The sequence below is a fragment of the Drosophila subpulchrella genome, chromosome 3L (genome assembly GCF_014743375.2).
Source record: "Drosophila subpulchrella strain 33 F10 #4 breed RU33 chromosome 3L, RU_Dsub_v1.1 Primary Assembly, whole genome shotgun sequence".
In the NCBI taxonomy this organism is placed as follows: domain Eukaryota; kingdom Metazoa; phylum Arthropoda; class Insecta; order Diptera; family Drosophilidae; genus Drosophila; species Drosophila subpulchrella.
In genome coordinates this window covers 10,085,847-10,371,414 of record NC_050612.1, presented here as the reverse complement: position 1 = coordinate 10,371,414, position 285,568 = coordinate 10,085,847, and the positions used below count along the sequence as shown (strand labels likewise).

The 285,568-nt window shown below is 38.6% G+C and overlaps 10 protein-coding genes and 1 non-coding gene across 22 annotated transcripts; 4 read left to right on the top strand and 7 right to left on the bottom strand.

Moving 5' to 3' along the window:
* Positions 1–66,627: 66,627 nt before the first annotated feature.
* On the bottom strand, positions 66,628–67,255 carry LOC119554828. The gene has a single exon (XM_037865901.1). The coding sequence runs from the start codon at positions 67,185–67,187 to the stop codon at positions 66,738–66,740; it is 450 nt and encodes a 149-aa protein (XP_037721829.1). The 5' UTR covers positions 67,188–67,255; the 3' UTR covers positions 66,628–66,737.
* A 6,227-nt stretch (positions 67,256–73,482) lies between these two features.
* On the top strand, positions 73,483–74,643 carry LOC119554744 (ubiquitin-conjugating enzyme E2 19). The gene is made up of 2 exons (XM_037865768.1): positions 73,483–73,572; positions 73,628–74,643. Exon 2 carries the CDS (start codon positions 73,631–73,633, stop codon positions 74,588–74,590), a length of 960 nt encoding a protein of 319 aa, XP_037721696.1. The 5' UTR covers positions 73,483–73,572; positions 73,628–73,630; the 3' UTR covers positions 74,591–74,643.
* LOC119554743 (dendritic arbor reduction protein 1) lies at positions 74,634–107,208 on the bottom strand. Its single transcript, XM_037865767.1, has 6 exons — positions 106,423–107,208; positions 84,781–85,381; positions 83,218–83,936; positions 81,994–82,693; positions 79,503–79,562; positions 74,634–75,349 (listed from the first exon to the last, which is right to left on the bottom strand). Exons 1-6 carry the CDS (start codon positions 106,483–106,485, stop codon positions 75,162–75,164), a joined length of 2,331 nt encoding a protein of 776 aa, XP_037721695.1. The 5' UTR covers positions 106,486–107,208; the 3' UTR covers positions 74,634–75,161.
* Positions 107,209–112,681: 5,473 nt separating this feature from the next.
* On the top strand, positions 112,682–113,305 carry LOC119554316. Of its 2 annotated transcripts, none has more exons than XM_037865177.1 (3): positions 112,682–112,847; positions 112,912–112,982; positions 113,032–113,305. In XM_037865177.1, the coding sequence occupies exons 1-3, from the start codon at positions 112,751–112,753 to the stop codon at positions 113,245–113,247; spliced, it is 384 nt and encodes a 127-aa protein (XP_037721105.1). In that variant the 5' UTR covers positions 112,682–112,750; the 3' UTR covers positions 113,248–113,305. The 2 variants fall into 2 exon arrangements, with proteins under 2 accessions (XP_037721105.1, XP_037721106.1); XM_037865178.1 differs by having other exon boundaries at positions 112,686–112,847; positions 112,915–112,982; positions 113,032–113,299.
* A 4,469-nt stretch (positions 113,306–117,774) lies between these two features.
* Positions 117,775–119,224, bottom strand: LOC119553355 (lipase member H). Of its 3 annotated transcripts, none has more exons than XR_005219763.1 (4): positions 118,976–119,224; positions 118,374–118,834; positions 118,122–118,314; positions 117,775–118,015 (listed from the first exon to the last, which is right to left on the bottom strand). XR_005219763.1 is itself a non-coding variant. In XM_037863697.1 (4 exons), exons 1-4 carry the CDS (start codon positions 119,202–119,204, stop codon positions 117,943–117,945), a joined length of 960 nt encoding a protein of 319 aa, XP_037719625.1. In that variant the 5' UTR covers positions 119,205–119,224; the 3' UTR covers positions 117,775–117,942. The 3 variants fall into 3 exon arrangements, 2 of the variants coding, with proteins under 2 accessions (XP_037719625.1, XP_037719626.1); XM_037863697.1 differs by having other exon boundaries at positions 118,370–118,834; XM_037863698.1 differs by having other exon boundaries at positions 118,391–118,834.
* A 121-nt stretch (positions 119,225–119,345) lies between these two features.
* LOC119555057 (fibrinogen C domain-containing protein 1) lies at positions 119,346–123,131 on the bottom strand. 2 transcript variants are annotated; one of them, XM_037866256.1, is made up of 5 exons: positions 122,817–123,131; positions 121,726–121,856; positions 120,940–121,151; positions 120,640–120,823; positions 119,346–120,280 (listed from the first exon to the last, which is right to left on the bottom strand). In XM_037866256.1, exons 1-5 carry the CDS (start codon positions 122,985–122,987, stop codon positions 119,512–119,514), a joined length of 1,467 nt encoding a protein of 488 aa, XP_037722184.1. In that variant the 5' UTR covers positions 122,988–123,131; the 3' UTR covers positions 119,346–119,511. The 2 variants fall into 2 exon arrangements, with proteins under 2 accessions (XP_037722184.1, XP_037722185.1); XM_037866257.1 differs by having other exon boundaries at positions 121,018–121,151; positions 122,817–123,129.
* A 3,825-nt stretch (positions 123,132–126,956) lies between these two features.
* LOC119552843 (cyclin-dependent kinase 14) lies at positions 126,957–231,228 on the bottom strand. Of its 5 annotated transcripts, none has more exons than XM_037862706.1 (12): positions 231,064–231,225; positions 230,110–230,415; positions 186,285–186,362; positions 156,140–156,331; positions 144,636–144,674; positions 138,109–138,326; positions 136,869–136,960; positions 133,003–133,177; positions 132,237–132,498; positions 130,170–130,382; positions 129,913–130,092; positions 126,957–128,073 (listed from the first exon to the last, which is right to left on the bottom strand). In XM_037862706.1, exons 2-12 carry the CDS (start codon positions 230,324–230,326, stop codon positions 128,009–128,011), a joined length of 1,731 nt encoding a protein of 576 aa, XP_037718634.1. In that variant the 5' UTR covers positions 230,327–230,415; positions 231,064–231,225; the 3' UTR covers positions 126,957–128,008. The 5 variants fall into 5 exon arrangements, with proteins under 5 accessions (XP_037718634.1, XP_037718636.1, XP_037718638.1 ...); XM_037862708.1 differs by lacking the exons at positions 230,110–230,415; positions 231,064–231,225 and adding exons at positions 193,839–194,177; positions 196,583–196,700; XM_037862710.1 differs by lacking the exons at positions 144,636–144,674; positions 230,110–230,415; positions 231,064–231,225 and adding exons at positions 193,839–194,177; positions 196,583–196,700.
* On the bottom strand, positions 137,766–137,830 carry LOC119555748. The gene has a single exon (XR_005219938.1). It is a non-coding gene; the product is annotated as a U7 small nuclear RNA (small nuclear RNA).
* Positions 231,229–235,343: 4,115 nt separating the features above from the next.
* LOC119553835 (20-hydroxyecdysone protein) lies at positions 235,344–236,969 on the top strand. The gene has a single exon (XM_037864469.1). The coding sequence runs from the start codon at positions 235,404–235,406 to the stop codon at positions 236,781–236,783; it is 1,380 nt and encodes a 459-aa protein (XP_037720397.1). The 5' UTR covers positions 235,344–235,403; the 3' UTR covers positions 236,784–236,969.
* A 2,588-nt stretch (positions 236,970–239,557) lies between these two features.
* On the bottom strand, positions 239,558–284,114 carry LOC119552813 (bromodomain-containing protein DDB_G0270170). 3 transcript variants are annotated; one of them, XM_037862657.1, is made up of 6 exons: positions 283,888–284,114; positions 268,711–269,160; positions 245,183–245,266; positions 244,890–245,094; positions 241,603–242,759; positions 239,558–241,300 (listed from the first exon to the last, which is right to left on the bottom strand). In XM_037862657.1, exons 1-6 carry the CDS (start codon positions 283,906–283,908, stop codon positions 240,029–240,031), a joined length of 3,189 nt encoding a protein of 1,062 aa, XP_037718585.1. In that variant the 5' UTR covers positions 283,909–284,114; the 3' UTR covers positions 239,558–240,028. The 3 variants fall into 3 exon arrangements, with proteins under 3 accessions (XP_037718585.1, XP_037718583.1, XP_037718584.1); XM_037862655.1 differs by lacking the exon at positions 283,888–284,114 and adding an exon at positions 269,254–269,391; XM_037862656.1 differs by lacking the exon at positions 283,888–284,114 and adding an exon at positions 269,254–269,391 and having other exon boundaries at positions 244,896–245,094.
* On the top strand, positions 270,450–271,293 carry LOC119552814. 2 transcript variants are annotated; one of them, XM_037862659.1, is made up of 3 exons: positions 270,450–270,559; positions 270,620–270,649; positions 270,745–271,293. In XM_037862659.1, exons 1-3 carry the CDS (start codon positions 270,488–270,490, stop codon positions 271,255–271,257), a joined length of 615 nt encoding a protein of 204 aa, XP_037718587.1. In that variant the 5' UTR covers positions 270,450–270,487; the 3' UTR covers positions 271,258–271,293. The 2 variants fall into 2 exon arrangements, with proteins under 2 accessions (XP_037718587.1, XP_037718586.1); XM_037862658.1 differs by having other exon boundaries at positions 270,462–270,559; positions 270,617–270,649.
* Positions 284,115–285,568: the final 1,454 nt, after the last annotated feature.

Genomic DNA, 285,568 nt, shown 5'->3' with positions numbered 1-285,568 from the left:
TTTTGTATCTTTGCATCTCGCGGCATCTGCGTACGTGCCAGACCAGAAAAAACCCATGAAATAGCCAGGTGAGAGACAGTGCGAGGAGGTGAAGGGCCCCAGGTGAGGCGACACCAATCACAATCATCATAAGACCATCATACCATCGCCATCCCAGTTGATTATGATGAGCTCTGGAGATCTTTCGAGTCGAGTCGAGTCGAGTGCCTGTGCCTTTTTCGACTGGGCCTCTTTACTCGCGAAAGTTTTATCGCCGCGGCGAGATTCTAACATTTTTGTGTGCATTCCACTTTGGTGCGTTTGTGGTTCCTCCGATTTCTCAAGAGTTTTTCGCTCATAAAACGTACTCGAACTCATTAAAACGCGCACTCTGATAACTGAGATGGCCAAAAAAGCAAATTGGACACCGTCAACTGGTCCCGGACGACTGCTGCGATGGAATATGGCTACACTAAGGGAAACAATCTTGGTTTAGAATGGTTTATATTTATTTTTACTTGGTATTTGGCAAGAAAGTGAATTTGTGCTATAGTAAAAATATAGTTGGTCTGTTTGGCCAAAAGATTGTTCCTAGCCCTATTTAATAATTTATATAAATTGGGAATTTTAATAACATGTATTATAATATTGTATTTCTATTGTAATTTTAATTGTGTTGTTGAAACAGAAATGAAAGTCATAATATTTATTTTTTTTGATTACCCATTAAAGTTTTACTGGGTTCTGTACTCAAATACTATAACTTCTTAAAAATAAAATATTGATTATTTATGAAATGGGTACTTTAAAAAATATATGCTTAAATTCTTATGTTTTTATTTTAAAGAAAAAGCTGCTAAAGCTCACACATTATTAAGATGTGCACTGTGACTTGAGAAATATTTGCTTTTCTTTGAGCAACAAAATTTTCGTTCAGTGTATGAGCCGACGTGTTTGCATGTGCGTCTCGCTGCTGATTTATTTGATGGGCAGTTAGAGATGATGTTCTTGCTGTTGGGGGAGCACGTTGCAAGTTCTCGAAATGGGGCAGACGGCTAAAAGATTCAGCCAGCTTTCCAACAGCCAATTAGCCAGGTTCACGTGTGTGTGGGAAAACCAGGAAAAGGCCAAAAGCGAGCAGAAATAATGCCACAGACACCCAGGGATCGAAGGGTAATGAAGAGATCCATTTCTTTCGCAAAATATCAGCTGGCCTATCAGTTGTCCTGGAGCCATTTTTGCGAGCACTATCAATCCTCGCGTATCTGGACAATCGGTTAACACTTCAGCATCGATGTGCCTCACAGTGCCGTCCATTGTTTTGGGTCAGCCTGCCTGCTTTTTGGGCCTTTTTGTTATTTGTTATTTTCGTTGGGAGGCGAGGGAAATTTGCATTTGGCCTGTTGGCCAGGTTCGCGACTCCGTGGAAGTCGCCCGTTTGTCCCTGGGCTTTCTTTATGACCCGACTTGCAGTTTGCAGTTTACCGCTTGCAGTTTTTTTTCTATCTTATTTATATGTATACATTTTTCACTGTGGCCTTTTGTTCGGTCGGCCGGGCAGAGAAAAGTTTATTTGATTCTATTTTCATTTTATTTGAATTGTGTTGTGGCTTTTATGGCTCGACTTTGCGCCGAGATTTGTTTGTGAAAGTTGGCCAATATCGATGAGGAGGCTCCTCTTGTCTTGTCTCCTTTGTTGGTGGTTGTTGGTTGGCTGTTGGTGGCTGTTGGCTTGGTGGTGATTGTAAAACAATAAAAGCAACACCTGACTGCCGTTTGCCAACAATGGCGACGACTTTGTTGGTGGCCAGGCGGGAAACAAATGCCGGCTAGATTTTATCGGGCTCCATGCTCTATGCTCCTGGCCCCAAACTCCAAGTTGTGGCCATTTTTGGCCAGAAACAAAACATGCTTATTGTTTGTAGATTTTCCGCAGCGTTAACCCAAACATTTCAATTGCGTTTGGATGCGTTTTCCCTCGAAATCTGAATTTGAGGTAATTTTGTGGGAAAAACAAATGATGATATCAACACAAATCACAGACCATTCCTTGGAATCTGTAGATGTATATGTATTCTTATAACCAAACTCATTAAATTGTTTTTACACTTTTTTGGATACCCTTTTTTTTAAAGAAATATTGCCCTTTCCTTACACCCTATCGAAGCCAGAAAATGTTATTATTCAATATATGTATTTCCGCTTAATGATCAATTTTAATGACATTTTTCCTGGCGAACAAATTACAGTAGAAAAAGAGATGGCAACGGGCTGAGCCGAAATTAAATCTAAATCTAAATAAATAAAAATCGTGCACTGTTAAGTGAAAGGCATCGACGACGATCTGTGTGCAGTTGCAAATTTAATCAATTGATGAGGCAGTTGCAACTAGCGAGTTGCAACTAGAAACTTGCAGGTTGCAGGTTGCTGGCCCGTTGCTTTTGTTTGTTGTTTGTCGATGGCTGCCAAGCAATTTGGATTTTGTGGCACCAACTGTAGCGGCCGCAAAATAACAACGATCCTGACCAGAAAGACATTTACATTCTACTGTTTTGGCTGATTGTTGTTGCTGCCACTGCTGCAAGTGTCGCTGGCAACATCAGTGCAACAACAACAGCAGCAACATCAGCAATCGCAGCACACTTTACACGCTGAAAACCGTGACTTTAATTTTCTTTTTACTCCCTCTCAACGTTTCAGTTTTTGATTTGTTTTCCCCCTCGTTTTCTAATTTTTTGCCATTTTATATAATTTCAAAATTCATTTCCCAATGGCCGCGCTTTTTATTAAATCGCCTTGCAATGTCGCCAATAGTGTTTTTTGTGCCGCTGCAACATAGTTTTTTGTTAAAGCCATTTTGGCCATTTGGCTGCCAATGCTTTTAATTTGTAATTACATTGCACACTTTACTTTCGTTTGTCCGGCTTTGATTTATGGCCCAAAGAAATAAACGTCCAAATTGCTAAATGGCAGGAATTGGCCAAATGGAATCGTGAGTGAAGTCACAAAGCGCTTGTCAATTTAACTCAGGCACCGGTGATCGTAAATGGAAGATTCAGAATGGGTTAGCAGATGGGTCACCTGGTCTTTCTCTTATTTTATATATATTTTTTACATTTCCTTTCTAAGTTTTCCTTTGATTAAAATATCATAAATATCGAGCAATTTCAAGATGGGAGAGAAAATAGTAATAGATTTGAAGTTTTCTTTTAATGGGTATTTAGTTTAAAAAGACTTATCTATGTCTATTTTCAATAATATGATATGGTTTTAATTTTTTGTAATCCAAATCTAAAGGATCTATATTAAAACCCTATTTATCTCTTACTTCCTTTAATAAAGATGTCATAAATAGTTTTACCTGCTGTGCTGTCTGTGCCATCAATAAATAAGCTCATTAACTGCCTGTTAAATGTTGCTGTTGCCGCTTCACTTGACACTTTGTGTTGCCGTGGTGCAGCAGCAGCAGCAGCAGCAACACGCAATTGCAGCAACTCAACAGCAACACCCACTCGTTTTTGGGGCTACAGGCAAGTGACACACATGGGAAAAGTGCAACAGTTTCAAATCGCTTATATTGACAACTGCAACAAGCATTGCAGTTGCTGTTACGGCGGCAACATGTTGCTGCAACATCGCGTAGACCCATTGATTAGGTGACCCTTGTAGTTTTCCTTCTTTTTTCCTTGTCTCGTGTCTTGGCCCCAATTGTCAATGACTTTAGCTGGCTGCCGGTGGCATGTTGCATGCTGCTGTTGTTGCAGCTGCTGCTGTTGTCTTGCCATTGATTGAATTACATACAAGCTCTCCCTTGGAGACCTTAGGCCACCAACGCAAAAGGCAAAGAGTCAGGCCGGTTAGCCAGTTAATTAGCAGCTAGTTCAGCAGGCTGTCCTTGTGCCAAATGTGAGTGGGCTGCGCATATGGTGTGGGATCAAGAGAATAACCAAGAAACCCCCAAGAAAATCCAATCAAAGCCGGCTCAAGGATGTTTATATCTTTGCCACTCAAGATTGTATCTTTATCTCTGGCTTTATATATATTTCAGTGAGTTTGCAGCACATAATCCTGTCTTTTAGATAAGTTTCAGCAACCGTTTGCCGTCCGCAATCCTTTAAGCGGCTTCCAATGCGAATTGGACAGCAGATACTATATCACCATTAGCATTGCCTGCTCCCCAATCACTCACTGTCCAATCGCATAAGGCATCAACCTCAGGTAGCCCAGCTATTTTCCCGCTTTTCCCCTGTTTTTCCCCCCATTCCCCATGAAAACCCCATTCGACGACGAACTTGTCCTTAAAATGTCAGCCAAAGTGTTCATTAATTTGCGCCCCTCTCGCTCGCACATTGTCCCTCTCCCTCTTGCTCCATTTTGTTTATGATTGTGGCGCGTGTGTGCGTGCTTGTATCTGTGTCTAGTCATTGATCATGAATTCCACGAGCTTGGCACTCGCTGCATGCGTCATTCAAAGCGGCTACCCCGCCTGCCTGCCACACTGCTAGAAAATACTGTGAAATTCTAAGTAAATTATGGCTAGGTTTTAATAAATTTCAAGCACTGCCTTCGGATTTGTCCTTTAAAAAATTCTAAGCTGTTTATAAAGTATAAAAATATTTAGCAAGTACAATTTTTTATTTTGAGAAGCTAAGTTAACTAGGTTGAATTAATTATTTCCCATATTACTTTAATTTAAATGTAAATATAATTATTTTTCCCAGTGAATATTTTTCCTTCAAGCCTAGCTATTTTATCAAAAGGTCTGCAAAATTAAATTTTCATGGAAGATTTCGTTTAGGTTTCTTTTCGCCGCCATATCCTAAAGAAATTTTCGCTTCCTAGAATTTCTTATTGAACTGAGGTGTAAAACGTATAAGTAAACATTATTTTATAATATTTAAAAAATATGAGGGATCCCATTTTCTTCATTGATGTATTGAAACAAAAATTAATACAAATTTTAAACTTTTTTAAGTGGATACATTTTAAGGAAACATGTAAACTAAATATTCATATATATTATTTTTTATGAAATTAAAATGTTTGGTATGAAAAAGTTATTGGTATTTTATTATTTAATAATTGGTATTTTTATTCCTGTTTTAGTTTCAACACTTTTCCCTCAGTGCATCCACATGCATGTGCCACCACCGATTGGCGACACAATTTTTGCTGCCTTTGGCATGTGCCACCCCCTCTCTCCCCCCGGTGTTGCCCCAAAAATCAAACCGCGGTTCAACCTACGCAAGAAAAATAATCTTTTGCCTATTGCCAGTAGTTTGTAATTTTCATGTAAAAGTCGCGCCAAATGCAAAATGGCCCTGCGAAAAGCGGCAACAATAACAACAGCCATTGACTGACTGACGGGCTGCCACGCCCCCTTGGTGCCCGCCGCCCCCTGCCTATATGTGTGCAAATATACAACCCAACCAGGCAACCATCAATCTCAATTGCTTCGCGTTCTCATATGCGACTCTTCGATCATTTTGCAGGCTGACAGGCAACAGGAACCCAACAAAAGGCAACAACGGTAATAAAAATTGCAGATTTGTCACAGCAATTCTGGTTGTTTCTGCAGTCCCAATATTCTGGTTTATTTCGTTTTTACTTCTTTTTTTGCCTACGTCGTGTGCCTGTAATTACTTTTTATTGTGGGTTTTTTTTTTGGATTTATTTCTTGAAGTTTTCGTACTGTTTGTCTTTTATTTTCTGTTCTGGATTTATCTCGCCCAAATGTCTACGCGTGATTAAACGCTTAAATTGCCAGATATGATATATCCCAGATCCGATCCCAGAGAGCCTGTCGCCGTCTGTTCTCCTCCAACGTGACATATATGTAGATATAGGACCAGATTGCCGGGGATTGGATTGTCTTCTGGTTTTCGAAAGTCCGCGACAGTGGCTGCCTGTCGATGTTTGTTGTCTGTTTCTTGTCCCCGTTTCGGTTCTCCTATAAATTTTATTCAATCAGAGGCAAAAAGTGTGACAAATTCTTGGAAAATCAAGGAATATTCTATAACATTTAAAGCATAGTTAGTTTTATTAAAAATATTTCATCAAATGAAATGTTTGATTTTAGCTTGTTGTATAAATACCTATTAAATTAATAAACACATGTACAAGTATGTAAATGCGAAGGATTCTTAAATATTTTGTAAGCCTTAAGCATTGTGAATATTATTTTTAAATTTTTTAAAACTGCTGTTGTGTATTTTGCTCAATTCTTTTAAGTATTATAAAACACTCTTGAGAGTTTGTCAATCATAGGCTCTGAACTAGTTTAAAATCACGTCTTTCGATCATGTTAAAACCACTTTAGGGTATTATTCAAATGAAAACATTTTCACACGCTGACTTCTCGCACTCCAGCTGACTTTGGACCAGGCCCTATTTTACCACAGCTTAAGACTTCATTTAGCGCCCACATGAGACACCCTGTAAAATCGTCACTTCACGCTTAATTAGTCGCATTGTACAAATAACTTTATCGAGAGGCTTAAATAGTCTTAAACTAAAGACATGAAACGAGCTTAGGTGGTAGAGATGTGGCGGCGAGTCAACCAGAAATGGTCAAAACATGAAATCCTATTAGACAAATTGAAATTACAAATGAGACAACAACGAAATTAATTTATTAATTAGTCACACTCCATTATGGTCAGACAAAGGTGGTGATTGGGGGAGAAGGGGGAAATCAGTAGCCAGCGACATCAAATGCTGCCCACATGCGTTGGTGTTTGGGAAAATGCTTGACAGATGGAGTTAAAGGTGCACTGAGAAAAATATCGAAAACGGGAATTTAAATTTGATTAACTCTTTGAGTGCTTTTAGATCCTTTAGTGTAATCTTGAATGCTTAAAATTGGAAATATTAGGTATATGTGTTCAAAAATATATTTATCAATTGGATTTAAAAGGGTAACCAATTAGGTTACTATGGATATCAATAGTTTAAAAATTTGCAAAATATAAGATCTGTTTTAAAAAATATTTAAAATCGTACTTAAAAGTAAGATCAATAAATTTATAGAAACACTTGTTTTTTTTAAATGCATTTCAGGTGAGTTCTTTTGAATATGTAAGCGATTCTCGGGGGCTTCAAATACTTAAGGTATATATTTTCATCTTGTATGTCATTTTTCACCGTGCAAAGCTGGAAACGAAGCCCAAGTTAAAGTTGTCCAGGCCATTCCTGGTGTGAAAATGCCAGAGATCCAATTCGAGGCACGCAATTCAACGGCCTGAGACTGCGGAAAACTTTCTGTGTGGGTTGTTCTCCCCAGCAGACTGACATAATCGGCGATAAGCGATCGCTAATTAAAATTATTAAAACCAGAAATGAGCGGCGGACAATGAAAATGAAATTTGTGCCATTCTGGAGTCGCCTATCCGGATATCTCTGGGCGATCTGCGGGTTCCATTTTGGCCCGTTCTCGGACAGGTTGTTGGCAAGACAATTGCCGGGTCCCATGGCCAAAGGAGTTATCATGGGAAACCCAGGCAGCATTTGGTTCATTTCTATTTCAGCCTTCATCATTATCAAGTCGGCTCACAGAGAGATAGCCAAACTTGGGCGAAGTGAATGCCCGCCGCTCCAAGGAGGCAATTTGGCCAAATCGAGTGGGCCAAAACGCTAATTAAGACTTTTTCTGGGTGTCAGGCTCTATACCTGCCGAGCATAATTCATATCTGGAAATCTGGGCCTTCTCATATTTCGATTCAGTTTCGGTTCGGTTCGGTTTGGTTCAGCGTTATACAACCAGCGTATTTTGTTTGGGGAGAAAGTTTTTGTGGGGTCTCGCAGCGTTTTGTATTTTTAGCGCCATAAATAAGCGTTTTTATTAATGGCAGCCCATTAACCCCGACTAATTAATTAACAAATCCCAAAATACATATCCACTGGCAAAACAAATAAGCCTGCTGCTGCTGCGGTCCAAAAAATAACATTCAAACTGAAGACTGACTGAAGACTGTCCGATCGCGAGATGTTGTTCCCATCCAAAGTCTGCCTGCCGATGGTGATGAGTTTTAAAATGATGCGTATCAATTTTATTTGAATTTTTTTCATATCAAATATTTATGAGCGCTCGTTAGATCATTCATGCTTGAAAACTACACGAAGTTTGACTTTGAAATGGGAATGGAAGGCTTTATGAGCCGAAAACTACCATCTTTAGTTGAGCTATCAATGATTGGAGTCTGAAGATCTCATCCGAACCGCTGTACCACTTTTCAGTCTGTCTGTATCTCTTCAACATAAATCTGTAGAACGCCCACGTTTGTCTGACTTCGATTTCCAAAGTTGCTTTTTGTTTTGTCTCAGCTCAACTAATTTGCGGTGCGTGGAATTTTCGGTTTTCTTTCATTGTCAAAGTGTCTTCTCGATTTGTGAAAAGCGTTTAATAAATGCCGTAATAAATATTTTTCTGAGTCCGGCTGACGAAGACAATGGGCCACATTTCACTTGGATGGGCCCGATGAAAAAGGCCTGTGGATTATTCAGAGTGCGGTGGCTTATAAAAAATTCATTGAGGCAATTGTCTGCGTTGCAGGTTATCTGCAATAAGTTCCCTCCCACAGGTCAAGCGTGCACATCAATTACTTTGGCACAGGCCCAAAAGATTTTAGGCCCGGGAATCTAGACAGGAAACGCACACAGATATTGCCTACATAGATGCCGGCTCACAGATACACACCATACAGCACTTTGTTGACCTCTCAATTTAACGCTTATAATGCCAGGAAATGCCAACTTTAAGCAAGACACCAAACAGAAGAGGATGAGCAAGAGGCTGCAAAAACTGCAAGTACACTGAGAAAATTGAGATATTCCCAAAATATTAATGTATTTGTTATAAGCTCACAACAATGATATAACAAGGAAGCTACTCCTACATATAACCCCTTCGAAAGAAAATATAATAAGGTGGATACTAACTTAAAATTCAAAGAAAATATCAATGTATTTAAGGGAAATGGTTCTTCTGTATAATACTAATCCCAAGATATCAATATAATATAAATCTAAGGGAGTAAAATATTTTATTTAGCAGTAAACACAGACGGATCCATAAAAGAAGAAACTTTAGATTGCATAATATTATATGTTAGCATGAGTAAACATCTTATAATCTTTTATTTTTATTAGGGATTTATTTCCAACACTTTGCTTACGTTAAAGTTTATTTTCCCAAGTGTTCACCATCCAGCAAGCTTGTCTGTTGTCTATGGAGAGTCACTTGATCTCGGCGTTGATTGTGCGTTGATTGTTTTATTATGAAGATGTTGAAGGGGGCCCCAAAGTTATGGCTGTATTATTAAGCTAATCAAATGCACTCCACTCGCGAATCTTCAATGAGTTGTCAACGGCTGGGCGAAAGCTTGTGACCTGTCAACTTTTGACTGAAATCGCTGGGACTGGGATGCACACATTCCAGGCGGCCATTTCCATTACCATCCTCCCCCAGCCTGCTTACCATATCTAATTAGCCAATCCATTAACGTGGCCCAGGCCATGTTGACACCAAAGCGCCAACAAACGGCCATTAGGCGACTGTCAATGCTTTTATAATATAACTTTTTATAATTCTCGTTGCATTTTTGCAGCGCTGCAACATTTCATTAATCGAGTCACGACATTAGACATTCAACAGGCCCAAAAGCAGGCAGCTGGAGCTCCATGGCGTATGGCACTATATAGTTGAAAATTTTACCCAGCCAGCCAAAAATTGCTTTGACAACTTTATCGCTGCACAGCATCGACAACGGGCGACGTCAAAAAAGCATTTGCTGACACGAGGAGGGGGAGGGGAAAAAGGCGGGGGGAAAATGGCGGAAAACCCAGGAGGGGAATATTTCCCAGCCCAGCAGCGACTGATAAACTGTCAACTGTGGGGTCCCTCGGCCCAAAAGGGAATCTAAATTAAATCAAATAATCGACCCCAGCGATTTTTTCGATTCGCCAAACAAAAGACTCAGGCAACAAACTTGCCAGTCAGCTGGCCAAAAAAAAATAATATAGAAAAATGCCACACACATGCTTTTTGCTTTGGTAATAGCCCGGCTAATGGATATATATCTGCTATATCCGCATATATATATTCATAGATGTAGACTGCATATTAATTGCAATATCAATGCCTGACTACCGTGGCCAATTGTTGCTGTTTGCCTATGACTTGGTTACTTGTTGCTGCTGCCTCGTTAGCGCTCGACTTTTAGTTCAAATAGGTTGAAAACGCTGTGTCTTTGGGTCTGAAGGAGCAATAAAAGCTCAAATACTCTACTAAAAATAACGATGGGACGAGGAAATGGTTGCCGAAACAAGGCACCTGCAGCTATCATTTCGGGAAAATGGCAGATAAAAACTTTTAGGGCATGTTTCGCTTAAATTTTAAGCAGCACTGCACTTAAAGACAACATTAACACTCCATTTGGATAACATAAATCAAATTAACGGCTTACATTCACTAATTAAAGCTTGGCTTATTTGCAAAAATATATGTTTATTGGCTAAGGTTGGTTTAACTTGGTGATTTTAATATCTTTCTAAGAGTCTTGCTTCGAAATGATTGAGAACAATTTTAAAAGGTAAAAGTGTTGGGTAATAAGTTCTTCAATTGTTATAATAAACCATATATCTTAACAAAAGATTAAGACTAATACTCAAAATAATTTGTTACTTTTTTTGACAACTGATGCACCCAAAAGACATTTGTCCTGAATTTTAGAAATTCGCCTTTAAAACAAAGTTCATTGGACAGTATTTTTTAAATTAAAAAAAAGGGTATTCAGTTTTAAAAGTTTTAAATATTATTATTATTTATAGTTACTGAAATTACCCACAAATTAAAAGTTTGTTGGACTATTTTTTACATTTTTAGGAAAAGAGTATTTAGTTTAGGCAAATATAAATATTATTATTATGTATGTTTACTGAATTTATGTTTTAAATTTAAAATTAAATTGACATTGCATTCATTGGGAATGCTTTATAGATTTTTCTAGTTACTTGTAATGCATTTTAATAATAATACTTTGTTTATAGTTACTACCATCTCTAAGCTCCATTTTATTTTCCTCCTTTTTTGGCAGTTTCTCCAGCCCAGTGAATGCACCCCCTACTTTGTAGGGCACAACAATAGAATTGAAATGCGGCGACTCCGATGTGGGGGCGTTGCAAATGAACTTTCCCACACACTCGGTCGCACATTGATTCAATTACGTGTCGGTCTCCACACATATATACCCCCATATATATATACCTGTAATATCTGTGAGTTTCGGTGTGAGCCAGCCATTGCATGTTAGTTAGCATTTAGTTGGTACAACGCTCGGCTTCCTGTTCGCCGCATAATGAGAGCTGCTCGGAGTCGCGAATGCGCTGCCCCCATATCATTATTATTATTGCAATTTTCGCACTTTAATTTATGCACCTGCAGCTGATTCGTGGAAATGTGGCTGTTGCTGTTGCATTTTCAAGCTTCGAGTTTCTTTGGCTGCCATGGCCACACCCACAAAGCAACTAATCGATTTTGTCTAGCTATTTATGGCCAATAAATTTCACTTTCAGTTGGTCCCGACTTCATATTTAAATACACGCGATTATTTATCTAATTTTTGTGGCTTTATTTAAGTCGGCTTTATGGGGCTTATGAGGAGCTACCTGAACTAGTTTGGTTGGCGAACTGGTTGAAAGATAAATTTTGATATTAAATATTAGTGGTCCTATTTAGAAATACTTAAGATTAGGGATATTTATAGTCTGCAAAAATAAGATAAATTAACTGCAATGAAGCAAACAAAAAATATTTTTCTCCACGAGTTCTTGAAGGATTAAAGATCTTAAAGACCCATTCCTTCTGATTCTTTTGCACGGAATAAGGTTGTGAGTTCACAATTAGCCGTAATTGATCTGATTACAATATTTGGGACTAAAGTTCCTCGATCTCTGGGGTTTCTCCATGTGAGATCCCATCGATTCACACACCTGGTCAGCGATTCTAATGCCTTGACCCAACCCATTGTGAACTTTAGCAAACGGCAAATATCCGAAAACAGAGGAAAACAATTGCAATTGGCAAAATGCAAGCCCGCAGTTTGGATTATTGGTTTTGTTTATTTTTTTGGTGGGCTGCGTTTTCATAACATGACAGCCGGCTGAAAATGTTCTGCTGTTCATTTTTGGCTTTTCCCCCTGCTTTTTTGGCTATCAGTATCAGTGTGGCAGTAAAGCAAAGCGGCAAATCTGCAAAAGGTCATAAAATGTGTTGTTGCCCCGGTCGTGTAAATTTTTACACGCCGAATCGCAAAAAAAAACAAAACTAAAAACTGCGCCGCCAATTGTTTGAAAAACGGCTGACATGCAACTTCAGAGTTTTTGGCTTAGGTTTAACTTAAAGTTTGAGCTTGAGTTTCGGGGCTGCCTGCGACGAGCATTCAACTGTCAACAGTTACTACCGAAACGACAAGAGCCGCTAAATGCCGCCAAATAACTCAGAGCTGCGCTCCGCCATTTCGGCAACTACAAATCACTTTTACTGCCTGCTAACTTGGCCCAAAGTTGCTGCCAAGCAAGCGCCAGTCGGCCAAGTCAGTAACAGCCGAGTCCACTCGAAATGGCCGAGAGGCCTGCGGAGAGCCGAAAAAAATTATTTAAAGTATAAATAAAATTCTCTAAATATTTGCGCGTCGATTTTCCATTTAGCCGCCGCAGACAGGCATCGCCGAGCGGGCAATTAAGGTGCAATAATTTCGGATCATTAGGTTAAATTTGTCACGACCCGCTGCACGACTTCGTAGCCCCTACCACCCCCTTAACCCTCTCGTGGCTCCTGTCCCGAAAAAGAGACCCCAAGGCAGCGGCGGCCACAACAACTGTCCGACAGAATGTAAAAGCCTAAGTCTGGACAAGTCGGAGAGCTGTCCATTTGGCTAGTCGATGTCCGCGGATTGGGATTGGGATTCGGATTCGGACTCGGATTGGCCCCTGGCAGCCATAATTTCGGCTTCGGCATGGCCAGCAATGGGTTTTCCAAGCGCCACTCGGAAAAAATTGAGATCAAAAGTGCAGGTTTTAATATTTTAACATTATCTTTAAATGGAAGATAAAGAAAGCACAATTCAATTCAGAGTGCCTTAGAAATGGCATAGAAAAGCACATACAATTTTTTAATTATAAAAACCCCGAAAAAAGCTTTTGGAACACCTAGGAATATATATGTTATTTGATTAATAAATAGTTGGTTATCAAAAATTTATAGCTGGCTTTCCATAACACTTAGAAAACAAATTTTTCCCAGTGCCTCTTACCATTTCGCAGCACTAGGTGGCGCTTTTAACAAATTATGACACAATTTGCGGGCCAAATTTGGTAGGCAGTTGACATTTGGCCATGTTTCTTGTCGATTGTCATCGTCTATCGGACAATCGGCCATCGGCGGATCGGCTGGCAACTCAGCGCTATCAACATGGCACGTTGACAACACACGCCGGCAACATGCAACATTCAACATGCAACATGCAGCATTTCGCCCGTTTCGCGAAAGTGACGCGTGGGCGATCCAACAGACTGCCATTTCATGTAATCCCAGCTATTAGCAATGCTCTCGACTTCGGGAGGGATCCGACTTCGAGAGGGGGTCTGCCCCAACCACATCCACATCCAAGTGCATCCAAGTTGCATTCCACAAATCGATTTCGCTGCGCACACGCACTGACCGCAATTTTGCGGCTTTGCTCAGTGATTCATCGCCGGCGGGGCAGCTAAAGGTGGCATATTATTAGATGGCTCTTAAATCGATAGTTGGAAAATGGGTTGATTTTTGGAATTTGATGCAGATCGCTAGCATAGGTTCTTTGCTGCTCAAAACAGTCGGTTTTTTATATAAAAAACAATATTTTTGTCTATAATCCGAATCCCTTTTTTTCTGCCTTAACTTTGACTGGCATAATGCCAATAAAGGTCAGAATGAGGAATGTCATACCTCGTTGAGCTCGTAGTTTTATTTCCAATCCATTGGCATTCAAACCTTAAAGTGTTTAATTTTTGCCAATTTTCGAAAAAAAAACTAATGTAAGCCCTTAAAAAAATTCGAAAATTTGTCAAAAAATAAATTCTTCTTAAAGTGATAGGGATCGTTAGCAAAGGTAGCAAGCTGCTCAGAACAGTCGGTCTTTTAACCATACGCCTTGATTTGGCTAAATTACAATTGAAAAACCGGCAAAAATAAGTGCATTTTTGATCAAAAACCTGAATACCCTTTTTCCGCCCTAAAAAGTCAGGTTTTTTACTAGCAAAGTTCAAATAAAAGTCATAATGTAGAATGTCATACCTTGTTGAACTCGTAGAAAAATTTCCAATCGATTGGCAATCAAAGCTGAAAATTTTTTATTTTTGCCATTTTTAGCAAAAATTGTGATGTTACCCCTTATAAAAAATTCGAAAATTGGTCAAAAAATAAATTGTTCTGAAAATAATAGGGATCGTTTGTAGAGGTAAGAAGCTGCTCAACGCAGTCGGTCCTTTAGCTGTACGCCTTGATTTGCCTAAACTATGATTAAAAAACCTCTAAAAAAAGGTCATTATTGGACAATATTAAAATTTTTTATTTCCGCCCTAAAGATCAGTATACAAATCTGGAAAAATGTCACGATGGGGAATGTGAGCTTTCAAATTTGTTCTTTATGATATAAATATATATGTATATAATATAAATATATATTATGATAAAGAAATTGAACAAGGAGATAGTTTAAAAGAAACCGTGTATAGTTTATAGCTATTGGTGACGTCAATTTCGGGATTTGTATACTTGCAGCACATATTGGTCTTGAAAGTTAAAAAAATTTTCAAAATTTAAAGACATTATTAAAAATAATAAAAGGAATATTTATAGTTAACATCCCATGTTTTTTTCAGTAAGGTTAGCAGGAGACCCCAAGAGAAAAGTCCCTGAAATCTAACCACCTTGGCACCCATCTCTAGCAATTATCCGCGGCTCTTAAAAAATATAGCCCCACCTATTCCCCCCACCGGACGACTGGACAACCCCCGGGGCCAATGTGTGTGGCATTTCTGTCACTTGACGCTGAATTATTTTCACGCCTTTTTACAAATGTTTGGCTTAAAAACCGCATGAAAAGCCATGGCGGGGGCGACAAACTGCAGTGTGTTCCACTTATGGCCAACTTGTGGCCTCAGCTGAAAGACCCAATCCCAAAACCAAGCCAACTCGGACTCACAGTCAGACTGAGACTGAGACTCAAACTCGGACTCGGTCAGCATGGAGATTTGCTCATAAATCTGACAAACTCAGCGCTAATATTTGCGGACTTCGTTAGACACACTCGAATGCATTTGATATGCCTTAAACGGGCCTGACTCTCCATCGGAATCGGAGTTGGAGTCGGACTTGGACCTGTAGGTGGCTCTACCAGCTCTTTGGTTTTCCCTCTGCCTCTGCCAAATGACAAGTGCAAAAGCTGACAAGGCGGCGGTTACTAAAATGAAATGCAGACAACATTTTTATCTGATTAAAGAGCCGGACGACTGACCAACTGCCAGAGTAACCCAGCTGGGAAAGGAAAAGTGATTTCGCTTTGGGTGTACCAGGCAGGAAATTGTGTGTTTTAAATCCACCGAAAAATATGTGGTGTATCTGGTTATCGTAGAACTAACATACTTTTAACTAGAACTTCCAGTCAGGTATTCAGTTTAAAAAACAAGGGACTGTACAAGAAAAGAATGTAGAACATTGTTTTTTATTAATTATTTAAATGCAAAAGGTACCTTTAAATCGGTTGGCATTTGTTCTAACTTTCTTTAAAATTATAAATGGAAATTTTGTGTGTTTAATAACTTATGAAATATAAGGAGCAAATTAGAGCTTAAAACCCATAAAGAATAACATTGTGATTATCCTGTTCACTACAATAATGTATAACATTTAAGTTAGTGGCTATTTTATTTTTGCTAATACTTACAACCTATTTATATTAATCTTTACCTAATTACACATTTCTTGAGAAATCTTTTATCAACTGTAAATATAAAAAGGTCAACTTATTAATGGTAAGGACTTTTTTATAAGCAAGGAAATTTGGTAAAGTGAAAACTACCATTTATTAAGTTTTTTTTACATATCCTAGTCACTCTGACTTAATTTTAAAGCGCATTCCAATTTGTGTGAGCATTTGTTTCATAGCAAATAACAGCTTGAAGTTTGACTAATGGTCAAAACCACACACTCCTTTCATTAGCTAAAATTATGACATCCACTGGTGGCATCATTAATCTCCAGCTCGGCCGACTGTTGAACAGCACCACTCACTTGTGGCTCTACCATGGTTGCTTCTGACCTTTTTGCACCACTCCACTCGGCACCACTCACTGCACTGAACTGAACTGAACTGAACTGAACCCACCAGTTACTCACTCACCCACTGGGAGCGCGGAAAGTACAAGCGACTAATTTAATTTTCATTTATCAAAGCGACTAATTAATTTCCCGCTGCGCTTTGACCGCAGCCAAATGGATTTCAATCGAGCACTATATAGGTGGGTACTCTAGCACTATAACTCCATGGAGAACTGGACGTTTTAATTATTTAAATGCAGGCCGAAGGCTAGAATTCTTATTCTTCGGGCTGGCAAAAGGCAAAAGGCGCAGGCAGCACTCAAATCGGCAATCATAGCTCATAAATCCATCAAAGTGGCAATCGCAGTGGTTCTGGCCAGAACAAGGAGGCCAGAACCACTCGGCCACAAGTGCCATGCAAATGTTGTTCGACATTAAAAGCTACAAGAAAAGAACAATTGTTTTAGTAGCAATTGTTTGTGCTCGATTCGGGCTGCCGTCCCAGCAGCTCCGACTTGCAAATCTCGGCCAGTTTCTTGGGCTGCCGTTCACGATTCGCATTGAAATGTTACTTTTCAGTTTCTGAGCTTTTCAGCTTGCAGTTTCTCCTTCGGGGGCCCCGAACGAGTCCCCTTTGTAAATGCCGTGACCGTGAATTGTTTAGAATAATTTGCAATTGCCATAATATTTATTATGATTTATTAAACGCATTCCCAACTCGATCGGCCGCTGGTTGATTGTCCGTTTTTTTGCCGCTAAGGGCCCTCCACTCTGTCTGCGCAATTAAATTGTTTACTTTGGCTGGCAATTTATTAAAAATGCATTAAATAAATAAATCGCTTGCCATTCAAGATTTCATAAATTTTAGCCGCCAATCGAAAGACTTGGGCAGCGAACTCGATGGAAATGTCATCGGAGCAATTTGTCGGGGGAATTATCGTTCCGCCCATTGGCGTGCATTTATATATGGTATAAAGTATTTAGCACACATTATATATTTATTAACTTAAAATAGGTACTTTTATAAAGTAAGAAAGTTAATTGCAAAATGTATGAGTTTGCTTACTTTTAGTATTTTTAATTACAATCGTTGATGAAATATGTTACGATAGTGTTTTATGCATTTCCCAAATATTATGTTTTTAAAAATACAAAGAAATATTTTGTTACATACTAAAAATATATATGCCATTTGCTTTACGATAATATCGTTTTTCCTTCTTTTCTTTTATTTAAGTGCTTGGGAATGGCTTCATAAAACAAGATACCTTTTAGTTAACCAGCACTGGTGGGTGTACAAAATATTTGTAAGCACTACCATGTATAAAAAAATAAATAAAATGAAAATGGTGAGCTTAAATAAATTCCCATGCTCTTTGCCACTAATCCTGTGCAGACTTAAAAGCACTTTTTAAGCTCTCCTAAGAGCTGTTAAAACCAGCGAGGAACTACTAAATCCGCCTCCAGGTGCATGCATCATCATTCGCAGTGGCAGAACCTCCGTGAAAATGACTAATTGCCCCGCCGACGGCCCCTGGAAAAAGGAGGAAAAGCGCTCACGCGATGTTCGCCACTAGCAACCTGTCTCCAAAAGGCCATAGAAACGACAGTTTGTTTGGCAGCCAAGATGTAGAGTCCCTGGAGCAGGGGACTAATTAAAAAAGTGTCATCGAAGTGCGGCCACCTCGAAGGAAAACAAAACCGTTGCGTGTCCACAGATTTTACGGGGCAGCTTTTGGCCTGTAAAAGTATCTATGCCCACTGGGTGGGCAAAACGGCTAACAGCGAAACAGCAGCCGCAATATAAACAAACACATGTTAGGGGACTCTCTGGGCTATCCATGCGATCCATTCGATCCATACTTCGTATATCCAGGTATAGCTATGCAAAACCATATTCCCATGAACATGGTAACCACTTGCTACAAATTGTCGAACAAGAGCAGCGCGCTCTGGTAAAAAATGGCAGCGTTTTAAACGGATGCAGATAACGATCGTCGAACACAAATGGTGCAGAAATAAACACGAGTGTAGATGCAAATGATATGATAACGAGGAGGGTTAAGGCGCGGGGAGGGGTGCAGCTCCTGTGCTTAACCCATGGCTGCCCCATGTCCATCACGAGTGCAGCATAAATTGGCACTATGCAAATTAAATTATCAACTTGGTCGGTCGAATGAAAACAGCAAACAGCTGAAACAAGTTTTCCACTTGGGCAAATTACTGTCAGCGACAAGTCGCCTCAACTAAAATGCAATGAATGCGTCCCCTAATCGAATGGTGCTCCTTAACCCCCTCGCAGCCCCCCGGGGTCCAAATGCGCCGCAGTCCCCACTGTCAATTATGTGTAAGACGTGCAGCCTAACCAGCTGGTTAAGCACATAAACGATCCCCGGCATGCCGCATCATTATAATCACGTGTTGATTGCTTTTTAAACTCTGCCAGCCGGTTTACTTCTTTTAACCCCTGCCAGCCATCCTGCTTTCTGGCTTTCTGGCATTCTGGCCTTTAATTTCCATCTCAAGGAGGCGCCATCTCCATCTCTTCCAGAAAAAAACAGGGGCAAAAACAAGAGCATTCTGCATTATCGCCGCAGACGAGCAGCTTGTTAAGCAAATGCTGATAATTAGATCGGGGATTGGGGGCTGGGGAATACTGGTTCACACATGGGATAATGGGTCAGTCGACAGAGGAGGCTAAAAACGGGGAGAGGGGCACAGTAAACCCGGTTGACATACAAAGTTAAGGGGATAATCGGTGGCTATCACGGCATTTATAACTAAGAATACATTTAATCACTCCAGATTGCTTCATTGAAAGCTTACAAGCTTGATAACGACCTTGCTATTGTTATTAATATTAAATTGACTTTGATATTAAATACAATTCATTAAAAAAAGGAAATAGAAACATATTTTAAAATGGATTCTTTAATATACCGTTACACATTAAATATATTGGTATTATTTTTAATGCTTCACAGAAGCATATAACCAAAAATCATTCCCTAAGAAAGTCTTTTAATTATATTTTCAATCTTTTATTAAACAGCACCCATCTTGACTGTTCTCAGCTTTCCCCCTTGAGGATCTTAACCACTTTTTTCCCAGTGATTATATGGCAACCCATCCCTGACCCGAGCCAACTGTGGCCAATTGCCGAAATAAAATGTCTTAATCCCGGCTGGCGAAGACAAATGCCGAGCTAGCCGGGCAATCTAAAACAGAAACCGCCCCGAGTGGCGGTCCCTTCGCATTTGGGCTTAACCAATTTTCCACTCCGGCGGCCCACGCTCTTTGGCCAGCGAAATTGTTTCACAAAAATGAGAAAAAAAAACATCGGGGAAACCTCGTACACATATCAACATATAGAAATTATAATGAAGACATCAACAACGGGCACAAAAAACACTGAGTAAACCGCCAGCCAGCCCACTTTGATTTTTATGGCCAACAAACACACACATGGGAGTAGAGATCGCAAAGGGGGTGGGATGATTTGCAGGGCGGCCAAGGGGGAGTTGCGACCTCTCACCGGCGGAATGGAGAATCCAGGCATTCAAGGGGTTTTGGAGCAGGAACCGAGTAGTAGGTGGTGCCCGAAACAAATTGCAGGCAATCGCAGAGCCGTAAGTATGCTAAATTATCAGGCGTCGTCTGCGCTGATGCGGGAATACCCTGTAATTCAAGGGGTAAGCTCGGAAAATCAGGGAATATGGCAGGAAAGAAATCTAAATTTTAAAGAAAAAAAACCACATAACATTCAGGGCATGAAACTGGAATAAAATGATTGGTTCTATATACCTACCCAATTTAATATTGATCAATTTGTAGAATTATTCCAAATGTATCATTGACACCTTATTTCTTAATATTTATAAATAGGAATATAACTTAAAATAATATTTAAATATTATGTTGAGTGCATGATATTAATTATATTATTATTTACTGATATTAAGTTGAGTTCTCAATAATTTTAGAGATGTGCAAACCAAATAATATGAAATCAATAATAAACATGTCTAATAATTTCTATACAATGAATTGGAATATTATCATATTTTTAATAGACATTCAATATATTTATTTTCAGCAATTAACTAAATGTATAGGTAATTAATCTCTGGTCAAGAAGTAAAGCGAATTATCTGGCAAAGAGTATCCCCCACTTCTCTACCCATCCCATTGTTTGTTTTAACATCAATATTTTTCGGAGTTTTTCCGGGACTTTTCAATAATGGACTTTGAATGCTGGCGGCCGAATAAACAAACAAACCGCACAAAAAAGCACTGTGCGCGGATTTTTTCGTTCGATCGGTGTATTATTATGAGAAGTATTAACATTATTATTGGACGCTGGACAATTTCGGGCAATAAAAGACGCAAATTGCTGCTAATAATGATGCTGAATTGATGTCCCGCATTGGCTTAACCCCCCACCGGCCTCCTTGGCCCAGTCCTGGCCGCACTGTTAACCCACTCTTGCCCCAGAGTCTTTGCCGTCTGCAAGTTCGTTGCCTAAGTCTTTTGTTTTGTCCTCTTTGTGTGTGTGTGTGTGTGTGGCTTTGTTATTATTTTACATATTTTATTTAATGCTACGATAGTTTCATGCTTGTCATGTTCTGCGGCTAAGAAATTGAACTTTTTTGCCGTTTGCGGCTGCACTTTTTTGGTCGCTGTGAAACATTTGTCATTTTTACCATTTTTAGCCAAGCGTGACAAGCGTTTCTTGGCCATGTTGTTGCTGGTTTGTTGCCGTGTTTGTTGGCTGCTAGTTTCACCCACTGGCATGCAAATGCAACGAGACACCAACAATGGAGCAGTGTGTGTGTGTGGATTGCTTTTCGATATGCGATAAAGATCTCAAATATTGTTAAAACAAACAAGAAATTTATTGAATATGCAATGTTTTCGTTTTTTTCAGCGGCTCTCCGCTGCTTTGCATTTGTCTCTGGCCAGGTGAACACCACATACACCAACAATAACCGGCGGTTTATTGTTTTATTTATTGTAGGTGAGAAGTCAAATATTTGTGGGTGGCACAGTCACAGTCGCAGTCGCAGTCACAGAAGCGATTCACAAATGGCACATCTCGCCATCTTGGCAGGTTATTTTGGTTTTATTTCCTTTTATTTTCGCCTGCAGCCTCAGTTTCTTTTTTATTTGTCAGGCGGATATATGCTTGTTGGCCATATAAGTCATAGGCGTATTAACGGGTTGCACAGGCCGTGGAAATATGACTTGGACCCGAGGTTAATTCCAGCATTAAAAGGCAAGACAAGCCTCGCATTTATATTGGGCGGAATGATGCAATCTGCGATCTGAGATGAGAATGTTCAGATGGAGTCAGTGGGGTTACGCCGGTGATATATCGTGGGGGAAGTGTTTTCGTTATAGTCACAGATCATCTCGGAATAAGAGTTGTGGTTTTCTGAGTTATAACGGATTGCAAGGCATTTTTGGAAGTATCTCGAATTTTCTGTAGATTAATGGTAAAACATTTCAAAATGGAATATCTTATTTGGGATTTGTATTTCTGTTTCGTTTAAGACAACTTCAAAACCTTGCCTCAAAGGTAAGTAATAACCTCCTTCCTCTTTCAGCATTGTTGACTTGATAGTCGCAGATTAACCAGCGATTTAAAACCCTCTAAGAATCCCCACACACATTGATCTTCCGCCCACGCGGGGATATCATCCTCTTCTCGATTTCCGGCCATCTCAAGACCCCATAGCCCCCGTAGACCCCCGTCCAATCTTCTGGCACTTGTCTCCATATAATTTGCTGCACTTATTTAGCACCCACGCACTCGAAGGCAAGAAACAAAAAAAAAATACCAACTGACAACGGAAAACGCAGACAAATTAGCCAGGCCAGACTTTGGGCCAGAGCCTTTCACACATATTTTTTGGCCAGCAGCAACTTGCAACTGGCAGTGTGCAACCTGCAACTAGCAACTAGCAACATGCAACATGCGGCAGGCTGGCAAAGAGGCAAAAAGGAGACCCCAGAGGCGAGGTCAAGCAATGGAGCATGGGAGCGGGACAGATGAGATTGCACAACCGAAACCCGATTTGCATATGGCGATTTAGATTTAGTTTTGGCTCTTTTCCTCGCTTTTTGCCCAGCTTAGTTTTTTTTTGTTCAACCGTTTTCCCTGACTTTTTCCCAGCCGATGTCGCCAATCCACCTGTTGACTCGCAGAAAAAGTGGCATACTTTGCATATCAGAAGACCAGGTTTAATCAATGGGGTTTTTGAGAGAACTTAAAGCGTCAGAGCTTCAAAGGAACTCGGCTGTATCGGTATGTATTTTTTGGTTTTTTTTTTGGCCATGTCTGGTGGGCGTAGACCTCAGATATAAAACAACAACCACAACTACATCGGCGGCCTAAGGAAGAGCTAAACAAAAAGCCAAGCGACGACGTGAGGCTCACCATTGTCTGGTGGAGATAATCTGTGATTCGGAAACTCCCACAGGTCAGGCGAGCACATCAATTACTTTGGCACAAGTCCAAGACAAGTCGGCACTGGGGGAAAAGCAGGCATGGAGGTTCTAAGATATCAACAACTTCAAAGGGATAAGTTATGAAGAAATTTGTAACAGTTTTATAAGCTTAACAATAGATACAAAGGCCCTGTAGTTATTTAAAAATTATGTATGTGCTTATTTTTTATGAAGAATTTTAAAATAGTTCTGATTAAAAAATATACAATGCAAGTGCCTTAAAAAAATTGTATTATACATTTTTCAATAAGAGGTTCTATTCTTTTATGAACTTCTAACTATAGCATATGAATACTATCTATTGCTTATTTTACTTTGATTAAAATCACAGTTTCCTTAGATTCTTGTAGGTTTGTTCTCTTTAAATAATCCTAGGACTTTCGTTTGAAAGTGCTCCATTTTTTTTAACAGTGTGGCAGATTCCCCGCTTGGGATTCTTTGGCGGCCAGGAGGAAGTCGCAGCCAAAAGTCTCGCATCGTGGCATCGTATCGAAGCGCCAGCGAATGGCAGAGAATGACCTCTCAATTTATTGTGCAGCCTTTATCCTTTTGGCATATGCGATTTGTATCGACTTAAGCACACACACACCCCCCTTTAACCCTCTCTGCAGGCCCGCTTAACCCACCAGAACCCTTTCTGCCAGCAGTATTCCCTCGCTACGAGTGCCTTACGTTGATTGTTTTATTATGATGATGTTAAATTATTGTAATCCAGGCGCGCAATCGCAATCGTTGTCGACATCATCATCTCGCCGGGAATCTGCGAAGGGGCTGGAAGGGGGGGGGGGGGGGGCCATCCTTCCCCAGAAGAACTCCCTTAACCCTCTGAAGCCCCCATATCTTTGGTGGGCGTTGCTCGGCATATCCTTTGCGTATGGGCAAAAAACAAATAAATGCTGCGGCTCCATCTCACTCTTTCGCGCTCCGAAACACTTACAGATTACGATCGAGAGTCTTGGCCAAGTTAAGACTATGGCTATAAGCAAAGCTGCGGCTAAAGACGGGCCCGATGCCAGGTCCGTGATAATTTCGGGTTGCACGCTTATTTAATATGCGAATTTTTACAGATAAATGGTGAGAAATAATTTGCGCTGCTCTGTCTCTTGATCTTGGCCTGCTCTTTGGTCTCGCTTTTCAGCTCTGCTCTGGGCCCAAGTCGGATCTCTATAGCTATATCTTTTTGTTCAGGGGGCGTGGGCGTGCTGTTTGTTCAGGGGGAAGGGGCGTGGCCGGGGCAGCCCATGTGTGCGAGTGTCTGCCACATGTGATCATTTCATTTCCGTTTGCAGCTCAGGGAACGTTTGCTGACCGCAGAGTTATTAATTAAATATTAAAAAACCTATTATAGAACTTTAAGTAAATATCTATAATATTTCTATCAGAATTAATATAACACAAATAGATAATATTGTATTATAAAATATTTAAAATATTTTTCTGGTATCTTTAAATTTTTTAAAAAATAGGGTGGTTACCTTATACCCAACCTTTAAATAAAGCAAATGCATTTGTTACTCTAAAAAAAGAGCTAGTAATTTATGAAAATAAATGACCTATAAAAAACGAAACCCAGATAGAGAATCATCGATCTTAATCGCACCTAACCCAAATCGCAGCTCAGTGGACATGTTCATGTAGCCTGTCCACTCTGAACTTGTCCTTAGACTGTCGCCCCTCGGAAATGAGCACCTCTTTCACCCGCCGCACCACCTTGTGGACCACCTTATGCACCACCTACTCCAATTTAACCGCCACTTCGATCCCAGTGACTTGTCCACCTGGATTGGCCTTTGGCTCGAGTCGCTACATTTCCAGTCGACTTGGTCGCAGTGGGCTACTGGTTTTCACTTGGCATTTGCCAATCTGACATTTACACGGGGCGACAATCGGCGACAAAACTCCGAGCTGCTGGGCTACGCAACACCCACGCTGGAAAACCATTGATCTGGGGAATCGGGGGAGACGGAGGAGTCTATAGCCCCACAAGGGGTTATATGTTCTCAGATATTTGGCATTGACATTCCTGAGAGGCGAAGAGGCGCCGCCTGAGGAATTCTCTCGGCTCGGTGACAAGAAGGCATTTTAATTGTGAGAACTCTGCGCCAAAACGATGGGCTTGCATGCCGCTTAGGCAAATGTTGCATTGCAAATACTTCGAGATGGCCGATATGAAACAGTTACACTCGAAGAAATGCCAACCCGACAATCTGGCAATCTGGCTGCGTTTGGCGCCAAAGAATCTCGCCACCCCACGGGCCCAAATCGATGCCAACTTCGACTTGGACTTGCGACTCGGACTGCGAATGCTAATCAAGATGCCGCTGTCGGCTGGCCAGCGTTTGAGCACTGAGAAAAAATGTATGGCAATTAAAAAAGGTTTATAAAATGTATACAAATAATTGTATGTTTAATATCCAACGTTTTAGAAAGATTTAAAATTGTACTTTAGTTAAAGGACCTACGATTAAAGTAAATGGTTTTATATTTTCAACTGCAAACATTTTAAAAAGATTTTAAACTTATTTTTTTAAATATACAATTTGTTTTTTTTTTAACAGTCATTAAAATAATTAACTTAAATTATGTTCAGTTGCAATTCAGATGATTCATTTGGATCCTGTTCCACACTTTAATTTATAAATCGAAAATATAAAAAAAGGAATTATTTGTTTTTATTTTTCAGAAGTTAAGCAACGTACTTTTAGCTTGTACAAATATTTTCTAACCCACTGTTTTTATATACTTTTATTTTATTTCACTAACTATTTCTGACTTGATAAAACAATTTACACATACCAAATTGTTTAGCATTCCATGTCTATTAGTAAGACAATACCTTTTTGTTTGCTTATTTTTCTGGGTGGACCGTATTTCATCTTAAAACCTTTAATCTAATCCCTTTTATTTTTCCCCTGACCATCATATACTAGACCATTTCTCGCAGTCTCTCCCTCGATTATGCAAAAGTCGGCTCGATCGACCCTCGGTCTTCGGTCAGCTTCATGTGTGTCTTGGGATCTGCGGCTTTATTCGCTGCGGGGGCTGGCGTTTGCTTTTGTTGTGCTGTGTGATGCCCAAATAATAGCACATAAAACTATAATAGTAATTTCCAAACGGAGGAGAAAGAGCGATGCAATCGCTGGGTTGGTTTTGGCCCCAGTCAGTTGGCCATTTGGTCGCCAGTTAGCCCGCTTTGCCAGCTGTGCGGGCTTAGTCATAGAAAGGCTAAAAAGCTGAAACAGACAGAAAAACTGACCACACAGCGAGCTCGGGGAATCGATGAGCTGGACACCGAGTGCTGGACTTTATTTATGGCCAGTCAATGCCACAAGCTCCAGGCCCAAGCTGTGATCCCCCAAAAAGAAACCAAAGCAAACACTTTCATTTTTCAAACTACGCAGAAATAAAAGCGAAAAATGTTTTAATTTTTTGTGAGGCGACCTCACCCCCTGATGCTAATTTATTTGCCAGATCCAGCAAAAGGTTCAAGTTCGGTTCGGGGTTTTCGTTTTTCGAGTCTCGATCCTCGGTTTTTGGTTTGCGGCTTTCAGTTTTCGGTTTCAGGTGTAAATTAAATACACTTCGCCTGGAAACACGCGACAGATCCGACTTCATTAGAAGCAGAGAGCCTTGGAATGCCGCGATCCTCGCGATCATTTAAATAGCTATAAATTAATAAGCATCCATTAATTTGGCGCGAGGGCGTTGCGCATAAATTTCGTGATTTTCGGGCTATATCCGATGACCGATCCAATGCGATCCGCTGGAAGAAGTATCCTTGGCTCGGCTGGGGGGTCAAAGTCAGACAAATTATGTGGTTTGCGACACACGCGCCATAAATTTGTCACTTATGAAAAAAGTGTGGGGGTTGGGGAAAGATCGGCTGAGGAAGGATCTGTTGAGGTAAGACGATCAGGAACACTTTAAGCGGCTGTTCTCATGTTCAGATATATGTTTTTAATGACCCCAAGTAAGCAGGTAAATGTCGTAAGCATTTTATGCTCATTAGAGGCGATGCCAAAGAAATATGTAATATATTGGCTTTATGTAAGGAAGCAATAAACTTTTTTATAATAATTTATATATTTTTTAGTACTTGAGGTTTGAAAAGATCTTATTTTCCTAGAACTTACACCTAACTCAAGCCCCCCTTTATAATTCCATCTGGCAGGGAACCCCAAGCTGACAAATTGAATGTTTCAAACTTAATTGCAACCTTCTAGAGATGATGACACTCTGTGGACCCAAAGACAACTGGGATTGACATTTAAGGAGTTGACAACAGCGGGTAGTCGCAGACAAAAGGCCAAAACCAGGAGTGAATTATAGCCACATTACACGACTTAGTCGAATAGCAAAAAAGCCAACTTGGCGCCACAAAATCCGAGATACTAAGCCCGCAGTTTTTTTCCTAAGCAGGTGTCAAGCTGTGCGTGTGCCGCCAAAAAATGGAAAATGAGGAAAATAAAATAAAATAAAATACCAGAATCTGGCATACGCATTTATGTTGTTCCCACGAGCAATTAAAACGCAGACTGAAATGCATGTAATTAGAACAATTAAGTCGAACGCCATGGCAAATGCAATCTCATTGGCAGATAAGACTGGTAAAGTTGAAACTGAGACTCCGAGTTCGAGACAGTTTTTTAGAAACCCGCCCAGAGATGCCAACGCCGTTTCGTCACTGCGATCCGAACCGAACCGATCCGAGCTGAACTTAATTTGCATAATTGCTGCGTAAATATTGATGTTTGAATTTTGATATTGACCGGACCGCGCAGATATCGCTTATAGTATATGGCTGCTAATGCCCCCGACCAGAATGTCAGTCTCTGTTTGCATTGCCCAATCGACTGTCAATAATTTCACATATTAAATATTGAATAAAACGAGGCGTTTAATCAAATGGCCCAGCTGCGTGTGTGCGACACTCGATAGCGCGTCAATTCCCACGCTCCGAAGTCCGAGGTGCGTGAAAAGCGGCTCACGGCACCCGAATCGGATCTCCGATATGAAGACATCACGGGATATATGGTATAGTCGACAGATCTGAGTCAGAGGTGCCTGGCCATAGTTCAACAACATTGGCTGGGAGTCGGGGTAGTAATGGGATCATAATAAGTTGGGGAGATATTAAGTTGAAAGGTCAAATTAGGACTCATGATAAATAATGAATATTGAAACATAGATTTATAAATATTATAAGGTACTTTTATTTACTACACAGTACAAATAAATACTGTTTATCTTAAATTTCATTACTAGATTTTATTGTATAATTGTCTATCAATTTGGACATATTTTTTGTAGTCCAGCTATATCTTAGAGTTACTTTATATTGTCACAAAAATGTTTAATAGATACATTTTTATTTATACAAAGGTGAAGATGAAAAATTCCACTTAGTATTATATTTACTTTAAAATATTTAGTTAATTATTTAAAACTTCTTCAGAACCTGTACTATTTGATAATGAAACTTTGACAGAGTTTCCTATATGGTATCTATAAGATACTATCTATTAACACCAGTTTTTAGAGCTTCCTCTTGTTGTCACATTTTATTTATATTTTTTGAATGCTAAAAGCTTGAAAAATACATTCCCAATATTTACCATTAGGATTTAGTTATTTCCTCACAAGTTGCCCCTATTTGATGTTGAAATTTTGGCAGAATGTATTTATGCAAGTCGATTGTTATCTACATACCCCAGTTCTGGCTAAGAGTTTTCTTTTATTTACATAAAAATATTCGCTCGAGTTTCCTGTTATTTTCCATAAGTACCATTTTCCTTTGAACACGTACTCCACCAGAATTCGTTTAGTAAGAAGCTCTTAATGTTGTCCCGCTGAACAAAAAAAAGTTGTTTAGCCTGAGAGCGTTGTTGCGGCAACAGCAACAAAGTATTTCAAGTGGTTGCTGCTCCTGCCGCAGTTGCAGTTTCTGCAGCAACAGTTGTTGCAGTTGCAGTTGCTGCTGCTTGTGGCAGGCACATGTCCGTGTGCCTTGTTGGGGGCAACCGAAAACACAACGTGTAAATTATGCTCTAACACAATTAGCCACTTTAGAAGTGGCCTGAACATAGCTGGCCTCCTTCTTCTGGCCAGTCTCTCTTTTTTCTCATTTTTTGGCATTTTTTTCTGTCAAGGGGGTGGTGGGCCATTTGCCACTTACATTTTGCAACATGAAACTTGGCTAAAAATTTGCCGCAGTTGCCTAATTAAAAACCAAAAACCGAACAAAAAAGATCTCAACGCGAGGCTGACAAACAGGATGCTATGTGTAGGTTGTCTCGTGTGCTGCCGACTAAAATTAAATCAAGCAAATTACTTTTATCTCTGGCACGCATCTCAAAACGCAAAAGCCTAAGCCGCAAAAATCTGGCGAGGAGGGGCAGGTCGAGGGGACTCCCCGCCAAAACGCTGGGGCCCCCAAGCTCACTGCATAAATTAAAGCCAACTAAGTGGCGGGCTTTTATTATTAAGCCCGCTGAGCTGCCTCAACTGCCAACTGTGCAGCTGATCGATAGCTGTCTATCTCGCGACTCCACTGGAGTACGACAGTTCGTATGGTTTGGCATCGTAGTGCGGAAAATATCGGGGCAACTGGGGCTTATGGCAGGAGTCCCAGTCGCAAAAGCAGTTCGAGTTGTCTTTGTCACACAGCCCCAGGAATTCATCATGCGCACAGTGGGCTGGGTGGCGAAATTCGAGGACATAACTAGCTTAGAAAAAAAATCAAGAAATTTCTATCAACTTAAAATGTTTTATATTTAATAACAAAGGTATTTCTGATTAGTTTCTCAAGCTAATTTAAAGATTTTAAATTTTCCTAAAAAGTTACCTTTGTAAAATCTTAACAAAATAAAGCCTGAATATCATTTTATTAAATTACTACATGTTTCTTATCCTTTTTTTGAAGGAATAAAAAACGAATTGAATTTCAATTTCAGATTAATAGATAACTTAAAAAACAGACACATACCAATTTTAGTGCACATTAATATAACATAAAGCCACGAGCTTATAAATATTTTAAGGATCAGTTATGTTGTAATGTGCAATGCTTAGTTTATTTGTAATTTCAGAAAATCTCTATTAAAACACCTAGTTCTTCAATAATATTGTGTTTTCCCAAAATAGATACACATTATTTAATAGTCCTTAAGTTACACCCACTGTGGCCTGCTCTTTTCCGTTTTTTCCCGGTCTCCTCGCCAGTATCTCTGGGGCTATATCAACATATGTGTATAAGGCTATCCACGACACTTTGTCAGGGGCTCATGGGTACGGGTGCTGGATCTGGATCTGGATGGAAACCGAAACTATACTTTTGCTGGAGGAGTGATGGCGATTGCTCGCCGGCTGTCAAATTAGTGGCATGGCTATTGAAAAGTGAAAAGCGAGCAGCGGTGGTAATTGCAGCTCTGCGCGGCCCCGCCCTCCCACATGCCGCCCCCTTTTCCAGGGGGCCTTGCTCGAGACTCCGGGACTGGAATACTTCAAACTTCAAGATCCGAGATTCGTCACAGCTGTGGCTGTGTCGACGATTTTGATTTTGAAATTCATGCGATCGCAGACGACGACGTCGATCGTCGATTGTCGACGATTGTTGGTCGTCGACGATTGGCGACGTAATCGCATGCAGCAAACGAGTTTCAAGAATTTATTTTTATAATTTTTTACCCTGCCGCCGCGTGCAAAAGTGTTGCAGGAGCCTCTCATTGGAAGCCTTTGTTTTTGCAGAGTTGTTGGTGGCTATATTTATGGCATATTGATTAAGTTATTAACATTTTATTAAGGCATTTCAGAGAGCCGACGGCTGTGGAGCAGCCAAAACCGATTTTTAATTGTAACTCAGTGGCTCCGCGGAAAAGTCGTCGTCGTATTGAAATTGTTGAAATGATTGCGGCTACATTGTTGCCCCGCTCAAATGCCAAGAATCCACTTAATTTAACTCAATTTGTTCGCCGGCTAATTGCCGTCGCTGCACAAATATATATATATATATTATTTATATATTTCTTTATTTTATTCGCAATCATGTCGCGCGTCAATCCATTTCTTACACTCCGACTTGGCCAATTTTTAATTTATGTTGTGTGTAAAATGTCAGGCACACCAAAAAGTGACAACGAAAATGTCAAATTGCTGTTGACAGTCCAGCTCTGGACAATGGATTGTATTCGGTACATATGGTATATTGTTTATACATACCTCGGGTTATGTTCTGGCACATGGCTTATAGGGGGTCTATCGGGTGTCTGGCATCACCAGACGACATGCCGCATTATATAAATCATTTCGAATGCCAGCTCTTAATAGGGCCGCGGACACCTCGACACTTTGGACATGGCCAACACGTCTCGCACTCAAACTCGGACTCCACTTGGCCCAAACGATCGACCATATACCAGCTGCCGCGATTACGCTCTCCCTCTCTCTCTCTGTCTCCATAGTTCTTGAAGAAAACATATATAAAGCTGATCCGGTACTTATCGCCTCGACGTCAATCACAGTCGGAGCTAGCGTTTAGCTCGTGATCAGATCTGTCGGAATTCCATTCCTAGACCATTCTTATACCACTTTCACTGCACCTATATATCACATAAGCTTTTATACACAAGCGAACTACCAAACAAAAATATATATTTCTTTTAATAATACTATATTAAAGCCAAATTGGAAGCTACAATTACAGTTAAACTTAGGGGAAAACGCGGGCGAAACTTTCGGGTATTACGCGACGTGCGTGTTTAGTTATGCACTTGCAAATAGGAACTAATTAAGCTTTTCTTATCATAAGATCTTCAAGGCGGAGCGGTGACTTTGAGAGGGGAGACTTGGAGAGGAGGAGCGATGGGATAGTGCGGGAGAGCGCAATGAAACCATCTTGGGAAACTACCGTTATACTCTGCTCTTAAAAGCGCCACTGAATAATAGTCATATACTAAGTATATATAAAACTTTGATTAAAACTAAAAAGTTTGTAGCATATACAAATATAAATCGATACCACAAAGAATTAAGGAAATCGTGAATCTATTGTTTTCTTAATTTTAGATTTTTGTATGATTTTTGATTGAAGTATGCAATATGTCTTCAATGCTCCATGAACCTTTTAGAAAACAATTTGTTTCCAAGTGGTAGTTAACCATTTTGAAACTATTTATATTTTCAAGAGAAGTTATTTTCTATATATTATCATTTTATTAATTTATATGAAAGTTATTTATAGACACCAACTTTTCATAATTAGCTCATATTGTCTATCTGGATTGGGAATAACAATCATCGCAGTCGACCACTTTAAGCATTTAGAAACCAAAAAATTAATCGACAGCAAAAGAATGTAAAGAAAACAAGAAAAACATTACCTGCAAAAGCGGGAATCGACCACTCGACCAAGAGATTACATGGCTGACACTCTAACCACTGGACGACGGTTCAAGTTTCCGGTGAGCTATAGATTATGAATTTCTACTTTTCTAAAACAAGAAAATACATGAAAACATACAGTTTACATGGTAATACATACATGGTAATTTTCGTAAATAGTAATGTACCAAATGCGTCTTTCCCTCCCCCTCATTGAATATTAAAAGTAACACATCTGAAGACATTATGTTTCTCCTTCTTTCAACCCTTAGTCCTGCCAATAAATCCTTCCGATTCCAACACAGAATGACAGAAACCCATTTAATAGTTTGCCATGATTTTTATTTTACATGACGCAAATGACAAATGAGGGACTTCCAATTTGGCCTCGACCTCCTCGACTGGATTCTCCTGCGGGATCTGCGCCAGCTGGACGACTTAGCCGAACACCTGGAAGTTGGCCTCGTCGGCCAGGTCCTCGTAGCGCACCTTGTCGCAGTCGTTGAGCCGCTCGTAGTTCTCCAGGGCCATGAAGACCACCTCGCTGACGGAGAACTCCAGGGAGTGCTCCACCACGTAGTGCAGGAACTCCTCCAGGTACATCATCACCGGCGAGAAGCCGCTGTGCGGGTTGGCCTGGTATTTCTGCAGGGCGGACTTGAGGATTTGCTCGTTGGAACAGAAACCGCTGTGGGCCATCCTTACTTAATGTATAACTTCTGGGGGGATTGGGGGGATTTTTTTGCAAGTTTTTCTTTGCGGCGTACAGGGGGTGAACTGAACGGAACCAAATGACAACTCGGGCAGAAATCTTCGGGTCAGGGCCTGCTAGGTCTGACATTTGTGAACCTAATTGGTTCCGAACTTTGGAATCAGCATCGGAGTCGGAGTCGCTATCGGAATCCAAAGTGCCGAACCTAATGAAAAGCCTCGCAACACTATGTAAATCGATTTGTCATACGAGCTGAGCCAAGCTCTGGCTTCTTCAAATGAAAATAAAATCCAAATCAAAATAAAAATAAAAACGAGAATGAAGCCCGGTCTGAAAATGAAAATAAGTGTGAGGAGCAGTTGGAACACGCTTGTAGGTCGTCAAAGGTCCTGCCGTGAATTGTCATTGTCGTGAGTTGCATAATGCCGCACAAAATCGACACAACAATGCAGTCGGCAACTAGCAACTAGCAACCAGCAACTAGCAACCTCTACTTGCAGCCACTTAATAGTAAAGAAAAATAGTAAAAATACAACCAAAATCTGGTGGCCTGGGCCCAATTCTTGAGCTTGCCTCATTCCTTTCTGGCCAATTTCAAAGCAATTTCCAAGCCCAGAGCCCCAAAGAGGCATCAGTCGTAAATCAAACAGCATTTCAACACCTTCGCTGGGACCTTGACTTCAGCACTATAGAAACCGAAACCGAAACCCCAAACCCAAACTACAGAAATCCAAATCCCAATCCGAGTTCAAATCCGAAATCAGTAGCAAATGCAGGGAAAACAGTGAGTCTGCTAATTTGGCTCATTTTGTCTTTAAGTAATTTGTGCGCTGGCCTAAAGTGCAAATTTTAAGATTCCGCCGACTGGCCGTGTCTGTGCAATATAATTAAGTTTCTGGCTTAGACCTTGGCTTGTGCGATTCTGATAAAATTGGCCCGAAAAAAAGCACAGAAATAACAGCTGGAAAAAAGTGGTAAAACAAAGCCGAAAGAGGGAACTGCAAAACATGCCATTGACTGGTAGCTGATTTTGTCTGTCAGGGCAATGCCAACCAGAGCCAAATTAAAATTCAAAACTCGTGACTTATTTAATTATAATGAGTTTAGATTAGAACGGTCTCAAACGGGAGTCGGCAAAATGGCACAAAGTAAATCGGAGTTGGGGGGTTTTTGGCTTTTTCGCGAGGGTTATTGCCGCAGAGTATGTGACCTGCTCTGATAGCCATCGACAATATGGTAATTTGTTCGAAAATTCGGTGAGAAAAGGCAACTAAACAGAGAACAAATCTTTGCTTAATTAATATTAAAAAGAAAAAATAGAATATATATATATTTTCAATATTTTCAGATATACGACACTCAATTAATTATCCAATTATACATTCATTAGGGAATTTCATGTTATTATATTTTATAATTTTATAATGCCCAACACAAAATGTTAGGATTTGACTAAACAAAAACCTTTTCAAATATGTGAACTTAAAAGTAGAGGTGACAACCCTACTTTGGCTTTGGTTTTTGTCCCTTTACAAGTGCTTTATATAAAATTTAAAAAACTATTATTATTGATTAAAACACTTTAAAAACATAAGCCTTGAATGAAAGGTGACAACTCCAAAATGTGAGCCTTAAAAGTAGAGGTGACAACCCTAACTTCGCTTTTACTTTGGTCCCTCTGCAAATGCTCAACATTTTTGAGTGACCGACTTGCTAACAGGCTAAAAATCTCAAGCTGCATTTACATTCACCATAAATGCTCCACTTTTCGCCTGGGCCCAAACAATTGTGCAACTGCCACTGCAAACTGCGATTGTCCATGTTCGTTTCGAGGTCGCCAATTGCAACATCTTCAATCAAACAAGCAGCCACATACAACACCTACGTGCGACCGGCGACAAAAGCCATAAATCCAAATCCCATTTGTCAGCATTAGAAAATTATGCAGCCAACAAAGTACAAGCCACAAAATCACAGAATCACAGGCGCACACCGAAAAATCACCAGCGGCCCAGGCTCAAATTCATAAATTAAATTACACGACAAGCACAATAATAATAAAAACGATTTCAGGCCCACACGCAACTGCAGAAAACTACGAAAACTACTGCGACCTGCGCAGAGATTCATTAAAGATTTGCCAGCAAAAAATGGCAAATAAATAATAACGAAAAAAATGGCAGAACAAGCAGCAGCCGTTTTATTTATTTGATTGTTGTAATCTGCACAGCGACATGCACAAACCGCTGGCAAATCCTACGAAAAAAATACACAATTAAAATAAAATAAATGATGATGAGGCAGTCGGAGTCTGAGTTTCTTGCCAAGAACTGCACGCATGCGCGGGCGCCATCATCAGCTGCCATCAGGCCATTTTATCTGTGGCCAAATTTGGTCAGGTTTGGCCAAAAGCGAACTCCAAGCGGAAGCCGGCCTGCAGAAGTGTCATTCATTCATTCATTTGCAGAAGCCTAGGCAGGAAAAAAAACAGAAAACAGAAAAGCCATGGGAATCTCTGGCCAGCGAGTGGGTGCCAAGAGCTGGCTATAAGGTGTGTGTTCTCTTGGCCAAATGACAAATGCTGGCCCAGGCTCAAATACACAAACTGCAGTCGAACACTCAACAAAAATGGTAATAAAACTATAAAATACATTAGCTAGTCAATAAAATTGTCTCAAAAGAAATGCAAATATTTTAAGACTTGAAAAATGTGAACGCTTTAAAAAACACTTATTAACATGGCCCAAAATATTTCAGGAATGAAAATATTAAACAATAACCCCAACAAATTTTTGTTTTATGGGTATTGAATAATTTAAACATCTGAAGAATATTTTCTGCTTACTTATATTATTTTTTTCAGAGGTAAAATAAAATCTTTAACAGCTTTGTAAATTTATAAACTGATTTTATTAAGTTATAATGCAATTATTAAGTATATAATTATCCTTTCGTTCATTTATTAGTATAATACAAGTCTGATTAGCTTACAAAATGAGTTTGTTACATTTTTCATAATCAAAATACTAATAAAAATATTTTAGTTTTACCATTACCATTTTTGTAATGCAAATAAAATATGGTGTACTATTTCACATCTAGTATTTTCTCTCAGTGTAGCTGCTGGCGCTGAGAACCAACTGCAGTGTGGCATTAAATCAAACAATCGGCTGACGTCAGAGCCGCGATTCGATCTGCAAATGAATCACCTTTGAGAGACTCGAGATCCTTGCCTTGAACCAGTTCCGCGATTGTTTCTGCTCTCGAATCGATCGAACGAGTCGATTGCAATTACCAATCAATCAGGTCAGCAATTGTACTTCCTCGCCGCATTACTTCCTAAAAAAAGTACAAAAGCTCACTCGAAGACAAAAATCAATTATATGCAGAAGAAACAGAAATAATAAAAGCCAGACTGACGCGCGTCACTTGGCCAAAATCGATCAATGTCAGGAAATGATGGCAAGGTTATGACAATTATCAACGGATTGGCAAAAAGTCATGCTAATTATGGACATCATCGCTTCAAAGGCAATGGCCAAAGCAATTGCAATTGCAGTGGCTCTAATGGCGAATGGAAGTTGCCCAAGTGTATTAATTATACGCCACGTTGACCCATAAAGTGCAGCACAAAAAGACTGCGACAATTGTTGGGTGCCCACCAGATTCTGTTCACCTTTTTTTATTATTCTGGTATGCATTTTTCTGTGGCTCACTGTGACTCACTGACCCCCATTCCACCCCACCCCTGGAAACCATTGTGCGTTGCCAACTTGCAACTAAGGTGCGTTTTGTTTAGAACCCGGTTTTCAAGCCAAGCCAAGCCATTTATTGCCTTCATGGCACTCAATTTGTTTGGCCGGCGGCTGGCGGAGTCGCCGCCTCAGCTGGCTCAGTAATAAAATGTTTTTTATTATACAATTTAGTTGCTTTAACTTGCGTGTAAATCGCCTTTTGCATATTGACACATAATCATTGTCTTTGCCAGCCTGTTGGCCAAAAAACAGTGAGAAGAAACAATGGGGCGGGTGAGTTTAGGTGATTGGAAGACACTCTTTAGAGAAAGCTACCTAAAAAATAAATGCAAAAATATATCTGTTTTAAGTTAAAAAATATTACTTAAAAAATTTTTAAATTTTATTTTTAAACTTAAAATCTTTGTTATTTATCTAGGGGATATTAAATACCTAATTTATTTCTAGACCACTTTATGTACACTATTTTTTGTCGATGTTATACCTTCGTCATTTTTATGAACTCCTTTTTATTTACCAACTACTTACCAAATTCCGAATACCCCCTATCCCACTGAGGGCATTAAATTGAGACAAAACTTATTACATGTTGCGCTGAAAACCGTTGCAAATCTAATGAACATTTTCATTTTCGAGCCTGCATTGTGTGGGTGGACTGCAGCTCTAACTTTTGGATTGGCTTGGAATGGATAGCAAAATTGGTAGAAACAGGAAAAATAAAAGAGTGTAGCTGCAGACTGCCATAATTTAATGATTCTAATAAGCCGAATGAAACGAATCTGCGATTACGCTCTCGTATTTCGCATTTCGTATCTGCTGGATGCATTCTTGGCTAATGAGGTTAAAAATGCAGCTGGGAAAAGCGAGGACATTTACATGAGAGAGATGCCAACGAGTTTGCTACTCCGAAAAGGAGGTCAGGCAATCAGCAAATAATTAGAATTTCCTGCACTTAGGAAATCTAGTAAATTAAAGTTGGATGAGCAGTTAATCCGGCAGGCATTTAGCCATTTAAAATTCCCAGAGGAGCTGGGATTAGCTGGTTTATTCTCCATTTTTCTCTCCTTTTCCCGATCGAAAGTGTCTGCTGGTTAAGAGTGGCTTGTTGCAAGTTGCTGGTTGCTGGTTGCATGTTGACCTCGCTGAGGGGTGAGCAACGTGCGTCTGCTAAGATTGTGCAAGCAACTTACATGCTGCAAATGCCGCATGTTGCAGGCTCATAGCTGCATGATTGAATTACATTTTGCAGCAGCAACATCGGAGGAGCAACATCTACAGCAGCAGCAACAGCAATGCTGCCAAACGGTAGCAACTCTCCTGCCCCTTGCACGTGTTGCATGTTGCTGCTTGGTTGTTGCTTGTTGCTGGTTGCTCAGCTCGGTGCAACTAATTAGACGTCATTGTCTGGCCAGCGGATCGAGCTCGTTTGCCATTTTCCGGGCTGTCCAACAGTCCCGGCTCCATTGTTATCGCGGCCAGCGCTAAAAGGGGTCATTATGTCAAGGATTTCGTTGTGATCCGGGCTCTCAGCAGCGGACACTCCGCAAAATAATGCAGGTAACTTCAAATCAAGTAAATAAGGAATCAGTACGGTCCCAAAAAATGCTTCTTTGTCTTGGTCTCTATGAATTCCTCAATAAAATGAGAACGCGAATTCTTTAGAGCATGGGAAAGAAATATAAATAATTGTTACGCCTTTGTTAGTCATTACCATTTTAAACTAGGAACGCTAATTCTTTAGAAAAAGGGAAACCAATATAGTTCATAAAACATTTTCCTTAGTATTTACCATTTAAAATTATACAAAAATCTTAAACAAAAATACAAAAATGAGGAAACATTCATAAAACATGAAAACGCGAGTTCTTTAGAACAAGATGAACATACATTTACTATAATAAGGATTGGAAATAAATTTGTAATTTTATAGTTAAGCATACCTCATTCATTTTTTTAGTAGTTTGTCCAACATTTTCTACAGTTTATTTCGCTCAGTGCTGGCTTTTCTGCCGGATCTCGGACAGCAGTCGGGTAGCTGTTGCCGCTGATAGGTTCGCCGGCTTCCTGATAGCCACATGGCCACCATCTACCGAGTGCAACGGCAACGGTGGCTCAAAACTGTGACTCATGCCACAGATTCAGTGTCATTGTTTGGCTTTGGCTGGCAGTTTCCCATTGCCGATTGCCAGTTTTATTCGAATTGCCAGCTGCAATTAAGCGGCTGACAAAATGACTGACAATTCAACTGTCTGCGTCGCCTCCTGCGCCTGCCATTTTGGGTAATTGCTAATCCCGCTAACGAGGCATTGAGCCACTGAACCGCCGCACCACCGCACCACCGCACCACTGAGCCACCATGGAGTCTCGAGTGTCCAGTGGGCGTCGCATTAGTTTTCAATATCTCAAAAAAATAGGAAAAACAAAAAGCAGCCAAGAGTGGCGAGTTAATGTGGCCTATGATTGCGTCTAATGATTGATTGCCTCAGATATGCACAGATTTTTCACCTTTTTCTTTATTTTTCCACCGAAACGATAGCGAAATTGCAAACGAAACCGAAATTGGTCCGAGACGAACCCGCAGCAACTGCAAGTTGCAACTTGCAACTGGTTCCTGTGGATTTCTGGAGTCGCAAACGTGACGCTGCTGACCCACTGAACCCACCGAAACAGCCGGTGGGTGATGGGTGGCACACTCACACCAAAGGAAATGCCAGAAAACGGCCAAAACGACCAACAACCACCGAAAAGAGCGGTGCAAATTGCACTCGGCGGTATCGAAATATTGAAATATCGAAATGGAAAACGCTCAAACGCTCGTGCATAAAAGTTTATTGATTTTGCGCGATATTAACCCCAAAGTTGCATAATTATTTTCAGCATAATATCAATTTATATATATCCATTGCAGAATGGGGATCAGAGAGCGGTAATTCAGCTGATCATGAGATTTGTCAATACCACGAACAGGTGTACATACTTAGTATGGCATAAGGGAGTTTTCTGTAGTATACTTTTAATATAGCATTTTTGGCATTTAGGATTAAGAAACATGCTAATAAAAGTACAAATCTGAACTCAAGCATAACAATAAATGTCATTGTGGTTAATCTTGGACTATTTTTTCTGAAGAATTCGCGTTTGCATTACATAACGTTTACATTATAATATTATTTTAATTAATTGTATAAAATTGGGAGAAGTAAAACAAATAAATTACAGTAAAATGCATAGAACTAAGCAATATAAATACATTTAAATTAACTAAAAACACATTGAAATACATTGAAAAGTATAAATATAAAGTGAATCCCCTTCATTTCCCTTCTTTTTTCCACTTAACCCATAAATAGCGCCGAGAACTCGATTGGCCGCCCGGCGACAACTTCATAAAGAGTGCAACTGGCAACGCCAACAGCTAACAACATATTGCAATTTGGCCAAATTGCTGCGGCTAATTGGCACGTGTTCAAAGAGCGACGGCAGCGAATAAGAAACGGCCCAAATACAAATGAAGAGAATTCACTTAAAATGCAAATTCGGTTTCAGTATCGCACAGCTCCTCCGATGTTGCTGTTGCACGTGCAACATGCGACAAACAACCGCCCATAGAAGGTGTTGTTTCTCGTAATTTGTTGCCAACATGTTTACGCAATGGGGGAGGATGTGGTGCAGTGGTTCGGTGGTGCGGTGGTTCAGTGGGTGGCTGGCTGGTGGCTCCTCCACCTGGATGAAGACATAAAATCCAGGTAATTGCCTGCAGTGCGTGTTCTCCTTTTGCGGCATGTTAATGGCTTCATTTGCCATTCCAGTGGGCAGATATTGAAAAATAGCAGAGAAAGCCTTTAAATCGCTCTTAACTCTTTTTTCAAACTCCCCCTGGAAGTTGAGCCGAATGCAATTTATGCACAATACGTGTAAATAAACCAAATTGGTCACGTTTTGGCCATTGGAATTAAATTATTCACACACAGCGAAAAAACATAAATAGCCACAATTTATTTGGCAGCAAACATAAAAAACATTTTCAACTACTTCTTCAGTTTGTTTCTACTTTTTTTAAAGGTGGCTGCAGCATGTGTTGTGGATGTTGCTGCGGGGTCCCCAGAGGTTAGCGGCTTTAATAATTTACCGAAATTTAATATAAAACATTGTGACCGCCTGCCCCTTGCCACATTCATATGGAATTATCGGGGTTGTAGGCAGCATTTAGTTGTGAAAAGTTTAGTATTGAATGTATTATATTTCTCTAAAGCTTTGACCAATTATTTTCGAACAAAGCGATCTTTAGATATATTTATTACAAATGTGATAACAATATTTATTTTATTTTTTAACAATGTTGTCGAGTTATAACACTTTTACCATTTAAAGCTGGCAGCATTTTGTTTGTGTTTTTTGTGCTGCCTGGATTTTTAGCCGTCACCCCGCACGACTGACAGCAACAACAATTGCTGATTAGTCGCCGACATATGCAAACCGAAAATAACATTTACCATGCTTACACAATTAGCCATTTTGTAGCCGGCAAAATTTTTGTCACTCGGCCCGCGAGACGCGTTGCATGTGTAGCAACAATGTTTGTCAACACAATTGTTGCACTTTTGCGACTGCAATTCGAGTTCGGAATCGGAATTTATGCAAATGATCGTCGGGCAATATGCGTTGACAATATGTCACATGTCACTTAGCCGACACACACACAGAGCCACGGCAATTCGAGTCGATCGATGACCAGATAGATCGCTCGATTTTTTATGTGGCCAAAGCACCCGCACGTTCTGAACCCGAACTCGAACAAAAGCCATTGGGCCATTGAACAATTGAACAACTGAACAGTTGAACAACTCAGCCGCTGAACAGCGGAGCCAACACAAAAATAGCAAAGGTAAAAATCTTGGCAGGCATTTGACCTCAAAAAAGACAACTTTGGACGGATCGAATGGCTACCCTTTGAACGGCTAAGTAATTTGGGTTTCAATATGGCTGTAAGACACTTTATGGCATAATTAAATTTATTAAGCTGTAAACTTAAATATTATTTAGAATAAAAAATTACTAAACTGATTTAACAAAATGTGGGATCATATAGAATATACATTAATACTTCTAAGTTGTTTAAATAGGTTTAAATTATTAAATCAAAGGCATCTTTAAGTGCATTTTAAGGCAAGTGTATACAATATTTTATTGGTTTATTATTTTTTAATACTAAATCGCTGGAAATAATTTGTGAATAACAAATTTCTTAAGCTATTTTCATCACTCAAACCTTTTCATAAGGTATTTTCCAGGCCAGTACCTATATTTTCCTTCTTTTCCCCCAAAACCAATGGCTGACTAATGCCCGATTGTGGCTGCTGCTGTGGCAATTGATTAATTGTCAAATTGCTGAAATGAGTGCAAAGACTTGTTCGCCTGTCGCCCCGCGTAAATCATTTTAGCCCGCGAATTTCCCGCCAGCTTTTCCGCGAAGCCCGATCCTAATGAAGTTGTACGTACTCCGCTCGTCCCACTTTGCACCCACTTGGTGAACCCACTGGTTATTATCCTTAGACGCGCGTGCGTGCTGTCTTTTTGGATGATTGCAATCGACAATCGGCTATATATGTATACCATGATCATACCACAAATGCTATATAGTGGAGAGCAAATGCGACCCGGCTCGGGAATGATTTATGGGCAGGCGCAATCAGGCGAACGCGATATCCAGCGCCAGTGTTAGATTTTGATATATTGTATGTTTTGGGGGCACGCGCAGGATGTTGTTTTTGCTGTCCCCAATGGTTGTTGATGTTGCTAGTTGCTGGTTGGTTTCTCTTAGTGTTGCTGTTGCCCCATGCCAACAATTAACGCATGCGTGCCACAAACAGCCGATAAGCATCGACCGCATTCGAGTCAAATGGGGTTAGCAGAATGACTGAATAGGAGACGCAAGTCCCAGTGTTCAGATGAGGAAAGTATCGCGGATTTTGCAATTCCAATGCTTCATATTGTACCTTAAATTCAATTGTTTTATTACAAATTTCAGGGAAAACCCCTTAAAACTAAAGATATAAGACTAAAAGAAATTAAGCAACTCCTAACTCGCACTTAGATATATATTTTAAAAATATTTATTTACATTATATATGTAAGATATTAAGAAGGCGTATTTTAAGAATGTTAAAAATTAAATTTACCTTTGGCTAAAAGAACACCCACACTTCGGATGATTAATTTTTATTTCCCATACGTTCTGTTGAACGTAATTTCAATTTCCTTTATTACAACTATTTTTATATTTTTTGTATGTATAAATCCAACCAAAATTACTTTTAAACGGAAAAAAATATAATCAGATCTTATAACATACAAAAATATTTGATAATTCTCTTTCATGGTATATATATTTTTGGCACATACCCTTTTCCGTCAGCGACCGATGGAATTCCCTTGCATTTATGCAGTTTTTACCCCTGAACCCTCGGTGCAAACGGGTTCACCCATATCATTAGCCCCTTCGCTTGGGAGCTGCTAAACCTTGCGCCATTATAACACAAATATTTGCTAACAATACGGCCCGCGGAACACCATTAGCTTCGCTTCAAGAGTCGAGGTCTCCTCGGAGGCTCAGAAACTCAGAAAGCCAGCTCAGAAAATCGAAAAACGAGCCGGTCCAGGCCGAAAAACTGAACTCTAACCCTCATTTGCGATCAATTCGTGGCGATTTTGCCGGCGTCTGAATATTTGCGCGCGCTTTCGTGCTGCGAACGTGCAGAAATCCCAGGCCGGCGAAAATTTAGTTGCTCACTTTTATGTAATTTCCCTTTTCTTTGTGTTGCCTATAGAAATAGTGGAAAAAAAGCGAAAAGCCAGGGGCCGCCCGCTGGTCTAAACGGGCCCGAAAGTGATTGCCAATAATTGCATAATCAGCCGCAGCATTCGGGACTTAGAGAATCGGCCCAACAGGTTGCAGGTTGAAAAGTGAAACTTTGACATTGGCTGCAAAAAACGAAAAAAAATAAATTAAAGTAAAAACGAATCCCCGGTGAATGGACGGGTCAACGTCCAGGGAAAAGTAAAACCAAAGTGGCAACAAAGAACTTATTGAATACTTTCGGCCCAGGGCAGACATTCTCACACGAAAGACAAATAAAAGCGAATTTGTCACGCACCATGACTAATTCCCCCTGCGAATTTACGACACCATATTATCGGTTATACACTCCAGCACACTCATGCTCTCCTCGATCGTAAAGGCCAAAAACAAAACAAAGTCCGGCCCGAGTCCCAGTTGCATTTCCATTTGCACTTACATTTGTTGCAATATTTATTCACCCTTTTTTCCACCGTATTTAAATTCAATAAATATTTTCCATATTTTATGAGCACCGCAATTTCTGCTAAATTATTGCACAAGCTTGTTTGAGCGATGACTGATGCAATCGAAGCATGCAATCGATAAACTGAATTACGCGGAATTGGAAAATCGTTATCAAAAATATGAGGGATTTGGGAATAAAGATATAAAATGTTTACCATGACAGCGAGTTGGAATGGAATTTCTAAAGTATTTTTAAGAGAGGTTCCGTATTTTAAGTTATTTTTATAGTTATACCTATTTTATATATTATATACTTCAAGGCAATTGCCAAATGCATATTTTCAGGCCACAAACTAATTATGTACGAGCGGAAAAACTGAATGGGAAAACCACTTTTGGCGCGGCTAACAAATATTGCCAATTGCAATGAAACACAGCCGAAGGTTCGGGGACCTGAAAAAAGAGCAGAAAATATCTGTTCAAAAATTGAACATGATAAATTCATAATTGTCCATTCAGCGAACACGAACTATAATTCATGTTAGAATAATCGAATTGGACGCCATTCAGAGAGGCAATTGAGGACGGCGACGATGGAAACGAATCGAGACGGCGGCCAAAGCCCAACAGCAACACAAGAAACTGCGGCAGCAACTGCAACTGCAGCAGCAACACCACCAACTAGCAACTAGCAACACCAGCAATATGAACAACATAGGTCAGGCGTAACGAGTCATTCATGTTGCAGATATTGTTGGTATAATTCCGGCCGTTTTTTGTGTACTTCTCTTGGCACCCGCATAAGTCACACTCTGTTTTAAAAATGGCAAAACCGAAAACTGAGATTAAGAAATCGCCAAAATCCATTTGGCATTTTTTTTCATCGCTTTCAGGCAGCATCTTTAAATCAATTGGGGAATGAAATGCTTTCGGAGGTAACTCTATCCATGCTAAGCTGTTTTCTTCGGGGTTCGGGTCGGCAGGTGGCGCCACTCGATGGCCGTCACGTTCGAAGCGATTGCAGCAGCAACACTGCACAGCAGCAACATACCCAACAGCAACACTACAACTACACAGCTCGCTGCTGGCGATTAATACGCAAAACGCTTTGGCATCTTAAATATTGTGGCGTGAGATATTTGTTGATAGAGAATCTGGGGAGGGAGTGCTGCGGATGGGGGGATTCGGGAGATTAATGTGAATATTGGCAATCAGCATTTGTATTTGCGAGCTTGGCATTTGCAGCGAGAGGAGTGGAGACCGAATTCCTCATGGGGATTTCAGATCCCAAGATACACGAGCTCCCTATCCTTTTCGGCTTTTTGTGTCCTTTTGTTAACAATGCAATTAATTTGGAAAAATGTTGTGTTAGGATGGTCAATCTCATCTTAAGCTCGATTTTCAATTACACAAACTAGTTAGAATTAATTGCCATTTATATAGTTTATTTTCCCGCCTCACTCACTGTAAACACATTTAATCAATGTCTGCGTTGCAATAAAATACGATCGACACTTACAGTTAAAGAAATATAATCTAATATTGGTATTTGATTTTGAGCATAAAACATTTTTTTAAATTAGTTAAGTGATAAAAAAATAAATATCCATTAAATCGAAATGGTGCCATAAAATTTTACTTTTTACAAGCGATAAGCTGGATAATCTTTATTGCACCGTTTCGATTAAGCCATATCAATGGAAAATCAACATTAATATTTTAAAGATTTAAATTAAACAATTGGGTAATTATATAATAAGTACTATTATAATTATAATTGGTTAATAATTATACAGTTAAATTTTCATTAGTAAAGGTAATTTACTGAAATGAAGGTATTCGTGAGTAAAAATAAATATCGAACTTTAATCGTCCGATCTTTTTTCTTCGCATGTAATCGATTAACTTTGATATTCTGCACACGCTAATAAATTATAATTCCCGAGCTGGTAATTCAATTATTTTCCCACCAAGCTGTCTAATTAGACCCCAGTCTTTGGCTCGAAGTCTTTGGAGTGCAGCTGGAGATTGCCCGGTGTCTCGTGCATATTTATGAACTCAGCGGAATAACAAATTGAAATTGTTTAGCAGATTTATTTGCCGCAATTAGCGCCCATAATTAGCGACTTTTGCCGTCGATTTGTGGGCCATAATTTGATGGTTCTCCGGCCTTTTCAGCGGCAGTCAACTTCTGTGATTAGAGGCGTGTGGGTGCTGTGCCGCAAATATCTCGACTGTCTGCCAAAATGTGCAGTAAATTCGGGGCCAAATATGGCCATCGATTAAATGATTTTCATGTGCCATAAACGACGCGCGCCTTTAATAAGCCCGATTTTAACGAGCTGCAGTTTGGAGTCTGAGATCTGAAGTCAGCTAACTAAAACCGAAATTGAAGCCCGCTCTTTTGCCCCTCTTTTCATGCCACTAAACTGTCGCAGACGTCGAGTCTCCAGTCTTCAGTCTTCGGTCTTTGGTCTTCGGTCTTCGGTCTTTAGTCTTCAGTCTTCAGTCTGCAGTCTTCCGTCTGTGCTTTTTTTTAAGTCCTCGAACGCGACATGTTTAGATATGCGTTTGAGTCGCTTAATTGCAACTTTTATGGACAGCTCGAGTTGCAGGAGGAGGGATAATAACTTTAATGCATATTTGATGGATATTGACTGTGTGCCGGGTGTAAACAGCGTCGTAAATTCAGCAGAGTCCCGCCTAATGAATGAAATGAAACCCAAATTGATAGCGAATTTGTCGCATAATGAAGCTGATCTCTGCGAAATCCATAGGTCAAATCCGGAATAATCGCTTTGATATCGACAGGCTGTCATTAAATAATGCCACGCAATAAAGGCCCCCAGAGAAACCCATTCACAGCTGTGTTCAAAATTGTAATAGTCTGTTAACACAAATGCAAATGAAACATAATAGTCCTGCATAATGGTAATAATTTGTTAAGCGTATTCATAAATAAAGATCTTAAGACAGTTTTAAAAACGTGTTGTAATTATTGCAAAACTAACACAACATCGAAATAAGTTTTGTTTATTCAAGTGAAAAGCTCCTTGGCGAGCTATTAAAAACATTGATTTATAGCCTGTAAAGTATGTTTTCTTGGACATTTTACAAGTTCCACAACTATTAATTTGAACACCATTGTACATATGAAAATGCAAAATGCTTTCAAAGCGATATTTCCACAATTTATTAAAAATTGATTGTATTGCCACGCCACATAAATGGCAATTGCAACGGGCAAACACTTTGAGCCTGGCCAACTGCACTTGTTGAGCGGGCGAACATGGAAAAAAAAACAGAAAATATATATGTATATGGCAGAAATATGGGAAAAATAAAAGAAAAACCGACACTCGCTATGTGAAAATGGCATTTTAATAAATTCAGATCGGGCTCTTTATCGGTGCCGCTCGTTCGTTGTTCGTGGCGTGCGATATGAGTTCCATAAATGATTTTAATGCGTGAGTGGGCCAATAAATTTGCGGCCAGCTCTCAAGATAAAGCCCCTATCCGATCCGATCCAATCCGATCCTCCGGCTTTAATTAAAACCCCTGCACTTGACCCGCTTGCGAATTTATCGGGCGAGATTTATCTCTCGATTTACCGTCGTCTAGTGCCGCTTGTCAAAATACAGAAATAATTTCTCACGTTGCAGCTCCGAAAATTATGACAAAATATTAATAAACATTTCTGTCGCTTGGCTGGGTTCGCGTTTATTTACCTGGGCTCTATCGATTTGACCCGCTCTAGAAATGAGCGCAAATACGAGTCCAAATACAAATCCGAATAAAAAACCAACCTACAGTTGGCCGTTTGCATGTACGAATTTAATTAAAATCCGCGCTTGCGTGCATATTTCATAAATAATTATTATCGCCCGATTCGCTGGCTGATTTCGTTGTTTATATTATTTATGAGTCGGCGGCGGCGGACTGAGTCTAAATCATGTTCGGATGCTGGCCGAAAAATAATATTAATGAGAAACCGAGAGATTAAGGTTGTTAACACAGTCGCCGATAAACTTGATTCGGGCTTTTCGGTTGATCTATTCGAGCTGAAATCTCTGACTTGAGTTTATTAGATCTGATCTGATGCACGGTGAAAAATGCAGTTCGATAGAATCACATATTGATATATCTTTTGAATTTAGCATAATCCTATCCCATTAACCAAATTGCAAACATACATGATTTATATAGAGAAGAACCATTTTCTGATAGGACTTACTTCAAACGTATGATCTAAAAACGTTTGTATTCTGTTTTTTTGATATAATATCCTCTTGTATCTTTTTTCTTTGTGTACTTAACTTCTAAGAACCATTTTTCATGTTTTATTTCAGAGCTGCTTCATCGATACCTGGCAGTCATGCGATTCCAATGCATTTAATTAGCCATAAAAAATGTCTTCTGGTATTCGGTAATCTTTCCATTCGACTCGACTCGACTGCGAGTTGGACTTGGAGTCTGCTCCATTGGTAAACTGGCAAATAAAAATGCCTCACTTGTTCAATGCGGACGCCCGATTAATTATGAACAGCTGAAAGCGCGCCATTAACATGAAAAGTCAAATCTATCTAAATATTTGCCATGGGCAACGAGTTGGCCCGGACTGTCCGACATTTTTTCTGCGGAGTTTGGAGGCTCCCCCGAATCCGAATCGAAATCCGCCAAGAGCTCTTGGCCAAATGTGCAAGTTGGCAAGTCATTTTTATCGCCCCGCAGTAATCTGAGCTGCACGAATGTGCCGACGTTGGGGAAAAATAAAGGAGGACGGACGGAAAATATATAACATGGCATCATTTGCTGCCAGGCGCGCGTTTGCTTGTTGTACAATAGTTGGCTAACCTCCGGCCCCCAGTCCCCCATTTCGTATATATATATAGATATATATACCCCGCCATCCAACCTCTTTTATCGCGACTCCTCCACAATGATGATGCAACTTTTTTGGACCAACAAGTGCTGCGAAGACCAGTTCCCCTTCGGATCTCAGCCTTTGGCCGCCTGCTAGAACATGTTTGCCAAAACAAGTTGGCTCGGACCTTTAACTGGGTCACTAAGCCAGCCATGATCCGGGGTTACGAAGAGGGAGGGGAACAGGAGAATCAAATGGGGAAGGCGAGGCTAAAGAAGCAGGAGCTGCCTAATTAGCACAAAAGACTTGGACAACGAACTTGGCTGGGAATAGCCAAGGGTTTTGAAAGGGGATACTTGGGAAATATACTTGTGAAAAGGGTTCAACGAACTTGGTATACTCAAACAATATTTTGAAAATTATTACATTTTTAAACTTTGAAAATACTATGTTAAATTGATCTTGCTTTATATATTTATGAGAAAATGGGGTTCAATTTTAAAATTTATTTATTTAAATAGTATCTTATTATCCTAAGACAATCTAGTGTTTGTGTAATGCAAAATTAAAATCCCATTTCTTCTAAACCAATTACTTTGATCTGTATATTTGAAGAAATTAATATAATTTTCAGTAACTCATGGGCAATTTGAGTCAACATTATGAATTTCCTGCTTATGAAGAGTGAGGGTATTCAGTGGGTTCTCAGCCTTCACTTAGCCATGTTTTATGGCGGTCCGCGGGCATGATTGTCAATTGGCCAGCGGCACATCCTGTCCAGATCCATGAGATTCCATGTGCCAGATCCCAGATCCGAGAGCCAAGATCCCAGATCCCAGATCCAAGATCCCAGTTCCAAGATCCCAGACCTCGGCACGAAGTCGAACGAATGGCCGACGGCCTGCAGCTTGTTGTCTTTATTAGCGTTTTGGCAATAAATCAAAGCGCCAGCTCTCCGCGACGACGACTCACCTCCAGCTCACATGTGGCCCTGGTACTCGTAGTCGCACTGGAAATGGCCAGTTTGAGGCAAGTAAATCTGTCCCCCAGAGATACCTTTCTGCCCCTCCGCTCCGTTTCGTTTACTTTACATGCGCATAAACGACGTTTGACTGCCCGGCAATATTTCAAAATTAATCCAACTGCCAGCGATGACGAAGTGTGGCTCACTTTCCAAGCGTCGCGTATTTGTCTAGTTCCCCCGATATTGCCCGATAGAAGAGAAAATAAATCAATTGTGAATTGCGGTTTGCCAGTTAGTTGGGTTATTACTCAATCTCTGTGGCCCCATGGATCTCCAGGGAGAGGGAGGTGGTTGAGGATCGTTTACCGCCACAGTTCCCTTTTATGGCACTCGGAAAAATTAATTGCCCGACTAATGAAGCACAGCATTGAGCAGCGATCGCACAATGAGATCTCCGATATCTGATATGGCCACAAACTGTCGAGATGGCTGGGAGTGCAGAGATAAACGACAGTCGGGCCAATTGAAAGGCAGAATGTCTGTTTTATCTGGTCAAATGGGGATGGAAAGGATTGCAAGGACTTCCTATCACTAGATATGTTTTTAAAATCAGGATATTATTAGAAATATAAAAATAAAAGACGACAAATCAGGACTACTTTAAAACTTATCAAGTAGTTCATAGAAACCCATCTAAAGCCTTCCAATAACTGATGGTGATTCACCTATTGGATTCTAATTTTCGGAACCGGATATACTTCTCTAAATAACTTACATATGTACTAGACAAAATTTATATCTTCGGATTAATGTTTAATAAAATAAATAATTAATTAATAAATTATTTCTTTTGTTTTACACTTAAGTTTAACTTGGTTAGATCGAAAGAATCGAATTTTATCAAAAATTTATCAATGAACCATTGACCTTGCCAAATCCAAAAATATATTTGCTTTTCCATTTGAGTTATTCAATTAGTATAGTGCATTTAAACTAAGGCATTGTATAATCAGCATTTTCTTTGCAGTGTCTGCGGGAGATACAACATAGTGGGTCATTTCTGGGCTATCCATCATGGCCCTGCATATATCGCCGACAGTGCCTGCCTTCATCTATCAGCATACTTGAAATGCCCCAGCATCAAAATCAAACTAATTGCAAGCTTAACTTCAACGTCATGCCTTAGTTAACTCAACATCGAACCTTTCCACATACGATGGGGGTTTCTTTTCGAGGGGGTTTTCTGGAGGCACCCAACTGCGTTGGCCCATGTCAATGGGTCCGTTTGTCGTGCCTCGAGACATGAAAAACGAATTCAAGTCAAACTCAAGCTCAAACTCAGGCTCAAACTCCGGGCTCAAATCCGAAAAGCAAACGCACGTGCCGCACAAGCGAAACAACTTCATTTTCTGATCATTTGTGGGGCTGCAGTGGAAAACCCCCCATCCAATACCTTTCGGAACGGAGGTTGTAGAGCACTATTTTTGACATTTCTGTGGCGCCAGCTGAACAACAACGGCCAAGATCCAGCTGACATGCGTCAAACAACAATCAAAATACATTCGTTGTTTGGATTTTTTATTTCTATTTCTTGGGGGACCTCAAAACGTGAGCTTGCTGGGCCGGCCATTCATTAGGAACTCGTTTTTACTTCTTTTCCGAGGCCCGAGAATCCAAACAACACTCCACACATGTGACCGAAAATCTTTGGGATGTTGTCGGCTGCCAATTAACCGAATGACCAAAAATGCGTACAACATCGTAGACAGCTCCATATGGCGCGGTTGTATGTTGTGTTTTTTATTTTATCACCCGCCTTGAGATCTCACTTATGAAATCCCCGAAATCATTAGTCTCCTTACTTTACGTGACAATTTTTGGCCAAACGATAAAATCCGTAAGGTAAAAAACATATGTTGTTCACTGAATAGCTTAACTTTAAAAGTGTGTATTAATAATATTTATTACGATTCCTAAAGTAAATAATTTTTACGTGACATATTTTTTTTGCAAAAGATTAAAATCAAATCCGAATCGGTGGAGCAAAAATGCAGTTTGTGAATTATTAAGTTGTTTTCTCTGGAACTACAAACCACCGACTTAAGTTAATTAAAACATTTTTGATTTAAGTACGAGTTTCTCCCCTCTTTTTTTGCCATTTCAGGCTTTTAGGCCTCTTGGCGCAACACTTTAGCCAAACAATTTTGGCGGAGTAATTTTCCTGAGCCGAAATCAACTGGCAAAAGGCCGCAACTCAAATGCAAAACAGGCAATTTTTCTATAATATCGTTGGGAGGATTTGGCAGTACCCTTACAAGAAGTTAATCAAGTAACGGATGGTTTTAGCGTTCCAATCTTGGGAATCCCAGAGATAGAGTATCTCTGGCCAAGAGACTTGATCCACTGATTTTGTTAATAGTTTCGATTTTCCCTCTTTTTTTGCAGCAAGCAAAGTTATTTGACTTTCAAATGAGCTGAATGCGCGGCCTGCGGCAGTTTTTCAGTATCTGTTTTTTTATGAGTTTTTCCGCAACATTTCCAACTGCCGCGATTTCTGTGGCAATTTGCAATGCAAAACTGCCGAAAACAAAGAAATGTTTTTCGGTCTGCCAAAACGGACGACAATAAAAAGCGACAGTTGACTCGTGTTGCAAGATATATTGTTGTTCCCATTGTTCGACAATGTGATGGGCAAAGAGCCACCGAAGTTAACTTGGGCATAGAGCTGGCAACCAATAGGTAATGGCTTCGATTATATCGGCTATGTGTTTTTAAGGCCACGATCAAGGCGATTTCGGGCATAACTATATTTAATGGATTTTGATGAAGGTTAACGCAGTTCCTTATCAATAGATTCAAAGGAACCCTATGTGAAGGTAATAAAAAATACTTTATATCAATTAAATATATTTGTTCTTATTTGCAAAACCACGATCAAGGCGATTTTGGGCATTATAACAATATTTAACCGACTTTAATGAAGGTTTATTTTATTCCTTATCATAACATCCATAGAACTCTATATAAAATCAATTAAAATTACTTCATAATAATTCAAATATAATTGTACAGCACTAGTTTATATACATAATGTTTACATTTTTTTTTTTTGAAACAATGAAGAATGTGCATCATTTAAACACACCGTGGTCATTTTTAAATGGTTTAAGTTATTTTTTTCGATCTAAGGACCATCTCTAGCCAAAGACCTAGCCAGGAAACCAACTTAGTGGGTCAAAACGCATTCTTTCAACAAAGGCGACCACAAAAATGAATAATTACGGGCGAGCATTGCCGGATAATGGCACATATTTATGGCCCCAACGATGGAGTTGTCTCCTCGCCAAGAAATAAGGTAGTAAAGTAGCAACTGGTAGCAGAAATATGTCCCGGTAATTTACCAAACATATTATCACAACAATGTTGGCGGCATTAACGGTGCCTTCCATACGTGTAAGGCCGCTGAAAAAGCCGCCTGAGAAGATATTGGCTGCCAAAAGCCGAAAACCTCGCCGAATGAAATATTTGTAACACATTAGCGCAAAGCGATTTCTAATGGCCGCCGCATTTGTTAGCCCGAAGTCGGGGATTTAGTCGGTGAACCGTGTAGTTTCGTCGAATGTCTGGCCATAACTCATCTGTTCTACAGTTTGGATCCAGTCAATAATTGATAGTTGGGTATCGCCGCTGTAATGGAGATACTTTTCCCCAGAAATGTGTAACTTAAATGATTGCCATTTTTGGATCACAACTGCGATCGTTGGGCAAGCTGGATAAATTGCTAAAAATCGAATTGATTTTAGGGAGTGCTTACAATCATACAAAATTATGTAAGGATAGTTTTGGATCTTGGACGATCGTTTAAAAATATAGAAAAATATTTGCCAACAGCATCTTTCGGAGTGTGAATAATCAAGGCATTTTCTGAATTCACCTTTGATTGCCGAGTGAAAGCCCGCCGTTTTCCCATCGAGTTGAACTGCGTTTGAAGTGTCTCCAATTCGGTTGAATGCCCACTGCACATTCCACATTCCGTTGACCAACTTCTGTCAAACACTCTGAATGCCTTGCACTAACATGAGCATAATTAAACAAATATTTACACACTTTAGTTGCCCAGTCACTTACCGTTTTGCTTCTGCAGATGTTGCTGCTGTGCTGTGTAGATGTTGCTGCTGTGCTGCGTGGATGTTGCTGCTGTGACATTTGTTTTCGTTTGGCCGCCGACCGAGTTTGCTAACGAAGTCTCGAAGATCGAAACCCTTTGGGGAACATTTTCCCTTTTACTTGGACGAAATATCAATATGCCACCGTGGAAAAGACAAACAAGCTGCTTGTCTGCGACTATGATTTTCCACTGATTTTTATGGCTTTATGAAGGGTTTTTTATTATTTTTTATTGGCTCAATTAAAACGAGAAAGGAAAACACACATAGCTGGCCAGTGAGTGATATTCATAACCGAAATTCCAGCACGCTTTATGACGTCGCCCGATTTCTGTCCAGATTATTCACGGTTCCCCGCGACACTTTTTATACGGATTTTGTATTTTTTTATATTTTTTATATACTTTTTCTTATTGCTCTTTTCTCTGGAAATCGGCTTTCAGTTGATTTTTCATTGTGCGCGGCTCAGAGAAATATTAAAATGAATCTCGTTGACGAAATCTTTATCGCGGGTAACCCTATATGGCACATATATGGTGTGGTACGGTACGGTATGGTATGGGGCTACCGTTCGAACTTCAGAGTGCTTGACATCGTTTTGGGGACCGAGTGAAATCCATCCATCCATTGTGCCCATTAATTTGTCAATGATAATTCGCCGTCTCTTTATAATTGCTGAATGATATAACTCGCCGTCACAATCGATCAATTTGGCATACATAAATTCGCTTTGTCCGCACAGATCGGAGCGAGTGAGTTATATATCCCCGTGTTTATATATCTCTTACCCGGGCACGATCTGCGATCGCAGTCATGTTGCAGTTGCTGCTGCTGCCGTTGATGTTGCTGCGGTGCAGCAACTTGAGTGCTGCACAAATTGCCTGTTGCCTGTTGGCTGCTGCCCGTCTTAAAGTAGCTTTAATTAAAGTGTGCGTTTTAAATGTCGACGTTTGGAATTTATTAGCTTTTTATGCTCGGATCTGGCCGGGCACTCTCTAATTTTATTTGCTTTTACGTGGCCACACAATTTGCATTGTCCGTGTTTAGTGGCTCACAGCAACTTTTCCCTGATCCTCTGAACCTCTGATCCATTTCCAATTCCCAGTCCTATCCAATCGTTCTGTTTTTTATGATATACTTAATTGAATGGCCGCTGCTGCCGATGTTAAATTCGCGTTTAATTGTTCAATTGCAATCGTTAGCCAATTCACGTTTCCAATTAGCCGAAATGGATGCACGCAGCTGGTGGCCCATTAACCCCTGTTTGCCCAACAGCGGATCACCGCTTCTCAGGGGCTAGGATTACCATCCCCCCAGGTCATCCAATACTCACATCCATCTCGAATACCCAGCTCTGAGTGTCAAATGCCCATATTGCGCGCAGTGATTTATTGTGTGTGTAAAGTGTCACGCCGGCGACAACAGCCACCGCTGTGAATGTGACTGCGATTGTGACAGTGACTGCCAATGAATACTGCAAAAAATCATTTTTATAGATCAGCATTTCAAAAGCTTTCAGAAAAAAAATATAGGTATCGAGACAAAATCTTAAAATATCTTGTAATGTATGGAATCACTTTAATATCTCATTGAAAAACATAACACAAATATATAGAAATTCAAATTCTTAAAAAAATGTATATAAATTTTAATGTAATTGGATAAATCTTAATACTCAGGTCAAGCAACGTATTAAAAATGCTCATAAATAATTTTTGAAGATATTAATTTCCCTCAATGTTTTGTAAAAATTGCATAAATATATATAAAGAACCTCTCGTTATTTTTTCGAGTGTCCCTTTGACATGTCACACGACGAGAAATGGCAGTCAGAAACAGCCAGTCAGACTGACAACTGGAAATGTCATATTGCAATGCATATTAAACGCTGGCTAATAGGAATCTAACGCTCCGGCAATTATGGCAATGGCAAAAGGTTGGCCCAGACAACCGATTAAAATCGCCAGAGTTTCCATCTTCGGTGTTGGCGTATTTCTTCGCCGATTGTGCGGGTGTGTGTCAGAGATTGCCAGCCGCATGATTTGTGGATGATTTCCCACGATTTGCAAATGCTCCTCCGAAATATGAGTCATTTTTCAAAACAATAACTTGTAAGACCAACTGCAAGTAAGCAGCCAAAAATCTAGACTCTGCCGCTTTTTGTTTTGTAAACACTGGAGAGCCCGAACATAACAACAATAACCGAAACTAAACCACAGAAATCAATAAGAGAAGCGGCCAAAAGGGAGCAACAGCAACGAATATTGCGCAGGCGTAGCCTTCGTGGGGTTAAGGGGGCTGCGGGGCTGTCATCAGGGGGTTAAAGGGGCTAAAGAGTGTGACTAGCTCCACAATTGAGCAATTGAATTCGCACGCTTGCGCGCCTTTTTTTGTCAGTTTTTTTAGGTTTTTTAGCCTGAGCTGCCTCAACGGATGTCGCAGATGCATCTCGGAAGTTTGTTGTTGCAGTAAAAAGCCAAACAAAAATGAGTGCCAGCCAAGATATTACAAAAATCAATTACCAACACCTCAAAAAGTTGTTGCCATTGTAGCTGTTGCTGTTGCTGCCAGCACAGACACAGCAGCAACATTAACAACGACGACAACACCAGAGCGGGGCTGCACAGAGAGAAAAATGGGGACCTTACTTATAGGTAAATATAAAACCAAAAAGGTTACTAACTCAGTTTATAAAAACAAATCATCATTTAGATTATTAGATGATTTTATATTGTATAGTTACTTTATGACGCCTTCATTAAGAATCAATTATAACAATAAAAAGTATGAAGGTGTTTATAATATTGCAAATATATTTAAGATCCTCAAATCATGTTCGGTTTTTAACATTCCAATAAATCAGTCATTAACAAAATGTATAATAGATTTACCAGTTTTACAAATAGAGTGGGTCTGTATTTTTATTCAAGTTATATAAATGAAATGACTCAAATATAAATTATATTTTTCTGTGTAAAACACAAAGGAACGCCAAGTTGGCAAAGGGAACCCTAAATACCCTTATAAATCTAGTTCCCTATGAAAGGAGCCCATTTCCTTCAGGATTTTAATCCAACCCATAACCCAACCTCCAACCGATCAAACTCGTTTAAAAAACATCCATGCCCCATGTCATGGGAGTTAATTCGAAATACGGCAAAACGTGCGTGGTTGTTGGTAATAGACACAATCATAAAAATGAAATATATCTGAGAATCTGCCATGGGAGACGAGGCGAGGCGCGACTTGCGCAACTTTGTCTCCGCCGCTAAAAAAAGACTTTAAAAAATAAAATAAAAAAAACTGTGGCTGCCTCATCAGCAGCTGGGAAAGAAGAAGAAGAAGCTGGCAGGAGTGGTTAAGACTTGCAACTCGAGAGCAAAAATCGAAGCTGGAGGCTGCCCGCCAGCGCTCGTCGATGTCGATAGCCAAAAATGGTAAATGGGATAAGCCAGATCCAAGAGAGAGCCACGCGTGGGCTGTCAGAGCTGGATCCCCTTGGTCCCCCCTCAGAGGAATCCCCTCTGACCCCCCTTAACCCCCTCCAAAACCCATTGCATAAGCCACTCTCGGGGGTGCTCACTGTAGCCTCACTGCAACTGCAACCTCCCGCTGCTGCCCGCAAATATTTAAATTATTTTATCGCATAACCAAAATGGCCAAAAGGCATGGCCCAATGGTGGGCGATCGGGGGCTCGGGGATCCAGGGGACCGTAGATATATATCCTGATCTAAGCTTCCTTGCCTCGTAGACCCATAACTCATGCAAACGCCAAAAGCCTTGTGCTCCACTCGCTTCCAACTCGTTTAACAATTATTATTGGTGATTAACACGGCATGTACAAAGGCTACAGGTGTTTTCGAGGGGGGTTCCGGGGGGAGGCTTGAGGGGGTGGTGGTGCACAGGTGGTGCAGAGACAACCTTCGACACCTGCAGCCATGCCACCAAAAGCGGCGGCATGTGGAGCACTCGGTGGCTCCCAGTCGCGACTCACGTTTGCCTTTTAATTAAAATATTAAACGAAAATGCAACTGCAAAAATGAAATAGAAATATATGCTGCAAGTGGTGCAGAAGTGGTGTCAAGGGGTTAAGGCGAGGGGGTGGTGTTTGTTGTTCTCCGTATTGCAAACAAATAGAGAACCACTTCGATGAGATACAGATAATGGGGGAGCTGTGAGAAAACAGTCATGAATAAATCGGTATAGCTCACTTACTGGGAAGATTAAAGACTGCTAGAAAAGTGTATGTTCCGTTTTGATAGGAAAACCTTTTAAGTTGTAATAATGCGTTGGGATAAAAATTTAGATAAATATTATGTTTGAATTTCAATTTAATATTCAAAACAGTAATACTCTCTCCTTTATCTTTCGTTTGGTAAAAAAATGTTGATTAGGAATGATTTATTTTGTTAAATCATTTAAAGTTCCCATTTTTAAATCATAACAAAATAAATATAAGTTGTACTATTCAACAGCTTTGATTCACTATGCCCACGCATTATAGAAGTGCTTAATTTATGATTTATGTTTGGGACCATCTTTCACCTTGTACCTCCGCCGCTTAACACCTAGTCTTTCACTAAAATTTCCCCAGTGATCTCATGGCCGAGTGTGTTAATTGATTAAGCGACGATCAGGTTCATCGATCGATCGCCCATAAGTTCTCACTCTGGGCCAAACATACTTAAGCCGACACTCTCTCTGTGGCCCCCGATCATCTTTGGCATATCGATCTTCGATTAACATGCGCCGACAACTCGACAACAAATTTCAGATGTCTGTGGCATGAATAATGCAGTGATCCGGCCAGATCGTGCCAGATATGCGAGGCATTAACCCAGGCGCACAGCCCTATCTTAATTTCGATCATAATTTCGCCGACAACACTTGACTATTCCTTTTTCTATTCCTCCTAAGGGGCGATTAGGGCCCACGCAAGACCTTTTGTTCGGACTCCGATTTTAACTTCGATTCGGGTTCGGATCTGTGCCAGCATTATGCAAATCGAGGTTGAAAGAACTCGGCTCGGCGACCTCTGCGCCGATCGGCCATTCTCCGCTGTTTATCTCTTTTTGTTCTCTTCGAGGGATTCAATCAATAAAAATTATGCTAATTAAATGCCATTTCATTGAGGGAACATAAAAATCCACACGCCACGCCATGGTCTCAGTGAAACTCGAGTTTCGGTTTGAGTTCATTCACAAAAATATTCGAGGGGGAAGGCACTGGCAGAAATCTAATTTAAGTGATATTAAATAATATCAGCGGAGATATTATTAAAAATAGTTCCTATCAAGTTATAAGCTTTTTTCTTTTTTTTACTTATCAAGATCGAACAGAATATATATATTTTTAAATTTTCTGACAAAAATATATTTGGTTCATTCATCATTTCATTTTGTTCATTTCTTTCTTTATATGAAATCTTTTTCGCTGAGTGTCCCAATATAATTGGTTTCTATTTGGGATCCCAGCTTCTAAACACGACCGTTAACAAATTCTTGGGCAGCACACAAAACACTTTTAAACATGCCGGGTCGCTTCGTTTGGCTTTTGGATCGGTTCGGCTCGGTTTGGTTCGATCTCCAGCTGTTATTGAACTTGGCCAACTTTGCGGAGTGACTCATCGCAGACCCAGGGGCCCGGGGTCTCCACTTTTGAGTCCGATATCCAGATGGAACAGGCACGGGGGAAAAGCAAAAGTGTGCCAAGTGGTCAGCAAGTCAATGGGCAACGGAAGTTTGCTTGCCCGCATTTTTGTCGGCCGTCGAAGGCCAAGTTTTTGCACTCTGGGCCAACTCAATCAATCAGCTGGTAATGAAGAGAGATATTTCTGTGGATGGGGGGAAGTCTTTCTCAATTCAGGTGCCAGGGGTTAGCCAGGGATCATCGAAAGAATCGGCGGAGAAACCCATCACAGCTCTCGGTTTCTATCAGTTGCAGTTCCCTGTCTCATAATGATATTGAAATATTTTGATTTATGCTCTATGATCTCTGCCGTCTGCTGCAATAAATCATCCGCCGCAAAAACTGGTAGCCAATTGGGTGAATCGCAATTGCCGGTTTTTCGACCAGCAAAAACGCACACCTTTTGGGAAAATATTTAAAGCCAATTTCAGCTAAATTCCCTTTCTTAACTGCAAATTTTTACTCTTAGATACTGACAAGTTTCTTAATTAATAAGGAATTATAACCTAGGTATTTTTATTATAATCAACTAAAAATCATAAAGAAATGCTCAGGAATTTTTCATCAGTCCCAAGAGGTCTTAAAGTTCAGGCGTTCTGTTTAACACCTTTAAAGTCTCAGAATTGCTGATAAGCCTTTATAATTCTATGGTAAGTACCCTTGAAATTGCTTTAAAAACGATTTAATTTTTCAATCTATGTTTAGAATTTATCTTGATAACTTTCATTAATAAAAAAACAAAACTAAAATGCAAGAAACAACTAACATCTCTTTCTCCACTTATCCCAGAGATGGTAATCTCCCCCAGCAATCGCCTTTCCCCCACCAGTTGGCCAATAAAAGCGCGTCAAGGCTTCCACTTTTTTGTCCCACTCCCAGTCCAATTCGAAATCGAGGTCCACCTTGGCCTGTCTCCAGTATTTTTGTATTTTCGCCTCGTTAATGTGTCACCTTTGAATTGTGTCTCCGCGGTGGAAAATCGGACGTGCACTAGTTTTCGCCTCGGTTTATTTTTATCTCCCTGTGTGTCAGCGACAACACAAAACGCCGACTCCTGGCGGCTCCCAGTAGTGGCCACTGTACATTGTACACTGTACAGTGTCCACTCGCCCCATGCACTGCACTGCCCCCGTTGATCAAACGTAAATGTCAACCCAACTGACAGTTTGACAAATATTGACGACGCTTCGCGCAAGGCGAACCTCACGACTGCGACTCCACTGCTCCACTTTATAGAGGTGGTTGGGATGGTGATGGTGATGGCGATGGTGGTGGTTCCCCACAGGGTAATTAGTAGCCCCGACTGGAAAGCTCTGTACCCACTTTGCCGCCACTGCCACTTGCCACTTGCCACCGAACCAGGGGCTTTGATCTCCACTGGATGGCCGACCAGTTGGTCTGCTTAAAGTGTGTTTATGGGGGAAAGGCCAAGGATTGCGGATTAAGTGTGTTTTATTAGGTAATGCAAATGGCTTGCCATTTCGAGCGGGGAAACGCTCTCCACAGAGGAAAAACTTTGATTTACAGTGGATCACCCACAAACAAATTATATTTTTAATGATTAATATTTTTAAGTAATTTCTGAAAATGGTAAAAAGTATAGGTAGATACAAAATTATCGGCTTTTTCAAAATCTATTCGAAATTTATTGAAACGGCAAATTTTTGATTCAATACCTTTAGTTATTTCAAACCGATTTTGAAGTGGGATACCTCTATGAATTTGTGGTTAAATTCTCTAGGATTCTACATTTAAATTTGCCTTCGGAAAGAGGGTCACAATTTTAGCCCATTTTCATTTTCGATTTTTCCACATTTTCAATAGATTTCAGAATGGGACCCGAAAACTGAACTTCTAAATTCCATAACTTGAGTTATTTCAAACCGATTTTGAAGTGAGATACCTCTACGAGTTTGTGGTTGAATTCTCTAATATTCTGCATTCAAATTGCTGTTTTATGAGAGGGTCAAAATTTTAGCCTATTTTCATGTTAGATTTTTTCGTGTTTCCAATAGTTTCCAAAATGGGTCCCAAAACTGCCGTTCTAAATTTCCTAACTTGGGTAATTGGATCCCGATTTAGACGTGGGATACCTCTATGAATTTGTGGCTGAATTCTCTATTACTCTACTTTAAAATTTTTCTTTTAAAAGATGGTTAAAATTTCAACCCATTTTCATGTTCGATTTTTCCATATTTCCAATGACTTTCAAAGTGGGAAACAAAAACTGCACTTTTAGATTCCATAACTTGAGTTACTGGCTAGGCTACGTTCAAAAATATTCCAAAATTTACTGACCCAAATTCTATAAACTAATCCAAAGTTTGTTTTACGATCATGCAAACATTGGTTTATGAGTAATTACTTCATATGGTAAAAAACGCACTGAAAACGAGTAATTAGTGTAACTGGTTCAATCTTCTCGAATTTTACTGTACTTGCTTGCCTGTTTGGCCCACTTTGCGAGCTGCGGCATTTTGCTTTCGGATTGGCGATCTGCGATTTGTATCTGCGAGATACAAACATGCTTTTAGCAGCATTATAAACATTTTGTTGCCCAACATTTTTGCTACTATTTGTCATCGCTAACGCATTCCGCGAATCAAAATCAAATCCGATCCGAGAAGGGGCATTTTCGGGGATCTTTAATTGCTTTTGATAAATCGCCGCTTAATCCGCTTAAGTATTTCGACTGGGTTTTATTTTCGACTAATTTTTCAGTGCACTAATTAAACAAAGGACACACATTTTAAGCTCGCCGTACGAATGGGTTTTTTATGCGCGGACCTCGAATAAATTGGAGTTTGTCTGATTGGACTCGGATTGGTAGTGGGGAGTCGTAGTTGGGGACTGATTGGACTATGGCTAATTAGCGTGGGGGGGCAATCCATCATCGGGCAAAAGACCGCATCATCACTTCCCCATAAAGAGACCTCACTTCACAACAAACTCCTCCATTAATTCGGCATTAAAATTCATTTTCAATTGTGGCCGCGGCTGAAATCCAAGTCCAAATCGAATCGGATGAATCGATTATTGGGCAATTTCGAATATGGAAAAAATTACAACGTCCATTAGATTATTAACTTGGCTCGAAAACTCCGAAAAATAATAAAAAACCTGCTGAGCGGCATGTGTGTTCGGCTTTTCGGACCTGGAGTTAGCTCATTAAAGCGCTCCAATCTGAATCGAAGTCGGCCGTCGCGCCTCCTTAGTTCAATTATAAAGCAATTGAATTAGCCTACGAGTATCCAAATGGCTCTCTGATCTCCGGCCAATCCATCAATCAGGTATTCCAGCGATTACGCAACTCCAGACTGCCAATTTTGGCGCGTGAGTTTCTTGGGCTAATTGAAGGCGAAGTACGCGGCGGCGTGATGTGCAAATTTGGGCATTCGATTTCGGTGTTTTTGTGTGGAAACTGGGTTACCGGCTTAGTGGGTTAAAAGTGCCGCACGGGTTAAGGGGTCCACACAACGGGGAGGGTCCGAAATAAAGTTGCGCAAGTCTGCCATTTGGGTGCCATCCTATTACAACGTAATCAAATCACACATGTTATATTTTAATTAAAAAAGATAATGCTAATTTAATTAGAATATTCATAGGTCATCTTTACGATTCTATAAACTTCAGATACATATAGAGGTATTTTGACCTCTTCAAATCACACATGTTCTCCGTCACCATTTAATTCCCTTTTAATTATTCAGCTCTTCACAGCTTTGTAAACGGAAAGGAATATGTATATTTTGTATCCCTTAGTTGGAATATTGCGTGCCTCGTTGGAGTAAAAACTTTGCCCACCTTTCAAGTCCACCGGCACGCGCCTCGTAAAAAAACATAAACTTCAGTGTCGACAAAATGCGGCGTAATCATTTGGCAGTGAAATCGGAGGTGGATGGGGTGCCCAAGTTCCCTGTTCCCAGTTCCATGGGTCCATGTGCCATCGGAAAGTCAGACGGTCATAAAAACATCCCCAGAGGTCAAACAATTTTGTGGCACAATTTTAACACCTTTTAGACCGGCACACGAGCCAACTGTCCGAAACTGTAGCGAAGGATCCTCGAGATATTTATGGGAAATGGGAAGGGTATCTAAAGGAAAAGCAGGGAGGACACTGAAGAAAAAATACTTCGAAAAATTGTCAACTAATAATGATACAGTCCTGGAATAAAACAAATATATATTTGATATTTCACATATACATTCTAATATATACTCCGAAATTTTTCTAAAATGTTATACGAACTGTGAAATGCTTTTTTTTAACCAATACTAAAATGTTTAATCATAATAATGCAATTTTTCCCCAGTGCATGTATGCATTTTTATGTATTTTGAGTCATCCGAAGTTGGTCAGAAATCGTGGCAGGACACGCGACCCCGAGCGCATAATTTAATTTTCAAGGATCCCCGCGATGGAAAGGGGGTTGGAAAATGCGAGGGACGTGCGTGTGACATATGGTTAATGAAAACGTTAACTGATGATAAACTGGCAGGCCGGCGGGCGGGGGAGTTCTGGGTCCCTCTGCATATTAGTTCCTGACATTATCATTAATTAGCGGCGGAAAGGGGCCAGGAAAAAACGCGATAGGCGTAGTGTGATAAATGTTGGTCGCTCTTGAATTTAGCAATGTTTAGCATGCAACAGTCGATGCCGACTTCCAAGTTGGGTTCTATGCCACGGGTATACTATTCAACTGTAACTGCGCCTGGAAATCCGACGTCCAACGCATCTTCCACGGTGAGTCAGTTCGTGGGCTTTAATGTGGCCCCGGTTTTCTTTTTTTTTTATTTTCTCGGCTAATGTTTTTCGCCAGCCCGCCCATGTGCCATGTGTTTTGGAGTTCTTTGCGACACTTTTTTGGTTGGGGTACTGCCTTTTTGTCAAATACTTTGTCTTACCATCTAAACACTTGCCATATTATTCGGATTGCTTATTTTAAAAATTGTTTTTATATTATCATTAATTTTTGAACAGTCTTGCTAATAAAAATTAAAATATTCTAGACCAAGGATTGTTCAATTTGTAAGTTCTGAGAATTTAAATTTGTTATATATAAAGGATTTTTAAAAATTATTGTTATAGGTATATTTTAACTTCATAATTTTACTAGTTTCTTGGTAATCTATAAAAGTAAAAAGATTCTATATTTTAATTTAGCAACACTTTTTTTTCTAATAATGGTTTTAAAACACTACTTTTCAGAGGGTGTTTCCCCATTCGACTTTCCTTGACAAATCTTCCCCGGTTGTCTTTAAGTTTGTTTCTTCCATGTAATTGGTCTTTGTTTGCCATTTGATGTCATGTTCTCTGGGCTTTGGGTTCTCGATTCTCTGGGCTGTTGTGTAGGCTGCAGGTTGTCTGTCGTCTTTTATTTTATTTTTTGTATTTTTCTTTTTTAACTCACAACGATTGTGCAACACGCAATTGCGATTGCTTTCATGGGCGCTGATTCGCCGCTCGCTGGCTGCCATTTGCATGGAAATGGAAATGTTTGGCCAAATTACGCGTGCTCTTGGCTCAGTTTATGGCCAATATACCCCCTTCTTCCCCGCCCCTGTTCGCGTTTATTCGCGCTATATTGTTGTAAATTATTGCGGCTCCTTTGCAGCTCTCAAGCGGATGTGCGCAATTTAAAGAGCTAGTTGCGAGTGTTAGATTGTCACTCGAATGTGGCTGAGGTGTTGGCCGTACTTTGGGCCAGAGTTATGGTACGACATAATAGAAATGAAATGTTTTTTAGGTCATTAGAAACCCAACTATTTCCACAATAATCTAAACTCTTTGAAAATGTAGGTCTAGAAACACAAATCATTTAAAAAAAATGGTATGTAAGATTAATTATAAATGTAATTTTTTTTTTTGGTTCTTAAATGCAATTAGTTCTAAAAATATTTTGTGTCATCGATAATGAAATATATAAATGATTTATAAATATGTATTTATCTGCCACAGACCTTTTTATACTTAACTACTGCTGCAGACCATAAAATCATTAACCTTCATAAATACCTTGCAATCATTACATGGCTTCAAGGAATAAATAAGCCAAATAAGGCGACTCCTCCGCGCAGTAGCTATCAGTTTAATTGAGATTGATTGTGGCCAACTTCCGTTCCATTGCGTTCTGCCCATCGCGAGTACATTCCCCAGAAGACCCGATACTTGGCCCCCGATAAGGGACTCTGTGTGGGCACCAGTCGCAGTCGCAGTCGCCCCGTGACATCTCCGACTTCTGGGGTCGACCAAGATTTATGGCTCCTGTCAGTCGCCTCCCTTTTCGCTCCTTTGCCACACTTGCTCATCTCACACATTGCAGTTGCATTGATTTTTGTCACTTGGGGCAGCCGATTGGCATCGCATCGTCGCGTGCCCCACAATTAATCACGAGTATCCGCGGGTATCGTACCTCCGCCTCCAGGACAAGTATCGAGCATCTGTATCGAGCTCATAAACGACAATCCGCCTGACATATGAAGAGTGATGTCCAAGTCGCCGGCTGCAGGAAGCGATTGTTCATTGTGCCACCGCACTCGCAGATGCAAATCGTTTAGGTATCTCTCAAAAAAATGTTAAATAGCTACACATACAGATGTTTTCATGGTAAAGCATTAGGAATGAATATATTATAAAACAAAAAAACAAAAATTTCCTTGAGTTTTTATTAATCAATTACATTAAATTCTTTTTACAAATGGCAATGAATTTAGCAAATTTAAACTCTCCTGAATGCATTAGTGTTCAAAATTTAACACTACTTTAATATATACATCTGTATATATATAAAAGTGAGATTCAAGTGGAACGTTTTAACATCTCTGTTTACAATAACAATTTTTCTGATCTCTACAGATGTATAAATTCGTTAAGATGTGAAAAGTTTCTTAAGTTTACTAACTACTTTTCAGACTTTTTAAAAAAATCGTTGATGCTTATGAGGCTTAACATCTCTGCGTACAATTACAATTATTCCAATCTCCGCGGAAAGTGAAATATACGTATATCAGGTCATTAGTTAGTTTTAACATCTCTCAATGGTCAACAATTTACAATTTTTTAGGTGGCGAAGTAGTGCGCAACGCGTAGGATTAATGACAGTCCTCGAAGAGGATTCCTTTGCATCAAAAGATGCAGCTTAGGATCCACAATCATGGCCATTACAAGGCGGCCGTTTGCGATAGTCGGTCGACGGGCTGTCCTGGTACTTCCAGGGGGGTTCAGGTCCACGTACCGCACATACCGCGGAACAATTCGAGCAATACCAAATGAAGGCCGTGGCACCAGGACTAACCGAAACAAAGAGTTCCGGTTAGACAGCGGTATCATCCGGGGCGGGGCTAGGGTCAGGGCAGAGGAGACTATATGAAGTTGCAGCCCCGAAACACTGGGGCCTCCTCTTCTGCGAAGTGATTCCCGAGGCCTTGTATACAGGAAAAACAAAGTCCTGAGGCCACCCGGTGCTTGGATGCGACGAAAGCGCTCACTGCGTCGAGGTTGTTGGGGCATGGTTTTAAATTTGTTTTAGACTTTGTTCCAATATTTATTTTCACCGCGAGAAAACTTCTCGCAAAACCTCGTGCCACAATCGATTGCTAAACAATACTGAAATCGAGGGCTACAATCGAGTGAGCCAGTGTTGTAAGCCTTGAATCATAAGGGAACTATAAATGTTGTAAACAATATAGGTTTCGCTTTCTGAAATAGTTTTTTATTTAGCAGGTTTAACCTCTGCAGCAGATACTTTTACAATACAATTCATTAAAGCTTTTTCGAAATTTGTATATCCATTGGTTTAGTTTAGTAGAGGAAGTAGTAGGCAATGTACAGGATCAGGGACATGGCTCTGGTGGGATTTTGGCGCATTAGGGTCTCCACCGAAGAGTCCACGATTATGCCCATCAGTAGTACTCCTCTGACGTCTTCCAATGGACGGTCCCATCGAGATACAGAGGTGTATCGAATCCGTTGTGGGAAAACAGACGGAGCTCTTGCCATCGGCAACAGGACGGACTGAACCACATTGAACGGTCGCGACAGGTCCATGGGCATGAAACTAGAGCGATTCGGTACCGATGGACCAGAAAGTACATGGAGGTGTGGGTGCGGCCCACTCAAATTTATCCTACGAGCAGCAGAAGGTCTTGAATCCAGGAAGAAGATCACTCGGTAGTTTTGAACTGGAAGAATCGCAAGGAGTCTGCGCAACTGAATGCGACGAAGGCGAGCACTGCGTCTGCGTCTGGGTCTACGAGCCGTGTCCATCAAATTGATTTTGAACTTAATTATATTAAATCGAACCAATTCTTCTGGCGTCCAGTACTTTTCCTGGTAAGCTAAGTGGCAAGCGCTCACTTTGCAACACTGGAAACGAGATGGCAACCAATCAGAGCTGGCCAATCAGCTATTTTTGGTATAAAAGCTTAAAGGTGGTCGATAGATTTGGCGAATTTATTTATTTTTTAGGCTTGTGGAATATTGGATTTATATTCATATACCAACATTCCGTATCCATTAAATTGTTTTTAATTTAATTAAATTAAATCCAACCAATTCTTCTGCCGTCCAATACTTTTCCTAGTACAAGCTACGTGACAAGTGCACACTTTGCAACACTGGAAACGAGATGGCAATCAATCAGAGCTGGCAAATCAGCTATATTTGGTATAAAATCTTAGAGGCATTCGGTAGGTTAGGCGACGGTGTTTCCATTGTGGTATATACCATAGATCAATATTATTTGGTTTTTAAAATATGTAAAATAAAATATCCAGAATTCTTAATATGTTTTAAGGTTTATCAAAATTTTGGTAATGGTATCCTGCTGCTAAACAGTTGCGCGAGCCTCAGAGTACTCAAGGCCATAGTTTGTTGGCGTTGTTAAAAAAATGGCTTTGTTAAGATAAAATTAAACGTTAAAATATATAATTCCATCAAAGAACGTACAGTTATTTGAGACAATTATTTTAAAAATAGATTTTAAAAAGAAACTTTTATAAATTCAACTGACCAAGTAACTATATGTGGTATATGTCTTATGTTAGATCAATCTTTATCACATTTGACCAAATCAAAAAAAAACTCAAATCGTGTAAATGACTAGGGTTGCCAGCCCAAGTGTCAGATCCTCTCACTCTGCAACACTGAAGCTGCCAAGGTTGACACAGATGTTGCCGCGAAGGATAGGATTGCCAGCTTTTGGCGCTAAATATGGTAAGTATGGTCATTAGTTTTGGCCAAGCACGACTTAGTTTATTCGCCCGTTGGCCACTTTTCGGCCCATTGAGCCTGTTTGCGCCTGATTATTATTATGCTTATGCTTATTATTGCGAAAAAGCGATTTTGCCACAGCTGCAGCTCATTTATTGTTGTTGTAGGTGTTCAATTAAATATGCAAACAGTTTCGCAAATGTGTCTCGACTTGACCGAGTTCAAAGTCTAGACTTTTGTCTTTTTTTCGTTGCGAAAAGTTCATTGCCAATGCAGCAACCGTTTTCATTTTTCTGTTTTCTGTGTTCAGTTACCAAAGCCTCGGATCGGATCGATCGGTCGATCAACTGCAGCTGCATTGAGTCACAAGCCGGGTTGAAAAGCCCAGAAACGGACAAGAGAGACCGGCGGACAGCGGCCAAGTTCCCAACCTCCAACTTCCCAACTGCTAACTGCTAACAACGCTTTTTTGTGGGCGGACACTGGCCAAATGGCTTTGGGTACCCTTTTCTAGGGGTGCCTTGAAAAGGCTATGAACTAACATCTGAGAATAAGGGTGGATTCAAAAAGAAAAGTAAGATTTATTAAGTCCCTAATTAATAATTTCGAAAATAATCAAAGGTTCTGTCAGTCCTATTCGATTGTAAGCACTATTTGATATTTTTACCAAACATAAAGTTTACTAGTATGTAAAAATAAGATTATATGGACTTTCAAATAATTTTGCTTCTGAAAAGTATTATTACTATTTACAGAAGTTTTAGTTATCATCATATGGTTTATGAAACGGGAAGAAATTTTTACTATACTGATAAGTTCAAATTATTTCACTTGGTTTTAAATATTATTTAATTTTGGATTAGCAGATACTTTTTTGTATATCATATTTAAAGTAATGATATAATGAATATATTTTTCTTGTTCCATCCATATAGATAACTCTTACAAGGGCAATCCCCTGTCGGTCATCCCCCACCTTGATCCCCTTCTGTGTATTTTAGATTTCAGTGTGTTCTGGGCTGTATTTTCGTTATAAATTCTGGGCATAAGACCATATCGTTTTCATTTTGATTTTGATTTAATTTACGGTTCTCGGGCCACGGGCTCTCGCTCGGACACTTTGAATAATGTTTGTCTATTTATAAATATGAATTATTTTCCAGCAGATTAGAGAGACCCGGGCATTGTTGTTTGTTGGGTCTGTAGCATTTAACCACGGATCGCTGTGCGCTGCATTTTTAATTGCTAATTAATTTCCCCGACACACGAAAAACAATGAGAGTGAGCGATAAGTGCGCTTTAAGTTTTCAATTACCCAGATATCTGGGGCCACACCCCCCGTGCGCCCCGAAAAACACCTGGTTAGGCTTATTTATCGCGTTGAGATTCGCATTATAAATTTAATTTAATTATACGTGAAGTGGTGCGTGGGCGTCTGTCTCTTTTTTTGTCTTTACCGGGGGGATACGACGGCGAAAAGTTGCCCAGACTCGCACTAAACAGCAATTAAGCTTAATTATAGTTGTCGCCGTTTTTAGCCAGCTTGTCTTGTGTTCGGCTGTCTTGTCTTGTCGCATATTGTTGTATGCAAAGCAGGCGCACGTCTGGCCAAAAGTTTTGCCATTATACCATTTTGCCGTGGATCGTAGACCAGGCCAACATCGCAGACTAGTTAGCCGCGGTTCCTGTTTCGCGGTTTTCCGTTTTTTCGGTTTTCGATTTCGGCGGCTGAAGGAGGTGCACACAGAAAAAATACGGTCACTTTGGATCCGGCCTTGAAGGACCAATTTTTATAATAGTCATTGTTGTTTTGATAAACTTGAGATAATAGATTCTAACTGGGATATATTATAACCGGATCTGAAGTATACTTATTTAAATGATAAAGTATTTTGACCTTCTAGATAGATAGATAGAAAGCTTTATTAACCATATATTAAACTTATAAAGACATCGATACTTTTTAATATCCAGAGGACTGGTTTCAGTACATTGTAATCATATCACTGTAGGACTCCATTTTTATATTATATTTTTAAAGGAATACCTTAAAGTTTATCTTGAAAGTAGTCAAATGTTCTCGCAGTGTACTAGTAGATGTCCATATCCCCTTGTCCCGCGCTTTGGCCAAATGTCTGTCACGATTACCAGACGGGCACGAGTGATGGCGTCTGCTGTCCCCCTTTTGCGCCCCTACGCCCCTGTAAATACACCCCGGGGGGGTCCTCCCCCATTTGGCTAATGGGCGCTTTTATGTTATGGCCTGGCTTAAAATGGATGAGCCTGCTCAGGAGTTGCAATATACATACATATATCTGAATGTGGGTTTTGAGTCACTGTGGGTGTTGCGGCAGCTGGACTCGTGGCCCAAACGAAAGTAAAAGGTGTTGCCAAATTGATGTTAGTGGTAGAGGAAGTAGGAAGTGCTAACCATAAAATAGGGGACATCTTGTAGATTTTTAATGGATTGTGTGTGGCAGTCACATGATAATACAGCTATGATGATGTGGCACTGTTTAAATAGAGAGTTTTTAGAACGAAACATTGCATTTTTCAACAGATATGATGGTATGTTTGACTGTCAGATTCATTAGATAATTGTGCTATAACAAAGATTCAGTCAATCAAGAATAATTAGATAAGAAAACGAGAGTGTTCACAGCTAGCACACATGTATATATAAACAATTTAAGGCAAGGCATTGCCATTTCGTATGAAAACTAATAAATCCACCCACAAGGAAGTGGAGTTCTTAATTATTGAATCACCTTTCGAATCGCTGAACATCTCATTCATTTCCATTCATTTGTTATTCGCTATTCACAGTTCCCTGTCGATTCGCCCGGAATCAATCAAAGTGCAGACGCAGGCTTAATTAGCTGCAAATTAAAACATATTCTGTGTATATCATTATAAACTCCACTGACACATTAACCAAGCTGGCATAATGAGTGCACTTCCCCTCGCCTTTCGGGCACAAATTAATTGAAATCATAAGATTTATCACATCTGCGATCTGACTGAAATCGAATCAATTTCATGAGGCTTTGTTGCCCTCGAACAATATCCCATGTGGCCAAGTGGGTGCTGTAGACAAAACCTTTGTGCGACGTACTATATGCATAATACATCCAGTTGTGGGGTCCCATTCCTACACGTACTTTAGGTTTATCCGGCGATCTTAAGCCAATTTAATAAGCGGTTGCCCCGTTGTGGCCGCAAAGTTGAGCTGTCAGTCGCCAAATGATTAATCAGCCCGAAACGCACCACAATTGAAGAGTGGTGCTGGAATGGCACTGGATGGATGTGGATGTGGATGCGAATGGATGTGGCTGGGGATGGTGGATGTGCCAATGGATGCTGAGATGCTGCGATGAATGAATGGGGGCATGCCAATGTCTCAACGCCCACGAGAAGGGAATAATCGAGTACTTACTTATAAGCATTGGTATTACACGTTAAAAAATTATATATTGCAGATTATTATTTAAATAATAATTATGTTCACATGACATAATTTTTTTCCTTCAAACCTTTTATTTCTTCTAACTCATTCTTTTTTAAATTCTGTGTGGAATTTGCTGGAATCTAAATTCCATAACTTGGTTCTTAACTATGAGGAAACAGAAGCAAGCATAAGGAAATATATATTTCACCTCATAGATGAAGAAACTCCCATATTCATCTCAGCCAGCCCACAGGTCATATGCATAATCCCCTAATTAATTGCTTTAAACGTTTCTTAAATTTATGGTAAGACAAACTGGTTCTCTCATTTAGTTTCTGAACTCTACCCTATAAATGAATACCCTCTAGAAAGGGGCAAAAGCGAAATTACTTTTATCATCGCCCCAATCAAAACAACATGACGCGTTCGAATCGAAATGCAGGCAGACAATTGAAATTATTATTGTTATTTTTAACAATTTTTTTTCGGGTCGCTTTCGTGGTTTGGGGAGGGGGCAAAGACATTTGCTTGACATGTTTGTTTCGTGTACAAAATATTTTGATAATGATCGCGAGCCCAGTACAACAAAACCCAATTGAGTTCCAAGACATTTCGTTCGGCATGGGGTCACACTTATCGGGTTTACATTCTCATCTAAATGAAATTATTGTCTTTTTAGTCGATAGAAAAACTTATGACGGCCCTTGTGACGTGTGGAGAGTTTCGAATAGATCTCGGACGGGGAAAACTTTCAATGATTTGTGTTTGCCTTGCCAGGCACGTATTGGGGAAATGTTAATAATTGTTTAAAGTCCAGGTGATTGCAATAAATAAGTGACACACAAATCAAGCCGTGAATTGCTAATAGAATAAGCTTTTTAGTACAGTCACGCAAAAGTCTGCTGTTAAAAACTATATGGTAAAATAAATAAACTGGGGTAAGAAAAGAAATATTAGCCTTAATATATATTTACTAATATGATTTTAGAGTAAATAATCGAAACTGATAATAGTAAAATGTAACACAGTTGCTCTGGTTTTTTTTAATGAAATAAGGTGACAACTCTGGTACACAACATTTTAACAGTCTCGAGGAATACCCCAAATATATTCAAGAGCTTTCTATCGATAGTTGTGATTTATATGTAGGTGACAACTCAGTTATCAAATTTTCGAGGTTAATAAGCATGCGTGGTTTTTTGCTGTCAATAGATTCCATCACCTCCTTCCACAACAGTGAGTAGTAAGACATATTATTATTAAATTTGTTATTCTCTTTTGTGTTCCCAAGAAAATGCCGGCCAGACGAAGTGAGAGGATTCGAGGTCAGAGAGAAACCGGAGCATCCAGCTCCCGATCCAATTCCCTTCCTGAAGTCAGTCTTCACCGGACTCGCAATGCGAATGCCCAGGCCACGGCAATTCGAGGTGCCCGTGGATCCACCAGGAGCCGGATTCTAACCGCTCGACTCGCCAATCCAGGTCGTGCATCAACTATACCAATCCGTAGACCAAGAGGTGGCCGTGGGACCGCGAGGGGAAGAAACATTGCCAGAGTTCGACCAAATACAGCTAGAAATCCCGCTCCGGTGGTGGCTACTGAAGGTGGTCAGGAAGGCACTGGTACAAACCCACCCAACAATCCATCTGCTACTGAGGAACCTCCGCGACGTGTCGGTGTCGTAGAAATGGTAATGAATTTTTTCCAAGGCGATCCTCCCAATACAAGCAATCCTACGGGTGAAAATATTCCCCTACTACTGAGACTTCAACGCATGGGCACCGAAATCCCCACCCAAGGTAGTCCCCTCTCCACAGCCAGATTGCAAAAGGAGATCGCCGAGTTCTCGAGGGGAACCATAGAAGGCTGCAACGTTGAGGTGGTCAATAACAACCTGTTCCACTGGACAGCCACCATACCAGGACCCCCGGAAACCCCCTATGAAGGCGGGCACTTCAAGTTGGAGCTGGTCTTTCCCAAGAACTATCCATTCCAAGCACCGTATATTGCTTTTATCACTCGGATTTACCATTGCAACATCGCCATGTCCGGCCACATCTGCCTGGACATTCTCAACACTCAGTGGTCGCCAGCTTTGTCGGTCTCCAAGCTCCTCATCTCCATCATGTCCTTGATGGCCGATCCGAACCCAAACGATCCACTGGAACCGGCAATTGCCGCACTCTATAAACGCAATCGCTCTTTACACGATGAGAATGCCCGCGAATGCACCCAGAAATTTGCCAAACAGTAAGAAATTGCCTATAAGTGGTTTTTCAAATATATTTATTGGATGTTTTTGTGCCAGCACTTTTTGGTGGATTTTAAACGGTTTACGACACTAAGATACATACGATAGTGATATACAAGTAGAATACATGGGACTACGGCTACTTAACCCACCTAGGTTCCGAATTCTGATTAAACATCTATGTAGATCTAGTGTACTATATGCAAAGAAATAAGTTTATACATGGTAACGTAACGCTACTTTAGCCTAGTTCAATTTGTGATTGTGGTGCCGAAGGTGTTTTTGCCTTGTGGTGCGGGTTAGTTGGTACATAGGATGTTCGTCAAGCAGGTGGTAATTTCATTTACTTAGCCTACTTTGCGTTTGAGTTAATCGCGTGGGTGATATCTGGTATTATCTGTTGATATCCCAGGCATCCCCACCCCCAATTGGTTAGCTGTTCCTAGAGTAGAGTGTGTGTACCATGTAGTAGTTAACCTTTCAACTAAACGAATTCATTTTATCTACGCTAAAGTCCTTTGGATTGTGGTATAGTTGATTTTGTATCTGGGTTCGCTGGGACCCCGCGCCTTCCTCATTTGTTCTTGGGCAGATGGCGCTTCATGTGGAGCGCCAGGTGATCGCTTCTCGCGAAGCTCCGCTCGCAGACGATGCACTTGAAGGGTTTGGCCCCCGTGTGTTTCCGGTAGTGCCGGGTCAGCTCGTCGGACCTGGCGAACCTCCACTCGCACTCCGGCCACTGGCAGGTGTAGGGCTTCTCACCTGGAAAAATGGAAATGGAGGATAAGTAAGATACTCAAATAGTATCGTTTTGAATTAATCTATAATATTTAAGAGATTTTCTGAGAGCTCCATGGTCTATTAGGAAATGCCTATCTAATAAATAATAATAATATTTATATAAAACGTGAAAAAATAAGCAAAATAAAAAATTTATTTTGATAATATGTGAAAATTTTAAAGATTGATTAGCACATATTCTTATAAGAATTTTTTTTAATTTAAACAGAAATATTTGTATGTGGAAATCAAAGTTTAAATCAACTTAACTTTTAAAATTGCATAGTTTCATATTTAAAATTAATAGTAAAATCGATTTACTGGTATTGGTGATTTTATTTCAAAAAGTAATAAGAAATAGAAGCCACTGAAAAGCCTAGAAACATAGATCCCCCGACTATAAAGCCATTTCACAACCCAAATTGATCTGGAAACATTGTGTAAATAATTGAGAAATAATTGAAACTTCATTGTTTTGACCATAGCAAAATGACAACAGCAGAACGGCAGCTGCAGCAGTTTGCTTACACAAGTTTGCATGTTGTGTATTTTGCATTTTGTACTTTGTGATTTCCATTACCATTCCTGTTGCCGAGCCAAAGACATTCGAATAAATTCCACCGGCCGGTGAGCGAAACTCTTTGTTATTGGCACCGCTCTATGACTAATTCAGACCCTCCAAAATCCCCCCAAAAGCATTCGTACGCGACACAAACATAAACATTTGTGTTCGAATTTAAATTGAAGTTGAATGAAATAATTATGGCGGCTGGAGATTTGTGAGTGAACTTGACATTTTTGGTTGCCTGACTGGGTTTTGTGGAGCGAATCGAATGGTTTATCCATGGACATAATCCAATTGGATTGGTTGGGGTGTGCAGAATTGAGATTTAGATTTAGGTGCTGAAAGACAGCGGTTCGAAGGGGTCTAAAAAAGGGATAGGGAAATATTTCAATCTTTTATTTATGAATTTAAATATATTTATTTTTATAATGGCAATAATATATCAAGAAGGTAGTAAAAATGTTTTAAGCAGAATTCCAACCCTAAACATCTTTCTCCCTGAACTTTCCCCTATGTATACAGTTTCCAAAGCCTCTTGAATTCATCTCTCATCTCCATCTCGAGATCTCAGCCAACATCAAAGCGAGCAGACTTGTGATTGTTGTTTATTATTATTTTGTACATCGAACAAACGCACAAATTTTGTTTGGTTTCCACGGACATTTTGGGGGCCCTCGAACCCAAGAGATCTCGAGTGGCACTCAGCTGACACTTTGCCGGGGCTTTTCGGATAGAAACCCAATGCCCCTCGACTCGTGGCGTGACTTATTGGTTTATTTAGATCTCTTTTAATGAACTTAAGTGCCTCGAGATGCGAACATAATCGCGGAGCTGGGGATCGCGGGCTTAGATGGACACGTGGGGCATTTGGATTCCAAAATGGCCATTCCGGTCCGATTGAGTGAGTCATATGGCCCAGAATGGGACATTAAAGACCTCCCCGGCCGTGGGAATTTAATTTGGCAATGATCACGGCAGCCACACAGCCGCAAACAAGGCAACAAACAAACGACCGGCGAACAAACAAAAGTTATGTAAATGTTGTTTTGTAATGTGCGATGAACGCAATGCGATAAGAGCAGCGGAATTACTTCATAATTTTACTTACAGCCGCGATAAGGCCACGGCGGCAATATAAATAAATTCAGGCTCCATCGGCGACTGGAGCTGCGATCCGCGGACTAGAGCCCCCAGGCTGGGCCACACTGGACCACACTGGTCCATAAAAGACCTCCTCCAGTCGCTGGGCATAAAATCAAACTAATTTATGGCAGCGCGAACGTATTAGCAAACAAATCAGTACAAAATAAGCCAGTTCCAGCCCGAATCCAAATCCGAATCCTAGGGCCAGGCCATGGACACTGGGAAACTGGACTGCAAACTAGAGACTGGTTGGGAGATATGGCAAATTTATGCGTTCGCCGCCTGCATAAAGATTAGTTACCAAGTGATTTTCTAATCGCAGCCAGATAAAAACAAAAAGCCCAAATAAAAATGACAAATTTACGAGCCTCGAGGTTTTGTGATGAGATGAAGATGGCAAGAGGTGGGGAAATGAAAATGGGGAAACGGTTGGAAGGTGAAATAAACAAAGAAAAGGTTGATTTCAAAAGTACATAGTGACCAAATATTTTAATTTAACATTTTCTTTGATTTTAAATTAAATTAAAAAGTGTTCGAATCTTTTAAATACCATTTTTCCCATATAAAAGTGACATTTCTGCAGATCTCTAGGAGAATCGAGTGTTGACCAATAGATTTTCCTTTGCTAATGGACCTCTTCACTTTGCGCAAACGAAAGACTTAGGAAACGAACTGCCGCGGACAGCTCGATGACTTTGGTAAATGTTTGCGGTGGAAATCTCTCAATCTCGCCACCTTTTCCCCCGTTTTCCCCCCGAAAACTCTCGAATTCTCAGCCCGGCGTTGCTAATCAGCAGAGACAACAGCCTGGTGGCGCCTCAAAAATGGCATGAAAAATGTGTGTGCGCCTTGGAGCCGAGGGGAATATCAATGAAATCTATGAATGGAATGGGCTGGGCTCTGCCGGAACGCTAACTAACTCGAAAGCCAAACAAACCGACAGCCATCAGACGGTAGCAAAGCGTTTCTGCATCTCGGCCTGCCACTCTGCCACTTTGCCACTCGAGGAATTGCGAAAGTCGGCTCAAACCTAAATCGCATAAACCCGGCCCGGAATTCGTGTTGGCCCGAAGCTGGCTGGGTGCTACGACTTGCTCCAAATCGGATAGAGAACTTTTAGCGATCTCAAGGGAACTGGAATAAGGTCCGGGGTTAACCCAAAGCTGCCGACCTCTCGTTGATGGGGCGTTAACTTTATCAGCTGAGTGAAAATCAGCGCTGCGCACAAAAATCATAATAATAAAAATGTTTTTAAGGCAGCGCTTTAAGTTGCGCATAAATCAGCTGGTCATGTGCGATTAATAAAACGGCAGAGAGATGGGATTCTGCCATTTTTTTTAGCCTCTTCCTCATTTTAGTATTATTTTTCCCTCTTCCTTTGTGGAGGCATTAAACGTGCGGCCCATAAAACGAAGACAGGTGATCTCGGTGATCGGTGGGCAATGGGCAATGGGCAGTGGCAAAAGCAACAACCACGGCCACGGATCGTCAAGTGTAATCCGAGCAAGGAGGAAATGCAGGCCAAACGTGCGCCCAGCTGATGGCGTTGGCGATTGGCGATTGCTGATGTTGCAACTGCCAACTTGCAACTGCAACTGACCACAAAAACGGGGAAAAACGGAAAAAACGAAGCCAGAGCCGCAAAAACAAACCGTACAAATCACGATTTTCGCTGCGGTTGCCTCCGTGGCGCAGAAATTGAAAATGAACAGCACACAGAAAATAATTTTCAAGATCAATGAGATGAGATTTCAATATAAAAATAAATGGGGATTTTCAAATTCCCTCTTAAATAAATTTAAACAACTAAATAGATCAATTGGTAAACGTTGCAAAAATGGAATTTTCAAAACCAAAAACGTCTGTAAGCCCTTGTAAAATTTTAAAATATCGTAGAGTCGTACATTTAGTAAATTTCTTTCTTGTTGTAGAGGCTTAGGATATTTTTATAATATCCCGACATGAAAAAGAAAATTCTAAAAGTGAACCTGTTGGCTTTAAAGGCTTGAATTTGGATCCGTGTACTGTGATATTTCGACCTATCAATTTACTTAAAGTTTATCTTTAAGGCCTATTTTCTTCATATTAGGCAGAAATTATTCCCAGTGCATGGCACTCAAAAAAAAGGCGCTCGAAGCTCTCTGGGCCTTGGCAAATTATGTGCTGGCAACTACAAATATGAGCGCGCGAATTAATCAAAAGGCGACGGTTGCCCAACGTCCCAAAAACCGAGTGGCGCAGCTGTTCGCCGGTGGCTCATCGGCGGTTCAGTGGTGCAGTTGGGTCAGCTTTTTGCTCAGTGGTGCGCAGCCCACATGCGAGCTGAAGGATCGCAGTGGGCCAATCTGCGACAGGGGGTCAAATGCGGGGTCATCAAGTGGGTGGTTGGGTTTTCAGTGGGTCGTTTTTATTTCAGGGAAAACTCACCAGTGTGTATCCTTTGATGGGCCTTCAAATGCGAGCTCTTCGTGTACACCTTGGAGCAACCTGAAATTAAATTAAAGGGAACAATTAAAAATAGTTTTATGAGTTTAATAAAAGGTCAGGAATTCTAGACGTATTTACTGTTAGAAAGTCTTTCTCTTTTACCTCAATTTATTTATGACCTTGCAATGACTATTAAATCGATGGGTAAACAAACATATTCAGTTGTAAAATTCGATATAAAGCCATAACAAATTTTTTGGGGCCTAGAAACCTGAGCTGTAAGTGTGTCTATCCTTTAATTATAATAATTAATATCTTCGTTAGTAGGATTTCTTTGAAGACACCAACTAAACAAAATTTATTGCCAATAATTGTTTACGGCTTCGAGCCATCTGAAAGTCATAACATTTTTCGAGTGCACTTGGTTGCTTTTCGCGTTCACCAAAAAAATATCAGATTTACAGCGAAGCACATCAGAGGAGCCTCGAATCTGGAGTCCCGATAGAAGAGCCATTTTTTGAAAGTGGGTCAGTGGGCGTGGGCCTTTAATTAGCGGGTGAAAGTTGCACGAGATTCACTTGCAACCTGCAACTACCTACTTGCAACTTGCAACACCGCAGAGCGAGTGACATTTATGAGGCATTTTACGGCGGCGGCATTAGTGCGCCTTTGCCCAAAAAAGGATTTCCCGGGGATCCCCGCACGTACGGCTCTAATTGAAAGCTGCCTGAGCAACGTGCCACGAAACACAATGCCTCGCTGCCAGTGAAGAATGTTGCTGACAACGGGCAACTTGCAACTTGCAGACTGGCAACCAGCAACAAGCAACCAGCAACATGCAACCTGCGACTGGCAACGATCGTCGACAGTTAGACAGTTGGAGATACCAAAAAGCGCTGCCGAATCGGAGGAACTCCGCCATTCCACCAGTCCAGACATATCTCACTGTCTGATGCGTGCGCTTATGGCATAATAACTTCATTTGGACAGCGTTTCGGCCGGAGTTGCCTCAAAATGGCCATGGCCAACGTGTCAGACAATTGTCAATTATTTATTAGTGGCAACGCACGTAGTCGGTTTCGAACAAGCGACATTGGGACACGGACGGAATGCGTCTGGCCTGGAGTTTGGATTTGTGGATTCGTAGATTTTTCGATTTTCAGATTGGGCCAGACAGCTTCGCCTTAAGTGCTTTTGGGTCCGCAAAAGTGATCCATCGATAGCTAATGGATGGTATATGAAGCGGTTGTTCTGGTGAGACTGCGGGTGATGTGATCTCATCTTAGGTTTACCCCGATCTCGAAGATCTTTGGCTACCTGCGAGTAATGGAAAAAATCTAATGCTCGGGAAGCTTGTTTATTTTATAGGCAGATGTTAAAGCAATTCTAAGCTGGGCTATATTTAGATTCCTAATGGCAAAGTGTTAAATTAAAGTTAATACCTATTGCCAGCGATAATTTGTACTGCATATTCTGAATAATATTGTAATAAATTCTCCTATAATGCAATTCTTTCATCAGTGCAGATCATATTTCCCCCATCGATCACCGCTGACTCAACGATCTAACGCCCACCTCTGACATTGAAAACGCACTTGGCCAGGCTAAGCACAAAATGTAAAAAACATGCAACTGTAACAAAAGCCCAGGGAAGGTGCCTCGAAGCTCTTACATAAATATGGCAATTGGCTAATTAGAATTACAAAGAAGGCAATTGAAAAAGCGCCACAACAGCGACTGCGACACCAGAAACTTGGCAGCGGGAACTGTCAGTCGCACAGCAAGAAAACAGCACAGAAACTCGAAAGATAATAAATAAATGTATAGATAAATAGAGAATAAATAAATGCCGATTGAAAAAACGCGGCACGCATGCGCAATGAGGATCGCACGTGGAGTGGAGTTTGGTGGCTCGAAAGTGGGCGCAAAAGGGGCGGAAGGTGACTTTGTTACGAAAAGTGTCGCAAAGCGCGCCAAATGATAAACGATACAGAGGCATGCGGCGACTAACAACGAGAGATGAGGAAGCGCATCTCCAGAGATCTCTGAAATATGGGATCTTAACGAAAAGAGGTATACAGATCTTTCTTATTAAGTTACAAGTTGAAATATGGAAAAGGCTAAGGATCCCTCAGAAAAAAATATTTTTCAGCTCTAGTACCATCTTAGTTTCCCTATAAAATATATACCTATGTTTTATTTTGTTGTATTATAATTTTTAATTATTAAAAGGAGATATGTTAAAAACATGGTGTTTAAAAATTCAGAATTTATATGAAGAGTATCTTAATCGATTCTGAAGGTTTTAGAACCATATTGAGATGTTTTAAATTTTTTATTAATGTTTGTTATAGGATATCTGACTAAATAGAAAATTATAAAATGGTATTTCAAGATTACTTAAAGAACAGAAAGCTTTAAGAATATATATGATTTTCTATTTTAAAAGTTAATTTCTTAAATTAATATTCTGAAATGTATCTTAACTCACCCACGAAATCACAGTGGTGGATGCGTCGCTTTTCCAGCTCGGGATTATTCCGGCGGTTGTACCGCACCGTCCGCACGCTCATCAGACTGGCGATGTGGGCCGCCGTTCCCGGCTGGTGGTGCGAGTGCCGGCCACGCCTCCCGCCCCCCGAGGAGCGGGGGGTGGGCGGTGGCTGCTGCTGCTGCACTTGTTGCACCTGTTGCTGCTGCGGCTGTTGCTGCTGCTGGATGGCACTGGCGGGCGTTAGGGTGGTCAGAGTGGTGGTGGCGGTGGTGCAGCTGCTCCCCGCGACTGCACCACCCAAAAGCTGCAGCGTGGGCGGTGGGTTGAGTAAGCCCATCACGTGACCTTGCTGATAGGGCGGTGGTGGGGTGGTGCGACGTTGAGCGGCTGCCGCGGCTGCAGCTGCCACCATGGAGCTGCCGGGACTCCCGGGATCCGAGCTGGGAGGAGTCAGGGGTGGCACGAACATGTGGCGACTGGCGGAGGAGGCGGAGGAGGAGGAGATGGACGAGGAGGAGGCCGAGGGGGTGCTGGGCGCCGCGGGGGGACAGAGCTGCTGCAGTTGCTGTTGCTGCTGCTGCTGCTGTTGTTGCTGTTGCTGTTGAGCACCGAGTTGAGCTGTGGGCGTGGCAGTGGCGGAGGCGGTGGCTGACGCAGCGACTGATGGCGGGTGTATTTGGTATTTGGTGTGGAAGGTCTGGGTGTTAAAGAGGGAAAATATAAGAAATTAAAAAAAAATGTTGATAATGGAAAATCTTTCATTATTCTTTGTAATTATATTTGTTTTTAATTTTATACAGCATTTTTTAGTTCTTTTTTTATGAAATTAAATGGGAGAAATTTTAAAAATGAGTTTTAAGTGAAAGTTTGTGTTTAAAAGTGTGTTTTAAGTAAAAGCTATAAATATTTTAAGTTTAATATTGAATTTACTGTGAATGTCAATTAAATCCATATTTTAAGATATCTTGTTGTTTTAAAAAATTATAATTAATTGAACAGGCAAGCAGGTAAATGAAAATCAATTTTAGCCTTTTAATAGACTTATAAGCTATTTTATTTTTCTTTGTTTATAATAAACATGCTGCTGTAGGACTTTCGCTTTGTAAATATGATGAAATTTAAAAATTGTTGTAAGAATTCTGGGACTCTTAAGTAAAAACTTGCTGTTTTTATTTAGGCTAAGTTTCTTTTCAAGTGTACTTTTCAAGTCCCGTCACTCACCTGACTGCTGTGCCAGCTGTAGCCGTAGGAGTTGCTGCTGCTACCGTTGAGATAGCCGCCCGATCCGGCGACCAATTGAGATGCGTACTGTTGCTGATAGGAGGAGGTGTTGCTGCTGCTGTCGCCGGGGGTCGCCAGCTTGGGGCTGTTGCTGCTGCTGCTGTGCTGCAGATGTTGCTGCTGTTGCTGCTGCTGCTGCTGCTGCTGTTGCTGGTGCAGTTGCAACTCCACCACCTCGACAGCGGGTGGCAAGCCAGGCAGCGCCAGACTGGGATGATGCTGGTACAAGTGCTGCTGCTGATAATGTTGCTGATAGTGCTGCTGCTGGTATTGCTGCTGCTGCTGATGTTGCTGCTGGTGTTGCTGCTGCTGCTGATGTTGCTGCTGCTGTTGTCGCTGCTGTTGCTGTTGCTGCTGCTGCTGCTTCTCGGTCTTTATCTCCAGGGGACTGAGCAATGGGGTCGCGAAAGTCTCGAGCAGGCTCTCATCGATCGCCTCCATCTTGACCTGCGGCAGCTGCGATGTTGCAGGTTCGTTGGTGTTGCTGCTGCTGTTTCCGCTGTTACTGCTGCCGCTGCCATTGTTGTTGCTGCTGCTCAGCATGAGCGCGTTCTCCGGATCGATATTTTGGATTGAGGTAGTAATATCGTCCCAGAGCACGGGTCGCTGGTAGGGATCGTCCAGCGGATCGGCGTATAGAGCCTCTTTGTTTTTGGTTTCTGTACAATAAAAAAAACGGGGAGAAAAGCGCCTTATAATCGCCTGCCAACACATTATGCAAATTGCGGCGTGGGGAATTATTAATGTCCACAATGAAATCTCGCATATGCATGAAATTTCCAAACAGCTGCTCATTTGTTTGACTATTTTTAGAGCTGCCATTTAGCGGGGGGCCCACAATCAGAATTGAAACTTTTCGTCTAGGTTCAGGTGTTTATTGATAGGCTTCGGTTCACTGATTGATGAAGGGGCACCTACTACAGTGAAGCTCGAATAAAAAAAAATGAAAAAATTGTGTTTTGTATGCTGTCAATATAAACTTATAACCATTTTAAAAAAATCATTTTGAATCAACGTAAAATAATTATTGCAAAAGCAATGGCTTCGATTTGGTTCAATGAAGAACTGAATTATTTTTTTAGAATTATGTATGGTGATGGAAATTGACAGGCTTCGTATGAAATTTCTTTAATAAACTCAAGTATTTTTGAAGACTAAAAATATGATGTATTGATGGGATCATGAATAAAATATATTTTTGTTAAATATTTTTCAAATATTCCTTTATAATTTTTATACTTTATACAGCTCATCGCCAGATCGGGTCGACCTCAATCAGTTTTCTGATCAGGGTCTCCCGGTTGTCTGCGTTTTTTTTTCTTTTGGGCGGTTTCAGATTTCACATTTCGGCACCAAGCCGCAAACACGATGCCATCGCTTGTTTTTCTCTACTTTGCTATTGACTTGCGAGATTTCACCATGCGTGTAATTTTGTGTGCCCATCAGAGATCCCATTCCTAATTCCAGTCCCCTACCCCATCTCCCCCATATAGATATACCCACCATATAGATACTCCTTGTCGCTGGAAGTCGCACCACCCGCTGACGCAACCACCGCACCACCGTAGCCGAGTGCCACCTCGTAGGGCGCTCCATCGTAGAGTGGTGCACAGCCGTAGGCTCCGTTTGAGTTCGAATTTGGGGATCCGGCGGGCTGCAGTTGCTGCTGCGCCTGCTGATGTTGCTGCTGCTGCTGTTGCTGCGTATGTACAACATCGCTGGCGTACGAGGGGGCGGTGAGGTGGGGCCACGCCTCCGATGCACCACTTTCGCCACTCTGCAGGCTGTGCGAGTGGTGCTGGTGCAAATGGTGGTGCTGGTGGTGGTGCTGATGGGAGTGGTGGTGGTGCAGGTGGTGGTGGAACTGATGTTGCTGATGGCCTCCGGCAGTCAAGCTGTTGTTGTTGTTGCTGTTGCCGGTGGGTGTTTGGCTGCCGTTGCTGTTGTTGCTGCTGCTGTTGCCGCTGTGGTTGTTGTTGCTGCTGCTATTGTTGTTGTTGTTGGCGGCTGCAGCGGCGGCTGCCAGAGCCTCAAGCTCAACATCGGCGGGCTCGATTTTGTGCAGACGACCCATCAGCTCGTGCCGATAGTCCAGTTCCGGGGACTGTCAAAGAAGAAAGAACACAGAGAGAAAATTAATACGGGAAATGGAAAAATACACTGGAAAAATATAAAAACTATATTTTAATATCCAAAATACTATACATCAAAGAGCAAATAACTAATATGTATATTATGTAGGGGCTTAAATTAGTTTATATAGTAAAAGAAAGGGTATAATACTTTTGTAATTAACTGTTTCACAACATTTATACCTATATTTGTAGGAATTCAGAAATCTTATATACTTCTTATTTATTCCAATTTTCAATGTAGTGATATTCATAATAACCATATACGCTTTATTTTACATAAGATGGTAATATCTAAAATTGATTCAAGGGTAAGAAAAATCTCTTTATTCAGTACCAGCTTCTGAGAGACTTTTTCCCTTGATGCAGTTACCGCAGATAGTCTTAGTAACTCGTGTGTTATATGGCCCATTGGCAATCAGAGCTCCAAGGCCCTTCCCCCCTTCTTCTGAGGCATCCACCTCTATCTGGGATGCCGCTTCCCTGCCATAAATTTTGATTAAACTTTTATCGCCCTGCAACACTTTCTGCTGCCACTTGAGCAATCTCGTGGGTATCCACTGCCCCCCGTTCGAATCATTCGGCTCTTATCTTTACGTTCATTTCTTTTCCCTGGCTTTATTTAATGGCATTCTTTGCTTCAATTTCGTTTTGCTCGGCACCGAAATTTGTTGTTTGTAGATTTGTCGTCTGATTTTTATTTTTATTTCGATTTTGATTTTTATTTTTATTGCCCCGGCCGGGATCTTAATGCTCATGCGCTTTTAGGGGAATGCAAGTTCGTTGTCTAAGTCATTCGTTTTGAGTGGGGTATTTGTCGAATTTGAATATCTCTCGCCGAGCTGAGCAAACGAGAACAAATAGAAACGCGCTAAATTTGTGGCTTTTGTCATGCTAAGATTGTATGTTTTTGTTTATTTTTGTTTGCGGAGCCGGAGGCCTACAAATTGCTAATTCTGTAGATGATTTACCCATCGATTTTAGTTCCTTAACACAAACGTTTAATGAAGTGTTTTTTGGATTTAGTTAAATAAAGTTTGTTACTTGAAACGTATTCTTTGTTTCAACGACTTGATTGCCTTTTGTTTTATTTAATTTTCAGAGAACAGAGAACGTCTAATTTATGGCAACACTTAAGGTGGTTTAGGCAAACATAATAATCGTTTGGCAAATTAGTGAAATTTTTTATTCGCCAACGAGCCGGGCTTTTCACATGCAAATGATGAGGCCAAGGGCCCATATATCAAACCGACTGTCGATCGGCGAAGGCTGGCCATAAAAAATAGCAGAAACCAACGAAAATCTGACTCAAATTCGAGAAATGCCCGACACTGACTCACTCCCCCGAACAACTTGGAAACTTCGAAACTGGCAAACTTCGAAACTCCGACAACAAATGTTGCCTCGTTTCTGTTTTATGAGCTGAAAATTTACGAGCGTGGCAAATTATTTTAGCTGCAATATTTTTGCGCCAGCATTTTTCATTTTATTGGCTGCGGTCGCTTTATTTTCTTTCTTTTTTTTGGGGCTATGGATTTTTGCCAGACCCACACAGTACTATTTCTGTTTTTTTTTTTTTGGGCTTTTGAGTAATGTTTGCTCGCCGCTGAGGTCAACATGGCGTGTGATAATTTTAATAGATTTTTGTGTTTCATTGCGGGTCGTATGAGTAATGTCTGGAGCTGCCATTTTCCACTGCGGTTTTCCACGAACCGAGTTTTCCACTTGGCAAACGTTCTGAGTGGGGCTTTTCGTGGAGTGGGTTAGTTAGTTGGGCAGCTAGGGCGCATTTAGTGGGCTCCCCACGCAAATGACCTCATAAGAATGCGTGGAGCGTCGTCTTCGGAAGCCTGGCGGAATCTTTAAGTGGGTTCGATTGGACTTTGGGGCACCACCACCAGCCAAACGGTAATTGTGTGACAGCCACCAGAACCACAAACATGAATTTCAATTATGAACTTTTGGTTCTTTTGGACACTTCTTCTGGCCGCGGTGAAATTATGCTCAGGTACTTATAATTTCAACTTTTTTACACTGACTGACTGGCACGCCAAAGTATTTTTATTTATTGATGATGTTTTTTTTGTTTAACATTAAAATGCCGTTGTCAATAATCGCTTCTGACGGCAGGGTCAATAAATGGGTATTATGTACGTATAAAAATTTGCATAAATTGTACTGGAGAAGGGAGTTCAAATGGGCAGTATGTATTATGTGTATATATGTCCCGCTTTCGTCTGGGAGTTATTTGCCCATTTGTGCTGAAGTCTTTGAACATTTTGTGTTATTGTTTATTGATTTGACCCATTTGGAGTGTTGATGAATTGGGTTTAGTGTCTAGTTTGGGGTTTGTTGCAGCTGCAGCAGTTATGTGATTCATATTCAATGCGAGCATAATTTATTCACTTCGAGAAATTGTGTTTATTGAAAGGGTCAATTGCTTTTATAATTACTTTTTGAGAGGTGTCATTTTCTTGAATAGGAAATTGTGATTTAATGGCTAAAAGAGAGAAAAGTTTCAACCATTTTTATTGTAGAGGTGTCACTTGCTTGATTATGGAAATGTTTTTAGTCTTGGAGGCGACCATAATTATGATTTGTGAAAATATTTAAGGTGTGATATTGTCAATAGTAAAAAATATAATTATTTATGAGTTGAAGAGCTTCCCTGAATGAATATTAAGTTAAGCAGTAAAAGAAACATTTAAAAGGCTTATAAATTCTTTTAAAAACTTGGCTAATTAAACCCAATTTTCTGTGAAATTATTTACGATAATTTATCATAAAAGCTACACCCCTCGTTCCACTTTCCCTGCAATTCCACCTGTCGGCAGTCGCAAAAGGCAAACAAAGGCTTCGTTTTCCCCAGATAATTTGAGTGGATTTTCTCATATTCCGCGTCTCGAATTCGGCATGCCCCGTTTCGAGTGCATTTTGCGGCTGTTTAGCGATTCGTTTTGGTGATTTTTCACAGCCATCTCTGACTTTTATGTGGACTGACAGGCGATGGCGATGACTGGTGGCGGCTTCTGCCGCAGATGCAGCACCCAGCACCCATCACCCAGCAACCTGCAACATTGCTGGTGCAAGTGCAACTGCAACTGCAACTTCAACTGCAAGCGAGGTTGCTGCTTTGGCATTTCTCAGGTGAATGGCAGCCGAAACGTGAGGAGTTGCTTGGCTCTTAATGGCCAAGAGCGTTAAGTGCACAAATAAAGTTGTTAACTATTGTTTAACGCCACCGCCGCGGAAAACAAGACATTGCTGTACCAACACATGTTAGGGGGGCCCCAAAACAAGACACAAAAAGGTAATATTTATATGAAAAACAAGCAGAAAGCATAAAAAATAATGACAAACATAAATATCGGCTTTACGAGTGCAACGTGACTTCATTTAAAATCGAACAAAATATGCAAAATAATCCGCTGGCAGTCGGATACGCACAAATACACGCAAACCGGTCGCACGTGCGTGTTCGTGGTCAAGAACCTCGAACTCAGACCAAATTTGGCACTTGTTGTGAGAAATGGAAACAAACGGGGAAGCAGACAAATATCCCTCCAAAAAAATAAAGCCCATAAAAATTAATAAATTTTATGTTCCATTATATTCGTTGTTACTTTATTATTTCTGTTTCTGTTGCTGCTTTTTTTTTGTGTCTTTTACCAACTTCGGCAGCCGCTTTGCATTTTAAAGAGCCGTCGTTGTCCACCGCGAACCCCGTTCACCATTCAACCGCCTGACATTTCTTTTCAATTTAACTCTATCTATTAACGACCATCAATATGCCAAAATAACTATATAAAAAAGATGTCAAATTGCCAACTGTTTATTTGGATATTTTTACATCTCTTAATGCGAGGCATTTTCTTAGCCCCCCCTCGATATTGAGCCATAAAATTGGCCATTTTGCGTTCGATCTTGGTGGCTGCGACAGCTGCGCATAAAGTCGCTCCATAAAACTCGTAAGAAATGGGTCCAAATCATATCAATAACAAAGGCATTTGAACTGCGGGAAGCGATAAATAAAATGCCTAAATGGTTCGGCCAGAATGGGGTTATAAAAAGTCAAGAGATGATGCCCACACAAAGGGTCCCGCAGATAGCGATCTAATTGGTGCTGTAATTCCCGAAAAACATCCAAAATATCATAGTCTTTACAAGTTGGGGGCTTTCTAAAGCGATTGCCCGACTTCATTAACGGCACGTGCCGAATATCAGTTCATCAGCTGTGCGAGTAATTCCCCCCACACACACCCAGTGCAAAATTGAAACAATGAAAGCCCGGCTTTTGTGATAAGGCCAACAAAAGGCTGCTCAGAGCCAAGTCAGATTCATCGGGGGGATAAGCAGAAGCGGCCTTCAAAGCCGGCCAAAAGTAATTGCTAGGCCAAGACAAAAAGCCAGAAAGCCAGAAGGAAAGGCAAGAAAGCAATGGTAGAAATGCTATAGCACCACATAATCGTTAAATAATCGATGGCGTATTGTTCGCGAATCCAATTGCCAATCGCGCCCCAGGGCCAAACTTCAATTGAGTGCAAAAAAAAAAGAGAGATATGTTTGGATATAAAATTATATTTCCTGAAATTTGTTTAATGAAACGACGGCTAATGTTTATTATCGCGCGCCAGTGAAAGTTTCCATTAAGGCAGGAAGCAATAGACTTGACACATTCAAACGGCCGAGCGAACGCTGTGGGCCAGAACAAGTTCGCTGCCTGAGTCTTTCGTTTGGCGGGCGGGCGCGAGCAGGTTCGTTGCCAGAGTCTTTCGTTGCCGCGTTGAAACCAATGTCAAATCCCTGGGCTGACCCTCTTCAAAGCCCACGGATCGCCGATAAGTCCCGCCATCGCCAGCGAATTAACCCCAAACCCCGGGCGCCATAAAAACTAAACGCTGGACTATAAAGCCCCCAAGTCGGGCCCAGAAGATCGTAAAAATAGTTTAGTCCAGCATATATGCATATGACGGTTTGTTTTGGCCATGACTCAGCCAAGGAGCGAAAAGCGATTTGTATAAAAAATCGCTGGCAATTATTTTATTGGACCAACCGCACATAAATCTTGGCCAACGAGAAGCAGACAGAGAGAGAGAGAGTGATGGAGGGGGAAAACTATGCCAACTATGTTTTTCCGCATTTTCCGCCGGCCAAATCAGCATGGCAAATCAAATTTGGAACAGTAGTTGGATCGCTCCTTTCCTCGGAGGCCTGCGACAAGTGCAGCCCATGCTCGACATGCGTTTTGCATCGTTTCGTTTCGTTTTCTCGGTTGCGAAATGGCCAACTCCCTGGTTTTCCCTCTTTTCTTTTTTGGCCAACTTAAATGTCACCAGGGGACTTGAGGCCTGTGTGTCTCCTCCGCGCGATTTGCAGTCAATTTCTGGGAATTCAATTTTGTGTCCACTTTGCATTTGCTCAGAGGAGGCTTTCCGCTGGCCGCTCGTTTGATTTGCATCGAATGTCGAATGGAAAATGCCCTGTGGGATGTGGACCCACAAATTTAAGTTAATTTTCTAGCGAGCTGCACATGCGAAAAAGATGGGTTACAAAGTTGGGCTTTTCACAAAATGTCAGTACTTCTTTCATTATAAAAAAGAACATTTTTTTTACAAAAAAAAAAGATTTAAGCAATGTATATTATTGAAATATTATTATTTATACTTCATTAATATAGATTTTCCCTTGTTATTGTGAAATGGGCAATGTAAAACAATATTTTTATTTAATGTATTTGAAAATAATGAAAAATAAACCAATTAATATAATTTAATATGTCTAAGCACTTTTATTTTTATAAGCACTTTTTATAATTATTTCTTGCATTTCTTAAACTTCAAATAAATGTAAAGTGGATAGTTAAAAGTAAAAAGTGAATAAATAACTTAATCTTATTGGAACACAATTCGTTAAAATTAAATAAGTATTTTAATAAGAGGATTAGCTACTTGTTTTGTAAGTAAACAAGCATTTTTATGAAAAGTCCTAGTGCCTTGAGTTAATTTCAAAAATTGGCTGAGTGTACCCCCCTTCCTGCAGTCTAGGCTCCCCGCCCGTGGCATGCCACATGGGCTCTCGGTCCGCAGGCAGGCGTGTAGGTATTGACAAGCCAAGCGCTACCTGCTACTACATGTTACCAAGAGTTACCTGTGCCTTGCCACACCGCCTCTTTGGAAACTCGGAACTCTTTACATGGACATTCCCCGGCGAGAATCATTTACACGCGAGCAAATCGCGGAAGGGGGGACTCTGCGGGTTTTGATTCTGTTTATTTGCTTGTCGCCAGCCACAATTTGTCGGCACAGCTGGACGCGTCTCCTTCGCTTTGCTTTGGCACCTGCGAAAGCAAACAGCCAACTGCAAGACAGTCCACAGTCTTCCGACCTCATATATAGGGAAATATCTGTTCAGTCCACCGAAGGCCGAACCGACTTTAACACCTTTATCTGAGGCGAACTCATCAATTAGGTAAAAGAGCGCAAGACGGGCTCATAAATATTTAAAGTGTATTAGGCTGGGGGAAGCGAAAGAGCGGAAGAGGAGAAGACGAAGCGGAATTTTGGAAACTCTATGGGTACACAGCAAAAATCAATTATATTCTTGTTCGTTTAAATAACTATTAAATAAAATCATAATAGGTTTTATACGGTAATTATTAATATTAATATTAACATTTTGAACGTATATATGACATAAGTGAGAACAATTTTAATACAAATAAGAGTAGATTTTTCCCTGTGTAAAAGATACCTGGAGAAACTGCTGGGGGACACACAAGGTGTCAATTTGACATAAATGGGTCTCGTATCTTCTACTCAAACCACGCTCGTGTCGTTTACATAATTAAATGAGGTCCACCCCTCGCCGCCCCACACCACCTTATTTTCTCCGATTTTTTTCTAATCGTAAAAGAGGCGCTAAGTGGCAGGGCAAACAACACAGTACAGCACAAATCTCTCGAAAAGGTGTTAAAAGAAAAGCATGAAGCGTTTATCTTGCCCCCACTCCATTTTCCATTTCTCAAAAGTCCATTAAAAAAATCAAATGTTGCTGGCCATCTTTAATAGGGGCAGCTGCAAATAAGAAATAACTCAGGCTCATTCATCAGCTGCGATCAAATTTGAGATCATCATCATAAATTTAGCTCAGCTCGCCCCCATATATCGTTTTAAGGATCCGAGACCTTAACCCTCTGGAGAGTTCGTTTCCAGCACTAACACCCTCAGCTCAGCTCTGCTCTTCAACTTTGACGTCATTCGCCGTCAGTGTCTCTTTCATTAGCGTTCGGGTTATTAACCACCTTAACCCCTGGCACCCCTTGTCCTTTGGCTGGCATTCTGCCCTTTAGAGCCGGCATTTTAACACCTTTTGCGAAGGTGTTCCGTTGGCATTGGCGTGTGCGGCCGACGACGCGTGCGCGTCTTTAAAAAATTAACTCGCAATGTCCGACATTGTGTGTTTTTTCCGCCGTTTAAGTGCTCAGTGCGAAACGAAGGTAAAAGAGGGAAAAATTACAAGTAATCGATATGGAAAAATACTATTAGGTTTATTTAGGACGTTTTTCTGACAATTTATTAAATATTTTACTATGAAAAAATATAATAAAGTCCAAGAACAAACTCCCAAGCTAAGAGTAAGAACATACATATTCTACCTAAATATATAATATCAAAGTTAATTTGCAATAACAAAAAAATATAAACAAATCAATTAGAGTTTTAAAATCATAAAACACGTATAATCAAAAATAAAATCAATTATAAAAAAGCTTTATACATAAATGCTCAATAAAGTGCCGATGAAGCTTATGGCTTTTAGCTTTATTAGGAGTAATAAAGAGAATCACTTAGTAATTAAAGGCACAGGTAAATTAAACTTTTGATTGGATAATTTTTATTGGAACTTAATATGCATTTTACAACGATCTTGGTTATTAAAATGCAGAAGTTAACAAATTTAAGCTCGCGCTTTTATTGCTTTGGTAATTTTCCTGTCATCTGCATATAAAACCAGAAGTCAAGACAAAAAGTCTGATTTTTACATCAAAGAATATTCCTAAAAAATACGTTCATACTAAAAATAATTCTAGATCCTGTTTGAAAAAGTATACTTTCTGCAGAGCGATTAAATTTCCCATTTCTCAATCTCCCACCAAATATGCCAACTTCTGCTGACCCAGATCTTATTGGCGTGATTCATTTGAAAAGCTGCCACATGTTGCAATCCCCCAGCCATATACACTCTGTATATTCTCAATTGGCCATTCAATGGACCTTTTCAAATGCCATTCATTATGCCACTAAACTTATTAGCTACAAATGTGTCTCCGCAATGTGTCAGTTGCAGTTCCCCAACGGCGGCATAAATCACTTGCCAAAACGGCAGCTCCACCAGAAAAACAGAAAACAGCACACAGAAGCAACAACAATGGGAACCACGGCATAAAAAAAAACAATGCCGGACAGCCAAAGAAATGCGTTAATCAATGCAAGACCCAAAAAATAAAAAAGAGTTTGCCCAAAAATGGTCAAAAGACCAGCCCACAAAAGTCAGTCGCACGTGAGTCCCAGATGATTTGCGAGGGGAATTCAGGGGGTATTTCACTTGCTAAAAACATTTCAACTTCCTCATTTGGCGAGACCACAAAAATAAACTTAATACACATTTACACATTTGCCGACCTCCTGCACCCGCCTGCGAATCTGAATCGCACTTCATTAAGACCCGCCGAATATTTGTAAAAATAACAAAACCCAAAAAAAGGAAACAAAACGAAATGTAAGCTTAAAATATTTGCGCTTTTGCTAACGAGTTGCAAAAAGGCAGTCACAATGCGGCAGCAACGGGCATTTTGCGTTAATGATGCACATTGTTCAGGGAAAATGAGAGGCCGAGTCTGAAAACCCGAGGCTGACACCTGCGTAATGAAGGATTTCAGATATGAAGCTTGATTTGGGCTTGTGTAAACAAATATTTAGTTAACGAAAATGAGTAAAAAATGCAAAAATAAGAAGAATATAAAATGCATTACATAAAATGCAAGCCTGACCTGAAATTTAGAAATTTAGATAAGGTGTTAATAGATTTTTTGACTTTTTAGAGTACTTTGTTAAAAAATAAATTGTAATCTAAAAGGAAAGGAACAAAGTTTTTATGGATCAAATTGTACCTTTTAAAATTGTTTATAATTTACAGGGAATATTTTTTTGAACTTAGCGTTGCATCTTAATGTTATAAAGTTAGTACTTTCCCTTAAACCTTTTTTAAGCATATCCTCTCTTAACAACATTGTAATTCAATTCATTTTATATTATTTCAAAATGCAGCTTGTAAAAAGAAACCTAAAAATACATTTTATTTGTTATGTTACTGCCTTGGACACTTAATTCTCACTCTGATTTATGCACATCTCAGCCCACCTTGACGTCAGATTTAGCCCCTCTGCTCGCTTTTTTGCAGGTGGGCGTCAATTGGAGCAGCTGCATCCAAAAAATAAAGCCCAAAAGCCGAACGACAAACAGCAAAACAAGCCACAATGATTGCCCGCTTCCTGCTCAAAATGAAAAAAAAAAACACAAAAAATGAAATAAAAGTACTGGAAAAAGGGGGCGGGCAGCGAATTATGCACTAAGCGATTGTCATTACAATAAATTTCGCATATTGTGCGCATAAATTTCGCGAATGCCTCAAAGGAGCCCAGGCAGCTGGGACATCCAAAACTGGAGTTGCCGTGAGTCATGGGTTCTTATTGTACGCGAAACTGGGTCAAATTGCGGCATATGCGAGTGCTTAGAAGACAATGAGTCAACGCCGCGTATACGCAATGTGGGCCAGGCAGTAACTTCTTCGAAGTGACATTTCCAGTGGGGCTTTTTCGGCTCTTTTCGGTCTTTTCGGCTATTTGACCGTATTTCTAGGCAGCTGTCGGGCTGTCAAAACGTTTGCCTTATCGACATTTCAATTAGGCTGTGCAGCAGGGAGAAGTTTGCCACATTAACGATATGAGTTGATAGTTGGCCTGTCAAAATCTTTTGGCACATATCTATTTCGTACGACTGCCGTTCAAATATCAGCCGCATTGGCAGTCGCATATGCAGATTGTGTGGCAAGTTAAAATGCCAGCAGACATCAACTGTTTAACATTTCTCGACTTCTGTTTGGATCGGTTCGGCTGCCCCCCATCCAAAAACATATATATCGGCCATATCGGTTGCTCATTCAGCAGTCTATCTGTCCAATTAAGCATTTATTTTGCGACATTTAATTAGGCAAGATAGAGCGTTTAGTAACTGAGTGCGGTTGAGTGGAAATATGACAAGGTTTGAGGAGTGGGAAAATGTATTCGACCAGTAGTTAGTCTATAGAAATAAAATATAAATTTAAATATATTTAAAAAAATTAAAAACACCCTATTTTTATGCTGATTAGCCTCCAATCTCCCCTTCTCATCTCCCGGAATTCACTTTCATTTTCGCCAGCGACTTATAATTTGCACTCCATACTAACTGCGCTTTGTTTATGGCTCATTTAGCTAATTTCACTTATTACCCCTTACAGCATCCCGCCCTCAGTTTGATTTATTTTAACGATCCACCCAAATGAGTTTAATTAAGCAGCGGAGGAATATAAACAAAACAAGAAATTCGCTTCCCAATTATTCGAGTCGAGTCTGCTGTTTATTTGCTTAATTCCCGTGTTAAATGCATTTAATTTAACTGTGACATATAAATTATCGGCAACCTTGGGCAATCCGCGTTCTATGTAATTAAATAAATTGCCGGGGGCGGGAGTGGGAATCGGCTGTGGTGTTTTAAAAACAAATAAACCTAAGTAAGGATAGCCGGGGGGCGCAAATATTTTGACGATCGGCTTGCACAATTAATAAACGAAATTCGTACGGAATACAGAGTACAGAATACAGGGGCATAAATTATAAGGCTAACATATGTCTGGCCTGGACATTGTGGCCCCGTTCCCCCGGCAACTGCCAAATGCAATCACGACTCGCAGAATCGGTTGGTAAGAAATCATAGCTCTCTCGCCTGAGACAAATGCGGCATGATGGCCCAAGGGGACGGGCCAGGCAATTACCCACAACTGGGAAATTAAAATGCATGTGCAGTGATTTTGGTAGGGGTTTGCCAAAGGTGGAGAGAGGGGGGCTACCCAGGGGGAACCTGGATGCGTGTGGGGCTCGCTGACCCCTTGAACCGCCGCGGTCCCCCGCCCCTGACTGAGTCGCATAAAATATGTGACAGCTTTGACACCAACAAACAAATAACCGCAGCAGCCCATGGAGAACCCCTCATCCCCAAAACCATCCAACATCCAATCTTTCGTATTCGTATTCGTATTCACTCCACCCGAGGGGAACATCATGTCCGACAAGATTTTCGTTTAAAACGCGAACAGGTTTCGCTTATATTTTCCCTCTGCGTGTGCCGCCTTTCAGAGAACACTGTACTACAGGGAAGTATCGTTCAGATACTTTTACTTTTTAGTTGTACAGAAATATCATCTAAATGTTTAAGGAATTCCTTGTGATTTTCTTTCTTGGTCTTCGTTTCATCAAAAATGTTCAGTTTTGTACATTTTTTTGTATAATATGTGATTTACAAAATTATTATAACATGGAATTATAAGGTAAATTCTAAAATATTTAATTTTGGGCTTGTAAATCATAGTTGTTAACATCAAATGTGTTTAATTGGACTTGTAAAATTTGAAAACCCATATATTTGAAAATGATTAAGACAGAAAACTCTTCTTTTGTAGACCAGTGTAAGCCCAGCGAGAAAGGCTGGCGCAGATTATGCTAATTTTCGGCATTTCATTGAGGAAAAAGTCTTCGTATCTATGAGTCTGTTTATCGGGCTGTGAGTGTGTGGAGGCATTTCATTGAGGCCAAGCGATATTTACGCAACCAGTTAACAGAAAACTTGAATCCCAAATGGACATGGCCGGCAGAAGTTTTTGGGCAGAGGAGCGTTGGAGGGGTAGACAGGTGGGTGAGTCTTGGACAAAAAGTTGAAACAAAACTCCCAAAATAGATAAAAGTCCAAGAGGCAAAATGAAATAAATCAACGGGCTGAGCCAGACGACGAGGGAATAAACAATAATTTGGTTAAATTAGAAAATCGGTAACAAAAATCAATGATGCTGAAAATTTTCATAATAATAGCGTTAATAGCCATCATAACAACGGTCGAAGACCAAACAATAGACCAATATTTTCGTCTGGGAGGGAAAGGTGGGAAAAGATACTGCGCTGGAGTTGTGGACTGAAGTTGTTTTCGAGCTATGTTTTCTTGGATTCGGGAAGAGAGACTTATAGTAGACAAATTGCTGAATGAATTGAATATGGGAATGGTTATGGTACTGGGGTCTATAAAAGAGCTGTGTGACTTGGAAATATGCATGAAATACTGAATGATAGAAGATTCAGCAATCAAAATATCGCTGAATACCCCAAGCTTTACCAATCAGAGAAGAAGATCTATCGCAAGCATTTAAAAGATACATTTAATCATTTAAATTTGTTAAAGAAAATAAAGCGTATTTGATTAAAATTCAATGGCTTAAAAATCACCTACAAAATTAAAAGAGTGTGGCTTCTATTGTCTTTTAAAATGTAGATTTGTATGCCTTTACACAAATGCTAGTTGTGCTATAAATCGATTTCAAAAGAATCTGGAATTTTATTGATTTTTTAAACCCTATTTAATCTATTTTCATTCATTTAAGACTCTGAATTTTATCGCTTCGCCAAAATGGCGACCCTATAAATCGACATTTTCCGTTCTCGTTCTAACGGTTTCAGTGCATTTGTCTTCCTAGGTACACACAGATACAAACTCAGATAGCCATTGCTTATATAGCCACTATGTACACCCATTGTATATACTTCCCGTTGAGCGGTACATGCGCAGTGTCACGCATTCGCTCAGTTGTTCAGCCTTTCAGTCCGCTCCGCTCGACGGCTGTTAAGCACCATTAAGCAGCAAAAGTCAACGTCGCCATGTTGAGACAGCCCCCCCCTTGCTACTCAGCCCCTGGCTGCCACCCACCCCTCCCACTCACCCCCAACCCCCTTTCACACCCGCTGGAAGCGTCCAACCAAAAGTCGGAGCAATAGCTTGAGCTTCGCAAGCGCAGCAAATCAAAACACATTTCATAGCTTGGAACAAAACAACAAAATCAAATGGCGAGAAAAACAGCAGCAAAAGCTTAGAGAGTAAGGTCAGAGGTGGTGGAAAGGGGGTAAATATGTTTTAAAATATTACTATACTATGTTTTTAAAGATACCATATCTCAAAAAAAAATTATAAATATTTTAAAATGATAACACAAGCAATTCTATAATTTTAAAGGTTATGGTTACATTTATTAATATTACATTTAAATGCTGAATATTTTTAACGAAGAATTGAGATATTGAGATCTTTATAACTCACTATAATCTTTAATCATACTAAATGAGTCTTAATTTCTTAAACAAAAATATTTAACTTAGATTTTTATGTTTCAAAAAGATGTTGTATTAGACAAGGTATAATTCTTAGAGGTTCCTTACAATTTAAAATTAATTTTATTTAACATTCTTAAAATCTTTTTATATATTTTGTGTTATTCTTTATCAACTCACCCCCCGAGAAGAACTTCCCTCTACACCACTGCCCACTAAACATTGAAACATGCTCATATTTATGAGTGTGGAGTGAATAAATAAAAACGAAATGTATTTTTATTTTTTTCCCTGAGACCGAGTTAATAGGAGAAACAAAACGTTTAAACGTTGCTGCTGAAGTCCGTCTCTGTCGCACTCCCACCGACCGTACAGCCCGTACCGCCTTGGCCCCACCCCCCTGGGTGGTTAGGCCCCCTAACCCCCCTCAAAGTCCGCCCACCCCCTCCACTGGAACGACGCCATTTGCCAGCGTTTTGCCATACAGTTGCTGCCGTGTCGTTGGTGTTGCTGCCGTGCCGGCGATGTTGCTGCCGTGTTGTTGCTGCTGCTGCCGCCGTCGTTCTGCTCATGTGCGCATGACGAATGACCGCAATTTGCGACAGTTTTTTTTCCCCGGCTCTTGACTATTTTATTTTGTAGCTTATTTTACTTTACATATCTGCCTGGCTGGCTGACTGATGTTGTTGACTATTAGCCATCGATTGTGCTGTCCGCCGGTGTGTATATCTATTTTCATTATTGGCTGCCTTTAAATGCGGCTCTTATTTGCCTTTGCCTATATATAAGTTTATTTATTCTAATGACAAGTCACTCGAAACTGACTGATATTGATATGGTTATTGTTGTCGCTATTTACTGTTCCCGTCTAGCGCGCCATTTTGCTATTAAGAGCGATTTGGTTTAGTGGGTTCTGGCGATCGCTGTTCGCAAGCGGATTTAATTGAGTCTATAGGCGACCTAGCTTTGAATTTGTTGATGTGAAAAACCCTCCTAGAGTATTTATGTTTGTTTTTATACCCTTGCAGAGGGTATATTGATTTCAGTCAGAAGTTTGCAACGCAGTGAAGGAGACGTTTCCGACCCCATAAAGTATATATATTCTTGATCAGCATGACTAGACGAGTCGATCTAGCCATGTCCGTCTGTCCGTCTGTCCGTCTGTCCGTCTGTCCGTCTGTCCGTCTGTCCGTCCGTTTCTACGCAAACTAGTCTCTCAGTTTTAAAGCTATCGGGCTGAAACTTTCCCAAAAGTCTTATATCTTTTGCAGGTAGTATATAAGTCGGAACCAGCCGGATCGGACAACTATATCTTATAGCTCCCATAGGAATAATCGGACAAAAAAATGAAAAAAAATTATATCTTTGGTGTTTTTTAGCATATAAACTCCTAAGCTTGGAAATAACAATTTTTAAATAATTTTGAATTTTGAATTAAATTTTATCGAAATCGGACGACTATATCATATAGCTGCCATAGGAACGATCGGAAAATTTGTGGAAAAATAATATGAAAAAAATTATAGCTTCGGTGTTTTTCAACATATAACCTCCAACGCTTGGAAATAACATTTTTTAATTAGTTCTGAATTTCGAATTAAATTTTATCAAAATCGGACGACTATGTCATATAGCTGCCATAGGAACGATCGCAAAATTGGTAGGAAAATAATATGAAACAAATTATAGCTTCGGTGTTTTTTAACATATAACCTCCGACGCTTGGAAATAACATTTTTTAATTAGTTCTGAGTTTCGAATTTAATTTTATCAAAATCGGACGACTATATCATATAGCTGCCATAGGAACGATCGGAAAATTGGTAGGAAAATAATATGAAACAAATTATAGCTTCGGTGTTTTTTGACATATTATCTTATACTATTGGGAATATAATTTTTTGTGTTTTTAAATTTAATAATTATAGCTGCAAGGGTATATAAGCTTCGGCTTGCCGAAGCTAACTTCCTTTCTTGTTCAATTTCATTACTTACTGCAATAAAATGTAAATAATTATTTTTAAGTTTCTAAAGGAAAATTTTGGTATAACCAACCGAAGATTTTAATTTACTAACTTTGCCCTAACCTAAAATACCTAATTTTTTAGATTAAATAAGGAGATTTTCTCTTCATAGAAGCTGCTAACATCTTTTTTATACCCCTTTTTTTAAGTCATTCCAAAAGGTGTTTTTCCACAAATATTATACCCATAAGGACACCGAAAAACAACAATTTTCCACCACATTTTAGCACTTCCCTGGAGTCTCCTAATAAAGTTTCCCCATAAGGCACATATTAATTTTCCACCCCCGCTCACTCATTTGCATAAAACCATTCGCACAGCTATTGCATATCACCAAGATATTGAATATCCTTGGCTATCCCTTGCGAAGGACAAACAGGAATGCATAATAAAGCATTAATTGATGTCGATGACGCGTCGTTTGGGATATATTCTCACAATTTCACGCTGGGCAATCATAATATTCGGCTATATTGGGGTGGCCAGTGAAGCTATGAATAAAATACTACAAATAAACGCACAGGAAGTGCCCTGAAACCCAGGGCCTACAAAACCAATTTCCGATCAGAGCTGGAAAAGCGCTCAGCCATATCGAGGGGCTCTTAACCCATAGAGAACTGGCATGCGCAACATGTAGATTGTGTGGAATCAATAAAAATTTGAAATGAAAACTGTTGAATAAATGCTGATCGGTCGCATACAGGATTTGCGGGCAATTAATTTGTGTTCTTTTTTTCAGGAAATTCAAAGGGGGCTAGAACTAAAAGTTCAATGGCCAAAAGGCGTTTATTGACAGGCCCTATTAGTGGGTCAATTGCCCAGAAGAGATCTCAATGCTGGCCACTCGTACCTGGCGCCTCTTCTCGACTTATACCGATTTCGTGTACCTTCTGTACCCTGGCAATTAGCGATCATAGAAATCTCGACCGGGTGATAAAAGTTAAGTAAGCAAATAATGTGAATTGAAGTGACTTTAGGCGCATGTTCGGCTGCGGATATCTCCCATCGGTCCACGGATTATATATAAGAGTACCTTACGGAATGTGCTGCCATTTCCATTTCCATTTCGATTTCGGTTTCAATTTAAATTTGCAATTTGGTTTCAAGTCGGGCTGGTTTGTTTGAACCTTTGTTGGGGCTTTACGACCGATCGAGCTGATCGAGCGATGGAGACGACCATCCGATGATGGCTTTATCATCGCACCCCGATCAAATGTGTTTTTTTTCTCACCTCGTTGTTGAAATGAGTTCGAGACCGAAATTGAAATTTACAGCTTCGCCATTTGACATCGGCTTGGGTCAACTATTTGAAGATTTCACGCAGATTTTGTTTCATAATCAAATAATTGATCTTAATGCGGCTTCGGGGCCTTAAATAAAATTTATTTCATTCCATTCGCTGTCATCCGCTAAGTTTTTGATCCCATCAAACTCGAGACGAATTGCGCTTCAATGTTGCGGGGGTTTTAGCACCTCTGCGAGCATAAAAAGCCTTTTTTTATATTTTTCGGACAACTAGTTTCCGCAATAATTCGCTGAGGCCAAACATGTTTTTTGTTTTGGGCCTAAGGCAATCTATCAAAAAATTAAGGTGATACTTTTTGATGACTTGAAAAAATGCCAAAAGGGTTTGCTCACTCACGTGCCATAAAATTGGGGTATATAAGAAAAGAGGGAATAAAGGTTCGAATTGGGTTAAATCACTGGTGAGGATTCTATTGAAAAGCTTTTAAGAAATATCAAACCAAGATTGATGGATAGTCCCATTTATGGTTTCGGACATGGCTTCGTATAGCTTAATTAAGGAAAGTTAAAGAATGGCCTTAAAAGAGGCGATATGTAGCTTACAAATTTGTAATCCTATTTATAGGTTAAAGATTATTTAAAATTAAATAAATTTAATTAAAGTACTTATGCATCTATATATTTTATTTTATTTATTGATTGCAAATCAGGATAGGGGTTTTCCCAATCATTGCCTATCTTCAAGACCGCAAAGTTCTGTACAAACTCAGTGGCCTGTGAGTGATTGATTCTGGGGGCCCGATTGACCTCCAACTTGGCCAGGCGGCGAATCAATCAAAACTGGCTGCAAATAAATGATATTTGTTGTGCCATTTTTGGCGCATTTGTGTGCCGGGTTTCGTTTTCATTTGCATGAATTGGCAAAAAGCAAAATAAGGCAAAGACTAGAAACTAAAATCAAAAAACTTGGCATTATGATGAAGGAAACCGAAATTACTGGCGGGATTTGCATAGGAATCGATCGATCGTTCGATTGATGGGCGATCTCCCACTGGGCCTTAATGAGATTTTGGCCAACTGTTTTCATGGCTTACTCCAGTTATTATTTAACTGCCATTGTCTAAGGCGGCGTGTAATTGGCAATCGGTGTTTTGTTCGGGGGTTCGATCCAATCTTGAACTCATTTCGAAATGGAAAGTCAGTCCACTAGGGACATCATTATCTTATCGGGCCATTATTTGGCCGTTTTCTATCTAATTTGCCACGATTTTTTATGGCTCAGATGAGCAGACAGCGGAGTAATTGTACGGGGCCGTAATTCTTGTTAAATTTCACCACCGATTCCGATTCTTTGAAGGCGGCCGCCTTTGTCAGACGCCGATTCGCAAATGCAAATATTTTCTATTGATTCAGATTGGCCATAAACTCATATACGATTATTTTCGTACATTAGAAAATATATTTTATTGACAAATCACTGGGGCGATTGCAGGTTTCGTTTAGTCCACTAAAATAATTTGCATAAATCTTGGCCCCGTGCTGACAGTAGTCCCAAACCCCCCTCTCCACGAACCGCCCAACTTGTGAGTTATCTGATTTTTATCTATATTTAATTATTTACGATTGAAGCACAATGGTTCAGGGCCATTAATCAGAGCTGCAAAGGCTATAACCGCGTGCCTACGTGCTTGATTAGTCCCATTATTCACTGAATGTATCGGATACTTGGATACTTGGATACCCCGATACTTGAATACTCATTGCCCGCTAATTCTCTGTAAGCGATCGTAAACCAATTTCGTTCTGAGCCATAAAATACGAAAGTTTTTCGTCATAATCGCCGTGAGTCGTGGGAAATACCTTACCATATCTTGCCATATCTGCCAAATCAGTGGAAAAAACGGAAGAAGTCCGCCCCCTCATCCCAAACTTCATACTATCTGGAGGAAATAGAGGGGCTTTCGAGGGGCTTTCAAGGGGCAACAGCGCTTTGTACTTTTGCGACTGTCTGTAAATATTTGACAACACATGCCTAATTAGTGCAGCCATTGATGGTGACAGGCGGAACAAGCAACAACACTTGTCGAACACCCAGCTCTTTTACGACTCTCATTTTTTCCCCGGAATCGCCAATGTCTCGGGTTTCTTCATATGCCTTTAGTTTTCTGAGCAGTTCCTTATCTTTTTCTAGGGGAAGGAAGTGCTCTGAAGAGTGCCAGCAAGAGGCACTTAACCCAAAGCTTTGTTGAGTAAGGCTAGACTTTACCAAGGGTGAATAGAACTTATCAATGGGCGTAAGACAGGTAGACTTCGGGGTGTAAATTGTTAAGTTAAGGTGATAAAGTAGGGAATGATGTTAAAGTGTAGAAAAAATATAGTTACTAAACAAGGATATAGGATAAGATACTGAGAGTCCTTCAGGATCATGAACCATGATATTTTACTCGTGCATTAAAAATATATAGAAGCTAACATAAAGAAAGGTTCTTATTTATAACCCTAATTTTATTAATGTAGTTTGAGTTTCTATAACTATTTAATGACAATAAAAATTATTTCAGTTTAAGATAAGTCATTTAAAAAAGTATAATTATTAATATTGCATCATAATACATCGTTGAAATGGGATAATTACCTGTACATAATATCTTATTTATGATTTTTCACTGGCTATATAAAAACTCCCCTATCAAGGTTAAGTCTACCAAGAACACTCCTTTCCCTTCGATCGGTTCCACTACACTAAAACATTTATTGACACCCAGCGGGGTATTAATAAACAGGATAAACACTTCCCCAGAAAATAGTATTACTCATACGCACCCTGGCCATTTGTACTTATGTTCTCATAGTAACCAATGCCGACCATCAATGCCGCCCAGTCGATGATCGGGCTATAGCCATATATATTCCTCTATAGGAACCATGACGAAAGACGTTCGTCAGTCAGCTGGTTTGGGTCCGTGGAGAGGGGACACTTGGCACATTGGCAAAGTGTTGTGGCCAAATATTTACCCAGAGCTTCGCAAGTAAGCGCGAGTCAAACAATTGAGGCAAACAAACTGGGAAAACAGAAACACAGGCTGCAAACATGGATGCATCGAACGGAGGAGTGAGGATCGCTTGGGATCGGATCGCAACAGTTTCCCCGAGGAAAGGAGCGCGTGAAAAGTGTGGACGAGTTCAAAAGAGTTAACCGACCGTGTGTTTGGAAACGGCTTAAAGAGCCGAGAGTTCCTGCAGGTGATAACGAGATTTACAAATCGATTGTCGCTTTTGACAAACAAAAAAAAAGGAGAAAAAGAAGGAACCCAAGGAACACCTGAGAAGATCCGAGGTGCTAATCTCTGTGAGCACACACTCGAAAAACACACAAATTCCGCAGCTCAAGTCCTCATCTCAATCGATAATCGAGCTAATTTGTTTTCGCTTTTATTGTAATTTTCGATTGCCGCGTGCGTTTTATTTATACTCGTACTCGCACTCAGAAATCGACAAAAATCTGGTCTGTTCAAGATTTACATTTTGATAAGCGGAAGTTGTTGGGCTTTAGGTGTTTTTCATGTGATTTGTGGACTCGTATTTGTTTTGTGCCTTTTGCCTTATTGTTGTCAAATTTGGCTAAAATTAATTTGCAATAAAAGCGGCTTAATTAGCGCATTTTGTTATAATTATGGGTCGTAATGGCTTACGATGATTTCGTTTGACTTTGATTTGACAAGGAACAAGGGATCTTAAATTAATTGGCCAACATTTGGGTATTAGAAAGCTTTAGGATGCATTCATTCCTCTGAACTAATTAATATTGCAGGTTAAATACTTTTTATATTTTATTTACCTTTTGCTATTTAATTTAATCAATTTTTTTCGAAATGATTTTGGCATGAGTTTGATCAAATCAATATTCCGAAAATTTCAGATCTCTCAAGAATTAGGTGATCATTTACTTATTTCTTCAATTAATATTTAATTGTTCAACGAATATTTATATGGGTTATACTTTGTCACTTGCTTATATAGGTTAAAAGGGATTCTAGTTTACAATACAAAATGTTATTACTTTCAAGACATTATTGAATATGCTTAAACATTTAAATATAATATTTAAATTTATTAAAACAATTCATTCTTTTCCCATTTAAGCTTTGAAAGGGATAAAAAATATTATGGAAATCCTAATAGCAAAAAATTACCAATTTGAAAAACTATCTCTGGTTTTCCATTTCCATCTTAAATCTATTTTTAAAACTCCCCACTTTTTCCATCGCTCGAAACTCACCTGCATCACCCAGTAGTTATTGTTGGCGGCAAATTGATCACCAATTATGATATCCGTATGCATTTAAGCGGCGTTTTTCGCATGAAGCTTCACTCGAGTGGTGGGGCCAGGGGTAATGCCTGGCGGGGGAGGGGATTCCACCGATTCTACCGATATTCTACCAATATTTAACCCGACAATTTGCAACTGGGCTCCGTACTTTTATTTGCGGACAATTAAATGGCGCTGCTCTGACTCACGAGTCACGACGATCAGTTCAAGGCACAGTGATTAATCAATTTTCGGACTTGGACTTGGGATTTGGGATCGGATTCTGGTTTTGGGTTTCGGGGATTATTATTGAATACTTCTGCTTGACATGGCACTGCGAACAACAGACATTGCGGCACGTTTTCTTATTATTCAATTGCTTTTTTGTTATTAAATTAATTCAATTTGCAAGGATATGCAAATGAAGGCACTCGATCACTTTCTCTCACTCTTTTGTTTCCTTTGTTTGCGCACTTGTGTATTTTTTATCCTTTGCGTTAATTGCAAAAATTATTAAAAAAGCCGCCGGCTATCGCTCACTTCCGCATTCGATGAGCTTCGGCTTGTAGCTTTTCTGTATCTGTATCTTTTGTTCCTGTCGATAGGGTGTATATATATTGATGGGCAGTAAATTCGTTGCAATATTCTATAGATTATGTTAAGGCACTTGTGGGTTTTGATATCTGATTTTATTTTGTTTTGCTTAAGAGGAGAATGAAGGTGTTTCGCGCGCTCGTCGGCGAAGTTGTTACTGCGCTGGCGGGAACCGAGTTCGTACTGATTGGACGAGCGCGGGTTTTGCGCAGACGAGCCTCGAAAGTCAGAAAGCCAGTCAGCTAGCTGCCGCTTAACCCCCGCCGCTTAACCCTCCACTGCCCGCTCTGCGCCGCTCTCACTCACCTTTCGTATCTTTCGGATACGGCACTCCACTGCTCACCAGGTGTTCCGCTCACCTGGATCTCTCTCGCTCTCCCCGACTCTCGAACAACAATAACCCAGGTGATCTCCAGCTCTCTTATACCACGCTCTCAGGTGGGTTCCACCGCAGCCAGCTGATCTTATTGGAGGTATAAGAGCTGCGATCGATTTTAATTGAATGAGCCGTCTGGGATTCGCCATTTTAGATTTGACCCGCACTAGAGGTGGTTAGGGGTATTAAAAATAAAAACAAATTTGGGAAGGATTGAAACATTTAAGAATTGTATATTGAACAGGAAAGATCTTTAAAACTACTTCAAATTAAATTGGTTAAGCTCATACCAATCTTGGAACACATTGAGTTGAACAAAACTGAGGATAACATTATTAGGCTAATTAATTTAAAAAACGAAATCCTAAACAAATATATTCTTTTAAAATTGTAATTGAAATGAAAAATACATTTTAATAAGTCAACATAATACATTATTATCGAAACTACGTTTGCGTCTTAAAATTAAGTCTACATTTAATCTTTATTTGTATGATCTGTATATTTAAGGGATTGGTTTTAATGAAATCCTAATTCTTAAACCACAATTAGGCCACGTAGTCATTATAAAATACATTTTAAGGACCAAATGCCAGTTTAGAACTCGGTTTAAGTGCTCACTAGCTTAAAATTTCATAGACAGATAAACATTTAACAGCCCAAGGTATAAAATTGGTAGCCTTCAGAAGGGTAATAAATCACAGGACATGCCAAGCATAATCCTCGAAAAATCCTCCCCCGAACCGTGAAAAACGCTTTACTACACCGTTCATTAGCTTTGACACATTTAAGATAGTTCCTAACCAAAATAAAAACCGGCCGAATAACACGCGAATCTTTCAGAGACCCCATGCAGTTTTAGATGGCAAAAAAGCATAATTAAATAGAATTAAAGCATAAATTAAGTCAGCTTATGTGCTTTCTTTGGGGGAAATCAATAAAGCGACAATTAAAAGGTATCTGTATCTACATATTCCAGGTGGCAGGCAGAAGAAGAAAAAGGAGGAGGACTGTCAGTTCGCCGTGTAATTCCCTGAATCATAAAATTACCCCGACGCACGCCACACATAAAAGCCATTTTCATTTTGACTCATCCCCCTGGTTTTTATTTTCCTTTGGCCATTAGGGAGCCACAAGTTTATGTTTTCCGCGGGGCGGAGGGTGGAAAATGGGGGGCCAAAAGTATCTGGAATAACACGCAAACGTGGTTTTCGGAGGGGGTTTTAGAGGTGTGGCCTCTCCGGAAAGCGGCGCAGACTCAAAAGCCAGCCAATCGGCGGTCGACAAAAAGAGCGAGAGATTCAAGATACAAGATACAACGAGTGAGCGGGACGGGGAATTCGGTTAGACAGAGAGAGCGAGACACTTTTGCGTACACGGTGGCAGTAAGTAGAAAACAAAAACAACACCACACGCAGGTGGAAAAACAAAAACATCAATAGACCTCTATATATGAGATACAAAAGTATCTAGCCAGTGTATCTGTGCGAATACACTTGCAGATACATTCATCCATACTCGACGCTATTGATAATTGACTGTTTCCCCCTGTTTTCGCTATTGACTTCGTGCAAATTTGCCATTAATGCCACCGCAGACGTCTCGAGATACAAGCCGAGATACTCGGATACTCAGATACCCAGATACCTGCAGATACATTCGAATTTGTTTGTCTTCGCGCTTTTGTTTGCTCTCGAGCTGCTTGTCTTACGTTTGGCATCCGTGAGATATGCCAAAGACACATTGCCAAGTCCGTACTTGACTCCGTTCGCCGGTTGACAAATGTCAGCCAATTTATAACGCTTTTGGCCTAGAACGAAGCGGTTGAGTGCGAAGATATGCACGCTCTGGGGGATATAAATATCGATATTGTGGTAAAGGAGCTTTGCAATATTTATGGCGTGCTAAATTTATAGATTCTAAAATTATGCAAATGGGGTTGAAATTGCTTGTCCTAATGAAAACTAACTGTTATTTAAATGTATGCCTTATAAAATAATAAAGTACTTCAGGTTAAAAGAAAAGGTCACAAATAAAGCCTATCTTAATTAGAAACATTTTGATAAAATGATAGAGAGGGAATTGATAAATATGTTTTTAAATGAAATACTAAAAGAAAAATGTAATTAAGTTTAGAGCTAATTATTGTTTTAATTTATTTTTTAATTTTTTTATTTTTATAAAATCTTTATACGCAATTTGTAATCACCTATTTATTTATATGACATTTTTTAAGGACTTATATTATTTGATTTTTCAATTTAATTATTCCCATTTTTAATTTTCCTAAGACGCAGTTAACATACGTATGTACCTCTCTTAAAGATATAATATCCATCACAGAACGTTATATATACTTGCATTATTTTTAACCCCTCTTACTCACTCCTTGAAAACCTGTAACGTATGAATTTTGGCGCTTTTATGTCGAGATCTGAACAGTTCACCATAAATATTCAAATTGGAAGCGCACATCCTGGCAGGGTAATTGATTTTCCTCCAGCGATATCTCCTGGATTTATTGATGCCACAGCTCCATCTCTTACCTCACAAAAAGATCGTGGACGAAGGGTAGAACTCGGTGAACTACCTGTTATAACTCCGGATCGGGGATCGGAGGACTCTCCCCCCAAAAATTCACCGCACTCGACCGAGCAGAACTTATCGACCAGCTCGACATGATTAATTACCCACCAAAGACCCTCGAGATCAGTTCGTTTGAATTGTGGCCAAAATATTGTCACGCTTCGGAATCGGAATAAAATGAGAAACACGACCGAGTCGAACCGAGAGTCTCCAAGGAAATGGCTCTGCGCTTGATTGATTCCACTTGGCGGCACTTGCCGATAAAGAAGGACAAGTTCCCAAATGATTTCGATTTATTTGGGCCTTGTATTGTCAACCTCAAGTTGCTTTTCTTCCAGACCCAGAGATTACGCGGCAATTTGTTTTGTGTGCGCATTTTCTGGGAAATATTTTCATAATTTCTTCGGCTTAGCCTTATCTCTCGAATTTATTTGTTTGCATAACGCGAGGGTAATTGAAATCCCAGCCGGGGGAGTAGAAATATGTATCGGAATTGGGGCAGAGGCAGGGCCACCTTGAATTCCATCTAACTCGATGGTTAGATCGGAGATATGTCTTAGATAATCCGAATAATCGGGTCCCCGAAATGGGCATTCTATGCAAATTCAGCCGAGTTGCAAGATGCATCTGCGAAATTTATGCGAATGCTAATCAAGTTAACACCACAGTCGTTGTCGTCTGACAATTTTTAAGTGCGTATCTGTGTCGTGGCAGCGGCGGCAACAATTATTAATGATTTCGCTAAATGTTACAGAAAATAATGACAGCCCAGTGCTGTGCAGCTCCACAAATTACAAATGCACACAAAATGCCTTTTGGATTTGGGATTTTGTATTTCGGTTTTCGCTTTTTGCCTTTCAACACCTCGCAGCCCACATTTCATTCCGCGTTGAATGAATGATTCGACATGTTCCAAGTGGGCGGCCCGCCTGAGGGCGTGTCATTTTCAGTTCGTGGGCGGGGGGCGTGGCATGGGGGGCGGGGGGTTTGACTATGAACAGCAGGCGGCTGATTCTTCCCCAGCTTCATGGGCACTTTTTTGACATTTAGCGCGTGCGCAAACGCAGAAAGAAAGAAAGAAAGAGTCATGATCTAAGTAACTAACGATCTTTGGTACAGGCAGAAAAATATAACTAAACTATAAATATAATTTAAAAATTTGCTTTTTAATTTTCAAGAAGTTTTTTAATAGACAACAATTCTTAGCCATCATTTGGTATTTCCTATAAATTTATTATATATCATTAAACCCATCAAACCAATTTTACAATTATTATTGGGTCCATTATCTGCCACGATCGATAGTCTATTATTATTGTCACTATCGATAATAGAATGTGCTATATCAACGACGATTTTATATCTTTTATAAACCTTTTTAGCAAACAATGCAATATCATTTAACAACAATATCATTTTTAGAACATGTTTATTTTGGTTTGGATAATATAGCCCATTGAATCACAAAGATCTCTTAGATCTGGTAACCATTTGTAGTACTTTTTTCTCCCAGTGACAGGCCTCTATAATATTCCCGTTTTCCTGTCCCACTTCAGGTGTTGGAAAGATGAGCCCCCAGTGCGGTACTCCTCCAACATCATTTCTATGATCGCGTTAATCACCTTTCAAGCCCACTCGAGACGAAATAAAAACGATATGGCACTCGAGATCTGGGAATCTCCGTGGTATGGGGATGGGGGCACCTTACGAACGATATCATTGCTTACTCAGCAGGTTTCGCTTTGGGTCGCATCTATTTTCGGGGGGCTCGAAGCTGCTAATGATGCGACTGCACAATTGAAATGAAATTAATTTTACGCGGCAATTAATTAAATCTTGGCTGTGGGCAGCAGACGCAGAGAAAGCCAAGGCCTCCCACACCAAACTCATCATCTGGCTCTAACTACGGCCAATCATAATTATCAATTGGCCTAACAAGTCTCTCCGCTTTTGGGGTTGTGAAATCTCTTAAAAACCCGCGCTTTGCCTTGGCCAAAAGCCATAAACCACTGATACACCATAAATGCGACGACGCACATAACAATTGCACCGAAATAATATAAATTCGTGTGAAATTAAATCATAAACATAACAATAATCTGGCCAAACCCTGAAACCCACCAGTACAACAGTACGTCAGACATCGCAGACATCGGCCAGACTTCAGACATTATTCGATTCGATATTCGACACTGACACCGAAAGCGAAAACAAACACAAACGCCGAGCAGCCGAAAATTTCCATAGGATTTTCTATCGATTTTTATGGCGAATCGGAAAAGTTTTCCAATGCCGAGAACTTTTCTTCGAATGCGACATGCAAATTATGAAATTTGTTTGGTGAACCCAAATTCCCACTAAATTTCCATATAAGGCTGCGTTTCTCATATATTTGTTTATCTTTTTTGTTGCTTAGCGGTTATAAAAAGCCTTATCTATTCGTTTTCGTTTATAATGCTCTTCATCAAACGATTTTCTGTTGATTTTTATGGGCAATCGGAAAAGTTTAGTTAGCGCCAATTCGCCCTAAACTTGCTTTATGGCTTGATTTTGATGGGGGCTCCAAAAAATGATAAGAGTGGTTTTCTGAAGAAAGGCAGCCACATCTTCCGTCTCAGCCAAGAACACGATTTCACGAATTGTATATTATTTTAATAAAACAGGCCTGGATTTTAGTGCTACCTTATATTCATTTCATACACAACACATTTCTCTTCAGTCTCCTAGTTACAAAATTCCAAAATGAGTCCAAATTCACGGCGTTGCCTTATATTGCTTTTCATCGCGGTATCTTTCCTAGCGCTCCGGCTAGCAGATAACTTTATAAAACATAAGGAGCGTAAGTTTTTTAAGTTATTAATATTAAATATAAAGTATATTCCATTGGTATTCCCTTTTCCAAGCAGCCATTCTGGCATCGTACAGCCAAGAGATCCAGGAGATCCAAGACGACTTGGTTCATCTGGCAGATAGTGTAAGTGGGTTTCTGAGAGGTTTTATGGCTTCACTAATCCCCCCAAAAGTGCACCATAGAGAAACTGATGGTCGACGAATCCGAGGAGTATCTGCAGATCAGTTGCCATGTGGATGATCTGCCAGAGGGCTATGTGCGGAGGCTGAAGCCCGTCGATCATGGCCGGAGTTTCTTCCTGAACCAGCGCATTCCGAAGCCCTTGAAGCGCCAGTGGAATTTCCGAGTGCCCACAGAGGCCGTGAATGGACTCAGTGCGCTGACTTGATTGATTCGACGACTCCACTAGACTGATAAAGAAAATGTCAAAAGCGAGCTTATCACTTTGATTTCTTCTAAGGGGCTGACCACCGGGGATTTCAATTAATCCAGGGGTCAGCACAGAGGGAGCCGCTACCGAATGATCGGCAATGATCCCCGGGCCTTTGTCTTTAATGAGCTTATCCATCATCGCGGTCACAGCTCCCAGCGACTTCAACTCATCTGTCACAGGGCTAATAGGTTTCATTAGTCATCTCCAATCGTCCGGTTTATCAGCTGCTCTTTTCTGGTCATTTCTCAGAGTCTCCCAAATGCCGACCGATGAAAAAAAAGGTATTTTCTGTTTTGGTTTCTGCCTCAGTTTGGCTCTTTACCTTTGCCACCATTTCGTTTGGGGGTTTGCGTGTCGACAGCAATTTTCACCTTAATTATTTTTGGTGGCAGGAGTCGTCGGGTGGACGAGGATGTGTCCAGCACGCGCTAATGTTTAATATCCGCCAGGATAATGGAAAGGGAGGTTCTATGGAGGGTAAGGGAAAAGAGAGCCCCGAAGAAGACACCCAGTCCAAAACCAGACCAGACAGTTATGCAAATTTCCAACTTTATTTGTATACTAAAAGGAGAATAAAACCTCCCCGCCATAATGATGAACCAGGGGAATACCTTGTGACGTCTGACAATAGTTTGTGGAAAATTTTCTATAATTTTTACTTACGCAAATGTAATAAGTCAAGGTGTCAAGCTAATAAATATGAACCATAAATATCTAAAAAATATTCAAATTTTTATTGCAGTTCAATAAATTGGCGCCATTAAAGCACATCGAATTTGTTATATGGCGAAAAAAATAAACAATAAATCGGTATTTGAATATTCATAAAAGCAAGTGCGTAAACTCTATAAATTATTTATATGGAGAAAATGAAACTGTACTTTAAAAACCTTGAAAACTTATTAAAGATACAAAATATGGGTAGGTTTTTTAAAATTTTTTATTTGTGACAATTTTGTAAAGAACCTTGGATATGTTTAATTTAGATTCAAAAAGAACGAAATGAAACGGATAATGTATTCGAGATCATCGCAGTTTATTATCTCTCTGCAGTTCACAACCACAAGCTTATTGAGATCTTTTTCAATTACAATATTTTGAATATTTATTACTTAAATTAAACATTTGTACCAACTGGAGAATACCCTTAGTGGTACCAAAACCTACAACTATCCAAATACTCCCCGAAAGTCAAAGAGCATCTGCAAAACGGAAGCGAAGCGTGTGCTCGTAAATTATTGTGGCCTCACACAGATACAGAAAACACACACAGACACATTCAGGACACCCACAGGATGTCAGCTAGATGTTCCTCTGTGTGTGAGTGTGCCTGTGTTTGTTTGCCCATTTGGGCCATCGTCCTTTCGTGTCCTGGCTGTCTAACATTGTCCGTTCATTGTCTTGCCATGGCCTGTTTTTTGAGAGGTGGAAAGGTGGAGAAATGGAGAAATGGGAAAGTGGGGGCTGCAGGGCTGGGGTTTTCCTTTCTGTTTGCCATTCAATATTGGCGCCATTGTGGCCCCCTCTCCGCGACTCCTTGCAAGTCCTTGCCACGCTTTCCCTCCCCTGTCTGCCATAAAATGTTCAATTAGTTAATGAAAAATTTTCCAATTGGAAAACAACATTCGCGTTCAACTAACGACGTGCAGGGGGCTGTAGGGGGTGTCAGGTTAGAGGAGAGGGGTCCTTCGCCTTTGTAGAATATGCCTTCAGGTCGGAAATTTATGCATGTGATTTATGCACAACAACGATTGCCAATTACAATATCATTTCTCTTCTTGTCTCCTCGGCTTTGTGTTTGCATTTGTTCATTTTGTCTGCCTTTGGGTTCCATTTTTCCTTTTTTACCTGTATCTTTTGCGGCGAGTGTGCGTGTGTGGGGTGCCATTAAGAAATGTGTCAAAACATGTGAGGAATTATATAAGTTAAAATACGACAGCGGGGGTTAGCCAGTAAGAGCAGAAAATAAAAAGGACGAAGAACTGGCCTCAGAATTTGATTGATTTTTACTTTTATTTTATTTAAAAAGTTAGTTATTTAGTTGGTCAAAACAATAAATGATCAAATGTAAAAAAACATTTAAGCAGCGTTGAGTACGTAAGAAAATTACCAAACCATTAGAGTTAAAACAACAAAACTTAGTAATATTTTTGAAAGTAGTAAGTTATTTTAATAGCTACATTATATTGATATTATATTCTTACTGCACTGATTTTTAGAAATTATGCTCTTTTTGCATTTTCAGGATTTGGCTGTTGGTTTGTCCTTTCGGAATCCATCAAATACCTCTTGAATTTTGTCCATTAATGAAATATTATTTCTGACTGTTAATAATCTATACGCCATCGGTATTTCCCATATCAATGGAGCTTATCTTTGGTAAAGAAACTCAAGCTCGCCTCAAATTTGAATTAGAGCAGAACATTGGTCATTGGCACGAACCCTCTCAAGACCCCTCGCAGCCCCTTTGACCCCTCTTTAGCCCCCTTTAACCCTGGGCAACCCCCACCCCTCGAACCATCCAACCATTCAGACATCGCCAGAATCAAAAGTCAACAACTCTCGCTTTGTTTTACTTTCCCAGCAAACAGAAATTAAAGCCAGAGGAAAAGCAAAACGAGTGGCGGACAGGAAAAGCCAACGCATGACACAAATTTCAGGGAAGGAAGGTGGTGGCAGAACAAAAAGCGGACTGCCGTGGAAATGGGGAAAACGCGTCAAGGGAAATGATGGAAATATTGAGAACGCATATGAGAAGAGCAAAAACCCAAATAAAAAAATACAAAAAATAGTCGAGACTTTGGCGCGCGGCACTCGGTAAACAAAGGAAAAACATTCAGCAAACAGAAACGGAAAACAGAAACTCGCTGGTTGACCGAGCATCAATAGAGCGGCTAACTTGCTGGATTTTCACTATGGAAAAGCTGGGGAAAAACAAAGGAAAAGCTCGGCACAAAATGGGGCAGTTTCCTGTGCAGGGCGGCTAATGAAGCCTGAAATCGATTTATGGAGTGGATACAAAGCTAGATTCCCCGGTGATCTTTGATCGATCGATTGAAGGGTGATCGCCACCGAACCACTGAACCACTTGATCCACCCGAACCACCTGCTACACCTGTGCCACCCACCTTTTTCCCGGGGACTCGGTGGATATCCGATCGACAGGCAGCTGTTGCCATCTTGAAATCCCCAAATTTACAGCATTCCTCCTCCTTTTAGTGGCTTTTGCCTTTTCACCGGGAATTTACGATCGCTGCCTTTGTTTACTTCTCTTCATTGGTGCTCTTTTTATTGGCCTCTCCTTCTATATACTTGTCTTAAAACTTACCTCACGCATTCCGAACACTGAGAGAAAATTCTACAGCTCTAAAAAAAATATAATATTTATTCTTGCAATGGACTTTTTGTTTACTATTGTACAGTAAAATATTTGTTATAGTTACAAACCTATCCGCCATGGTAAGTTTTGGCAATAAAAGTTTTTTGTTGAGTATCTTTCAGTAGCAGTAGTTAAACTCACAGCTAGAAAATAAATGTTTTATAGTAGTTTTAAATAGGAAAATAGGAAACAAGCAACAAGAAAATACATACTAATGCCTTTGTAGAAGTAAACTATTTTTTATAATTACATAACTATCCGCATTGGTACATTTAACCAATCACAATTTTTTTCATGTGCTGTCTTATACATATTAAATAAAATGCCTGAAACTTAAAATATCACTTTTGGGTATGTAAAAAATTTAAATAATTCTCATTTTTCATTTTTAAGGGGCTTGAATCAACAAAAAGCGAAAATTAAATCTTGGGACCTATTTGAAATCTTAATATTTTATAATATACTTTTTTGCCTGCCAGTTTTCTTCTCAGTGTACTTGCCCGATGCCGACGCAAAGGAAACAAAAGCGGGGCACAAGCACCACCAATCCACCGAACCACCGCACCACCGAGGCCGAGGTGTCAAGTGTTTTGCGTTATCTTCTGCGGTTGCTGCCTCTTGTTTGTAGGCCAACTCTTCTTCTTGTGGCCAGTTGGGATCCAAGGGGCCAAGACCGCCGACGTGTCTGCTTCTCGAATTGCGTCAAAAATTATCGCCATTAAATGTAGATGAGCGTTTAGTTGTAAAGTTATTGGCCCATAAATAACCCCCGGCTCTGTAGTTATCCGCATCCAGGGATCTTGAAGAATCTCGAAGAGGGGGGTCTGTTTGTTCTCTTCATTCATAAAATGAATGTGATTTATGAACCGATGCGCTTGCGGATCTTTTGATTGCAGGTTCTAATAAGACGATGGTCGCGGCAAATTGAAATTCATTTGCTGATTGAGCAGGAATTTAGTGAAATAAAAAATGGGTGTTTGTGGAAGGGGCGGCGAAAATTGACTACATTTTACTAGGCAAAAATTGATGTGACGGCGAGGCCGAGTGTAATTTTTTAATGAATCGTAAATGTATCTGCTTTTGAATAAAACAGTTACAAGCACTTAGACGTCTACTTTTTTATTGAATGATATCTTGAAGTTCTAAATTATTTGAAATTCGTTTGGAAGGGGGTTTCCCCAACAATATTGCCAGACTGTGTAAAAAATAACGATACCTTCACACCTAGAGGGCCAGCTGGCGCCATCTATTTTTGAAAGGCAGAAGTAATACTAAAGCCGTGAGTTCCTGCCCTGGCCGTAAGGTGGCGCTCCATTAGTTGCCAAGTAATAATACAAGGTGGCGCTAAAAAAGATAAAAAAGTATTCAGCGTTGCCAGAAAAAAAATGAAGAATGAATGGCGCCTTGATTTGAAAATATAAATGTAAATATTGGACATTTGTTCACTAACCTGCGACTAACATTTTCGCCCATAAAAACATTATCTGGTTTTTCTGTATTATTAGCTTCAGATTTTTCCCTCAAGCAATCCTCAACGTGTCGACTTTTAATGGCCCTTAAGCTGCAAGGTATTGCTGGAAAACTGTTGGGCATTCCAATTGATTCAGCGTAAAACATAACGGCTCTGTTGTGACTGCAACTATCTAATAATTATAAATAAAAAAATCATAAAAACACCAAATAAATAGAAAATCATACAAGCCTCGTGAAGTAGCTTACTGGCTGCAACAACATCCACATTTTCGCATCCTGGTTGAGGAGCCAGCCCGAAATTCGGATAAAAGTCCGCAGTTCCTCGAGGTCGTATATCCCCAAACAGAGGATAATCCGTGTGAATAACATCCACAAATTGGGCGGCATTCGAGTGCAAACTGTCATCCGATCGACTCGAGAAAAGCGGAAGAGCCGGATCCAGACCTGTAACTCTGCCCAAAGTTCCATTGAAATGACGTCCAATTCGTCCTGCGATGTGAGCCCCCAAGCTGTGACCTATGACATGGACTCCATCTAGGGATATGCCATGTCGCTGTAGGAATTCCTCCAACAATTTCGCCAGAACTCGAGCCACTTTCTTCACAGCCAAACGCGAGGTTGGATAATCCAAATTGGCCACTGGACCCCAGTCAGCCACTAGAACATTCTCATATCCTTGGGCAGTGTAAGCTAAGGGATTTTGGGGGTTATTATGAATGTGAGAAAATCAACCGTTCAATAGTGAACTTAAACTGAACACTATCACTTTCAGAATTTTAGATTTCATCACCACTTTCGATTGTTTTCAGTAATTCCTCTCCAAAGTCTCACCATTTCTGAGAGGCATAATAGAGTTGTGGGTGCGAGATCCCAGATAACCGTGTACAATCAGCTTGACCGACTCCACCGATTCCAGCTGATCCACATTCTCCAATGGGACATCACTAGACGCTTTTAGATAGTAAATATTGCTCTGATTCAACAAAGAGTCCAGCAGGGCGGCATGTAATCCCAGAAATTGGCAGATGATCGGCACCAGACAAAAGCTGGTCTTGGCCATGTCTAAAGAAAGCAACTTGTACCTATGGAATAACTGGAGTTCCCATCCAAACCCCACCTATTTATACCCCAAAAATGGCATGCGTTCTACTAATCGATCGATTAGTGGAAATCTCCCAGAGATGACGTACTTCCAGGTGGGTACTCGTAACATTACTGTATTAACTAGATATTAAGTAATTTTCCATAAATATTAAACACACACGCACGTAGAGATTTAAAGCTAAAGCTAGGGTTAAAATGCAAGCAAGCGATTGTGGGTAATCCCTGATTTCGGAGATGGCAGTTGGATATAGATGGACGACATCCTATCGCCTGGTGTCATCTGAGAAGTCGGCAACGGGACGTATCATCCAGCGGACCTTCTTCAGGGAATTCTGTCCCGCGAAGGTGTCCCACCACATGCCAGTTTCCAATGCTTGACCTTGGCTTCGGGTGATATACTGACCGAACAAATTGCTGGTTGCGCAATTATTAAACCATCCAGCTCCCTTGTGCTTCAGGGCGCAGTTGCAGTCGAGGCAGTTGTCATTATCTTGATCCACAGTGCTGAACCTGGCCCCAGCATGATAGGACAGGGAATCCCCCGCCGAGGGTTCCACGCTATCCTGGAACTGGCCCAACACACTCAGGGGATACAACTCCCTTTCGCTGCCGATGGCAAAGACGGAGTATTCCGCATACGCCTCGTTGCCCATAAAGTCCACCAACACGATCCGCAGTTCATGCAAAGACGATGCGGTCAGGGCATGCAGTTTGTTTAGGCCAATAAAGAAATCCCCGGCCAGGTTGCCAAAGCCATCTCTATAGTCCAGCCAGCCGCGTTCGAAGCTCACATCATCGGAGGTGCGACTCAAAATAACCGTCCAGTCATCATCACAGGCCACATAGAAGGACTCCGAATCGGGGGAGAGTTGGAGCTTCACGATTCCCTGGTTGCTCAGGAGGTGGTACTTGCAGCTGTGGGGCAAATCCTGGTCAGGTTTAGGACCATCTATTCCGGCTGGTCCGTAGAAGATTGGCGACGGTGATCCATTCGATTTTATATTTTTTCCCTGAAGCAAACGAGTTTGGCGCCTAAAAGATAAACATTATATTATTTTTAATTAACTAATTAATATTATAATATGCAGTAGGATTCCATTTAAGGTTAGATTACATTTTATTATTGGGTTAAATTATTCTTATTCTTGATAAAACAATCCATTTAGACTTTCTAAGTAAATAAAGAACAAAAGGGGAGAAAAGTTGCCTACATTTTTTTTTCGCTCTTCACTTAACAGAGTTCTTTGGAAATTATTTTGTTATATTTACTTATTTCTTTATCTTGAATGTTATGCTATTCTTAGATTAAAAGCGTTCTTGATAACAAACGAAAAAGAAACAATAACCCATAAATTTTGCGTTCATTACTTTAAAAAAATATTGTTACTTACTTGATAACCCTTCCAAGACTGTTTACTTCAATCTGTGTCGATCTGACCTGGAGTGCAGTGGAGGTCAAAAGAGTGGCCAAGGCATCCAGACGATCCGACAGACTCAAATCAGATTCATTAAATACACGACTTCCCGATTCGGGATGCTGATCCTGCGGAACATCGCGAGCAGTCCGAGATAAATCTGTTGAAATATTTTATACTATTAAAAACTATGATTATAACATATAATTTATAAGATATTTAAACAACCAGAGAGACAAAAACACAACATCAACATCTAAATTGATACTAGTTTACCGTTCATCTTTAAGCGATTGATTAGCTTGTGTTTTAGCTCTCTAACAGGCCGGGAACCGAAAACTTTATCGGTTTCACCTTTAAGCTCATCCAAAGTATTCCTCGAAAGCCGCTGAATGTGCTCAAAACTGTCTAATCGCTGCTTGAAGTCCAGTTGCTGGGCCTTCATAGATTCCATTTTCGCTGAGCTGCTTGCCACCAGTTGATCCAATCTGCCAAAATAATATATATTTATATATATACTCAATAAATAAGAAATAATCAGCGAGCTTTGTTTTCTACAAGAATGCCCCAATTAAACGATTCTCTTGGGTCCAGTAGCTGATAAAGCTCTACGAGATTTCTTTTTATATTTTTTTGCTCTGTGCCTTATACAAAGTGAATTTGCCATTTGCAGATTTTTTATTCGCAGACGATCTAACAAAAATTAGCGATTGGAAGCAACAAAGAAAGTGATATATTAACTAAACAATCAGAACGATGAGAAGCAATGTATAAACACTCTGCGGATGCGTGTGAAAATCAGCAGGGAATTTCTGCGAACCCATAACAATATATTTGACCCAAAAAAGATTAGCAGATGGTGCTCAACGATTGCATCATTCCAAGAAACATATTTAAAAGACGGGCTGTTTGAGCATAATTGCACACTGAATTCTTTTGCCAAAAAATAGCAGTGTCACAGAAAAAATTTCCTAAAAGAATTTGCCAGACGCTGTTTTGTTTTACCGGTTTCTGCCGAAAATATTTCTTATGATCTGTCTATGCTAAACCGGTTCCACTCACTTCTGATCGATCACTTCCAGGCGATGGCGCTGGTCCTCGTCCAAGGTCACCAAGATCCCAACGCGATCGTGCAGATTGGTCATCATATCCCGGTAGTCGCATTTCGGAGGACTCGTGGGGCTCGTATAACTCTGGAGATTGGCGAAACAAAACGGGGAGACGAAACATTAAAGGCAAACACGAGGCCAGCGCATTGAACTTGTTCTGGCCAAGCCAAAACGAAACCTGATGGCCCAAAGTCGGGCGACGAGTCACCAAGCTTGAAATTCACATTACAGTAGACGATCGAAAGAGCATCCATCTCATTATGCTAAATGGGTTTTTGCATTTCGAACAAAGGTATCATTTATTTTAAATTTTTCTACCCATTTTTGATGTTTTGTAGGCCACTTCAACAAACACTTGTGCGAAGCTTTCGGACTTGTGTATTTCAAATGCAGTCTATTTTGTCGTTTCTAACATTGGTTATTTATAGCTTTTTTTCTTTCATCATTTTCAGCATTTAATTTTGCTAGTTCTTTAGACTTTTATTTATTACTTGGTTAATAATAAACAAACAAACAAATAATTCTGAATTATGTATAAAATATTATCTTATTGCTGTTTTTCAAATGCATTATATTTTGTCGTTTTAAACATTGGTTATTTATCGCCTTTTTTCTTTCATCTTTTTCCGCATTAATCTTTGGTATTTTGTTTAAATAAATAACAAACATTTCTGAATTAAATTTGAAATTATTTTTGTATTCGTGTTGTGTATTTCAAATGCATTCTACCTTATGGTTTTCATCTTTTGGTTGTTTGTTTTTCTGTTTATAGCTAATTTTTGTATTTTCCAGCTTTAAATATTGATCTATCTCTTGACATTTATTAATCACTTGGTAAATAATAAACAAACATCTCAAAATGAAATTGGTAATTATTTTTTTATTCGTTTTGCATTCGAAATGATCTTGAAATTTCAATCATTAATTTTGATGACCTTTGTTATTTTTTATGTTTTTTCGTATTTGTTTTTTCTTTCGCTTTGAAAACTCTAATGGTAATTAGTCCTTCGATCGTCTGCCATATTTTGTATCACTGTAACGCACTCGGAAGTTGTTGGGCATGCGCGACCGTGTTTGGTTGAGTCGACGGTTATGAGGTGGGGGCGGTGGGCCCTCAGTTAATGCGGGAGCTTCTACCACAGAACCTGAGCCAAAGCCGCAGATCACCGCCATCACCATGACGATGGCCATCGCCACTAATTGGGGCCTCATCATGTCACTTTGTTTACGCTTCGCTCCAAACAAACAAACCACTGAAAATCATACGACAATTTGACACCTATCCTAATTTTCATGCAAGATCTGTGTAAAACTTGAGACCTATACGTCCGATCCGGTTGAAATTCGCGAAGAAACTGAGTGTATTTCAAGATCCATTCGATAATCGCAGCTCTTCGAGTGGAGAAGCTTTTCTGGCTGAAGAGCTTTTTCATGAGATGCTCGAAGAGTGCTCGTTTTTTATAGAGGAATCGCCTTTGTTTATACATCTGTCTCGAAGACTAGGTAAAATCCCCCCGGTGTTTTGGCCTTTTTGGGTTGTCAATCATTCGGGCAACTGCTTAACACGCCGATCATGCCAAAACGATTCGCAACTCGGCTTGTAGAGAACTATAAACACGAGCTGAGAATTATTAATTGACTATGCAAAAACAAATGGGGATGAATTCACCACTAAGAACTACTAGTCTTGAGCTCAACCTTACTCTTTAGTTCTGGTATCATTTTAATGCTAATCAGTTAAGACAAGATTAACTCTTGCATCAGGTATGGTAATATTTCATTATTAAGAATTATAATTACCTCGTTTAGCATCACTTCTATTAAAATTTAATGCTATTAAAGACCAGCACTAAGTACACAACAAACTACTAACTTGAATATGAGCCCTACCTACTATTAGCAACTACATAATTATATTAGTTATTGGCGTTAGGAATTAATTATCAGATTTTACTATATTATATAATATAAATATTGTATGCAAATTAAGTTTGTACAAAAGGTGTTGAAAAGATTTGACAAGAGAAAAAGTTTCTGTTTATTATCGGAGGGTTTTCAAGAACTTCTAGTCGCCATATCTAAAACTTTATGCAATTCTGTAGATTACTTCAAAATGCGTAAAATTTTTTACTGGTAGTAAACCTTCTATTCAGGAGCTTCTCGTCTTAAGTCGTCGATGTTAATTGCTAAATAACTGAATGCAACTGAAGCTGAAGCTACGGATATTCATACCTCACCTTCAAAGTTGCCTACGTAGTTTGCATGCCAATAATATGCAAAACGTATTCATTGAGTATGCCTACCTCAACCGGCCGTCATTTCCATATATTAAACTACATATAATAGGAAAGGGCATATCGTAGTAATCGATGAGTAACCGGCTGTTGGGGAGTAGACTTAAACACTCAAGACACCGGCCTCTGTGATTTTCCCAATACGCTGACATTATATTTATAGAATTATATGCGTTTTTGATTTATACGGATTTTGGCCTTAGCCGTCATCGGGTGGAAATAATGAAAGACTCACGACGAGCAGAATAAATATGGATGCAATTGCATTTTTCAATCGACTTTACAACTTGTTCACGAGCTTACCTTTGATTTTCCGTTGTTCCGCTTATGTCACATGTAATTGTTTAGCTCAATTACAATGGTGATGGGTTTTGTGGATTTCTGAAGGTTTACAGCTGCATTGGACCTCGGAAACCTTTTCAGATGGCCAGCTGCAAATACTTCGTGCCGCGATGAGATGCTCGCCTGCAGATACCAAAAGTCAGGCCCAAGCCGAAGCTCATCCAACTCTACTTGTGGCCAAGATGAAATGCCGTCTTGATGACGCAATCCGCTGGGTGGCAAAAAAGACGATTGAGAGAAAAAGTTTCTTAACATCATGTATATTGTGTTTGCCATTTGCCATTGCCCGAAAAAAAGAGTTGTGTCATTTACATAATTAATGCTTTTGGGTCCCATGGATGCCACCCATTTTCCTCCTCCGTCATCATTTCCTCCGACATGTCATCCTCTTGAATTATTTCAATTGCCTGAATTGGGGATGAGTTCATTTCAAAGCATGCCAACATTTCGAGCAATCAAACATGATATCGCTATATTGTTATTTATGAAAAGAGGACTGCCCATTAATCAATCGAAAAATTCTTGGAATGAAACACACTATTCATTACTTTTCATTGGCCTTGGCCGCTTTTTATTTAATATTAAATTATTGTACAGGTTGAACTTATTCAAATTGTATTTAGTTGCCATCCATTTGTTAAATTATAAACATTCAATATTTTTTCCATTTCAAATACACCCATCTTCTGTCTGTTACTCATTCCGAATATTGTTTTGTTCGTCTTTCGCTACTTAGAAATCAACTACAAATATTTACAAAATTCATCGTTCATCTTATTTTTTGGGGGCTTTTAGGGGCGCTTCACCCACTTTTCGTTTAACTATACAAAAATGCTTACGAGGTAAACATAAAAATTGCATGCTCCATCTAAACTATCGCCTAACTGCATCGAGAGTTCGTAATTTGTGTTAATAGATTTATTTTGTTTTTAACAAAGGTACATTAAATATTTACGACAAATTCAATGCATTAAAAATATTTAAGTTTCATATCGTTCCAGCCCTCCATTAAAGTGTTTTTCTTTTACCTTTCGTACCCCAGGGTTCCGAGGGAGGGATAACCCCGCCGCTTAGCTAATATATATAGAATACGTTCCGCTAAAAACATTCTTAGTTTATTTACTCGTTTCGATTACGTTAGGGATTAGCTTAGTTTTCTCCAATATCTTTTGTTTGCTTTGCTCTTCTCTCGAATGTTGTGCAAAATAATCAATTAGAGTACTTTCATTTTGGAAAATGCCTCGAAAAATCATTTCAGTTTGCATCTGATAAAATTGCATTTAACGGAAACGCAAACGAAAACGAAAACCAGTTCAATCTTCGCTAATTTCGTTCGATTCGATTCGATTTGTTCCATTGGCTCATTGGCTTATAAACTATGGACGTAACCTTCGGGATGGGAAAAGTGCAAAAGTGCGTTGCCATGCTTCGTTACCTTTTGTTTCGCGATCCTATAATTAATTGGGTAAAATTCGCAGAAAACTGAAAATACCTCAGAGAATGTGTAAACATCCTCTTTGCTAAATTTTGAGTGCGTGCAAAATTTTGTTTCGGTTTAGTGTACTTTTTATCTTGGCTAACAAATAATTCTAAACAATTTCGCTGGTTCAGCTTCTACGGTTTGCCTCTCTAAAGTGCCTAATTCTTTATCTTTATTAAGTTTTTGTTTACTTTTTGTTGTGTTTACCTTGAAGCAGTGTGTATTTTAGTGTGTGTGTTTTTCTTTTTTGCATACTTTTTTCATAAATCACAGAAAAAGTTTATTCATTTGAAATATTTGGTTTTGGTTTTGCCTTTGTTTAAATTTGACCTTTACCCTTTGCTACAAAATATAATCTGGTTGTAGAACGCTATTAAAACGTGGCCCTAATCGAGTTATTTCGAGTATCAACTAACTTTACGGGCTTGATATCTCCTTAGAATCGTGTCTTAATCAGAGAATCATAGCAATTTGATTGCCTACAACTCAAATTGGCTCGTCGCTCTCATAGATTTATACGATATTCATAATATATTTTGTTCTACGCTTTAGTTTGCTCTACTCAAATCGTTTTTGATTCATTTACTTGTTTCAAAACCATGTCAAGTGTCTTTGATTTCAATTTGCACATTTGTTAGCTCTCATTTGAACTTCTCTTGAATGTTTGTGGAACCCGGAGATGGCGGGCGTCCTCTCGTTTTGGCCAAATACGTTACGTTTCTTAGATTATGGAAATGGATTGGGCTTGGTTTCGATTCTTCTCGCTACGAACTCTATGTAAAATACTTGGTTAGGTTACTTTAGTGTTTAGTTGATGGCTATTTTATCTCGAATTTACTTTGGTTGATTGCTAAAAATTTGATTCTACTATTTTGCGTTCTTTGCTAGTTTAATTGTTTATCTATTCGCTTAAGTTTGCATCGAAAATGTTATGATTTATGATCCATCAGCCTTCCTCCTGACCTTTTTTTCTTTTGACTAAATGTTTCTAGGAATTCAATCGTCATCCACGCGGCAGCAAATCACTGTGAAAATAACTGAAAACTTAAATAATAAACATAGGAAACATAAATGGTATAAATGGTTTAAATTTATTTGTTTTACATATCTTTTAAGATTGATTTACTTGCTTTTTACATAAATTCATTTAATAGGTATAAAATTATCACTTAAACAGCGCGGCGAATTTTATGTATTTCATAATGACAAAGGATGCGTTACAAAATCATACAAACAAACAGTTAAAAGAGCTGTGAGCGGAAATAAACACTATACAAATAATTTTGATTCTTTGAACGTTGACTGTGCATCTCTGAATTTGAAAATATGTATAAATTTAAATTTGTATAATTGCTTGAAAATAATCGTACGTTTTTTGAGCACTTTTTGTTGATTAATTGATTCATTTTTTTAGGCGCATTACCGCCAATCCATTAATTTGTATTAATTGCACTCTATTAAAGCAGTTAACCAATCGAACATTTTTATTGGCAATTTAAATACACACTCAGCCGAACATTCGCGTTGAAAATATCGACTAAAAACTAAAGAGAAAGAATGGACACGAAATACACACGATTGCTATTATATAATGCAGACATGATGATGATTATCTCTCACTCGTTGCAAACGAAAATATTGCGTAATCCGCAGAGGCAATCCACTCACTAAAAGCTACCTTTAAATGTATTTTTTTTTAGCTTACAAAAGAATACAGAAAAACATGTCTGCGCTTTGACTAAACTGAGTATCCTTTTCGACGCGGCTGCAGGATGGCGAGAAATCTAAACTAACTTTAAGCAATTTGACTGAAAATAAAATGCCGCCGTTGTTGGTTCTGTGTGTCTTCTGCTAAACTCCCTCGGCTAAACTCACTGCGAAATCGAACTAATAACTAAAAAGTATCATAGAATTATAGTACAAAACTTCTGCGCGCGCGAGAAGTTCCTTCTGCTGCTTCTTGCATTATATATGGCTGTCGATTGCTGGATGATGCGATATAGATTGATTGATTGACAGATTGAGGGTCCAGGAGGATGGTGATTGGGTGATTGGTGTCGAGGACTGGGATCCTAACAGTAGAAACGTACGCCATCCACGGAGAGGACTTGCTTTAATTTTCATTTATTCTGTCGATTTGGCTCCGTATAAAGCTGCACGCCTTCCACGGTGAAAATTGAGGTTTCTGAGGGAGAGATAGACATTCGTAATTAGTAAAAAAATTAAAATAATATTTGTGTAATTAAAAAGTTTGAGTTATGACAACAAGCTGGACTCTGACCATGACATAATTTAATTTACGGCCATCGACGAACGAGCGACAATTAAAATTGCCATTGGCGAAATTACATTTTCCAGCCACACATGATACACTCACACAAATGCCAGGCACCCTAACCTCTTACAAAGTTGACAAGGATGTGTACAGTAAGCCCTCTAAGGAGTAAAAATTCTGTTCGTTAAACGTTTCATAGAACTAGTACAAGTAAATTGTGAAATTTTATTTAAAAAAACCAAGAAACGTATTTATATAGGTGGTACATTTTGATAATTCCCTAAGATACATTGATTTCTATTCAGTTTTGTTAACCAATCCCTACTGTATAAGCCCAGTGTGTGTACGCCGACCTAAACCGCAAAACCTCATGCGGGGTGTGATGACCTTTTCCTGGCCATGATAAATGAAGCGCATTAGTTGCGTTTTAATTGATTCTATCTGTCCACGCTGCGTATACGCAATGTTACATGGTCAAATGCCCGGGAAAATCCCCACCCTTTCGTAATGAGCTAGGTTTTCAGTTTCTCGCAGCGACTGTGATTTAGCCAGAAATTAGCATGGCAGCCCTATCTGGATTTCTGTGTGTAGAGAAAAAAATAGAACCAGTTTTGTGTAAACAAATCACGCGTTAATCGCATTTTAAGCACACTTTAAGCTGCCCTCGATTAAGTGCAAGTCCTGCAAGGGGAATTTGCACTTCATTCATTTATATTCGGTTTTTTTTTTCTCGAGTGGCTTTTGTGGCCCTCTATATGTATATATATGTATTTTTTAAACCCTCTCTATTGCAGTTTCCCATATTTCCCCCAAATCGCCCTGCATTGCATTTGCCAAATTGCATAGTCCGCAACTAGATGCTGGTTTGTGGGGGCTGACCCTTAAATTTCCTTTTTCGGAAATGTTTCCATTTACCGAGTAGCATCCGATAGGAGGTCTTCTGCTAATGAATGCAGGCCCTCAGGAAAAACGGAAGTTAGTATGCATTTTATTTACTCGAAAATGCAGGGAAGCTGCAGTTGAATTGTTAAGGATAATTGGTTATAGATACACAGATTTAGGGTATTTTTATCTGTTTGGTAGTAATTTATAAAGATTATCATGGATAAAATGCATACCTATACATGCAATTTGCAGAATAGGGAATTATAATCGTTGAAAATAAAATAATACAGTTTATGGTTATTGAAAATTGTCTATATTTTCTAAAAGTGCATAGTAGATTGGTTCCAGATTGTAAAGCGGACCATTATTTACTTTCGGATGTTCACTTATCGCAATCTAATTAGTGTACCAACTTGATTTTCTGTCTGTATCCCTGTATTTGTCCAACAAGTTTGTCCTTTGCATTCGGTATTTATTTTGCCCAACTTGTTGCAAACTTTTGCCACCACTTGAAATACAAATTAAAACTGGCAAATGCAATTACTGTTAACTACACCGCGGAAACACTCGCTAAGCAGGCCCCTCAGCCAAAGAAAAACTGCTCGAAAGGCAAACAAATTGTCGCGAAACTTAAATGAGTTGTCCTGCACAAAGAATGGTCTACGCGGCTACCTTCACGGGAATTTTTCCCTGACTTTCTGCCAACTTTGAGCAAATGTTTCATCCTTTTTTTTTTTTTTGCTCTTTTCTCTATATATACAGAGCTTTGTTAATTGGTTTTCTTTCCGGCATCACGCAGACAATGGCCGAAAAAGTTCTGGGGCTGTGAATGTTTAATGCACCAATTCAATTTCCAGGACTCACCGTCTGGCAATTCGTAGAGTTTCTTTGGCAACTGCGCAAAGTACGGATGCTGCAGTGCATCATCGGCGCCCAAACGCTGCTCCGGATTCAGTTGCAGGAAGCCGTTCGCTATCGTTTCGCCCTCGATGATGTCGTACAGCCGTGGGAAGTTGTGACCCAGTTTCCGCGGTCGATAGAAACCTAAAAGGTAACGAAAATTAGCTCTCATCTCCTGGTTTCTTTTATTTTTAAAGCCCCCACCATGGCCAATTACTTACCCAGCTTGTGCGGCTTGTAGCCGGGAAAGTGGGTGACCCCCGTCCACGTGTCCTCGGTGGGCGTGCCCAGCAATTTGAATATCTTGTCCAGCTGATCGTAGGTATCACGTATCCCCGGAAACGTCGGCATCCCGGTCACCATCTCCACGAAGATGCAGCCCACGCCCCACATGTCCAGCGAGGTCGAGTACTCGGTGCTGCCCAGCAGGACATCTGAAATGGTCACGAACTCTCGGGTAAGTAAATGCACTCTAAAGTTCCTCTGTTTTGTTGCAAAATAAATTGCCATTTTAAATAAATAAGGGGCAGGAGGGAGGGAGAGAGAGAGTTCAGAGTGGAAGTCCAGGAAGAGATAGCCCTGCACTTCCTGTGCACCTTTGAGTTTATCTTTGCTGCCGCTTTTTGGCCAGCAGCTAACAAAGTTTAGTCCTCCCACAGGCACACACGAAATTTCGGGTTAGGGCTCTATGTAGTTTTGTTTAAATAGGGGAAGTTAAAGTGACCTAGATCCGTTAGAAAAATTTTAAATTTACCTTAAAAGAACATATAAAACATAACTAAATGGTGTATAAGTACCTACACCAAGTTCATGGATTTTTTACAACAATATGCCGAACTAAAGCTCAACTTTGATACATTTTTTCTGAGGTAATCAAATGTACTATTTAAGAGTAAGTAAAAATATAAAGTTATTTAAACATAAGATATACAGACACATCCAAAAACTGAATAGTACCCCAAATTCAACAATTTTCAGAGCAATATTCCCAATTAAATTTTGATAAATATTTTCTGGGGTTATTAAATTAGCTTGTTTAGTGTCATATCATAATGGATGCAAATAATAATCAATTATAGAATACCGTAATAAAAATGGTATATAAAATATTTTACAGCCCAAATTTGTAAAATCAGATTTAAGAAAGAGTTCTTATTGATATTTGGTATTTTAGCATTTTTAAAATATTGTAACTTTTAAAAATTTCCTTTAAAAACTGTATCTTACCCAATAATAATTTAGTTTCTATTGTATATTGTGTATACCTAACAAACCTAAAATGTTTTTGTACAAAGTATCTACATATGCAGCTGCTTGCCTCCCACACAGATTTTTCGGGCAGGTGGCGACAGGTGCCCATAGCAACCACATCCGCATCCCCATCCACATTCGCATCCGCTCCTTACCCCGTTTTTTTTGCAAGCTTCCGCTTTTTGCCCGCCAGCGTTGTCTGCCAAGAAGTGCAGATTAAATTTGTTTAACATGCTTCCGAACTATTTCCCAGCTGACGTTGATGGCGCCCCGGGTTCAGGGGTCAGTAGTTCGGAGAGGAAACTGCTGCCCAGGTATTCCTTAGCCCCACACAAAGTGTTTATACCCAGAGAATTGCATATTAGAAAGAAATTAACTTTATTTCCCTGTCTCTCTAGACTCCTTTCGCTTCAGTTTTTCATTTAGCTGGCTCGCAAATTGATGGAAAAATCTTTGCCATGCAAAATGGATTGTTTACCCATTGTCAAGGGAGGGATCTTAGTGAGGCATTTTAATTTAATCCCACTCAAGCTCATCTGGTGAGCTAACAATTTTCAGCCTGTATGGACGCCAATTAATTGGCTTCGAGTGCGCAAAACAAACGAAATAATTTAATGCGATTTTCAAATTGGTTCGACTTTGGGGCTTGGGCTAAGCTTCAAACTGCAAATTGTTTGCGCATCCCAAAAGTGATTACTAGTTTTTCCTTTTTTTTACTGGGATGGCTGTGAAAAGCTTACATGGAAAGGCTCTTAAGTGTTTAACTTTAAAGGGATTAAGAGAAAGGGAAGTACAAAATTCGCATGGCAAAATTCAAGCTTCTCTAGGTTTTTTGCAAAGGGAAATCAAAGTGTGATAAGAACGACTTAAAAAAAACAACTAAATTTAAGTCAAGTTAATACCTTTAAACGGACAAAATAAATCTTAATGGACATTTATGTTAGATAAATAATTAAATTAAAATTTCTGAACTTTCTAATGAGATACCAACTCTCTCTTCTCCCATTTCCTTGGCCAATTCCCCTAGGAAAACCCACCTGGAGGGCGGTACCATAACGTGACCACCTCGTGGGAGTAGGTGTGGCTGGGCACGCTCTTGGCCCTGGCCAGTCCAAAGTCGGCCAACTTCAGTTCGCCGCAGTCGCTGATGAGCAGGTTCTGCGGCTTGACATCCCGATGGAGGACACGCCGCTTGTGGCAGTAGGAGAGTCCACGGAGCAGCTGGAAGAGGAACAGGCGCACGTTGCGATGGTCCAGGCCGCCCGGATGCTTCTCCATGTATTGCGACAGATCCGTATTCTGGAATTGGGAGATATTAGCATGGTTTATAATATATTAAATGGAAAACGATCGAAAGGTGCTTAAACTATCTAAGCAATTTTTTTGCAATTTTTAAAACTATTTTCTGTTATACTTAATATTGAACATGACTTTATATACTATATTAAGGCTCAGAGTTTACAGACCTCTAACAAATTAACTTTCATATAATAGTTGCTTGCAAGTAATCTATGTAAGGTAAGTTTACTCTCTTCTTAGGCTGATTTAAAGAAAGAATATCTACTTTATAAAAAACATTCGAAAGAAGGATTTTAGGACTATCACATACAATTTTATTGGAGGATTTCATATACTTATTTAAAAGCTGAGAGTCAACAGACCTTCAAGAATTTAATTTCTTTTACTTATTGCTCACAGGAAGTCAATGTAAGGTATGTGCGCTCCCTTCTTAGGCTCTTTTAATTAAAGAACCTCCATTCCCTCGATCGTTTCCTCATCTTGCGCTATATCTGAAGTACTCACCACATATTCAAAGACAAAGGTCAGCGTCTCGCGCGTGTGGACGATGTCGTGCAGCGTGACGATGTTGCTGTGTTTCAGTTCTTTCAGCAGCGAGGCCTCTCGAATCGCGGTGAACGGAGCTCCCTCCTCCTCCTGCAGGCGAATCTCCTTCAGCGCCACCCGCTGGTAGGTTAATCTGAGGGCCACAAGAAAATCGGGAGTGGGTCGGGGGAATTAATAAAATAAATACTCGAGCGGGAATGTCCGGACAGGAACAACAATTGCACAGCTGCCGGCGAGGCAACAAAGAATTAGGCTCGCAATTTGTGGCAGGAGCCCACCCACAATGTCGTCCTTGCCAAAAGTCAGGATATGTGGGGTGGTGGGGCTTTGTATATTAAACAGACATAACGACCCAACACGCAAGGAAATGTACGGCAAACACTTAAATTAGGATAAGGGACAGGCCACAGGACATGGAAAAGCAAAGAGGATACAGCAGGCCAGGCAGTGATGGCAGATCAGCTTCCTTTTTTGGTCAAAAATGGTTCAGATTGTTAGGGGAAAATGTTTAAGACACCTTTAAGAACTTGAGAAATTATACATGTTTCAAGGATGTATATCAATATTAAAAGAATATTGAATATATTGCTTCTTAAATATTTTAAAGAACATTTCTAAGGACCCATATATCATTTTATATATACGATAAGAATATCATAAAATAAATATAATTCGACGAACAGCATTGTTACTCATCCACATACTCATTTATTCAATTAGAAAAATTTAAATACATAAACCTTCTGTTAAATACCTCCCGCTAAAACACCTTATATCTTCTAAGAAAAAGTGTCAGCACTTAAAAGACTACTCAGAAAAGCACACAGCGGAGGACATTTGAAGTGTCAAATTAGGCTAAATTATTTGACACTGCCGCACAGACGTTGGCAATTTATGCGGCTTTCTCGCATTGCCAAGGCAACATTCTAATTGGCAAGGCAAAAACCGCCCAAAAAATATATAAGAAAACGCCAGCACACAAGGAAAATCTTACCGTAAAGTAGTTGACTTTAAGGGCAGAGGCTAGAGTGAATTTACGAAAGTTTTTTTATGGTTCAAGCCCGCCAGCATGAAGATGTCACTCGAATATGTCAAAGTGCAAGTTTTTAGGGGCTAGAATTTATCACGCCACCAGCTAATTGGGCAAGCGAGGGTTAATGATGATGATGAGGGCTCGTCGTGACTGGAACTCGAGCGTATCAATTTGTTGAGCAGCATCATAAAATGTTGCCAACCAAGTAAATATGCTCAAAATACCCTCAACTTTTTATCGCATACACAAAAATTCACAGAATTCTCCCTGTTCCGGAACAATATCTGTGAGTAGCGGCGAATTAAACCTTTTATGCCTTATCAAAATGTATTCTCAAACACACTCGGTTAATAAACCTTCATCTAGGAGCCTGAGAAAAATGCCATAAAAAGCTTATGTCCTTACCGCATCCTGAGCAATTTCCATGTAAACGAAAAACAGCTGCCAGCAAAGGGAGATTTTCCCATGAAAATTTTACACGGAAAAGAAAGGGAGTGCATTTAATGATATTAAACCCCATAATTTTAGAAATGTTAATCCAATTTTATACTCTAAAAACTATAAATTTAATATATTGTATTTTCCTGAAATCTAACATATTTGTTTACTTTATCAACTTGATATTTTTTCCGAGCCTAGGGAAGGCCCTTAAAAATTCTAGATTATTTTTTAAGTGCCAAAATGGTGGAGGATTGTGAAGAGGATTTGCTGCCTGAGACAAAACTTTGTCTTGTTAATGTTAAAATAATACGATTTAGTTAAGCATAAACCGAAAATTGCGTGTGCCATCAAAGTTAAGGAAAAGTTTTCGCAATCGAAGTTTCCCCCCGACAGATTGACGACTTTTTGTGACAGCTGACCTACTAAATGCTAATCAGCAACTTGACTTTCTGCTCGAAGGCTCTTAGCTTGAATTCTTGCCCTTTTCACAGTGTTTGCATAGGTAGGAAATAGTACGAAAATTACAGAAAAAATACTACGGAAAACACAAAGAAAACCAGGACAAGGCAAGGGAAAACGAAAGTCAAATTGAAGTGAAATCATTCATGAAATCTTTTACAATTGACAAACGGAGAAGGATCTCGAGCTAGGGGGATTTGTTCAGCAGAAGGAGAAAAAAAAACAGTCCGAGAGGAAGCATAAATCTTGGAGAAGGCAAGTGACCTAAATTTCCATTTGAAAAGAAAAAAACGGCAAGGAGTCGCAGCGAAAAGGACTCTAAACAAAGCCAGGCCCAAGAAAAGTAAAAGCCAAAAACTGAGGGGTCACATTTCCATTTGGCAGATAAATTAGAGCGAATTAATTGCATTTCGTATAAACAAAGGCTAATTGGAACTCATTTCGCATGTAAGTGCCGTCGTGCATAGTAAATGAGAAGAGGAAAGCCGGGAAAACTAGGCGCTGTAGGGGAACAATAAAGAGGAAGGCCGGGGAAAACTCTTGGAACCAAAGAGGCTGTCAAACGAACTTTGTTCGTTTTTCACGTAATGCCCATTGTTAAAGGAAGAACTTCGAGGCAACACCAAAGCAAATGATTGTCAAATAAATCAAAAACAAGAGAGATGAGAAAGTGGAAAATGGGGTGGGAAAACCAGGGGGCAAGTGGCTGTGACAGGCGCAAAAAAAGGGGATTGGGTGGCATCTATCATCGGAAAAACGAGACAGGGCAAGTCCTGTCAAAAAGGTGACGAAGCAGGTTCCCCCTTTCCCGTTTTCCCAGACCCATTTGTCAAAAATATGAAGGAAAGACCCAGAAACCCCAACTCCAAGTACAAATCCAAACTCCAGCTCCTTAAACAACTGAAATCAGTGCCAGACGAGGCGCAAATGAGGCAGCATTTTGTAATGCCATGTTTTTGGGGGCGGGGTAAATAGGAAAATGGGCTATGGAACCCAAGGAAGCCAACTCAATTGTGGGGCAAGTTTTCAGAAAAGTGCGTGCCTTGCACTGGGGAAAAATAAATTATACAAATGTTTAAGATAATCTTTGTAGAACTTGGTATAAAATAAACTTCTTACAATATATATTTGTACGATAGTATATAACGTTTAAAATATTTAAAGGCTTGGTGTTTATATGCAAAGCTCAACCTAAATACAAGCACTTTAAATACTAGAAAAACTATTTTTACTTGATTCATTTGACTACAAAATTAATAAAATAAATTCATATATTTTTAAGGGCTTCGTTTGCCTAAAAGTTATGATATTACTGACAAATAAGTTCCCTGATTTTCTAGTTTCGGCCATGTTTTTCCTGAATTTTCCCTAATTTATCTCAGTGTGGAGTTAGACCAAGCCAACAATTGGGGACAAAGGAAGAAATGGAGCCGGGAAAAGGACATTCCCGCTGTTCCTGCTGCTGCCACTGCAATCTCCTCCACTTTATCCCGCCGGGTGACCCACATTGCCCCTGGAAAACCCCGCAGCACCCTTTCCCTTCCTCTGGCCGTGATTGATAGCCACATTTGCATGGCTCTCTGGCTGTAATGAGTCTGCCAACGGGGACAAAGGAATATGGTTAGGGTTTGGTTTTGGGTTCGGAAGCCAGAAAGGAGTGCTCCAAAAAATAACTAAGGGAAAACGACGGATGCACAAGGGAAACTAGCGAATAAATCAAGGCAAAATGACGACACACATTTTTTCTAGCTTAAAAAAAGGGAAATCCATTTTGATCGGAGGGGTCCATCTCACAAAATTCAAGCTGAGTGATATGCCGGCAATAATTTTTTATTTAACCCACTGACACGGCGACCCATATACTTTTTTATTTTTGGGGCGTGGTACTCACTTGCTAAATCCTTTGTAGACCGTCGCATAGGACCCTTCGCCCAGCGGTTCGAGTTTTACATAGGCCTCCTGCTTGCCAAATGGGGAGTCGCCCTGTGGGAGAAAAATTACAAAAAAATGATGAAGAAGTGCGGCAAACAAATGGAGTTGAGTAAAAAAAATGTATCATGTTTGTTAATTAATTAAGCAAACTTAGTTTGGTGTGCGGTTCAGAGTTCGCATTACATTAGCGCGTGATGTAATCAGCGGGAATGAATAACCACTTTGGAAAGCCACATGTTTGTTTCCAGTTTGTTTTTCAATTACGCTAAAGCTTACGTTGTTTTCAGTATAGGCATATGCAGGGGAATATATCCAGCCTGTTTAATTAATTACTTAATAAGAAGTTGGGCCGCAGAGTCAACAATTGTTTAAACTTCCATTGTTTGTTATTCGTTTAAATTAGTTTGTATATTTTTCATTGACGTTGTTATTCAGAAGTCATTGCCTTTTAAATGAATTACTTAATATGAAGCTGGCAGAGCAAACAATTGTTTTAAAATGTTAATTGCTTTTATTTATTGGATTTAAGTTTAATAATATTTTTTAAGGCCCAAAAGTAGGCTGTATAAATTTTAGCTTTGATATCTAGTTCAATAATTGGCCGTGGAATTTGCTTACGGCGTCATAACAAATGGATCTTAAATTAGTAGTTATGAATCTGTTAAAAATATATCGATATCGATATTGAAATTATTGTAAAAGCTAGAGTCCTGAAGTTAAAATTTTAAATATAATCGTTGATATAAATTCTAAGACCACGACGTCCTTGAATTCCATTTCTTAATCCATTCAATGTTATCCAATGAATAAGATACGGTTCAATCCGCTTTAAAGTTTAAGTAATATTTATTAATGAACGGGAACACTCAATGCCTAGACAAAGGGTCCCAACAAGACAAATTTCAAAGAGAATAAAAATTTTCAATATCATCCCAGGCTCAGCATGCTCAACTCCATGCAAACGCGGCCAGAAGTAGTTGGGAATTATAGGGGCAGCCCAAGCGAAAAACCAGTGCACGCATAAGCATGCTATACAAAAGTAGGTAAAGTGTATACTGGGGTGGTTTATGCACTCAAGGTCCTTAGTTCTCAAGGACCATTGAATCATTGAATGCATAAAAACATACCATCTTTAAGTGAGTTCTTCTGCTAGCCTATATAAACCTTAAAATCAAAGCATAATCAAGAGCAGTACTTACACCAAATGCACTGAATCGTTTGCGTCGCGGATGCGTTTCCTGCTTGTTCAGAAAGACCTCGGACTTGGGTCTGGGCGGCTTCTTGGGACGCATGACCACGTGCGAATGGTACTTCATCTCCTCGCGGATGTCCTCGTCCAGCAATTTGCTGTCGGAGGACACGGAAAGCTGTCTCTGGACGCGATCATGATGGTCGGTGCTGTCCGTGCTGCGCCAGTCTGTAAATAGTCGAAAAGGAGAAAACAAAGCGGAAACGGAATACTTGAGTAACAGGCCAGAACAAAGTGAGGGCAGGTAAAGGTATAGACCGCCCCAGTAAAGGCTGCAATCCAAAGGAAGAGCCGCTTAATGAGCAGTCGCCGGAGCAGCAGCAGCAGCAGCAGACCCACTTAAAAACCAAATTAGTGGCCCCGACAACAACCTACAAGTGAGTCGGAAGTGGATGGCACAGCCGCTCAAAGGACTATTTATGTACACTCGCTGAAAAAGGCTGTCTAAAATCGCGTTTACTGAGGGTTATTTAAGATGCTAGAGGTCCCGAAGTGGATCACTAAAATAGGATGACTTTCTACGTTAATATATATGGATATAACATATTTCAGTCCCAAAAATTGTTATAATATAAGATACACAACTTAAAAAGTAACATCTATTTTCTGCAATATTTGGGGAGCTGATCCTTAACATTAATATCCCAAAAATTGTTATAATATAATATACATATAAAAATAACAATTACTTTTCTGCAATAGTTGGGTATGTTTAATTGTAGAAAAATAAAACTGTTTAAAATGTCCTTCGAATTCACTAAGAACTGTCATCAAAATATGAAATATTCATCGATTTAAGAATTTTTTAAACCCATCTTCCCTCTTTGAATGCATTTTTGTCAGCGTAAGAAAATAATTGCTAGATGGACTTGGCGTTTCTCATTTCCTTAATGAGCACAAAAGGTGCACAAACGAAAAAGGAAAAATTCCGGCAGCCAACTCATTATGCACATCATCAATATAATGAAAGATGGAAAATATACAGAGATCCCAGGATCTTTGGCCGAAATAAATCGAGTTTGGCCAACCTTGAAATGGCCGGATTGAATGAATGCGAAATCGGGCAGTGGAAAATGTGCCATGTTTACCTCGCAGCCTCGTTATAATAAAATGTTTCAAAAGCAACCGCAGCGGCAGCTGGCGAAAGTTGGTCTAGGACAAAGTTTCTGCCCGAGGAGGTGGATCGGAATGGAACGGAACGCACAGGTGGGTTCCAGGTGCGAATTCTGGGACTGGGTCACCTAGTAACCTGCTGATGATATTTCTTCATTCATTGACTTTGCGGGAGCCCTGGGTTTTATTTTTTTTATTACCTTCTTTTTTTTTTTTTGTTTACCTACGAGTTCACGCCCGCCCAGCTGCGTTCACTGTTTGTTTGGTTTTCTATTTGAGCACTAATTACATTTTAAATTATGTTTGCTTTTCTCCACAGTTGCAGTTTGCACCGTGACTGACTTTTCCTAGCGCACAGCGGTGGAGAGTGCGGAAAATGGGGGGAACTTTCCAACTCAGGTGCTGCAGCAGCATCATCTGCTTTCGTTTGAAATATTTATATAACAAAGTTGCTGCAGCGCTGTAAATTGCTTTGCCTTAAAGAGATTGCTCTTAAAGATTGAAACTTTGTTCGAAAGACCCAGAGACACACATAGCACTAACACTAAAAAAATAAATACCAAATATCTTGAGATATTTTCCACTTGTGAATTCGCAACATGTTTCCCATTCGGCTTTACTTTTTCACTTATTTCTTTTCTGCCGCCTTTTTCGCGCCTCCCGCCGAATCATAAAAAATTTAATATTCGCTCGCAAGATGTTCTTCCGGCAAGAGTTTCCTTATTCCTGCAGAATGCTTGAAAAATTACTAACATAAAAATTAAAAATTCAGCAGCAGCTGATTGTAGAACAGAAAACTTTGAGCGGCCCACAGAGAGCAATAGACTGGGTGGGGGGGTGAATTTTCCAGGGGGGTACGGGGTGGAAAAGAAAAACCAACGAGCTGCCGTTGAAAGATGATCCATAGTCCCAGCACGGTAACAAAAATAGTTTTCTTTAATTCAGTTAAAATAAAATTGCTGCAGTTAAGATGAACTATTAGAAAATTATATATATATATATATATATATATATATATACTTAGAATATAAGCAAAAGGTTTACTAAAAGTTAAAGAAATGTAGTCGAAGTAAAATTTAAACTTGATACCATTTAAGCTTTTGATAAAAATAAAGGAATATCATTTATCTGTAACTTAGTTAAAGCCTTTAAGTTTATACAAATTAAGTAATAAATTCTGTTTACTTTTTTTTAAAGTTTCTTGTAAATTTATGAAGCACTAGATTTTCTTTTCAGTGCTTCTAAGAAGGATTCATATCCTTAGCCCGTATCCTATGTATGCTGACAGCGATTAAATGCGCAATATGCGCCATAAATGAGCCAAATAAAGAAAAACTTCAATAAAACAGCATATATATTTCAAAATGTTTGCCATTTTAGTCCTCCCAAAAGCTCCTTATTCTCTCTATATGTATATCTTGTCTAGTCGCTCGAGTGGAATGGCATTTGGCGTCGTTTCCTCTTTTTTATATTTTTTTTGTCCCGGCAAATCAGCGAAGAAAGAACAACAAACGATGGCAAGCATTTGATTTGCAGAATTGACTGAGCATTGGAAAAGTGCCTGTAAAATTGGAAAATGAGAGCGAGCTCAAAGGGGAAAGGGCAGGATATTCGCTTGCTTTCTAAGAAAGTCCTTAAATTGAATTGCCCAAGTGTGTGTGAGTGCCAAGAGCAGCCAGCAAATGTCAGCCGGCGAATATGGCTTTTTGGCAACGATAATTGGATATGAGAGTGGCAATGCGAAAGTTGCCATTTTTGGCATGGATATTTTCGGGTCATCAAAACGATTATTATTATTTCTTAGATATAGATATCGATTTTGGATGTGGCAGCGAATTAGGGCAGAGAATGAGCTAAAGTGCTTTAAAGGTTTTATTATTGTGGGCAACTTGGCACGACTATTTTTGGGGCATGACAACTATGGTTATTGTTATTACTATTGTAACTAGCATAAATTATTCCTTCTTTTTTAACACTGAAATAAATGTTACATTTACATTTTCTTGCAACATTTTAATGCCTGAATATTTTGTGGAAAGAACTCTTATCTGTACCTGACCCACTTTGGTTTTATCTCTCTGCTGCTCCCTTAGTTACCTTTCGCCACACCCCATAAAGTTATTTAGTATTCCATTCTCTCCACTCAACTCTTTTTATCGCCCTCGCTGACTGCTCCTCCCCTATATTATGTTTCAACGCCTTCGTATAAAGTTTTATTGCATTTCCCTTACACATATCTTGCCACAAAAAAAAGGAATAAAATTTGTAAAATCTGTGACGCGAAAATCTTGAAATGCAAACAGAAATCAGTACAGGGAGCTGTCGCCAAAAAAAAAATGGAAGAACTAAAATGAGAGAAGATAAGTTGAGGGAAACTCGCTTGTAAAATGAAAACAATGAAAATTATGCAAGCGCATCAAGGAGAGCACTTGCAAAAAAAAAGATAAAAATAGCACCGGGGATTCTGGGCAAGTTCCAGGGGATACGGGGGATACATGGGGGGCAGATGTCCACGGAGGCTGTGGCTGATGTCTGGTACTCTCCTGCCTCCCAACTCGTCCTTCGACCAGGGTCTCTTGTTGATATAGTTATGCAAATGCTATGCAAGGATGTCACGTCCTCCCGCTGACTTAAAGCCACGCACACATGGGACAAATACGAAGTGAGTGTGCCAGGGGAGTGGTGGGCTCTTCCCATCCCCTCTCCAGTTTTTGGTACACTCTACAAAATTCAGGTCCTCAAGAATTTAGACCATTATAAGCAATATAAGGCTTATATCTATAAGGAACCTTCTCTGTATTCATTTGAAGACTATAACTTTTTTAAATTCTTATATTGCTTAGTGTGACCAGGTTTTTGGCAGAAGATTATGAATCCTAAAAATTGCATATCTTCAAGAATTAAATTTAATTCGTATCACAAATATAAGGTACCTACATATCTTCAATGAACTGTCTCTATATAAATTCTAATAACTACAATATAATTAAGAAATTGGGACTATTCTTATACAGGAACGTGAAACTCAAAGTGTTTTTTGGTCACACTTCATAATTATTCAAAATATGCAAATCTTGGAAAATGCTTCCAAGTAAATTTTAAAAATTTAAAATATAAAGTGTTACCAATAGTTAACCTTGTATTTGAACCCGTACCCAAAATAAAGTCATAAAAATGTTTCGAGTGCACCTTATTTGTTCCGAATCTGTGTGCTCTGAGTCTGCGGCCCGTCCGCTGTTGTCCTTTTGCATTATTGCATATTATTGTAATTTGTGTTTACTATTTGTTTTTGGCTTTGCAACAATATTTATGTCTCTCGGGCCTGTCTGGAGGCTGCATAAATGTCATAAAAAGAGCGAAATCACAGCGGCTTGTTGCATAATGCTGAGTGGGTCAGCCGGCAGCCACGCCCCACAGTAGTGTTGTGCCATAAAAAACCATAAAAAATGTGCACATAAAAGTTTTTACTTTTCATTTGCATAAGGATGAGAGATGGGGAAATACCCCCTCAAAGTAATATTCTCTTTTTTTATATGCATGTACGATTGTATATATATTGTTATTCATATGCGCGTGTCGAGCATTTGCGTAAAAATTTAATAAAGCGACACTCGAAACTCGACACTTCCGCTTCGTTTTTCGCCCACTTCCGTTCCCCTTTCCTTTTCGCAGGGTTGCCTTGGCCAGGAAATGGCATTTCGATAGGAGCGATGGCAACTCTGGTCGGCCATCGACAGCGAATTTCAAATTGCCCAAAAATAAAGGAGTCGAAATTTGTTTTTCCCTATACTTATTTTTTCCCCCAAAAAGGGATGTATCCATGGGTTTTTATCAGGCGACATCTCAGCCTCCTCCCTCTCTTTTTTTCGCTGTTTATGTTTGTGATTTATTATTCAAGCAAGAAATTAAATTTTGTCTTTTTACTGCAGTCCAGCATCGAACTCATCCGCTGGCGAGCCCCACCTACAAACTGTCTGCACGTTTTGGCATCGCTTTGGACCCCCTTTAACCCCCTGTTGCCGTTCGCCTTTTCCGTTTAGTGCCTAAAACTTATTGTGTTGTTGTAGAATTCAATTACAATACAGACAACGAAGACCAAAAAGCGGCAGAGAGACAAAAATCGACTTAAAATGGGGGAGTTTTTGGGGTCTTCTGGGGTGGAGGGATGTGCAATGTTGCATCCTCAAATGTTTGCTTTCCATTTTCGAAGCCCCAATCATAAACTCAGTTAGAAATGCCTGATTAAAGTGAAATTAAATTCTGTCTTCGTTTCGATATTTCTGGGAAAATTCTTTTAGATGTGCATGCATAGCTTAGATATTCTATCTCCTTTTTCCAAGTCCAATTCATAAACCAAATTAGAAAAGCCTGGTTAAAGCAGAATTAATTTGATACCCAACTCATTTTAAGTCAGGAAATTGGTATTTTATGAAGGTTCCACTGGGATATTTGAATTAAGGTACTTGTTTTTTATGATTTTTAAAAGGGAAAAATGTTGAGCATTTAAAATCAACAATTTATATTTTATCTGTTCATTTAATCTTTCCTATTAAAATTAGCATTTAAATTGAACAATTTATACTTTGTATATCTGTTCATTTAATCTCTTTTAGAGGTCTTAAATTTTATTGGGATTTCCAGACGATGCCTTCATAAATATTTATTTTTTATTTCAAATATAAAACTAAACAAGCTGAGCATGAATTTAGTTTAACAACAGCCAAATGAAATAATAACCAAAGTTGACAATAAATTGCTTAACAGTTTTCTCGAAATCCTTTTTCTACTGAAAATATCCATTTAGTCTGTGGAAAACTTCATATTTTAATGGCCACCCCCTTGTTTAGTATGCAAGATTTATAGTCGGCCAGAATTCAATTACGGCGATGACAACCTTTTTCGGACTAGAACTCAAGGCAGGACTCAAACCCAAACTGCATCCTTGAATCCTCGGATCCTTGAATCCTCGAATCCTTCGCTAAGCCAATGGGCTTGTGCAAATGTCTCAATATGACAATGGTGGCCCGCTGCGTTTTGTCATTACTTTTGGCTGTCGCCTGCACTCGTCCTTCCCCAGGACTCACTTTTATTGACAAAGGAATACGGATCCTGCGAGCACAACAAGCTCCGACTGCTTGACATCTATTTTAATGACATTCTGAAAGCTTTGCCGCATAAAATATGGCAATTTAAATTGCTGTCCGAAGAAAACTATTAAAAGTCTGGGATATTTCCGGTTGCGAGGGATGGGTAAAAACGGGTTAAAAAGTCAAGTCAAGACATGCTGCTGCTGCTGTGTGCAAATAAGAATATTCAAAGTAACAGATTTGAGGGGGGGGGGAATAATAATAAAAAGCTTTTTACCTTGTGGTTTGTTATTATCATTTTTCGCAGACTCTTGTGCTAAAAATAAACAAAATAGAAAGAAATGGGGTGGAAATATTAAATTAAAAAAGTGTTTGATTCAAGCAGGCAGTAAAAAAGTTTGTGCAACTATAACTAGGTAAACAAGTATTAAAGTGTAGGGGGTAAAAAAGCGGTTAAAAGTGTATTCAAAATTATTTATGGCTTAACCCAGTAAAGCTCTGTTTTTTTTAAACCCACTTTAACACAGAGTTTATCAAAATATGTTTCAGAGTTTCATGATTTACAATCAATTATGTGTGTGAGGTTACGATGTTTACGAGGGTTTTTTGCCCTCTGAACTTTGTTGACAAATAAAAGCATAAATCGCGCGTAATAATTGGCCGAAAACAGGAAAAGCCAAGCCAGCGAAAGGAAGGCACATTTAATGGCTTATACACAAGCGCATTGGACATGGTCAGGAAAAGAGGACAATAAAAGCCAACAAAACAAGGAAAGTAAGCGAAGGAGCACATAAAAGTCGTTAAAAGATTTACTCTATTCCTGGTAAACACACTGTAAAAATAACTTTGATGGTACACAAGAAAATAAATTGTTGATTTACAAAATTAAATATTTTAATTTTAATTATTAAATATTTTATTAGATACAAAAGATATTATTTAATCGAATTTAAAATATTTATACCTATATTTTTAGGAATAATGGTTACTAAAACCACTTTAATAATACTCAAAAAATAAATTGTTTACTTAGAATATTGAAAATATTTTATAAGAAATTAAAGGTATTATTTAGTTGAGTATAATCTACATTTATACCCGTTTCTTTTACAAATCATTATTATTTTATATTTCTCTCTGTACTTAGAAAACACACTCTAATACGTATTTATTCCCTTTTTCGCACTCTTCCTTTAGTACAGAACTTTTCTCGTATGTTTTCGATTTTTATTGAATAAGGAATTGACATTTGATTAGAGATTTAGGTTTTTCTTCTGGGACTTGTTCTAGTTTTCGGGCGTGGAGCGTGTCTGGGATTTAAGCTCCTGTCCCTGGTGTTCATCACTTCCAATTACATTCTTGTTTATTGCCAACGAAAAAGTGAAGAAAAATGCTGAAGCTCTGGCAAATTGATTTGTGCGTGTGGATAAGCAGGGGTGTGTTATGTCTGGTTGTTCAAGGATTTTCACAAAACTCCTTTGGCTGCACACTTGTCACTCGATGGTGTGTTTAATTACTCAAACCCGTTCGGAAAACAATCGATTTCGGTTGCGAAAAGCGTTTTCCAATTAAGCAGAGGAAAAGGAAAACCCAAGAATGTCCAACGAACACGTACAAACAATTTTCAAAACGTGGCAAATTATTAATTGCTGACACCGAGAGTCCTTTATTTTTTCAGATTCCTGAATTAATTACCCACTCCAAATATTTAGTAACTCTATTAGTGCGGGAGTATGTGTAGGGAATGTGCCAGATTCAACACTTGAAACCCATTTTTGGACAGAGAGATTGCCACATCAATGGGTAAATCCCTCACAAAAGGCTCAAGACTTCAGCAACAGACATCGACCACTTTGATGTTTTGTAATTAAGGCTTACAAATCCTTCCTCGTTCGAACTTTTCCTCTTTTCCGCACTTTTCCACACGCCACATCCTGGCGAGACGGCCAGACAAACACACACAGAACTGTGTGTATTACTTAACAAATTACATACAAATTACTTTACTCCGTTTTCCTCATTGGGGGGATGAGTGAAACTTCCCCGCTCCACAAACAAAGAAAGTGGAAATCGCTAAGCGTTTATAGGGAAAATAAGCTAGTGATGGGAGTTTTCTAGAAGATTTATCAAAATAAAAATGATTTCTTGTGGAAAAACATCTTTAGTATCTATTGTAGATTGACCAGTTTATTTATATTCTTATTTATCAAAAATATATCTAATATTCCCAATGTTAAGTTTAATCTTTCATCAGAATTTCTTAATTTTCTTATAAATCACGTCACGATGCCATCCCTAATATATCCTATATCGTTTATATGCCGACTGTCATGTCAAAATGTTTACTTCTGTTGCTCTGGGAAGGAGGCTCCAACTTATTCTGCCTTCATTCATTCTTAGACATTTGTTTGTAATTCGCAAACAAAAACAAAAAACAATTGGCGGCTCATCATTCATCATGTCATGATGAGTATTTTTCGGGGTATGCGGGTGGTTGATGGAAAACATATGACAGCATATTTGTCTGAGAAAAGGCAACCCTTTCTCCTACGCAGACATTTAAATTGGCTTGGGAAGAACGCTCGGAAAAATCTGAGAGGCACCCAAAATGCCACGCAAAACTGACGTTGATGGTAATTAAAAGCGAGTGGTTTTCCTTTTAAAAGGGTTGAGTGGCGTCGGCGGCAGTGTTGGCATGAAATGAAATTACTAACGGAAAATTAGCGGCATGGCACACATGGCGTATGCTTAATTTCCTGCCTTTTCCTTTGTCCTTTTTGTGTCCTGGCAAAAAGCGTGCAGGAGAGCGCTGGAAATTATGCTCATCATTGTGACACAATTAGCGGGGCGGCAAAAGCGGTAAAAGCTGCACCAGCGGCAGCAGCAGCGCCTTGCAACTTAACCCCAACGGATGTCGACGCGTCGCCCTGCGGTTTGGTGGCAACTCTGGTCAGACGCACTGAGAGAAAAATTTCAAAAAAGTTGTCTAAGCGCATAGCGCTTCAAAGTTTTAGAAAATTAATAGCACATTTATTTTTGGGAATTAAATATAGTATTTAAAATAAATTAAGCACCTAAATGGTTAAGAAATTAAGTAAGGGAATCGAAAACCGTGCAATAATAAAGTGAGAATTATAAAGTTTTTTAAGTCTCATTAAAAAAACCAATTTATTTTTAACCAAAAACAAGTATGAAAAACAGAAATATGGTTAAAAACAAAATCTTTAATTGAAAATATTGAAATAATAATGTATCAATATACAACTTTGAAGAAGTTTTAAAAAGAAAGAGTATTAAGCGATCTATCTAAAATTCTCATATGAACACAATTACCGAGATATACAATTGCATAACATTTTTTATAGCGTTATCAAATTATGTTAATATTCTTTTTAAGAATCCCCTCATTTAATTTATCAGTGCTTTAACAGGAGACAGGAGAGGCCAGGATATGCTGGGCTAGGCCATTGCGCACACACTGCAATTTTGCCATTTTTCTATGAAAGTCATTTCATGCATGCGGAATTAGTTTATGTGCGCAATTTCAAAAGAAATGCCACAACGAGGAAAATGGGAAGTGGAAGTGGGAAAATTTCACACTAAACGCTGGATATTATGCAACATAGTTGCCGGGTGTGAGGTGGCACCAAAAAAAAACGGGAACAGGAAGTGAAAATGCCTTAAAAATATTTTTAGGATTTTCCACAGCCAAAAGAAGAACCAAGAAAAATTACCAACTAGCTGCTTTTAAATTAAACAACCCAAGCCAATCAATTTCGTTCCCTAAGCCAGATTAATTCCAGCCAACTTCGCCTTGACCAAATTGATTTGTCACAAATGCTCCATCAGAGAAGATTTACAACCTCAATTTGTCGTCTATTTACCAGCCATTTTTACCCAGACTCCTAAGACGTATCGGAAATTGCACAATAGAAGTGAAATGAATTGATTTCTAATGCGATTCCCTGGCCACACTCACCTTTTTCCACAGCTTAAAGGAAAAGGTGAAAAGTTTCGAGGACTAAAAACGTGATAGCAACAGGAATTCAATTTATCTGCTGCAGTTGCAGCTCCTTTTTACCAGTCCTTTGTTGGAGAAAATATTAATAAGCAATAAAATGGATTTTTCCTCTTTTCACATCGCCGTCGAAGATAAAGATTTATCAATAATATTTTTACAACCGGTCGTAAAAAAATTAAGGACCATGAAGCAGAGCTGCTTGAGTAATTGAAAATGCTGGCTGCTGGCTTTCGTTTTAATTAACTTCAAAAGGTTTGTGCTCGATAAACAAGCCCCGGAGGCATATCCTCTTGTATATATGGTAGAACATCTTTGCCATCAGATTTCATCCCGGTTATTGGCCACTGATTTGCGGCAACTGCAAACAAAAGGTGGTGGGCGTGGCGCCACTGCAATATATCATCCGTTGTTTGTCATTCCGGGCAGACAAAAAAAAAAAGAGGAGTACAAAAATGATATATACGCAAGTGCACAATACTCCCGAATGGAGTCTCTCGTCATATAGGAAAACGCCGCATTGTTTGCCCGCTGCGAATCGCTCAGGAAAATAGCAAAAATAGAGCAGAATCGCCGGGCAATAACACACCGAGCTATTGAGCGGATTGGGATTGAGGTTTCCACAAAGGACACACGTAGACAATTTTAGCCCACAAAGCGGGCAAATTCAAAAGAGATGTTTGGTCAGTAAATAGGCCTCGGTTTTGGTTGTGAGGGCACTCTGGGGATTGAAGTAGTACTGATTGATCTACGGGAACTGACTATGTAGAGAACCACTAAATACCCTTTAATATTTTCTCATTTACCTAATATATTGGGGTTTTTTCTACAACATTTTTAATTCTTAAGACGAAAAGATACTTCATTATTATTTTCAAATTAAGCTTTAAGCATTTTATAGTTTTTCAATTTTTTGATCATTAGATACCCTGTTAAATTTTCTGATATTTTTTATACTCTTTTAATAAAACTTCAACCCATAAACAAACCAAAGATGGGCTAATAACTTAAGTTCTCTATTTCCAATTCCCAAATCAATACCAATAGATCGAGTTCGGCAAATTAAATGCTACCAAGTATCGTCTAAACATTCCCCTGGCATGAAATATGCAAATAAAACCGCACATTTAATGATAAAATAATCGACGATTGATGGATACATTATTGCAGAAATCAGAAACTCAGCTTGATTACCCCATCGCAAATTGACCAACAGCTATTCCTATTCCGAAACTCAATCATCCAGTGAATGCCTGTGCCCTCAGCCTCTGCAAACCGCCGATTCCCATGCCTTTGGTCCTTGCTCTGCGAAATGTAAACGACAATCAACTTGAAATGCAGCCCTCCAAAAACGTAATGGGAATAATTTGCAGCAATTTCATTCGAAAGGCCTCTCACATAGATACAAGCCCACACGCACACAACGCTCCCAGTCACGTAAATGACAATCAAAATTTGAAGTAGTCTGTGTGGCAGGAAGGAAACGGAAACGCTGGCTGACCAAATGAAATGCGTAGGCCATAGGTAAGCCAGTGGACTTGGGATGGGGATAAAACCCGACGATGGCTACGGTCATGACTATATGGCTATAAGGGCGATGCATGGCGATGCCCCAAGGCTGTCACATTCAACACACATAACGGACGTTATCTGCTCCGAAGGCCAGGACAGGCATATGACGAGCCCCGGGGCAAAAGGAGGGGAATGGTTCCAAGGACCAGGAGGATATACTGAGAAAATCGGATATTAAGTTAGAAAATTAATCTAGTCTTTTCATAACCACTATAAATAATATTTTATCTGTAGTTATTATTTATATTATAGTTATTAAAAGGGGAATATACTGACAATATTGGACACTAGATCCTACATAATACTCTAAGGAATATCTTTAAAATAATTTTATAACCCTTCAAAGTAAAACGTATTAATTTGTTTTCTAGTTTTAATAAAATGTTGTATTCAAGTTGCATCTTACATTCAGCAAATCATCAAATTTTTTAAATTTGTATTCAACATCAGCTTGAAAATTATGTTTAAATACAAATTTATTTTAGTTACAAATATTTTGTTTTAGCTTAAACGGCTCTATTTTATTTAAAATTCAGTAAATGGGCTTTCAAATTTGTAGCAGAACTTTAAAAATCTGCAGTAGATTCTGAAGATTAATTTAAAAACTCATAATAAGTTAATTAAACACTGATTTATAATATCATATTCTGATTTTAGTGTGTTCTGTAGTTACTTTATTTTAAAAAAAAATTTTGATTCTGCCTAAAATTTAAAGAAACTATTTTATTCATTAATTTAAAAAGTAAGTTACCTGTTTTTGATTAAGACTAGTACTTGTTTTCACACACGAATTCTTTATTTAAATCCCATTTCCTGCTGTCAAATTTTTCTCTCACTGCAAGGATACAGAAGTCGATTGTCGGCCGGCTTTTCCCTGTGGACCAATACCCAAATGTATGAGAATGCCAGCCTGTGAGTGTGTTTGTAGGTTTATCTATGTGGACAACCACATTTGCAAGTTGCTTATAATTTACGCACACCTATCCAATAACTGTGAGTGTGCCTTCTGAATGTGTTTCAAGGATATCGGTTGGCACACAGACACACACACAGACAGGACAACTTTTAGTTACAATTTGGCTACCACCCAAAAGCAAAATCCCTCCCCCGAAAAGCAACCATTCTCCACCCAACCACTTTGTCGTATTATGAATCCTAATACTGTTTTTGGGGTTTCGGGTTTTGGGGCTTATGACCCGAGGTCCTTCGATGACGTTATGGATACTTCAGCTGTCAGTCAAAATGCGCGTTGATTGCAACAGAAATGCCCTTAAGTTATCCTAATTCTCATGATCCCATTCAAAAGGTACACAAAGAACAAAATGTTAGTATTAATATAAATAAATAAATTTTAAATTTCTATATAACGTAATAATATAAAGCGGTATAGAAACCTTTACTAAGCATATTATTTTATAGACATTTCTCTGTGTGCATCTTCATCGCATTAACAACTGAAAGAAGTAAAACCTTTTAAGGCTCTCTTGTCCATTTTTTGTTGTTTCTTAGCCCATTATTATTTTTTTTATTATATCTAGCGGTGTTGCCCAAGGAATTTATAATGACAAGCGAGAATTTTAATATTGTGCCACTTTCTTGGATCAGGGGGCGTGGCACTGCCCATGGGGCATTGTTAGCCACAGCAAGATGCAATAAAATAGAAATGCTCATCAAACCAACGAGGGTGATGTCTGGCCACTATTAAAAAGTTTTCCAGCACATTTTCGAGACCCGCCCTTCGGTTAAGAAATAATAAAGACGAAAAAAAGAGAAACGAAAAAGGATGTTCTCTGTGCTTCAAGTTGGCCATAATGAGCTTAGTATGCATAAAGCGGTGAATTGTCAAAAGATATTTTCTGGACAATTTTCTTTTTTGTCATACGAACGGGAAGTGGGGTTGTAGAAGGAGTAGGACAATGGCGAAAATTGCCAGTGGTAAGCCAAAAGTTGGTGGGGCGTGGCTCGCCTTTTGGATTATTATAAAGCTTTCACTTTGCTTAGTTGGGCAGACAAAGTTCTCAAAGAAAATTGATTGCATTAGTAAAGGGGGTGTGCGGAAAAAGAAAATTGGGTGAAAATTTATAGACATGACATTTGAGTTTATGGTGGCGAAAGGAGAAAGCTATTTTAAAGTTTTAACTTTGTTTATTTCTCTTCATAAAATTTACATACAAATTTTGGGACTTCTTAGACACTCAAGAAACAAGTTGGCAGCTCCATTATGTACCGAGTGGTCAGCAATTTCATAAAACAAACTTACCACAAAACCAAAAATTAAGATGGCAGCTCAAAATCATTACTTGTTTAAAAGGGAATTACTTTAAAATGTAAATTTGAATGAATTCTATACCTCATGTTTATCTAAAACTTCATCATAAACCAAGTTGGCACCCCTATCCTCAGCTAATGAATTGAGTTTGCAGCTCAAAGAGTCGTTATACTTTTGCATTTGCCACAGTTATCCACTGTGGCAGCTCTTTTAAACAAGCCAATTAGTAAACTTTTCATTTATCAAAGCTAAAAAAAAGCCTTTGGCCTTTTGATAAGCTCACACTCCTTTCTTTTACCCCATTTTCCCCAACTTCCATCCCTTCAGACGTCATGCAAATGCTGTGTACTGGCCGGAAAAACACTCGAAAAAAGGGGAAGAGAAAAATCAAACGAAGAGAAAAATGCGGACCGCAAATTTTCCATGTCATTGCATAAGTCGCTTCATTAGCCCAACCAAAAAACGACCGAAAACCGCCAAAAAATTGTCTCACGCAGAGTGACATCAAAGAAAAAGGAGAAACCAAGGGAAAACCAAGAGAATTTCCACCGAAAAAAATAAACTAAATCATTAGAAAAGAGAAAATGGTTTTCAAATGGCGACGGAAAAAACAAGTCGGCGAGGGCGACATGTTTTTGCTTCGTTAATAAACTGCAACGATTCTGACAGGGGGTGGAGGTTATGACCTCAAAGGGGTGAGTGGGTGGTGGGTGGCTTTCTGGAAGCCACAAGAAAGACGCCGCCTAAAACCGCAAGGCGTTGGGTTAAATTCTGTGCAGGGATTCCGGTTGCGGCTGTCAGTTAGAATTTTAAAATGAACCGCAAGGAAGACCCTTAATAGGCGTGGAAGGTATAAAAAACCAGACCGAAAATTGTCAAAGGGTTGTAAAAAAAACACTGAAAAAAAACACCACCCTCCCAGGACACGTACACAAAACAAAGTGAAACAAAAAGATTTACTTTAAGTATTTTGCCAATAAATTTAAATCACAGACAGTTGCCCAAGGAGCGAAGAAAGGGTGGCTAAAAAAAGGGGGAAAGCAGGAAGAGACCCCAAGCGGCATTAAAAACAAACAAACGCACAGGATCCTGCGAGTCAAAGTACAAAATAAAAACAAACAAAAGCTGAAAGCAGAAAGGATGGCAAAGGAAAGCGCGTCAGAAGCCAAATAAAGCGTTAAAAGGATTTATGCGCAAGTTGAGTAGAGTTTATACAAGAAGGTCCTTCTTCGTTCACCCCATAAAAGTAGCTTACAGGTGGAATTATGCGCCTTTAAAAAGAATCCCGGCCTCACACATTTTATCACCGAATTCAAAGACTTCTTTCCCGTGGCAAATTAAATTTATACTTTGTATTTATGCTTCACGCATAATTGTAAAACATGATTTACCATCCTTTTCGCGGTGGTATTAAACAGTTTTATGCGAATTCTTTTCGGCCAATATGTTTTTCGCAATTTTACACAACAGCCCATGTTCGCATAATTTGCGCATATAAACAATAATCTTTTGCGAAAGCGTTGAACATAAATTGTTCATATCCCCTGTTTTTCACCCTCTAATGGCAAACAGCGTTGTTGTTATTGTTTTGCTGAAGATAACTTATAAATCATGTAATCAGAACAGCAAAAAAAATGGGAACAGCATGAAAAACTGAAATTGCTTTTTGCTGATAGGAAAGGGGCTGGAAAATTCCGGGGAAAGAGGGAGGTTGTTCTGTGCTAACTGTGTGGAATTTTCTCTGCTGCCTTTCACAACTCTGTAATTTATTGTGCGTTATATAACTTTATGATTGCGTGGGCTGTGGGTGGCTTAAAAAACTTTTACAGAATTGATTCGGATGGATAAGGGTATTAAGAAGTTCGCATCGATAGTTGTGTGAATAATGACAAAATAGATGGTTTTTATATTTTATTTTCTTTTTTAGACTTCAAATCAAAAAATCATTAAAAAAGTAATTTTTGAAAAATAATTTTTTAAGAAAAACAATTTTATTGGGTATACAATTCTTTTACAACATTTATTTTACAATATTTTTAATTTAATGTTTACAGGCAAGCTCTTATTTAAAAGGGCCCACTTTAGGCCCTGATAAAATCGTTTAAAATTGTTTACCAACTCAGTAAATACCTGGCAACTAACAACATTCGTGTCATGACTTCCCATAAACACTTTCCACGCCCCTAAATGCATTTCCCTTTCACAGGAATAGTTTAACGACTTTGTACCACAATAATCCAGGCAACCTACCGATGGAATTCAATGTCAGACGGGGTCACAACTTGAAGGAAAAACAGAAGGATGGGCTGGAAAATGCTCCTCCATGGCAGTGAAACAATAATGGCATTGAGTTTAAAACCCCGGGAAAGATATATGGAGCATGCACAATTTCCATTTGGCTATGAATAATTCCCTTGTTGCTGTGCACTTGCTTGTTAATATTTCCATTTCCGTTGTTTTATGGCCCGATTCCGAAAGGCCTAGACATCGGGAAGACAAAGGATATATGTACATCTACAAGGAGGTGTAAAAGGGAGTATATTCGAGTTGAGTGCCCCGCTTTACAAGGACAATAACAAGGAGCAACAGCTTCAAGTGCACGAGCAACAAATGAAGCCATTACATTCACAGGCTTATCGGCAATGTCAACGAGTCCACGAGGCTACCTCACTTTTTGCGCCATCCCCCTCACAACCTACACCCATTGTTTGCATAAAATTGCAATTTACAATTATGAGAAAAACAGTAGCGAGAAAAACGATGACAGAGGGCCTTGCTTATCGGGGGAAATTTTCGCTTAGATAAGCTCAAACGGAGAAATGGAACAGAAAAAACTTGTTTGCATTAGCTAAATGAGACAAAAATGTGATAAATTACTGAAGGACCGAAGTACACGTCAAAAAAATGATGAAACATTATTTATTACAAATTGAATTGAAATACTTTAAAGGTCATAAAGAACATTGCCTCCTTAGAAGTAATATTTTTCATAAATATAATTAGTTAATATATAACATTGGTTTCCCTCTTACAGAAAATACCTTTAATATTCCTAATTTGGGGTGGATTAGAAATTATATGTTCTATTCTCATAATTTTCTGCTCTGTGTAAAAAATGTGTTAAATCGAAGTAAGGGAATTCCCCAGTTGCACCAAGGGAAAAAGGAAAGACTGGGAATGTGGAACTTGCTTCCATAATTAGACACGCTGCTCACACAAGATGGAGGCATAAATTATTGCCAGTCTGTCTTGAAGAAAATCGGAGAGTGAGGGTCTTGGCATCTTATCATTAAATTAGTTTCGGTGGAGGAGGGCAGCTTAAATGAGAGATTATTGCACAAGCGGGCGATAAATTACGCAAAGCCTTATGAATGAGCCTATTCGGGGCTTAATTTCGCTTACACATTGGCAAGATGTTTGTAAGAAAACTAAAACTTATATAAATGTATTTCATTTTTCTGAGAATTCAACCACAAACTCAAAAACTTTTCCCACGTCTAAATCGGGATCCAATAACTCAAGTTATGGAGTTGGGAAGTGCAGTTTTGGGTGCTCATACTGAAAGCCCTTGGATTTTTGGAAAAATCGAACATGAAAATGGGTTAAAAATTGGACCCTCCTGTTCAATTAATATTTTAATGTAGATCATAAGAGAATTCAACCACAAACTCATAGAGGTATCTCACGTCTAAATCGGAACCCAATCACTCAAGTTGTGGAGTTGAGAAGTGCAGTTTTGGGTTCCCATTTCGAAAGCCAATGGAATTACGGAAAATATGTACCTAAAATTAATGTAATATATTTTTTTTTTCCAACCCAAAAGTTATTTTGTTATAAGTTACTTAATGAAAGCATTAGCGACTTTAAGAATTCGAGGAAGTAACTTTCGCAGAGCGAAATCTTATGATATGATATAACTCACCTCCATATCTGCAATTTGTCTTGTCAGCGGGTATATTGCCATTCGGTTCGAGTCGGTCCAAGTATTCCTCCGAATTGTAGCCGTTGTATGGAACTTTGTTACCGTGGTTGTGGTGCCCACCGTGTCCACCGCGATGGTGGTGGTGGTGGTGATGGTGGTGCGTCGACTCGTCGCCATCTTCGCGGGAAATCGCTGCAAGGAGAAGGAACAAAGGAAAGGCCACAGTTTAGTTCGAGTTCTCTTCAGGTTCGAGTTCCCCCGGGAAAAGTCTGCCCTAATTAAATTACAGGGCTCCGGCCATTGAGATGTCAATATCCATAAACGCTCAAGTGGCAGGAAAGCCACTTCAGTTTTAACCCCGCCCACCCAACACTTCACTTTACAGTTTTCCCCCTTCGAGCCATTAGCTTTGACAGTTAACTACTGTAGGTGCTGAGGAAAAGGAGGAGGGCTTCCGGTTTTCGGAATGCCAATCAACGCCTACTGGACAGCCTCCCTCTTTTTTCGGGTCAATATGCCAAGCTCTTTGTGGTCTGTGGCTGTGAAGCCACAGGATTGTGGTCCCCTTTTCTTGACTCCTTGCCCTGAATCTGGCATTTGCTTGCAAATGTTTACATTTTATTCCAATCAATGCCCCAATGACAAATTTATAAAATTAACCTTTAAGCACAGGGAAAAAAACCTTAAGTAAGAACCTATTTTATCTAAGAATAGATTTGTTAAGTTATTTTTTGTAAGAGGGTTAATAAAGAATATTTTTTTGGCACTAGAAAGCATTGCCATATTTTTATTTAACAATTTAAAAGGTGAAGTTAAAGAAACAATAAAAACTTTGAACATAATCCAATTTATTATTTAAATATTATAAATTTTACAATTTATTTTTAGTAATTTCTTTTTGAAACCCTTTAAACCTTTTAAGCCGGCTTAAACCCAAACACCATTAATAGTCACAGCTCATAAAAGGGAGAACGAGGATAAATGGTCAGGGGTTTTTTGGAGGGTGTTCAGGGCAAACATCGAGGGTATTTTGAATGTGCCGAATATGCAAATGAATCGACGACGACGAAGCCACTGGCAAACAAAAGGCGAAAAAATTGCCTAAGCTTTTGTACAAATTTATATGGCAGCGCCGGAAAAAAGGGACACGAAACGGGTGAAATCAGGAAGGACACTGGAGAGGCGGTACGCGGCGCTTTTTGCCTTCCAATTTCTAAAACGGAAACACAAAAGGCAGAACCAGCAGGGCCATGTTGGCCAAGTTTACCTGGTCTGAATGTATCCCCTTGACAGAATAAAAAAAGCATGAAGAAAACGCGAAACGAGTCAAACGGAAATTGGTTGGATATTAGCTTACCGCCAACACACACATGCAAATACTTTTTTCGGGTGTCCTGGTGAGCCTGCAATTTGCTAACGATATGCATACAAGTGGGCGTGCAGCAAAGTCGCCAAAAAGGCAGGGAGTTGGAGGAAAAATCCAAAAGGATTTCCCTGGCCAAAAGTCAATAAATTGTAATCAAGCAGAGTGAGCGGCCACAAAGAAGGAACCAGAGAAAAAAGCTTAGATTTGCCATCAAAGTCTTTGATTTGAACCATATCTTGTACTCCCAGTAATGGTCATCATCTGGCAGCAGGCAAAATAAATTATGGACAGCCATAAGCTGCCAGTCAGAGCTGCAAATATGTATGTTTAATTAATAGCAACCCAGGGAGACTAAAACACAAGAGTTTCAGATCCACCCTTGTGGCAAAAGAATGATGTCACCCACCACAAATCACAAAATTACCGCAAATCGTCGCTACAAATAAGCAATTTATTTGCCAGGCCAACGGGGGAATGAGTCTGGGGAGTCCAGAATGCAATGCGAAATGCCCCAAAATCATCTTTCAGCGGTGGTTCAGGGGGGTTGGAGAAGAAATCTCATAAAGTTGTGCCAAAACACGCCGGAAAAGTGGCCGGAGTTGGAAATGTTGGAGCAGGGAAATGTAATCAATAAAATATGTTCAACATAAAGTACAAACCAAAAGGGACTTGGCTGATTTTTTGAAAAGCGGGGGAAGTAACAGTTCTGGTCAGAGTTGTAGAACTAGGAGTATACCTATTAAAATAATATTTCATCTTAGTATCTTATCATTTTACCAAGAAAAATACATAACGATTTTACAAAACAGCTTTAAGAGTTTTAAAATCATTATTAAAGGTGTCTTAAAGTATGCAACAACATTTTTCTGTCTGGAAGTACAATAGTTTGGGAGCCTTTATAAATATTTATCTGCATAGTTTTGGGCACATTTATAAGTGATTTTAAGCCTGTGTTTTTAATCATTTTTACTTATTCTTATTTTTTGTGTTATTATCTCATCTCTAACTGTATGCACATTATGCAATCCAACCGCAAAAACCCGAGTTGCCACACGGCATTACATCAACTCTGGTTATGTTCTTCCCCCAAATTTATGGACCACACTCTTTTCGGTTGGATCGCCAGGGCAAAATATGAAATGAGCATTATGTGGCAGGCAAGTTGGCTACGCTGCCAAAAGGAAAATTCCCTCTATCCGTATCTCAACTTTAAAAAGTTTTCTACACTTTAGAGACCCCGGGTGATTTAAACGCCAACACCCAAACAAATACCGCTGACGCATGAGTGACAGGACGAGGCGAGAACACAGAACTCGGACATTGGCAGCAGGACACCAGAAAAGCCAATTGAACAAAGCTCGCAAATTGCAGAAAGAGATGGGGCCAACTCGAAGGATAGAGATGGAGATAGAGACAACAGCAGCGGCCAGCCAAATTAAATCAAAGCAAAACCACAAAAGGAAAAAGTCCAGCAGAAACGAAGAAAAAGTGCGGAAAACTTCATCGAGTAAATGCAATAAATTTGCCAGGATCTGGAGAAAGAGAGGGAAGGGTGCATGTCAGAGCGAAACAGAGATATATGGTTAGAAAGAGGGCACAAACGAAAACCTATTATGCCTGGGGCACATGGAATTTCGTTTCTACTTTTATCCCAGAGGACTTAACGGGTACTAAAACCTAAAAAGCCCCCCCAGAAAAGTTCCAAAACTGAGAAAGTGTTGAGCTGGCAAAGGATGGCCAACCTTAGATAACCATAAAATCGGTATCGAACTGAAACGCCCAAAGATTATGACGAGCCAATGGGTAATCAAATGGTTAAGGCTTGGCCATTTCCTGGAATTTTATGCGATAAGTTTGGCACTATAAGATGGATTTACAACTTTACACTTGGCAAATTGTGAACGTCACACATGTTTTTCCAAATATATTACCAAAATCTATATTAGGGTAAGGGTTCCTCAAATTTTCCTAAATAAATGTTTAGAAACTACGAAAAAATTTAAGAGAAATATTATTTTAACGTTCTTTGGGAACCATTACCTTTTTCTTCTTTTTCTCTACATACAGTAACTTTGTATTTATCCCCCTTATAAAATGCACGTTTAACTTACTTTCTTTGTATCCCATTTTCTTTCTGTGTGACTACAAAACCGCTTTTCAGGATTAGACCCCACTCAAACCTCCGCTGACCAATGGTAACTAATGCAGGCCACACAGACAATAGACGAAATCAGTAATTTATCCTTCAAATTGGCCGCCGCATTCGAAAGGAGCAGACAAAGCTTAAATCCAATTGAATCCGGAATCCGGAATTCAGAATCCGGAGCTGATGTGACACTTCAAATGCTGACAAAATACATCGCATTAACGAAGCTTCCTTGAAATCAGGGAACAATGGAAACGGCGCGCAGTGCAATTTGCCGAGTCAAATTAAATGTTAAATTTCAAGAGAGATTGCACTCTGTGTGACGACTGATGTGGTTGTGCAATTAAGGCTTTTTTGCAATTTAATCAATTTATCAATTAAGCAAAAAGGAATAAAAAGAATGCCCGAGGATGACATTTTCAACTGCTGCTGCTGCTGTTCCTCATTTTTCAGCTGGCAGCTTGCAGCTTCTGCTTTAAAAGGCAATTTCATTAGCATTTCAAAGTGCCGCTTGTGGGTCCTCCTCCCTTCTCCAACCATTTTACCCATTTTTCCCAATGTGCCGGCGAACAGAGTCAATAATGTTGTTAATTGCCCTCCTCCAAGTGGGCGTGGCCCTTGTTGAACAATGCTGTTGCGCGTCGGCAATTAACTTTTGTAAATAATGCATAATTGTCGAGCGGAATGTGAAAAAAAAAACACAAATACAGGGAAACAACGGGTGGAAAAAGTAAAAAATACAAAATAAAAACAAGTACAGCGTCCAATGAACTGTTTAAACTTTAAACTACTGGATTCCAGGGGGCAAAAGGGTTCTCGGCTGATCAGTCTGCCGAGTTCAATTGAATCAGTTGGCCAGACGGGTTGGTTAATTGTTTAAGTGATTTGCATATTCGAGAACAAAAGAAAGATGTTTACATGCCGAGTTTCAAGTTGTCTATTTTTGAATATACATACAAAGCTCTTAAAGCCTTTAAAATGGTTAAAATTTGTTTTCATTTTTTACAGTTGCAAAGCCAAACTTTTCAGGCCTCTAAAACTCTAGAGCCGCTCTCAAACTGTATCATCCACCCATTTCAATTAATCCTCCATGTTCTCAATTTTATTATAATTTTTTTTACCAACATAGTTCGCATGCTGATGAGCTTATGAAAAGTGCGATTGGAAGGGGCATCCACGACAACGATGGCTGTGAACTTTTTAATTTAATTAATAGACGCTGCGCACCAACAAAAACGACAAAGTACAAAAATGAGACAGACGCCCTGAAAAAACAACAATGTTAGCGAGAGGAAAAGGCAAAGGCAAAGGCATTGAATAACACAAAGTTCAGGGGGTCAGGAATATCAGGGGGAGGGAGTTATCAACTGAGGTGGTGGGCGCAGGTTGCCATGCCGACGCACTTAAAACTTATTATTAATTAAAAATAATTTTTGCAGCCGAGTCGTGAGGTAATTTATGGATTCGAAGGATTTAAGGAGCTCAGTTTTCGGTGGCGCACCGCAGAATTGTCAACCACTCAACCATTGCAGGTGTGGTTGCACAGAAAGAAATTATTAACTCTTTAAGGTTATTCAAAGTTAAGGCTGGCATAAATCAAATATCTAAATTAAAAAAAGTGCAATTATAACAAGAAAGGAAGTTAGCTTCGGCAAGCCGAAGCTTATATACCCTTGCAGCTATAATTATTAAATTTAAAAACACAAAAAATGATATTCCCAATAGTATAAGATAATATGTCACAAAACACCGAAGCTATAATTTGTTTCATATTATTTTCCTACCAATTTTCCGATCGTTCCTATGGCAGCTATATGATATAGTCGTCCGATTTTGATAAAATTAAATTCGAAACTCAGAACTAATTAAAAAATGTTATTTCCAAGCGTAGGAGGTTATATGTTAAAAAACACCGAAGCTATAATTTGTTTCATATTATTTTCCTACCAATTTTGCGATCGTTCCTATGGCAGCTATATGACATAGTCGTCCGATTTTGATAAAATTTAATTCGAAATTCAGAACTAATTAAAAAATGTTATTTCCAAGCGTTGGAGGTTATATGTTGAAAAACACCGAAGCTATAATTTTTTTCATATTATTTTTCCACAAATTTTCCGATCGTTCCTATGGCAGCTATATGATATAGTCGTCCGATTTCGATAAAATTTAATTCAAAATTCAAAATTATTTAAAAATTGTTATTTTCAAGCTTAGGAGTTTACACTGGTCGGCATATGTATTTTGACAAAATAAAAGTTAAGTATACTCATAACTTGAATTTACTTCTTGTAAACTATAGGCATCAATGGAAAGGTAATTTCAATGCCGTTTGAATGATACAATACATTTCTTTACCCATTCAGTACTTATTGAAAAGGACGAATTTGTGTAAATCAACTTTGAAATTTTTAAAAAAAACTTTTTTCCTCGTCTTGAAAACTTAAATTTTTTGATGCAAAAAGTTTCTTCAAACAAAAATAATAGTAACTGCAAAAAGAATTTTTCAAATATCATTTTGCTTATATTTTTTATGATTTTTTGAAGGTGACAATGTCGGAAAAAATTTGTATGAAAAAGACAAAAATATGGCTCAAATGCCTGTTTTTAAGCATTTTCAAAAATTCATAAAAAATATAAGAAAAATGATTTTTGAAAAATTCTTTTTGCAGTTACTATTGTTTTTGTTTGAAGAAACTTTTTGCATCAAAAAATTTAAGTTTTCAAGACGAGGAAAAAAGTTTTTTTTTAAAATTTCAAAGTTGATTTACACAAATTCCTCCTTTTCAATAAGTACTGAATGGGTAAAGAAATGTATTGTATCATTCAAACGGCATTGAAATTACCTTTCCATTGATGCCTATAGTTTACAAGAAGTAAATTCAAGTTATGAGTATACTTAACTTTTATTTTGTCAAAATACTTATGCCGACCACTGTATATGCTAAAAAACACCAAAGATATAATTTTTTTTCATTTTTTTGTCCGATTATTCCTATGGGAGCTATAAGATATAGTTGTCCGATCCGGCTGGTTCCGACTTATATACTACCTGCAAAAGATATAAGACTTTTGGGAAAGTTTCAGCTCGATAGCTTTAAAACTGAGAGACTAGTTTGCGTAGAAACGGACGGACAGACGGACAGACGGACAGACGGACATGGCTAAATCGACTCGTCTAGTCATGCTGATCAAGAATATATATAATTTATGGGGTCGGAAACGTCTCCTTCACTGCGTTGCAAACTTCTGACTGAAATCAATATACCCTCTGCAAGGGTATAAAAAGAATAATAAAAAAAAGTTTAAATGGCTGAGTTAATTTAAAAAATAATGTTAGGGCTGGCAGCCTCGTGTAAATTAATTTTTTCAGCTACTTTGTATCTTAAATATTCACAAAACATTTTTTTTAAATATTGTAAGACGTAAAGTTAAATGTTGAAGTTTTCTTTTAATCTTGCCCCATTTTAAAATCCCTTAAATATATTTTTCTTTCTGTGCCTTTATAGTTGTTGCTCCTGTTCTGCTCTTATTGCCCACAATTTCCTTCACTACACAATTAACTTTAATGACTGTAAAAAGAGCCATGTACCGGGGCACTTAAGTGGAGCATTTTTGGGCGAGGTAGATGTACCACAGACGGCAGACAGTTGAAATTGTAAAATTGTTTGTGGCATTAAGTGCGGTTAAGTGGTTTTTCCCAAGGTGTCCTGTCGGCTCCGTTCACGTTCATTTTTATTTTTTACAGAAATTGAAAATTACAACAAGCTTTCATACCCGACGTCGTCATCTATTCACAGCACATCAAAGTGAGTGAGCTTAAGTCAGTTGCCAGAAACCGATTTATGCTTTTGTCAGCTGAATTTGAATTGGAGTTCAGTTGGCAGGGCCCGAGGCTCCCAAAAAAAGGTGAGCAAAAGAAATCAACGACGACTTGTAAATCTTGGCCAAACAAGTTAACACTTCCCCGGGACATTTTGGATCAAAAAAGGAGTGAGGGTAATACGGTGTTAGACAGCCAGACAATCAGACAGGCCTGCCGGCTATATAAGAAGGATTTACCAGGAGTGAGGATTTGGCGACACAACAACTGGCAGAAGGTTCACATACCCGACATCGAAAAGGCGCAAAATATATATTTCTAAGGTTGGCGATAGACTTCTGTAAATACTCTACAATATTGTAAGGATAACAAGGAATAGTCATAAGGAAGGATCGAAGAAGGAACTAAAAAAATAAAAAAAGATCTTTAAGGTAAATGTAAATATTTCCTTAAATAAAATGCCTATTTTCCTTTTTTATGAAATTTACACTTTAAATTGTATACAATTTATAGTTATATTTAGCCCCTTGGCCAGTTTTAAAGAGCATTTGTGGTTCGACTTTCAGCATACCCTTGGCTCAAGAGAACTTTATTCAATTCCTGTCAATTGAACACGCAACATTTGGGGCCTGAAAAGGATATCCATTGGCAAATAAAATATTTAAGCCAAACATTGCGCCAGGACATGGCCAAATTGAAGGCTCAATAAGGCCAACTTTTCCACACTTGCCAACTCCACTCCACATTTTCCTCGCCAATTTCCCCATTCTCGCCACTAAACCGTTTTGCAAAAATTGTCAGAGGCCTTTGGCAAACTTATCCCTTGCCATAACAAATAAGCAAAGAAGAACCAAGCCTTTTTGACAAAAATCAATAAATATTTGAGGAGCCGGAAGGCAGAGAACAATCCTCGAGATTGCATTTAATTTAAAACTCATAAATACAAAATGCGCTCACTGCCCTGATAATCATAATAAAACTGTGAATAAATTGCAAAAGAGATTGCTGTGTAGCGAAAAATAAGAAAAAATAAAACAATTTGTCTGAGCATCTCCCTCTGCCAAAAAATCATAGATGAAATGTTATGGAAAATTATTGAAAATTCCCCAAGTGTAATTGAGTGTTAAATGCGACTCATCGTTCGTGTTCAAGTCATCAAAATGTCAGCAGGAAATAATTAAGAAAATATTTAGCCAGTTATATTCGAGGCAAATTGAAATTGTTCACAAAACTTGAATTGAGCAGCTGGAGTAGAAAAGCAGAAAAGCAGGGGTAAAAGCTAAAGAAAAGTCTTCAGCAGACACAATTGCCGCTCTACTTGAGACACTATTTTCCCGATGCTGGATGGGAATTATAATAGCTCCCTTACTGTCTGTTAACTTGGCAGATGAGCATGCTCCAGGATTTCATTTGTTGAAGCCTTCAACTTGTACTTCAACTCCAACTTGACTTGAACTTTCTTCTGCTTACGCACATTTTAAATGCACAAAATATGCTCGAAAGGGTTGAGATGGGAAAAGGGCTGTCCCCTTTGGTAAACATTTTTGCAGCAATTTAATTTGCTCCTTTGCATAACAATCAGCGGGGAGCATTTCTAGCAGGGATAATCAACGTTTTCACTCATTATCATTATCAAGTCGCTGACTTTTCCTCGTCTCCTATCTGGGTTTCTCCTTCTATATATATATATATATAGTATTTTCCTATCTGTATCTCCGCGCCTTGAAGTGGCCTCTAGGGTCTTCAGCTAATGGCCCGCGGCGCCGGAAGTTTTTTTGTGTAGACTCCGAGCTTTGTATTTCCCCGACTCCACTATTTCGGAGTCCATAGTGCACTTGACTTTACAAAATATAAGGCAACTCTTTCAGGGCACATGAAAAAAAAGTTGTTAATAATCGGCTTAACCAGGAAACATATGAATTTTTAGTATAAAAAATTGTTTTTAAGGAATGTATATCTAGTAAATTTTATAAAATTACATTTTAGGAATTCAACAAAAGCATTAAATATCAATATCATTCATTTTTAATATAACAACTGTTTAAAAAAAATGATATCTAATGAATTTGTAATGATCCCAAAATACCTCTAAAAGAGTCCTACATTTTAACCAATTCATATAGTTTTTTAAATTGAACACAATTATTTTCTATTTTAATTTTACACTTTCAAGACATTTTTCCCTGTGCATATTTCCTTCTATCCCGCTCTTTATCATTTTGGGTTGGAGTTTGTAAATATGAAGTTTGATAAGTGGGCGGCTCTAGAGGGGAGTGCTTAAGTGTTTGGCCTGGTTTAGGGGGAAACTTGGCAGCCTGAAAGGGAAAAGGAGGAAAATCGGGGAAAGGGTATCTCCACTTGACTTGGCGCAGACGGCAAACGTCGCCGAAAAAGTTCCTCTAGGTGCAGATTCTTTATGAGATTACTTGCCATTCCAAAAGATATGGGAATAGAGATTCTCGCCCCATAAAAAATTGCATTTATAAGGGGGTGCGGGGACAAATTTGAACTCCAAGTAATAATTTCAATGAATAAAAATGGCTGAACATTCCACGAAATCCACGAATCATTAAAAGGAATTTATCTAATTAAGTTTTGGGCTTCTTGTTCCGTCCTATAAATGCTTTTTTTATTTTATTTCTCGATATGAACCCACTGTTCTTAAGTTTCTTTGCCACCCAGTCACGCACTCACCCACACCCATTTTTTTGCCAAACAACTTTAGCAGAATGCTTTTGTTTATGTTCTCTTAAAATGGCAATCGCTGACTCCTCTGGCTTTTCTTTGTCTTTTTTTTTGTAGGTTGCCACAAATGTCGTTACGTGCACAAGTTGCGCTTTTAAAATAATTACAAAAGGAGACAAGCTGAGAATGCAGTCTGTTCTCCCTCAGCAAAAAAAAAAAAAAAATGAAAATGAAAATATGGTCAAAGTTTCCAAACAGCAAAAATGATGGGAAAAAAGTGTAGCAAGCTTTTGTGCGATTTTCTGTGGCGGCAGGCTAAAAGTTTGAAAGCCACTGAACGAGCAGCTGTTACACAAGAAAATGTCTAAAAAGACTGCAGTATGGTTTATATCCATATAGATTGCATAACGACATCAGTTACCGGTTGACTCGAAATAGAAAAAGAAAACCAAGTTAAGCCAAGTGTGGCTAATGCGAAAAGGGCGGAGATAGAGGCTTTCGGATTCAGCGTCTTGGAAAATATACTGCCAGTACTTCCTACCACATGTCAATAACTTCAGAGCCGAAAAAAAATAATATCTATATATATTGCATAAGAAAAATATGCAGCAACAGCTACAAAATAAGAACAACCACGGAGCTTAGACAAAATGTATTATGCACAGACGATAAAACGTTTTGTGTTCGTGGGGCAACAAAAAATAGGACAACAAAAAAACGCAGGAAACAGTAGACAATGCAAAGCCTGGAGCGACGGGACACTGAGGTGTTAATACTTGGGGTGGCTATACCTAAAAAAGCGGGAGGAAATGGGAATAGGTTTGCCTGCATTAAAATGCCGCCAACGCAAGTTGTCACTATTACTTCAGGATAGAACAGAAAATATGGGGAGTTTGGGATTTCAGAGAGGTGGTCCCTGCGAAAAAGGTATTATCAAAAACTTGTATGGGTGAGTTAAGAAGGTTTATAAATTATTCATATATCAGAGTTTCTAGGATAATATAAATATTCCCACATGCTTAGATATTTAAAATCACTTTTAATAAATCCTAAGAGTATGCAATGAAATGTTGTATATAATTTAAGGAGCTCTTATCGTTCTTCAATATACAAAATAGTATTGCAAATATTACAAAAAAATATCATAAAGCTGCATTTTTAATTAGTATTGTAATATCTTTCGATTAAAAAAAGTTTATCAGAATTTTTGAAGGACAATCTTAAATTTTCTCGCAGTGCTCCCAGGTTTGGACAACTTTCAGCCACGTCATCAGGCAAACATTAAGCCCAGCAGCAGCCTGAAGCTGAACTGGGAACCGAGGCTGTCTTTTGTGGGGGCGTTAATGGGTTAAAAGTGCGCTTAGAGCGTGTATAGATTTTATAATGTGTTTGCCCTGAGTCCGACCCCCCTCTCCCCATTTTTCCCCACCTTTGCATCTTGCATGAGTTGCAGTTTTTTTGTACCACCCAAAAGAAAGGAAAAAGAGGACGACACCTGCAAGCGGCATTTTTCTCACTCGTCCTTTGGCATTTTCACTTCCGCTTTTGCTGAGCCGGCAAACTTTTCCCCAAGTGTACGCGTGTGTGTGCGTAAATGTAGTGTGCGTACGTACATATGTGTGTGTGGGTTGATTACAAAATACAGTTTAATGTTGATTACACATGCAAGGAGCATAGCCTGCAGGCCAAGGAATTGGACTACACTCGAAAAAACAAAGATTACTGTTTTTGTCACTCAAAAAATATCTTGAAAAACTTTTGAAAATGATTTTAATACTATTATGCTATAAAAATAGGGCTTATGTTTATGTTAATTACAGAAAAACATTTTTTCAAGCCACAAATTAGATTGGATGTAATTCTATGATTAATATTTTTCTAGATTTTATAATTAGATAATCGTTGTTATAATTTAAGCTTAAATTTTTTTTAGCCTATTTTTGGTAATATCCACATTATGATTTTCTTTTAAAAATATTTTTTTCTCTGTAAATACGGGCTGTTGCTGATGGTGACTTGACTTATGCTGTAACAAAAGGCTTCTTCTGCCAGTGACTATCCATCTATATATCCCTATCTCTTTCCGGGAAAGTGTTGCCGTCTCTTTCTTTGCAGCTCAGTTGCTCTTAAGCCTCATTACTCATACAATGTTGACACTAAACTAGTTGTCTGGCATGCATGCATTAATATAAAAGTGTGAAAAATGTCTGTCCTTTCTTGAAATTGCTTTTGAAATGATACCAAACAGCTTGAACTTGCTTTAAGAAACGTTTAAGGTACTAAAGCAAGCGGAAAAATGCTAGAAATGTCTAGAATAATTGAGGTAAAATTTAGCACAGATTTTTCATAGTTAAATACGCCGGTAAACACAGTCAACAGTTTGACATTTACTGACCAATCAGGCGCTTCTCAAAAAAACGTACAAAACAATCACGCAATCAACTTAACTATGCAAATTATAATAAATTTGTTTTGTTTATGAACTGCTAATAATTTGGTTACGATTTGTATGTGTTTTGCTGTTTTTTGCAGCCGCTTTTCTTTTTGTTTTTGTGTTTTTGCGTGTGCAGGAAATGAGGAAAACTGTCGCAAATTTGATTTACAACACCCCGGCGAATGAGAGGAAAAAAAATTGTTGCAGCTAAATTTCCATGTCACCCACAGAATCTGTAAAGACTTGACAATTGTCATGACGGATTATTCATTATTCAACAATGCGCGGCGAACGTGATGTAGCGTTCAAAAGCAAATGATGGCGATAATGATAATGATGATGTCGCCGAACGAGTGAGAGTTGCAAATTTGATAATCACAAAATTGTATTAAATTTAATGCGATTTGCGTAAACAAAGTTATTGGGTTGCATGAAAAAGTGAATGTTAGCCATGAATTGGAGTTTTAACACCTGTCTGCCACGCAGTTAGTTTATCTCATTTGCTCACGAAGGTGTTAAATGGAAATCCTATACCATTTTCTTTGTCATGCAATGTGAATGGTGGTTTTAATCGGTGCAGAAATATTGTTTTACTTGTGGGATATCACATTTAATAAATAGAAAGTACTGGTCAAAGCATGGTAATGACTTTTTGAGGATTATATAACGGCTTTGAATGCTTATAAAATTTTTTTCATCGAGGGTTGAAACGACTACATTCTTAAAAGTTTCCTAACACTTTATTATACCTGAAAGCCTAAAATATTTTAGGAACATTTTCAAAACTTTTTCAGGGGATTGTACTTTTCTCTCCCCTCCCATAAACGTCAAAATTTCCCTTATTCATTAGCCAACAATGGCCCATAAAAAAGAGGCAAAAATCTGTTCGTATCTGTTCCTGAAACTTTCCCCCATCACCAGAACATGTCAATCTAAAAGGACCACCCAGGAAGCGAACGAAAAAGAAATTGAATTTCCAATCTTTCCACCTACAAAACAAGAAGAGCGAACATTTTTGGATAAATGAATTTAAAACTTTCGACAGCTTTAATGAAAATAAATATTAATTTGTTTTTCGGTCCATCGCGAAGCCTTTTAACCCGGGGATTAGTTTGTCGGGACTCAGGAATCTGCAAGTTCCGACAACTTTAATTGGTTTAAAATTAGAAACAGCTCTTAAAGTGGAAAAAGAAAATGCAAACAGAAGGTAAAATGATTAAAGTGAGAAACAAAATACGCTGAAGCAATATTTTGTGACAATTTCAGGAGGAGATTTGTTGTAGAAACACACCCCGAATTCACATCAATGGCTGTCATTGGCAACCCGACAATTTTCTATATAAATCATAAGCGAAAAAACAGGACAAATAAAAGGAAAACAAGGCTGGCGAGCTCGCTTATCGAGTATTTAACTTGGGTTTGGGGGTTTAAATGGTTGTTTTCAAGAGGCTCAAAGTGGGGTTTCGGTTGTAGAATCCACCTTTGGAGCTGGTCAAACAATGGTGTGCCTACCACAAACTGCAGAGGGTTCCCTCATATCGATTGCAGGTCCTAAGGCCCCCAACTTACCCACTCGTATATTATGCAAAACCACCCCCAGCAACAACAGTGCCGCCTGGCTGATAAGCAACATGGCAACAAAATGTTGAATGTTGCAAATGCCAACGTGTGGCAGCTTGTGATAGCAGCGCGGAAAACTCCCAAAAAGGGGGTTGCTATTTTGTGCACTGGAAATAGTTTGTTAAAAAAAATGGCCCTCTTGTATATTTATTTCAATTTGTGTAAGTAATTTGGTTAGAATTAAAGATTTCTTTAGATCTCTATTAAATATTATAATATGAATATAAAATCTACAAATTAAACTTCTAAAAAAAAGATGTAAGTCTTTAGGAACATGTCGTTTGATACTATGAATAACCATAATATTATTAAAAAAATTGTATTTATTTTATTTTAAAATATTTATTTAATATTTTGTTATAAAATAAGCTTATGTGCCATTTAATTTCTGCACAAATTGGTTTTTCTTAGAGTGCATTTTGCTATGCCCATTTTGAGTGATGTATGAGTGGGGTGGGTGGTCTGGGACGGTGAGTGGTTGAGGTGGTGGTTTCAGGTTTTGGTGGCCATGCAAATCAGTCACGGTGCGTCCGCCACTGGTCCAAAATGAACCCCCGAAAATGCTACGACCATGCGAAAAAGGAGAGGCGACGACAACTGGCAACACTGGTGTGAGCAATATTTTCGCAGCGACTGTGCGAATGTTAACCCATGAACCGTGGACTGGGATAAAAAGCCCAGCGTGGCACGTGTCTGCACTTTGAGCTCAAACGAAGCAGCAGCCAACTCCATTAGCGGAGTTCAGGGGCGCCGAGGATTAAGGGGGGGTTGGAAGATGCCGTCACCTGGGGCCTCCGGTTATCGAGGGAGTCCTTGTTCCACGATGGCTGCCCTTTTTTTCCATTTTATTTTCGCCCAGTTCCTTTATTTTTTCCAAGCTGTTTGTTACCTACTGCACTTCAAATGCAGTCAGCCATAAACCGGATTTGGAGAAATGATATGGGCACGGATAGCCTGAGGTTATTGCTTAAAGGCAAAGGATCTTTAAAATGCTATTTAAAACGTTTAAACATCCTTTAATTAATATTATATATATAAAGCTATCATATATTTAAAGTGCTTTATCTCTCCATTCAAATAATATGGCATTTATCGTTTTCTTTTATTTCTCACTCCTTAAGTCTACCCTTAAACTCTGAAATATTTAACGAACTTGAACTATTTTTCCCATTCTTTTTTCCGGCTGTCTTAGCAGCTTAAATGCCTTTCCATCGATTCTCAATTTGGAAGATATTTTCTATCGGCATTTTCTCATTTTCAGCTTTGCTGCCCTGATTTCTAAGCTTTTCCCGCCCCCCAAAAAATCCCCCGAACTTGTGCTCACGTCTTGGTTCATTATTTTTTATGGCCCAGGCCATTATCTATTTACATATGTCTAGGCTATACGCCGTCTCCTTGGCAGCTTTTCTTTTATTAGATTTCGCATTTCCATTTTATTGGCAATTCACGTGCAGTCGCTGTCAAACTGTAAATTCGCATTTAACGCGAGATATTCACACTTTTCCTAGTTTGTGTATTAAACATCCTTCAGTGGCAGCCTCCCCGTGGCAAACAATTTAGCTTGCATTTCCCCTGCCCTTTCAGCAAACTCTGGCTCTCAAACAGATTTACATGCGATTTGCATAAATTGAGTGCTTCCTTTGAGGCCGCCGATGATGACGATGCGGATGTTGTCGTTCCAGCTCTTTGGAGTTGCTCATGTCCCGGTCCCCGAGGCCACTTCCTCGGATCTCCACCCCCGCTTAAAGAACTCCCACCAGGAGAACTGCCTTTTCAAATGAATTTAAATCTCTGACAAAGAAATGGGCTGCCGTTTTGCAAAAGTTAATGTTTCAATTATTTTAGAAATTCAAAGGCAAAAACAATTCACTGAGAAAAATATATGGGATACATATAATATAACAATATAACAAAATAGAGTAGCGAGTAAAACATTTATAAAAAATGTCACAAAATGTATGTACCAATTTAATATAATTTAAGATTAGATTAGAATTAAAAAAAACTTCAGGAATGTGTTCGATTTTTCAAGAGATTTGTAATCTGCAGAAATACTATGATTTTTGTATAATTATATTTGTTTTACAATTTTTTAAATTGTTATATTCAAGAAAATTTTATGTTAAAACAAATTAAATCATTTAAATTGCTATCAATTTTTGTTTTTTCCCTTTCCAGCAATTAGTTATGAACCAATGACCCTTTTAGCTTTTCCAAAAGCACCCCTATTGATTTCCGCCCGCTGGGAATTATTTTGATTGGAATTCTACTTGATTTTTGGTCACATTTTGTGGGGCCATTGAAGGGTTAAGCGTTTATTTTTTGCATTGAATTTTCCGGTGGCCTGAGAGTGAACAATTTGATTTGACATAATTGGGGTAAAGTCAAGCGGAAACGATTATTGTGTGCATGTGGATTTGGTTTGGGGGAAAAATAGGAGGAGGTGTGGAAAGTGGGCGTGTGCACAAGCAAAGTAATTCAATTTCCCGGCTTACAACACTCTTTTTTTTTGGCTACTGGTCAACGGAAACGAGAAGGGTTTGCTTTGGCTGGCCATGTGTAGCCCTGTTTTTTGTGCATTTTCTCTGCTGTCGCATTGCGTCAGCGAATATGAAGCCACCCCCATATCACCCACTTAACACCCTCTTTTCACCCACTCACCTGCTGCCACCCCACTTAACCCACCCAGGCAGTTAGTTGAAACTTGTTTGCTTCAACTTTTCTTTTTTCGTTCGTTTCTAGCTGGCCTTTGCATTAAAAATGCATGCGAAAGTCGTTTGACAAAAGTTTTCCACTACCAGAGAGACAAAGGGGGAGGTGGAAAAACTAGGGGGGGTGAAAAGGGGTCTGGGTGAAGAGACACCTTGAAGGCCAAAGGCAAAGTTGCCCTCTAGCAAAGTTGACAGTTACATGCGGGTTAGACAAGATTCTCCCAGAGATTTGCTTTAAAATGCAAGCACTAAAGGAAAAGCGGAAAAGGGCAAAGGTAAGGGTTATTACGACATTACCCAGACAATCGATAATTTTCCAGCAATTCAATTATGGGTTTCCAGGACACACATATGCCACAACAAATCGAAATTCCCACGCTCATTGAAATGACTCCAAGGCGAAGAAAATATTATCAAATGACAGCGAAAAACATCCGAGTTATGTCATACAAATGAACAAAATGATAAAGAAAATTCTTGGGGGCGAAAATACTATGGAAAATTCGTTGGCAAAATGTCAGGCAAAAATGTTGACATTGTTTGGCTTAAGATACAAAACACACGGACTGCACAAAAAAAAAGGAAGGCATTGTTGGGCGAAGAAGTTGACAAATCAAGTTTTCCTCCTTCGTATTTTTCTTGTGCATAACGAGCTCAGCAATGTGTGTGTGTAAAATGAAAAGATGAAAAGCAAACGAAAAAGAAAATTATGCAAAATGCACAAGATGCAGTGCTCTAATGGAAAGGCTTAAAGCAAGCCAACTTGTCAAGTGGAAATGGGGGAAACTCTGCTTAGTTTGTGAAATATATGATACGAATTGGCCAGCACAAATCACATAAGTTAAGTTTTAAATCCCCATGAAAATGTACAGGAAATCTTTTTGACTTTAAAATTTCAAGTATTAACACACAAATATCTGCTCGAAATGTCTATATATTCTTTTGGATATTTTTAATCACAAAAATCTTATCAAGTTAAGTCAGCTAAACCGGTTAAATAAGCTAAGCCCTAGACTTGGGAACTTAAAGTCTCATCCGCAATCCATTAGAGCCAGTCAAAGTGCCATAAATAATGCCCTGACAATGCATCACCGAGGACAGACACAAATACAAATCGCCAGGGGCGAGGGAAAGGATTCGAGTTGGTAGCAAAGAGCACATGCTCACTGCACACCCATCCAGGCTTTTATTCAAATTGTCAACTCGAAAATGGGCTGCAAGCTGAAAAAAAGTGGAAAAACTGAAAATCAGCACGCCAGAAAAGAACAGAAACTGAACAGATCCAACTGTAAGGTTCAACTGAGCGTATGTGCAATGTTTGCGAATGACAATTTACGAGTGGCCGGGAAAGGACGAATGCCAGGACCCACTTGCTAGGGCACTTCTCCGCTAATTGCCAGCAAAACAAGCTCTCAAATCAACTTTGCACACATGGAGAAAAATTCTAAGCAACGTTGTTAGATGATTAAATCAGTCAATTAAATAAAATATTTATTATAAATGCCTTCTAGTATTTAAAAAATATTTTTTGTTTTATAAAAGTTGGTAATTAATATTTACTAAATTTTCTCTGTGTGCACTGCACATACTTTACTGCCAAATAATAACTCAGCTCTGTCTCAACTCTTATTATAATATTTAAGTGATATTTGCTAGAGCGCCCAAATGTTTTTCACTTTTTTGTTATTAATGGCTTGGCAAACGAAGCCAGATAGACTATGACTCATATGCTAATTTCCAGCCACAACAAATGTTTGTGTCCCAACTTTGCACACCTCCAATTTAACCCACCGACAACACCTGTCCCAATGACATTGAACGATATGCCGCCTCTTTTTGCAGGTAAAGGAACAAGATGTTGGCCCACCGGATAGTAACCTCTCGACTCCCTCTTTTGACCAACTTTGATTGATGGCTTTAACAACTTTTCTCTTTGGTTTGTCTGGTTCCTTTGTTTTACGCTTTTCATTTTTGTGGTAACACTCAAGGACATCCGAGAATAGCCGGCGAAACACCAAAAAGCTTTCAGTCAAATGAGTTACGACACTCACGGAAATGCCGCAACACGAAAAAATGGAAAAGTAATCTATTTGAGGTGAAAAAGTTCGGCAATCAGTGCATATCAAAATTTAGATTTAAAAAAGGAAGCCAATAAAATATTTAATATATGATCTCTTTCCTCGGAATTTCAATTACAAACTTTAGAAGCCTCTAAACTTCCCCTTGACAACTAGAGAGAAGCCAAAGTTCCCGAATTATTTATCATTTGGCCAGCAACTAGTTCCGCAGCAAACTTCACTTTTTAATAAGCCCTAAAGTTTTTAGAACTTTTTTTCAAGTAATTTCCAAATTTACGACATCGTTGCCGAGACCTAAAACAAAACCTTAAAAAATATGCCCAAAAAATAGGGAAGTAATCCAAAAGGAGCACACACAAGTAAAATAAAAAGCAAAAACTTGTTTATGACTTGCAAATTTCCTGTAAAAGCCGAAACAAGTGCAGTCCTAAAAAAAATGGTTACTAGAAATGAGGAAACTTGTCCAAGAAGCAAATCAACTTTTCCGAACTGGGATGGATGCGGAAAACGAGAAGCCGGAGGAGAATGAATGACAAACGAACTAGAAATCCCCGCACTTGGGTAAATAACTAAGACGGAAGTGTAGCCATTCGACCGGAGGCCAAAAGGCAGGACGAGATGAGATGAGGTGGGTAAATGAACTTTAAAATGGATATCCCCGAGGTGGAAAGCAGAGCCGGGACTCGCAACTAATGTAATCAAATCAAAATGAAACGCCAGCCAAGCAACTAACCAAAGGCAAATTGCCAGCCAGAGATGACCAAGTTAAAAAGAGTTTGCCAAAGATTTCAAAAACATTTTTAAAGTTATTTTTATAGGTTATCTTCAAGACGGTAAACGAAATGACTAAACTTATAAAAGATGTTTAACTAAATTGGCTAAAATGAATCACAGAATAATAACTCAATTACCCTATTTTATTTTATAACAAGAAAATAGGAACACAGTAGTTTAATGTTGAATAGAAATTATTTTTAAAATAATTATTGAATTTTATTTTATACAATTTTCACCACTCAAAAATGAGTAGTGGATTACCTTAAATTATTGAGAAGCGCAGAGAAAGGTCCCTTTTTTCCTGCTACCACATTTGTTAGCAATTCGTCACAGTACAATTACTGTATACTATTATGGACCCAAATTGTTAAGTATTGAAAATATATATATAATAATAATATTCGTAACCAAGCAAATTAAAGCCCATCAAACACACATTAAAATGCGAATGACTAATAAAAAGTATAATCTCATCTTATTGTGTCCATAAACCAGTTTCATACCTATAATACGTATAACAAATTAAATTGAGAATGTAATTCCCATATCGCTGGCCATCTCTGGCGACCGGAGAGCATTGGACTCGAGGCAATCGGAAGATGGCGAAAGGAAATATTGTCATTGAAATGCAAGTCCTGTGCCACCGCTCCTCCACCTGGGCAAATGCAAATTGAGCGGCATTCGGGAGATGGAAATGGAGATGCAGAGACAACAATAATAATAATAATAAAAATAAAAATAATAATTTGCAACAAAAGTCAGTCAAGTGCTTGGCGGTCGAGTTGGTTAACCGCAGAAGAGACTTTTTGCCCCTTGTTTGTGCCATTGTCAATATTTGCCACCGCCGTCTGGTTTGTCATCATCATCGAAGTGATGACTTCTCCGCCCCATCTTCATCGATATGCAGACGACACAGAAATCTCAGGGCGAAGACAAATTTTTTCCTGTATTTTCTTTCTGCAATTGCTGTTGGGGATTTAACTGCGAGCCTCAATCTTTTGATCACCAACCAACGCAGTGCACTTCATTTACATGCCATCATTTGTTTATTTATTTGTAAATATACTCTGAGAGTTTCTGCTAATGGAAACGATAACTTTTTCCCAGAACACTCTTGCAAGTTGCTAATTGAAGTAGTTGCCTTGAAGGAAGTTGAGTCATGGTTGGGCTCAGGTTTACTAATTGAAATGCGCTATGGCTTCCTTTGCAGAAATGTATTTAGTTAAGCTGTTTGAGAAGCGCAGAGAGAAGTCTTCTTTTTTCATACTCAAAAATGTGTGGTAAATTACCTTAAATTCTTGAGAAGCGCAGAGAGAGGTTCCTTGTCCTCCTACTACGTAAATGGGTAGTAAATTTAAATCAACCTTTCTTCTAACTTTTCTGCCGAGACCTTAAACACCTTCTGGTTAAAAAATAAGTGACCCATGGTCAAAGTAAATGTAAAAAAAATAATGGAAAATAATTTTCAATTTGCCTGGGTCCCCCGTCTTTCCAACAATTTATTGGAATATGTTTCTCGACCCTTCCTGTTCTGTTTCTGTTTTCCCCCACTCAAGATTTATATGTACAACGGTAATTGTAGACGCTTGGTATGCGCCGCTCGTGGTTTATTATTACCCCCCACTCTCGACTTTTTGAGCTGCTTTTCCCACTCCAAGTGTGTGTTTTGCTCTTCTTGAGCCAGGCAGCCAGCCAAGCAAACATTTCCAGCAGAAGAAACACACAATAATATGTGAAAAAGGAACAAATATATATATATATATAAATGAAAATAAAAGAAAAGTGCTGGCCAGACCCTAACAAGCGAGACAATAGCCAAAAGCTGTAAATTGTGGGCGGGGCTGAGCGGCAGACCAAACAACAAACTGGAACAATGAACATCATACCGGCTGTCTAGAGGAATGTCTACTGCCTTTTGGATCAGTTTCAGCCAAACTGTAATTAAAACTGTGCCTGCGAAACTGTGCAGCCCAAGAGTCAAGAGTGTCAAGTGCAAAGATATGGAAAAGGCATTTCCAAGGCGAAAGCTCAGGGAGAACTCAGGCTAAGAAGGAAATCATTTTACGGCCGCATGACAGACAATAAACGAAAACAGGAAAACCAGGGGGGCATTAGGTTGAAGGTTGCTGGAAGAGGAAGAGTACAAGGAAGCCATTACCTCGATGCAGGTGCCACATTTGTTGTGAACACACATGCCCAGAGTCAACACCTTGAACCAGTTTAAGTGAAAAGAAAGGAGAAATTATGGCAGAGTGAGAGGCGCTGGGAAACTCAAAATAATGAAGTGCGAGGGCGCCGACACTGACATTTTCCTGAAGACCGGGAAAGCCCCTTGATGACGAGGAGGCGACCTACCCAGCAAGCAAAAGTCATTAGCGAAGCACATGACATGGCCAGAAGGGCACAGTGCTTTTAGGGATAAGAAAAATAAAATGGAAATATAAAGATATAAAATGAAGCAATCTTTACTGTGTATCAAAATATATATTATCAAAATATATATTGGAAATAGTTAAACAAAATTCGTCTTGAACAAACAGCTAAACTTTGTGAGAATCGCGGAGAGAGGCCCATTCGTTGGATTTTTCACTAAAACACCAAAATTTGACTTTATAATCAGGCCAGTGTACAGCTGGGTGGGCTTTTTGGTTAGATTTGTGGGGTAAATGCCGACAGTCGGAGCTGTCAGGAAATGCAGCAAAGTTGCCAGAGCCCTAGGCTGAAGAAGAAATTCTAGACGTGAGTGGCGGCCACTCCTCTGCAATCTCGCCTCCTGTTGTCATGTGCCCCATGTCAAATATTTAACACTTGGTTTATTTTGCATTTGTTTCGCTCCCCGTGGCACATGGAAATTAAATGTTTACGCTTTTTGTGGCAGCAAGTGGGCGTCGACGTCCCCAACTCAAGAAGGCAGCGCTCAAGTGGATTTCATGGGGCCTCAAACAAAATGGCAACCAATTTGGAGAACTGCCCTCCCGGAAAGGTCCCCAAAAACTCCACATTTCCATATCCAGCTCTATTCGCCCACGCAATCAATGCGGCAGAAATATTTCACAATTGCAGAAATGCAATCAGAAATCAGGAATCGGAATCGGGAATCGAGCCAAATGCCGACCAAATCACGTAGCATAATATTTTGTTATTTTGTCGGTCTGCAGCACTGTGTGTCTGCATTGCATTGACAGGCATAAGTCTGTGAGATATGCCACGGCATGGAAATCTATATGCGAAAGCAGATTTTCAAAGTCACGCGCCACCAAACAGCGGCGAGCATGGGTTAAGACCCGCACCACCACAAATGGCAAAAAGTCAGACAACAATCGATGATGAGCATATAAAGGGGTTAGCGGTTGGGCTGTGTAGCATAACATAGAAATGTTCAGAATGCTCTTTGGCAAACGACCTTTGAATTCAACGAGTTTTGATTAAAGTGGGAATAATTTTTTGAAGAGGTTTATTTAATGTTGCTGAAAGGTTAGGTAAATATTTTGAGAAGCGCAGAGAGAGGCGGTTCATCGTGTAAGTTTTAGGTGGTTTGACTTTATGAAAAGGGCAGAGAGGTGGCTGTTTAAATAACCTTAAAGTTCTACTCTTCTTTTAAGAATACTTCTGAGTATCACTTTCAGGAATTCCATCACATTTTATTTCATATTCAATATACCCATAAACCATATAGTGTACCCTTTATAAACTCCCATCCGCAGCCACAATAAGGGACATCAGTTGAGCTTGAGTCTTCGTCGCCGCGCAAGACGCCAGAACATTTCTATTAAAATGCGAAAAGCCTTTTGTGGCCATCCCCCACCAATTTCTTTGTATTTTCCTTGTTTATGCGGTGTCTAGTCTGGCTGTGTTTATCGCTGAAGCTTCTGCTTTTTCTGCTGCTGTTGGCATTGCACTTTGCATGCAAAAAACATAATAATCGGAAAGGAAAAGAGATAGTGGCAGAGAAAGGGAAAGAGCACGGACGTGTTAGTGCCTTCCGATCACAAATGTCGTGAACGTTGTTTGACGTCAGTGTAAGCCACCGAAAATAAACAATACAGCTGGGAGAAAAAAATGCAGCGGCATAGATAAACAATAAACAAAGACACGAACAGCATCAGCAGAAATGGCAAATTGAAAACTGCATTAAGAAATGGCAAAAGAAAGCAGAAGCATAGGGAGGATCCCTTGACATTCACTACAGAATTAGAGTCGTTGAACGAGCAGAGGCATCGAAGAAAAAAATGCAAGAACAACCTGAAGATGCCAAAAATAAAGTTGTAGAGGAAATAATAGGAGCCAGACAAGCAGGCGGCTAGCTTCCCAGTTATACACTCTAAACTATTTAAAAAGATTTATGTGAACTTAATTTGAACACAAATAAAATTATGTCATGATTCAGCGCTTAGTTGGTTACTATGAGAAACGCGGAGAGAGGCGTATTTTAAGCTTTATATACTGAAAAAGTATGATATTTAAAATGTCTCATTTAAGAATCTTTTATCAGAGCTATTTTTCTCTCTGCAGCTAATTGCAAAACGACTCTCAAACTATTCCAGCCTAATTGAATTCTATGCGCGTTGCCAAACAACAGACAAGAAAAAAACCAGTACACAAACACCAAAGAAACCAAACAACGAACATAGTAAAAGCCGCATTGAAAACAGAATTTTTACGATTTACGTCGGAAGGTTGTGAATTTCACTTAAAATACTTTTATTATGGGCGGTGAGCCTCTAAAGAAAATAAAGAGGAAAAAACCAAGGGCCCCTGCTCGCATTCGAGGCACGTTTTCCAGGCAACGTTGACGCTTGGCCTGGCATAAAAAAGCTTTGGTTTTTTTTCTTCAGCTCCAGACAACACATGTACCTGTAATGGGCCCATTCGACAAGAGTCGAAACAGCAGCAACAGCAGCAACAATGAGCCGTTTAAAAACAAATTATCGAACATGTACGAAACGCCTGTCACCGCCAGAGAGTAAAATAATAATGGACAGTCAATGATAGTCGGCGAAAATGCAGAATAATCCCAAGCACGATGCCCCAAGGGGTTAAGCTGTCTGAAATGGGGAAATTTGTTTGGGGATCGGGGAACAGAAGATAAACACATATAATTGACAGAAGTAGAACAAAGCCAGTGATGTAATGCAATTCAGGGACTGTCAGGTAAATGCTTAAGTGCCTCTAGTTGTCTGGTGGCTATTAGTAAACAGAATCTTTATTTATTTGTAAACATATCATACAATGATTTCCCATTTCAGTGTCTAGCTAACGTTTAGTCATAAAATTAGCTGCTGCGTGGCAAATAAAAATTAGTTTAAGGTTGTAAAAAACTAAGGTCTATTAGGTCTTAAGATCTATTAAAATGTATATAGTCTTTTCTCATTAGAAAAAGTTTTTTATTTCGTAGCATAAATATTTGAAAATATGTTTAGGCTTGTAAAATCACAAAAATCTAAGTCAAAAACTATAACCGATAGTCAAAATTAAATTTACATTAATTCACAAAACCTTTCCCAACCCATTTTCCATTGCCTCAACCTTTAACCCCTTTACGATGCTGTACCATTAACCCCACATACAGTTCAGTGCCCAGTGCCACTCATCAATGTCACAAGCATAAGCACGGAAAAATCGAGGAAAACCCTCCACGTTGAGAGGCCTCACCAAATTGCTCAGAAATTCAGAAATTCGTGTAATAAAACACAGAAAATACCCGCATAAATTTCTTTTCAACGCGCTGAGGGCGTAAAAAAACCTTCCGGTTTATGGATTTTGCGCTGGTAACATATATGAGTATTTTCCTCATATAACATGGTATTTAATAGTGCAACATTTCGTGGAGGGTGGGGAGAACTGCATTAAATGTGCTTAAGCGAGCGAGAGGTCATGTGCGTGATTACTCATACGACGTGTGGCCGTCGCGGAGATCATCTCACATGCCGGAAAATAAAACTGAAACGAACTGAAAGAGCGTTTCATATCAATGACATGACATATTAAACGGGCCACCAAAGCGGATTTGTCCACATATATACGTACTTCAAATCTTTAGATAAGTTGGGGCAAGTTGAGGGGGCGAAAGGTTAGGGGGATGCTGGTGGGCGGGGCCGATGGCATCTGTAGCGTTCTCTGCTCTTCACAAATCAGAGCGTAAATACAATGCTGAAAGGCGATGAGAAAGCGAGACGAGAAGCGAGAAACGATGCGTGTTCTGATAGCGGAATCTGCTCAGTAGCACTTGAATGGACTGTGATGGTACAGTGATAAATCGAGAAGGAGAACAGGCAAATTATTTCCACTTTAAGTACCATATTCCCAGGCTAAAAATGTTTCCATACGATGATTATTTAAATATTTTAAGAAGTATAAATGCCTTTTAAGAATGGAAAGGACAAAACTAAAGTGCTAGAATTACTTTGGTATTGGTATTTGGTATTAATGTTCTTTATCTAAAAAGTAGAAACAAATCTAGATAATTATACGGTGCGTTCCCTCAACCAATCAATCAATATTAAATTGAATTTTAATCACTTCTAAGCAGTTTGCCGAAACAATTTAAAGCTTAAGACCCGCATATCTTGGCAGTGGAACCTTGCCCATGCCATATATCATTTACAAAGTGAACTACAGATCCACTCAAAGCAGTTATCACTGTATCAGAAGCACATATGCGGGCAGGGTCCAGTTTAGCCCATCTGTGGGCATTGAAAAGACTCGGGTAGTGAGTGGGGGAGATACCATACCATATAGAGGGTGGGTGCGGAGTTCTGGGAGATAAAAGCGAGGCGATGGAGGAAGCATCAACAGTCGGCGGCCATTAGCTGCTTATCGCGCTTCGTCTTCGGCTGCTGATTCTTTTATACATATACATTTTCTTTTTTCCATCTTTTTTGTCCACATTGAGTATACTCCTATAGGACTGAAAATAGCAGCGACAGTGAGCTCAAGTGTAAAGTTATCAAGTGGCTGCGACTGGCAGCCAGATGGACGGACACCAGTCAAGGGTTAAAGCCATAGACAACGTCGAGTGTGTTTGGCCATGGCTTGTGACATAAAATGTTATCAGAAAGGATTATGACAAGCCTGCAAAAACGAGAAAAACATGGTAAAGAGCGAGGTGAAACACTGTAGAGAACTGTATCACTGGCACAAAGAAATAGAGACGACGATGATGATGATGCGATGGCGACGATATAGCCGACAACCAAGTGTCAAAGTCGGACATTCGACGCCATAAAATATTTACACCAAAAAGGAGCAAAGGAGCCTCGAGTTATCTCAAGAATCTCACTTCAGTCGTGAAAAGTTATCCTCTATTTCTTAGCGGCAAAGAAAATGGGTGGAGGGATAAGTGTCGCAATTGTTGGTTAAATAAGTTGAGGATTTCTCACTTCAGTTTGGAGTAGTTTGTTGCTTCTACTAAGTAGAGTTTGGCAGATTAAGGTGGTTTAAGTGGGGTTTAAGACACTGATTTTGATTTTGCGTGGAAATAGGTTTTATACATTACCTTTATTTTAAAGGTTAAAACTAGTTAACAAATAAAATAACTTATTTTTTATTCTTCACGATGATTAGTACTACAAATCCCTAGCATTCAAACAAGAAAATACAACTGCCAGCATGTTTTCTTATCGTAAAACCACTTTATTGCCATCATCACAGAACACGATCACAAGAACCATGACTCCAATGAATCATTGCCAGTTATCTACAGCTCAACGAGCAGAAAAAAACGCAAGATGACAAAGAAATCTCGATCGCTACAAGCAGAAAAATATAATATACGAGTATGTATGTGATTCCGGTCTGTACTTTTCTGATCTATGGAATGCACTCATCAAAAGCTGAAGAGGAAATGCTGAGAGTTCTCTAGTTAACGACAAGATGCACAGAGGAAAAACTCTAAAAAATAATATACAATTCAATACTTACCGTAAAAGCTAAAATCAACAGAAAGCGCCGCTCTCCGCGATTCTCAAATTGTTTAGCTGGCACCTATACACCATAAAATAAACTGCAAACTACTCACTGATCAACTTCAAATTACATGGTTACCTTAGATATCTTTGTAACGTTGTTTTTCTTTACGTGTAGGTACTTAATTTCTTGTGCAACGTCTTATAGCTTCATAACTTTTATGGCCGTCGAATGAAGCAGTTTAGAAGGAGCCACAGTGAGTTACAGACACTGAGCTGGGTATAATTAAAAAAGAGGGAAGACAAGCGGCAGCTCGTGCGGCAATTAACGATAGTTAAGCTGCAAGTATCAGTTCGCTGACAAACAACCAAGACAAGTCCAACAACTAGCAACTACAGTTAGTGGGTTGTTGTAATGGCCTTGGCAGCCAACTTGCAACTTGCAACTCGAGTGACATTCTTTGGTTTTATTTTTGTGTCCCTCTTTTTAGTTGCATCAACAGCTGCTACTGCACAATACTCCTCAATAATGCAATAAAAACATTTAAACTCCAGCTGAAATAAAGTCAACTTTACTAGTTCTTTTTTGGGTAATGCAACATTTATGAGCCGAGGCGAAGCAGAAGCTACCAAATGGCAAAATCGTGAGAAATTGTTTCAATGCAAGCTTAAGTTGCATTTGAAATTGTTTCCGCTTGAAGGATTGCCCAATTGTTGATGGGGGGAGATGCAACCTCCGAGGAGAAAACGCTGACAGATTGGGTGTGGTGGAGAAAATTCGCTGAAAATTTCATCTTTCATCGAAATGAAATAGTAAAATTGCTCACTGAACATAAGCTGAAATGTTGTACAATGAGTGGAAGCAAAAGGAATTTAACGTTCAGGGTTTGATTGATGAAAGGAAATCAGTTGGTAAAATATTGGTTATCAAACATGATTTCGAATCACGGAATTTAAATTTACGATGTACTTAAATGGTTAATCTGTAACTCCTTCCTTATTATTTTTTTTAAGTTTGCTAGATTCCCAATATTTTTCTCGGAAAAAATGCTGCTTCAACTACTTTTGTATCGCCATATGAATCTATATACGGCACATATTTTCGGTCTTTTAAGACAAAAGACCCGACACAAAATGTCAATTAAATACTCAGGCCAAATATGGTCTGATTTCCAGCCAATCAAGACCATTAGTCAGCTATTCAGGGGCTTACCTACGTCAACCAAACTATATTTTACATTTTATATCGCCGTATCTTTGGCGACGCCCCTGACTGTCCTGCAAAACACACAAAATCGCTCCGATTATGGGAAGAAAAACAGCTGTACGCCGAACTAGTTTCTGGAACAAGAAATGAAGGCAGAAAAAAAGCTAAACAAAACCGAAAATAAAAACCGTTTGCGTGGGCGTTGAAAGACAATTAGCCGCATGCCGCAAAATCAAGCAACCAAAACGGGTTTTTCAGTGAGTCAACATGGTGCAAACTATACGGGTTTCCATGTCATGCCTAAATAAACCGTCTAAAAATGCATGGCGAATTTTGTGAAATCCAAAAATTAGTGGGGGAAACATCACTCCACACACTCGCGTTCGATCAAGTAATTCATCAAAATTTGTTTACACTTCCCGCAACTTTTGGCATATTTCGGTCTCTTTTGTCTGTCAAATTGCATTTGACTGGGAACGAGTGCATTCAATTACCCCAACGAAAAGAGCTGAACTGACAACCCATCAAAATGCTTTTTTAGACCATTAAAAGCTTTTCCCACCATGCCATCGCAGGAATCGATAAGTTTCTGTCTGAAAATGCGAATTTGTTTTGTATTTTGTATTTGTATCTGGTGCGGTCTGGCAACAGAAAAGTTTTTTAACTAAAAATTGCGTTTACTTTTCTTTTTTATATTCCGAATTGTGTTTTCGGTCAGAAAAAGCTGAAGGACCAGAATAAAAGAAGTGCAGTTTTTGTTCGTTTAAATGCAAAAATTCGAGAAGGAATGAGTCGATGGGTTTTTTTGAGAGCAAGTTGATTGAAGTTGGGGTTCTTTAGGGCAGGAAATGTTTTGAATTCATAACAGTCATGAAAAAACTTAATGTTTTGAATGGGGAAAATTGAAGCGGAATCGGTTTTTCAACGGTGCAGTTACAGGTATTAAAAGACAACACTTTATGATACAAAAAAAAAGATTTCCAGTTGAGGAAAAATTAAGTAGAAATGGTTTTAAATTTTAAAGGTTCTTTATGGTAATGAAATATTATTCAATTCGCTTTAGCAACTTCAATGCTAAGTTTTTCAGCTTCAACTTCACATTTGTCATTTGACATTTTCTGCAACGCCTGCTTGATTAAAAAACGTTTTAACGAAGCCGCAACTTCGATTGCATTATTGCATATATAAAATTTATCTATAGACTATTGCATTACCATAACTAACTATTGTTTGAAAGAAACTGCACCCACATGGAACACAAATCACAGAGTGACTCAACTCATTGAAAGATTTTTCCTGAGAATATTGACAAATCAAGGCAAAATGTATTGCCAGAGCTCACTCTTAAAAATATTTAATTTATAGATTAATATGTATTTATAATTTCTACTCACTTAATCTGCCAAAACTGTGCGAAAGCCTCTTCTTGAGCTTTTGTAGGGCTCCTCCCTTTTTCTCGCGCATTGTGACGCCTGAAAATAGATGGGAAAAATAAACATAAATACATTAAAGCAAACAAATCACTTAATTGCGCTGAAATGTGAGAGATTTATTAAGTGACATTCAGTGATTGCATAATGATGGCTCCAATCAAGTTGTCTGTTTTCTATCTATATATATGTATTTTAATGTGTGTTGGGAAAACTTCAAAACAAACAAACAGAGGAAACAAAGCGCAGATTTCGTTGTTATAAACGAACATAAATCAGTCGAGCGTGGTTTCACATAATAAACAGGGTGACCCCAGAGATGGAAAATCGAGGGGACTGCATTTCCATTTCCCCAAATGAATAATCAACACATTTTACACCAACCAAAAATATTTAGACGAAAATAGAAAATGCATTTCTGAGTTTATTTTGGTATTCGAGGGGGAATCTCCCATTCCCCCCTATAATCCATCGGTATAATTAAGTTTTCTTTTTAATTCTGTTGTGTCCCAATGATCAAATAATAACATTTAGCAAAAAACGCTTATTTGAGTGTGCAGTGAGGCATGAAAATTGTTTTGTGTTCTTTTTTTTAAGGGGTTTTCAATGGGAGGCGTGTCTGGTTTTTCCTGGTTTGTTGATTGCATTAATGATTTCGGCTTGTGTTTCTTTTTTCGCTATTATTAGAACGCACAAAAATGAGTGATTTACGTGGTTAGATGAAAATAAAGCAAGTGGGTCAGCTGCAACGGATGAATTAATATTGCATAATGCCAAAAAATTATCTGATTGAAAGCGTATATGAAATGTTATAAAAAATGGTCATTTGATCATATCTAACTCCTACATAATGTACTTGAATTTACCCATTTACACTTCCTCATCTAAGTCTTCTTGATTATCCAGCGGTTTCCATTGGTTTACCACCATCCCAATAAGGAAATTGGCACTTGAGCCATCATTTGTCAAACTCTTCACAACTCTTAAGTCGCTGCATTGACACTGATTGAGATGACCACTCCAAAACGACCTCCACAAAGCCCCTACATCCACTATATATCTTCTTCTATCCGCTCTTTTCCCCGTCCGCCCACAGAACTAAATAACAACATGGAAACCAGTTTTGTCCGAGAATAAAAGCGACTTTGACAATTGCATACAGAAAATAACTAAAAAATGTCTTTCTCTCTCACTGGCAATAAAATGTATTTCTCGTTATTTATTTACCCATATGTGAGCTGTGTTAAATCAGGCGATAAAGTGTATGCTGCAGTGTTGAGATAACTTCTTGTTCGATCCCCTTGCGTATTGTTTGGGTTGTTGTCGAAAGCAATTTGGCTTAAACAATGCAAGAAGCAAGTCAAGCCCAAGCAATTTATGGCCATGGAGTGCCTTGCATAAGGCCCCAAGTACCTCCATCCCATTTTTCCCCACTCTTCAGCTGCAACTCAATTACGGGGGCCATCGGAGTCATAACTATAAGCTGTTGTTGACTTCTAAAATGGCTATTCAAAAACATAACCCGGGGCTCAAAAAGGGGGAGGTGATTTGACAACAAAGAACTGGGAGATACAGGGAGAAAATGGGGGAATATCTGTTTCTTATGTAACAAAAAGCCATATAGATATAGAATTAAAGAGTTGTGTAACAGAAAAAGAAAAAAACAAAAATATTACCTGATACTTTCATCTTTGGGGATAAAAAATATAGTTGAAGGCACAATAATATTTAACCTATTGTTGAACTAATGGTTTCAATTTTTTCATGAGGATGAGAAAACGGATAAGTCTTTAATAAATTGAAAAATAAATAAAAAATTGGCAGGTAAAAATGCTAATTTGAATTTAAGAAACTTATATTAAGGTCCTATAGTATATTTAAAAATGTATACCTGTTCTATGAAGTCTTGAAATGCAAATAGAAAATTATGATTTAAATGTGATAGTTTCTTTCAAAATGATATATAAAATAGGTTTTATTAGATATTTTTATGAGAATTTCTTCCTGTGCATGAGCAACAAAGAGGGCCACATAGTTGGGTTGCTTTTGGTGTTGTCTATATAAGTGAACTGGAAATATGATTATGATGGTGATGGTGATGCTAATGCCGGTTGACAGAGCCAGACACGCCGAACCGGGCGATTGCATATAAATGACACTCACTGTGCACAGTGATTTGCATAAAATGGCGCCACTCTTAATAGTTTTTGATAAATTGTTGTCAATATTGCAAGAGCCAGCCCCACACCCAAAAAAAAAAAAAACAAGAAATAACCCAAGTTGTTAACACAAAACTTATTTAATTAAATGCGTGGAGGAAAAGTTTCTGCTCTCGGCGACGATAAAGTTGCAAAGGCAAAAGTGGCATTGCATTAATGAGTTGCATATGCAAACATCAAAGTTTGCAATCAAAATCAATGTCAGCGCCAGACGACGACGACAAATTGTGGGCAACCAAGTTCCAGATCAAAGGCGAGCGATATAGCGATGATATACAGACAGGTAGAGTTGAGTGGCATTGGATGGGTTCAATAGCCTAGAGGTTCCACAACGCCCAATCGCCCATGATATCTGCTGGCTGGGGGCGTGGCCAGTCAGGCGTGCCACAGGCAAAAATAGCAAAGGCACAGAGAACTGAACAGTCACTCCTGGAAATGTTCGTTAATGTCGGTGACATCTAATTAGAGAACAAATAACGAGGAGACACAGAAAAAAGGCAAAAATAAATAATCAAAAATGCAAAAGGTAGGTGGAACGTTCTATTGACTTGCCAATGAAATATGGAAATTGTAGGGCGCAACTGATGGATTGGGTAACCGTCCTCCATTAGGATAATTATATTTATTTAAAGGAGATATATCAAACGCTACCCAAAATAGTCCTATAACTAAAAGGTATAGTGTGTTATAATTGTGTATACTTTGTAATATCATTGTAGTTTTAGGTAGAACACCTTAATAACACTTAAAGTCCTTCAAAATGTGCGATAAACAAACATTTTAGCAAATTAAATTTTACTACATAGTCTCTGTAAATGTTTACGGAAAACTCTTTCCCGGAATCCCATTTCTCGAAAATATCTGCTGATTGTTCGAGTTAAATTACCTCAATTTACAATGCCTAATAGTTTACAATCTGAGCAAATAATCTGCTCGTCTTTGGCCCGAACAAAGTGTCTCCTTTCAAAACGCATTTATTACCCCCAAAAACAGACCGGCAATTACCCCCCTTGCAGAAAACAGCGGCCAAACAGTTGACACAAGCCAAAAAAGCAAATGATATGACGAGCACTTTTCAAATTTCTTGTTAATGACGTAATTACCTTCAGTCGAGCAAAACAAAAGGAAAAGAAGAGCCAGCCGGCGAGGAAAAGTGGAAAAGCGCGAGACAGGCGTGAAAATCGTGAAGGAGGCGAAGCAGATTCGGTGGCAGGCCACACGACGTATACGTGACATTTTGGCCACGACACACGGCAGCCCATGCCACAGATATGTGCAAGATAATAGCAGTGTTTGCCAGATATTTATTTGGGATCTTTAAGATATAATATTTATAGAATCATAAAAATCTTATGTATATATATGGATGCCACAGAAATCACCAGGGTTTTAAATGCACTTTTGTAATTTTAGGTGTCCAATAGTATGCAGTGAACAAATGATATTCATGTTTCTGAATAAATTCAATTTTCATTTGAGCTTTAAAGATATTGATGCATATTTTTTAACAACTAAAATTGACATTTAAAATTGATTTTAAAACCCTTAATATTAAGAGATTTCAAAAAATATTATGCATAATTTAGGGTAAAACTCATATAATTTTTTATATTATTTAACTAATGGAAAATTATTAATATTTCAAAGGCTTGGTGAATATTTTACTCATCTAGCATTTAATCATATCATATCATGAGGTCAATTTTTAAAATCTTGTAAAACAAAAATACTTCAGTAATGATCCTAAAATTTCATACACATCTGTGGTTATATATCCTTTCCCCGAGTTCCCCATCCCCTGGCTCTTAGCCAACTTGCACACATTCTCTGATTCAATGCAAGGGAAAATAGAATGCTGAGTAAAAAAAAAATTACAAAAAAGGAAAACAAAATAAGGAAAGGCAAAACTGTTGCTAGCAAAAATATTTTGACACTTTTCGGCGACAAGCAGCTGACTAATGGCGAGAGTTTTGCTCTTTTGGAGAATGCCTGCAAAAAAGCCTCTAAAAATAGAGGAAAGGCGAGTAAAATGCAGTAGCGACAGCTGACGGAACTGAAAGTCCAAGAATGCTCGATGATTAAATGGCTTATAAATGACGCGGGCATTTTTATTTTTTTGCCGCCACTAACTTCCAGCCAGCACAAAAATTCTAGGCCAAAAATAGGTGAATGATGGCTAAAAAAAAAAATATGCAGACACGTGAAAAGTGGAGGAGGTTCAACCAAAAAAAAAAATTGAGGGCAAATCCACAAATTCAATCGATTTTCACCCTATCCCTCAGTTCATGACCTCAGTAAACTCGACTGCAAATTGAATTTGAAACTTTTATCAATTTTAAATTTGCCTGGCAAACAAGATTTTATACAAATTTTATTTGTTTTGCGGTTCATTTTATATGCAAGAGTGGGAGTCTGTTTAATTAAAATGCATTTGTAACTAATTAAATGTGGAGTAATAATAATGGAATTTTTAAAGCGGATAAAGCTTAAACTAATTAAAATATCTCTAAGCCAGATGCAAACAATTAAAATATGAAAAACAATCAGGGCTTGGCATAAACAAATAATAAATTTATAGAAAAATACTCATTGGCTGATATTAATACCTTTTTAATTTTATTTAAATGCACAACTTCACGCCAACATAATTTTCCAGTTTTCGCTGGCCTTAACCCTTGCTGGCCAAGCTTTCTATGCCTTTGGCAGCCATCCATCCATCAGCGTCGCTATAAAACACGCATCATTTATTCACCAGGCCAATAATAAAATTAAAAAACCATCAAAAATACAGCCCCGAAAAGCGTGATAATTTTGTGTTTCTGAAACATTCATGCACCCCAGAGGGCAAAACACAAATTTTATTACCATATAGAACTATTTTTTATCGCCGGCCCATCAAATCTAATCAAATTAAAGTCGGAGAAAGGGAGAGTTTCCTCGAGAGATGGGGCGTGATGGATAAGAAAACTGGGTAGGAAATTAGTCAACCAGTTGCATGTTTTCGTAATGAAAAAATATATATGTACTATATAAATTTGGTTGAGTGTATTGGCCACCTGTTTTAATAGTTTTTGCACACGGCAAAGTAAGCTTTTTGACTGGAGTTGCGTGTTTACGAATCGTTCATCTGAAACTTGCCCAAAAGCAGAAAACTTGGCAGAAAAGAGGGACCTGCCAAATCCGAGCTTAATTAAAATCAAAACTTATTTTTGTTTTAAAGAAACCTCCAAGAAACAAAAGCAAAAACAGCTGGAAAACTAATTTACATTTAAGCATGACTCAAATATTTGACTAATTGAACAGAAAAAGATTTACATACTTATTTACTTCTGTGACCGACTCAGGAAAAGCATTAAAAAAAATGTGTTGATAAGAAAACATGTGGGTTGGGTTTCATTAAGATAAGAAATCAAATGAGGAAAATAAAATCTATGGACTATAAAAAACAGGTTGAAAAATCTGTACAAACTGAGTTTCTCTCCTTTTTAATTTTGTAAATTTAAGTCGTACACTTTTTACTAAAATCTTTCAGATGACAATCAACTGCAAACCTATAATAAACATCTGCATTTATTTATCAATAACCAAAAAATCTGTCATTTATTTTAATCAAATGTTGATTACAGTTTACAATTTATTTTAATTAAATGTTGACTATAGTTTTCATTTGCCTCCGGCTGCACTTTTAAAGGCTCTTATTTTATTTAATTAATTTTAAATGTGCAACAGATTTCAATATTGGCCGTAAATCTAAACTGCATTTCTATCATAAAATAGCCATAAATCTCTAATTGATTTAGCCATCGGTTGGCAGCCTCAAAATTTAATCAATCTGACATTGTACTTGACGATGTAGAGGCGGCTTTCATAATTAGACATCTGAAAGCGACTTGGGAACTAATTAAATTGTATTTAGCCTGAAAGCAACATGAAAACTAGTTGGCCACAATCTGAACGAGTTGCACTAATAAATCAGACGGAGATAGGAACCGATATTCCATAATGAGTTTCGGATGCGTTTGTTCCATGTATGCTTTACAGATAAAATGGGTCCGGGTCTGGAGATTGGGCCATGGGGCTTATCGCTGTTCATAAAGCATAATGTCTGATTAAATAAATGATTTCGATTTGCCTCGGGCCGTGACGTCAGTGGTTTGTCGGCGGCAATCGTCTTGGGTTCAATGTTCCCTAATAAACAAAAATAAAGTTCAATTCGACTTGAATTAATATCAATTGAGGAAGGAGGAGAAGTCGGTTCTCAAACGGTTTCCCGAGAAAAACGAGGGAGATATAAATGGCAGCAGAGGGAAAAAGGGCAGAAAGAACTGGATTGCACAATTTTTCAATTAAATGCAGTTTCTGCTGCTGGCAGTTGCATTTATATAACTCTTCTCTTTTATTTCTCCCCAGCTCGTGTCAAAATATTTACGCTTAATTTTAATAAAATTTACTTTGAAGCCTGCCATTCTTCTCCGCGTATTTGTATTGCATTTTAAACGAGGCTTTTGGCGCATATTTTAAAATATGCATTTATTTATTTGCTTTTTTAAGGCAGTGCATCAAACAAAAAAAGTATTTATATGCATTTTTGCTGATTTTTCAAGAGTGTGTGGCCGAAAAGGATGAACGGCAGGAAGTTGGAGATTTGTGTGTGTGTGCTGGAATTTAAATTGAGAGTTGAATTTATGGGTGAATTCTTTTTTATTCCGCCAATGTATGCGAAAGCACGAAGGGGGAAATACAAATAAATTATTGACAGCTCTCAGAGAAATATTTAAGATTATTGGGAATTAAAAGAGTGAGAAATTCTTTGTGGTGTTGTATTAAAATATATCACTTGTAAGTAAACAGAAATACATTTAAATAATACTTTGATAATTAAAAATAGTTTTAAGTATAATAATAACTTTTCTCAAGAAGCTAAACTTGGTTTTCCGCATTTAATAAAATTCTTAAAAGCCCATCCAAAAGTTTTCCGTTCTGTTTTTCAGTTTATCGGAACTCACAGAACATGTTTATATTTTTAAAGTCTATCGAAAAAAATAAACAAACGCTTTTATTACTCTGTGAATTCCGCTAAACTAAAAAAAAACCGAGAAACCATAACAAATGCCAATTAAAGCCAAATCGATATAAATAATTTATTAAAAAGTGAAACATCAACTTTTTGTTTATGTGCGAAAGAATGCCTCTTGAGAAGGAAATTCAAGTACAATGTTGGAATTTTGTGTGTACTGATCAAACAAAAAAAAAGATACAGTCATGTTATGTGGATTATTTATGATGTGTTTATACGCACCGGCACCAAAATTATTGTTGTTAATTTTAGTGGGCTGACTGATTAATTCGGCCATGTTGCTGCTTTTAAGACGAAGAAACGCTCACAGTTCAGATGATTTCAGTGTTATTTAATTGATTATTTGGTTGGGCTAACACACTCGTTTATGGCACGCATTTCTTTGGTTTTTACTCGGGTACTCGTAAATTTCACTGGGTTCTTTGAAATCCGATGGAGATATATGAACTCCACTGCACACTGCACACAGAAAACACTCTCGAGTGATATATATATGGGTTTATCAATATTTTTTATCAGACGACGACGCCGAAGTTGCAAGTAAACGAGGTCAAATATAATCTGCAGACAAAACAACAATAAATCTAGCGACCACAGACAACAACAAGCAGCACAGAAAAAGTTTGCCGCTTGAAAAAGACTTTTTCTGGGGTGGTTGTTTGTTAGGGGTGGTTGTTGATTTTCATGCTTTTCAAAGCGGTTTCAGGTTCAACTGGAAATCGTAAAAATCATAAAAAACGGTAGTATATTTTTAGCAAAGTCACTTTTTATACAGTTTGTTTATTTTATTTATAAAAACAAATGTTTGTAATACAATCACAGTGGGATATCAAAAAGTCACTGGTTTTTTCAATACTTTACAAATTAAATGATTCAAATAAATATTGTAAGACATTTTAATGTTTCAACACTTGTTATTCAAAGTATCACAATGTTTTTAACTGTCTTGTATTTCAAAATATCAATTTTAATAGGAAAGTAAGTCACTTTATTTTAAAGAATCTAACACAGTTTTAATTTTAAAAAATCACAGTTAAAATGTTATAAAGTCACTATTTTAACACTATTTTTTCTGTGAAAGTTTCGCAAATTTCGGGGTGTTATTTTCGGGACTTTTTAGCCGGGTCGCACAACCTGCCGCCTTGGATTTCGCACACGAAATGAGGTCAACGAGAAACGGGACAAAGGACGTCGACTGCGGAGCCGCAGCGACGCTGACTGCAGCGTCGGCGTTTTTACGTTACGCCTGGCGTAGAAGAAGAAGAAGAAGGAGCGGTAAAAGTAGCGCAAGGGCGACCACCAGTGGGCGGTGGGTGGTGGGTGGCTCTGAACCACGCTCTTTCCGTGGTAGAGAGAGCGCACAAGCCGGCTTGTGGAACCTAAGAGAGAGAGCGGGCGCTCTTAAAAGGGGTTGGAAAATGTCCTGTCTTACACGGCGTATACGCTATATTACATGATTCAGGACTCAAGGGTGAGGGCAGGTCGCGACTCAAAAAGGGGGTGGCAAAATCAAAGGGGAGGGGTTTCGTTTCTGCAGCTTAGCTCTGGGTCAAAGGCAAATCTCGTTAAGAGATCAAATCAGAGTGCAGCTCGAGCTGTACAGTTTGACAGCCACTGCAATTGCAAGCATTTGCGTCACACTTTTCCGGTGAGGCATGCAAATTGCTTGAAAATGTAGGGGAAATATCTCAAGTCAGCTGATGGAAATCGAAGCTGCGACTTCTCGGCTAGTGATTTACTGGAATCTCAGATAAAGTTACAAGTCTTTGTGATTATCTTTAATAGGTCTATTTCTGGTCTCTCTCTCTCTCTCTCTGTATAAATTCTAGTGGCATTTTTCATTCAGCTTCTGCGGAACCAGACACAAGTTCATTATCACGATTATCTCGCATTGCCGCCAAATGTTTACACTTCAAAGTCACGCACCGCCTTGAACTCGAACGAATTATGATACATATTTATTTTTGGTACAGTGGCCACTTCTGCAAAAATATTTACATTTTATGAATCATATTAATACCGAAATTCTAGTGATGATAAAACTATTTAGTCAGTGGGAAGAACCACTTTGAATTTATAATTTTAGTGCAATACAGCTTTTGGGCAACAGGTATTTATCTAACATATTGTAAAGTAATTATAATACTTGTTATACCTATTTCTTTAAAGAATCCCTACAATAACATTTTATCAAGCGGAAATTTTTGAGGTTCTATTAATGCTGATTGCAAAAAAATTATCAAAAATATATTATCCAATATCTAATGGCAATAAACCATTAGCACATTTAATGCCAGTGCTAAGTGATATTTATTTTTGCTTTGGGCACTTCACATATCGCTCTATAATCGAATTTCAAGTTTCTTTTCCAGTGACCACTGTATTTTAGTTTATTATGAATTGGCCCTCGTTTAACTGTGCGAATCGTAATTGCCAAAAAGAAAAAAACCCGAAGATAGCAATAATAATAAACTGCTCTGGCTCGAAAATAACCTTCAGTTTCGGTTTCCTTTTCGCAGCTGAACGCACTTCAACCCGTGCAAAGCCTCGCAAATAAGCGGAATTCAAATAACTGTGGGGGTGCTGTGGTCTCAAGGGGTTAAGCAGGGGGTCCACAGAGGGTTAAGGGGGCGGAATCGGTCCCGAACTCGGACTTCTAATTGAAACTAGAGATCGCATTTGGTCGGGGTGGGCACTTCGCGGCTCCGGCTGCTCAAATAGCAAACAATTCAAATAAACAAACACAAAGCACACACACGAGGCAAATAAATAAATAAGCTACACACATAACACACACACACGGCAGCAACAACAATAAGGGTGCACAAATTATTAAATATGATTATTATATTTATTGCGCCCGTTTTATTGTTGCTGTTGTTTGTTATTTAAGCTGTGATTTATGAGGCTGCGACAAAAATGCAAACTGAAAAAAATGTATAAAAGCCAGCAGCAATGTGACGTACAATATTTGCAGTTTGACAGCCACTGGGCGAGCGAAAGAGAGCGGTAGATGGCGCGCGAAAGAGACGGGGATAGAGGGAGCGAGCGAGAGCGAAACGTCAGCCGCGGCGAACGTTCGATTGTGAACTGAAAAACACGACAGCAACACCAACGTTACGGCAGCAACACGAGACAGCACAGCAGCAACATTGCTGCGCCAGCAGCAACATCGTAGCAACACAGCAGCAACATTGCAGCGCCAGCAGCAATTGCACAGCAGCAACATCGCTGCAACACGGCAGCAATATTGCAGCTACAGCTACAGCAGCAACTGCAGGGGCAGCGACGTCGTGGTGAGTTTTACACCATGATTTTTGCTACTATGAAAATTCATTCAGCCAAAAAAAAAAGAGAAAAATAAAAAGAAAAGCGCAGCCGGCAAAGTTTGAACAGCTGAAGACGAGCTTTGCGTTCCGGTTTAATTCGCTCCGCTCGGCTTACGTCACAAACAAATACAGAGAACCAAGAATCGAAGGCATAATTGCACTGGAAAAAAATAGTAAAACTTAACGAAAATAAAAAAAATTATATTTTATGATTAGGTGGCTAATAAAAACTTAAATGCTATTAAATAATAATGTTACTAATACTAATAAAGATTAAAAATAAAATTATTTTTCACATATTATAAACAATTAACATTATTAATACAAATAATTCCTAACATTTTTTAAATACCCACATATTATTGACTTTTATTGATTTTAAAAAGTGTTTGCTTGGTTTCTTCGGTCTTCAAAACATTATAAAATCCGGTATCTTTCCCAATTCTGCCCATTTAACAGAGAAAACAAAGCACAGCAAAACAAAACCAAAAAGTAAACAAAATAAAATAATGAAAACAAAACAGAAGCGAAGAAAAGGAAAGAACTAAAAATAAGAAAGAGAGGGGAAATGCTGATGTAGCTGCTACGAGGAAGTGTTGGCGAAAATAAATAATTTAAGAAGCAGCCCATTGTTTAATGCAGCAGTGGCCAAAAAGCATGAATCATCGGCCAAGAAAGAGGGAGAGGGCGCTAGCCGGGCAGAAAGAGAGGGGGCTAGGCCCAGAGAAAGAGAGAGGGGGAGTGTGAGACAAGTGCAAAGGCATCCACAACAGAGAAACGGAGAAGAACGGGTATCCAATGAAGGAATGTGGCCACGCAACAAACAAATGAGAGAATAAAACTCTCTCAAATAACTTAACTTCCACAATATTTTCACCACTCTACCAGTAAAGAGAGAAAAAGAGAGTGCCTAGGTGGGGGGTTGTGAGAAAGAGAGGGCACCACACATGAGGGCATCGCATATTTTGGTGCTCTATTTTAAATTATTAATGAGCGGCTTGTTCAGTTATTAAAAGCCTGGGAATATCACAGAGTTCTCCCCGAAAGAGAAGCCTTCTCTCTCTGTCTCACCCCCTCTCTTTCTCCCTTTCTCTGGGCAATTCCCCAGCGAGCGGATTTTTGGAATAACAGGAGCCAAGCAAGAAGCTCAAATTCCCCAAAAATAAAGAATTTGATTAGGTTTAGCCCTCGGTTTATTGGGCTTTGTTGGCAATAAAAAAAGGTAAGAACTGTTTAATGTCTATAAAAAAAGGATACAGCTATAGTGGATAATACACTTAGGGATAGGTTAGTTTTTTATAAAGTGGGTCTGTTTAGTTTGAGAACTACTGATTAAATTGATGCTTAATTTAATGAGAAAGTAAGCCAACTTAAGCTTTATGATCTTTCATTTATTAGCTTAACCATTTAGCTTATTATGGCATTTGTGTTTATAATCATAAAAAATTTTAGCAAACTGAATTTGTTTTTAAAAAACTTTATGATCAACAATTGATTCACATTTAAAAGTAAGTTACTAAAAAAAACTCATTCATTCCAACAGCCTAGACTCTTTTATAATAGAAATACAATTTATTTAGATTAGTTACCCCTTTCGGGACCCCTATATCTTTTACCATTTTTCATTTCGCAATACTTTTTTCCCCCAAAACACATCGGAAGTCTTGTAAACATGTCAAACCCTAGCGGCTAGCCATTTTCCACACCCTCGGCGCAGGAACCCTTATCATGAGCTTGCCGCAAAAAATATCAATCATTTCCACCGAGCTGACTTTTCACGCAGGTTTTTCCCCCTCTCCACCCCCGCCGTCCATTTCAATTACCCGAAACCAGGCTAATTTGCATTTGGATCGCCCTGAGGCCTGAAAAACCGTACCGCAAAAACCGCACCTGGAAAAACTTTTGCGGCTGCCATGCGAGGAAAAATATATTTTGTAGTCATGGTGTTCTCTTCTTGTTGTTTGGGCCCCGAAAGTGTTGCATTTGTTTAGGCCGGCGAGACACGCACTCCCCCGGTTCGAGGAGTCCTCCTCGATTTCCACCAGGAAAAGGCCTCCTCCTGCCCTGGTTTTTCCCCCCACCCCAGTGACTTTTCCCCCGGGTGACCAAAACCAAAGGACGGAGCAACAGTCACCACCGGCTGAGCAAACAACAGTAGGCTAAAAATTGCGTGTGAAATGGTTTTAACTTTTGCTTTTTATCTCCGCTGTTGCAATGGCACGTGAGGGTCCTTCGGCGTGGGTCCTTAGAAGTTACGCATACGCCGTGTTAACCGATTCATGCCGCCAGTTACCAGTTTATTCTGCTTTTTATTGTATATGCCCTGAACTGGAAAGTTTTCCCAGCACTGAGGAAATCTACATCAGATATAGGGGTTCTTAACTGAACTGAATTTGTCAAGATAGTACTGAAATATTTTATATTTTGGTATGTGGCTGATATTAGTTATATATATAATAGTAATACAATTTGTTTTAAAAAGTTCAATGACATTATGACTAATTGAAATGAACAACACACATAACAAAAAATATTATATCTTCTACAGTTAAAATTACAATTCTATAAAAAATACAGTAAATAAATAAATATAATATTTATTTAGTATTTGGCTGATATTGGTTAGTATATGTTTTTTTATAACATATGTTGTTATGAAAAGTTTTTTGAACTTATGACTAAGTGAAGGACAACTCACATAATTAAAAATATCTTCCACATTTTAAATTACAGTTCCATAAAAGGTTTATTACTATATCATTTATTTCTGCCACAAAACGGCATTGTAAATCTTAAATAAAATTTCTCCCAGTGCACCTGCGTGTTCTCAGACAGCTTTTCTAGCTTTCTCCCCACTTCTCATCTGGCGTAACTCAACAAAAAGTAAATCTTCTTTTTCCCTGTTGTTTTAGTTGACATTTTATTTCTTACTTTGCGTAGGTAAATTTAATGGAAAACGACGTGCCCTTCCACCATTTCCTGTCATGCTGCACAAACTTTCAGAATGCGAAATGAATTTATTTGAAATGAAACGGATTAGGGACACAAGAAAAATAGACTCCTTCGATAAACGAGAATGACCAATCAATTCGGAATTGGGGGCGTGAGTTTGTCAGGGGGCGGGGCAAATGGACCGGCCAACTTAATTGACTTTTGAAGTGACTAACCATCAATCCTGGACCCGAAAAACCCCCCAAAACATCACATGAGGAACCCATAAAATCATTTAAATAATAAATGCTGCTAAAAGTTTGTTCGGGGTAGCTTAGCATGTAATCAAAGTTGGGCTAATGAAAACATTTGCAAAATGTTTGCCCCAAATTTCCCCTGTTCGTCTCGTTCCACTCTCATTTTATGTGTATGTGGGTCCATAAAATCAATAAACTTAAATAACTACAAATAACTGAGAAATTGGGCCACAGCCCAAATGCAATTACCTCCCGAGTAATCCTCCCTTTCCACAGGATTTTGTGGACTACGAGATGAGCTGCAATTTCCACACGTTCGACTTTCTATTTTATATAGCATCCTCGATATACACAAACATATTTGCTAATGAGATGGATTAAGGACCAAAAAGTTGTGCACAAAGTTGAACGGACGTTCTGCCTCCCCAAAAAAAAAGAAGAAAAACCGCAATAATAATTCATGTTTATGTCAGCCAAATAAATATGCTAAATAATGTTTGCTTGTGTTTGTTGTGGTTTAGTTTTGGCTTTGCGGCAGATGAGGAAGGAAATTGACAATTTCCTGTGGGGAGAGTTTCAGCGTAGGGCTATAAATCGGATTTAAATGTGTGTGGGAAATAAATAAACCAATTAAAGGCATCGGATTGGATTAAAAACGTACGGATATGAACAAAAAAGATTGGGATAACTAATTTACATTTTAATAGGGATTTTAAATATTGTTTTTGTCTATATAGGAGGGGAATTTATTCCCTATAAATATTGATTTAATCCCCCTTGACAAAGTAACTAGTTTGTTTTGTAGTTAAATATACTAATCCCCATTGAAAAGAAGGTTTTTAATATTATAGTTTAAAACTTCCCACACTCCCTGAAACCCATAAAATCCGCTCAACCTCAAGATTATTAAAATATTATTACATATTAACCAATTAAAGGCATCGAATAGGATTAAAAACCCACGAATATGAACATAAAAGGTTGGGAATAGTAATTAAAATTTGATTAAGGGATTAAAGTATAGTTTTTGTATACATAGAAGGAAGAGCTATACCCTATAAATATAAGTTTAATTCCCCTTGACAAAGTGTACATTTTGTTTTGTAAATTAATATACTAAAGCACATTAAAAATGAAGTGTTAAATATTATAGTTCAAAACTTCACACACTCCCTGGAACCCATAAAGTCCCGACACCCTCAAGATCATTAAAACCCAGCAACTCAATCGGAGGGATAATTAAAAATCCCCCTCGACAAAGTCGGTTTATAATGTCATAACATTCCGAACTCTCCATATATTCCGCACATGGATTTCCTGCCCTCGATTCCTTTGCCAACAGCCGTCTCTAACATTTCCCTCTTGAATAAACCAATCGACCATGAACTGCCCCTCCTTCAAAGGCCCCCTAAGCCCCCTTTTCCCCATCCTATATACACATATAGGCGAGAATGCCCCTCCACATATTCCGGCAATCAACAATGAGCGAAGCACAAACTTCCGGTCTCACTTTCATTCAATTCTGCCCTGCACTTTTATTGCAATAAAAAAAAGCAGCAAAAACAAACGGAAAAAATCGCATAAAATGCAAAACGTTCTCGGTTCCACTAAAAAGGTCTATAAACATTTTGAGTCATCAACTTGGTTTTTTTTCCGCCGCGAGAAGAGTGAGAACCAATTTACAGCTCTGCCCAAAAAGAAAACAAAATTAAAGCAAACAAACAGCACGCACAAGCATTTAATGGAGGCCAGAAACGAGGGAAAATCGCATCTGATGATGATGGAAAAATAGGAAAAATAGGAGGAGGAACCTCAACACACATGTGTGTGAGTTTTGCAGCGAATCGAATTGGAATAAAATGGGGAAAAACGGAAATCATTTGCCGTGGAAAGTGGCAAATGTCTCAAGTGCTTTAATTGCCCGCAATCCGACAGATAGTTCTCATTACACAAAAAGCTAATTTGAGGGCACAACTCTCAAGTGGAATTAAATATATAATAATAATGGAGGTGGAGAAGTGCTTGATGAATGTCTCAAGTGCTTCAATTGATGGGTCATTTTTTATAAATAAAAGTATAGTAAATGCTGCATAAAACAAAAACTATTTTTAAATAAATCGTTGAATAAATATTGAAATAAAATATTCCATCGCTATCTGTAAAATACCATTACTAAAAATGGTACACCCTGAAATTTCCATAACATTCATTTCCATATAAATTGCCTAAAAACTAATTAAGTAACAAATATTCCCCACACTTTTTGGTTCCCGAAATCTAAAACCCCAAATTTTGTATAATTTTGTTAGACAAGCAAACACAAAGTTTGCGAGGGATTTTTAAGTTGAAAATGTTTTATATAATTTAATTGCCTGCAAAGATCTGCAAACATAATTTTGCCAAACTAATTTGACGGGCAACTTTGTCTTGCAGACTAGTGTAAAGTAAAGTTTAGTTCACTTTAAAATTTGCATAATTAGACAAAAGAGTTTGGCCAGAGAGTTGGGCTGAGTCAAAGTCCTTGCAAGGAAATGAACTTCCTTTTTAACTATCTATCTACCCCTTTTTTCCCTCCTCTTCAAACATTTTCCATTTCGCATTCTGTTTATTTTGCGATTGAAGATGCAACTTTTGTGGCTCACAAATCTTTTTTGTTTCTTGTGGGTTTTTCGGCAGGGAGAACTGCAGTTATTTATTTATTTATTTGGCTTTTTGTTCGGTCTTTCAGCTCAGCCAAGAGCAAAACTTGGCCGGCTGCAGAAATTATGTATTTCTCGAGTTATGAAATTTATTAGCCTCAAATGCTACATTCCCATATTTCTCTAGTTTTAATTGGAAGTTGCTGCACAACATTAAATTTTCTTAAAACAGCCATTTCTCGGAATATCTTGTGTGTGTTTGCTTTGCTTTGTCGTTTTATTCTGATTAATGGATATGCGGGAACAAAACCCAAACATTTCGAGAGTTTTTGTTGAGGAGGGGATTTCGAACAGCGGGAGTTCGCATAGTTTTGATGTTATTTGAGTTTTCAGGTTGATTAAGTCCCCTTTAGAAAATGTTCGACTCGGATTTAATTAAGTTATTTCAGGTTAATTACAAAGCAAACTTTGAGGTGATGTCATCAATGCAGAGCCATTGATTTAATTTGAGCAGGCCACTTGAATTCATTTGGCAGGCAGTTCGTTTGTCAGAAGTTAATTAAGCAACCGACCGAAGATGAAGAACGTACGTGTAAGTAAATTCTTCATTTTCCTTCATGCAGAGCAGGGAATTTCATCTCAATGGCCAGGAACAATGAAAAAAAAACCTGTGGAAAAATGAAATAAAAACAGGACATGCAACCATGGCAATCCTGCTGGCAGGCGGTGAGCAAATTAAAACGCTTCGCAATGCACAAAAGGGTTAAATGGCTTAAGCGGTGGCCAAATGGGCGGTGGGCGGTGGGCCGAGGGCTTGGAGGGGGCGTGGCCATTGTAAAGGCCAATAAAACTACGTGAGTAATGTGGCAAATGGCGGCAGTCGAGCGAGTTGCAGGTCAAAAATTGATTGAAGCAAAATGGGAAAATTGATATAGCAAAGGGAAGTGCCAGGAATAATTTCAAGAAAAATATGCAGAGAAAAGTACACAGAAAAAAATGCACAGCTCTTTAGTATGATTAAAATGAATATAAATTATTCTAAGAGTGATTTGAACTGCTCTAATTTTGGGAAAACAAGTCCTTTGTTTCTTTTAAGAGGGGAAATATTCTTGAAAAATAGTACCTTTAAACAATGCTAAGCTTGTTTGATATTTAGAAAACTCTCCAGATAATATGCCTCAAAAATGTTTTAATTATGAAACACATCTTAGTCCTGTTCAGCCAAACTTGAGCTTATAAATCTTCTATCATTTCAGCATAGAGAAAGCAACATCAACTATAAATATTTAATTTTCTTTCCCTGCAGATTAAAAGCCCCCAAGCAGTTGGAAAAGCGAGAACAAGACAACGCCAACTGCCCAACACTTTATGTGTGTGCGATACCGAACTGAGCCCACGTGGCGTATGAGTGACGTGAATTTATGTAAGCTGTCCGAGGCAGGAAAAGCGGGGCGAAAGGCGGAGGAAAACTGCTTAACTTGCCACACGTTCTAATCAGTGAATGCAACTGCAAACATTTTGTTTGCCTGCCTTTGCTGCCCAAAGTTACTTCACCCGGGGAGCGTGGAGAGTGCCAAACCGGTTTCAGTTGCAGTTGTTCACCTTCAGCGTCCTTTAAGCCAGTCAAACGAGAGTGACAGGGGGCAAAGGGGGGTTGTAAAGGGGGTTTCAGGGGGCAATGGGTGATATGCGGACAGGGGGAGGGACAGCAGCCATCAGCCCAGCCAATGTTGCATGCCACACAGACCCAAACCAAAGTAAGCCAACACACAACTCACAAAACGAACCAAACAACCGACAACTGGGAACTGCAGAACCGAACCAAAACAACAACGGCGAGAACAACAAAAATATACCCAACGAGAAGAACAACAAGAAGTGTTTGGAATGCACAATTGAAATTGAGATTTATGTGGCCATCAGAGATACCGTGTAAATTTACTTAGGTAGGTCCAGGAAGCCAAAAGAGGGCTACGAATTTAGGGGGCATTTTTGCTTTGAAATATTTATAGATCCTTTTTAAAGAAATATTTTTTTGTAGCTGTATATTTCCAAAAAAAAAAAAAATAAATAAATGGGATAGTTCTATAAAGAAAAACATTTTTTTCATATTTAAAATATATTGTAAAAGTTACTTAACATTAAAGACAATATTTTAAAAAAGCATAATGAATCGTTTTTAAGAAATATTTCTTAAAAGTTGTATATATTTAAAAAAAAAAATAAAATAAAAAAAAATGGCATAGTTCTATAAGGAAAATCATTTCGTTCATATGAAAAAAATATAATAAAAGTTACTTAACATTTAAGACCATATTTAAAGAATATTAATGTATTTTTCCAGAGAATTAACCAGATAATTTTGATTAAATATATATATGATCTTTCTTTATGTTAAGATTTGTACAAAGCCCATTTTAGATGAACATTATTCTTAGAAAACAACAAAGGTAATGCAAGGCATCTACTTTCAGATAAGATTTAAACTTGATAAATAAATTACTAGTGACACCTCTGACTGCACATGTATTTTTTATTTCTTCTGTAAAACACCCTCTTCCCAACTGATGTCACCCCCCCAAAAATGCAGCTACCCTGGAAGTCACAAATCAGCGACTGCATTGGCCAAATGCTTGGCATGCTGCTGCTGTTGGTAACTGCTGGCGCACAGCTTGGAAAACTCACAGCTTGGGGGGAAAACCGGGGTCGGAAAATGGGGAAAATGGTTGGAGGCACAGCTGGGAATCACTATGTATGTGGGTAAACCAGTTGAATGGCAGGCGGCTGGCGATTCTCATTCCGCTTCCAATTCCAAACTCCCAAATCGGTGACACAACAACAATAAAGCACTCTAGTTGGTTGATGGAAAAGCGGAAAAGCGGGTGGCCAGGTGGGTGGTGGAAATGCAGAGGTACAACGTCGGCAATTACAATTCAATTAATGCGCTTAGTGCAATTCTTCTTCGCCTTCTTTTCTGCATTCTTCGCCTACTTATGCCCACTTATACTTTTTCGCCGTATAGTAAACACATGATAAGAAGCAGGAAAATTGCTCAAGGAGAATGAGGTGGTGGAAAAGGGGGAGGAAAAGGCTGGGTGAGTTGGAGTCCAAGAACTTGGAAATTTAATCGCCGCCGCACAAAGTTAAACGACCGCGCAAGTTGCTTAAGACGCAAGGCGCAGACATGGAAAAGTGGGCGGTGGGTGGTGGGAGGAGAGGGCCAGGCGCACTGGGGGCGTGGCATTTGGCAGCCCTCGTTGTAATCAGCTCATGTGTGAGCGTCTTGTTTTTGCCAAGGGGCCAGGAAATTATTAACCCCTCAATAACCATAGCTATGTATTTTTTTAAAATGTTAAAAATCGATTTTTTACATTAAATAATTTATAAATTCAGCTTGTGAGTGCTTTCTTGAGCTAAAAAATAAAATATAATAAAATAAATATTAAGTAAAACATATAATTAAAATGGATCATCGACTTAAACGTTTTTTATAAAATTGATTCAAAACTTTCTAAACTAAGCCAGAAAAGTATAGGTCTCTTACATACACATAACTATATCAGCTGTGTTTAATTATGAAAATACGTTCATATCTTCCTCATTATAAAATACCCTTAACCTAACATATATTTTTGAAAATAAAAATTCCTTATATTTCTCTAAGTAAAGGTTAAGAAATACCACTTCCTACACTCATTTTACCCCTTAACTTCCAGTTTACATTGCATCCTTATAGGTGCCCACATTGCTTACACCTCTTCTTCTTCGTTTTCCCCACGTCATGGGTGTTGTTTTTCAGGTTGTTAAGGGGCGCAGAAAATGTGGAAAGGGGTCTTTGTTCCTACAAGAAAAGGCAGCGATTGCACAATGAACGGTTTTAAATTGCATTTTATTTAATTAAGCTGAAGGCATAAAAGGAGAAATTGAGACGAGGGCGAGTCGAAAAATATTCTTGAGAAGTTTTCCTTATTTTCTTTAAACAAGAGAAGTTCCACAACTTCTTTTGGGTCTGCAGAAGATTTGCTTTGTGGGATCGCTGAATTTGTTTTCGACTGAACAAAAAGTTAATAGGAGAAAGCCAGAATAAAAACTTTGATAGGAACCAGGTAAAGTCAACAATGAATTAACAATGTCTGAAAGGAATCATTGCGAACTCTTTTATTAAAAAAAGTTTATAGCAAGGGAAAACTGTTCAAGAATAAAATAATAGTGCTTGACATTTTTTTTATTAATTGTGGTAACATTATATTACTAGAAAAAGCTTTTATTTTACAATCAAGTGAGTGTGTTATCCAAATTAATTGTGAAAAACTAGGAACTCATAATGACCCTTAAGAGTTATAAAAACCATCTTCATTTATAACTTCTTCTTTAGACCCTCTTCTGTTTTTTTGCTAAGCTAAATCTCACTAATTAGCAAACAAAATCATTTTCTCATCTCAGTTGACACAGGAAAAACTTCACAAAAATGCTCGTTTTGTATTACACTTTAAGCAAATAGAAAAGAGAGCAATGTTTTTATCTTTTTTCCTCTCAAAGGTCGCGTTAGACGAGACGAGTCCCCGAACTAGCATTAAAGTTACATAATAAAAATAATAATAATTATCAACGCCATTGTCAGGACATCACCAGAAGACCAGAAAGCAAAACAAACAGAGAACAGGCGAATAAAAACCATAGAGTAGAGAATAGAAAAGTTAAATGTAGGTGGAGGGTTTCGGATAATAAATGCACGGAGAAAAATGATATATCTTACGATAGATATTTTTAAAAAATAAAGGAGATACGAAAATACTATAGAACTATAAACATAGAATAAAATAAATCCGAATAAGTAGTCTTACAATTATTGGATGAACAAGCAAATTAAAGTTCCATATTTTTCTAGATCATTTTCCTCTGTGCAGCCACTAAAACCAACTTTTCTGTTGTTGGTGTTTGGTGACATGGTCTGAAAGAACAACAACTAGAACAACAGAACCGCCAGCAGTTACACCATTCGCTTGTTGTTGAGGTCCTGGCAAAATCCCCTTTCCAATTTTCGCCCTTTCTCATCTCGCCTGACATTGCTGAGGATGCTGGAGATCCCGATTCTGGATGGCTTCGCCTGCCCATCATCATTGTCATTGTCTCCTGGCAACAGCAACCGGCGAATCAGCCACAATGAGCGGCGCAAATGGCAACCAGGACAATAAAATGTCATAATGAAAGTTTCCTTCTTTTTTTTTAATGGCATAAAAAGAGCGAGAGACGTCATTTCGGAGAGTTATAAATGGGACAGACTAATGGGTTTGTTGACTGGTCTATATGGCGGCTATGACCGACTATTATATGGCGCGTTTGTCTCCTGTTTCTCGGCATGTTTGTCCTTGACAATGGACTCGAAAGGCTTACCAGAATGTATGGTATATTTATGATAGTTGAAGAAGTAGTTGAGTTCAGCCAAGGGATTGATAACTTACCTGAAATAAAAGAAAGGGGAAATATTAAAATAAGTACGAAAATATATTGCTTTATACATAATAAGAGTTATAAAGTGAATTTTTTTTTAGTACACAATATTTTGCACAAACTGTAAAATATTATATATATAAAACAATTATATTTAACAATCTATCAAAAGTCTATAAAAATTAACCAGAAATGTCTTTCATTACAACTCATTAAACTTGAAATATTAATTCTGACTTTTCCATTTAAACCTTTTAATTAACGCCACAACAGCAATCTGTTTCATAAACATATAAACATTTCACTGCATTTCCTTTGTGAATGACAATGGTCTGTCAGCAAAGCATGGAAAGCATTTTATTGCTGAACAAAAATTGGATTACTTAACCCTAATTAGTATTGGCATGACAGTGAGTAACTGAAGCTGCAACTGCTACTGTTAACTGTGAAATTTTCGCAGTTGATTAATAATGAAAAGGCAACCCAAAAGTTTAGTCATGCAACACGACTTGCAGAAGCCTTCTTTCCACAGTTAAGCTTCAGTTTTGGCTCAGTTCGTCTTCGGTTTGGTTTTTCCATCTCGGGTGTTGAGCGCGGAGTCTCAAGTCTGGGACTGCCTTCACATCAATTAGTGGTTTCATGTTGTGCATGACAGGCAAAGTTGCTCTCAAGATTTATATCAAGCATATGTATAACTTCCTCTACGATTCGCAGCTATCTGTTTCAGTACACTTGAACAAATTTAATGGGCCAGAATTATTTTTTAGGTATCGTAGAGCCTTGACACATTTGAACCATTCCATGTTAATATTTTTAGAACTCAGAATTATTATTTTTTAATAATAGTTGCAGAAATCACTAGCGTTTTGAAATCACTTATAAAAGTGCCTGAAAGTAGGCTATAAAAAATAGTGAATTCCTTTGGATTGAATCTATTCAACTTTCGTATTTGAAAAATATAGTGTTGCATACTTTTTGACCCTTTTTAAGTTATTTCAATACCATATCTAGGTTTGTGACACCATTAAGTAAATTTATCCATTCTATGGTACCAAGATTGTTAATTTAAATAGTTTAACGTCTGAAGAATAATCTGGAAACTCTTTTCTACTTTTGGTGGTTTTGTAATGTTCTCCCAATAAATATTTTTCCAGTGTAAAAGTTGCATGTTGCCTCGGCACTCAAGGATTGCATTTTGTGCCTCTGATGAGGCTGTCGTTCATCAACGTCTTTTGGCAAGGAGCGTTCGTCTTCGTCTTCGTCTTCATTTTCATCTTTGGGATCCGTGTTCCGGTTTTTTTTTCTTTTTGTTCTTATTTTCGGAACTCGCAGGTGTTGCTCGCTGTCTGCGATTCCACCTGATAGACAAAGTGTCAAATGAGTAATGCAAATTGCAGGCAAAGGCAGCCAAAGGAGCTGCCAAAGGACCTGCCTGAAACGAAGGGTTATGGAGCAGACATTTGCATATGTAGACCATTGCTTCCTCCTTTTGGCAATTTCTGGGCTCTCGGTGCTCGGTGCTCTGGAGTTTCTGGTTAGTTAGTCAGTCACTTTGGCAGCGTTTTGCAGCTGTCATGCATATGGAAGTAGGTCGTAAATCTCTGCCACTTTCGGCTGGCTGCAACGCTGATTCTGATTCCAGTGCCTTTGCATATTTGATGAATACGAGACGGAGGACGCCCTTTTGATTAATAACTGCAAATTGCCATAATAGTTCACATGATTTGTTCACTCTTCTATTTATGTACATCTGTTGTGTGAGTCATGTGAAAAGGCGAAATATGACGTTTGTATGGTGTGAAAATTAGAAGAAGCTTGAGGCTTGTGATGTGAGTTGGAAAATAAATCAAAGGCTTCACAACTCAGTGAGAGATTTGTGGGAGGTATCGGAAGTCGTTAATAATAGATAAACATTTTTAACAATGCAATTACAAAGGCATATGAAACATTGATAATAGATAAAATTGTTTAACAAGACAATTAAAATGTCATTAAATAAAGATCTATTGCACCCTGCCTAAATTATTTCATTCTGGGTTACCCTACGTTTTAAGGGAAAATGTAGAAAATTATAAAAATATTTATAAAATATATTTTAAGGAATAAGTGAATGTGGTTAGCAAAATCTTTTTTATATTTATCTTGGAATTTCTGAACCATTCTACCCTACTTAAATCTTTTTATTATTTTTCCATTTTGCTCTGTCCATTGTTATCTCACGTTCGTAAAACAATATTAAAATATTACTTTGCCCCATTACCTATTTACTTAAGCATTTTTCCCATAAAAGATTTTGTTTCAGACCATCTGCTTTACGCTCGTCGTTGCTTTAAGCTGCAAAAACTGTGTCAGTTCACTGGTTCAACATTGGCACAATCGACCTACAATCCGCAAAACCTTCAACATCCAGCTCAACCCCAAACCACCACCCATCCATCCTTTCATCCATCCATCCATCCAGCCATTCGGCTTTCTCCTGGCTTGGCAATCATAATTGGTTGGACAATTTGCCTTCGGCAAACATTTACAACATTTTACATGCCGGACGGCTTCCATGACCTCCTCTTTTCGGCCCTCTGCGCTCCCCTTTTGACCCCTCTCGATACTTTTTAATTGAATAAAGTGCACTTTGAACCAGCCAACCCAAAACTGCCCCTGGGCTACACGCCCATCCAACTTGTGACACTTTCATTGTGCAAAATGTCCTGCAAAGGAGTAAAGCGATAGCAAGGCTACAGGGAAAAAAGGATTATAAAATGGATTGTTTATAAATAAATTAAGGATTTTTGTTATATATAAAAATAATTCTTTCACTTAAATTAAGTGTTTTGAAAAAACACCTTTTAAAGTATCTTTTGAATCGAGCAAACACTTTAAGACCAATTTTTATAATATATTAATAAATACTTTTTTAAACGATTTATGTTTCAGCTATAAAAAAGAGCCACAAAACTAAGGAGTCTTTTTAAAAATGTTGTTAAAACCTTTTTTATAATATTTTAAATTTTATATTTAGGTAACATAAAATCCGTTGGTTAATCAAGTGATATTTTTTCCTGTGTAATAAAAGCTGAGACAGAAGGCAGGCCAAATGAAGCATGAGAAGTGAGAGAATCGTGCGACAAGCAATTTTTCTGGTAATAAAAGTGCGCCAATAACCCACTGCACTTTGCACCACTTCGTCCGAAAGCCCTCCCCCTTTTTCTCCCCAGAATGCCCCCTCCTCCTTTCCCTTAAGGCCTCCTCTACACTTGCCACACATAAAAAGCCAAGGAAAAGGAGGCGGTTAGATTGAGTTGTGTGTAGGCCACTCTACTGATGCCCCCAACCCGTATCAACCATTCATTTCTGTTAATTTATTGCCCTGTGATAGCCAAAAATGGCAAAAGGAGGGAAGGGATGAGGGGGCTGTCTTGCCGGGGAGATGGGCGGTGGGCGGTGGGCGGTAGGTGGTGGGCGGGGCTAGTAGAAAGAGGAAGAGCAGGGAAAACCATTGCACGTCGCAAGTGCCAATGCTTAAAACTTTTTGCTACGTGACTCGACAAGTGGCCAAGATGGCAGGAGAAGGCGTGAGGGGGCTAAAAGGGGGAGTCTAGAGGTTCTGGCCAATACGTGGCTCAAATATGCACGCACGCACACCAAGGAGCACAAGACAGTGAAAAACACGCAAGAAAATTGTCTAACAAAATAAAATTACCAGACTGAGCACTACAATGTATTAAATATAAGTAAAACCACAAGGGAGCATTGTCTAACAAAATTATTAATGGAATAAGAACTTAAATATGTGTATATTAATGATAAAAATAAATGTAACATTTTTTAATGAACATGAATAATGCAATCTGTTATCTAGCCAAACAAAATATGTGTTCAAAAACAATTTTTAATATTTAAAAAATAATGGTTCTATAATATTAAAATAAGATACAGAAAAAATTTACTTTTATGATTAGTTCAAGCTAAGTTAAGATACACCAGAAGCTTGAACGAATATCCATCAAGGATTTTATATGACTCCGTTTGATATTACATAGATTTTTTTTCGGGAATCCTAACTAAAACTGGTTTTTGATTTTAAATTTGTTAGTTTAATTTTGTTTTTGATTTGGATATCTCTTAAATTTGATAAATATTTATACCCAAGTTTATTTTCAGTGGCTAATTCCAGCAGACTGTTGCCATCTTCGTGATATCTTTTCCTCTGTTTCTTTTTTGGCCTGCCTAATTTCTTTCCCGCAGCTTCACCACCCGCACCCGTATCACACAGATACACACGCACACACATATGCACTGGCCGGGAGACACCGACACGCATACATATACATAAAAATCAGGTCATGTTCGCTGCTCAAAGTAATGGAATTTGTAATGCGTTCTCCCGCTTTTCCGACCCTGTTTTTCCGCCCAACCAACCCCCCTTTGATTGCCGCGGAATGTCGTTTTGTGTGCTCGTCTTCGTCTTGGTTTTTCCTGGCTCCCTACAACGTAACCCCCTTTCCCAGACCTTTCCATACCCCTTCTGCCCAACCGAAAAAAGCAGAAGCTTTTCCCCATTTGCCAGGGGGAAACCCCCTTTACCACTCTTGATTTTGCGTGCCCGTCGCTGCAAATTAACTTCTTCTTCTTGGGAAGGGGGGGCGGAAAATGAAGTAGGAGGGGCAGGAAAAGTGGGTTGGTATCTCAGGGTACAGGAAAATTCGCCTGTCAATGCTCAAGTGGCAGGGCAAGAGTGGAAACTTCAGTAGCTTCGCTTGTTTGCCATTATTAACAATCTTTGTTGCCATTTTGTGCGCAGACTGCCATGTGTTTCAGCCAACTTGCCACGCCCCCTCACACACCCACTGCCCCCCATTTTCTCAAATGTATTCAATTAGTTAACTGAAGAAAAATTATATCATTAGCTGGGGGGTTTGAGGGGTAGAAGGAGATGGAGGAGGACAGGAAACGCTCGAGAGGTTTATTAAAATTAATAATTGTCCTGGCCTGACATTAAATGGCAATGGTGATAAGGACCGGCGAAGATGTCCTGAAGGGATGGGAATACTTGGCAATAATAATAGAAATTTAATGGACTCGACAACAATAAAACACAAGGAAAATAATAGCAACTTGACTTGATTGGGAGTTTCAAAGGATTTCTATAACAAACAGATACAATGTGACATTAAACACTCAAGGCTTAAGGCCACTTTTGATCTTTAGCTTTACCACACTGTAATAAACTATTCTCGTGGTAATAAAAAAGTGTAGTTAAATCAGAAAAGGTTAAGTGTGTAGTAAAAAGATTTATTTGCTTCTTTAATTGTTCATCATTAACAAGGAAATAAGAAATAAATTATTTGCAACATAAGATATTTGCAAGGGGGTTTCAAGAAGCAAAATGCTTGGCTTTATTTGACACATAAAAAACCGATTCCATTTCACTTTCCACTAATTTTTTAAATCATATATTATAGATAGTATGATACACCAAACTTGATTTTATGCCGCCCCAGTTAGAATTCCTGCCAACTTCATTATGGTTTGACTGCAAAGTTCACAAAACCAAGTTCTTGTCAACTTCAGCTGACTTTCATCATAATTTAATTAAATTGTCTGAATGGAGGACATGCCCTGCCCGTCTTTTGTGGCGTCCCCAAGTCCTCCAGTAAGTTCTAGTCAATCGAGCGACACAAGCGACTCGGGCTCTTCATTATTTGGGTCATATTGTAGGGAAAATTCCGCACAAGAAAAAACTTTTCAATTGGCCTAATGACGAGAAACTTCCTGGCACAAGCACTTGACTCTCGACTGGTTGGCAAATTGTCCAGCAATATGAGCAGAAACTAAGTAAAAGTCGATAGTCTGCGACTACACAACGCCCACTACTCCGCCAATTGCGTTCAAGTACGACGAAGTTTCGGCGTTTGGTAAAATGTTTTTTAACAAGAAAGGAAGTTAGCTTCGGCAAGCCGAAGCTTATATACCCTTGCAGCTATAATTATTAAATTTAAAAACACAAAAAATGATATTCCCAATAGTATAAGATAATATGTCAAAAAACACCGAAGCTATAATTTGTTTCATATTATTTTCCTACCAATTTTCCGATCGTTCCTATGGCAGCTATATGATATAGTCGTCCGATTTTGATAAAATTAAATTCGAAATTCAGAACTAATTAAAAAATGTTATTTCCAAGCGTAGGAGGTTATATGTTAAAAAACACCGAAGCTATAATTTGTTTCATATTATTTTCCTACCAATTTTGCGATCGTTTCTATGGCAGCTATATGACATAGTCGTCCGATTTTGATAAAATTTAATTCGAAATTCAGAACTAATTAAAAAATGTTATTTCCAAGCGTTGGAGGTTATATGTTGAAAAACACCGAAGCTATAATTTTTTTCATATTATTTTTCCACAAATTTTCCGATCGTTCCTATGGCAGCTATATGATATAGTCGTCCGATTTCGATAAAATTTAATACAAAATTCAAAATTATTTAAAAATTGTTATTTCCAAGCTTAGGAGTTTGTATGCTAAAAAACACCAAAGATATAATTTTTTTTCATTTTTTTGTCCGATTATTCCTATGGGAGCTATAAGATATAGTTGTCCGATCCGGCTGGTTCCGACTTATATACTACCTGCAAAAGATATAAGACTTTTGGAAAAATTTCAGCCCGATAGCTTAAAAACTGAGAGACTAGTTTGCGTAGAAACGGACGGACAGACGGACAGACGGACAGACGGACAGACGGACAGACGGACAGACGGACAGACGGACAGACGGACATGGCTAGATCGACTCGTCTAGTCATGCTGATCAAGAATATATATACTTTATGGGGTCGGAAACGTCTCCTTCACTGCGTTGCAAACTTCTGACTGAAATCAATATACCCTCTGCAAGGGTATAAAAATACCAAAATGCGAGTGCGGAAAGCACCAAGGAAATTAGGAAAGCAAACAAACAAACCAACAAGCAAGCAGCGGGCAAACAACAAAACCCACGAAAAACAAACCGAAAATGTTGCATTCCATTGCTGGGCAAAAAGTTTTCTATTTTCACACATTTGTTGGCCAAAATCCAAGAACTATAACCGAAATATGTGTGTTTTTTTATATATCTATATCCAATGTGGCATCAAAAAGCGCGCAAAGTGCTGGGAAAATTGTGCAAGAAGCTGGCCAAGAAATAAATGCAATGGGAGTGGTTGGAGTTTGTGGGGAATAATATGTGAGGCATGCTTGAAACTAGAACAACGATAAAGCAAAACCATGTCTCATGATTCAAATAAGAAATAAATCAGGAATGGGAATAGCTTTGTGAGTTCTGACTTTAAAACTTGTGCCAAAACTTTAAGAGAAAATATAAATACTTGAAGAATACCCTTTAATTCATGAAACATTCCATTTCATTTTTGTTTACAGGAAGTCCTATTAAAATTCTCAAAAAATCCCTACCTTATTTATTATATGTAATACATAAATAACCTGGTTTTTCAAATCACTCCTCTCAATCTTAGTTGATCCTGCCGATTTTAAATTTCGATTTTTGGCATTCATCCCAATAAAGATTACTCGGTTTTGCGCTCAAAATGCAATATGCATGCCGGCCGTATAGCTAAAGCCCCATCTAAATCAGTCGAATGGAGCCCCAATGATCACACCTCCTCGAAAAGTGCCAGACAGAGTCGCACAGACGCATCTGCTTAGCATATCAATGGGGCGCGATTTGCATTTAGAGCTGCCACCAACAGATATTAGCACCATTTCGGTGGGGGAGTCTCCTCGAAAAAGTCTTAGGTGTTTGTTATTTATGCGTCTGTTTGCACTAATTCCACTCGTACAGTAAAGCCACCCACAAGAGCACCATCCAGACATGGACAAAGGTCAGTGAGCAGAGGAAGTAGTGACGTCCATGAAGTGAAGTGAAGTGTCGGTCTGCAGACTTAAACGGGCTTATCACAAATTCTAATTGAAATCAACAAAAGAAAAACAAAAGCAACGAAAGTGAAATATAAATTGAATTACATATTTTATGCAAACAAAGGCAGGCGGACATCCCGTACCGTAACCCTTTGCCCCGCAACCTTTAACCCCTTTCAGTGTGATTTGCCAAAAACTTTTGCTTCGTGTCAACATGACGCCACATGCGGTGTCCGCAGGGAAACTGAGAGAAAAACTTATAAATTATATTGGGAAAATATTTTGAAGTTATTAGAAAAGAGATAAATATTATTGCAACATATATAAACCAATTGTTAAAATTAAATACAAGTATTAAACATTAAAAAAATAATATGCTAGTCGATGCCTAATACCTTTTTAAAGAAATTGTTTATTAAAAAACCAGAACCTTTTTAAGTGTTCCAACACATTGTATCACTTCTTTGTAGAGGGAAAAAGTCAAAAGGCTACCCCTGGATTTTCCTGGAAAACACCCCAACCACTTCAGAACCCTTATTTGCCAGCATGTGTCCTTGTTTATTAAATAGTTTCAGTGCAAATCCTTTGGCACTTGCTTTGTGCCTTGTTGGAGATTATTGTGCATGGTGATCTCCCGGACAACCCTTCTATCTTGTCCATCAATTAGTGTAGAGTGCAACTATTTTTATGGCTTACAGAGCAGTTTGTAACAAATCCAGGGACTTTGTTCACTTGTCCACAGCAGCAGGGATTACTTTAAGCTATTTTTTGTTAACTGCAACTTGACAATGCAGCTACTTTGGGATTTCTGCTCACGTAGTTGACATAAATTGAAAACTGCAGAGGTAGAAGTAAATAGGAAACACGGAGAATTGGTACCTGCAAAGCTCTGATAAAATTCAATAAAAAATACAAGGTATGTACTCTATGATTACAAAGAATCAAACGATTCCCGTTTTACAAATTGACTAGAATAACCAATTCATAGCATTTCCATTTAAGAGCCACCAAATCCAATTCACATATGATAATTAGCCACGAGTTCTCGCCCATTTTTTTATTTTCTTATCTAGCAACACCTTTCACATAAAGAAAAGAAACGAAGGCATAAATTAAATAAAAATCAGATATATATCTGCATAATTTCGGAGACAACGTGAGGCGCCTGACAAAGCTCATAGCTCAATTTGCATAGAACAGAAATAACAGAATAATAATGAAATCAAATCAAGTCGGAATGGAGTGCAAAATCAAATTAAATTTAGCTGCATATGGAAATATTTTACCCAACTAATTCAATTAACAGCACAATGCAAAAAGGGCAAGGATATATACGTTGTGAGTGTGTGTATGAAAGGATACTCCTTTTGTTGGGCTTGTTAGAGGGGAACCACGACGAAAAGACGGCCGGTCGGGTCCTTGCCCTCTACTCGATCAATGGGACTTCGCAGGACAAAGGGGGCCGAGGCCAAAAGGAGCCGGACCAAGGTAAAATTTCCGTATACAAAACACGCGCCACATGTGCAACTGCCTGGATCCCAAGGATGTGGCTGGGTGGCAGCAGGATGCTGGTGCCGCTTGCCAGGACGCTGATGGTGACTCAAGAGCACTAAGCTCCAAGCGGCAACATCCGTTTCATAAACGCAATAGTTAGATGCCCGAGACCTAAGCCAACTTACAGTGATGCAAAGTGTGTACAAAGGTGTATAATTTATGCATTGCACGAAAAAAAAATTTAATACTAGTTCTACATAAAATAAATAATTTTATAATCAGAAATTATTAAACTACAAAATAACCAACATATATACCTTTTAATTGAATTTTATAAGGAATTGATTCAGCTCTGAATAGAAAGGCCCCACGTTGGGCGCCATTTTTTTATCCCAAGGAAGGAATAGCTCCTCAAAATCACTCTGGTTCTTATAAGCAACATAAAACCTTCCACTTAAACCAAAATAAATATTTACTCCTTATAAGTATAGCTATAAATTTCCTTTTCCTTTTGTGTAAACCTTGAACCACAGTGCAACTTCTTTTCACATCAGGCCAGAGGACCAAACGACCTGCCACACAAAACCTTGCCCAGGAGTCTGTGAACTCTCTGCTGGCTCAAGTTCCTGTGAGCCTGTGTGACAATTTTCCATGACCCCTTCCTGGCTTTTTCATCCGCCTACTGCATACCGCCCCCCTCTACATTTTCCCCCATCACCTTTTGTGTGCTATTTTCACGCTTTTACGCCGCAATTGTTGTGGCAACGTGGAGTAGAGAAGGAACTGCATTGAAAGAGCAGAGAGAGAGCGACTTTGCCTAACCATATGAAAGAAATTATGACTTTAAAACTAACCTACAATTGCCCAGAAGCCGACAATTTGATGGAGTTCCATTGTGCCAACAGTTTGAGAGCGATTGCGGGCAGGAAGTCTATTTAGGCCGGCGTCTTTTGTGCAGAGGTCACTGAATTTGTGCGCTTTATGCCAAAAGTTCATGAACTTTTTTGATGGCAAACAAACTGAACAAACCTCAATCGAACGCCAAAAGGCGGGAAAACTCATTAACAAATTGCAGAAAGTGTTTGCTGTCAAGCCAATTTTCCTCCACCTGACCATGACGTGAATAAGAGAACAGTTCTGTGTGTGTACGAGAGACAATCGCAGAATACTCAGACATGCTCCACATTTGTCTCGGGTTAACATGTCACGAAGTCGCCACGTCACGACTATGACAACATTGATGGGAATGAGTAACGAGGAATGGGGACTGTGAACTGGGGACTGGGCTGGGTGTTGCTCTGATGGGCGGGGATGCACAGAGCGTGATGGAACACTTAGAAACCATTAATAACTGGGTTATGTAATCGAGACAAGAACCAAGTGAATGACAGCCCTAGAGCCACGGGAAGCGAAGCGAGGGAGGTCAAGAGAAAGCTGGCTGCGGTTGTCAATGAATGAATGTGGAGCATTCAATTGTCAGTCTACACTGAAATGGCTTCCTTAGCCAAAAACTACAAGGTAATTATTAAATGGCGCACCCGACGATGATGGTTTCCTTAATTATGTAATTTTTGTTTTGTGACATTTAGCTAGAAAACCCTTTCTTTAAATGCTGTAATATACCCCAACGATGGGAAATTTGGTGTATAAAGTAATGACTTCGAATTAGCAATATAAGTCTTATCTGCGGTATTTAAAAAATAAGTTTTTGTTTTTAAATGAAAATATTAAATTTATTATACACAATAACAATGGTAAATCTGAAGTAAGAAATAATTTAAGGTTTCCTTCAGGTGCTAAGGTTTCTTTCAAGCCACAAACTTCCTACCATTCAAGTACATTCTTTTTATATAGTTTGTTTATTTATGTTTGGCTTAATGTATCACTACATCCTCTTCTTAAAGTGCATCATTTACTGGGTTGCATAGTTACCAAATGCAACAATGACTGACATTTGATTGCCATAGGGATTCCATCTCCACCCAGTCTACCCATTCCCTATTACTCCTTCAAAACAGGTGTTTCCCATAGCTACGACAATTTCAATTTCGATTGCCGAGGCTGAGGGTGTGACAAGTGTCAACAATTATCAAGTATACGTCACCTGATCACGACTGCAAGCAACACCAAAGTCCAAAACCCAGTCCCCGCTGCATGACACACGTGCGTCAATTGCCACCGAATTAATTGAGCGCACTCATGAGACTGTCAATTAGCAGAATCAAGCAAATTTATGGCCAACGAGCAAAGCAAAATCTAGTAGGAAAAAATACAAACGAATAAAACTCAAATCAAGAAATATCAATAGCCACACGAAAACGGAACATCAAATCGGTCTGTCAATTTGTGTGGCCGACCAGAAAACGCGTGTCCAACCCATAAAAAAAGATGCTAAACAAAATTCTCAACGAAGAAATATGATAGAATTGATGGGGAAAAAAAAAAGAAAAATACTTTTGTGAAGAGCAAGAGAATGTCAAAAATTAGCAACGAAAATAAATGAGCCTCGAGAGATAGAAAAAGATATTCTATAGAGAAAAGAAAACTTTTCGTGAAGTTTATTATTTTCTTTTTTCTGCCTTTCCGACCAACTCTTTACACATTTTTCGCTTTGGTCGGGCAATTTTTGCCTTATCTCCGCTTTCGGCCAACAAAAGAAACCAGAGAAGTGGACCGCGCAAAAAAATATATTAAAAACTTGTCGCTAATTTTGACAACAATTTGCAATTTAGCCCTCCTCCTCCTTCGCGGCAAGTTTGTTAAGGCATCTTAATGATGGCTAATTAAAAATCTCAACTGCCACAAAGTTACGAACAATATATTGCTTTATCTACGAGGCTAAAAATAAAAGAAAAACGAAAAATATAAAACCAGATAAGTCTGTCATGGCAATTAAACAAAATCATTTTGTGTTGTATCGTTTTGTGTTTGTTTGGAAAACAAAAGACTGTTTCGGCCGTGTTTAAAAATAGCTCGTCGATAGGGCCGAAAATAACCCAAAGTATCTCGAAGATATGTGCTGCGGCATGCGGATAGACAGACAGCCAGTCAGACAAGTGCTTTTGTTATTTCAAATGGAAATGCTCGAGAGCAGCAGCTGAAAGCAAAAGTTGCCTATGCCCACGCATTTTCCAGGAAAATCGGAGGAGGAAAATTGGGGTGTTCTGGGCGGAAAAGGAAGCCGCAAACAAATTACTGCCTCCCAATGACAGCTGAAGAGGAACAATTGCAACGACAAGCATACCACAAAATAATCTCGCCCGCCCGTCCAGAGGAATCAAATTTTGTGTGGCAACAGAAAGTCAATAAATACTCAGCTATGCAAATACCCTAGGAAAATTAGGGAAGTTACTAAATAAATATTTGAAAAGGGGAGGTGCTTTGTTTGTTAAAAAATAAAGCTCTTGGAAAATTTACTTATAACCAAACAAGTCAGTGCAGTGTTTATAAAATTTTTTTTTATATATCTAGTGGTTTTAAAAATGTATAAAACAACCTAGGTGAATCGGGGAAGTTACTAAATAAATATTTGTAAAGAGAAGGTGCTTTGTTTGTTTTAAAAAGAAAGCTATTGGAAAATTTACCTATAAACAAACAGGACAATGCAATCATTAAACAAATTTTGATGGAATATTTTGATATTTTGTTTATTTATTTTTCTGATTTATCTGATAAATATTTGTCATAAAAATGAAATATTTTTCTTTACATTCCAAATTATTTTTCGTTTCAAAAAACGTTCAACCCTTTTAGAGGGCAAAACCTGCCAACCAAAAAGCAACCTAGACTTTCCGTTTCCGCAAGGACATCTGCCCATTGAAAACTAGAAATCGGCCGGCAAAAAACTACTCGAAAACAAAAAACACAGAAGTACCCAAAGAGAAAGACCAGGAACACAATAACAAACAGAAAATGGCATAATAGGCTTTGTGGGCGTTCACCAGTGGGCGTGGCCGAGGGGAAAAGCGCAATCAAGCGTTTCTACATAGTTTTGCTGAGAAACAAAAAAAAATTACAACAAATTTTCTACTACAATGCCTACAAAACACTACCAACAAAGAGGAAACAACTTTACACAAGGCCTCACCAGAAAAAAAGGTAAAAAATCATAAAAATTCCAACAAATACGAGTGGATAAAACGCAATGCTCATAAAAATTGTTACGCACATTGAGCAAAAGGCAGCATGTGTGAGTCCCAAGGATGTCCGGAAAAAGGACCCCACACCTGAATCGGGAAATGGGAAGGATGAGGAAAGGCACCTTCTGTTGCGCTATGCAAAAATTGAAAAAAATACAAATTTCGGCATTACAGTTTCCCATTTCACTTCTCCTGCTCTCAATTTATTTTTTATTTTTTGCAATGCCTGCAAGTGGCAGTAAAATTAAATGAAAATTATAGCCTTGCGTGGAAAATGTAGACAAACCGAAATAAATATAAATTATAAATGCTGGATAAAGGAAAACTAGATGAGCTGGCAGCAGAGATGCAAATTTTACATTTGCATTTAATTAATGTTCATTAAATATTTACAAATTGTGGTAAATTACCGCAAAATACTTAGGGATGCATTGGGAAATGTTGTGAAATTCTGGGGGATCGGAGGTCGTGGGGCAACAGTAACTGCGACACTTTGTCCATCAGAATGTCAATGCACACTAGGGTGATTCACTGTTTGCACGAAAATATTTTCACAAATAGTTGTTTTTTTTTTTCTATTATAATTTATAAATTTATATAAGTTTTTTTAATAAATAAAAAAAAGTCCTGTAGTATTTTATATGGTTTTTTTAATTATTCGAGCAACATTATGAAACCTCTAAAAGAGGTGGTACTTAAAATGTTGTTCTAAAATACCTAGCTACATTCATTATATTTCTTTAACACATATTTTTGAACAATTTAAGTAGTATTTATAAATTTTTAAATTCAGCACACCCTACTTATTGTGTTTGAATACCTAAGTGAGTGTGTCCGGTGCATTTCACATTCTGCGGTGCCATTCGGTTCGGGGCGTGCGAATTTTCGGTTCTATTTGGTTCGATTTGATGCGTGTTCCGCTGCGGTTGGCACTTGGAACCGTCATAGATGTTGGACATGGGTCCTTCGAAGGGTCGTGGGGGGTCAAGGGTTAAGGGGTCGACGCTGTGCAGTGACAGTGGTCAGTGTTGTTTGAAATTTCGGTTTCCGTTATTGGATTTGCGGTGAAGGAATCTCTAATGGGCGAAAAGTCACAAGCAAACATACTAAAAATTAAGTTCCAGGAGAGTTTCAATTGGTTTTAGGGAAAGAAAAAACATTTTAGAGAGATTTAAGGATAAATAAAGACACGTTGTGGGATTTCCAATTAACTTAAAGCCATTATTGGAGAATTCAATTAACTAAAGATTAAATTTGTCAAACATAAACTAAAAATGCTTGATTAATTTGGTTGTATTTTAAACATATACCGAATTATATTAAGGATTGATTACCTGTTTTTTTGAAACTTAACCCACAGTTGATTGGCATTAGGCACTTATTCGATATGCCTGGCATGCCTTAAATACAAGTCTAATTAGTTTGAGAAGCTCTGCACATGCAATTGTCAATTTGCAGCCTCTTCCGAAGGGGGAATAAATCAATCAGTGTCCCTGGCAGGTGATCAAATAAATTAAATTTCTCAATTATTGCCGGGGAGCCGAAACGTAGACAAAGGCCATAAACCGTAAACCACTTTGGAGTCAAAACCGTAGTAATTGCCATGAGTGAGCAGATTTTCCAGCCCATTTGGTAGTTGTGCGTCAATGGCGGATGGCGAACTTAATTTGCAAAATATGCAAAACTTAATAATAAATACTGAATTTTGGTTCGCCGCGTATCGCAATCGATTCGCCACTCAAACTGATTGCGATGGAAATGAAAAACTGCCAAAGGAAGCACAAACAGAACCGAATTGCGAGTTTCCCATTTTGGCATAACGATTTTCCCTTCTTTCTTTTTCAATTTCTTTTTTTTTTTTTGTATATTTTTCCTTTTTGTGTTCGATGACAGGCAAAACGAGGCGAGCGACAATTAAAAGCGAAATAAAAACAAAAATTCAGTAAAATTGTTAGGCGATGATGTCCGAGATGATTCCGCACGATACGTCACAGAACATTCAGCGTTATTCGAGTGGAAACTGTGCTTCACCTAATGAGGGGAGGTATTCCCCCCTCAAAAAAAAAAGGGGGACTGTCTGTGGATTCTTTGGGTTGGAGATCTTCGGTCTACAAGTGTGAATCATGCTCACGAAATTCGTGATCTGGAACCAGGTTTCGGGATGGAATCTGTAAAGAATCCATTTCCTGGTCAGTGAAAAGGAATGTGGGTTCTGAGAGAAGAAATAAATCTTTGAGATAAAAATAAAGGTATTTAGGGAAGACTATTTTTTTTGTAAAGTTCAAAGGCTCATTATTGGACTATAAGTATTAAAAATAAATTATATATTATTTAATAAAAATAACCATTACTTTTAGTCACGTTACCATCCCTAATCGGAAGGACTCAAGCACCAAACCGACTGAAAACAAATTTTATGCGACCACGCGCCATTTGATTTCCCTCGAAAAAAGGCGAAAAACCAACAGAGTAAAAGAGTGAAGTTGGAAATTCAAATGGAAATACTTCAAGCAATTGCATCGACCAGTTTATCAAAAAGATGCTCCCGAAAGATTTCGCCCCCTCGAGTTATGCATTTTCTTCTAATGAACTCCGGGCCTTTCAGCGCTTTCTTCAGTACCTCCGCACTTTTTTAAATTTCTTTCGTTTTTTTTTGGCCATAAAAATCGTAATGAAGCGGGCAACATAAAACAGAACGCCAGAATGGAGGGCAGACGATTTTGGAATGGGCTGAGGTGAATTTTATGCGCGTAATTAGCAGCAATTAGGGCGGTGGGGGCGTGCGGATATTCAATATTCGGTAAACAGAGCTTAACATGGACTTCAGGCCATTCATTAAAGTCTGACAGCAAATTACACTTTTTTTCTCAGTTTGTGCTTGCCTTTTTTTTGTATCTCTGTGTGCTTTTTTCTGTACTTTTTATTCACACGCCTCGAATGGCATTTGCGAAATGCAAATTACGCTAAGCAAATTAGCGCGGAAGCGCCAAAGTGCAAGACAGGAAAAAAAAAAAAGAAAAAAATATATATAAGAAAAAGGGGAGTGAAATTCAAGTGAGGTGTGTGCCAGGGAAATGCAAGACAAATTAGCTGGGAAATGGAGGGGCCAGGTACAATAATGCGCCATGTGTGTGCGGGTGCACAATGCCAAATGAGCTGCGAACGCCGGTGCAAATAAGGAAACTAAATACCCAAAGTGGAGATATTTATGGAAATTAACTCAGGTGACTCATTTGACCAGGAAGTAAAGACCTAAAGGTCGTGGAAGGGGTTAAACAGCGTTAAGGGTTTGCTTTTTTGGTAACCAGGGAATACTAACACAAAAATAATTACCACCCATGAAAAACTTAAAAAAATATTAAACATAACCTATCTATATCTATAATAATAAGTTCCTGAAACCTTCGTCATTTTCCCATTATATAATATCTTTAAGATACCAAAGTAATCTAAGCCAAAACTGCAACAATGCACTTTTAAAACATTCCAGACCTCTTGAGTTAACTTCTTGACACCTCCAAGTCGTTACAATTAAATGTGAAATATAACCAGGCAGCAGGCTGTGCAGTTTGCAGCCTCTGAAGGCCCAGTTAAGTTGTTAGAATGCACAATAAACTCATTCATAAGTCTGGCGAAAAGTCTCACAGCAATTTAGCCAAAGTCTTCACACCGCGACTGACTCGCCCACAAATCAAATTGCAATCCCCAAGAGCCGGGGCAAAAACTGAGCTGGGTTGAGTTGGGCTTTAGCTGAGATGGGTTATATTGCTGCACTGGAAAAAATAATTGAAACCAGAATTCTAGAAAATAGTAATTTACAAATGGTCTATACATTTAAACGAATTAAAAAACTGTGTTGGATGTTTTAATATTAATACTTTTTAAACTAAAATTTTATAGTTTTTAAAAGTATCTCAAACATTGTTACGGAACCATAAACAATTTATTGAAAGCAAACTATTTTTTTAAATACATTATAAAATATCTTATGTCTCCTTTACGAACTTTTAAAGGATAATTATAATTTTGTAAATAATTATAATAATATGTAACATATTTTAACTCAAAGGAGACTTCTCCTAAGCATTTTAATTTTAGGAACCAGGTTTTTTAAAAAACAATATGAAGAGCTAAGCTAACCCAGAATTTTTAATGGGTACCTATTATTTTGTAAACTATTTTTGCAAGTTCAGGGCTATTTATTTCAAGAGTGTTGTGGGGCGAACAGGAAACGCGATGAGCAGACCGACACCTGGCCTCTGTGCTCATGACAAACTGCCACTCCAGGCGTGGCTGGGAAAGCGCTGGGAAAAGCCGGGAAAGCGGGGGAAAAGCGGCGGGCAATTGAAAAATGACGCCCGGCCAGCCGGTGGAAATGCATTCAGCAAATGAAGCCCGCCCAAAAGCACGTGAACCGAGCAAACAAGACACACAAAAGGGGAGCATCGGCAGCTGTGGGAATTCAGTTTGAATGCAACCGATATGTCAATATGCAGACTGCTGTTTGAGTTATATTTATTTTTTCCTCCTTTTTTCCATAGCCCACTATGTTTTATTAGCGATCCACTAATTGCAAAAATTTGTTTCGCATTTATCCGGCGAGCCAATGACAAATAAAAAGGGCAATAGAGAGCGCGCGTGTGTGGTTTTGCTGCTTTATGATCATTAAATATTTGAAAAAAGCGTTATCAGCGATTTGGGTTCTCGGTTACCTGATGCTGAAATAAAATTATAAAGCATTTCGTGTTGACCCTCAGGCTCAGGGCACTAATTGAAAATGGCAACGGGTATCCAGAAAAAAATACCTACAAAAAACACTCACTTTTTCCATGCTGTTTGTTTATTTTATTTGCCATGGGTAAAGTTGCATTTGCTGCGATAAGCAGCAAAATCACAACTGATAAAAGAAATAAGAGTCAAATGAATACACAGCAGAGACAAACAACAAAATGTTATGTAAATAGTAATGAGATAAGGGAGAAAAGTGGGCTGATAAAGGAGTTTTACTTCACTTTGAAAGGTGAATATAAAGGTTTAAAGGTCATTTTTAGAGAAAAAGAAAGAAAGCTGTATCAAATGCTTAGTAATATTTATTTCCATTCCTCTATCAGGTCTCATAAATATTGTTTATTCAATATTTAAACAAAACCCACTGTTATTTAAACACCAAATACCATTTTAATATGATTTTCCTTGTTCTGAGAAGTACTTGGCCTGTATATACCATAAATATTTACCCCATATATTGATTAATTTAAGTGAATAACTCAAAGTCCACTCGCATTGTCTATTATATGTGTAGACCACTCAAATGAATCACGTTTCCCGTTGTGTCATTTGGCTTATCAAACATTCCTCTTTGTTTTAGTCGATAAGAAATAACACAGAAAATTACTCCGAAATGAGAATGTTGGGATAAAAATGGCAGCCAGCTAAATTGGCATTTCGGAAATGTTATCTCAGCAAAAAAAAAAAAAAGAAACAAAGACTTTTTGGCCAAGTTCTATCGAAGAGAACCGTTGGCTGACAACCGTTAGCTTTGATTTAATTAGTAGATTTTTGTTTACCCGCTACAGTTTATCAAAACTCTTAAAACAACACACGATTTTAGCATCAAACTGTGACCATGGCGGGGATTAAAGCTCTGTAGGTTGCTGTGGCCGATGCTTTTTCGTGTGTTTCTTTTACTGGCTTTAAAGCAGGTTTTCCATTTGGCCTTTGGCATAAGCCACATACTACACTGAACTACTCGAGTGCCCAGCAAAAGCCGCACAAGTCGCTCTCTATATGTTTGGCTTTGTGTGTCAGTGTTTGGCGCATACAAATATAAGTAAAAGGTACAGTGGGTGCTCGGTAAATGGAACAGTGAGTACCACAAATAAATGCCATTCAGACAACGACAGTAAAAAATTATTATGTAAGTTAAATGTTTTATTTCGGTACCGTATTATTATACAAAAAGATCTTCAATACCGAAAAATAAACAAGGAAAATAAAAAAAAAGTTTCCAAATGGGATCCTATTATTATTTTTTTGTGAAAGACTATAAAAATGTATTAAATTAAAGGTGATTTAAATGTGATTTGATTGTTTTGTTTTTATAAATTTTAAAATACCAAATCACAAATCCTACATAAAAATCTTTATGGGGTTGATCCAGCTTTCCTAAAAATTTGAATAAAATGGGTTTCTGCCAAAAAGTTCCTACTAGTGCCAATAAAATTATCCCTTTTTGAGCGAGGGAACGCATTATTATTGAAATAAATAAATAATCCTTTAGTTGTTTATTTTGGATGACTACTGTGAGTAGTAAGGTAAAACATCGGGCCAAGAGAAATATGCATGATGCTGCTGTTGCTGTTGTTTTTTGTGATTATTCCTCTCATTTTGCGGCTGCTGCGTGTAAAATCAATAAATTCGAGCGGGTTCAGAGGTGACGACGTCGACAACGTCGAAAATGCTTATGACCTTCAGGCCTCTAGCTGACCTTCGGCCCCGCCCCTCCCCTTTTTTTCTGTCCCCGGGTTACCATTTTCCCTGCCTTGGCAATTAAATTTTGTATGTAATTTTTATTTTACACTTTTTTGCTGGCCTAGCCGGCACTTCTTAATTATCGTTGTTAAGCTGGTTATGGTTTGTTTTGCTTTTGCTTTTGCTTTGGCTGCCTTAATGCTTTGCTTTTTGTCGGAAGTTATTCCCCCAGCAGCAGCAGGGGCATTCATTAATTTCTTGCCTTATTTGTTGCCCTCGCCTCGCTCTTATGGTTATTGATATTAATAAAACTTTTCTTTCTCCAAAAGGCCAGAAACCAATCCGCCAGCAATCGTTGCTCAACAAGTTACGTCAGTTGCGTCGGTGGGTATTTTTATGTGCTTTTTTTGTTTTGCCTCGATCTTAGAATACTTGTGTTCAAAACAAAAGATTAAGCTTTGAGGGATTAGGATTACAGCTCTTGTGTACCAGGCACACAAATGTGGAAGTCTTTGGCAAAGTAAAGATAAGCGGGAGAATTATGGAATTTTAGTTTTAGAAATTTGTGTACCTCAGTAATTGCAGTTGAAGCCGGAAGGAAAATTTAATAAAGAGTCTTAGCTTACGGTTTAAATTGCTTATTAAGTGTATTTCTTTTTAAAATAATCCTCCTTATAAAATTGCGTTTTTTTTTTAAATAAATTTACTTTCTGCATCTTAGTCTAATTTTTTAAAACTTTTTTTATGATATATGTAAAATGAATTTTATTTTTTCCAAACGTGATTATTACTTTCAGATTGTATGAAGTTTAAATTGTATTATTATTACATCTTTCGAAGCGTTAATTGGAATTTTATTGCCTTTTAATAGCTGCTTGTTTTAAGATTTAAAGGTGGTACTAAAATTTAAGTTGACCAACTAACTTGATTTTCTTTAATTGCACAGTTTGGCATTGACTGGAAACCGGCAATTTAAAATGTTCGTTTGCCTTGAACTTTAACTTTTGTAAGTCACTGCTTAAGGTTATTTTTTCTGTGCTTTTCTTGTCATATTTTGGTTAATTGCTAGAAATGGAAAGAATTCTAAGCAATGGTTAATGATTAATTACTTAAGGCCTTTAGCCAATTCCGGTATGTTATAAAGTGGCTAATTACTATAAGTCCATGGTATATTATTCCTTCTGTACCTCTTGCATTATTTATTGTTGACATCTACATACTTCTTAGTTACAATTATAACGGTTTTCAATTGGATTTTTATAGGTTCTCAATAGGTTTTCAATAGGTCTTCAAATAGTTAGCTAATGAAAGTACTGGGGGTCACCAATTATAATTATTTCCCTTAGATGACCAGGTTCTCTTTATTATAACGAACGATGTTATTGCTTAAGAAGATATTCCATTATTTTTTTTGCATACTTTGCTAATTTTTGCATTTTATTATAGTTTAAAGTTTAAGAAAGGATCAGGGTCACCAATTATAATTATATCCCATAGATGATTTTATTCTTCTTATTATAACGAACGAAGTTATTGCTTAAAGATATGCCAGCATATATTAGTGAACTTTGCTAACCTTTTCATTGTTATTATAGTTTAAAGTTTAAGAAATGATTAGGGTCCCCAATTAATATGTGCAGCTCCATAAAGAGCACTTTGAGTACCATTTTTCTGGGTCACCTCTTTAAACCTTGCCTATATGATCCTTTTCATTCTTAATATTGCTTAAAGTTTAAGAGAGGATCAGGGTCACCAATTACTATGTGCAGCTCCATAAAGAGCACTTTGAATACAATTTTTCTGGGTCACCTCTTTAAGTCTTGCCTATATGATCCTTATATCTTTTAGGGAGATGTTACTTACCATCTTTAGCATTTGTTGCCGCCGTCGTTGTTGTTGTTGTGGTGGCCATAGTTTTGGTTTTTGATTTTGTTATTGGTGTTGTGCAGACTGAGGCCGCTGCCGACGCCGACGTCGCTGCCTTGTAGAAAGCTGTTGTTGTTGCCGATGTGGATGACGTTAGTGTTGTTGTTGTTGCATCCACGGCGCCAGCAGCTGACAAACTTCGCGAACAGTGCATTAGTCACCTGTTTTTTACAGGTGCAAAGGGGGTGGAGAGGGGGGTGGTGCTAGGTGGCAAGTGGGTGGCTTGTTTAATATGTATATCAGCTGATAAGGGGAAAAACGCGAATTTTTTAATCAATTTTGGGTGAGGTAGTGTTTGGGTAAACAGGAAATGCACAAAAATGATAAAAGGGGCAACACAAAAATTAAAAAAATATTCTTTTTATGATTTTATTTTATTAGGTTATTAATTAATTGGTTTTGAATATATTTTTAGATGAATTGAAATATTTTTTCTTTTAAATTGGCAGAATTCGTTGGTAAATTTATTAGTTATATATTAGTTATATGTAGATTATTTGTCCTAATTTAATCGATTGTTAATTTTTGTTATAAATATAATTTTTTGTTATAAATCAAATCTATATATTGATATTTTTGGGGCACTCTTCTTCCTCGTTACTTTTGGTTCACTTTTTAGTGGGCCATAAACCTTTTAATTAATATTTTTCTGCTTTTACATATTTTCTCTGGCACACTGGCAGCTGCCTTTATTTATAATTGCATTTATCAAATTTATTTTTGTTATTATTTCGCTTCTTGTTCTTTTGTTTTTATTTTATTTTGGTTGCATGTGCGTCGGTGTTTATGTGTTGGTGTGCGCGTGTGGGTGTGTGTTTATACGCGAGTGTTGGTGCACTGAGTGTTTGTTGTTGTTGCCAATGACGCGTACGCGTGTTTTCTCGCTCGCACCTGCACGTTTCCGCTGGCCCGAAATGTCGCCGCACGCTTCTAACAGCCGCTGCACATGTTTTCGTTAATTTTCCGCTTTTATTTGTTTAGTTTCTTGTGTAATTTCGCAATTGTTTTTTACGGCGACTCGCGGAGCGAGCTCGAATTTGGTCACATTTTATGTGGCCAGTTTTGATGGGGCCTATTATCCTGAATTTGTATTTGCTCTCTTGGCGGTTTTTTCTGAGGCCTAAGCTGCGGTCACACCGAATTTTGTTACGTAACGCAAGACGTAAGCAAACGTAAGTGTAACATCAGTGAACGCAAGAATTTGGTCTCACCCGACAGATTTGGATTTTTCAAGTGTGATTGCGGGTAAAATTTAAAAATAGCAGGAAGTTTAGATGTTATTACTAGCAATTTTAATTTTATTAATTTTACTTTTAATCAACCTTGGCCGTTGAAATGTTAGAAACATATTTCTAACGGCAAGGTATAGATCAGCAGCTTTTTTTTAGCTGATATAAAAATAGCAACTCTATTCGCCGTCATGGCCGAAATACCAGCAGGCGACGGAGGAAAAATACCAAAACATATGGCCTGACCAAAAATACTTACTGCGCTTAACAGCACGCTCATAACAGGACTCTTTTGAACATATTTTCAAATTTGAATTTGAAATTCTGTTAAGTATTTATAAGTAAATATAAGTAAATATTTAATTACTGGAAGTTCTTTCTTTGGCACAAGCTATTAAGCACTATATACTAAATATATATAATTCATAGCCTAAGCACTTATGATAGCCTTAACAAATATGCAACCGCTTGTCTTAAAAACAGTTTAAAAAAATTTATTTCTTATATTATGCAATATTTTTGTATGGAATTTCATTTTGTGTTGGATAAATATAAATTTTTATATGTGTATACATTTTTTTCCGGTTCTTATAGAGTTGTTCGTAATGAACCTCAAACTCAAATGTTCTTACCAGAAATGTTCTTAAATTAAAAACAAATGACTTAAATAATATTGATATAAGCTCAATAAATGTAAAATATTGAAATACTATTATTTTTACAATTTTTATTAATAATCTAAATAATACTAAACAAATTTAAAGAAAAATGCAAAATAACCAGGATAAGATCAAGTGTTAAATTTAAGCAACGGCAATAGTATACTGTTGTTGCTTTAAAAAGAAAATATATTAGAAATTGAGAAATGATGAAGTTTTACGAGAAATTAGTGACCTTGGTGGACATATTTTTACACCCATCCTAAATTGTCTTGCGCAAAAACCATATTATTTAACAATTTGGCCAAAACCACTGACCTTGACAGCAAAATATGACACAAATATTGCGACAACAAGAAACGGCCACAACAAGCGGCTTAGTTTGATAAGTGAGGTAATTTCGGATGACGAAGATCGCCCGACTTCTCCCACCCACTCCCTGATTTTTTGTTGTTGTCACCCACTTTGCATGGGTATTTATTTATGATTTTTTTTTTCATTTTTTAGTATTCCGCACGATTGTTGAGTGAAAGTTGCCACCGTTTAGAGTAATGTTTTTTTGTTGCTGCTGCCACGCCCCAGTCGCCTTATCGCCACCTGTCGCTGGATGTGAGTGAGGTGTTAATTCGACAGTCAATTGTGTAAAAAAGAGTCGGCTAACAATTGCATAATATCAAAGCTGAAACCGAAACTCGAGCAAATTTTTATTTGGGGGCCAACAAAAACACAAATGAAAAAAAAACAATTAACCAGATCCAAGAAAAGCCATAAAAATCGACAGAACCCAAATGAGTTTGGGGAAAAACGTGTTCTTCCCGTGCTCAAAATCAATTTGGCACTGCAGAATTAAAACCCCCAAGTCGGGGGTCATAAAAAGACTTAAAAAGATCGCTTACAAGATCCCAGAGACACAAGTCAATGTCCTTAGCAATCCACTTCGATCTTTGATTTCTTTTGATGCCCTCAAAAAGAGCATAATAAAATAGTCATCAGTTGGAGTTTACTTATAAAAGAATGACTTGGTATTTTAAAATAAAATATTTAGTCTACATTTAGCTGGAATATTTATATGATTTTAAAGTCCATAAAAGAATTATAAAAATGTTGCTTTGATCAATTGTTTAGGAGAAAACTAAAACCCTTAAAATTCCTTTAAATATATGGAGAAAAACAAATAAGATACAAAACAATGTGATTACTTTTATTAATCATTGATTCAAATTTCACCACTTATAAGAAGAAATGTTGCCCTTAAAATACATATAAAAAAATATAATAAAAAACAAACAAAAATAATTTTATCCATATTAATATTGCATTTTAGGTAGTTCAAAACAAAGATATGAAAATCAAAGATTAATTTATGTAGATTTCTGGAGCATTACCTTTGATTGCATTAAATCGAAAATCTTTAACGCATTTAAATTGATTTAACCGATTATTTTTTTTTATGAGCTTTTAATATCGATTTTTAAGGGTATTCAAGCCGTGTTTTCTGAATCTGTGCTTCCCTTGCCTTACTTCTTTTTTATTATCATCGTTTGGTGGTGCATATATCGTGTTAGCCCTTGCAGGTTTGGCCTGTTTGCAGAGCTCTTTTTAGCCAAAAGGGCCCGAGAACGAGTTCTGCCGCAAATGGATCGATCGATCGAAAACCATACATATGTATATATGAAAGTCCAATATGAACAGGAGATAAATTTTCCTTCTATTCACAGCGGTGTTTTCTCCACTCCACAATCGTTTGACCCACTTAACTACATTTAAATGGACTCATTTGCATAGAACACATTTCGACTTTTGTTCGTCGTCCCGTTTTGTGGGCGTTTTAGTTCGGTTTCTGTGCATTTCTAATAATTATTAACCCAGAACCGGGGTGAAAATGCATCCCAGAGATGCATCTTCCCTGCCGAGACAGTCGGTCCAAAGCTAATTGACTCTAAAAATAGCCGGAGCAGGTTTCTCTGTCTGAATCTGAATCTGAAACCGAAGACTGGGGAACGGAACGGGTTTCCACCGAAGAAGACCAAAGACTTAAAGATGCACCATCCAGCTAGCATAACGACCAATGGGCCCAAATGGGTTTCTTGTAGGAGCGTTTAACCAAACAAGAAAACGAGAAAAATCTGCTGATCAAATGTCGCTGCCTGCCATCGAGTCAACAAGGAATGAGAGTGAAAAAAGGTGGAAAAGTAGCAGGAAAAAAGGGGGAGTTACATGTACTTACAAGTCGATGATCAGGGACAGACTGAAGTGAAGACTAATCGCCAATCGCTGCACAGTTGGACCAAGAACTATATTTTACAATGGAATATTTTGAAAGTTATTTTAGGTTTGTATTTTAAATATGGAAACAGAAAATATATTTTCTTTCGTAAAAGTAAAAAGCAACTGGTTTAATATTTTAAACATTTTATTCTAAACTATTTCTATTACGAAAGTGATTTAGAAATCATTTATTTTTATGGGTAGGTATACAATATCATAATACCTAAATATCATTTAAAAGATTTTCTTAAGTCCTAAAAAAATATATCAACCAAATCCACAGCTTAATACCCTAAAAGGGATTAGTTTAACAAAATGTTTACATGATAAAACTGTCAGTCATCCAAAAGGAAGTATTAGTTTAGGATGGACTATCTTGAAACGCAGATTTAAAAACCAAAACCTCATTAAAATTTAAGAAAAAGGTTTTGGAAATATTATTGTTTTGTTTCAAATATTTATATATATGCCAAACCATTAAAGCAGAAATGTAACAACTCTTCTTTATGAATTCTTTAATATTACTTCTTAAATATGTCGAATTCTCTATCGTATTTTATAAGCTCAACTTAAATCATTTTCAGCGTAACAGATTGCCCTTACAATTCTGCAATCTTCGCTAAGTAAACCAAATACAGATAGCCGATAAAGCAAACATGATTGATGATGGTCCCCTGGTTTCTGCCCTTTTTTTCGTGCCCAACCCAACCACTTGGCCAATTACAAGTGCAGCTTCTTGTGGAACCTCTTGGCCAAAACCCTTTTGAGTCTCGAGTCCCGATTCCCGATTCCTGCGTGCAACTCGAGACCAAGTTGGTCCAGTTCAATGACATTTAGCACAAGAATTGGCCAATACGATGGTCGTTGATACCGCCACTTTTCTCCATCTCTTTTTTTTTAAGCCCTGCTGGCTTGTTTGCCTGTTGACTTGGCTTGTTGCCTGCGACTGCGCAGCCGACGTTTTGTATAAAATGCGTTGGGCCTAAAGAAATTTCAAACAGTTGCGGCCGTGAGGCGCTAGTGAACGCATCTTGAAATCGAAAAGATATATATAGAAAATATTTGAAGCGCGAAAATGAAGCCCGTTGCCTTGATCCTGGTTTTTCTGGCCTTAAGCCAAGGTAGAGTGCTGAATGTACCCAAGGAAGCGATTGATATCCCGGTGACCATTGTGGAGGATAAAGAGCAACCAGTGGCTTTGCCTTTGGTCAAGGAGGAGGCCAAGCCAGAGGAAATTAAGCCTGTTCCTCAGGAAGAAAAAGCCAAGGATCTGAAGGAGGAAATTAAACCAGAGGTTAAAGAAGAGATTAAGCCAGAGGTTAATGAGGAGATTAAGCCCGAAATTAAAGAAGATTTGAAGCCAGTCATTAAAGAGGAGCTCAAGGAGAAGATTGAAGAACAGATCAAGCAGCAGATTAATGAGAAGCTCAAGGAGAAATCTCTGGAAATCAAGGAGGAACCTCAGAAAAATAAGCAAGAAGTTCAGAAGCCAGAAATCAAACTGGAGACTCCAGAAATCCAAGAAGAGCCTTCTAAAAATATTTTAAAAACTCTGCCAGCTGAGGAGGCAGTTGTTGTGCCCGCCGAGGAGCCTTCCCCCAATCCTTTGAACCAGGAGCAGTCGGAAATCCAGGATCCAGCCCATCCCCAGGTCCGCCAGGCCACCCAAGCCACGCCTACCCAGAGCACCACCCAGGGCAACTTTGTGCAGCAATTGATCCAGAATTCCCCCATTGGTCAGTTCCTCAATCAGTTCCAGCCCCAGCCAGCTGCCAATCCTCCAGCTGCGGCTTCAGCTCAAGTCCAAGCCGATGATGCAGCTGCTCCTGCCACACCGGCTCCCACGGTTCCTGGTTTCCTCAATCCCCAGGCGGCCATCACCTCGGCCCAACAGGCTGTCCAGAATGCGGCCCAAACTGCCGTCAATGCCACCACTCAGGCCTTCCAGGGTATTCAGCAGTTCGCCAGCAATTTGGGCAATCAGTTCCAGAACACTTTGTCCAGTCTGACGGGTCAACAGCAGGCGGCAGCGGTGTCCACCACTCCACGTCCACCGGGTCCCATCCAGCAGTTTGTGAGCAATGTTTTCGGTGGCAATAATAATGCCACGGCTGCTCCAGCTGCCCAGCAAAGTGGCAATCCTCTCCAGGGTATCATCAATTTCCTGGGCGGCAATCGTCCCCAGAATGCCCCAGCTGTCGCCGCAGTAACTCAGGCCCCCGAAAAACCCCCCGTCGATGATAAAATCGATCCTGCCCAGGATGAGGTGGCCGAATTTGTGCCAGAATCCGAGAATGAGGTGCGCAACAGTGGTGAAACCATCGATGATTCCTTCGAGGAGGCCGGTGTTCCAGCCAACGAGGTCATCGTGGTTAACGATGATGCCGCCGAGGGCGCTGAGGTCGTCGATCCTGTCCAGAATCAGCAGCAGCCCACCGATGCAGTGGCTCTCTAGAGGGTCAAGAGGTCCCTTTGGTGAACTCCACACAAACAAAACCGACTGACGCCATTTTCGTCCACATTTTTCGATTCAAATTGAGAATGAAACAGGAAAATGCTTCTTTAGTTTTCTAAGTGCATGCACCGCAACAAATTATTTATTTCATACTCAGCCCAGGAATTTATCTTTAATAAAATGAGAAAATACAAATCATAAATGAAACAAATAACTAATAAAATTATTTTTTTTTAGCATTGGGTTGGTTTAAAATTACGAAATAATAAAACATGGAAAATTTAAAAACCTGAAAAATGTCCCCTTAAATATAATTATAATTGCAGCTTTTTAAAAGAACTATGTTGAGTAAAACTACAGGTAATTTTTACCAAAATGGATCCAAAAATCTCTCAAAATAAAAGCAGTTACAAAATTTATTCAAAAATTATTTCATATTTATTTGAATTATTTCCATTTGTTTTCTTGATTTATTATTTTGATGTTGTCTTTTTTTTGGTTTTTCTTCCGTTTTTTGTTTTACATTAAGGTGGTTCAATAGCTCAAAAATGGTTACATCAACCAAGACGCGCAGTAAATTTACACATTCATATAAGGCTAAGTATCTGAAATGTTTCGAACCTAGGCGAGAGAACAAAGGCTTCCAATTTAAACTAGATGTCGCAGCTGGAGTTGAACTTATGCCCAAATATTTAAGCTAGTTTTTGTTATACATTTCGATTTTTTTTGCTGAAATTGCATTTCAATTTTTTTCATTTCGCTTTTATGTTTTATAGTTATTCTTTAGCTAAGGGTTTTTGGGATTCTTTTTAGGCTGCCTTAAGTAAAGTTTTGTGTGATTTCTTGAGCTGGAGAATGGTTCTACTTAAATTTAGTTTTTGGGTTTTGAGAGGGAAGAAAGGGTTTTGGGGCAGTGAATGGGACTTTTGGGGCAGTGTTCTATTGGGTTTGCGTAATTTTGATATATATTAGTGTAATGCTGGAAAACTGGATCGTTGAGCAGTGAGTTACAGGTGAGGGAGCAAGAGAGATTTGAGATATAGTGGGTGATTATCGGAAATGATTTAGTTACTTATCCAAGTTAAGTCTTTTTCGAGATTGGTACATGAACTTAATAAGAGATTTTTGATTCGTTCGATATAGTATATCGCATAGGATAATGTGCGTAACAGGCAGAGGATCTATGTCTATAGCGCTGGATCCCTGGATTTATAGTAAGCAATCATAGTTGGGGCTTCACTTTCTCTATAGAGATACGAGTTGAATTTATGCTAATTAAACGTTTATATAAGTAGGCCAAACATAACAGTGTCTTAAAGCATTTCCATTTTAGCATTTCGCTCAGTGTATACATGGTAAAGTAATCGAGATATAGAGATATAGATAGCAGCCATACATGTAAATATCGAGTAAATATCGAGGCATTCAATATAATTTTGATTGATGTGGGGAGTACATAGAAAAGTGTTTGGATTGGTTTGGTTCTTCTGAAGCCGTTGAATGTTGTTGTTCTTGTGTTCTTGTGGGTCGGGTATACACGTATAAGTGAATATATATATTTTTATACCCGTTACTCATAGAGCAAGAGCGGCCACATTTTTTAGTATTTTTTTTTTTAATTCAAATGAGGTTTTGTTTTTATTATCATTACCCATCTACATGCAAAACATTTTTCAAATCGGACCACTCATTAAAAAGTTATAGCCAAATTATAATCAATATTATGCAACAAACCAGTCGCCACCAAGCCGCTAGAGGCGCTATAGGCTATAAGCTAGGTGGCGCTATAGAAGAAGAAGATAGGTGGCGCTATAGGCTAAGTGGGCTAGTGAAATAAGCAGAGTTTCTGTAAACATACCTCCTCTCGAACTCCCTTTAGTTGAGTAACGGGTATCTAATAGTCGAAGCCATCGACTATAGCGTTTCCTCTTGTTATGTTTATGTATATATAGATGTAAATATATGTGGGTATTACAATCATATGTCTGTTCAGATACGTTTACAATGCAAGTGTGTCCGTGTCTGTTACTAATTCTGAATGAACGTGTATATAGCGTGGCTAATATATCTTTGATTTAGCAGATTAGCAGAGGGTTACAGTTCTCTATATGAAGGTCATCTAATGGGCAGGAATGAGTACAGTTTTTTTCCGGCAAAAAGGTACAATACTTGTATATATCTTTATCGACTGATCGGGTTTGCTAAATAGCGCTAAGCTTTTGCGGCTGGACAAAATGCTCAAATAGAAAAAATAGAAATCAAAAGATCAGAAAGTTCTCCCCTTCGTTTTTGGTCGCATTTTATAAAAATAAAAATTCGTTTTCGTTTCTCGTACTACCAAAAAATATTGCACAATCGGAATCTAGAAAATATAACGCGCTTATCAAATATCAATCGTATATAGCATAATTATCTGTATATTCCTATAAATATAATTTTATATTTCCATTGTAACCTAGGTTTGTTTTGGGTAAAGTTTTTCGAATTCTTGTGGGTTATATTAACATGCAGACATCAAAAAGTTACGCGATTTTAGTTTGTATATCATTTTCTGCTATATCGTAAGGAGTAACCATATCATATGTCTTAGAGTTGATTTTGGTTTTAGCTGCAGTTTCTGAGGGGCTTTAGATATCAGGCGTTGTGTTAGTAAGAATGATGAATAATAAAGATTTAAGGAAGACACTTAGAAAAAGAAAAAAAAAATTTTATTTATAGGAAGACTTGAAAAAAGTGAAAATTAAATGAGATTTTAAATATTTAAGCTTATAAAATTTTTAGAAGAAAAGAAATATTTTTATTAAAGAATATTGATGAAAACCCTAACCAAAAATACATTTGTTGTAATATCTATTATAATAGATAAGAATCTTTAAGCTTAATTATGGGTTCACACACATTTTACGAAATATTAAACGATATATATTAAACCAACGGCCTGGATATTTGTTTGCACCCTCTGACTAGCCAGATTATCATCTTAGTTATAGCTCCAAAGCAACTTTAGCTAGCTTAGATTGTAGATTGTGGTGTAAGTATTACATTTATCGTACATATGTATAGTATCATTGCTATTAGCATGTGTTTCCTTTTGCTTGAGAACCCCTCACCCAACTTAAGCATTGCCATATCGTATTTATATAGACCGTGGAATATGAACTAAGGGTATAGCAAAACTAGACTAGAATACAGTTTGGTTTCCTCTTTGGATGTGTGCTGGATGCGAATTCCTTGACCCCGTTTGCTTATAAATTCGTTTCAGTTCTGTGGGGTGGCAGGATGTTGGATGACTGGGTGGTGGTGGTGGCGGTGGCGGTGGCCTTGGTGGCCACAGCTCCTCCGGGAGTGGCCATCCTGACCCGCTCCCCCACTCCGGGACCCAAAATCCTGCGCTGCAGCATTCGAGCTGCGGCTCCAGATCCTTGGAGAACCACTCCGGGATTCGCTCCATTCCCCAATCCCGATCCTCCTCCATTCATGGACCATTCGTTCTGCTTGAGTAGAAACTGCTTCACATTGTACTCCATCTGGGCTATGTCCACATTCTGGGTGGTCGTGTGCAGCTCTGCCTGAACCGAACGCGTTTTGTCCGTATCATTGGGATAGTATTTGTAGTTCAGTATATCACACGTGGGCTGTTCGGGGCAGATGAGAGCCTCGGAACCGGAGGAAGTGGACTCTCCGCCGGCGGTAGTCGCATCAGCTGGAGCTCCCGAAACGGTGGTATATGCCACCGGCAATCCCGATCTGGTGGTTCTTCTATAGTAAGTGGTGCACATTTCCGTTTTCTTCACTGGCACTTCGGTTCCCGTGGGATTTTCCGTTAGGGAATTACTAGTAATATCCGTTTTCGGTGATAGCGAATCTTCTGTGGACTTTTCCGGGTAACCATTCGTGAGCTGTTGTGGTGTGGTCTTATAGCCCGAGTCCATGGAGAGCTTCTCTATGGATATGGAGTCCATGCGATCCAGTGTGGAGTATGAGGATTGCCTTTCGGTAGCCGAATTCGAGTCACTGGTTGGCGGAGCCTGCTGGAGATTCCTCTGCTCCAATTGCTGGGTATTATGCTGAACCCATTCGGCCACTCTGCTGAGCTGCTGGCGTCTGAGAAGGACACTTTCCTGATAGTCAATGACATCGCTTATAGAACTCGAGTTTGCCGAGTGTTTGGGCGAATTCACCCCGGGATTTGTGACTGGTTCTCCGGGTTTCGTCTCGACTGGTTCCACTTCGGGTATTTCCACTTGGGGTTCTAGAACTGGTTGAAGAGCCACATTCTCGTGGGGGGCAGCAGGTCCTTGCCAGGCTTCCACCGCCGACTGGGCATTGCTCTCCTTGCTGGTGATGATGTCCTTGCCATCGTTGAGCTCTTCATCCAGTAGCTTCTCCCGTCGCTTGTAGATCACCGGGGTGTAGGTTTCTATGGACTCCAGGTTGTCCAGCAGGATGTTGCTCTGGCCATTTTGCTGGATTCGCATGGCGCACAGGCGTGGTCCTCGGTATTTGGGATTCTCCGCCTGAAGGAGGTACATATATTAGTAACTTTTAAAAATTTTGTTGGATAGACAAAGAAATCACTCAAAAGAGTGTCTAAATGTATGCAACAATATATATGAACTGGAATTTTTTATATGATAAGCCCTTCTATGATTTTAAAAACATAGATTGTATATTTTTTTTGCGTTTAATGGCAGACACAGATCTATGGGGTCTGGAAAGTATGTACAAAAGGCAAACACAACTATCTATTTTTCACTGCATACTTTTAGCCACTTTTATAATATTCTTTCTACATAAAAACTAAATTCATTTCTCCAACCTTGATCGTTTTTATAAGATTTCTGTTGAAAGTCTCGAACATTTTGGCCCCCTCGCAGCTGCTGGTTTTGTTGCTCCACAGACTCTGGACACTTCCCGAATTCGCAGACTTGAGTTGAGTTCCCGAAGGAGCAGCTGCAGCTGGATTTCCTGGAGGAGCCACTGGGGCAACTGGCTTACTGGGCGGCGGTTCGCAGACATCTTCCAGTTTAACAGGAGCCACCGTTTGCTGGGCAAGATTAGCCTGTTCCGATTCCAAAAGACTGGGCTGCGAAACACCCGACAACAGAGGTTTACTCGAATCATCCTCCATCTCATCTGAGACAACTCCTACTGCACTTGCTTCATATTTGTTCAAGAGCTGCAGGGCAGTTCCTCCGCCATCCAAAAACCTTCTTTGATAGCCATTTCTCAGCTGGCCAAGATTACTCGTCTCCAGGAGATACTTTTCCGCAGCATAGGCCCCCAGATGAGTGGTTGGATACATCATTGTAGAGGTGGTTAGCTTTCCATTGCCATACTCCCCATTTTGGCCCGAAATCGCGGTTCTTTCGCAGAGTCGATGATGTCCCAATATGGGATTCACCATCAGATCATCCTTTTTGGCCGGCGTAAACAACTTGTCCATATCGTTTAGATCGGAAACAGAACTTTTGGTCTCCGATATTACAGAATCACTGGATTTGACCATCTTCATCATATACGGACTGTTAGTTCGCGACGGCGAGTTGAGATTACTATGACATCTTAGACAAAGTTGGGTCAACGGCTCGTTCAATCCCGATCCTTGGAGCTGCAATTGATGGGGCGTCTGGGTGGCCACCGAATAGGAACGAGATACATCCGCCAGGACCTGCAGATCCTGTTTGCTGCACTGGCACGTATCGCAGTGTTTCACCTCATTTGCCTTCAGTTCGTCCTCTAGAAATTTTGCCATTATTGTGGGCGATATCATGTCGGGAATAGTTGTTGTTTGATTTGCATTATTATTGCTAATATTTGTATTAATTTGATTGTTGCATTTATTAATGCTGCTGTTGTTGTTATTGTTATTATTGTTGTTGTTAAGTGTGTCCTTGTTGTTGTTGCCGGTATTGTTATTAGTGGGTTGATTTGACTGCTGTTGAGGATTTGTGGCCGTATTCCCATTGGCAGCATCTAAATTTGTTTAAGGAATAGTACAAATTAGTAGAGCTTCTTTATAAGACGTATTCATTTCATATTTTATTTTGGGCATTTTAAGTCAAATTATTGGTTTTATAGAAATTTTATAAGTTTAAAATAAATAATCTTTGAATTAAAAAAAAGGAGACTTAACAATAATTACTAAAAATAAAGGTTTTAATTGCAATATGAATTTTCTGGACATATTAAAGCCTCTTTATTTATTATACCCGTTACTCGTAGAGTAAAAGGGTATACTAGATTCGTCGGAAAGTATGTAACAGGCAGAAGGAAGCGTTTCCGACCCCATAAAGTATATATATTCTTGATCAGGATCACTAGCCGAGTCGATCTAGCCATGTCCGTCTGTCCGTCTGTCCGTCTGTCCGTCTGTCCGTCTGTCCGGATGAACGCTGAGATCTTGGAAACTATGAGAGCTAGGCTATTGAGATTTGGCGAGCAGATTCCTGAGCTTCTTACGCAGCGCAAGTTTGTTTCAGTAGAGTGCCACGCCCACTCTAACGCCCACAAACCGCCCAAAACTGTGGCTTCTACAGTTTTGATGCTAGAGTAAAAATTTAAACTGAAATGAATTGTTCATAGCAATACCTATCGATTGACCCAAAAAAAAGTTTGCCACGCCCACTTGGACGCCCACAAACCGCCCACAAACTTCAAAAAATCGTAAATATGAACGCGGATATCTCGGAAACTATCAAAGATAGAGTATTGGGATTTCAGATTTAGATTCCGTAGCCTTGTACGCAGCGCAAGTTTGTTATGCGAATATGCCACGCCCACTCTAACGCCCACAAACCGACCAAGCCTGTGGCGCCCACAATTTTTATGCTAGATTAAAAATTTTAACTGAAATGTATTGGTCTCGTCAATGCCTATCGATTGATCCAAAAAAAAATTTGCCACGCCTACCCTAACGCCCACAATGCTTAAATCTGTCTTCCGCCGGTAGGTGGCGCATTTAAATCTCGCTTTGCTGCTTGCATATCTCCATTTCCCTTTGGTCCCTTTAGCTGAGTAACGGGTATCTGATAGTCGAGGTACTCGACTATAGCGTTCTTCCTTGTTTTATTCTGCAGTTAAAAAGATACAATTGAAATGTTTGGCTTCATTATAAAAATGGTAATTTAATTATGTTGTTTTAAATTTTATCTCATTTTAACAGCTTTATATTTAATTTGTTATTCATTTCAATGTTGAAGAAGAAATTAAATCTGAAAAATATCTACAAAAAATGATATACCTACATATTAGGCCCAATAAAAACTAGTTTGGTTCAATTGAACTATGCCTTTGTGCGCCTCAAAATTTTGGCAATAAAGGCATTTTGAGGAAAAAATGTTGCCTCATCAAATATGCATGCATTAAAACTAACAAAAATTGAGCAAATTGATCAACAAAAAGTTGTTGGCCACAATCATGCTTTTGCAGCATTCTGGCCAACAATATGTTTACAACACAAACATGTAAATATTTTCGAGACTGAACCGTAAAAATGCTACCAAGAGTTATTTGGCCATAGTTTCGAATTGCAATTATGCAATTTTGGCAAGAAAAACTGCAAACAATGGAGCGAAAAAATTGTAATAATAAATACAAATTAAAATGAAATGCAGGCAATTAATGCAAATGAACAATAAGCGAAGAGGAATAAATGGCAATACAGAGCACAATGATGTGGAATATATGCAATTATGAGGCAGAAATCAAATTGCGAAACTTTTCGCAGTCTCCTGCAAAATGCCAATCAAATAAATAAAATAAGAGCGCTCAGTAAAGTAGTAAGCATTTTGCAAAAATATTTAAACAAATATTTTATTGCAAAAGTAATTACGTTATTAAAAGTGATTTACGTAAAGAGATTATTTTTAAATAAATCAAACTTTTTATCTTGGTGGGAAAAAAAATAATAACTCTTAGAATATATAATAAAGGACACCTTTTAATATTTTAAAAATTAGATTAAAGGAATGAAAACAAAATGAGAACTTAACGCAGTCTTTGTGATTCAATCCAGTGCCTAGAAAACGTAAATCAATAAATCAAAAAATGACAAAATCAGGCGGAAATGGGAAAAAATCATAGGGTTCAACATGGTCTACTAACACCTACCGATTCCCCTCATCGAGTAAACCATGGCCGTCGGCGGGAAGGGGCAGGCGGAGGGGGGCGGCGAATCGGAGGCCGGAAGCACTTTATAGGAAGCTGTGGTGGCCACGCCCACTCCGCTATTGCTGCACTCGGAATCGGAATGGGAGTTCGTTTCCAATCTCATGTACGCCGACACCTTCGATTGAATATCAATGGGTAGCTGTGCATAGAAAAACATCATTAGGGGGTGCTTTTTCCAAAGGGGGTTTTTGCGGTTTTACTATGTATATTACACTTTGGATACCCACCGATGACACTTTTTGGGACACAAAACTATCCGGCTTGCACTGCAGCAATTGGATGGCCAGGCTAATGTCGGCCTTGTAGCGTTCCTGGGCAGGAAGAAAAGAGAGCAGAAAGGACACAGATAAGAAAGAGTCACGGAAGTGGCATCAACGAGCAGGATTACACTGCCAGAAAATTATTGTGTCTACAAAATATTTTATATCCTGAAATTATACCTGTAAGTTCCTTTAACTTACTTTACTAATCTTGTAACAACGTAATCCTTATAAGAATACCTTATATAAAAGCTATTTTAATTTCCAATTTTTTTCCATATATTTTTATACCCGTTACTCGTAGAGTAAAAGGGTATACTAGATTCGTCGGAAAGTATGTAACAGGCAGAAGGAAGCGTTTCCGACCCCATAAAGTATATATATTCTTGATCAGGATCACTAGCCGAGTCGATCTAGCCATGTCCGTCTGTCCGTCTGTCCGTCTGTCCGTCTGTCCGTCTGTCCGGATGAACGCTGAGATCTTGGAAACTATGAGAGCTAGGCTATTGAGATTTGGCGAGCAGATTCCTGAGCTTCTTACGCAGCGCAAGTTTGTTTCAGTAGAGTGCCACGCCCACTCTAACGCCCACAAACCGCCCAAAACTGTGGCTTCTACAGTTTTGATGCTAGAGTAAAAATTTAAACTGAAATGAATTGTTCATAGCAATACCTATCGATTGACCCAAAAAAAAGTTTGCCACGCCCACTTGGACGCCCACAAACCGCCCACAAACTTCAAAAAATCGTAAATATGAACGCGGATATCTCGGAAACTATCAAAGATAGAGTATTGGGATTTCAGATTTAGATTCCGTAGCCTTGTACGCAGCGCAAGTTTGTTATGCGAATATGCCACGCCCACTCTAACGCCCACAAACCGACCAAGCCTGTGGCGCCCACAATTTTTATGCTAGATTAAAAATTTTAACTGAAATGTATTGGTCTCGTCAATGCCTATCGATTGATCCAAAAAAAAATTTGCCACGCCTACCCTAACGCCCACAATGCTTAAATCTGTCTTCCGCCGGTAGGTGGCGCATTTAAATCTCGCTTTGCTGCTTGCATATCTCCATTTCCCTTTGGTCCCTTTAGCTGAGTAACGGGTAACTGATAGTCGAGGTACTCGACTATAGCGTTCTTCCTTGTTGTTCTTATAATTCTCAACCAAAGGTAATTAAGTTTTGAACCAATCTATGAGCCATAAGATAAATCTTAAAAGTTTCTTGCACCAATATTTTTTCAATTTAGCTAAAAGCGATACTAAAAATAAGAATTTAGCATTAATTTTCTTAAAAAACAACATATATTTGTTAAATATATTTTTTCTATAATATGCAACCAAAAAACAGGACGTTTTTGTCAATGTGTTCCTTTTTATGCGGTTGGCTGCTACTGTGTTTGTATGGGCTAGTTTGTATGTGTAGCTTCTTGCTTCTTTTGACACTTTTCGTATGCAAATGTCAAATATGTTTGCTGTTCGTTTTGTTTTCACTCGACTCCTGCCACTGCAAAAGTTCACTTCCTTCGCCCCTTGCCCCAAAAAACCCTTTTACACATTGTTAAGAAAACTTTTTTCAAGAGGTATCCCTGCGATTGAAGGGTGTAATGGGTTGGGAAATATTTTTGGAACCTTGTGAAGTGATTTCAGATTTTATATACTAAACTGTAACATGATTTTTTAAAGTAGACTACTAAAAAACGTCCTAGCACTTTTTTTAAACCCCGCAAAAACATTTATTTTAACTAAGATTTGTTTCTATATTCTAGATATCTTTTACATTTCTTAAATTCAAATTTGAACTCCCTTAAAAGGCTTCTGGCTTTTATAACAAAACTTAAAGTAACACATTCCTGGATACTTTGGTAACTGATATCCTTAACCCTCTAAGGACTTCTTAGTTCGTTTCGCAGTTGCTTTTGTGCATTTTGGTGTCAGCGGCAGAGCCTCAAAAAGTTCGCTCCTGTTTTGCTTTTGTATGTGTGTGTTTTTTCCTCCCATTTTTGTGGCACAGCACACACATTCAGGGGGAACTTTTAGATGCCTTTTTAAATTTTCACAAATGCGATGCACTCGAACTTGTTAAACAAGCAACAACAGCAAAGAAAAACAGGGGAAACTGAGGGGGAAAGCTACAACTGCATTGGTGACCCAAATACAACAACACCACAATAGTAACAACAACAGCTTCGGGGAAAATGGAAAATGCAGGATGGCAGTAACGGCATTTTGCACCACGTTTACCAACACTTACACGCCCCACCGCCCAACCATTTTCCAGCTTCGTTTCGGTTCGTTTTCTCACGCTGCATTTTCACACTACAGGGGAAAAAATAAGACCCACGGAAAAGGCATACAGTGGGAAAAATGACATTCCAATAATAAAAAATATTTTTATTAAAAATTCATGAAAATCAAGTGGCTTTACAACACTGAAAAGATACGATATTGAGGAATTAAGATTCATTGTATACTTTTAAGCTGCATCTTAAAGTGATTGTCATGTTAGGTATGACTCGAACAAAGAACATATCATAGCATACTTTCAGACACCTCTTAAAATGATTTCCAATCTCCTTTTTTCGAGTGCATGGAAAAGCGGCGGGGAAAAACAGCAAAATACGAGTGAGAGCCTTGCAAGGAACTGCGAAATGACGCCGCTTGCATTTTATGTTCATTTTCCCTTATTTTTCTTTTGCACGTCTTCCTTGGCATTTTTATTATTTTGTGTGTGCACTCCGGGCTCTGCGCTGCCAGCAATTTTATAAATAGAAAAATGCATAAAAATTGCATGAAATAGGAATGAAATAAATTCCAACTGGGAACCGGAGGCGTGGGCGTTGGGGGCATTGGGGGCGTGGCAAATAGCAAGTGGCCCCGACTTGGAAGTGGCAGCTAAATAAGCGGATGCATTGATTGAACTCGAAAATGTTGATTGTCAGTTGGAGCAAAGCGTGAAAGTAATTTCTTTAAGCAGGGCATTATTGTGTTGGGAAATGGAATTCCACTTTCATTTCGAATTGATTGATGGATTACAGCCACAGCTTATTCGAACTTTGTTGTATTCCATAGTTGGTTCCTATTATGATTTTTAGATTATTTTCTGTGTTATCTGGGGCTTGGGAATTTTTAGGATGCAAAACGTTTTTGATCTTCCTAGACGATTTATCCTCAAAATTGCACTAGAGCGAAGTAGCTTGCAAAAGTGTCTAAAAGTATGCTACGATTATTTTATTATGAAAAGAGGTGTTCCCTAAAACAATTTTCTTTATTTATAGTTTTAGGTTTCTTACTACAAAGTATAAAATCAAATAGGTAAAGCTACTTAATCAGTTTAAACTTAAATTGTATGCTCCAATACTGTGTACTTTATGGCACTTTGAGCCTTCATTCCCAGAGATCGCATTCCTTTGATCCCTTAACAGTTTCCCCAGCTTGATTGACCCATTTTTTCTGGGGATGCGCATCTCTTAAATCCATTTTAGTGGCGCAGCTGCAACCATAAACAAACCCACCCGAAAAACCCCCTTTTCATTCCATCAACTGCCATCGACAGCCCTTCAAAGTCCATTTGGCCAACTGGCCTCAGCACGTTCGATGCACGGCAAATGCAAAATAAATTCCCAACTTTACACCCTTTAATGAAGTGCCCCGAGCACTGAGCTCAGAGCTCGCTTTTTCCGTATTCCAAGGACTCCAAGGACCTGGGCGTTAAATTTAAAACGTGCCCAGCAACCGGCCATCGATTCGAATCGGTTTTAATTAAAAGCAGAGCTCCCTGCTCCACATATTTAGCATTGCGTGATTGCAGCGCAGAGTGCATGTCGTGGAAGTAATAAAGATAATTGAATCATTAGCGTGTGTAAGCTAATTGTATGCATTTAATTAGCAGCCCATAAAAATTACCCTTTTTCGCAAATGAACTTTATCTAAGCTCCAGCTGGCATTGGACCCAAATCAAACATCATCAATGCGGGATTAATTGCCAGCGATTTGGTGAAAGGGAAAGGTTTTTTTAATGGCGAATAAACAAAAACCTGTAGGTATACTAAAATATCGATAAAGAGTTTACGATTTTAGACAAGCGTTTGTGGTATTCATTTAAAATTAATCACCGTCATGATATATAATAATTAAATTCCAAATATAATACAATATTTAGGGGTGTCACAGAAGTCTCTTCCAGCCAATTATTTCCCGAAAAGCAAATATAGGGGTCACAGAAACATGTTCAAAAAGAAGACTTTAACAAAAATATTCCTTAAATCACAAAAAACTTACTTCGAACCTCTATAAATTCTGTGATTGTAAAAGATTTTAAAATATTTATAGCTCGACGTTTTTTAACATTTTCAAAAGGCTTCAAAGTAAATTTTTATATTAATTTTGAGTGTAGTAAAATATTGCATGTGGATGGATCTTATTGATCTTTCTGATTAAAAATATTTTTAAGCAAACTTTCAGGCACCTTAAATAGATGCAAAAGTGCCTACATCAAATAAGAAAATGGTTATTACCCACTTTGTATGTAGTAACCCCTCACATTAAATTAATTCTTTCATCAGATTCCCATTCCCCTACTATATTGCATGCGACATAAAATTCATTGCATACTTTGCGGCTGCAGGCGCGCGGAAAACCTGCAATAAAAAAGGAAAAGCGCGGAAAAACGAGAGTGGGATGCGGATGCTCCGCAGCAAAGGAAAACCGGAGCACATTCGTAGGCCGCAAGTCTGATTGCCTTTTGTCCCTCTGTTTGTGCGGCTTCCAACCAGTTTTTTCTGGCCTTTTTTTAGGTTCCCCTTTTTCCCGGTGGCTTAGAGTCCGTCACGGCTTTTGTGCAATTTCACGCTTGTTTGCTGACCAACAGCTGACCGCAAGCCAAAACCAGAGATCCTGGAAAGTAGGGAAAATGGGTGGGTTTTCCCAGTGGGGGGAGTGTGGAGAGGGAAAAGCGCGAAAATTCCATAGAGGTGACATGCATGTATGTTTGCCATTTGCGGTGGCTTTTGATTCGCCAATAAAACGCGATGACAGGGACGCCAGTTTATGAATAGCATGCCAAATTGTCAAATTGCTGCGAGGTGCCAGCTTCATAATGAATAATAAATGCATAATGGCCGGGAAAAACAATCAAATTGGGCCAGAGGAGATTACACATTAGCTGCGAGTTTTCGGGACTGGGCAATTAGTCAAATCAAATAATGGGCTGCATGCGAAAAACCGCCTTGCATTTTGGGCGGTCATAAAGTATTTAAGTGTTTATAGCTCGCTTAAAGTTGACATAAAATTCGGTTTAACTACCTGACAGTCGCAATTTTATAGCTCAAGGAGTTTAATGGTGTGCGGCTAGACTAAACTGTTATCAAAATAGTGTCAAATTTATAAAATACACCAAGAATCATTAAATACTTTAAATTAGAACCTCAAATTTGTCTTTTAATTTAAGTTATGGTGGTTTTATTATTTTTTTAGAGGTATCAAATAAATATTAATACATGGAGATTCCGCAGAAGTCACAAAGGTCTTGAAATCCCTTTTAAATGTAATTTTAGGTGTCTAAAAGTATGCAATGAATAATTTAGTGAATTTATTTTACTTTTGAGCTTAAAATATATTGTTTCATATTGCAAAATGTGTTTAAATTTGTAAAATCTTGTTATTGTCCCCCAAATTAAGGGGATCCCACAATATTCTTTTTTGGAGGTGTTTAAAAGTATGCAACAAAATATTTAAAAATAAAGTATCCCCTAGGTTCCTAGTTATTTCGGTGGCAATCTTTAAAGCTTTTTGATTCTATGAGCATGCGTTCTACCCAATTTGTACCTAATTGAAAATTAAATTCCAAAACATGGAAATATAATTAGACAGTATCGTCCATACATGTTTTAGCCATTTGAATTACAGACATACATTTCTCCAGCATCTCCATTAACAACTACGCAGTTCCGATTAGACCCGCATAAACATTTAGACCACCCCCTCCCGTTTTCGGGTGGAAAATGCCCCTTCGGAAAAGCAAGTTGGAGCTCTGTTTGTGTCATTTGGTCCACGAGAGATTTCCGCCCCAGAGACGCACATACAAACACATGCAAATAGACCATGCCCACATTCATGTTAGCCTATAACTGGCGATGCATGTGCACAAATATTATGGTTAATTATGTGGCACAGTTTTCCAACCAACCAACACGCCCACAAAACACGGCAATTTCCCTACTCTAATTAACATTTTTCTCTGCATTTCCACGCTTCTACCTCGCTTTTTTTCCTTTTTGCAAATGCGGTTTAACCTGTCTTTAAGTTCGACCAACCGCAAAATCAAAACCACAAATGCAAATGCCAACTAAATTATGAGAAAATTAATTTCCACAGATGACAGCAACAACAACAACGACAAGAACAAGGGCAGGAGAATTGCATAGTAAATTAAGTTACTGCAAAAGGGGTTTTGGCTCAGGGGCGGCAGAATCTAATTAGTTGCTCAAAAGCCCTGCCAACGCAGCGTAGAAGGGTTTAGTATGGCTGGCTGGGTGGTTGGGTGGCTGGGTGGCTGGGGGGATCGGTGGTTGGGAGCACCGCCTATTTGCACCACCACCCACTGCACCACCCAGTGGGATGATGGACTTGGACTAGCTGGCAGATAGATGGAGACAGGCATTTGAGTTAAGTGAATCTGCATGTCATTCATGTCAGGACATTTAGTGCGGCAGGATGCGTCGAGATGATGTGGCTTCACTCAGGGAAAACTCTGTCTTACACTTGGCATGATTTATGAATACAATTGTTCTAAAATATTTATATTTATTTAAGGGGAAGTATCTTTTTATAAAATATTCATATTATTATATTTCATTGTATTTTAAACTAAATAATTTATAAATATCATTTTTTAGTTTAACAAATCAAGTTAAATTAATTTGTAAATTTCGTTTTTGTTCCCCTTATTATGTTATATTAAATTAAAAAAATGTATGCTTTAGAAAATAAGATTAATTAAATTTATATCTTAACTTGGTTTTAAGCTCTCATAAATAAAATAAGGAACTGGGAAAATATCCAATCAAATCTAATTTATAAATTTTTTTTACAAATTAACAGATTTTGTCAGCACTTAAAATGTTGCTTTAATATATTTTCCAACACATATTGCTATGTCCTACTATATTTTTCCAGTGTTGTGCAGCGCCTGCTTATGCATCCGCCCAATTAGTTAGAGCTTGGATGCATTCTGGCATTCGGAATTATGTGATTAATCCGAAGGTGCATCATCCCCCACCCCGTTTAACTAGGAGACCACACGACTACATTTCCAATCCGAATAATCAGGATAGAAAAAAGCGGAGCTGCATGAGTTGTCCCCAAAATTTGGCTAGGCAGAAACAACAAGAAAATGCTGAAATGTCAACATTTCCCCATAAATACACTCGCATACATGGACCCAAAAATTAGCATAAGCGTAAACACTGCCAAGTGGCATTTAGGGAGTAAAAGGAGCAGGGATAGTGGGGTATTTCGGCACACTCTGCTTTTGGGCCAAGTCAAACATTTTGGCACTGCATTAAATACACAGAGTTTGCACAATGCCCAAATGGAGACAGACATGGGCGGAGGTGAGTGGGTAAAAAGAGGGGGCGGGGGCCCATGAACATTGCCAAGAGCAAATAAAATGGCCAAAAAACCATCAGGACCCACTGATGATTGGCCGCTTGACTATGCCCGATGCTGCCATATATTTTTTGGTGGCAAGGGTTTAATGCTCGCTTGTGCGTGGCAAATTTGTAGAATTTACATTTTTATTTCTCGTCCAGAGAAATATTATGCAACACATGGCGAGCATTAAAAGGACTGGGGCTAATGAGGGCTGAGAGGCCCTGAACACCCTTAAGATGATTGGTATGGGGGTAAACTGATCCTAAAGAGGGATTATAATGGACCACGTGCCTTTAGACATTTTTTTTATTTTATAAGTAGCTTAAGATTAGGTATTTTACAATAAGTTGGATTTAAGTGATTTATAACTACTGCTTTGAATAATTCAAATTTACTTCGTTTTAAAAGTTGGAAAATACACTCAAATTAAGTATCAAATAATACTTAAATAAACTTTTATGCCATCTCGTTCTAATTGTTTCTAAAACTAGTTGATCCCTTGATTATTATGTTGAGTATATTCTTATCAGCAAGGTAGCTTTGGAAATCGGTTTACTGAACTTAAGCTTATATTTTGTTAAGATATTATGTTATTGATTTGTTATAACCATAACTAAGCAAAATAGCAAAAGAAATATTTTTATATAAGACCTAAACGACCATAAATATTAAAAAACAACAAAAGAATATAGTAAATAACTTTTCCTATAAAAATGTATTGAAATACAATAACCGAAGCAAGTAAATTCCTTTTATGGCCGAAACTTCCCGGGAATGCAATCAATGCGCCCATAAGACATACTCTGTTAAACTGTTAAACCCGAATCATTTTCGATTCGTTCGTGGCGAACTTTTCACATTCCCATTCACAAAGTTAATGTACCTTTTCCACCGCCCATATCGAAATACCACTGACTTTTGCAAAACGAGAAAAGGCAAAACTAAAGCAAAATCATTGAAACTTGAATGGGGCGCATCATTTATTCATCACGCACAGTCTGAATGACAGAAGGACATGGTCGTACATTATTGTTTGCCACCCCCACTATATCCAGCTCATATATATCCTTATCCAAACACTAGCCCACATTCGAGCCGGTCAATCATGAAAATGGCCATAAATACATGTATGTGTACTGTTTGCATTTGTGTTTTATGTTGCTTCGATTTGAAAGTCCAAAACCCAAGATCCACTTGGATGAAAGTCGAAAGTGCGAAAGTTCTTCGGCTTCTTGACTCCGAGAAAGTCAACCCAAAATGATGAAGCTAATCTTTTTGTCCTCGCATGTGTTTCTGTTGATTTATACGAATTTATATGCGCAAGGGCATCTTTACCATAATTTTGACCACAAGAAACAGGGTAGGAAATCATAGAAAAGCTTAGCTTTTTATGTATTCATATGATTATACATACATAAATTTAAAGTCCAGTTCGGCAAGGACTTATATAAATTTCCTTTTCACGAGGTCTGGTTAATAGCAAAGTGAGAAACCAGAATTTCTGCACCTGTTTGCCTCGTGCTGCCTTTTCTTTTTACCCTCCTTTGATTTTCTTTTTGTTGGTTTGGGTTTGCTTTTCTGTTTTTCATTTTATTTTTCCTTTTCTTACCAAAAGCAGATGTAATTATTTTTAATGAGCGACTGCAAAATTACACATGAAACACATCAAGGAGGGCGAAAGAAATGTTTATATGGGTCGAAGTGTGTCTGGTGAAATAAAAAGGAAAATGCCCCCTTAATTCAGGAAAGAAAAGGCAAAAATCAGAGTGAAAAATGTGGAAAATCATCACACAAGCCCCAAAGGCCATCAAATCTTTCAATCTAAAATCCAAATATTGTAACATCATCAAAACCAGTGACTTCATTAAAAGAAAAAAAGGAAGAGAAGGGAAAAACTTATTTCGGTTTCGGGTCAAGAAAATTGTATGTGTGAATTTCTGTGTGTGGCACTAATTTGAGGCTTGTGTTTTAATTAAAAAGGACAATATATTTGCATGACAGGCACAGCGTTGAAATGCCCGGAGACGAACGCAGCTGACAGCTGGCCCATAAAGCAGCAGCAGCCAAGGACACCAGGATATCAAGGATATCAGGACGGCAGGACATCAGGATTCACACACAAGAAAATCAGTTAAGGTGGACGGAGTGCGAGGATGATGGCAACGACTGTGTTATGACCAAGAAGAAAGTTTGGGACACGAAATGAATTGCTTAAATTATAGGGATCTCTTGATTGGTAGTCCTTTTAGAAGGTTCACCAATTTTAAAAAACTCAATTAATTATTGTGAGTTCTAATTCATTTTGGAACAAATTTAGCTCATGTAAGCACAATATTATTTTATATTCTTTGAGTATAGAATAGTAAGGAAATGATTATTTATTAATATACACTATATTTATAAAACATTATAAAATATATAAAGCCTATTTTGCAATCAAATAAAATCCTTCGCAATGCTTAACAATTTGCTTTTTTACATTTTTTGAAACCCCCTACTTCCGGCAATCAATACGCTCCTCAATAATTCACATACCCATTGAGCAAACAAAAGTGGGAATCACGTCAAAATTAAATTGACGGATCGATAAAAAACAGATTTTCCATAAAAATGCATTTCAATCAAAAAACAAAAATACACAATGTAAAATAAAATCAAAGAGAATGGCAGACACGAAACAACAAAAAAATAAATATAAAAGGCCGTCGACATTGCGTAAGCGAAACGTGCGAAATGCTGAAAAGAACAAGCAGAGCGTGGAAAATGGGTGGAAAATGCGGGGAAAACATATCACGATGAATCACGCTGCCCAGTTGGCGCCAAATGTCAAAAACAATGCAACCTCGCAATGAAAGCAACACAACAAATTATGATTTACAACGCGAGAGGGGAAAAACCGACGAAAAAAGGATAGCATAAGTAGAATGGAAGGAATCACTGTAATTACAAAAGCCCAAGGAGAGCCTCGGATTAAGTATACGCATTGTTACATTTATACGTGCACGTGTTGCAGGGTTAGAAAAAGAGATTGTACGCTTTACACGGAAAAAATTAATCAGAAAAATATAAATTATAAAAAAAGCAATCAAAATAATTCATTAGATTGCCAAAAAAATTCCACTTCGGGGATCCAAAGACTCAAGTTATGAAATCTGGAAGGTTAAGTTCTCATTCTAAATTCCCATTGGAATTATAAAAAATATTTTGAACTCTTTAAAAAAGAATTGTAGTGTAGAATATAAACGAATTCAACCACAGATTCAAAGATGTATCCCACGTCTACATCGGGATCCAATAACTCAAGTTAGAAAATCCGGAAGTGCAATTTTGGGTTCCCATTCTGAAATCCATTTGAAATACGGAAAATTCGAACATAAAAATGGGCTAAAGTTTTGACCCTCTTTTAAAATATAACTTTAAATGTAGCATTAAAGAAAATTCATCTACAAATTCATAGAGATATCCCACGTCTAAAACGGGATCCAATAACTCAAGTTATGGAATCTAGAAGTGCAGGTTTGGGTTCCCATTCTGAAATCCATTCAAAATACGGAAAAATCGATCATGAAAATTGTTTACAATTTTGAGCCTTGTATAAAAAAACCTTTTTAAATCTTAAGTAAAGATAATGTAATGAAATATTTAATTAAACATTATTTGAATACTTTTTATTTTCCCAAATGTGCTCTATTTCTTCAAGTGCACCCACAATGTATGTGATTTGTTGTGGCTGCTTTCCTGTTTCGTCACTTCGGGAGCAAAAGTTGCACAGGAAACGAAAATTTATTTGCGTGTCGAACAAAAAGGGGAAAAAAGCGGTGTGGAAAGCCCACCCGTGAAAATGCGTGGCATGGAAAACAATAAAGAAAACTCTGTGGAACAGGGGGGCGGAATCGCAGATGGAAATGGAAGCGAAGTGTTTTGGCGAGAGCAACGTTAAGCAGTTGCAATTAGTGTGGAGTGTTTGGTTACGGTGAGATGGCTGAAAAGGATTCGAGGCGTGTGTGAATAACTTAGCCAAATTGATGAATGTGAGTGAGTGAGCCGGCGAGCAACCATAAATCAAATAGAAAGGTAGGAAACCCTGATCGAACTAATGAATAGTTAAGGGTTTTAGAGAAAAGTTGGTAGAAACAGCAACAGTTTGATAAATGTTTGGGTTTGTAAAAGTCTTGCAAGAATTTAATATATTCCTTCAAAAAGAAAACGCTTCCTTGCTTTAATTTTAAATTAAAACTATTATAACAAATAAAGAAAACCTGAATTTATTTAAGCTCATGAGTTCTCTAGACTAAATTCCAAAGCTTGAATAAATTCTGCCAACTTGAAATAAAATATACCAACAAATCTTCTAGAGTAAAAATCCTTTCCAAAAGCCTTATTGATCTATGGAATATTCAGCAAACCAAGGCAGCTTAGCAACGAAAAATTCATAACTCTTTTTGGTTGACTGCCCGTCGTTGCTGCCGGTCGTCTGCTCTATTTATTTAATATTTATTTCAAATTTATTTATTTAGCAGGCCGCCAAGCACACTTGAAAAAAGGCCAAAAATAAAATAGCACACACACTCGAGCGGAGAAAATTCTATGCCAAAAACGAGGACCACACAGAAAAAGGCAATTTTTTGGGGGTTCAAACTTTGAAGCCCCAAAAAAGGGGGCCGGAAAAACAGGAAGAGGGTGGTTGGTTGATACATATACATATATATAAATATATATATAAAGGGGGCCAGTTGTTGCTAAAAGAGCAGCCAAAGGTGTTTCAAATGTGTTGCCAAAGTGCTTAAAGTGGCAGGCAAACTATTTGCTCACAATTTTCTTGTTTTTTCCTGTTTCTATTTTTTTTCTCGGGGCTTTCCACGTTTTCCATTTTGCGGGCGAAAGATCGAACAAAGTTTTCACCCTGGTAAGCAGCAGAGCAAAGTGATAATGTGCACAAAGTAAAAGTAGAGGCAACCGAAACAACCAACAAATAACAACCGTACAACAACAGCGAGTTGTAAAGCTTTTACACTAAACAACAAAGTTAAGCTGGATATTTTTTCCCCTATCTTTTGCAGTTGCACAAGTTTTATGACTACAAACGGAAGTACAACGGGGAAATAGGGGAAAAATTCGGAAAAATGCTAGCCACTGTTTTACAACACGCACGTGCAACGCGGCGTATGCGCAATGTCCGTCTCCCAATGGCTGTAAATGCATAAAGGATAAGTAGGGTTTGCGAAATAAAAACGAATACTATTATTTGAAAAACAAAGCAGCTTACATTGGAATCGAACAAACGAAATGCAAAGGAGATTGGGGATTAAGACTGAAAATAAGTGAAATAAACTAAAGGAATGAATTTCAATTACTTAGGAGATTGCAGATACTGCTTGGAAAAATAGCAAGGATTACTTGCAGATTTAATCGGATTGTCTGTGCAAGCAAAATAAAAATGGCAACGATTTGAAATACTTGCTTGAGTAAATTCCTATATAACAATAATACTTTTTTTGTAAGTATTTTAATACTTTTAAATGCTTCTTAAGGGATTTATTTCTCTATAAAATCCCGGATAATTGTTTGCATTATCTTTTCTATTTTTTATAGGTCCATTAAAAACCTTCACTTATTTTTTAAGTGCACAGGAACTGGCACTTTAACCCGCTTGGCCATTCTAGAGAGCGATGCCAGCAACAGAGGCCATCAAGATTGATTTATGTAAATGATTGCCACACTTTGCGCCAGATAATAAATAACCCCACGGAGCCAAAGGAAACTAATCAGAAACTAAGAGACAACAAAAGTGGAAAGTGGGGAAAATCGGGTAAAGGAATAAAAACCCAAAGGAAACTTCACCGTAATGCAGCACTTGGCTTTTGCCTTTTGACTGACGGACAGACGTTGCGAAATTTTTTGCATGCCACTTAAGCCTTCTCTTAGCATAGAACAAAGGGAAAGAGACAGCCTCTGCTGGTGGTGAAAGAGACGGCGACAGTGGGGCACCGGCAGACACAATGATATATTGCTGATTTGCGTGCCACAGCCGAGGAAGTTTCCTTTTACAGTTCGCTAAGGGCAATTCGATATGCATACATCAAGTGCAGAGACACGATGAGACTACCAGTTCCAGATCCAAATCCCGGACCCATTCCCCCGGGTCACGACCTCCCATTGCAAAGTTGTTACATGGCAAATAGTACGCATCGGATTTGACAAATGGTTGGGGCTGGTGCCTCTCTAATGGGAAAACTCCAATCCGCCTAAAGATCTATTGTGTTCTCAGATGAGATCTGCTTAGTTGTGCTACAAGTGTTCACGGTATATTAACACTAAAGTTGATGCTTGAAAGATTACACAAGGCTTGCAGGCAATATCGTTGGCTGATGAAAATGATTAGGCGTACAACCAAAAAATATGTTTAATGTTCTTAAGAAAATATGCAAAAATATATTTTAACTCTAAAATAGAGACATAAATGCATATGGTCACATAATTATAAATGAGTGTTCGAGAAGTTCGGTCACATTGAAAAATAGAAAACTAAAGTGTGGCCAAATTTTAATAACAAATGGTGCCGAAAGCCTGCTGAAAACATCTACCGTGTCTTAATAAGTTATTATGTAAACATTTCCAATTAAGAACACAATTTTATCAAATGGGTTTATTATTCCTCCACTTTCTCTAAATTAACATACTCACTCGACAATTTCCTGCCAATCTTTTTCTTTCCCCAAGCACTAATTTAACCATTCCAATTTGAAGGACAATCAGCCACAGAGAATGCTAACAACAGTTGACACTTGGCTTTAATCGCTGCACCCTGGGAAAGCGAGCAAATTAAAAAGCTGCCAACTAATGGTCCGCACCGAAAACTCATTTGTGCACATGGCCACACTGGCACTGGCATTAATGGCTGAGCACAGCGCTGGGGGAAAAGTTTGGAATGAAAATTGCATAACTCCAAGCTGGTCATAACCCCACTCAGGACCCCAGACACATGAGGAATAATGGGTGGCCAAGTGGGCGGGACACTCCGCACATGAAAGTTGCATGTAATTCCAGGAATATAGCTGCACATGCACATTCGCTTGCACTGATATATATATGCATTTGTATTTACAGCTTTTGATTTTGCCATTTTTCATTTTGGCATTTTGTTTGCTTAACAGATTTTACATCCAAAAATTTGGGCGCCTTGCATTGTCCACATTTCATTGTAAAACGAAGCCACTATGCAATGTGTGTGCTGTTGTTATAGGAATAATAAATATATATGGAAGGCTTTTTGGAGTTAGGAGAAAATGGAAAGGTTAGAGGCATTGAAATAGTTTCAACAAGTTTAAGAATTTAAGGGAAAATTGCAAGTTTAGGAAATGTGTGCACAGGTGATATTATGCAGAGGGTTTGGGCAACATAAATAATTGACAGGGCTGCCAAATAGGGATAAAATTAAATTTGAAAATTTAAAAAATATCTTTCTATCTATTGTGGTTTAATTGGTAATACCATTTTCTTGGGCTTGTATTTTAGAAACCGCACTTGTTCAATTATACTTCAAAACCCCGCTCGTATTCTCTATAATTGCCCGTATCAGTAGAATCTTCTAATTTCCCCAAGCACCCAACTCTCGATAAACGTTTGCCAACATCTTGAGCTCTAAAATTGGCCACATTTATGTAAAGTATACTTGAACATTTCCTCTCTACCTGCCACATTAATTTATCTTTCCAGCCACTTGAGCATTTTCTGCTTTTGGCATGCAAATCCCCCATTCCACTCAACCACTACCGTTCAAAATCAACCCACTTCAGCTTAAATTGCTCTCAAAACTAAAGCTCTAGCGTATATAGACACACATGAGGGGCGGACACAATCCGATATAGATGACTAAATATAGCACCCCTTTGGGCTACAGAGGGTTAAAATGTGAATTCCAGCCACTAAAAATAAATGAGAGACCAAAGTTGAGCAAAGTAAGTAAAGCTGCTATCATGATTGATTCACCGAATTAAGGGTAATTGCATAAAAAATATGAGGTGCACATGTAGTCGGCAATGGGGTTGGAGCTCAATTAAGGCTAAAAAAGCTATGAAATTGCACTGGAAAAAATTAATCATTTGGTAATTAAACTTTCTGCCTTATTGAAGTAAAAGTAGAACTCTTGAAAATGTATAAAAAGCAGAGGCAATGTTTTAAGGATTCAAGAAAAATTAAAATAGAAAAGAAGAACCCAGCTCAATTAGGCCTGAATAGCTTTGAAATTGCATTGGAAGAAATTACGTTTTTGTCAAGTATTGAATTAAAAATATTATTATAGAGGTATAAGTAACCACATTTTTTGTATTAATCAACCAAAATTATTAAAAGTTAAAAAAATTGACATTTTTTTTATAGAACTTTATTTTGTTATGGAACTTTCTGTATACCTTCCTAATAATATACGTGAATTACCACCCCAATTTACATACATTTTCCCAGTGTATTAAAGTATATATAGACGGCGCCACAATCATGGACATGGACATGGCTACGGACACGGACACTCAACCCTGGGTAACAAAAAAAAAAAAGGAACTCGGAACTTGGCGCCAACATTTTGCGTTTGGCGCAGACATTAAAATGCTTAAAATATCGATTTGTTGCAAAGGCTCCAAATATATAAGGCCGCCATTTGGGCCAAAAACGCGGCGCACGAGCAACAGTCTGCCACTTAAATGGCCAAGGCAAATGGGTGGAAAAGTCAGAAATAGAGAAATGGTATGAGAAAGAGATTTTCCGCTTTCCTAAAGTATATATGTATACACAATATGAATCTTATATTTCAGCAATTATAAACATAAATTTGAGGGAGGGATCTGAAGTTAAGCGTTTGAGGCGGGCAAACGATTATATTTAGGTAATATGAGATACCAGGCTATAAATATTTTTAAATTTATTGTTGGTTTTGGAAGAGGATTAAGTGTGGAGAAATTATTGGAAAAGAAATACAATTTAAAGCGAGATTTAAATGTTGGCTTCAATGGCTTAATAGTTCAGTAGCTTATTTTATGTGGGCATTTTCTTGTACTAATATTTTTTTGTGAGCTTAAAACTTTCCTTTTAACTATTCAGCTATCTTTTCAACTATTTGCAACTATTCTTTCTAACCATCAATCCACCTGTGAATCTATTAATCTGCTTGCTGATCTATATATCTTTGCACCTATCAGTTCTCCCAACTTTGTGTGCAATTTATCCAAACCATCCATCTGCATGGGAGTATCCATCAATTTATCCATCCTCAAACACCCACTTAGTTCTTTTCTTTTTTCGGCTTTTTGGGTATCCATAGCCGGCTCTGTTCCTGTGTTTTCTTCGCCCCAATAGACATTTATAGACCGAAAAGTTTGGCCCAATGCAAACCTGCACATCCTGGCCAGTTGCCTTGGCTATTTAGTGTGTGTCCATGGCTTCCATTCCTTCTATCTTTTTTCATTTCACCTTTTTGCCAAAATCCACCTTTTTTTGCACCTGCGTTTTTTGGGTAATTTCTGCCGACCGCTTAAGGGGTTTTTTTTTAACATTTAGGTTTTATGTGCCCCTAACCCCAGAGGCAAAAACGGATTCCTATCATGACTGAAAACTCGGCTCTGATTTTCCCGCACTGTTATTGCTGTAATATGAAACAATTTTTTTCTCCAACTTCTTTTTGGTCGTGTTTTCCGTTTTGGAGCGATTCAACTTTCAGTTTGGTGTGTTTTCCGTGTGTTTTACGGTTTACGGTTTTGCTCTACGGGTCTACGTGCATTTTGGCCGCATATTTTCCGGTCGTGTTGCTACTGCCACTGCCACTGTCGTTGTTTTGGTTCATTTCACATGCACCCGGAACCATTCCCATTGTTTGAGCGGGGAAATTAAAAAAACCGAACACGCAAAACGAACTGGAAAAATGTTTGTGGGCATCGCGCATCGCACAGGATGAAGTGGAAAGGAATTCGGAATTGTTTACTTTTGCATTCAGTCGCAGATAACGTATAGTTATGGGTATTACAGGGTTATGGGGGATATGAACACGGGGGATTTATAGAGGCGCTGATGCCCGTTGATTGAATGCCGGCTTTTCGCATATTCTTTATGGAGGGCAGGGATCAAGTGCCCCACGGTAAAAGGGCGGAATATTTTTACGGACTTTTCGAAATTAAAACTGAACGTTTTATGCAAAAAAAACAGTGAATTTTATGCCAGGGTAATGGAAAACCAAATGTTTTTACATGAAAATAATGATAGAAATTTGATTGAAGCTAAACATTTGTAAAATTTTTTAATTAAAATGCAATGCATGTAACGGAAGTAATAAATTATTTTGTTACAGAGCAAAATCTACACATCTAAATATTTCAAGGGAATAGTTTTCCAAATTAAATCATTCAAAAGTTTATATAAATTCATAACGGACAATTAGCTTACCAAAATGCCTACTTAAATATTTAATAAGCTTTGTTCTTTCAGCTCTTCATTTCCTTAACCATCTGGCTTAATCCTCTGCAAAATTTCATTAAATAACTTGATGCCCGCTCTATCTCATTACCAACTCCGGACCCACTTAAAACATTTGATAATTTAATCACTCCGGAATTTCTATTATTTGATTCGGCTTATTGTCGGTTAAATCACAGACAGATTGGGTTTTTGGGGCCAAAAAGCAATTTCATCAGTAGCCAACAGCCCACAGCCCAACAAGCCCACTAACCAACTGCCAACTGGCAAGCCAAACGGCAGCAGCCAACTCAACACACTTAACCGCAAAAAGCACCACCCAACCACCGAGCCACCAACCCAACCACTCACCCACCTAAGCCGGCTGGCTGAGTGCTTAGTGGGGATGCCACATTAGGCAAATATGTAAATAACTTTTAAGGAATTAAGCGCACTCGCACACAAAAGCCGAAAGAGACGCAAAAGACGAGGGTCCTTGAGGAAAACGTATATGCTAGACAAAACATACTTCCTTGGGTCTTGCTTATCAGCCGATAAACAAGGCCTATAATAGAATCGGGTATATGCCATGTTGCACCGGTCTTTTGGACAACAAAATGGGGCATGCAACAGGGGAAAGCCCCAGGGCAACCGGAAAGGAGTAAAGTGCGTCGGCACTGCGAGAAACTGGTTAAGTAACTTCGGCAACAAATTAGCTTTTATATTGAAAACATTTTAATAGTCTTTATAAATGACTTCTACTATATAAAATTTAACTGGACTTCAATAGTTATTAAATGTTTTAAATGCAACTTAAACTTGGCGCCCAACGTGGGGCAGTATGTGTATGCACTATAAATTGGCGCCCAACGTGGGGCTCTATGTATATGTACATTGTGCATTACATAAAGAAAGTCTGTTCAATACTGTTCCATCATTCCTTTTTCTTTTCTCCTCCATTAATTACACACACGTTTGCCAGAGGTCCAGGACAGGCAGTTCCGAACAGGAGCCTTGCAGAGCGGCCAGACCAGAAGGCAAACCACAAGCGCGTCATTACCAAACGGGGAAAACCGGAGATGGAAAATGTAAAGAGAGGTTGGGTATGGGGCATTGTGGAAAGGGGACAGGGAATTGAGACTCTGACGCAGAGATGAGGCCAGCGGGAATTGGGAATCGTTTCATAGTTCGCCACGTGAACTCCTGCTGCATTTTATATGCTCCAATTGCAACGGAGGCGACGCATTGGGATCCCACGGGAGCGAAAGGGACGAGCACATCTGTGTAAAAGGGACGGTGACAGCCCCAGAGCATATTTACATTTGCTCGGCATTTAATGCAAGTGGGAATTACAAAAGGAGGGCGTGGCTAACGATGGTGTTGTGGCTGTTGTTGTTGTCCTGGTTGTCTGCCTTCTGGCAGGCGATTTAAAATATTCGAACCAAGCCGCAGAAAGAGCCAGAGAGATAGATAGTTAAAAGCTGGAGGGGATAGGTTTAAAAGCATAAACGGAAGCAGCGCAATATGCAGTACACAGTACAAAATAATTAAGGTGTCCAAAAGTATGCTACGAGAACGTTAAAGTTGTCCCTCAAAAGAAATCCTAAGGACTTAATGATTTAATATTTTTTGTTGCATACTTTTGGACACCTCCAATATAATTTCCAAGCAAAAGAATAAAGGCTGTAATTATTTAGTTAATATTTCAATTTCCTTCTAATTATTAAAGGTCCAGAGAAAAAGATTTAATTTAACGAACAACAAATCCCTTAAATACGTTCTATGTTGGTGAACAAATATAAAATTTCATTCATTTTATATCTATTTACCATTCATTGACTCAACACAAGCCAATTTAACAATATTGACCAGGTAACATAGATAGCTGGCAATGATGATATTAATGACTGAGGCAGATTTTATCAAAACACAATTTGTCTATTTCTTCCTCTGTAATGCCCTGTGTTTCCAGCTTTTCAGCCAGCATTTTCCCGTAAGAGCGGTAAACAATAATAACAGGCAACAACAATGAAGCATGATGGCCCTGGGAGGATTACAGGACACATCCATGGGCGTGGGTATTTGAGGGGGTTTGGGATGGAGGCAGGACCAAAAGGACCAAGAGAACAGAAACTGAAGCATCGGGCGAGTATGCGACTAAGTGTTTTGCAACGGAAATGCCGGGCTATCATGCAAAAAGCCACTGTCAGATTAACGAACCATGGCCAAAACAGATGGGGGGTGAAAACGGGGTTGGATGGGCAATGGGGGGCCCGGTCCCAGAAACGTAGGTATATCCAGAAGGTAAATGGCATCGGGAGATCCGCAGTCAGGCACGTGACGCAGCGACAGTCCATGACCAAGTGCTGATTTTTTATCAGCCGGAATGCGAGGAAGTGACAGGAAGAGGGACAGCGAGAGAGATGGGCCAAGAACTGAACGAAAACTGGCAAAAAGGTTATTGACATTGTTGTTTCCACGCCCCACAACTACCCCAAAACTACCCCCACCATCTGCACTTCTGTCTCGTCTGATTCGTTCTCTTCACAAAATTCGTAGACTTGCAAGCAAACAGACGACGAAAAAATGCAAAATGAAAAATGACCTGGAAACTGGGAGTTATGTTGGCTAAAGTATCCAAACTTAAACAAAAACTTTTTATAACTGTGGCTTCAACAGCTTTTTAAGTACTTCTATGGCTTTAAGGAATATTATCTTTGGTGTTAAATAGAATGGAAATTTACTTATTTGGTTGCAATTTAAGCTCACAATTTAACTTAAAATAAAAAATATTAAGAGTCTTAGTGCTAAAAAGAAAATATTACTCATACGTAGCGTTGTCTGTCATTTTATTTATACTGAAAACCAATCCAATATAACTTTATAAAACCAGGACTTAAGTCATAACGCCTTCAACTTTCTCATCAATTTCTGAACGCTAAAAACAAAAGCTCAATTATTTTTTTTTTTTCACTTTGGATTCCACCCGGCAATCAAAACGCAAGCCCCGGCCACTTGTGTGTGACAAAACCCCTTGAAAACATCATTGGGTTCTTGAAACGGGTCCAAAAACCGCTTAAAAAGCATTGCATACTTGCAGGCGCCTCCTTGAGAAATATAAAAAAAGTAAAAAAAGCATATAAAAGTGGCAGCCAGGACAAAAATAAAACGCTGCACAAAAACGGCAACAGAAAAACAAAGCAAAGTCAAGCGGAACGTAACAGAAACTGCGCAACTTTTGAAGAGGTGGAAATGCTTTTTAAGTATTAATTTGCGCAAACACTCGACGCAGCAACGAAAAAAGCGGGGAAAACGAGGAAAAGCGAGGAAAACAACAAAACAGGCAAAAAACAAGTTAATAAAGCAGTTGCAGCTGTAGCACCTCCTCAATTTCAGTTTTCCTCTCTGCTCATTTCAACCTCCTTGTTTGTTTGCACTTAACAAAAATGTAATGTTGTCATTTAGAAAATCACTTGATTTTTTAATAGAATAAAAGTCAAAGGAAATAAATTAAAAAAATATATACTTTAAATGAAACTAAAATCCAAAAGGGTTTAAATGCCATTGGTAATTAAAAGCAGATTATTTTCTTGGTTATTGATAACCTTTTTTATTTATTTATTTGTGTTACAGAAAAATGTATCTCTGATATAGTGAAATATAATATAAATATAATTATCACACTTAAATAAATGTAATAAAATAATGATGTTGATAATCATGAACTAACAAATACCACGTCCTTCTCAAGGAAATAAAATATTTTAATCATATTTTCCTGATTTAAGTTTTTTCCCTAGTATGTTAGAGTATAATAATAACAAACAAAATGTAGTTCTTTAATTTCCTAACATTTATTTGGGTAATTTAATAATTTGAAGTGACCATAATCATATTTTTCTGAATTTTTCCTTAGTGTGTTCTCTTTGGGCAACGTCCCCACTAATTGTTTGCAACATGGACCATCGCTTTGCGCAAACACCTCACCCAAAACACGTAGGACACCCGCAGGACACCTCCGCTAAAAGGTTTCCTAAACAGCCCCTTCGATATAGTTCCTCTATACCCTTTCCTCCTCAACCGAGTGCATTTTTACTGTTTTGCGTTAATTGAAAACTTTTTTGCAGCAGATATTCGTATTTTTCGCAGCATGGCAAAAACAAAACTGAATTGGAAAACTTTTCTAGTTTTTCCCACACTACAAACTACAAAACGGGGGTGTGGAAAGTTGTCGTAAGTAGAAGTGCAACTCTGAGTTTTTAACGCTTTGCCGCCTTTCATTTGTTTAGACTTTAACCACCCACCGCCACCCCCTGAAAGCTTAAAGTTCCAGTGGTCTACCAACCCCCACCAAAAAAAAAAAGAAAAAACACCCCAAATTCAGAACCAGACTTAAGTGTGTTTGTGTTTCCTCTCAGAACTTGGCGGCCAATTAGTTGGTTGCACTGAAATCCAAGGGGGGAAAGGGATTTGGGGGGCTTCAACTGGTTGTGGCAGCTGTTATATTCGAGACTTGGACTTGGCCAAATCGGAAATCCACTTTAAGCTGTTTGGGCTGCCGCGTTTTTTGGTATTGGAATATTGTCATACAGTGAAGTGGAGGAAGTCGGGGTACCGGGTTCTTACTAAGTGAATTTACTAGGAGTATCTTAAATTCTTAAATAGTATTGTCAGCTTAAAATGCATTTAAGTATTAGATAAATCAGATTCAAGAACAATGTTTTAATTACGACTATCTATCCTTCTCTTAAAAAACAGTAAAATCTAAATATTTTTTAGGAATTGTTTACTAACGAAATACAAATTTTTAATAACACATACTTATTATTTGGTATTGCCTTCTATATCAACAATCATTAAAAATGAATTACCCCATTAACAGGTTTATTAGAGGCTAATTGAGAACGTATTCATTCACAAGTATTAATTTTTAAAAAGCTTTAAAAGCTTTTTTATTCATAATTTCTCAATAGCTGTAGTCAATCATCAAAAATGACTTCATCGACAACAGGTTTATTGTTTTGGAGATAAGAAAACTTTGAGAACACTTAAGCAGCTTCCTACAATCAATTAAAGTGACTCAAAGCTATTAGCATTAAGTATTTAATTGACACGAGGCTAAACAAATATTTAATGAGGTAAAGGGAATTACGGAAACCATATTAAGGTTTGATGATTTTAAATTTAAACACCTTATTCAGTTACTTTCCAGGGATATTTAATTTCAAATGTCATATAAAGGTATCTAAAAGTATGCAATGATATATTTTTAATCCGCAGTTTCGATGGACCACATTATTTTTCACAGCATACTTTTAGGTACCTTTATGAGTGCTTTCTGAGCTGTAGTATTTTTTTGGAGATCTGTTTTTTATAATTTAAAAAGTTTTTTTTTAAGACTTACGATTTCCCTCTGCAGCTTGGTGATGTTGAAGTTCGCCTGGGCGAGTCTCACACTCAAAGTGGCCACATCGCTGGTTAGTTGGGCCCTCTCGCCGGCATTCCGATCCACCAGCTTGAGCATCTTGTCCTCCAGACTCTGGTTGACCTTCTGAACCCGCTTGTGCGACTCGTACAGCCGATCGTACTTGTCCTGCCACGCAATCACACTATCCTCGAGTTCCACCTGCCGTTCCGTTTCCCTCAGACAAGCCGATTCCAGGGCATACAGCTGGGTTTGCTTCTCGATTAATGCCTGTTGCAGTTGCTCAATTTCCGCTGTTGCGGGGGCGGAAGTCGCGGGGGGCGTGGCAGCTATAGCCGTCGATATTGCTGATTTTCCAGTTGCAGTTGCAGTGGCAACCACTCCGCCACTCGATACCTCTGCTTTTTTCGGTGTGCCCGCTGTGGCCGCCTGCAATTGAGTAAACACACAAAATGAAATTATGAGCTGCAAATATTTTGTAATTAATTTTGCTTCCGGAGAGCACAAAACAACAACGCATACCGGACGCAAAGTGTCACACGTTTTCGACTGCAAAAACCGTACTGAAAAGACCCGGACAAAGCGAACTCCGTGGAATGCTGCGGACAGCTTCATTATTTTACCAGCGGATCTCCTCTCTTCGTATTTTTTTTTGTATGTTCTTCTTTTGCTTAATTTTTATACAACATTTTAAAAAGCTTTGAGCGCGCCGTGTCATAAAAATGCATGTCATGCCAGGGAATTTGTTAGCAAGGGGTGGCGAAGGTCCGACTTAACCCACAACGCACAGCATCTGCTGCAGATAAGGTTTAATCAATGGGTTAAGTCAGGGTGATGGCTGAAATACACTTTTGATGAGCTATATTGTAAATATTCAATTTTTATAGATCCATTTAATTTATTTTTCTATTTATAATTAAGTCCTAAACAAAATAGGTATATTTTTCGACCTTTTTACAATTATATTTTATTAAAAGTATTCCCATTTCATTCTTAAGCTCTTAAGAAATTATGTTAATTGTAGTCTTAAGCCACCACCATTATTATTACCTTAGCAACAAGTTATATAAAAATGTTTAGTTTAAAATAAAAGTATTTACTTTTTAGTTAAAATCCTAATGCCCCATAATTCTAAGGGTAGAGTATAGTACATGGATCTGGGGCTCTTGACAACTGATAAGCGATGTGTAACTGTGGATTATACAGCACGCAAACAGAGGGTAATACGAAATCAGAGAGAGTAAAATTCAACGAGACAGATCATTCGAAGAGAACTGAAAAAGAGATAATACCTCGAAGCTTTGGTTTTTTTATAAACATATAATCAGAACCAAACAAACAAACGTTCACATATATAAATATTTTTAAAGAACCAACTAATCTAAACAGATAATCAAAACAACATTGGTCATTGCCATCTACTGATAATACTAATAATAATAACACTAGATGTATTAAAAAGCCCCCAATTAAATAAAACTAATTAAGTAGATTATATTTAGGTAAGAGTTAGTTAAAGTTAAATCCCTAAATTGGATAGAAATAAAAGAAACTTGTACAACGTTCAATGTTAATGAACGCATAAATTTCTAAACGATAAGGCACAAAGAATTTGTAAGTGACAACTTTTGAAGAATTTCCATTTTCGTTTATCTAAATTAGAATTACAACGATGGTCGAGTATACGAACGAGTATAAAAAGGCCGTGTTTAGTTCAACCAATATTGTAAAGTGTTTTTAGCTTGCACAAGAAAAAATGAATTGGATTTGGAGCCTTTTAGTCCTAGGAATTGTTTTTGGTGCAACTGAAGGAAGAATCGAACAACCGGTTGAATATTTCACATTTTTAAAAAGAATTTAATATTAAAAAAAATTCATTTTACAGCAGCAACGTCAGGCTGAAACCCCTACAGCACCGGTAATACATTTTTGAATCCCTAAATAGTATATTAACCCATGCGGAGGCGAGAAAGCTGATTAATATTGAACAATCAAAAACAATTTATATAACAGGCGGGTGATGGGAAAAAGCCGGATAAAGCGAAAGAGCCGGATGATCCGAAAAAGCCGGAGTCACCCGCAGTCGAAGGAAATTCAACAACTGCAAAAGATAAATATACTCTAGAAGAGGAGAGAGTAACAAACGATCTTAAGGACATTGTTTCCAAATATGAACGTGAATGCATTGGTAATCCTGAGTTTTCCGCTAATCTGGATAAGATACGCAAAGCGATAAATTGGAACAATGGTACTTTGCAACAAAAATATGAACTTCAATTTGAATTCAATAATTACAATAAGCTACGTATTGACCTTGATAAAAAAATCGATATCGCAATTGAGGAGTTAAACGACGTTCTTCCTACCTTACAACCGAACAGCTCCTGTTCAAAGTTATTACTTAAACAAAGAAAAGCACTTCAAAAAGCCAAACAACTTTCTAATGAAGGAAAACTAGACTCATTAAGGGAAAACTCAAAACAATGCGTTGATACTGATAATGATTCTTCCGAGTATGATTATTAAATTAAAATTAAATTTAAGTACTAAATTGTTACTAAATTATTGAGAAGGAAATCTAAAAAATACGTAGAGCTTATAAAATTTGATAGTTCGTGTGTCAGAATATATCCTATATTTTTTTATAAAATCAGTTTACTTTTAAATAAGTGATAAGGACACTAAGGTTCATCAAAGACCGACTTTAAAATATAATTTTCAACGTTATAAAATTGTAAAATGAGTACAAAAATATTGATTCCTCAACTCTGATGAGTAAAAGTAAACACTGTTTCTATGTTTTGAAAAATAAAATGCAATAAGTAATCTAGTTTGGAAGGCTTTACAAGTTGATAGAGCTATTCAACTCCTTTTTCTTATCATCCAACTCACAACTCCACCTCAATCCATAACGCGGTTATCAATATCAATTCTCATCCATCTCAGGCTCGTCCAATTTAGCTGAAAATTTCAAATTTAGTTGCGAGTAGCGACGCAGATGGCTGGGAATCAAAGTGCAAACTACGTTCCCAAACAACTAATTGGATTAACTTGACACAAAAAACGAGAAGGAGTTGCAGCCAGAATGTTGCCAGTGGAAACTTTGTCTTTGCTTACTCCGTTCGACTCCTTGGAACCGTTGGAAAACCACATGAGTTTTCCTTTTCGTCACATATGAGCGACATGAATTGGCGAGGGAAAGTCATGTCGCCGGGACAGGGCAAACCTAAAAACTGCAAAATGTACAGAAAATTTAATTAAAAAAGGATTTTCGGCCTGGCAAGTTGCTTGGCTTCTTCTGTTTTCTTCTTCGCTGACTTGGCCTCTTTTGGCCTCTATTTTTCCCACATTTTCCTCCTCGAGCTAAATAATTTTTCTTCGCACTCCATTTTGTGCCAACGAACGCATAAGAAAATTCAATTTATAGTTTGTGTGTAGGGGCGTGGCAAATTGCCAAAGACAGACAATGCTATTAATTAATTTGGAAAGCATTTGCCGAGCGGAAGAAGAAGAAGGCGGCAACAATTAAAATGGAACCGGTTAAAGTGCCGCCGGCTTGTTCATTTTGTGGGCCAAAATGATGAAGAGTTGGCCAAAAAGTTTGCCTCTGGCATGTCCATGTGTGAATTTCCGGTCCACTCTAGTGTGGGCGCACATTTTCCCGGCATATGATAGTTGTTTCCCCCCCCAATATGATTTGTTTGCCTTTGGTCATTAAAACCATTTTCGTGTTCCCACACATTTTTCCGCTTTTATGTAGACATTTATGTTAGGTTTTTGCTTGCGGCCTGTTTTTCAATAATTTATTAAACGCTTTTTGCTTTGATGCACACAAATGGTTTAAACAAGCTAAGCGAGGGGCTTTTCTGGTGTTTTTTTCATCACTTTTTGTTAATCATTTTTAATTGATATTATTAAGGATTAAGTTGTAAATTGAATAATGGGCTAGATTGTATTTCATATCTCCATTTTAATGCTGCGTAATTTATCTGGTTCGGCTGCTATCGCATTCAATTCTCCTGTCACGGTTTCAATTTGTACTGTTTTGCTATCAGTAAACCAAAGTGACAACTTAATATTACAATACTGTTGATTGCTTTATAGAGTTTACTTACTCTAAATTAAGGCCAGAGGTCTTGGAAATAAAAAGTTTAACAGGATTAGTTTTTATTATTTTAATACTAAACACATCATTTAAAAGAAAAACATGAATTGCTTGTCATTTCCTTTTCCAACACTTTTTATCGGATTGGAACCATCTCAACTGAAGGATTCCCTTTTGTTTTCTGAAGTTCCCACTTCAATCCTTTTGCTGCTCATTTTTCATGGTTAAGGAACAATTTGGGGAAAGGAAAAGCTGCTTGTTGAGTTTTCCCATGCGCGCTGATGACTCTCCGAAAACCGTTTTCTAATTGTCATCCTTCTGCTTGGAGTGCATTGGAAAACCCAGAAAGTAATGAGGGGAGCTTGAGAAAATACGAACGGAAAAAATGGGGGAGTTCGGTGTCCTTGTCATTATTTATTATGTTGCTCAAGTCTTTCATTACACAAGCATTTTTGTCTTTCATTTGTTGCCTTTTGTGCCAAAAAAAAATAAGGAAACGAGGGGGAATTTCTTATCAACCTTACCGAGGATGTTGTCACATTCCTTCACTGCTTATTTACAGTTATTTGGTTGCTCATTTTCTCCGCCATTTTTCTTCATACCCATACAAAGGCTTACAAAAAAAATGGGAGGAAACGGAAGTGTGGCGCCCAAGTGTGGACTTTAAATACGAGAATAATTCCCATTATTATAGAGTTCGAGGTTCATTTGGAACACAGAAAAAATGGTTTTGAAAAGGGAAATACACTTAATTATATCCTAATGTTACTATGAATAATAAGTAATATACTTCATTGTAAATACATATTTTAAAAATGTAAAGAATATTGTGTTTTTCGATTTTGCTTCCATTGAAATAGTGAAACTATCTTACTACAAAAATCGTCTTAAATTTGAGTATAATAAGTAAAACTCTTTGTATAGACTAACTTTTCTTATATTTAATTTAAAGCCTATCCTAATATATTACATTATACATTTAAGCAACCCTTAAAAAGTATTGATTTTCAAGAATGCCTGAAAAAGTTTCACCTAAATTGATGTAAATTTTCTCCCCATGGAACTAACTTTATGGTTCAGCCCCATTTGAGGGGATAATTACAGATCACCCAGAGTCCCCGACCACCTCGATTTCCCCGATGTGGTTTCAGTAACCCAAAACTCGCGACTTTTCCCTGGTTCAATCGATAAACAAATGCGGTAAACATCAATGGGCAGCGGGACAGGACCCAGCGGGAAACTCACACAAGAGTGCTTGGGCAAACAACCTCGTTGGATGATGAATGGAAGGTCAATTGCCGTGACCCCGGCGAAATAAAAGAAGATGAAGAAGGCAAACTGGGGCCAAAGGCAGTGCTCAGCGCTGACATTTAACGCAAAACGACGCGGTCCTGTCAATGCCAATGTCCTGGATGAGAAGCCAGGAAACGACGATACGAGGATGCCAGGATGCAGGGAGGCAAACCGGGAGAAGGAGCAACTCGAGATCCCGACCAGGAATGTTTATGCGAATGCTTGGGCACAAAAACATACGTGACGTGCCTCAGTTTTCGACCCCATCTCGTTTACTTCGACCCTCCGGCCTCCATTTCTATTCATGTATGTCCTGCACACGGAAAAAAACACATTATTGAATAATGAGCAATAATCAGGCAACTTTGGAACATTAAAAAGGCATTGAAGGTCAGAAAATAAATAAAAACACACTTATAAATTGTTTTTAATAATGAATGCATGGAAAATAATAATTATGCATCCATTTTTATCTACAAAATTGAAATGAATAATAACATTATTAAATACATTTAGTTATAAATTTAAAAAAAAAATTTTTTTATGTCTACATTCGTTTTATGAAAGGTGTTACAGAGTGCTTAAAAGTATGCAACGAATTTAATCCGAAGCAAGATTTTCATATTTCCTTGCATACTTTTAGACACCAATTAAATCACTAATTTAAGGTAAAAGAAAACATTTTATATTGACAAAAGGGAATGAGATTATACCAAACTGTTCTTTGAAAAAAAATCAAGATAAATAACCATTCCTTACTATCTTTCGGAAATGAAGCATTTATTATTATTAGTACTATTATTTTTATTTTATATATTTTTTTAATGTTGAAAAATTATTTTTTCAAGTGTCTTTAAGCGGCGGAAGCGATGTGCACCGACTGACAGCTGAAGGAACACGAATAAACGAGAAGTCTGGCAGCGGGCGAAGCGAAATCCCTCAGCTGGAAAAATGCCTCATCTTGGCCTGACAGTTCGCCGAGTTGCGTCAACTTGTCGTCATATTTTTCAGTCAACTGAAAGTTCTATATGACTTCCTCGATATAAGGATATATGTAAGGAGGCGACAGTGGTCCTACGATGTGTGCCTGGGTGTGTGCTTGTGTAATTAGGATAATGGTTGCAGTGGCAAACCATTCAATAGGATATTTATAGAATGTGCCGCAATCGCTTAGGGTTCTTTACAATTTGCAGAACGACTTACAACGACACCTTCCTTTTAAATTTATGATGAAGATTGACTATTTAATCGGAATATGATACCTTTAGTAAACATTTGGTTTTGTACAACAGCTGAATTCTGTTTATTCAGGCATTGTTTGCTCTAATAATAAAATTTCATCTGGTGTTAAACTCTTTAAACTAACATATATTTAATAATCTGGGTAATCAACATATGTAAATATACAACAACTAGTCAACTTAACCCACTGTGCATTATCGTCAGCCCCCACCGAAGGGTCCTAAATGTGAATGGTAAGTATCCTGGCATATTTCTTATTGTGCGTATCTCTGTCTGGTTGAATTTTCCGTACATTTTGCGCCTGACACATTATGTTAATACGCTTGTAGTTTAATACTGGCAAATATTGAGCTACATGCCGCAGTTACCATTCTGTATTCGAGTCAAAACACGCACACACGTACCCAGAAAAACACGCGAAATTTATGCATATTTTGATGACATTTTGAGCGCATAACGCAAAATGTCAAATACATAAAAATGAAAAGCCGGCGAAACAAGTTACGAAGTGAAAGAGTAAACCGAATGGCAAAATCATTTCATCCAATACACGCACATTCCAAATGACAACCAATGTCCCGGTTTTGCAGAGAAAGAAATATTTAAAAAAATTTTAATTTATATATTTAGAAGCTAAATAAATAAATATATACACTAAAATATAAAAAGTTTTAGAAAAAACCTAAGCTTTTCAATTAATTTTCTTGAATTTTTAATAATTTTTGAAATTATTCGAAAAGGCGTCAAAAAGTATGCAATATTATTTTTTTATTTTTTGAATATTTGATTTTTTTTTAATTTTTTGCTACAATATTTATTTATTAGTTTAAAAATGTAGTCCTAGTTGTTTTTATTTTTTAAGTGTAGTAAAATACGTATCAAATAACACGAAAGCGGAAATCGATGACGGCCATTTTGCCGTAAATTGAGGCATTTTGCCCCAACGCTCTTGTAATTGTACCGCTAAAAGATGGAAAGTGGCGAAGGGGGTTGGAAAAACGGCTGGGTGGAAAATGGCTGGGAAAATGGGCGGTAGCGCCAAGGATATCTGCTCTGTGGCTGCGACACATTCACCCGGCTATTTTTAGCTCGATTTTCATTTAATTTGCTGCCCATGCTGCATAACTAAAAATGGCGAACGGTAGTCAAGCTAAAAATCCAAGGGAGGGTCAGGAAAACCCAGGCGGGAAAAACCAGGCAGCGGTTTATGTTTTTCAATTACGCCGGCCGCAAAATTTGCAATTTAGATAGCAATTTTTAGGGAACATTTCAGCATGTTTCAGCTTTTTTTTTGTTTTTCCTCTCCACCTATTTATTTCATTTTCGTTAGTGATATCCAGGCAAATTTGCCAAATTGCGCGCAAGGGGCAAAAACCACGTATGTGCGTGGCTTATGCCAATTTCTAGTCAATTACGCAAAATTTGAATGTTTAAAGAGCCAACTTTCTTTTTTGGTATGCATGCGAACTCAATTTGTGCCGGCGAAACTTTCTGGGGCAAATTAAAATATGGTAAATCTCGTTAAAAGTAAACATGTTAGCTGAAATTTAGATGAGTTGAGGGTTCATAGCACTCGTTAACTAATAATAAATAAATTGTTTGACGAACATCTTTAGTGAAAATTCATGTTTTCATAATTTTATTATTTTCTAATTATTCCATTTGGAATTTCACATGAAATATTGTGTCAATCTTACCCAAAATATATTTAAATTAAATTAGTTAGACAAATGACACTCTCTTTTTATTGTTTTAATTAGGTGAAAAACATGCAAATTATTTTGGGTAAATGATAAATAAATTGCTTCTGCAAACACATACCTAGTTTGTAGGGTAAACAACAATTTGTTATACTTTTGTTTACCCATGCAAACAAATGGCAGCCAACTTTTCTAATAATTTTAATTGGCATTTAAAATATTTACTATGCAAATTGTGTCGCCATGGTTTGTAGAATTATTTGTCTTTCAGTTTCCTTCCTGCCGGTTTTCCTCCGGCTTTCCCCCCGGCTTTCCATATCCCCTTGTTATCTGTGTGTGTGTTCAGAGACTTGGAAAATCCGTGTGCAATGTCAGTTGCGAGGCAGAAGAAGAAAAGCAGAGAGAGGAACTACGAGTATTTATGTGGGTGCAACGTGGCGTATGATTAATGAAAAGGGGGTAGGAAAAGCGCATCATACATAGTATACACAGTGTGCATATGGACAAAGTTGAGAGGGCATTGCGAATGGCAGATAAAGAAATAAGCCAAGGGAAAAGCCAAGGAAAAGTGGAAAACTAGGGGATTGCAATAGGAATCGATTAAAAACAAAACGTTGATTGAATTTTCCCAGACCGAAAAGCAGTTATGACGAATAAAGGAAAAGCGAACAAAAGAGGAAATAGCAGGGAGAGAAAAATAAAGAAAAGTCGAAGACAAAGCGGCAATGCAGTGGCAGCAACAATAATAACAATCAACCCCGCCCACCCCCGAAATGCCAATTTCCACTCCCGCTTCTGTTTTTCTTTCTTTTGGCTAAAAGGGAAATAAGCAATTTCAGCAAATAAATCGTAAAAAGTAAAAGTAATAAAATCACGAAAATGAGAAAAGAAACCACGCACATACACATATGAAGAAAATGATGGGAAAATGAAAATGAATGAAAATGCTCGTTGCTATCAAAAACAGACAGCAAACGCAATCGCAATCGAAGTAACTGAGAAGAGACAGGAAAATCGGGATAAAGGGCGGGAAAGCCAGGGAAGTCAGGGGAGAAAAGCCAGGTTAAGAGCGTGAGATAACGCTTAATGTGGTGGAAATGGCGGTGCCAACAGTGGTGCACAGGTCCTTGATTAAGAAAAGCCAAGAAAATGGGGGGAAAACATCACAAATTAATGAGTAAATGTTGGCACACGAACGTAGGAATCGAGGCCAGTTATGAAAATATTGATTTTGGCTCAGTCGAATTGGTTTGGCAAGACTTTATCGTTTTGGAAACAAAGAAAGTTGCCTATTGGGCATGATGAAAATATAGATTTATCAAAAAAAATTGCTCACGAAAATGTAAAGTTAATAAAATTTAACAATATTTCATCAACATTGCCCAATTTTGCAATGAGTTTAGATAAGTTTTCAAAGAATAGCAAAGCCTTCTTGTTATTACTTCCCTAAAAGTATTGGACAACATTTCAGAAAATCCCTGAGCCTTACAGCAACTTATTTAGATGTACGAATCTGGCAAATTGAATTGGTTTGAACACTTCCCCGAAATTCATTCATACATTTCCCATCAACTTAAGCAGCCCTCTCTTGGCAAACTTCAATATAATTGATTTCTCGCACAGACAAAGCCATTCCCAAATTAATCCCCCCTTTTCTATGGCCAACAAGAGAAATGCTAATCAAGCCGGTCAAAACAAACTGAAATTCGAATAGGAAATATATGAAGTCATACACACTTGGAACTTTTCCAGCTTTCCGCACCAGGGAGAGCACAAAGAGCAGATAAAGAAAAATCCCCACACACACACACTCATGTAGTTTTCCGACTTTTCCGGCCGCACGAAGGAAATGAGCAAGACATTGAGTCACCTCAAATTGTGGGAGTGTGGAAAAGCAATCAAAATACGGCAGAGACAAAGGCGAAGATAAATAGAGGCAGACAAGCAAAATATTGCCTTTTCTGTGGCGAAGGCAACAGGAGGAAACAGATACCGCAGTGCAAATGGGGCCGGAAAAATCTGAAAAGCCTCACGGGGAAACTCCATTCAAAAAAGGGAAAACCTCTATTAGAAATATATGCGTGCTATAAAATAAGAATCGAAATGAATAGAACTCTAAATGTCATGCGTGAATGGAAATTAACTGCCTTTTTTTAAAAAATGGTGGCGTTTTGAAATCATTTACAAAGACACCGAAAAGTATGCTACAATATAATATCCTAAAAACTCATTAGTTTTTCACTGCATACTTCTAGACACCTTTACTAGATATTTCAGAACCATGGTCTTTACAAAACTAAAAAGAAGCATTCATAAAATTTTATTTAAAAATAGATAAATATAAAATCTAAAGTATCCTTGGATTTTCTCTTTGGTTTCCCACAGTTTTATAAATAGAGCGTGTGAGGTCTGAAAATATTATTCCATTTAATCCCGCATAAATTTGGAATGGGACGCTTTTCCTTGGCCCCCCATTTCGCTTTTTACGAGCCCTCAAATGTATGCGGCAATAAATTAAATCAAAACATCTAGGATTTGACCTTGAGTGCCCGGGACAGATGAACACATCAAGGATGCACAAAGGGCAAGCAATTTTACGGCATGCAGTCCATTGGCGGTCAGCTCGGGGCCGTGAACCCTGCAGATATCCTTTCGTTTTGTGTGGGTGTGTGCATGTCAGGACCTCGGGGGCAATTTCCCTTTGCAACATACACTCGACACACTCGGTTATAGTGAGCATGTGTTTGTGGGCGGGCAAATAAGCATAACGAGCTCCATTATCCTTGGGGAAACTTGCGTTTGGGATGCAGCCTTTTTTGCTCTTGCATTACGCATACGCCATGTGACTCACAACGGAAAAGCGGGGCGAAAGCTGGGGAAAACTCTTTTGTTGCACCGCCAAATTGAAATAATATGCAGGGGACAGCAAATATGAAAAGGAAATGGAGAGGCGAAAACAGAGAGATGAAAAAAGCATGAGTCAGCAGATGTTATATATATGTTATTCCAGGATATGGGGGCCAAAGGATTAAGGGTGATGGGGTGGCTCGGAAAAAAATAGAGGTTGCTTCTATGTACTCGTAGAAATGTTGCTTTTTAAAAATGTTAGAGAAACAGAAATGGTCTTTTGCTAATATTAAAAAAGCTAAAGTGTTCTATTGTTTTAGGTTGATAAAGTTAAGTAGTTAATATTAATTTAAAAGAAAAGACTTTAATACATTTTATTTACCACTACTGCATTATAATATTCAAATAAAATTAAAACCCTTTTTAAACCTGTTACATGTGTATTTATTTCACTAGCATGCCTTTTTGTAAACCATAATTGGACACAACTGCGTTGTTTCCGTAAGAAAAGAAAACACAGGTAGTGCCTTTAAAAAATAGCAATTGAAGTATTTTCTCGGACATAATACCCCTCAATTTGAAGGGTAAAAACGGCAACATAACGGCCATAACAAGGACGCAGGACATCATACAGCCGGAGGATGCAGGCACTGTAAACTAGAGGCCATTGTACACACGTAGGTCACAAGCGGCAGAACCTGCTCCTCTTTTGACTTTTGTTTTTGGTGGAGAGCATGAAACGAGTGCCCTCTTTCCACCAATTTTCCCTAGCTCTCTCTCCTGGTTTTCCACCCATTTTCCGTTTTGCCGGCTGGGGCAGCATCATTAACATTATGTAAGCAACAACAAGAACCGGCGACACTGACAGCAGCAACAGACGGTAGTGCTTTCACCTTTCTCCTCCTGCAAAACTACACCTGAAGTTGTAATTTATGCTCTGACAAAATGGCGCACACACAAACATAAAGTAAGAAAAAAGAAAATTGGGGGTGGAAAGTGGGGTGAAGAAGCCACGTAACAAAGGGGCTGAAAAGGGGGTCTAAAAGGGGGCGCATAGTTGGCCTATGTGTTGCACTTGACGGGGTAGCTACTTTTATGTATTTATGTATACGATATATATGTACATCAGGCGCTTGGCCTTTATGACCGCATAAATTAAAGCATCGACCATTGAAATATTTTATTATGGGTTCAGGTTTCACAAGCTGAAGGAATAAAAGGAGATATCAAGTATAGTGAGCCAAGATGGGATGTTTACTTAAATTACTTGTTATCCTAAGGCTCTACATGATTTATATTATATCTGAGTTTTTCAGAACTAAGATTGTTCATTTGCCTTGGTTGTTTCTTCCTCAAACATAACCGAAATGCCTAAAAGCTTTTAAAAATTAGTTTTGTAACTAAAAACTTTTTGCCACTACTTAATCACTTTAAAGTGCTTTGTCAAAACTTATTTTTCCTCTTTTTATGCTTGCCTTTTTACTTATCTCTTTTCTTTCCTATTCCCTGCTAGGATATTAGGCAAATTTTTAATCCCTAACCAGTAGTTTCTCTACTTTTTATAATGCAACCATAATTTGCTTGATTTTGTAAGAACCTTTCCTTGGAATTAAATTTATGACTTTGGCATTTGCCATCGTCATGAAAAATCGCTGCGATTTTCCACTTTACATACACCCATCAGCGTCGGCATCAAAAACTTAATGGCCGGCCATAAAAGGAGGAAATGTTTATCTTGCCGCCACAATTCCGAGCTGAACAAAAAGCCAAAGATACATACGCATTCATGTGCATTTTACCTAGGTGGAAAAGTTTTGAGCAAACTGCATAAACGAAACTTCTTATAAAGTCTATAAAACGTAATGACTCGCGCTACACGCGCACCCAGAAAAGTATGCAACAAAAGTTCCACTGACTTTGACTTGACAGGATGAAAATCAAGGAGAGCACAGGACTCTGGGAAATTCCAGCAGGAAAATATTAAGTTTTACTTGGTCCCAGCTGGGGGGAATTGATTAAAGCCGCAGTAGCGGGAATTAAATGAAATTGGAAAAGTTGAACGTGCCACCAGGAAATCTTTAAATCAGCTTAGGTTGAGCTTAATTTACCAATGATTCCTTGCTAACGGAAATAATGGAATCTAAGAGCTTATGAAACAAACACTTTTTTATTAGCTGCATAATAAAATCTACAAATAAGTTTTATTTATTTTTTTAATTCTCTTAATTAGTGTTCTAAATTTCTCTTTGATTTTGAATTTCATGACTAGAAAATGCCAAATGCATTCAAACGAAATTGAAATAATAAAGCCAAATGGCATTTGCCATTTCACTAAATGAAAGTCAATAGCAATTTGGGTCAAAGCGGGCCAAATAAAATTGTATTCAATATTTTAATACCTTGTTTACACTTTTCACTCTCCATTTGAAAAAAAAAAACGAAATAAAAACACATTGACTAATTGGTCGATTTATTTAGAAATAGAGAGAATTTATTTGGAATAGAGTGAATACATATTTGTAAAAGTAATTTGAGAAGTTGGCTTTGTCGACGTTTCTTTTTGTAAACTGAGTAACATTACTTTTGAAAAGTTTTTAATGCCGTAATAATTAATTTATCTATTTAATTTAATATTTTTGATGAGCGTTTTATAATGCAGGAATCCATTTTTTTAAATGAAAACTAAATCTCCTTCTCTGTGATACTGTAATTCTCAACAGATTCTAGCACAGCAAGAAATAAAAACCTATTTATCTGGAAATCAACTCTGGCTCTTTCTTTGTTACTTCATAAAATTGGACATGCTTCATATTTTAACTATATCTAAATTCGAAAAATTCCATTTAGTAGCAAAAATAGAAGCTCCACTGTACTCAAACTAGCGACCCCTTCATTATGCATTTATGACGTCAAGTCGAGTCGATTGGGGAGTGTGACTGCACTTGAAAATCGCCCAAGGCGCTCGGCATTGGTTGATGGCTGAAGGATTTGTGCAACAAAATGTCAAATCACCGACACTAGGGCACTTTCACCCATACACCGACATCGGTAAACCAAATTTGCATGCTAGATCGCTTCAGTGTGTTTGTACTTCGTATATCTGGATGTGTGTGGGTTGGGCTTGGTGGGGAATTGAAATTGGTTTGCAAAATGGCAGCTATTTATATTTGGCCAGGAGTCGTCTGCACTTGTCACACTGATTTCTGCCGATTAGAAATTAATCGAATTTTACTGTCAAATCGAAAGCGGCGGGCGTTCAGGAAGTTGCCGATACGTTGCCATGGAAATGCAAAAACAACCAAACACAGACAGGCACGCATACCAAGACAGAAAGGCGGGAGTATCCTGCAAATTAGGGTGGTTCGGAATATTTTTTAAAGTCGGTGAGATTTATTTTTAAAGCAGAAGCCTTGGGAATTTTTTAGAAGCCTTGAAACAAATGTTTTGCATATCTTTTTTTAATATAATAATTATTTTCAATGTTCCAATTATGAAATAATATTGTAATACTGGGTATTGTTTGGCCTATCTAAATCTAATTGCATTTTTTCAATACTTTTTTAGTTTAGTTAAGAATTGTATTCCTAATAGTCCTTGAGAGCATATTAACCCCTTAAAACTACCCTTTTTGAAATAGGTTTCAGGATTAATTGATTTCTTCAAAAAGTATAAATCTTTATTCTTTAATATATTCAAGATTTGCCCTTAGAGTACACTCCCCCTTGCTATTTATCTATTCACTCCTTCGTCCTTTGAAACTGAGCCACCCTAATCAAGACACACACACACACTTTCGCAGACTGGCAGACACTGACACTGAATGTTACGCAGTCGGCGGTCCTGTAGGCGAATTACCGTAACATTTCGCTTAATAGCTGATAATCTCCGTTTATATAAGCTCGCTAAGTTAAAGAATTCCTATAAAGGATCCCCTCGATATTTGATTGGCATTATTTTCACTCCTCTCACCTGTTCCACAACTGTCGACATTTTGATGTGTGTTTTATTTTATTTACTGCACTCCTAGATATTTCGCTCACTTTGTCGTTGTGCTAACAGCACTTTTTTTTCAAAAAACGTTTCGAAAATTTATTTCTTTAAACCGCACCGCATTTTATTTGTTTTTTTTTTCTTCTGGTTTGATTTTAATTGTACGTGCGTTGGGGGTAAATTCGCGAAAATTAAACGCGCAACGAATCCGACGAGTTGCTGCTGCTGAAATCAACTAAAAATCCTTTTTGGCGAGCAGGATACTCACGGATTTTTATCCTTAAAATCAGAGTGACCATGCCGCTGGGAAAATATACCAAAGTGTGTTGGGGAAAGTATTTTTTGAAAAGGTGGAAAGCTTTGATAAATTGGTTCGGCCAAAAACTTCGTTATGTTGAATGTAACATTATGTTAACTAGCATTAACTGACAAAATGTAAAGACGGGTATTTTTTAGGGCTGTTGGATTTTGAAAAAATATTGTATCGATGTTATTTGCTGTTTGAAAAATATCACAAGATGATGTTAAGAAATATCATCAAAAAAATATCGATATATCGATTTTTTTGATATTTTAAATGTTCAGCAAAATTTGAAAAATGGTGTCATGTTGCTGTACATTTGGGTCTTTTATAAAAAATAATAAGAAAATAATAGCCAATCCCTCAAACTCAAGCTCCCACAACATCAAAAAGTTCAAAAACAATGCACAAAATATAAATAAACATCAATGTAAATACAATTAGAATCTAAGGATCCCATAAATAGTATAATATTGTAAATATGTAAATAATTTCACAGTAATCCCACAACCAAAAAAAAACCACTGTTAGCGCTTAGTTTAATACTATTTGTTAGCACTAGATAAATAAATAAATAAAATAACAAAATTTTTAAGGATTTGGCACAGCCCATTGTTTTTAATTTTATTTACAAAGATACTGATTACATACATTTGAACTTATTGTTTTCAATTATAATTCATGAAATTACATACATTTGAACTTATTGTTTTTAATTATAATTCATGAAATTACATACATTTGTACTTGTTTTTAATTATAAATTCATGACATTGCATACGTTTTTACTTGTTTTTAATTAATTCGCAAAAAAATCTGTTTTTAATGATTTAAGAAAAACTCGTTCGGTTACATGCTGGTCTGTCATACGACTAAGGGAGTCACAAACGACACACCATTTCTTCTACAGACGAAGGCAATATTTCTGATTGCTTTTTTTAAACCATCTGCTTTATGATTTCATCAGTGACATTTTTTACGTGAAGAGGCATATCGAAATACATTTTTTTAAATCGAGGATCAAGCATTGTGGCTTTCATGAGTATGTTATTCTGCAGCAAACCACTCAATCGCTTTTGTGATATTTGTAGAAGGGTATCTTTTGTTAGAATGCCCTCAGCGGTAACCATATTAGCTTCTTTTAATTTTGTATTAATCATAGAAATCATAGGAATCACTAAGCTGACGGTCACGTAAGAATCGCCGCTCACATTATCAGTGGCTTCTTTAAAAGGTTGGAGAACATGGCAAAAATCGCGACAAAAATTAAGCTCCTCCACTGAGAGCATTTCTGGTGAGTTGCCTGAGGTTCGTCTACTCAAAATAACGAATGCCACTTCGTCAGCTAGTGCAACGAAC

Coding starts and splice junctions, on each gene's coding strand:
- LOC119552843 (XM_037862706.1), bottom strand. CDS start 230,326: ATGCACTGTTCGCGAAGTTTGTCAGCTGCTGGCGCCGTGGATGCAACA. Junction 186,363..230,109: donor GGCAACAAATGCTAAAGATG/GTAAGTAACATC, acceptor ATCTATTTTCAG/GCGTCACAATGCGCGAGAAA. Junction 144,675..156,139: donor GACAAATTGCAGATATGGAG/GTGAGTTATATC, acceptor GTTTATTTTTAG/CACAAGAGTCTGCGAAAAAT.
- LOC119554316 (XM_037865177.1), top strand. CDS start 112,751: ATGAGTCCAAATTCACGGCGTTGCCTTATATTGCTTTTCATCGCGGTA. Junction 112,848..112,911: donor CTTTATAAAACATAAGGAGC/GTAAGTTTTTTA, acceptor CCCTTTTCCAAG/CAGCCATTCTGGCATCGTAC. Junction 112,983..113,031: donor TGGTTCATCTGGCAGATAGT/GTAAGTGGGTTT, acceptor TCCCCCCAAAAG/TGCACCATAGAGAAACTGAT.
- LOC119553355 (XM_037863697.1), bottom strand. CDS start 119,204: ATGGCCAAGACCAGCTTTTGTCTGGTGCCGATCATCTGCCAATTTCTG. Junction 118,315..118,369: donor TAAGCTACTTCACGAGGCTT/GTATGATTTTCT, acceptor TATAATTATTAG/ATAGTTGCAGTCACAACAGA. Junction 118,016..118,121: donor GGCGAAAATGTTAGTCGCAG/GTTAGTGAACAA, acceptor TATCTTTTTTAG/CGCCACCTTGTATTATTACT.
- LOC119554743 (XM_037865767.1), bottom strand. CDS start 106,485: ATGCATACGGATATCATAATTGGTGATCAATTTGCCGCCAACAATAAC. Junction 83,937..84,780: donor CGACAAGGAGTATCTATATG/GTGGGTATATCT, acceptor TTTATTGTACAG/AAACCAAAAACAAAGAGGCT. Junction 75,350..79,502: donor CCATCAAAGGATACACACTG/GTGAGTTTTCCC, acceptor CCATTTTTCCAG/GTGAGAAGCCCTACACCTGC.
- LOC119554744 (XM_037865768.1), top strand. CDS start 73,631: ATGCCGGCCAGACGAAGTGAGAGGATTCGAGGTCAGAGAGAAACCGGA.
- LOC119552814 (XM_037862658.1), top strand. CDS start 270,488: ATGAATTGGATTTGGAGCCTTTTAGTCCTAGGAATTGTTTTTGGTGCA. Junction 270,560..270,616: donor AAGGAAGAATCGAACAACCG/GTTGAATATTTC, acceptor TTCATTTTACAG/CAGCAACGTCAGGCTGAAAC. Junction 270,650..270,744: donor CTGAAACCCCTACAGCACCG/GTAATACATTTT, acceptor TTTATATAACAG/GCGGGTGATGGGAAAAAGCC.
- LOC119555057 (XM_037866256.1), bottom strand. CDS start 122,987: ATGATGAGGCCCCAATTAGTGGCGATGGCCATCGTCATGGTGATGGCG. Junction 121,857..122,816: donor GCATGCCCAACAACTTCCGA/GTGCGTTACAGT, acceptor GCCAATCTCCAG/AGTTATACGAGCCCCACGAG. Junction 120,281..120,639: donor AGTCTTGGAAGGGTTATCAA/GTAAGTAACAAT, acceptor TTTATCTTTTAG/GCGCCAAACTCGTTTGCTTC.
- LOC119553835 (XM_037864469.1), top strand. CDS start 235,404: ATGAAGCCCGTTGCCTTGATCCTGGTTTTTCTGGCCTTAAGCCAAGGT.
- LOC119554828 (XM_037865901.1), bottom strand. CDS start 67,187: ATGCCCCAACAACCTCGACGCAGTGAGCGCTTTCGTCGCATCCAAGCA.
- LOC119552813 (XM_037862655.1), bottom strand. CDS start 269,346: ATGAAGCTGTCCGCAGCATTCCACGGAGTTCGCTTTGTCCGGGTCTTT. Junction 245,267..268,710: donor CCAAGCTGCAGAGGGAAATC/GTAAGTCTTAAA, acceptor CTTCCTGCCCAG/GAACGCTACAAGGCCGACAT. Junction 245,095..245,182: donor TGTCCCAAAAAGTGTCATCG/GTGGGTATCCAA, acceptor TTCTATGCACAG/CTACCCATTGATATTCAATC.